This window comes from Motacilla alba, chromosome 2, assembly GCF_015832195.1.
Source record: "Motacilla alba alba isolate MOTALB_02 chromosome 2, Motacilla_alba_V1.0_pri, whole genome shotgun sequence".
NCBI lineage: Eukaryota > Metazoa > Chordata > Aves > Passeriformes > Motacillidae > Motacilla > Motacilla alba.
The window spans coordinates 57,798,379-58,084,095 of NC_052017.1; the positions used below are offsets into that span (position 1 = coordinate 57,798,379).

Consider the following 285,717-nt stretch of genomic DNA (forward strand, 5'->3'; position numbering starts at 1 on the left):
TGGCCATGCCATGCTGTTTCCGTAGTGCAAGGCGTTTTCAGCACTGCTTTGCCTTACATGACCTACATTCTCAAATGCTTCAGGGGGAGCTAGGAAGGTCAAAATGGAAGAGGAAAACTTTAGCAAGACTGACCACAGAGCAGAAACTTTCTGAAGATGTACTTGCAGCAGTTAGCTGCTGGAATCTGAGACGCTGAATATTTTTTGTTCAGTTTAACTTTAATTACTTTGTGTCAGCAAATAACAAAATATATGAAACATTCCTAAAAGTCACCTATTTGTTCATCTCAAATGTTGCTGACTGCCCTTGGCACTAGATTCCACAAGTATTTTCTTAGTGTGAAAGTAAGAATTCTTTTACTGTGACATTTTTTAATAGACAACTGTTAACAAGTGTTCATTGATTAGAAAATGAATTGATAAGATATTAGATTTGGGTTAAAACTAAGTGATTGTTATCCAAGCAGCTACCACATGTCATCTTATTTCTTGTCTAGAGAAAATAACATGAGCCTATCCAACAGACTTATTTGTGATACTTTTTTTTTCTACTGGTGTTAAGACAAACAGATCTTTGTCAGAGCTCATCTGATCAGTGTGAATATGTACTGGCACCATAGATGGATTTATTGAAGTTCAACCTAAAAGCAACACATGAAGTTCTAGCCCCATTAAATTAAAAACCCTTATAATTAACATAAAAGGAGGTAGCATTTGATTTTCTCAGTTACTGTTACTTAAAAAAAAAATAAGAAAACTCAGATTAAAGCCCGAATAAATGAAACCAAACCAAACCACATCAAAACATAATCTTTTCACTACTGCTTAGGACTGTAGTTCAACATGAAGCAAAGGGTCAAATACAAAAAAGGTTCTCAAATTCTGAGCCATTTTTGATTTAGGCTTATGTCATATTTGGCCACTTGGTGCTTATTCCTCAGAAGCATCTGAATAGCTGCATTCCACTCTTAATTTAGGTCTTCATCTATTGCAAATAAAAACCAAGCAACTAGAAAATATGAAGTAAACAGGCAACTAGAGTAAAATCAGAGTACTTTCTGGTCAATAATTATGATTAATACAACAATGTTTTCTAATGATCAGTGGAATTGGAGACTGTTCTTTCCACACTAAAAGACAGAGGTGCATGCTCTGTCAACTTTGCTGAAGCTGATCAAGTTATCCTTGTATTCGGGTGTTTAGATTAGACTCCTTCCACTTCTATCACCACTGTAACAGGATGTCTGAGTAGAGTATTTGTCTACATGTCAAACAGTGAATTTTATACTCTGATGTGTCAAAGTACTGCTACAGGTAGATTATTTTGTTCAGGCTATGAATGGGAATACCTGAGATAGGAAAAGGCACTCTGCTACTTCTGCTCTAGGAATGTAAAACTCTTGCGGTGAACAAGAGCAAGTTAGTATAAGGAGGAAAAGAACACGGGGATTTAAATGGGGTTAAATCAGGCATGCATTGCTAGAGGACATTCAAGCCTCAAATGCTGTAGCATAGTCCTTGCTTTTTTTTTTGGTGGTGGGGGGAGAGACTGCTGTGGTTTTGTTTGTGTTTTGTGTGTGTGCACATGGAGCAGCCATACAAGTCATGTCAGATGGAAAACAAAGCTACACTGGGGATCAGGCTTCTCCTAGAACAGTCTCAGATCACATTTAAATGCTCATGGTTGAATGATCACTAAAATCATGTCAGTTGGGTTATTCAGAGCAAACATGATGTATTTTGTTAGCTTTGTACTTTTATATTGGATGTATACCCTATTTAGGAGAGGAACAGTAACTAGTTCTTTGATTGCATCACAGAGATGCAGAAAATACTTGATGTGCCACAAGGGAAAAAAGCACACAAACATCAACAGAATCCATTAGTACTAAATTATCAAACAAAAAACCTTTCAACATTGAAAATTCATTCAATGTTTCTGCACTCTTTTGTTACAGTAGAAGAACTTCTAATATGAGCCAGAATGATTAATTTGTCTCATATGGCAAAAAGATGTGAAAATAACTGGAATTAAAGGTGCAGCTTCTTCAGGTTTCTAAGGACATCAGAGTCCCTAAGGCAGTTGACTACAATGTACTCAAAGCTGTGATTTAACAGCTACCATCTCAACAGAGCTCTATAGCTAAGTTTCCAAAGGTCTGGTTCTGTGAATTGTTACAGCTAATGTTTAATAAATAATTGCCTTAAAATAATATTGATTTGTTTTATTAAGTACAGATGGAAAATGTTTTTTTCAAAGCACTATTGGTCTACCAGTTGGCTAAAACAGAAAAGTGCTAAGCAAAAAAGCAAAATGAAATACAAGGGTTAAAAAAAGCACATCATGCATGATACAGAGAACTCTCTGTTAAAAGTTTTTGGCAAAGGTTTACTATATGTAACATGGTCTATCTTTTTTCCCAACAAAATGAGTCTTCAATAAAGCCACTAAATTTTGCCCTGCCATTCTTCATATATTGAACTACACCCAGAAGCAACTAAAATAAAATCTCAGGTTACGTAATGACTGTCTCAGAACACCTCTGTCAGTTCATGTCCAGAATAGTATTTTATAAAATAAATCAGAGCACTGTGTTTCATGGCCACCAGTCTGATAACCCAGTCTTATGCTTCCTCTGATAGCAAGAAGGAAAGATGAGTATGATGATGGATGCAGCTTCTTGTTCTGGATTCTAGTGATTTGTAATTTAAAGTAGAACTACTTTCACAAAAAGGTATTTTTTAAAGCAAAACACTTCAGAGGCTATACTCATGACCTCTTTTGAGTCAAAGGGGGAAAAAAGCACTGAGAGAAAGAGACAGAATTTTCCACTATACTTCCGGGAGCAACATACAAAAGTAGCATTGCAGAGAAACAGGAATGTTTGGACTGGTATGAATCAAGTATGAATGCAAATACGTAACTGAACACAGAGAAGAAAACACAAACCACAAGTGCTGCTAACACTTAGATCAGTGGGCATGTTTATCTTGCCTGGGAAACCACTTGCTTTAGGTAGAGGAGCTGGTGATGCACATCGCAGCTTGCATGAGCAGGCACAGAGCTGCACTGTGCTGTGCTGCACACCCAGCAAGGCCTTCAGGCTGTGCTGTGCTGTGCTGAGCTGTGCTGCGCACACCAGTACGGCCCCCAGGCTGTGCTGCTCTGTGTGTGTCCTTATCTCTGCAGTGTCACTTCAGCAGCTGGCTGCAGCAGAGGAGCCTGTAGAAAGCTCTTGCTCCACCTGCACATCTTTGCCCAGGTCCAACAGTGCAGCCAGAAGTTCTCACCTCAATGACCTTCAGGAGTAGAGTTATTGTACTTGTAAGAACATTATGAACTATCTTGAAGGACCAAAGAGGAGGAACTTCTGTCCACAGATGGTATCTGCACAGCATACTGTGCCTAAGTCTGCCCAGGGTCCACCTGAAGCTGCGTGCATGTGTTCTTCTCAGCATCTGAATGGACAAAAGGTTTACTCCCTACCTATATTCCTGGTTTTATTCTGTCTTATTTATTCTGTCTTCTTAAAGCAGCTATTTTATTAAGCTGCTTGATTTATTAAGCTATTTATTTCATTTGTTGTCAGGTCTTTCATACTGAGCTGCAGAAGGTGCCTTGCACCTTCTTTCTAACCTCATCCACACTCCAGACCTTGGTGCAGAACAGCAGGTGGTCACAGTCTCAGCACATAAGCATGCAGCTTATTGAGATATCTAACTAGGCAAACAAAGAACAGACTATTGTCTGAAAAGGAGGCAAAAGAATAATTAATAAAATTGTAATGCTAATAACACTCAGAGGTAAGACATGATGAAAAAAATGAATGATAACAATCACTGTGAACTTAAAAAGGTACAAAAAGTGTGTTCAGGAGTACCAGGATATAGTTCCTGATAATAAATAATCCAGGACCACACAGGATATGTGCTGAGGACTTAGTAAGCAGTGCCCCTTGTTCTGCTATGTAATCCCAGCTGGCAACTGAGCACCAAGCAGCCAATCACTCACTCCCCTTCCCCTTACCCCCACACCATGATGGGGAGGAGAATCAAAAAAAGATGAAAACCATGGGGTAAGAACAGTTTAATAATCCAAATAAATTTAAGTGTAATAGTACTTATTGAAAATAATGAAAAGCAAGACAACAAAAAGAGAGAGAAGAAAATCCAAGAGAAACAAGTGATGCACAGTACCATTCCTCTCCACCCACTGACTGATGCCCAGCCTGTCTCCCAGCAGTGATCAGCCCCTCCCAGCCAACTCCCCCAATTTAATTACTGTATATAATGTTCTGTGATCTGGAATATCCCTGTGGCCAGTTTGGGTCAGCTGTCCTGGCCACGCTCCCTCCCAGGTCCTTGTGCAGCTCCTCACTGGCAGAGCACAGGAACCTGAAAAGCCCCTGGCTCAGGGTAAGCACTGCTGAGCAACAGCTGAGCCATAGGTGTGTTATCAACATCAGTCTCACACTGAATTCAAGACACAGCTACCAGCTACTAGGAAAAGAATTAAATATATCCCAGCAGAAACCAGGACATGTTGCCAGAAGTAACCCTGGCCACACCACTTGAGTATACACAGCTTGGTTCTTCTGACAGAATGAGTGAAATATAAGTGGGTGAGCTAAGTGAGATGAGCTTTAAAATAAAAATCACCATCCCATTCTGTATGGTCGCACACAGAGTTTTCTTACATTATATGCCACATTAATTGGTCCTCCATTGAAATTTGCCAATTTAGACATAACAGGATATAAGAAAAAACTAACACATATCTCCAGCCATGGAGATAGGAAAAGAGAACAGATCTAACTGTGCTGTACACGAGGGAGGTATCACAATTAGAAAAAAACAAACCAGTTTCGCATCATGGACCAAAATACAGCAATAATGTCTTCACCATTCTCTGCTGGCAAGAAGTGTGCCTGGCCATTCTAGTGAACAGGAATAGATTGGAAATCCTGGGCAGTTATTGCACGATACCAGCCACAGTGCCTTCACAGATCTGCTTGAACAAGAAATATAATTATCTCAAGCCATTTCAAATTTACTTCTCTTTTAAATACTAGAAAACCCTTGATAGCAACAAGGGAAAGCTGCATTTAGAAGAGGATGGATTCTGCGTGGGATGAAATCTCAAATTCTCTCTCATTAAATTTATGCTGAATTTCATTCCTGATATACTGGTCAGCTTCCCCATCACCTCAAAACAGTTAACTCCTTTGGATCCAATGGGAATACATTAGGGTGCAAAGGAGTATCAGAGCTCTAAACTGAATTTCGGAGGGAAAGCAAAGCTGCAATCAGCACACCAAGGCAATAGAGCACCAGAAATCCTGGCCTGAAATGAGAATGAAAAATGGCATGGAAATTAGCACTTTTAGAAGAGCTTTTTAGCTTCATGTGAGAACACAGAATGGCTAAAAGCTCTGTTCTTGAAAACACTTCCTCCCAGTATCATATTATCTGCCATTAGAAAAATCTGTGCTACTTTCTCCCAGGAACCTATATGAGAGAATATGCTGAATTAAAAGGGACACACAAGGGTCATGGAGTTCAACTCCTGGTATATTTAGCTATTTAGCTAATTATGCTAATTATTTAGCACAATTATGCTATTAAAAAGTTATGATATAGGAAGATCTTAGTAATTAAGTTGAAAGCTGTTTTACAGAAGAATCTGAGAAATGTAAAGCACCACCTCAGCATTTCTCATAGGAGCTTGATTTCTACAACTGTTTCTCTTATGAGTCACAAGAAATTAGTTTACAGACATATTGTTAATAGTTGCTGCATTATTTTCAGAGGAATTATGTAATTTCTAGTGGAGTTTCTCAGTTGCTCTCTCACATATGCTCTCTCACATATGCTCTAAAAATATTCACAACCCTAAGCTTAAAAATAGAGTAAAATGAAGTTTTAGGTGAAAACAGACAGGGTTATGGAGCCTGTTCTAGAACCAGCGCCAAAGGGCACTTTAAATTGGAAATGGAATCCCCTCTTTAAATGTTTTTGTACTACTGGAAAGAAAAAGCCACTGTCCCACTTATATCTAGGTCAGAGACCCTCAGCAACCTGACAGCAGGCAAATCCTCTCTTTGTGGTCAATCCTTCAGGTTTTTTTTTCCTTTTACCCAACTCAAAAGTGATTCGAAAGCACATTATGTCATACTCTAAAGCTGCTGTTCCAACAAACTGTTTGGCTGCCAGTCTGTGACAGTCTGAGTCCTTCCCAAAGGCAACAAAGCCTTTGGGAAGGAGAATATCATCTGCTTCATCATGCCCTCAGCATAGTAATGTTCAGTAATAATGTAAACATACAAACCCATGCTTATTACTTCCCCACAGAACTCATAAAGAAACCACCAATTAAACCCACAAAGACAACACTGACTGCAAAGAGAAGGCAGCATTTTTCTCTCACACGTGGAGTTGAAGGGGCATTGACAGACCTCCACAAAGCTTTTCTGTCATTTCTAAGAATGAAGAACATGCAGTGTGGCACAAATCATAATAATTTTGTCAAAGGTAGTGTGAACAAGAATTTTAAGTAACAAGTGGAGCTGGGAAGTGAAGAAGTGTCTCACATGGAAAAAAAATAAAGTGTGCTTTACCACAACAATATCTCTTTAGTTAAACCCACTTGAGGGCTTTAGACTCTTGTACATGATTTATACACTTCTTTATAGAACAACCCTTTATCAGTGGACATTATAATAAGAATGTTCTTATGGAAGTCTGCATATTCTTTCCAACCAGTCCTAGAGGGATGCCCACAAATGCGTCTGGAAACTTGGGAAAAAAAGTCAGCAGGTGTGGAGGGTAGGAGAAAAGAAAGTAAATCACCATTTTCAGGATTGCTGGATTTTCACCATAAGAAATTAGCAAAAATAATGTGATGTGTTCACTTTTCAACCTGGTACAAGTTCTCACCTTGTTTAGTTGGATAAATATTGGTGTGAAATAGGATCCACTTCCTCCCCTTTAAAATATGGATAGCTAAAATTTTAGACTTCATTTGAAGAAAGATCTCTTGCTCTTTTAGAGCTGTGAACTTGTTCCAAGATGAATTACACAGGTCCTGCTTTATCATTTTTGTCCTAGATGTCAGGAAAAATATCAGAACAAGCTTGCTTGTTTAGTTTGACAAACAATTCCTGATAAAACTAAGAACTGGTAATGTCGGCTATTTTTAGCCACAGCTGTACAGACAGGAACTCTTTTGGAATTTAATTTGGTAATTTAACTCCTCCATTACCATGTGATTTGACACAGAATTGGTTATAAGCAACTGGACCATTTTAAAGCTAAGGATTTTAAGGCAATTATAGGAACTTAAAACTTTAGTAGCCTTCTTGCAGAACTGCTTAGTTTTTGATGGTGGTTCTTTCAACTCTACTTTTTCAGAGGAGTATTTTTTCAAAGCCCATGACTACTGGTCACTTAAATTTTAAATTTACCTATACAGTGCATACATATAGCTAAAAGAATGTGTGAAGCTCATTTACAGACGTTTTAGGTTTATCTAAACCAGGAGATTGATAAGTCACTGATAGTGGTGGAAGATGGACCCTGAACTTATCCATTAAAAGGTTTTTCTTTCAAGTCCCCACTGCAATTTGGTCTATGCTGTTTGGTCATTCATATGTAGGTCACATTATTACTGTAGCCTGTTATTCATCCCTTCAAATAGGTTTTAGTTGTCCAGACAAATGGAAAATCAAAAGGATCAATGGTGCCCTCTAACCAAAATGGGCTCCGTATGACAGACGCACAACTACAAATCTAATAACAGTCTGATATTATCTGTCCTTTATAGTGATTGTATGGAGGTGATAAACCACCTTAACTTAAGTGAAGAAAGTCACTAATTGGAAGGTGACCACCAGATGACAGCTGCATCTTGATTTTTATTCCTGCCCCCATGCTTGGACATAAGCAGAAAAGAGAGAAAGCACAGGCAAAGAGGCATAATAAAGAATTCATTCTTAACAACCACTTCTAGAACACTCACTACTTATGTAAAACACAAGAATAACCCTGAGATTATCTTGTCACAAATTAATTTGGGGCCAGTATGCTCCCAGAATAGAGGAGCCATGGCAAGGTAACTGGGTGTTTTTGAAAATCTCCTTTTAAGACAGTATCTTTCAAAGAAGGGTAATTTATTGGTGAAAATTCTTTATGGCAAGGCATCAATGCAATGAAAACTTGAGAAACTCATTAAAGCACTTTTAATCAAAAAATCCCATCTTAAAAAGACTGACTGCCTGTGTATTTCTCAGCTTCATAACAGCCCCAGTCTTGTTGCTTCAAAGTTTCAGGTACTGTGTATGTTACTGCACCAAGGGATTATAACAAGTCAGGGGATTTACAGGCCAGACTAACAGCAGTGGGATTTCTTTGGGAGTTTAAAGCCCTTTGAGCTGCTCTGGCCCTGACTGGCGGTAGAAAAAGAATAGCATGTCAGATGCAACTAGGCAGCCACATAGCTTAGAATACAGCCAACAGCTGGACTAGTGAGGTCAGGGAAGGATTGATTCAGCTCATGAATTGTAAACAAGGTTTACCATTGAAGACAATGGGACATAATTGCCTATTGGGTAATGGGACATTATTCTCTGCAAAGCAGAGAAAACTAGAAGCCTAAAGGAGTATTTTGGTAACTTGTGAATAAACTTGTGATATTTTCTCCAGCCTCTGCTTTCTTTTCCTCTGGACACAGATGTTAGTGTGTTACTTTCTTCCTTTTTGCTGTTTTATTTATTTAGAGCAAAAAGCATTCGGATTTTTGCAGGAAAAACTCTTGCTTGCTTGCTTTCTGCAGTTCCTATAAAACATTTTGACACTGGTTATTCAGTACCAAGGAGATGTTTGAGCGAACTGAGAAGGAGCGGCCTTCTACAACCTAGTAGCATACATAAGGGCAATGAGACGTATCATCCAGGTGTCCAGTGACTACATGGTTAAATGGCTCATGCTTTTAATGAAAGACACCAACAGCCAGCCTTGTTCAAAAGAGCAAAAGCTTGCCTTTTCTGCAAAGACAATGTTCTTCCAGTGGCAAGTTATCACACTGAAGGACATGTTTCCCCTAATTAAAGTCAATAAAATGAATTCAGGCAAGGCAGGTTTTCATGTCTACCTCTCCAATGAGTCATTCATGGGTTTAGCAGTTCATTAATGAAATCCAACATCCTGATGATTACATGAGCTTCATAGGATTTGTTTTCTCTTAGCATTAATTTTCTGAGCTGCTTCTAATCAGATAAATAATGAGGGTATAGTCTTTAACCCTGTTGTCAAGAAAAGCAAAGATAGGCAGACCGTAACCATGGGACAGGGTTATACTCTGTGATATCAAGCACCCTAGCAACAAGGATCTACAAACAGCAGCTGGAAAACACATTCTCCTTGCGATTTCACTGAATTATTGTGGGGTTTTATACCGACACTACTGCATTCATTTAGAATGATTTTTCTCCTCCCCTCCCCCATGTAAACAAGTCTCATTACAAAGCTCAAAAGACAAATATTTCAAATATAGATGAACAATTTGCACTTGGACAGCTGCCCTGTAACGATGCAACAGAACACAAGGCCTTATCTCTCTTGGATAGGGAGTGATGTCAACAGTAGCTATGTTAACAAAGAGGTCAATAATGGCTAGTAAACATGACCCAAACAATTGAGTAAGTGAAGGGTAAGCCATCAGTGGCGGGTGCAGAAGAGAGGCTAGTGCTTTTACAAGGCCTTTTAAAAAATTCCTCGTTTATTTGTATCAGGAGCACACAAAGCAGGAGCAGACACTAAGCTGGACTCTTTATTAATTATTATAGAGAGATTGTCATTATCTTTGCATACATTCCACAGCAATCCAGTTCCAGACACTGCTCAGTAGAAAACCCCAACGATTCAGTTGAAAAGACTGTCAAGCTGGTCTCTTGGAAGAATAATATCCCCAGAAGCATTTAATGAGTTGTATGTATGTGCATGCACATGCATGTATGTGCACGCACAAGAGAAAATTAGCATTTCTACTGAACCAGTAAAGGGGCAGCTATGTAGAAACATACTACAAGCTAAATAGGTCACAATACAATGCACCAATAAACAGTTCATTAAAAAATCCAACAAAACTGCAAGCAATTATTTGTTTGTTTTCAGGTCTCCCTTGAAAAATTTGTAAAAAAATTTGTTGGCTTGCAAATTTTACTTCATGCTCTTGCTAAATAATTCTTCCTCCTATGCACATTGAAACTACATATGCTCCAAGAGGGTACAGGGCAAAGGCTACTTTTAAGAACAATGCTGAGATGAATGAAAGATGTCAGGGCTCGTAATTACTGCTCTGATTATGGGCTAGATCTGAAGGCTATGAGAACTATTCATAACAAACAACTTGACGAGTCTCTATTAAAACAAGTAATAATGTTACAACTGAAAATAACACATCTTTATTTTCAGATTTATCTCTGTCTTCTTTAAGGGCTTTGTCAATTAAATTGTTCAGTACTGCACTTGCCAGGTGCCTTTCTTTATAAAGAAAAAAACCTCTAACAGTTGCTACACAAAGATGTTTTGACATCTATATGACACATAGCTTCAAACTGCTGAACACACCTTAATTCAGCTGTTTGTTGGGTGCCTGTAGTTTAAACTCATTCTGGAATGATAAAATCTACACTTCAGTGCCTCCATGTTTTTTTACAAGCTGTTCTGCTTTGATCTAGTTTTCAGGCAGTATTTCTGAAGCATAAGTATACTATGACAAGAAGTCTGTGAACCAGCTACAACTAAAAAACACCCTTTAAAACCAGTATCTACTCCATCTCAGGATTTTTCACCAAAATTCTTTAAAGGTAGCAAAAGTGCTATCAGTTGAACAACAAACATATGATTCCATGATGTATTTACTTGAGATACTGCCAGAAATCCACACCTTGCACTAACAGATCTGACTCACACAGTACATTGGGGGTGGTGGGGTGGGGGATAAAACAAAAAAAAATGAATGCATGAAAAAAAATTATCAAATAAAATTTCATTCTAGATGTTGAAAACAAACACATTAGTAATTTCTATAAAAGTAATTAAAGGAAAAAGACATTAGAAAATGAAGTTACATGTTTGTTCTGTTGTTGTTATTGTTAATTTTTTGAAGTTCTTTCCAGTGTAAACTGTGTCCTTAATCTTAGCAGATCCTGCATGAAGTGCTACAGTTAACCAACCATCCCAGGTGTTTACAACAAATACTTACATATTTAAACAAACATTGACAGCAGTTTTTAGTTCAGTGAATATTCCAGCCATTAAGAGCTTGGCAGAAAGCCCTGTCAAAGCAGATACAAAGGCTACAAAAAGCAGGGCAACACAGAAAGTACCATTTTTGCTTACATTCCTATGGCTGTTACATGATCTTAGTCATGTAGTAATGGTGTAAGTATATAAATAGACATCAAAATGGTGACAAAATTAATTAAACTCCAGACCCTTATCCAATCAAAGTGGCTTGAACTGAGAATACTCAAAGCAGTCTGTAACCTGCTGACAAATTCTGTGCACTTCACTAGCAGAAAATGTGCAAGTGATTTCTGCACTGTTTATTCTCAAAATAGCATTTAACTGGGGTTAATTAGGACTTGCTGATCTTAGCAGTTTTGGAAAGGCAGTAGAATATCAAGGAATTAAACATAAAGACCCTGCAAAGTAACCTGTTACTACATTATTCTTAGTTTGATACCTCCAGATCTTTCTCGCTGAAATATCCACTTGCTCTACTCCATTCCACTCAGACAGCAGTTCTTGCCCATGTACGTTGTAAAAGTGACTGATAAGAGGTAAAGCGTTGCAGAACCCACTAAAACTTTTAGCGCTACAACATAATTTCAGTCAACAGTTGGATGGTCATAGGAGGACAACTGTTAAGGAGACTTCCCTATTTGACCATCCAGGAGCCACTCTGGCATCACCTAAGCTGGGACCAAGGCCCCTTTGCAATTAAACCCCCCATACTCCCAGTCAGACCAGGATTCCTTATGGGCTCAACTCCAGGTTTCCTTTAGCACAGTCTCTGATGTCCTGATCCTTAAAATAATGAAATCTTGGAGTAAATAACAGTTCAAGCTGAGTGCCTCCAGGGAGGGACACTGAACAAAGGAACCCCTGGGCTTTTATACTCTCACAGTCTAAGCATGGGAAGTCAGGAGTCATCAGCTCCTGAAGTGTCTCTGAGTGTCCAGACACCTGGCTGGGCTACAGGTCCCTGGGCAGGTCATGGCCTCTTGCCTGGGGCTTGGGCTCTCACACCCAGAGCCCAACCTGCATCTCCAGCTGCATCTGCACTCGGAGCTGTACACCTTACATGAGCACTAAATGTACTCCTCGACACACTGACCACTAACAACTCCCCATATTTTAGGCATATTTAACATAGCAAACTCTGCTATCCATTTGGTGGTGGTCTGGCTGCAGACAACAACCTTTAATGTGGGAGAAAGATGTACAAATCTATTCCTTCATTCCCACAGCAGTTACTTCCCAACTATAGATACTGGAACAGATTACACATGGGTCCCTTGTTAAGAAAAATCAAACAGAAATGTCTGCTTCTGGTCCCACCAATTTTTCATCATGGAAAGAGCATCACTTATTAAAGCAACAAAGCTTGTATGGCTACATGATCACCCTCTGTGTTCTACATGAGGTTTTAATGAGATTCAGGAGAGGCTGAAATGGCTCTTCTGGTACTTAAAGTCAAGCAGAGAAACCCAGTATGTATCCTCATAACATAGAAAATTGCTCCCCTTGGTTCCATCACCATACATATGTGGAGTATAATAAGTAGCAGGAAAAAAGGCAGACTGAACTACAGGACACTCTCAAAGGTGCCTGATGGCTCCATAATAATTTTGTAATTGCAAATTCTCAGTACTTTGACAAACACTCTTCTAAAGTAGTTTACACTTACTCTGATTAAATCTTAATTTATACTCAAGACTGTGAACTCAAAACCAGCAAAGCATGTGGTTCTTGATCGACAGCAAACAGGCTGTAGCAGCCCAAATCAGGGCTCAGGGAAGTGGACCAGTGGCTCCCTGGCCAGCCTTCCTACTATTCAAGTTGTTAATTAATGAAGTGCACTAATTTAAAGGTGCATTTGTACCTGCTCAAGGCTCTTATTTATTAGGAATATCAATCATCAAAGTGCACTTTCATTTCAGTGTGGGCCAAAATACACTCATTTTAGGTGAGTGTGCATGAGCACACCCACAGTGTATCTCCACACCCTTTAGGCAAAATTGGAGACAGCCAAGACAGTTCTTATCTTTTACAGCAACCCAGGTGACAAGAAACAAGTTTGGCCACTTCTTTACATAGACACTTGTATTCTCCTGGGGGAACAATGCCCCACTCCCCACAAGCCACACAGAATTTATAGGTGAACAAAACAACACTGAACCAGATTGCAGACTAAAAATGGAAACTTTTCCTCTCAGAATTCTGTTTGCACTACAGCAAAATACCTATGCAAGCACATGCTGCAACTTCAAAGTTAAAATAACATGGTCTGGATTGAAAGGGCATTTAACAAAACTTTTTGTGTGGGGTCTCCAGAATGAAGACTTTTCCCCACATTTTTTAAAAAATCTTGATTTTAATCTTGAATCAAAGATCTGGAAAGAAGAAAGTTCACTTGTTGCCTTGTAGGAAGACTATGCAGAACCTATTATAGTTCCACAGATTTAAAATATGTATTTTTAAATGCTGACATGAAAGCAGAGAGCTCAGTGTTTTGCCACTCTTTACATGGAAACCTTCTTTGTGATTGTTTACTTCTCATTTTAAAGCAATTGTTCAATTCTGTATGTCTTGGACTAGGCAAGGTAGGAAAAAAATTGATATAAAACATACAATTTCTCTATCTGAAAAAAAAATAAATTGTGAAACATTCCTTCAATTTAACAAAGGAAATTTCAAACACTTGCCAGTAACCAGGAGCAAAATAATGAACTAACAAACAAAAATGGATCTTCTGAGATAAAAAAGATTTTGTTTTGTTGGAATATCTTTGTCATGAAACAGTCACAACAGATCTAAAAACAGTGTTTTGGAAAATACCGCTGTAGTTAACTTGATTGCCAGAGCTTATCAATGCCTTTCACTTTCTGTGGTATGAAGTGATTCCTTTAGGCTGAGAGGCACACTGAAATCTCTTGCATAGGCTAAAAAAGCCTATGTGTTTCCAGGCTGTGCTGAACTCAAGGATTGTCTAAATCTTTTCTGTAACACCACAAAGTAAGAATAACATGAAACTTAATCTAAATTTTGACCACACTTTCTGAATTTTGTTCCCATTCTCTTTTGCCAGGATGCAAGAATGCTTTCATATTTTGCCCTCTTCCTTCTGCACTGCAGTTACTGCGACAAGCATCTTTCTGAGCATTGCCACCCACAAGGCCAGCGTTCAGCATCAAGGCAGCCAAGAAGAATATTTATGTCTGTGTCAAACCATCTTGGTAGTGTAGGTTCAGGGGCAAAAAAGCCCCAGCAAACTTATGTGACTTAATTTTGTGACTGATATGTTTAGCTTCAAGTTCTCTGAAGATGAATTTAACACCTTTCTAGCACTTCTAACCTGAGTTCATACCAGGTGATTTTCCATGTTTCTTTTACCCTTTACCGAGGGTATTTGATTGAAGATATATAGTTTGACAGTTTCAAACATGTTTTTTTAACACAGAAAATGACTAGACATTTTGTCTGCAGCTTTGCTTTGTAGCTGTAGACCTCTATAATTTTTTTTTTCAGACAACACCTAATGTTTTGAAAGGCAAATCTGTTCTTTTCACCAAAATATGGGTATGTCTCTCATAAAAATAAAACAATTCTCAGTTTACCAGAGAACCAGGAACATAAAACCTTCCTATCCATGATTTCAATTGTATTACTGTGTCCTCATTAAATTGCCTCCAAACTGGCTCGAGATTTCTCACTGGCCCAGGCGAGATTGAAGGCAGCTGTTCCAAGGATGGACAGAATGGATCTAAATTGCTCCTGCAAACAGCAAAAGATGGTGTAATATGGAGCAAACATGTGGCTAAGACCTGGGATGCTTGGCTTAGTTTTCCTGCTGCTGTTTGCGGGACAAGGATACTAGGACAGCTGGCAACAACTTGCTTTTTCCTTACCCTTTCCTTGCCATGTTGTATTCCAGTGCCTCTCATCTCAGCTGTACTCTCAGCAGCAGCCAAAGGACATATTCCCAAAGACCAGACGAGAGAAGGAATGGAAAAAAGGTCAGTAATGTTCATTACAAGAAGATATTCAGAGAGGTACACTGCATTTTTCTTTAGGATTAAACTGTTGAAGAAGAGTGTAATGCCCTTTTGTCAAAACCAATTGCCTGCTAAAACTAATTTGCTAATTTGCAAATATGAAAGCTTCAATGGAAGATCTGGACACTTTCCCTCCAGAACACATTTACCTGGTCTCTCCCCCCTAGACAAGAAGCTACAGCATTCTAGGACTGGAACTAGGCAAGGCTGCTAGTTTACTAAGACATGTATGCTGAATGATAACATTCCAGGACACCACGTCCAGTCTGTAGAAGGCTTTTGTTCTGATCTTTGGATTAGTTCCATGGCAGGAAGTTGATTCAGTTGTTGCATTAGAGTTTTCTCAGAATCACTATAGCAACAGAAATAAAACCTTAAAGCAATTAAGGTTTCTGGTCTCATTAAAAATATTCATTGCATTATTGTTTTGTGCAATGATCAAGAAGTTATAATGAGATCATGCACATGTTTCCTACTAGTTTAATTTCAAAATGCTGCATCAGTTTAAGGAAAGAAAATACAGATTGGTTATTTCTTTATGCCATGTAAGGTTTTCCTGTAGCACATCGTTGAGAGCAAAAAAAAGCTGAGCTTCGTAATTTTGTCAAGTCTTGAAAATAATTATTTTCTTCCTCAAGCCTACTGTAAACTGTATTTACAAAAACAGAGTGCTAGACTCTGGAAATTAAAAAAATCACAGCTTACAAAAAATTCTACCATCCCTATCAAGAAAAGCAATATTTTCCCCATCCCTGCCTTCAGGTTTTAACAAAGTTAAACCTTTGGAAAACAGAAAATTGAAAGGATGTAAGGGAGTATATTTACTTTTAAGAGTGAGATTTCATTCATTCTGTTTAATGGAAAAGAGAGTACCAGATCAATTCATACAACTGGAACCTTTGTTTTAAATTTACATTTCTATTTAAACATCAATATAAAACCTTAATTTTATCTAACTGAAAAGTAAATATTTTTGTTTGCATCAAATAACATAGCAATGTCAATTTACAGTTAACCTAAAATCATGCTTTTTCCTCTTCCCATAAAAAAACCTAACAAAATAAAAAAAAAAATGCCCTAAACCACATTCCTTTTCAGTTTGAAATTTCAAAAATTCTCCTTCTTCTAATTAATGAAGATTAATGAAACACTAATAAGTTAAAAAGAGTATTTTGTTAATATATTTTCATATATACATATTTTTAAATTAAAATATTATATTTTAAAACACACATGTATATGCTGTTTTAGCCACGTATTTATATGGAATTCTTAGCTTATATCTTGACTTTTCCTACCAAGTTTGAGTGTTGAATTTAGTGTTTTGCCATACTGCAGCTGAAGATTTTCCTGAAAATTTGTCATACCAGCCCTAGATTTAGGTAGCAGTTCAGCAAGGAAGCCTTAAAGAGCCTCCAATGCTCCTGTACCTCAAAATCAACAAAATTAAGATGTATCAGCACTCAAGAGCTCTAAAACTCTGATTTCTAGAAGGAAATGCAAAATGACAGGGGATTTTTAAAATTATTATTTAATGACAAAATAATCTTGAACTGATGACATGAAATCCCAAAAACACAGTGAAAGTCATAACAATTAGGTTAAAAAAGATCATTAATATTAATAAGTTAAACTTGGAAAACAATTTCTTATAGTTAAAAAATCATGCCTTTACAGTTTCATGGTTTGTTTTCTTCATGTCCTCAACTGAACACTTTACTACAAAAAGTTTGCTTTAGTTCTGATTTGGTTTAGAAATGGGAAAAAAAGGTCTTCCTTTCTGCTGGTTTTCATACAAGTGTGTGAGACATACATAAATCTCATGTTAAATAATTTAATTTATATCTTCTTCTTACTCTCTTGCCACAACCTACACCCCACTACCACCCCACTTCCTTAAAAAATAAGCCTTGTCTAAACTGAAACATCTTTCTTCATCTTCATAGATCAGGAATTGAACAAATTAAATTAATTTGATTCTGTTTGGTATGAAATGGAAATATATATCAACATATATAATCCAGTAGTCAGCCAGTGACTCTGTCCATTTGTGGAAAATATTAGCAGTGCTTAGTTAGTGTCAAACATCCCCATATCCCATGTCTAAAATACATTTGTTGCATATTTTCAAATAAAATACTTTTCCCAATTTGGACTACTCAAGACCATAAAAACACATAGCTCATTAAGACATCTTAGAAGTTAATAAATTAGGGTAAAAATTTAAAATAAACTACTGAGGTGCATAAATTACTCAGAATATGGCAAAAAAAAATCTGGCAGTAAAGTAGCAAAATGACACAGGAAAGGTGACCAATATATGACAGTCTGCAGCTGCAGCTTTCAAGATACATATCTGCAGGTTGAAGCATTTTACTTCACTTGAATATTAATGAAAATTATCTTATCTGTCTTCAAGCCCTGACATTTTACTCGGTGACCAACTATTCTTCCTTACTGTTTAGTTTCTGTGACCTTCAACCACTGTAACTGACTCAAACCCTCTGGCAACAGAAGAAGGATCAGAGGAGATGACCAAAAGAATAATTATCTCAGGGAGCATATAAATAATGATCCCCAATTATTATTTTTAAAAAAAGCTTATCTCAGTACAAAGGGCACTGAAAGATATTCTTTGTGTGGCACATGAGTGGATCATCAGGTTATATGCCTTGAGGTGACTAGTGGAGAGAAAAGCCTTCTGTGGCAGCCAGACCAGCACTGGAGAAGTGGGTACATGGTTCAGCCCAACAGGAAGTATAAAACCTGAGCAAGGGATAAAATATATTTTAATTTGTGCCCATTTTCTCTTGTCCTGTCAGTAGGGTTAGAAGAATTGGGCTCCCTCTTCTTAACTCCCTCCTGTCAGGTTTTTGCACACATTCATGAGGCTTCTCCAGACAAAAGAGTCCTATCTCTTCCAACCTCTTCTTACATGAGAGGTGTTCCTATCCCCTTACCATCCTTGTCAGCCTGTGCTAGAATTGCTCCTGGAAGTCCATATCTCACTCGTACAAGGGGAGATCAGAATGGAGCACGGAATTCCAGATGTGTTTCCCCAGTACTGACAAAGATGTTTTCTGCAGCCCCGAATATGGATGGCTGATTTAGACATGAGGGTGTATTGCTGGCTTATGGGCAACTTGTAGGCCGCCAAGGATGCCAGTGTCCCTCTCTGCAGAGCTGCTTTCCATCCAGTGGGCTTCCAGCACGTACTGGTTCATGAGGTCATTCCTACCCAGGTTTCAGGATTTTGCATTTCCCCTTGCTGAACCTTGTGAGGTTCCTCTCTGCCCAGTTCTCCTGGCTGCCAAGATCCCTCTGATTTGCAGCACATCCGTCTGGTACATAACCCACTCCTCAGAGCTTTGGCTCACCTGCAACACTGCTGAGTTTCATTCTGTCCCATCATCCAGACCTTTAATGGAGATACTAAGCAGGACTGGACCTAGTATTGATCCCTGGGGTGCACCACTAGCAGCATGCCTCCAGCTGGACTTTGTGCCACTGACCACAACCCTGTGCATGGTTCCAGCCCTTCAGGACCTTGCCGTCCACTTCCTTTGTCCGTACCATGTCAGTTTGTCTACAAGGATATCATGTGATATTATTTGAAAAAGAAAGTGAGCAAAGGTGTCCCGAATTATTGCAGAAAATGAGCAATTTTAATTGAAAGCCAAAAATTCACTGGTAGTGCAAGCTTGTTCTTAGCTTAATAAAGCTCAAAGCTGAAGAACTTCAGTTTCATCTCATAAGAAATTTTTAATAAAATGCAGCAACCCTGCATATGAATATTACCGAGTGAATAACTTGAGAACTTGGAGAGAACCCAGTAAAGCAAGCAATGACATTTCTGAAATTTTGGAAGAGCTGACACTGATCTTTTATTTGGAACTGGCTTGATCTTTAAACATTAGAAATTTTCAAGAAACATCTAATTTCAGCCTGATTTCATACAACACCCCTAATGGCACACTGGTTTCCCTCAGCTTTCTGCTTAAGGCTACAAGATTGCATTTCTAGGTGGAAAATATTTTTACATAGAAAGCAACATAGTAGTATTAATTTTTGAGTGAGGAGTGGTCCCAGTATAGTAATAAATACACTATTTATACAGGGAATTAATTTATGACATGCCACAGCCCAAGAGTGAGTAAATACCTTTGAAGGACACAACAGCCTTTCTTGATTTTTTTTTAATAATGATTTTAAGGGCTCTAGTCTGCAGGTAGAATATCGATTCAGGGTACCCCCAGCCAGGGAATAATGTGCTTTGACTCCGTGATTCAGAAGGCTGAACAAATGCTTTATTAAGCTATACTATTTTATATTACATACTATACTATACTATACACTATGGTAAACTATATCATACTAAAGAAAACCCTGTGACCCTTTCCAACAGTCACGACACAGCTTTGACCTAATTGGTCAATCAGTCCAAACAACCATCACCAGAGTCCAGTTAACAAATCCCTTCTTTGGTAACCAATCTCCATAACACATTCCACATGTGCCAAGCAACAGGAGCAGCAAATAGAGATAAAAATGGTTTTCTCTTCTTTCTCTGAGCTTTCTCACTGCCTTCTCCAGGAGAAATCCTGGGAACATTGTGCCTGCTGCTCTCTGTGGAGAGAGCTACAGCCACAGTAGAAGACTGAACATTACTGAAACCACCATGACCCACATTGTAGAGGTCATACTCTTAAGAGACACTAGCTGATAAAATTTGCAGGGCCAGAAAACATTAAATGTGGCAACATGAGAAAAAAACCTGTTGTATTTACCAGAACACCAATAGAGTTCCTAAATTGGAGCTGCAAAGCATAGACTGAAGTCTAGTTCAGAAACTGCACTAGTCTTGGTAATTTTCAGATATTCAGAGTACCGGCAGTACCAGCCAAAGGCTACAACATGAGGCTGCTTGGCAATTTGCAAAGACCAAAGTAGCTGGGCCTCCAGAAGTGCCTGAAGTAAACAGACAATAATTAAGTACTACAAGGTGTAAAAAGGTCCAACACTAGGAGGCTTATGTTGTTACTATTCCCTTTCTTTCCTTCACTTTATAAATGGATAGAGCAGTCAACTTAAGCAGTGCTACAGTCTGACTACAGAAGTGCCAACCCACTTCTAGAGAGGAATAAAGAAAAAAGCTTTCATTCTAGAGTAGTATTAATCAAACTCTACCTTACTAATAATCTGCTTGTTTACTATTCTGCAAGCACATTGATGTGCTGACTTCCTCTGAGAGGTATCCCAGGAAATCTTTAGCAGCAAACTACAACCCATAATGTAATTCAGAAAAAAAGAGGTGTGACAAATTATCCTTCAGAGCTGGATATTTTGAATGAAATAAATCTCCAGCTAAACACAATCATGTATTTTTTTCACAACTGCTACAGTTGCAGGGTTTTTTAGTGCACTAGATATTGCTTGGTTATGTAACAGTGCAAAACAATTTTAAATAAGTGCAGGTTGTGTTTAATTTTTAAGGGATATTCACAGCTAATACTCTACAAAACACAACTCAAGTTTACCAAGATACTGGTACCTACCTCCTAGACATAGGGGTCAAAAAAAAAGTGAGTTTTTAATTAGAAAACAGAACGTGTTTCTCTGATTTATCTGTAAGCCATAAAAAAGAAAGTTTGCCTATATTTTTCCATCAACATAAAAAGCATTAATGGAATACACCTCTACTCCTCTCTCATAAGACTCCATCTTGTGCACTATATCCAGCTCTGGTGTCCCCAGCATGGGAGGGACATGGAGCCATTGGGGTGAATCCAGAGGAGGCCACTAAGATGACTAGAGGGATGGAGCACCTCTCCTGTGAGGAAAGGACGAGAGAGTTTGGATTGTCCACCCTGAAGAAGGCTACAGAGACACCTAACTGGGGCTTTCTGGTACCTAGAGGGAGCCTGCAAGAAAGATGGGGAGAGACTTTTTACAAGGCCAGGTAGTGATGGGAAAGGGGGAATGGCTTCAAAGTGAAAGTGAGTAGGATTAGATTATTTACTGTGGGGGGGCTGAGGCATTGGAATAGGTTGCTCAGAGAAGATATGGATGCCCCATCCCTGGCGAGTGTTCAAGGCCAGGTTAGATGGGACTCCGAGCAACCTGGTCTAGTGGGAGGTGTCTCTGCTCATGGCAGGGGGTTTGGAATGAGATTATTTTTAAAGTCTCTTCCAAGCCAAGCCGTTCTAGCATTCTATATTTCTATGAAATTATAGACATATCCAATTGCTTTTAAAAAAACGAAAACAAAAACTAAAAACCCAAACAAAACCACAAACAAACAAAAAAACCCCAAAAACAAAACAAAAAAACCCAAAAAACTTACCAAACGAAAACATACAAAACCTCCCAATTCACAAAACACAAAGAAGAGCAGCAAAAGAAGTACTTTAAAATGGAGAATTATTTGCATTATTCTTTGCCTGAAGTCCACACATGTATACTGACATGTATATTGGCACACGCACGTGCATTGCAGGGTTTCAGTTAAAGCATGAAGATCCACTAACTCAGTCTGTGAGAAAATTATGTCTGCAGCTTTATGGTTTAGTGCAAACATCAACAAGCCTTTCTGTGCTCATCACACCCATAGTATTATAGCTTCATCAGTTTGTTTCATTCTTAAATCAAGTTACAAGGCTATCCTGGATCACAACACGAATACTACTGCACAACACCACAAGTCACTGCAAGCCAGTTTGTTTAGTAGTCAACTTGAAAAATGTTGTAGTCCCTGTGCACCACCGGCCATGAGATGATTTTTTCTGAACCCTTTCATAGCACTTCTGGCAACAAAATAGCATGGTAAGAACAGAATTCTTGAGATAACCTCCTCTGTTATCTCAGTTGCTAAACTGTTGCTTGAGTCAGTTAACAATTCAAAGGCCAGTATAAATATTTATATTTTGTTACCCTTGGCCAAGCCCTAAGACAAAGGAAGCGCCTTAAAACAGAGGACCTAGAGATACAAATAATTTGTAGCAGAAACTCCACATTACTGCTAAAGAAAGGTTTTGCACGCATAAACTGTAAATTCATTCATTGTCATCACCCAGAGGATTTTGACTTTATTTTAAAGGTAGAAGTGAAATGTTAGTTCTTCCAAAGTTAATCACTAATTTTATCAATCAGAACCGGTGTTATAAGTTTGCTATATGTCTTATGTCAGAAGCAGTTTGACCTATATTGTGTGAGCTCAGTGGGACAGGTCTCACACTAGTTTAATGACCAGGAGATGAGAACAAAACCCTCAGAACTCTGGCTCTGAGGCAGCAGTAAAAGAACAAGAAAATGGAAAAGAATAACAACCCAAAAACCTTCAAAAATATTAAAAGCTTCAAACTGATTGCTCTCAAAGCACAAAAGAACCTTTGTTAGAGCTTCATTTAGTATATAATGGTATGGGAAAGTATTGTGTGGAAGATCTGCCACTACTTCCAAAAGGTAGAACTTCTTTCTGCCCCATAAACAGAGTGCAGTGTTTTTGTTCAGAGATTTCAAAATGCACTGTATGTATTCCCAATTAAGGGTGCAGATGTTTCACTTGGGGGTTATTTACCTGAATTAACCAAACTGACAAACAAACAGGTGACCTGGAACCAGCTTTCTCTGCCCTCAGTGGTGCCCACTCAGCTTGGCTAAATGTATATATACAGCAAAGGGCACACCCCCAAAGGGTAGAGGTCCAAACATGGCCAAGGAAATATACAAATCCACATGATCTCAAACAAATTTGAGGAGTTCTCATTTCCCTTCCAGGTATCAAAATGCAAATTCCAATATAATAATTTCAGTTCTGCCTTTGCGCAACATGGCAGAAAAGGGTGACTGTTCACTGTTATTTTACCAAATACGTACTCTTTTCTCTTCTCTCTCCCTCCTTCCTACACTTTTTTATAACAGCATTAATTGCTTTCCACAGTTTTACTCTTTATTTTATTTTTTAAGTGTCAATCCTTTAAATAATGGCCAACCTAGAGATTTTTATTGTTTTAGGCAATTGCTGCTCTCCTTAGATGGAGGATGGGCAGCAAGAGAGAAACACCATCTGGTTATTCACAAGAAAATGACTCAGACTCTTAAAGGAAGACTAAGGCATATCCTGCCCTGTTTTCCATATCAGAGGTTCCTAATACAGCATCTTTTCCTCTTTCTCTCATAGAGATTTTCAAATTCTTCTGACCAGCTTCCTCATACTGTTCATAGTTTGGCAATAGATAGAACATTCTAGATATCTGCAGCAAAACTGCCTCCACTTAAGTCAAATCATCTTCACTGTGATCAAGATTTTGTCCACCATGGTATTACAGAAAAAAGATCTAACAAGGTACAGAATACATAAGATACCATTTTCAACTGTTTCACTGTTCATACAAATCTTGCCAGTGGACATTTCACAGACTATTTTATTTTTTCTGTCTTAGATTAGCATCCTTCAGTGGAGTGGACAAAAAGACAAATATGGCTGTTCAAATAAAAATTTGCATAAGATATATAACAGATATTTCAATCAGATTCATATTTGTAAGAATGAGTCCACTAAGCAGAAATTTTTAGATCAAATATCATGCATAACATGAGTGCAGAATACAGAAAATTTTCCAGTTTTTTCTATATAAGCCAAATATATACATGAAGTTACAGGCTGTCAGTTTTAGCTTTGTTACATTACATGCATTCAACACTCAGCTAACCTAACCTTAGAAGTTCAAATGTCATATTTCTTCTGCAACTGTGCTAAAGGAAAGACTGAAAGGCAAGTAAAAAAATTATACTTGAAGATCTGCTTGGCTTGAGGAGTGCTATTATTATTACTATTATTATTTCAAAAATACTTCCATATGTGTTCGAAAAAATGAGACAGAACAAATATTGTATAGTGCAGGAAAAATGCTGTGAGGGAAGGAGGTACATCCCAACATATGCCTAGTTGATATATTTCATATCATTGTGATTAAACCACACTGCTCAGAACTGGGGTTGGATGACTGTGATCTCCTGGAGCACAAACCCAGCAGAGTTTGTGCTAGTCCATGTGTTTTCACAAGGCACTGAGCTCTGCTTAGCAGGGTAAATGTGAACCCTTGCTAGATAGAAATACAAAGGATTTGTATTTCTTGCAGGACTAGGAGGACCAAGGAAAAGACAAAGTTTTGGATTAAACACTGACCTAAGAAAACCAATTCCATCAGATCACTTTTCTTGTACTTTCAAGTCAGTTCCGTAGTCCCTGCTTTTCAGAACAATTAACTACAAATCCAAATGATGAGTTAACATTATTCTAAAACAAATCAAAGCCATTGGTACCTAAGTTAAAGATATTTACAGATAGACTAGAAACAAACTGGAAGCACAGTAAGAGCTGGAAATTCCTGAAGTTTATGTAGAAGGGAAGTGAAAATTTCAAAGCTGATTTCTTTATAAACTACTGAAAAAAAAGAAACCACTTGTGAATTTGGCCTTAGTTTAACAAGTATGATAAAAACATGACTAAATTTGAGTCAGTTTCAAGGCAGCTACTGATACTGCAATGGCCTTATTCTACAGATAAGAGTGTGACAGACTTCTAAAAAAAAGATTTGTAGAGATCCATAAAACAGATAGAAGCAGTGCTTTAGCCAATTTTGTACCTTGAAGCAGCAACATTCTTTATAGAAAAGCATTTCTAAACATTTAAGAGCAGGATATCTTCTCTGTTTTTGAGTATACAAATTGAAGCAAAAGATTGCTTTAATAAAATATATGCAATTTTTAAATATATAATGATAGTACATGTATGAACAATTAGAATGATTATAAAGTTTCATTAATTTGGCAAAAAAAAAGAATAATCCTAAAACCTGGAACTTGTTTCCTTAATTTAATAATTTATACATTGTCTTTGCAGAGATAAATGTTGATTCTTGATGACATGTTCATGTTTATTTCTGTCAAAGACTGGAGCAGAATAATTCAAGTTCGTCTTAGCACATTTTTCACTGCTGGCTAAATTGTAGCAGCAACAGGGTGAGAAAATAAGGTGATGACTGGAAGACCAGGGATATGTTAAAAAAAGGTAAGAAAGCATCAAGTGTATTAATGACAAAATTGCTCAAAGGAGAATTTGAGCAGTGAATTTGAAACTGTGATCAAGTATGTGCTCCTTCTAACATAGTTTTGTATCAAATTACCTAAAATGGTTTTTTTTTTATTGGTAAGAGCTTCAGTATAATAAGAGAAAATGAAAAAAATTATCCAGCATAGCCTATCTTCCTCTTGTGCAAGTTAGACCTATGTTCATTTTGCACCTTTCCCTCTCACTGGCAAGAGTAGATTTTCAGTATTAAGAAGGGGAATATTTTTTTCAAATATTTTAATGCATACTGACTGAAAGCTAAATATCACGCCGTACCCTTTCTCAAATTTTAGGCAGCCTGTGACATGCCATAGAACTGCGTGGGTTGAAAATCGAATTATTAGTATTTGGAATGAATTAATAGTCCATTACAATCGTCTTTCTTCCGCATTTTTGAATTCTCCTCCCTGGAATCAAACCCAAATGTGGCAAGGTCAGCATGCCTTCTTCAAAACAGAAAATAAATCTACACTCTAAAAAACCCTTCATGCTCCATTTTCTTCCCCAACTCAGTAGAATTACATGCTAAGAGAATCATTTACTATTAAATGCTCCCTAATATTCAGAAGTAGATGAAGGGCCTTCCTCAGGGTTGGTCATTTCTAGGTGTCCTTTACAATTCTTACAAGTCATTAGCTGGTGCAAAGAAGGCAGAGAAAAAGAAGAAAAGATGCATGAAATGCATTCATTAAATGTTTGCAATAAATTGTTACTGCAAAAGCCCAAGAAAAAATTGCACATGAAAGCTGCGCACTCTCGGTTCATAATTCGCCCTGATTCCTCCAAAACAGTCCCTCCCTGTCAGCTTATCTCACCCTCCTTCCTGCTGTTTTCTTGGCTGTTTTGCTGCAGCCATCTGAGGAACCTTTTTTCCCTGGCAGTTGCAGCATGACCACAGCTTCCTGTGAAGCTCCTGTGGTCATTTTTGCTTGGCTCGTCTTGTGCTAAAGAACACAAGGGCTGGCATTGCCAGAGCCCCCAGAATTCCATTGCCAACCCCATCCTAGCTGCAGAGGTGTTCAAAAGTACTGCAAACAGCTACTAGGAATAAGCTGATCACTCTGCAATGGTTGTCCTCCAATTCCCCTCCTACCTCTAAGCCCATCTGCCTGAAAAAAACCAACATAACAAAACAAAACCAAACCAAACCAAACCAAACCAAAACAAAACAAAACACACACACACACAACTGGACCATTGATCAGAAAAAAATTATCCATGCCAGGCTTAAACTAGAGGACGCCTCTTGTCCTGATTAAAAACTGAAGTGTTTTACAGCCAGGAGAGATAACACATGTGCAAAGCTGAAAATAGTTGCCACACCATGTTTTTGTTTTGTTACCATGACAGCAATTACCAATATTTTGAAGAGAATGACTGCTCACTGACACAACACGAGGACAATGGGAAGGTGTGTTTTCTTCACTAGTCCAGGAAGTCTCATTGTGTGCCCAAATGCAATTATTTCCTATGATGTCTAGGCGAAGTTATTATTCATCAGAAACAGAACCACAGCTGAGCTGGAGGAAAAAAAATCTAATTCAGAAAGGACCAGTGTAGAGATACAGAAGTTTTAGGATTTTGTCTCTTCAAAAATTTGTTAAAAGAGGCAGAAATTTAAGGAAAAAAAGTCTCAATATTTCTTGTATTTAAATCTTCCATCAGATAGAACATTTTGCAAATAGGTGAGAAATGCCCGTTTGGCTGCCTTTGTCAGTGTTAGAATCAAAACCTCTTACTACATTCTACAGCTGGTATAGACCAATTATATTTTGAAAATAGCATCAGAAAGAAACTTCACAGCAGTTGGTAGGATTCTTCATGTCTTCCTATCTTAGACCTATCTCCTCCTCCAGAGAAAGAGATGTATGGGAAGACCTTTGAATGGGATAACATCATCTGTCATCTCTTCCAAGAATTCCTGAACAAGAAATGCAGCATGCTGCTGGATTTACAGGTCTCCGTCTTCCTTTCCTCAATCTCTCCAGCACTGTAAATGGTTATGGGACACAACACAGCTGAGACACATGTCCTCAGCTGATAATACAGAGAATGCAAATGACAGAAAAAACACAACAGCAGGCACATCAGAGCTTCAGCAATGCTGTTACTCATCTATAAAGGCATGATAATCATCAGCAACCAGTTTTTTTCCAGGATACGTTCAAAAGAAGCAAAAGCAGGCACACAATTAAGACTGCTTTCTTAAACACATTGCAAAAGACCTTAGGCATTAGATCTACAGCTGTGCTGACTGCTCAACCTCTGTTTCAACAAGAACTACAGTGCTGTCGTAAGAGTGCTCCAATGACACCGTACCATTTCCTAGCAACAATCTATGTTTTTGTACATAAAAAAGTGAATGAAATACTGCCTATCAGTGTTTTCTTTCTCATTATGCTGTTAAACCTTTCTCCCTCTCCCATGCAAAATGAAAAGAGTTTTATTTGGACATTATGCAGAACTTCAGACTGTGCTCTGTAATGTAATGAACTGCCAAAGAAGCAAACCTAACATAAACCAAGGTATTTCATGTTATCCAAATTGACCCTTCTGAAAATAAAGTTAGTGTAAGTTCATAATTCCATGAGAGATTCACCAAGTTTTAATCCTGCAACGATGGACTGAATACTCCATAAGCAAATGGAGAGCTGGGCATTCTACTTCTCACAGGGCGGTTTCTGAGGGGTCTTTCCTTGCAGAAGCAGCATCCGGTCTTACTTTCTGAGATTTAAAGTAATTTCTGATCATTCTGGGAAAAATCATTCAGGCATTGCCCCCTGGCTTCCAAATATTTGTGGCTCTTCTCACTCTCCCACACCCTGCCCCTTTACTTACAGGCACCACTTAGTGTCTTTAAACACACAATTCACATTTAGTTACATACACACATACGCTCCTGCAACACCAACCCAACTCATCTACATAAACTGAGTTCTGCAACAGCCAAGTGACAGTTTAAATGCACTAGGAATAAATGCCATCCCTTGGAGACGCCCTTGCTTTCCTTGTGAGGTGGACGGGCTTCTTCTCCCCTCCCCTTATCAGCACACAGATCAGCATTTATAATAACACATATTCCAAACAAGGATGGTAGAAGGGCAGAAAAAACCAAACCAGAAAAAGCAGCGCATTTCTATCCATATGGAAGTAATGGCGTGCAGCTCCAAATCCTACTGTGGCCAGGTACATAAACAACAGCAAAGCAACAAGCACAAAAACGAGTGGCATGGTAAGAACCAGCCCTTCAGTCTGGAATGTAGGGATGGAGAAATCAGTTTATTTCTGCTGGTCAGCTGTTCAGGTCTCATCTGCATAAATATTTCATCATAGCAATGCATCTGCTAGAAAGCAAAAGAACAGCATGGCTTTAAAAATGTCTTGGTACTTTTCTTTTTTGATAAAGAGCAAGGGAGGAACATTATAAAGATTTTATTTTTATTTTTCACCTAATATTTTCAGGTAAATTCTGTCCCTGTACTTATGTATCTCAGAGAGTGGAATAAAGTTGCTCCATGCTGAATCCTTGTTTACAAAGATGTTTGCTCCGTGTGCAATACAGTCTCAACATTCCCTTTGCTACCACTGAAGATGACTGCTGAAACAAGAGTTTGATGATAGACATACAAAAGAGAAAAGAATAATCACAGTTATTTAGACCATTTTACATTTTCATTGATACATTTCTACGTTGTGGAACAACAGGTCTAAGATTTCTCTTAACATTGCTTATATATCCTTAGCGCAATACACTTTTTCATACAGCAGTTATTAGAGGGAAAAATTGAAAAAATGCATTTAATTTTCTCTATTTGTTATAGAAACCCTACAAAACACCCTAGGAATTTCCCCTCTATTTCAATGGCAGCATATTCCAGCTGATGGGAACTCACACAGTTTACTGACATATGGTGCCACCTAGCTGGAAGAAGTTACATGTTATGTATTACAGATTTGAACAGGGTGCCATGGACACAGAGTCATCTCCCAAATTAACCAAACAGGAAATATCTATCAAACACACTAGAAAGGAATGGTGTTTATCTTGGATTAAATAAATAATGATATATGTTATATAAACTCACATAACTAAATCAAGTTTTTCAAATTCTTAGTATTTAAATAAAAACATAAGATTAGAGGCCTTTACTGGTTAGTTCAAAGCTTTTCTGTGTATATGAACTTATCACCTGCAGAGACAAGAGCAAATAAGACACGGCTTAGGGAATTTTTTACCCTTCAGTTAAGTAAGGAAAGGACAGGCAGATTTCTTCTTAAGGCTTCTTTTCAAATAAACCAGAATCATTTGGAAGATGCAACAGTGTACCACTGGTACGAGCACAGGCACATACACTAACAACAAAGAGGAGCAAGAGATTCTCTTTTAGCACAAGAATCAGTAAAAATGCCCTGTGACAAACAAGTGACTGAAAGACATTACTTCAACCACTTACTTTAAAATTTTAGCATTTTTTTACCAGAGACAGCAAACTCAAGAGTCCAATCTTTCTATAAAATTTAGAAGAATGAGATTTCTCAAAGAAACATGAAAGCTTTTCTTGTGGCATTTAGTGAGCCTAATCATGTGTCTCAGTACATTCAGCAAACAGGTTACAAGTCAATGTCTGCCACTTTTGAGAAGGCATCACAGCAAAAACATTTATATTTGCTTCCAGGAAGAAGTTTTGTCCTAAAAGCATTTTTTCCCTGGGGAATGCAGGCAGTAGGCCTAGTGAAAGGATTGTCCAGCACCCATGGACCAGCGGCTGGAGATTGCTGTGCATAACTAACATTGCTTAAGGGCCAGATAGGCTGAATAAATAAGCAACCTTCCTCAGGCACTAAGTGCTCTCTAGTACAATAATGATGCAAACAACATCTAGCCTTTTATACAACAAGCTCATGGAGCCATAAAGGCTGATTTACAGAATTTAACAGAGTTTGAATGCATTCTGCCTGAAATCCAAGGTGAAGGTATCAAATAAGATACTGCACATTATTTCAGTCTTCAGTAGTAAACACTGCAGCTCAAAGAAAAACCAGAACAAACCAGCACATTCATCTAGAAGGGTATTTTAAACATTCTCCTGTGGAATTTTATTCAAGAGCTACAACAGGCAATTCAACAGCAAGTGTTTCAATAAAGATTTCCTCACCAACTGTAACTATAATTTAGGGTCTATTACAAGAATCAATTTTTATTTACTGCATGAGAAATCAGACTTACTAGAGATCAAAAGCACGTTAGATTTAAAGACACTTTTCAATTGAAATCGTTCTGGGAAGCTGCAAACCGACACAAGGCTGTGTGTCCATGCAAATCCTCACCAACACTCCTGCCACAGGGCAGCAGATCATCCATGTCACTCCCAAGAACCCCCGGTCATGATGCGCCAGAATGCAGGAACAGCAAAGGAGCCCAAGCACAGTGCCACACACACTCCTAACAACTCCCAGACAGAAAAACCTTGCTGTATTCTTCCTTCAGCACTCCCACTTGGAATGAAGAAATCATCTTATTTAGAATTTATCAAGACTTTACTACCAGTTATCTGACTTCCTTAATGGTTCCTAAAAACTGAGGAGGTTACTGAAACTAAATGTTTTTTGCGTTTATAGCTACATGTGGCATGATGAAATTAATCTCTTGAAGTAGCACATGAATTCAACCCAGAACTCTTTAGTATTTCAGACTTAGTATAAGAAAGCAAACTTCTCCCTGGCAAGAACAACAGATTTGCTATACATCAAAACTGCTTTTCTATTTTTATTAATATTTACAAAATAATGTAAATTCATAACATTTTTCTGCTTGCAAATAGCAATAGTACAAAACCCCTCAGTTTCAGTATTGATGTATTAAAAAAGTTTTATTTTGGAATTACTGAAAAGCACACTTTATCCAGAATTTTTTTCACCCTATGAGATATACACATCATATTAAAAAATACAAGTATTATCTTTTCTTTGTGTTTCAAGATACAAGGAATCACGAAAACATCTTTCTCAAATCCAGGGTAGGAGTTTTGTAAATGAGCATTCTACTGGAACTACCAAGTACTGCTACTCTCAAATTAAATGCTCTCTGCAGTGATTAAAAAAAGATTTTAAAAGATGGGAAAATGTTTTCAACAATTTCTACAGATTATTAGCATTTGGAGATGGAAAACACAATTAATGATCCTGATTCATGCAGTTCTTTGTTCTTCCTTGGAGATGTTCAGGTCTTAACCTGAACAGTAGATAACAGAACAATTATCTACAGAACTAGTTGATAATTGTACTGCAAACATTTAACGACTGTTGCCATGATTCTGGGAAAATTATCACTTTTCAGTGTCTATAAAATATAAATTTTTCTAACACATTATTTGCTGCTTTTCAGTCAAGATTCACACACCAGTAAATAACACTCTCCCTTAACAAACAAAATGAAAGCAGTTCTTGGTACATTGCTAAAAGCATGATGCACTAATTAGTTTGGGGTTGGGGTTTTCATATGTTTGCTTGTTTAATCCTGTATACATGATAATATTATACAGCAATCCTCATAGAAAAGAGGACAAAAATGCAGTTTCTGTCATGGACAAAAACTTTATAAAAACATAATACAATTAAAATACAAAATAAATATAGCACATGTCAGATTAGTTACTAGTAGCATTTGAGGTTTCTGGAGACTGAAGAAATTCATAGGGATCGTGAACCATGTCTTGCTGTTCTCCAACACTCATATGAGAGGGGCTTCCTGTTGAGTGTGGGGAAAAAAAATCAAAACTTTAAAAGTACAGAAAAAATTTAGAGATATTTATACATATAAACAGGATGGTTATTTCACATGCTTCTTTTAGACTTCTAAAGTAAGACAGACATCTAAATGATATTTAAAGGAGATTATGAAAAAGAAATCACAAGATTCTTGGTAACTTAAATATTTGGAATAGTAATCATTATGCTATTACTCTGAGTTGATTGCTCTGAGTTAATTATATGAAATGTAACTGAGTATCATGCATCCAACATCTTCTACCTTCTCAGAAATGGCACCAAATTGTTAAGCAGTATGTTATGCTATCATCCTGTCTTATCACTGAATTTTACAGTTGACAATGAAATGCTGTTGTAGAATCCCACTCGTTACTTGCTGAATACAACTATGCTGAAGTAAAATAATCATTATATACTCCTTAGTGTAGCTGAAGGCATCAAATGCAAGTGCTTATAGGAATTTGACATTGAATTATCAATTTACTTCACAATTACTTCAATCACATCTAATCAAAAAATAGGAAATTACAATTAGTGGTCTTAGTTCTGGAGGTTCAAAGTAGGTCTTGTTAGTTATCTCTGCCAGGCATATTTAAAAATTAAAACATGATCAGTCATCACACTGTTTTATCAGAGTAGTTTTCCACAAAGATTCATACAAATTACAATGTAAGTTTAAACCAATTCCAAATAGAGCACAAGTACTGGAACTTCTGTGACACAGCTAACTTTACCAAGATGATGTTGGTCTCTTTCAGAGGTATTGGAGAGGGAACTCAAATTGGATGATGGCCGGGATCCCACTCTGTCAGCCTGAGCTTCATGAAGGTCCTGGAGCAGTTTAGTTGTTTCATCTAGATGTAGATGGTTATCATCATGATCAAGCTCCTTCTTCACTTTTCCTAAGAGCCACCAACCAAAACCCATAATTAGCACATGTACATTGACCTATGAATTACCAAGTCACTATAAAAAAATTCTAAACTTAATTAACACAAGCATTGTCTATACAAAAATTACCTCAATCTTGCATTTTCCCTTGCACTTCTAAAAAGCAACAGCTGCAGACCTGTGCAATATTGGAAGATGAAGGAAAGTGCCACAAGGCAATGGCTGAAACTGAACTGACTCCCAGTATCTAAACACTAAGAGCTTAATTTGTCTCCCTTAGCTGTGAAATTCCAGATATGGACAGACTGGCCTGGTTTGGAAGGGACCTTCAAGGCCATCTCATTCCAACTCCCCTGCCATGGGCAGAGACACTTTTCACCAGACCAGGTTGCTCAAAGCCCCATCCAACCTGACCTTGAGCACTTCCAGGGATGGGGAACCCAGAACTGACACAACTGCGTCAGTGCCTCACCACCCTCACAGTAAATAACACATTTAGTTTGTGGCAAAACAGAGTCAGCAAGCAGATAATTTAAATATCGAACTCAAAATACAATTAAAACAGAACATGAAATCTATGGAGGCATAGATATCCCCATCACAGAAGGTTCTAAGAAGAGTATCTTCTCCAGCTACATTGATTTTGTAGTAAGTAAAATTAAATTGTGAAATTGGAAAGAACTGGACATATGTGCCAAAATATGCTATTCTTTCATATGAAGACCTAAAAAAAATTCCCTTAACTTTAAACAGGAAGATAAACTCCTTCCCTTCTCTTTCTTAAATGTTAATTTTGCAAGAATTATGATAAGAAGTAATTTCATAAACTCTCTCTGGAAGCCAATTAATCTAGCAGTATGACTATTTACAGGAAGGCCAAAGAAGAAGTGGTGCATGAAATTTATAATAACACTGATATGTCTAAACATTATCTATAAAATGGATATTTATTCATTTTTTACTGAACTGCAATAAAATTAGAGTGAGACAGCATAATCAGAGCTTACAATTGCTTTTCAAACTGCACCTATGTGAGAAATTTGTAGAAATCTTTTTTTCCCTTTAAGCCTTCAATTAGTTTGGTTTTGTTTTATAATAGATAGCTTGGCCTCTTTCACATTCAGAACTAAAAGTACCTAAAAACATAAGCAAGTTGTTTGCTTGGATGACATTTTTGAAGACATTTGACTAGCTCAGCTGCCTGCAGAAATGGTAACAATACCTGTTGTGGTATTTACAAGATAACTATCAAAGTCATGTATTTAAAACAGTATCCAAATTCTTTCACGCAACTGAAGATAAAGTCTATCCAGGGCCAGAAGTTTCTTCTCACTTTTGTTTTGGGATATTCCAAGTAGCAATTTGATCAGGTTTCACATACTTACCTAATTCCCAAGTTATTTTAAAAGACATTATATGAAGCAATATAATTTCAGAGTGAAAGCTTCAGACTGATTCTTAAAATTTATATTACTATGAACACAAGAAATACAAGCAAAACTATCAAAATAGTGAGGTACAAATACTTTGTTTTCTTCAGTTGTACAGGAAAAGTTAACTTGTATAACACATGGAAAAACAGAGGAAAGGAAAAACAGAGCAAGGTTTCATTTATCAGCCCTAGACTTCTTACCACAGTCAAATGTATATTTATTACTACTTTTCAAACCCTTTTTTTAATCTTAGCAAATCCTGCTGTCATTTTCTCTAAATGGTACAACTAAACCATAACTGATGTCTTGTATATTTAGCTACTTACCTAACGAACTTAACATAGAAATATCAAGAGATACATCGGAATATGGCTTCATGGAGAGAAAGTCCAAATCAGAAGTGTTACTGTCTCCAGCAGATTCTCCAACCTATTAAAATACAAGAAACAGAAAGATTAGCAAGAGTGACAAGCTGTGATGTTAACTTCACCAAGTTTAATGCACAAATCCATTCTCTCAGAAGTATTATCTCAACATCTGAGACTGGAGCATCCATAACCATCTTGACTAACCTGAAATTCAGAGACAGCTCAAAAAGATTCCTGGACACGAACGGCCAGGGATGTGCACAGTAGTCCAAGTCTTTTATCTCATGATCCAGGACTGCTGAAACTCAATTACACACTCAACTCATCCCTGTCTCATGGTAGAACCCTAGCAGATGGAAGTATGACCAGTGTCCCCCATCTTCTCCATATGTGAACATTGGATTTAGTGAAATTTTTTTGTACAGTGGGCCTCCTTCTTCACAGCATCAGCTGGAACTGGCTGCTCTAGTATTTTTCCTATACATCTGGATAATGAAATACAGCCTACACTCTGCAACTCCCTTTCTTTCTGCACCCATTGCAATATTGCTAATGTAATGCCACAAAGGAAGAAATCAGAGTCACTAAGCTTCAAAACCTGTTCTAAGGGAAATCTCTGAGGATGCCTGATCCAGCAGAAGAAATGAGACACTCAGGTAAATATACAACCAGATATTATCTTTTAGAAATATGAAAATGAAACCTAGCATGTACATAAAATAATTTAACCAGTCACCTAGAGAAATTCACACCTTTCCACAAAACATAAGGAATATTTATAAAACTATGATTTTTTTTTAGTTGCTATAATGTGATCCATATAATTTCTGTGTGAATTGCATGGAATGTAGTGCATATCTTCTGTCGTCACAAATAATTTGCAAGATAAAACCAGTACAACTTAAAGAAAGATAGCTGTAAAAGCATAAGATATGTATTATTTACCCATCCTGTCTAATAGTAATTTTCAATGAATATGGTAAAACTGATTAATATTAATGGGTTTTTTTCCAATTTTACAGCAGGGTGAACCTCAAATATTGATCAGCAGATGAAGTATCTTTTTCAAATTCCTATGTGATCTTTCTGCCTCTGAGATTTAGTGATGCATGCTGAAATAAGCTGAAGAACAATAAAGCCACAAATGAGAACAGACTGAATATCAGAGAATTCATTTTCAGTACTGCAACCTTATTCCAGATAATGTAATATTCTACCTCAGATTGTGCACTGAAACAAAGTAATGTCTCAATAATACTTTTTTGTTTCCGTTTTTCCCTTGTTGTTTCCCTCCCCTACCCCCCAGCCATTTTACCATAATTTGTTTGGAAGAATCCAGACAGGTATTGCGCAACTTGTGTTCTTCCTTTATAAGAACTGGCAGAACCTAAATAACAAAGAAATACTTTAGATCTTAGCATTTCATAGCTTATATTTACTAAGGATGTTCCCTGAGAATGTTTGTGTAATTTACTGGTTTTCCACAATGAGGTTCTGGACCATCACTGAAAACTGCCACATTCTGTGATGTTTGAGTAGAACCCTCACAAAAAACTAAAGACCAGTTCTTCTCTAGGGCAATCATAAACAGTCATGCCACCAATTTGTAACTAACCAGGACAGCCTCTCCAGAAATAACCTGAAGCCTCTCCTTTCTCATATACTCCACTTATCAATCTTTTCTGTATTACTGTACAGAACAGAGGCACATTAAATAAAATAAAGAATTGGAATGTTGCCAGCTCAGAGAACGCAACTTTCTCTACTTTATACGCCAAAACCCTTTTCCCTGTTAAAAACCCCAAACAAAGAGAGTATTAGCATAACTTACTTTAACTTCATCCAGTGGTTTTACTGGGATGTTTCGCCTCTGGAATGAAAGAATACCAATAACTGCTTATATTGAACACATATGAAAGACATCTTTCTTGTACCATCTCAAGCATAGTCAAACCACACACAAAAGGAGGCTAGAGACAGCTGACTTTTTCACATATCTGTAACATAATTAGAATGCAACAGTTGCTGTTCTTAAATATTTTAATATTATATTTTAACTAATCTTTGAGTCCCCTTATACTACTTCTTCTGCTCATAAACTTTATATTCAAATGCAGTATCTTTGTCATTACTTCAGTAACTTCTGATCACAAATCATTCACAGTTGTAATTCCAGAGATACTAATTCTTACTGAAATGCAGCAGTACAAAATGCTCAAGCATAGAACACCATGTATATGATCACTGAAACACATGTAATTGTGTAAAATCAGTGTATATCCATATATGTCACAACTAAACAGCATTTTCAAGTGTAAATAGCCATTGATCATTTGGAAGGTCCTCAGAAATTCTCACCTGGAACGACATTCATACAAAAACATGGTAAAAGGCAAAGGCACATTTTATTTTAATGCTAAGTTGACTATGTTGCATACACACGTTTCTATATGTAGAAAAGTATTCAAAATATTGGGTTTTAACTTTTTGAACTAATCCTTTACATTTCTTCCTGTTATTTGTACCACCTGTTTCCGTAGGCAAAAAGCACTCAGAAAATTCTAAATTACTGTCAGTGTTTTCCATTCTATTGTCTCCTTATTTCCAAACACCACTCACCCTACTCCACTTCTAAGTCTGCAAAGATGTAGCATAATCTCATTTCCACTATGTCAGGAAGCCTAAGTACTTTCCATCTTCCCACCCTGCCTCCCTTTCTTTATTCTTCAATCTTTCAGAGTGTCAGCATTTTAAATAGCAGACAATTATTTCAAACTAAGACCATCTTTCAAAGTGAAGACAACATGAAATTTATCTTCAGAAAATTTGCATTTTTTTTAGCTTATTTTGTCTTGGGAATGCAAACATTCTCACTAGAACCATACACATTTTTGAGAAAACTTTCTTTTCCAATCTCAGTATGCATCTCTTCAGGAAAGTACTTTTGGAAATAAGTTAAAAGCTTTCCCTGTAGACACACTACATGAATGTAAAATTTAGCACTGGTGGGTAACAGACACCTGGTACAGTGGCAATTACTCTGTTTTTAACTTTACTTCCATGTTCCAAATAACTAACCCTTCCATGAGAAATATATTGTGCTTTTCAGTTAAGAAAAAACCCAAAACTTTAACGAAAGGATTGCAACATAACTCAGAAGTCTGTATCTAAGTCATGACATTGACATGACTTGAGTGACAAGGCTGCCCAAACTCCATCCAGTTGGTTGGACCCTGCTATGCTGCATCTCATGTTTCCTCCATTCTACAGTCACACAGTGAACCACACTGGAGAACTGACCTAGCCAGAGAAAAGGATTCCTCCTTCGTTGATTAATTCAGTCTCTAATTTGGTTTATGGTTGCTTGAACAGCTAGGCTTGCACTGCTCAAACTGGCAGTGGAAAACAAAGCATCTCACACAGCATTAAACGGCTAATAGGTTCATTCTTACTCTGATGAATTTGTGACACTTCAGTGCACCCAGGACACACCTGCTTTAGCTGATAAATAGTTTTGGAATGGTCACCACTAGTGATCTGGTCCAGAAGATCATCAACTATTTTCTTGCTGTAACTTCCAGCATCCTTCACAAATTCTTGTAAGCTAGCAGGAATTGAGATAAGCATTACAGAAAACATTTAGTTTCATAAAAACTACTTCAACTTAAAATGTTTTTTCAAATACACACTGAGTTACACCTACATTTTCTTTTTCCTTTAACTCTTTTATGCTTCTTCAGGAAAGCAATTAAGGTTGCCAGGACATAGAGCTTTTTTCTTTTACTTTAATAGTAAAGTAGGTCTACAACTTGTTTTTCACAAGTACCAGCAAATTTTGTCTTGAGCTATCACTGATGGTAGGGTAGTGGGTTAAAAAACAAAACATGGAAGATAAAAAGCTTGAGATTTTTTCTTTCCCTCCAAGATCAACAATTTAATGATAAACGGCATTTTTCCTTTCAAGTAACATGAACTCTTTTGAAACCCATTAGAAAAACATAATTGTTTTAAAGCCACTGAAATATATTACTTGCCTTTTAAAATTACTTACTGCTGGGTAACACGAAATCTGTGGCAACCTATAATACACTGTGGTTAAAGACCCTAATAACAAGATCCATAACAACCTTGCAATAAAATAGAATAGCTTCAAAGGCCAAATGGGAAAAGCCCCCAAAACTTTCCCCACCTCCAAAAATCCAAAAGCAAACAAACAACCTAAAAAAAACCAAACAAGCCAAGAATGATGAAAGGTAGCTTCATATTTTACAGTGATTTATTTTAAAAATAAGTTTTTTTAAAAAATAAGTTTTAGCAAAAAATCAGGATTTGGAGGCTCTTAGTTGAGATCTAGTCTAAATTGCTTTGCAAAAAATTGCTACGAGAAGTTAGCCTTCCTAATAAGGAAGACCTTACCTTAAGGCACACTGGATCCCAGTTTCATCACCATATGCTGAGTATAGGAGCTCCATCTCATCTGGTTTCAAATCATGAAATATAGAGTTGTTTTGCAAGGAGGGTGCTGTATTGGCACTGGTAAGAAAGGTTACTACACAGGTAAAAGACACAACAAATGATTAGCACAGGTAATCATTTGGGAAAAAAACAAAAAAAATCATATTTTCTGAAACAGATACAGAAAGTGCCGTGTATTTTTTCCTCCAACTGAAAGCAAGAGCAGTGTCTCAAGGACACTTCCAGACTCTAGAATCAGCACTATTTTAACCATATAAACAAACATATTTATACTACTGAAATATCAAGAATTAACTTATCCACCCCACTCCGAGAAGAAAAAAGTTCAGGGTCACATTCCCTTTTATATTTCTACATTTTGTGTGCATCTACATGTTGATTGCCAGTCAGTTTCTGCACAGCAGATTAGAAACTATTAAAAACTGTCAATAATACCAGGGAAAAAAAATCCACAGTCTGCAAAATCTTTGTCATATGTTGCAAAAATGCAAATGACTGGAAGTTGTTTTTCAACCATAAGTGTAATTACTATGGAAAAACTATTTCTCCCAGAGGAAATGGACTACCATTATTGGAAATCTACTAGTGTGGCTATAACACTAAGGTAAAATATTAATACATAACCGCTAATTAAGTTACACTTAATAAGCAAAATACTCAATTTAAAAAAAGCTGCATTCTGCTGTTAATGGAATTATTATATATAATAGAAATAACCAAGAGAACTTTCATAGTATAAACAGGTATAAACCAAAATTATTTTATATCAAGTAATTGCTTTAGCATTTAATAAACACAAAGTTAAAACATGATTTTTGGTAATTACCTTTATTTCTTCGTTCATCTTTGAAGCCCAGTGTAGTGAATCCAGGTAATAATTTGCTTGACAGTGAACTCAGATCCACTGGGTGAGTTTCTTCCTCTAATAATTTGATTTAAAAGAAGGCTTAGAAAAGCATTTCATGTTTACAATTTATGACAAATAATTAGAATTTGCTATTTTAGAGCTGTAATTAACATAAAAACAAAATGTTTTTTTAAACTATACATTAAGGGTAGGTACTGTAATTCAGGTTCTCAATTTAAATTTCAAGCACAAGCTATAAATATGCTTCTATGTCATATTCATAAGATCTATGGCATACTTAAGTGATTTCACTTTTAAAGTATACAGCAGCATCTGTATTTATTTTAGTAGCTGATTCACAAACCTTCAAGATCCAGATATTACCAAAGTGATAAAAGCAGTCTCTTGCAGTCTCTTATGACTAAGTGGTTGTTAGTTTATGGAAATGGATTACCATCACTCTTTAAATTTTCAGTGGCATAAATTCAGAGGCATTAAATCACCTTTTTTTCTTTTTTTTTTTTTTTTAGAAATACGTAATAGGCATGATAGCAGCCAAAATACTCAATTTCATTTCTTTCCAGAAAAATTTACTACCAGATGAAAAAGAATTTAGCAGGCTTGTGTCTCTCAATGTGATTAGTCAAAAGCATTCATCAGTGAAACAAGAGGAAAGCTGTGAAAAAATTCTAATCTCAAAAGGTGCAGAGAAGGATGTGCCAAATCAACATAATGCTCCAAAAAACGATGGCATTTTATTCATTACAAATTTTCAATAGTTCTGCATCTTGAGCTTGAAATTAAAGCAAAGGAAAAGCATAAAGCAATATAAATAACATCATAGTAACAGAACAAAAAAAAAACCAAAAGAGAAAAGATCAAGGAACTAAAGAAAAAACTGAGCAAAACCTCATAAACTTAAAACTGAAATTTAGCTAATGATTTAAATTAGGTAATAAAGAGGTAAAAAATTATTCTAAATTTGTATCTGTGCGTTGCACATTTACATAGAATCACAGTATCTTCGTGCACCTATTGTCATTAGGTATTAACACTACAGTGTACTTGTAGTAAAAGCTTGTCTTCCAAGCTCTTTATAAAAAGTTGTAGCAATGTGTAGTGCTTATAAGGAGATATTATTTTATCTTCTCACTATTGGCATCAGTAGTAAAACAAAGCATCTGAAGAGTGAAAATATGAAAGGCAAACAGAAACACCTTTGGGGTGTTTGGGGAAATGGTTTGGGAAATAATTAAGGAAAAGAATAAAAATTTTTGAAAAATTAAAAACAATTTTAAACTCATCTATACTACACAGGATCTGTATCTACAGTTAAGACTTCAAAATCTGTTAGAACATTCAAGACTAGAAACGTTTGCTTGAAAGAGTGTGGCTTTTACCTTCTGCTTCTGGATCAGATGAATTTACTACACTAAATAATAAAGTTCCATCTCCATTTTTTTTCAGATAACCAATCTGTGAACAGAACCAGAGAGATACAGGAAGAATCATTCGAAACTGTTCACACTCAAAGAAGGAGCTGCCTGTTTACAGAGAAAACTATAAAAACCATTTTTAGCTGCATTGCACTGCACTTTGGTATTCCCTTTCTCATAGAGAACCTTGGGTCACAACTATTTAACACCACTTAGCCAGTGCTTCAGAACACAAGACTTAGAAGTTCATACATCATATATACAATGCCCTATTCATCTTTCTAAGACAGATCTAAAGTTTTCACTCAAGATAAACCCAATTCCATTGTCATTTGCACAGACCAGCCTTTCTGACTGCAAAGTCTACAACACACATTGTTTTTAGAAGCAGATCTGTAACTCCCATCCCCAAACAAAGTCACTGCTTTATTTTCAAATATAGATTGAACTGCTTGTTTTCATGTCTCACCCACAACTTTCTCTAAATAGAAGTACTTTTATTAATACACTATGCTAAAGACAGATGTGAAAGACAGCATAGCACACCAGGGTCTATAAAGTTAGAGCCAGATCTGATGCAACAAGCAAAGCTAATGTCAGAAACCAACTACACATGAATTGAGGAAAAAAACACTGTAACCTCTCTGTATAAAGGGAAAATGAAAACTGCTCTCTCCCTACACAAGTATTAGTAAATACTTCTGAGGAAATGAATAACAAATCTCTCCTATTTTGTTTTATAACCCACTCCATCTGAAAAAGTTTAAAATTCTCTCCGTACAGGAAGCCAAAGCTAATACTGGCATACAATAAAAATGGAGGTGAGAGGTGCTGGAAAGATAACGAACAAGAACAATCTCTTCAAGTAATGGCAAAAGTTAACAATGGCTGAATTCCAAGAACATGCCAGGGTTATCTAGATTCAGTGGGACATGCAGTGGGGCTGTCAAGCTGACTTAACAGCCTTAGCAACTAAGAGCTGCACACCTTGAGAAACTTCCTTGAACTGACTGCATCAGTCAATGGTATTGCTTTGAAGAGATTTAAAAAGCTACTCTTAATTTGGAGGTTTCAAATAGACTTCAATTCTAGCAAGTCTTCTCATTATCCAAAGAAACAGAAATACATTGAAACTAAGCCTTCACCCACTATTCTTTGCAGTTTTATTTCATAATCCAGTTGAGCCTAATTTGACTGCATAATCAGGGCCACTGCCCAAGAAATGCACATCTAAGTTTGAAGACACAACACCACTTTTGCTTCAAAGTAAAGTTTCTTCTGCAATAGTTTTTAAAGAGGTGGAAAATGCAGATGTGGACACATCCTGATTCTTCTCTCGACTGCAGTGACCACAAGAGTGACAGATGAGAAATGGGAGCAAAGGTGGGAATAAGTCTCCATAAAATTCAAGGGAAAGAGAGTAAATGTATCTCAGTACAGATCTGTAGTGAATGCCTGGAGCATTCGCTCCAATCCTACCACAAGGAAATTAAGGAATCCACCACTATCATCACAGAGCTAAAAGACCCACAGCTAAAAAAATTGATCCTTCAGAAAAAACTGCACCAACAGCACCACCAAGCTTGTCCTTGGAAGAGCACAAAATCCAAATACATGGAATAACATCTGCATAACATTCAGGACTGCAAAACTTGCTATCTAAACCTAGTCAATAAAAGATCTTTGTATTTGGTACTCATGCTACAGCTGACAGCTACTACTTGTAAATACAAAACTACAAGAGTTGACAGAGTCTCCTCATTAAAAACAGTATTTGACACTAAAAATATGTTAATTCCTGGGGGGGGGGGAAAGGAGGGGAGAGAAGAGGAATCCTAACCGCCCTTCAACCTACACCATAGTTTGCTTTTTCTGAGGTGGCAACAATAAGAGAAATGTGGTGTTAATTTAATCACTTTCAATGCTAAGGGCTGCAATTCAAGATGGAACAACATTTCACTGTTTCCTGCAAGTGAATTTCCAAAGATAGAACCTGAGATTCACTTAGGACCCCCTACAGTGGCTACTAAAGATAGACAACAGCAGCATCAGTATGCCACACAGAACATACATCCCAGATGCTCCAGTCCCAGGCAGCCTAACAGTAAAGCCTGTTTCCTAACGTGAAACAAAGCATCCAATAGTCAGGCACAAACTGGAACTGCAAACTGCCATGTGCAGTAGACCTTGCTGTTGGGTAGATATCGATTGATCCTATCCCGAGCTTCATCTGCTGCATGTTCCACTAGTGCCAGGACATGTTCTTCAGCAGTGCTGTCTGTCAGGCTGCATGCATTCCCCTCAGGTTCAAAAATGCAGCTAAAATAGAAAAGAAGAGGAGCTGTAGCAATTAAAAGCTAAAACAAAGGACTGAATTTTGGCTTTGCTTAATAGAACAATCAGTCCCACTCTTCTCCCAGTGCCAGTATACTTCAGCATTTAAGGGCAATTATTATCACTATAATCATATAATCATATTATGAAGTTTTGCAGCAGAAGCTGTGAACTACCAAATTACTAACTTCAAAAATTTAATAGTTTCTGTATCCTGATGAAAATAAAGTATAAAATGAAGCACAAAACAGAGGTTGGGAGTAAAACTGGCATTAATACAAGGTGAATGCTGTATGCATCCTTAGTCTCCCACATGCATGTATATGCTATTTTCAAAAATTACAAACAGGAAAATGCAGAATATAAATTATGTAATGCGAGATAGAAACTGTTGCTTATCAGAGAAAAAACCCAACAGGCTGCATTTATGATGATTATGTCATATAGCTTCTTGCAGAAGTAGGACCCAACTCCCAGTCTAAAAGGGAGTCCTTTAATTCCTATGTTTTCAGTATTGGCAATTAGCAGTCCTAATCTGTATCAATCACAAAACTGCTTGTAACTGAAATTACAGAATTTAACATTTCTCTTTCAGTAGATCCCTTTTCATTAGAGCTCCAAACCAATAAAATCGTAGCAAATAAGCACACCCAAGGATGGAACAGGACACAGCTATCACATAAAATCAGAAAAAGGTAGTATCATAAAGAGAAGTGTGAAGATATCATAGAATACGGCAGTCTTCATTATATTTCATATATAAAATAAATGTTGTACATCAAAGTATTTCAGGGCATTATATGGACATTAGACACTAGGGCCAAACACCTTAGGTACTGGGTAGAGCATCTCCTCACACCAAATCCATTTCTGTCTCCTGGGTTATCTTCTTCCATTTGCTTAGCTAAGAATTTCTCTCTGTATAGAGATTCAGATCCGATACACAAGTAAGTTTTGCTATTAAAGACAATAAAAATATCACAGGATCATACTATGCCGAGACAAACGTGTTATACTATTTTGTTTCATTGAATCTTCAAGAAATGGTCTACACAGCAGGAAACTCCTCAACAACTGGCACTTTCTATCACACACTACAGAATACTTAAAGGACAAGAATTTTGAGAGAATGTTCAGAAGATTGTAACATCCTAAAAAAAATTTTCAAAAACTATGTAAACATTAGGATATTCAAGTGATGAAGTCACTTCTTCCTCTATACAGAGGTCTAAACTGCTTTAACACTTCGCAAACATTGACTTCAACTTCTTCTGTTTGTAACCATGAAATATGAAGGCAAAAATATCTGCTATTAGGTTTGATTTTCCCCTCTGAAGGTCTTATTGTTCATCAAAAAATACAGTATCAATCCCACAGATGCAAAACCACAAGTATTTACAAGTTCACGTTACTTAGAAAAAAACTAATTTCAACTACTAGAGTTATACAGATATTGAGAAGAACAGAAAAGTAGATTTATACTACATCTGATTGCTGATAAACTGGTACCAGGACAAAATTAAAGGTCATAATTTTTAACTGTCTCATCTGTGTTAATGTAGGTAGCAATCTCTTGCTCTGTTTCTTGTTGATGGCAATTTCTTGTTCTGTGACAAAGAACTCTCCTGTGGCAGAGTTTATGCAAGAATTAATGCTGGACACCACACAAACCAAACTATTGTGCCTTCTAAAAATATAGGAACAATCAAAAATCAAAGCACCTCCCCCTCGAGACTTGTTTACAAAAAGGTGCTTTCAGTTGATTTCTATCCACAATCCATTAAACAAAGGACAAATTATACCTTCTCAATTCTCTATGATACAGGAACAGATTAGTTTCTGTATGTTATCATTAGAATAGCTTCCGCCACAGATAATGACTGTTTAAAATTATTTTTGAAGATATATGTTGTCTTCTATTTCCAAAAAAAACCCTAAATTAGAATACCACTCCTTCTATCAGCAATAAGGATTACAAAAATGCTGGAAGTGTAAAAAATGAGAAGTGGCTAATGACAACTCTAAATCAAGCTCACTTCAGAGCATGAAAAAAACCATGAAACAAGGTATATTTCACTTTTTTACTTTAAAGATTTAAAAAGAAACCTGCAGAACATATCTACATGATCAGATTACTTACAACATGACTAGGGATGCTCTGTTGCAATATTTTTTCCCATAAAATTTCAGCTGATATAATGCTTTACAATTTAAATTCACAGTCTATCTTTGGATGCCTATGCAAGAACACTGAATAATATAAGTTGCTTGTATATCATGGTTTCTGCTAAAATCTCATAAAATAAATTTACTAAATTCAGATTAAAAAATTATTAACATTAGATATTAGTTATAAAAATATGAGTTTGTGACATGGGGGTACCTATTAGCTGGAGGATTACTATTGCATTAGCAATGTATTTTACCAAGAAGATTAATAAGATTTCACTGGGTGGATGTTATTATCTGCTCCAGAAATAATCTCCTGTACTTTCATAACCTGCCAGACAAGGTTAAAGTTAAATAAAATCACTCACTGATCTGGGGCCACTTTGCCCTCCTGGGAAGAACCTCTTACATTTTGATGAGACTACTTTAGGAAAGGAAAAAAAAGGACAAAATGCAAAAGGTATTTGTAGCTATATCATATAAGAAAATAACATTTTAAACCATCACAAGAAGAAACCACTCATTATTTAATACAGGTAAAAAGAAGAATGCAAATATCTCTATAGATATTAATTTGAAGTGTTTGAAAGAATATGCAGTCATCTTTTGAATTGTTTGCTTCAAGTAAGAAATCACTGGATTATTAAACTAGTTCTACAAATAAACAAATAAAATACAATAAAATTCCCACTTATCCTATGGACCTCAAGGAAAAATGCTGAGTTTTTTTCCTCAGTTCTTTCCTGCTGTGTAATACTACAAAAACTGCAACAAACCAGTAAGCATGCCCATTAAAATCTTTACCTAATAACTTCTTTATTTTGCTTTTTGGATTTCTTGGTAGTCTCTGCTTGTACAGGAACAACTTCAGGAACAGGTTCTTCAACTGCTGTGTCTTCATCACCCAAAAGAGCTGCCTGCTGAGAAAAATCCATGTCCTGCATAAACGACATGCTGCGCTTCAAAGCTAACAGCCGTTCCTAGAATCAGAAAGGACAGAGCGGCAGGGACTTAACCTTTCCCTCATAGCCAAGATGCTATGATAATGGGATGGGATGGGATGGGAATGGCCATGGCCTTATTTTGTTCTTAATGTCTCGTTTCCAATGGCGATGCAACATGATTTGGTCATGGTAGCATGGCATCAGAATTTCTGCAGCCCAACTATCAAGAGAGAAACAAACAAACAAACAAACAAACTGCATATGCAAAAACAACTATTTTACACCAAACTTACCATCACTGTAACAAATGCACACACACACACACACACGCACATACAGAGCAGCTCACAAAAAAACCTTCATTTAACAAGCCAACAACTGTATCTGAGTAAAAAGTATTTGTGACACCTCTGAAAACTCCCCAACACTCAATACCTTCAAAAACGTAGTGCTTTACTGTTTATACAGAAATAAAACTTAAATGAGAGCTTGCTTCCAAAGTTTCAGCCAGAAGTAGGATTTTTCAGTAGAGTTCAATATATGTGGATTCTAACTGCTTCCAATGAAAGAAGCTCTTACAGACTTCAGTGGTACAGTTAAGGTTGAGAAATAAGTAAAAATTACTGGGTTATAACAAAAATGCCATCAAGCCGTTAAATATAGCAGCACTAACTGGCACTGCTGTAATTCATCACAGATGGATGAAACAACATTTATCATTGTTACTTTGCTCCTTTTTAAGTATGGTGACATAAAATCCCCCAAAGTTTCTGCTTTTTGTTTTTAATAGGTCTCTTACTTTGCTCATCATCTTAAAGCCTGTGTGCAGTATCTTCTTGGCTAGCTTGTAATAAACAGTATCTGGTCTGTTGTAAGTCATTGCATTATCACACATCAGTTTAAAATCGGCCTGTAAAATACAAGACAAAAGAATTGTCAACATTTCAGGTCCTTTGTTAAATGACTGGAAGATACCACTCCATCTTGTCAGCTCTTTGAAGAACACAGTAATATTCTAGGAGCAGGCTCATGAACACAAGCCAAAAGCAGAATTGCAAAGGTTTGAGCCTCTTCTACCTCTCCAAGATTCTCAGTTTCCTTTGATATTGGTTATAAAAACCACTCTCTTTCCTGAATGCCAAATGTAACATCTTCTCCTTAACCAAGCGGAGCAAATGGACTAAATGGACCAAGCTACCAAGGGGACTTTTTACAGCATTACAAGCCCTCTGCCTCCAATTACCAAGACCACCGCAAAGACAGAAATTGAGAAGGTGACATAGACAAGCAAACTATGGTCCAAGAAGCAGACAAAGAAGTGCATGTAAAGCTACACTTCCAGTGATGGCCTTGCAAGTGCTGTAGAAACAGCCTGCCCAACTTTGAAGCAGACCCTTTTTTTCTGAAGCAAAACGAATGAGTGTTGCGCAGAAACTGCTCCTCTTAAAAGCAGGACAGAGTTCTTTCAGACTCTAATCTTAGACAGATTATTTATTGTCTTGTGAATAGCCTCAGCTAGTTATATCAGACAGGTAACCTTTTGAGCAGACTTTGTTTCAGAGGTTAAAAACCTACTAACTTCATTTCTGTATTAAGGTTATGGCTCTGTAGTTCTGTGTAATTATGTACCCTCATGTATCTAGAAAGGGAGTCCAATTCCTTTTTCGCTCTAACATGGACAGACTTTAAGTAAACTTTTATCACTCCTCCAACTACCAGCAGAAGCTAAGTCCTCGAGAAAAAAAGAATGTCATCCTAAAAAATATTGCAATTTTCTTTTTTTTTAGGTTTCTATCCCACCAGTTTCAATACTGCAACCTTGCCTGTTACTTAACAGTCAGAGAGCCTCCACCCAAACTTCCCTTTCAAGCTGTTGAATAAGACAATCCAGCAAGACAGAATTTAGAGACCTGAAGGCATTGCTGATGGCAACGCTATCATGAATCCTTTATCACTATTTCCTATAAATCTCTATAGCATATTTAACAAAACAGAGCAATAATCTTTGTCAAAGCATCTGTAAGAAATGCAAACCAGTCTTTGCTCATGTGGCCGGATCATTCAAAAAAAGAGATTAACCCTGAGAAACAAGCCAATGCTCTGCTGCTGAGGCTACCATCATATCAACATCAGCGTAGGGAAAAGCAATTCCAAAAGCTGCTAATAATTCATGACCTTCACAAATCAGTTAAGGAAAACTCCTCTCCTTCAGGAGCTAGTAATACTAATGTCTTACTGCACTGTCTGTAAAACCATGATGTATCTAATAAATTATTACAACAATAAGATTATTAACTAAGTTAAGCTGCAAATAAACTTGCTAAGTAAGTTTCTGCCAGAAGACAATTTCAAATGAAGTTATATAAAAACCAGAATAATTAAAGATAAAAAATATGTAATTGCTATTTACTCATACACAAGATGCTCCAGTAAATCCACAGGTTTCTTGCAGACAGGTCCAAATTACATTTAAATCAATCTAACAAGGTCTAGATTTAAAAAAGGACAAAAAAAAAAAAAGCTCAGTGGCTTAAGTCTTTGTGATAATCTTACTCCTGTTGAAGTTTAGCAGCATAAATTCCACAGAACTTTAGAAGATCTTCTTGGTTTCCATAGTAATTTATAGAAGATTGCAGTAGAATCTGACAGATTATATGTAACACACTGAACACAGAAAAGTGCTCAGTTCTGAAAAAATGAGCATTACTTAATGTAACAAAGTTACATTATTAATCTACAGTTAAAAAGAATCTTCAGTTTCTTACTAGTTGTGAAATATCTAAATCTTTATTAATTCACCTTGAATTCAGTGACTGATTTGTATTCATTTGCTGCAATTTTTTCCTTCATTGTACCAAAATCCATTGGGTGTTTTATTATCATGGAATATCCAGGAGCAATGGCATCCGTGACTGGAAAAGCAAAAAACCCATGAGGATCTTTCCTAAAAATAAAAAAAATAAATTTAGATTTATGGCAGCAAACAAAACGATCCTTGGTTTTGCATCACATTAATAACATAACAGTACTACTAAAAACCCAAAACCCACTAAAAACATTCTCATAAAACAGATGCATGTTTGAAAAATTTCCTGATAAAGGAGAGCACTGTGATTTCACATATGTAGACTTATTTCAAAAATAAATTCTTGAAAATTTTCATTAAAAATGTCTTTCAATTCGATTCAATGATCAAATGATCAATTCAAGCTAGTTCTTGTATATCTTAATTAATTCTTTTATGTTTTCTGTGTCTCTACACTCCAACTCGGTCTTTTGGCTTCACTGAGGAAAAAAAGCTCAATTCTTCTTATTCATAAAGTCCTCTAAAAATAAATACAATGTTTAATTTTTAAAAATTGGTTCCAAATTCAGCTTATTGCTACAAAACAAAAAAGGAATGTTTTTTTTAAACATGAGGTGCAGGTTTAAGAAAACAATAAAATAATGCCTCTCCCAGTTTAGGAGATTATCAAGTAACCAGGTCTAAATTTGCTTTGTATCTGACAGTGGACACTGAATAAAACAAAACTTAACTAAAACAGTCCAATCTTTTAAAGTAATGTACAGTTGTACCTGGCTTTTAATCCCTAAACTAAGTAATTAATATTTAATCAATTTATAATGGCAATGTATAATTTGCCCAAAACACTTATTTCCCTGCCCAATGCTAAAATTGCAAACTTGGTAATAATTATCCTAAACTTATCTTTAAAAACAACCAGGTCTGACATGGTTGCAAAGGTTAACAAATATTTAACAGTCAGTTGCCAGGCACTATTTTCAAGCAGAAAACTAGGATAAGAAGTTGCCAGGTAACACATACAAATATGCACCAGACACGGCCAACACAGCTGAAGATACAAAAACGTTTACTACCTTTGAAGCTGGCGAAGGAAGTGTTCCAGTAATTGCTGGATTGGTGTGCTCTCATTTTCAGCTGCATTTTGAGATGAAAACCCAGATAAGTGCAATGAAACAACATATGCATATATTTTTTATTTAAAATATAAGTACCAGAGAGAAAATCTTACAAGTACAATTTGTACTGAGCTGAAGCCGAATGTACGAACATGGATTTCAAAGCAGAAGCACATCAGATATCAAAGCACACAGTACCTATTTCTTCTTCCTTTTCCTTATTTTCTGAGCTTTTTTTTAATCACATTAAAACCTAGTACCCATTAAGGCAGATGTAGTGCTAAGTTTAGCAGCTCTTAGAATATGTATTAATAAGATTAAAATAATTACATTATATATTTCTGCAGAAAAAAATGAAACTTGGTTGCTCAAATACTGCAGTTGGGAAATCCATATTCTTACAACATGTTCACTGTGCAATTTTCATGGTTTCTTCACCATAAACCCATGCAATTCTATAAAGCTTTCAATCACAGAGTGACAAACAGATGCAGATTTACTGGCAAGAGAGGTAACAATTATAATTTCACTTCCTGTAGAAATCACACAAGAAACACTTGTTAATGACCTGTTACTTCAGAGACACTGGCTTTAAGTGACATTTGAAACACTAATGAAGCATCAAGAATTGAAAATCCAACTCTCCTTTATAGAGGAAAGACATTTCCTTTCTTAAACAGAATGGGTCAGGTAATCTATATGCTTTCCAGTACCATTTTACAACCAGATGAAAAAAGAATAATAATGGGAATAGTTTTTATCTTGTCAGTTTTTAAGGCTCCTGACTACCCAGAGACATAAAACTCTGACCTGAAAATTTCAGTTACCTTGACAGCTGATGGCCACTATTCCTCAATTTAATGTGTGGTCACAGTTATAAAATTCCTTGGGATTACTTGACTAGTCAAAGGGCAGTATTCCAAAGACAAGACTCACAATTCTGCTAATGACACAATTTTTTGCTACTGGGTTCCATTTTCAGGCTTACGTATAACTGAGATCATGATGTAATTCAAAATTCTCAAAAGTAAAGGTTTCCACTGAGCAATGTTGAGTTTTAATTATCAAGCAATGGCTACAGGTAGAAAAAGCAAAGCAAAATCTGAAAGGATCAAACATGCAGAAGTTGCCACACACAACTGACAAACATTCTGGCTAGCGATAAGAATTAAAGAATTTTTGTAAATGAAAAACAGGGCTAGTATGTGGTGTCTACAGTCTTTAGAGATACACTATCACAACTTTCCCTCCATGAGAATAGAGATACCAAAACTCCACATAGTTTAGAAAACACAAAAAGACAAAAAACAACACCTAAGAAGTCTCCGTGAGAGTTTTTTCCCTTGAACTAAATGAAACCTAGTTTCAGACATTCTGATCACTATGGTGTAAATGCTAAGGAGACGGAATTAGGGGAGCACCACATGCAATAACACTTTCATAATGAGGTTTATCCTGCCAAGGAACAGAGGCCAGAGCTGTCCTCAGCAACACCAGTCACCTGAAAACAAACCTACTAAAACACGGAAGCACAAGAGGAATATTGACTTTTAAAACAGGAGAAAGTTCTGGATGTTGGAAAAAGTAAAGTTCCTGTATTTCAGAAAATCTTCATGAAAATTTTACCTTTGACAAAAGCTTTGTTTTGTATGCTTTTAAAAAGAACCAAAATAATTCAATCTTTCACACTGTTCACCTGGCTGAGTTCTGCAGGCTCTGACAGGACGATCTGGAGGAGGTTCAACCTCCACCTTTTTCCCAGGATCAAAGTCATCAGTTTCTCCTTCAGTGTCACACTGTTCCTTCTCTCTTTTCCTCTTTTTCTCTTCCTAGGACAGCAGAGAAGACATATTTTAGAGGGATGTACTTGGAGTGTGCAATCCCACACATCAAAAGGTAAGAAACAGTGATGTTTTAATTTGGAATACTCATTCAATATCCAAGTCATAATACGGTTTAAACAATACTGCATACATTTTCACTACCACTTTTTCAATTTTCTTCTCCAATTAAAACTGTTCATCTTTTGCTACTTTGTATTTGATACAGTATTGTTCCATCATTCCTGCATGTTTATTGAGAAGACAAATTCTGAAGCTATTTATATGTAAAACTGCATGACAATAAGCTACACCAGAGAGCAAAGAAAGTTAATTTACTATTGAGTAAAGATCAATCTGTGGCTCCGCTCTCATCAATGTATTTCTGTTGTTTGTCACATTAAACAGAAATTAGTAAAAATATGTAACAACTCAGCCAACAAAAGAACCATAAAAAGCAGTGGTGGCAATTAATGATCTCTTCCTGAGTTTCAAAGCAAAGGCACACCTAACTCATTCCTGAAATCCCACAATCATTATCCGCATTTGCACAGAAAAGCACACTTTCATTAACCTTCCTCAGACTATGGTTTTATTACTTAACTATCCATTAGCTTATTTTGAATGTATTAATCATAAAGTTCTGTGAAAAAAATCTAAACAACCCCTATCCCACAACTCAGTAGAGGCAATTGATACTGCAGACTCTTGTATGAAGGACAGCTGGTTTTGCTACATTTCAAGTCCCAGCCTGAAACATCTGTACTAAGAAAATTGCACACTGTCTGCGCTGTATTTAAGAGCATCTGAACAATCCTATGAGATCTGTCACTTCTAGATGATTTTGTCAGGCTTGTATTACTTGGAGCTGATAGATGTTAGCCACAAACACACACAAAGTAGCACCAAAAAAACTGTCACACAAGAATAGTAAAACTACATGACAGGAAAGAATTTAAAAAGCAGAAAGGTCAGAGAACCATTATTACACAAAATAAATACTCTTAAAATTAAATTGTACAAGTAACTGTGCTGTCAATGCCTCGCTGATGATTTTAAACAAACTCCCCAACACTCAACACAGACAACTAAGGTGACCACTCTACTTGCTACTAACAAAGTCACAAAGCTCAGCACATAGCTTATGCCAAGAGCTAACGATGTAATGTACCACAGAACTCAAGAGATCAGAAGCTGTTTTGAGTAAACATACCAATTTCAATGTCCAGTAACTTAGCACATCTCCCAAATGTAAAAACAGCCTGGATTTGAAAAGCTGAAAATACCCTCCCTAAAACAGTAGCAAAACATGTTTGTGACCAGGCTAAAATACAAAAGATCCAACTGAAAACCAGAAACATTAATTCAAGGCAAATAAATAGGCAAAATAGAAAGTTATAAGAAGGAAGCTTTTACTTTGTTCCTGGAACAAAGTCACAAAGTTATCTCCTGTAAATGGCAGAAGTACACCAACTCACACAAAAGGGTTTTCTACATTTCTGAAGTGCTATCTCCAGACAATAAGCTTCTTGAAACAGTGATTTAAACAAAGTTCTGCACCAGATTTTAGATCTGATAAGTAAGAATGAAGGCTGGTGTGTCTGAATTCTAAAAATCACAGCTTACCTTTCTCTTTCTTCTTTCCTCATCATCTAGATGCTTTTCTTTTTCCTTCTCTGCCTTTTTCTTCTTTTTTTTCTTCTTTTCTTTGTGTCGTTCTCGCTCATGATCTGATCTATCATCGTAGTAACTAGAGTCATGCCCTGACCCAGAGAGTTCAGTGACTTCACTGCCTCCAACTTTAAGAACCAGCTTTAAGGGTTTTTCCAAAGGCTTGTCCCCATAATCTAAATTAAAAGAAAATAAAATTAATTAATAGCACAGGGAGCTAACAGCACACAGCAATTACAGAATCAGTCTCAATTAGGTCAGAAAAGACCACTGATATCAAGTCCAATCTATGACCAAGCACTACATGTCAGTTAGACCATGGCACTTAGTATCACATTCAGTCTTTTCCTAAGCACCTCTAGAGACAGTAACTCCAGCACCTCCCTGGCAGCCCATTCTAATACATAATCACTCTTTTTGTAAAGAAATTCTTTCCCAGTGTCCAACCTGAAGTTCCCCTAATGTATCTTGAGGCCATGTCCTCTCGTTCTGCCGCTGGCTGCCTGGGAGAAGAGACCGACCCCCACCTGGCTACACCCTCTTTTCAGGCAGCTGCAGAGCGACAAGGTTCCCCCTGAGCCTCCTTTTCTCCAGGATAAACAACCCCCGCTCCAAAGTTTCTTCTAGAACTATTGTTTATAAGAATTCGCTGCAAATCAAAAATATACACAATACATTTGGAAAGAAAAACAATAGCTAAGGCTAACAAATCCAAGCTAACAAACCGTCGTTCTGCACGTCTTACGCTGCGATCTTCCACAAACCTGAAAAACATAAGAAACCAGCACTTCGGCCTCCCCTAAAAACGTCGCAAGGTCCTTGCAGAGCAAGGTGAACTTAAGCATCACTCAAGCGACCGGATCCCCTCAGGAGTGGCCGTGGAAATCACAGACACGCTCCGGCTCACACCCCACCGCCCGCCCCGCGTTCCTCAGGCCGTCCCCGCCGCTGGCAGCTCCGGCACTGGGAGTGAGGTCTCTGCCCAGGCCCCCCAGTCCGCGCAGGGACGCCGGGCTCCACCGACAGCCGCGCAAGGGAAAGGGACGGGCGCGTCCCGGGTACAAAGAGGCCCCCCCCGGCCCTTACCGCTGTAGGCAGTGGCGGAGGTCGAGCGCCATTCTGCCTTCTCCGCTTTGTGCTTCTTGTGCTTCTTCCCCATGGCGGAGCCGCAGCCGGCCCCGCCGGAAGCGCAGGGGCGGACGAACCCCCCCGCCCGCCGTGGAGGAAGATCCGGGTGAGGGGCCGGCCCTGCCTCGCCCAGCGCGCCCTTTACAAACGGCGGCTACCGCAGTGGGTGCCCGGTGCCTCAGGCTCGCGATCCCCGTCGCTCCGGCGCGTCGCTCCCGAGGCCGTGCCTGCCTGAGGTGATTCCCTGTCCCCAGCGCTGAGGCGGGAGCAGCCGCCCGTCTGTACGCGCGACCGCGCTCGCGGCGTGTCCCGAGCCTGTCGTCGCCATCTCCTGAGGGAGGGAAGTGCCGATCCCGATCCTGGTCCCAATCGCGAACCCGGTCTTTGCGGGGGCGGCGTGCACCTGGACGGGGCACCGTCCGTGCCGTGGTCGTGTAGCAGTCACTGGAAGTCGCTTCTCTTTGGTATCGCTTTTCCCCTAGGAGCGAGAAAGATGGAAGACGCTGCTGGAGATTTGAAGCAAGCGCTCCCAAACGTGTGTGACGGCGTTCAGATCCATGTGGAAGTTCACCAGAAGTCGAGCAGGTCTCTGATCAGAGCGTTGCTTGCTGCCACTCGTGCCTGTTTCCTCTCGGCCTCGTTCTGCGCGCCTCCTGCAGGACCCAGCTCTGCCTTCTCTGCTCTCCCGGGAGTCTCCTCACCTGTGTCTCTTCCTAAGTTGAACAAATACACTTTGCTCAGTTTCACCTTGTGGGTCATGTCATCCAGTCTCATAATGGAAGTTGTTGGCCGCATTCTGGGTTTGCCCCAGTTTATCCTTGTCTCTTTTGTGTCGGTGCTCACAACTGCTCACGGTACTCCAGATGTGGTCTTACAAAGCCAGTGGATGGAAACACTTGCTTTCCATAACACCTGCAGTCTTGGTAGCAGAGCCTCAAATAAGGTTGTCCTCATTTGTAGCAGGGGCACACTTGACTTACTGCCAGCTTGCCCACCTGTACCCACAGGCCCTTTTCTGCAAAACAGCATGTCATCCAGTTGGCCTCTGATCTGTTCTGTTATCTGGGCAGTGGATGGAGAGCTAAGATTTCATGTTTACCTTTGCTGAATGTCAACAGCTTCCAGTCAAACCCTATTACCAACCTGCAGAGGTCTCCCTGAACAGCAGTCTCGCCCTCCAGAATACTGAAAGTTCTCCCTGCTTTGGTGATATCCAGAAACTTGATGCAGTCACTTTCCATCCCATTGTTAAGGATTCAAAAACAGTGCTGGTCCCAATGCTAACAGCACAACACTGCCTTTCCCCACCCAAGTTACTGACAGCTCTGCTTAATCTTTGTACTAATCACAGCCCTCTGAGCTGGACAGTTCAACCATCCTTGTCCATTTATCCAGTTCTTATCCTTACCACTTTGGATGTCTGAAGGATATGGGAGAGCATGACCAAGGTGTTAGAAAAATCAAGGTGTAAAATATACACTGTGCTATTTTTGCCAGGCTTAACAGAGAACTGAGAATTTGCACTGGTTCTAGATGGTTGAAATGGCAAAATTGGGTTAAATCTTCAAATGGTATTCCTTTTCCTGTAGTTTTTTTCTCTTCTGGAATTCATCCTATATCATGTCCCCATCCTGATGTTTCAGCTGTCCTGAAAATATATTGGAGCTTCTAAGCTAAGCTTACCAAATTTAGTCTGTAGCTTGCCTCTGAGTCTTTCTGGGTTTCCTGCTGAAACACAGATTGCATAACTGATTACCATTCTTGAAGTCTTCTTGCTGTCTCATTCAGTATCCCCTGGTATGACCTCAAGCAGAGGAAATGGTATTATTTGGATTTATGTATTTTAATGCACAAATTAAAAACAGCTGTCCAGCTTGTTACTTTTGCAGACAGACTGAATCTGACAGGTTCTTTTTTCCTGTAGAATGCTGGAGGAGGATTGAGTGGGTTTGGGGGTTTTTTGTGTTTTTTTTTTTTTTAAGGATTGGGGGTTTTGCTGGTTGGTTGGTTGGGGTTTTTTTTGGTGTGTGTGAGATAGAAGCTGTTTCCATGAAAGCCTCATGTAGGAAATAATGCTTTCCAACACTAATTCAATTTGCCTTATAAATGTCAATGCCATAAAGTAATGATGTTTCTTTCTTGTTAGTGTGGCCAAGAAAGAAGATATTAGGATGAGTGTCTTAAAGCTGTTGAACAGACACAACATCGTGTTTGGTGATTACAAGTGGACAGAGTTTGATGACCCTTTCCTTAGCAACAACGTGCAGTCTGTGGCGATTGTGGACACGGAGCTGAAACTGAAGGACAGACAGGTATTCCTGGTCAAGAATGTGCACCTCTGTTTATGTGCCCCTGAACTAGTTGTATGTAGACTCATGGTAACCTAAGGGCAGAAGCAAGACAAGGTCTATAGGATGATGTAGTATCTCTTCTTAGGCTGACTAGTATAACTAGGAAAAAGTGGCTAGCCTTTTTTTACCGCTTATTAAGGTCTGAAACAGAGACAGTAGGCTTCAGATATAAATGCCAGCTGAGAGCTGTAACTTTCTTTTGTTCAACTAGCTTTGAATGAGAAATATGACAGGTAACAAATCTTTTTATGCTCATTCTAGCCTATTGACCTGAGCACAAGCAGTCTTTCTTTTCATATTTTTCATCTGAATGAAGAAGGACCAACCTCTGAAAACCTGGAAGAAGAGAATGATGATATCACTGCAGCTCACCACTGGGTGTTACCAGCAGGTACCTGTGTGGTATTTCTGGGAGCTCTAGAGCAATAAAGAAAATATTGCAAAGGCTAAAAGTGTTTATAGTTACCTATTAAAGGTACTATTTGTATTTATTGTTTGTCTATAGAACAAATATTTTCTTTATGGAACAAATATATTTGGACTTTTTCCTTTGTAGTTTTGACTGACATCCTGCAGGTGATTCCAAAACACATCCTTTATTTCTGTAATACTTGTGGATGTGTGGAAGTAACTGGTCTTGTGGTCTAAAACATATAGTCATAATCAGAAGCATGCAAGTTTTTAACACTGGTGTGTTAAATTCCGAGTTTTATTTAACTTGAAGACCCACAAGAAGCTTATTACTTTAAATATTCATTTTCCAGAGCCCACTGCTGGCTTCCAGCCCCCATTACAGTACTGCTCTTATACATGAAACAGACAAACAAAGTAAAGAGATTTAGTCCGTGTCTTCTGGAGAGGAAAAAAATCAGGCTTTCCTCTGTGATAGAGCCAGACCTGCCTGTTACTGTCTTGTGCTTGGGGAAGTCGAATTCTCTGCCTGAAAGGAAAAGCACAGGTGTGAGCTTTAGCTCAGAGAGACAGTAATTTTGAAACATTTCCTACTCTTTCCATGTTGTGAAATGCCTAATTATCCATTGCATTAGTTTTCAGGAAAAATTAAATCTGATACACTGACATTATTGCCACAGTTTTGTGGTTTATAGTTGTTCAGTCTTTTATGCTTTTCTTTGCAGAAAGTTAGAAGCCAACAGCTAGGAGTGATTGATACTCAAATGACAACTTTAGGTTTTTATGCATTATTCAGCTACATGTTTTTTTTTGGTCCTCTACCTCTTGATGTTAAAAAAAAAAAAAAAGAAGAAAAGTTGAATGATAAAATTTGCCTTAGAACCCTCCTCCTACCACAAGTTTTCATTGCTCCCTTGGTGAAATAGAAGTTCATCCTCTACTGAGAATGGAAGGAACAATATTTTTTATTTCATGTTAAGAAATTAGCATTAATTTCTCATCACAGTTATTGGAGGAAATAGAAGCTGGGAAACTGCTGAATTTGTCTGTTAGGAAGTGGTGTTTGCATTTTGAGGGAAAAAAACTTTTTTTTCCCCCACAGACGCTTTACTTGCTTTCATATATGTGTTCTCAATTCTTCATTTCAGTTGAGCGTAATTTGAAAACTGTTTTATGCTGCAGTGATGAGTTACAGGTTTCCAGATTTATTTATCCTAAACAGGTGTATAATATATTGCTTTTCCAGCTGAATTCCATGGCCTTTGGGAAAGTCTTATCTATGACACTGAAGTAAAATCAAATGTAAGTTGGAAATGAATAACAATTAAAATTGCTTGAGGAGAAATAAGAGCTGAGATTAAGCCTTTTGAAGTTTGCTGCATCCTATGGAGATATGGGTGCAGGCTGGGCAGAAGGGAATGGGAGTTTAACTTTGTTTCTGGCAGCAGCTAAACAGTTAATGGGCTTGGCAGTAATGTTGGCAAGCATTGTTACTGTTCATGCAAATACTTGTTCAGTGATTTGACCAAAGCTGAGTGCCCTGCCACTTGAATGCTGGCAAGACATTGGAAAGAAACAAAACACTTCCATGGGGTCATTTTCTAGCTTGAAGATCCTGTGCATTCATCAGAGGTTGTGATGATAACTGACAGAGCTTGTAGAACTGTAATACTGTAATCTGAAATTTAGTAATTGTGATGCAAATAAAACCCACAAATAGTTCAATTCAGCTTCTAACTGAAGTTCTTGGATACAAGTAATTAATTCATTAGCTTATTTGTAATACCATAGATACAGTATTCTCACTTAAGTCTTTATAACCAAATACAGAAAAGCAAAACATTCCAGTGATGGTGCTTCTTAATTTATAAGGTAAATATCAATGAATACATCCACATTTGTGTAATTTATGGAACAGTTTTCAAAGTCATCTGTGAAATGACAAGACTAATTAGACTTGCTGGTGTACTAAATAACAGCAAGCTGATCACTGTTGAGTATAAGTGTATATGGGTAGAAAGAAATGGTTGCTTTTAATGGCTAAAACTTGAACTGCTACCATAAAATTGTGATAAATCTTCCTTCTTTAAACCATGGGAATGCCTGAGCATATTTGGGTTCCGTGGGCTCTGAAATGGTTGTTGTTTCAATGGTTTCAAAATAGTACAATGTCAATAGAATTTTGACAAATATGTGGATTAAGTTCAGTTGTTTTTGCTGTTGTGTGATTGCTCCATCTTGAGCATGAAATATTGCAGGAGCACCACTGTATTGTCCCATCAACATGTAGGGATCTAAAGCTCATTACAGGTAAGAGCAAGAGAAGATAATGTGGTGTCAGGTGTTATAGGTAAAAGTCATAAATTCACACCTGATATTCATTTTATTGAAAGAGTTCTCTGCTTCCTAATTCTAGATAATTCTAAAATGAAACTGCAGTATTTTTAGAAGCAAGCATTCCAGGAAATACATGCAACTTCCGTTATTTGGAGGAATGAATTAATCTACAAATTCCATGTAGGGGCTGATACAAATGCTTTAGTAAAAAGGAAGTAAATGTGACAGGACATGCTTTGTTTGGTGGGCTGACTACAACAAACCGTACAAAAGTATAGCTGTACAACATCTAAACAGGACCCAGATTTTGAGTCTTTGATTCTCTGTGCTTAGGCAGCTTGTGTTTTGTAGACACACAGTACGTGGGACAATGAAAAATGAAATCAATTTCCCTTCCTTGAAGCATTTAATTTATCTATTTAAAAGTTCCAGAACTCCATTTGTGCCAAGTACATGCTCTTCTTATTCTTGAGGGCAGGACAGAAATTAATTCCCATCCTTTGCAGAAATAAATTTGCCTATGACTGAAAGGGATGAGCTCTTTTTTTGTTGTTGTTATGAGTACACAATAGACACCATTAGAGATTGATTATATTTGTGGTTATATTGTGGTTATATATTGTGGTTTGCTGTTATGTCTCTCATTTGTGTCTTTCTATCTTTCCTCTTCATTTAGTTACTCGATTATGTGACGACAACGTTATTATTTTCTGACAAAAATGTTGACAGCAACCTGATATCATGGAACAGAGTTGTTTTGCTGCATGGTAAAAATGATCTGTTTTAAACCAAGTAGATTCAGTGGCCATCTGTTCATACTTTCCTTTTGGAAAGACTTGTACCGCAGTCCTGTGTAGTGAAATTAAGTGATATAAAAGCAGCACCTCAATAGTACAAATTTAGATGAAATGTAATGTCAGAGTCAAATCAATGTTCACATATTCTGTTTTGCATGAATTTAAATTCTAAGGTTTACATGCAGTGACAACTGTGGATTTCTTAATTTTAAGTGATATTGTTTCATTTTTACGTAATGAACAAAAATAATGCAGATACTGAAGATACCAGGAGGCATATATTAGCTAAACTTCTATTGCAGTACTAAACGTTTTGTTAGTTATAGCTTTTTAAAAACTTTGGGGAAACTGGGAAGGCAATCTGTGTTGTGTTGTTGACACTGTGTTCTGTTGCCAACTCTTGCTAGTTTAGTTACTATTATTTTAGCGAAGCTGAAATCTTCAGTCAGTCCTAACTGTTGATGCTAACCACAAATGAGATTAGCATCAACTGAATCCATTTTCTTGCAAAGTGCATCTTGCATTGATTTTGTCATCAAGACTGGTATTCAAAAATAAAAGGTCATAGTGGAAATATTTGTTGGTTGTACTTAAGTTACAACTGTCAATTTAGAAGCTTATGTTTTAGATGTTTTTGTTTGAAAGACTTTATTTCAGACTCATACTCTGGTAACTGTGTTTGCACTTGCCACTTCGAAGGAAGTCGTTGTGGCTCTTCCATGGGGTATTAAGTCAGATTCAAAACGTTTGTCTCTGACTATAGTTCCCAAGATGATCTGGGTTTCCCCAAGGAAGAAATTTCTGGGAGAGTGACAGCTGATCAAACTAATCGTGATATGTTAGAAGAGTGTGTTTCAGGAAGATACAGGTTTGAGCATAGCACTGATTATAGAGAATGCTGATGAGGATTAGCACTGCAGGGATTATACTCTTTACTTCTCTGGCTGTTGAGTGCTTTAACTTTATGGTGTCTGCATACATATAAAATCCAGCATTAGCTCTAGGACTGTAGTCAAGGAAGCAATTTTCTCAAAATACTCTGGTGTACACAATCATTATCTGCTGTGATTTTACAATTAGTGCTGTAATGAAATAAAGCAGTTAAAAATCTGTTAGATGTCATTAACAATCTAATCCAGATTCTGTGTAATGTATGGATCTGATTTCAAATCAGGCCCTCCTGGAACTGGGAAAACTTCTCTCTGTAAAGCATTGGCTCAGAAGCTGACAATTCGACTGTCAAACAGGTGATTTTTTTTTTGGAATTTTTTCACTTTAGCTTACGATACTTAGTTGTTGTTTTTCATTAGCCCAAGTATATCTCATATTTAATTTCAAGTAACTTGTACTTAGTGCTAATGTGTCTTCTTTTTTGTAGTGCACCAGGCTAGCAATAAAAGTGATCTGCTAGACTGATTAGGATATTTTAAGGCCTTGTAAAATGTGTAATTATTTGCCCCAGGTGTGCAAAAGACATTCCAGTGGCAGTACAGTAATTTTTGCTCACTTTGTACATCAATGAGTATTAAAGGGCAAAGGATCAAGGAGTATTTTGGGTTTTTTCTTCATGTTTGATAGAGCCTGGTTTTAATAGATAGTGATTTTTTAAACTAATTTCTTTTGTACTTGGATTGTCTGAATGCTGCAATCTGCAGAGGTCAGTTTGTATATCAGACAGGTCATAAGAAATAGCCTAAAAGTTCATAGCAATTTAACAAATCTATATTAAAAAAAAAGTTATATAAAATAAAAAGTGTAGCATAAATAATGTGTAATTATTGGCATGATCTGACTCTATCTCAAACTGAACATAGGAAAATCACAGGCTGTATAATGTACGGTTGAGATACTTTGTCACTTCTTGCTGTACTGAAGAAAATCTTACAAAGAGAAGAATGAGGCAATTATCATGGTAAAGAGTTACTTACCCTGTTCTAATGAAGAAATTCTAATAGCAATTTAATATAAGAATTCTAGTTACATTTTCAGCAATATGACAAGTTCCAGCAACAAAAATAATATTGGTAAAGCATGTATTATATTTTGAAAGGTAAGTAATTTAAAGTACTAATTCACAGAATTCCAGGGTCATAATATCAGGAATGAGACTTACAGAAGTTAATGATATCTCTGATTTTTATTTAGAATGGAGTTGATACTTCTTTTTCTCTTCATACTTTAGGTATAGGTATGGACAGTTAATTGAGATAAACAGCCATAGCCTTTTCTCTAAATGGTTTTCTGAGGTATGTATTGATGTACCTAATAAAGTAGGTATTTTACACTGTAATTATTCTGTTTAGCTTGTTTCCTAAATATGTGCACCAGAGATTGTTTACAATAATTAATATGTTTGAAAATGCTTAAAGAGAAGTTTCTAGTTGTTTCAAAACCCAGGCATTTACACCTTTAAATATGATAAGCTTTAGAAAGTTGTGTGGTAAGAAAATAGTTAACATATAGGTATGGTGTCTTTCTAGAGTGGCAAGCTTGTAACCAAGATGTTCCAGAAGATTCAAGAGTTAGTTGATGACAGAGATGCTCTTGTTTTTGTACTGATTGATGAGGTATGATTCCAATAACATTGTTGTACATAAAATATAGCAGAAAGGAAATCAATGGGAAGGAGCTGCAATAGTGCTCATTCATAAAGAACAGTAAAAGCACATTTATGCTATTTCGTAAGCTACACGATTGTGCAGATAAGTGAACTTTAATCTTGACTGCTGCAGATTTGAGAGGCTTGGAAGGAACATACTGTGACTTAGCAGGCAAATTCCAGCTGAAAATGAATTGAAGCCTTTCTTGGTGGAATTTCCCTTGCTGCTGTATGTTTACAAGTGGAATATTGTTTTAAACTTCAAAGTAGCCCAGATTTGTATAATTTACATTTTTTTTGTAAAGCTCTAAAAGACATGAATGTGGTTCTGTTCATTGTCATTAGATTTTCTTCAAACTTGCATACAAAAGCAACTTAGTAAGTATGTACCTTATTAGCTTTGTCATATTTGAGTTCCTATGGGGAAGATCACTCTAAATTGAACCTGTTCATTATTCTGGTGGTGTCCCATTCCTCCACAGCCAAAATTTAAAATGCAAACCAGCCTCCATTCTGCTGTCTAAAAAGGAATTTTCCTCACTACACTTTGCTTCCTTGACATGCCTTTCTTTCTCCCTGGAAATTCCTACCTAACAGAAGATTTTCAATAAGTTTTAGATAGTAGGCACAGGAATCTGAAGTGTGTTGCAGGGGTTACCTGTTTGCTGCCAGGACTCCAAAAGTGCAATCTTTTTGAGTTTTTTGGTGTTTGGTGATTTTGTTGTTGTTGTTTTGGTTGATTGGTTTGGGTTTTTGTAGGTGGAAAGCCTCACAGCAGCCCGCAGTGCCTTCAAGGCAGGCACAGAGCCCTCAGATGCTATTCGTGTGGTCAATGCTGTACTGACACAAATAGACCAGATTAAAAGGTATTGTTTGCATATTATTGCAACAGCAACAGGTAATTGACAGTTTCAGTATTCCTATTCCTGCTAAATTTCAATTCTTAGCTGGAATACTAAACCAGATTAGTTAGTGAATAGTTACTCTTTGTTCATAATGCTAATCTCGAAAAGAAATAGGAGTAATCCAGCAGAATATTTTACATGTCCCTGGGTGGACAATCAAATCTATGGACAGTATGTTTCCCCTAAAGACAGAGAGAGAAAAAGGACATATCATCATGATGTCTGCTTGGAGAGCACACATCAACATTGAAATGTAAAACATGTTGATTAAAGGTTCACATTTACAATTCTTTTCATAATCTTTTTTGTGTGTGTCAGAAGCTATGCCAGTAGGTTCTAGGTAGTTACCATATATCACTCTGAAAGAGAATTAGAGGAACTGTGGATACTTGAGAAACAGCTGAAGGAAAGACACTATGCATTGAAAGAGTCTGGTGATACCTGGCCAAGAGCTTCTGATCATTTAATGTAATTCCCGATTGACAAGAATGATGTGACAGCTTTTTGCATAAAATTATTTGAATCATAGGAAGGAAGGTATCAACTTGCCAGTCACAAAAGGAAATAAATCTTTTACATGTGACCTAAAAATCTCTTTTTGTCTTGAAGGTATCCCAATGTAGTTATCCTGACTACTTCAAATATTACAGAGAAAATTGACATGGCCTTTGTAGACAGGGCTGACATAAAACAATACATTGGACCTCCATCTACTGCAGCAATATTTAGAATATATCTTTCTTGCCTGGAAGAACTGATGAAGGTAATACTTGAAAGCAAAACAGTAAAATGCAATATTTTAGTAAATTTTGCATTTTAATCATACTTTCTAAGTAACAAAAATACATAAAATCCATTCCTTTTCTGTATTTCCACTCTTTCTGGAAAATTTAATTTTGAATGCATTTATTTTTCATACAACAGTGTGTAACTCTCATTTCTAGTGTCAAATAATATATCCTCGACAGCAGCTTCTGACACTCAGAGAGCTTGAGATGATCGGCTTCATAGAAAATAATGTGTCAAGGTTAAGCCTTATACTGAAAGAAATCTCAAGGTAAGGTTCTGAAATTCTACTTTTTACATACATATATACTAAGTTATGGAATGATGTGTAAAAGTAACAGATTTCCTAACAACTGGAGATCTGAAACAACTCAATTTTTTTTCTGTTTGGGATAGTGCAGAAACCTTCAGGGGACAAAAAGTGGAAGCAATCGCAATTTGCTAACATTTCTTGGTGTCAGATCTGGCTTGGCCTAGTACGGCTTCTGGTTTGTGCTCTGCCATTTGAAGTCCTCTTGACAAGTTGCTGGTTGGCTTAGCCTTAGTTTTCAGTGGATGTTGGGAATTGTAATGCACTTTGGCAGAAATAGCATGTGCCTTAGGTCCTGCTAAGAAAGTGTTTTGAAATGTCTTGCCATCTGCTAGACCAGTATTTAGCATGGAGATATAAGTGGACAGAAACAAGGGGAAAAGGAGTAAAGTGTAAATAGATAGTGTTCTGGTTTGCTGAGTATGCTTGTAGAGCAAATGGTCTTCCACTGCAGCATAACATTTCTTGAAACAATAAAAATTATATTCGCAATATCAAGCAATGTTTTTTTCCAAAGTGCCGGTCCCTATGTAACAAAATAATACTCATAAGGTCTGCAAAGTGTGTTTTCTTTCTGTTCCTGAAGTATGCAGTCTTAACCAGTGAGGAGTGAAGTAAAAGCGAGTAAGTTTTTCCAGGCACAGAGGTTTGCATCTTATGTACACAGAGCAGTGCTTGGAGAAGATGCTAACATACAAAGTGGGTGAGGTGAAGGAAACTGTGTAAATGGTAGGTAGAAGGAGACAGGCAGTACCCATAAGGTCCAGCGTTCAAACCAGTTTTTTCCCCAATCCTTCCAAAAGTGGTTGTGTCCATACTACGCTGTGGCAGACATCCCCCCAAATTAATGAGATTGGCATAACGATGTGAAGGGCCTGATGTAAGCATTGGCAGGCAGCTGTGCCTGTGCTGGTGCGGTATACTATGCTGTGTAGCCTCCCACAAGCAGAATTTGTCTGTTCACTCCCTGCTCCTGCTAGAAGAGCTGCAAGTGACCTGTTGAATTGTAATCTGAAGTTCTTTTGGAGCAACTTAATGGAGAAACACAGAAGAAGGAAAGGCCTCCTTTTAAGAGTGGATATTTAGCATTTAAGCAGCACTTGTCTCTGTTTTACCATAGAAAAAGTGAAGGTCTTGGTGGCCGGGTCCTGAGAAAGCTTCCTTTCCTAGCACATGCACTTTATATTCAAGTAAGTTTATTGTATTCAAGTGAGTTTAATTCTGTTCATTATATTTTGGGTTGAGTTTGAGACAGGCAGGAAGACATCTGAACACTGCCTGAAGTGAAAGATTGATCCAAACCTTCCTTTTAATCTAAACTGCACTTGTTTCTCCAGCTTTGTAGACTGAAACAATTATGCGCTGTCCATAATTTAGAATGGGATTGAAGAAGGCAGGTGGGATTGATCTGCCCAAGAGCATTCTACTTTTAATTAAATAAATGAACATTAATATTGGTGCTCTTATAATTTCTTGCTGAAAAAAAAACCCCAAACCTCTACCACTTTATAAATAATAATTTGTTAAAAACCTTTTCTAAGCAAATATACAGTATTGTGACTGAAGACTTCACACATGTTGACTTTGCTGTGCTAGCTGATTTTAAATAAACTTGCAGTTTGGTTTATAGCATTTTGTAATTTTTGTAACATGAAATTAAAATATTTCTCTTTTAAATACTGTGATTTTTATGTAAAATACTATGTCTGCCCATTGCTGTGGTGTGTCTAACAAAATGTTCCCTTATTTTCAGTCCCCCAGTGTCCCAATGACAACTTTTCTTCAGGCCCTTTCACTTGCAGTAGACAAACAATTTGAAGAAAAAAAGAATCTTTCTGACTGCATGTGATACTCTACTGTTTTGTAGTTGACTGTATTGTTATATTTTTTTATACAAGTTGTGCTACTTTTATGCATTTGTAAAATAAATGCATTTGTAAAACAAAATGCACCTTAAAAAACTTGGAATGCCTCATCTGATTTTTCAAAATATTCATTAGAAAACAACTACGGAAGTTCACAGCGTCTTTTTTGAACTCTATATTTCAAATGTCAATAAAAGGACTGTAGAAAGTTTTTGTTTTAAGTCACTTTCCATCTTTCCATTACTAAAAGTGGGCAGGCTTCTCTGTTTCTTAATCATTAAATTTCTATCCATGCATCTGCAATAACAGGCATTAAACTGGGAGGAATTCAAAGTGTTCAGTGACAGACCAGATCTTTCATATTGACATCTCTTTATCTTGAAATTTAATATAAATTATTATGGGTTTTAATTACATCAGATTCAAAAATTTAACATCAGGAGATCACATAATTGTAATTTGTAAAATTTGGAAAGAATTTTTTGTTTTTGAATGGATGTGAGCCAGAGTGGACCATGAAGTATAACTTCCATGAAGTATATAACATCCATGAAGTATAACTACAATGTTTAAATGCAAATATATTTTGGTTTTGTTTTATAAAAAAGAGAGGGACTTTTTTTACAGGAGTGTGTAGTGATAGGACAAGGGGTAGCAATTTTAAACTGAAAGAGTATTGGTTTAGATTAGATATTTGAAAGGAATTTTTTGGTGTGGGGGTAGTGTGCACTGGCACTGTTGCCCAGAGAAGCTGTGGATGCTTGATCCCTGGAACTGTTTAAGGCCAGGGTAGATGGGGCTTTAAAGAAGCTGTACTAATGGGAAGGGCCATTTGTACACACTTTTGCCCATGGGAGTGGTGAAAGTTGGAACTAGATGATCTCTAAGATCCCAACCCAAACCATTCTATGTTTCTGAATGTTAAGGGAGCTTCCAGAGTACTTTTTTTAAGAGAAAATGGAGAGATTCAAGTTGGTGGTATCGAGTTCAGAGATGCCTCCTAGTTGTTGGTATTGAAATACTTTAGTATTTTATTGCTTCTTTATTTGTGTCTTTTAAATCAATGTTATATTATACATTCATAAAAAGAAGTATTTTATCCTGAGTTACAGTTATTAATGAGCACTGTGGGTTAAAAAAATTAAATGGAATTTGAGTAGTTCTATTAATTTTTTATTATGGCATCTATTTGTGTGTAAAAAGAGTCTCTCTGTTAAGCCAAAGTTTCTGTTCATTATACTACTTTTGGAAATAACTTATTAAATATTTGTATCCACCCCACAAAAATAGAAGGGAGGTGGGCAGCAGAAGAGAGATCTACTTGGATTGTCTTACAAATTTCCAGGAGTGCTATAAGAAAAGACACATTAGATATGAGGAGTCCTCTGAGTAACCTCCTCCCCTCAGTTAGTGCTACTCCATCCCACACTCCAGTGCAGTAACCTCAGCTGTTCTTTTTACAGTATCAGTGGCCACACAGTAATACTGTTTTCTTTCAGTGCTCATTTAATGGTTACACAGAGTGAATAATCCTCTTTTCAAGGTATAAATATTTTTTCCAAATATAACCACAAATTAAAACTGCCATCTTTTATGACAATAATTTTCAACTTTGTCATTAGCAAATTTCTTTTGATTCTGTTCAAAACCACTAGATGGCAAAAATGAATCCTTGAGATTTAGCAAGTCATGTAAGAATGGCAATGCTGACTGAAAGTTTCAAAAGCCCTAATGAGCAAGACTTAGCTGCAGTGAAAATCCCTCTTCAAGATGTAATGTCAGCTGTAATGTAATGCAGCACCATAGAATTGCTCTGCTTGGCCTTACAGAAAAATTGTGGAATTTAAAATGTTTTGACTAATGAACGGAAACTTGGAGAATTTGATCCAAAGATGAAAAGCAGTGAGTTCTCTATGCTGCAGCAGAAGTTACTTTGTAGCGTACTTTTGCCACCTCATCCACTGGCTGGTGGGTTTAGAAAAATGTCTGGGATTGAGATCACTATAAGCATAGATGATGAAATATTGAGCCTGTTGAATGCAAAGACTTCCAGCATAAGCACATTAAAGTGTGCGATTTTAGAAGAGTTAAGTAATCCTGAAATAGAAAAGTAAAAATTTTTTTCTTATTCTTGGAAAAAGCAAATATAGACTGAGCAAATAAGCTGAGCACAGCTTATTTTTATGATCTGTTTCCATGACTAATGTTTTTCCAAGCAGTGAAAATTGTTCATTTCTGATCCAGATCCAATGACATGATTTTAAAAATTGGGGTAGAAGAGGTTGAAGACAGAAGGATTTTATTACCCAATTTATTCACGGGAAATTATGCAAAGATTTTTCTACAATTTATTTTAAAGATTAAATAACTCTCTGAAACTTTGAACCTGCAGAAATATTAATTTCCAATAATCCTACTTTCATGGGTCTCTATTGGTTGTACCTTTTAATTCTCAGTTCAGAAAAGGATGAGAGCCCAGGTTAGGAGAGGTAAGACCTCTCTGAGGCCACTGAGAACAATAGGATGATTTTAAAGCAAACTTTTGGAAATCAACAGAGGCTTGGTGTTGCACTCAGCAATATGCAGCAAGCTAGACTGGGGAAATGCTGTTTTCCAAGAAAATTTTCTTTCTCTCAGATTTCTTTTGTTATGGCACAGAAAGAAGTTGTAATCATTAGAACCATAGAAATATTTGTAGAGTAGTTTACTCTGGATTCCAGCTTTGGGGAAGAAGTGAAGAGCTGTCATGGAAATATCTTGAAGGATTTTTGCTGCTAGAGAGAATGATCATCAAATCCACCTGAGGTAATCATTGATCATTAAATAGGGCATTTACCTTACTCCAATTGATAATCTTTGAGAAATAACGCTAGGCAGGTGCTCAGCTTCCTAAGCAATCCAGATATGAAGCACAAATTACTCTGCTCCCAGGGAAGGCCCTCATCCTAAAACTATGCAGCTGTGCTTCCATTCAAAAGGTGCTGGAGAATGATGCTCCTGGATGTCACCCTGGCTTAGGATCATCACAGCAAATGCTGCTTGAGGGACTGTGGGCTGGCACTTTCTCATTCTAACAGAGCTCAGCATTATCTTAAATATGCAAATTATTGGATCCCTGCAAATATGTGGTCCTGGTGTTAAACCAGGATTTGGTCTTCAAAGGCTGGGGAGGACTGAGAGCAATGCAAAGCAAACCACTGGTCGAGGACACTCTGTTACAAAGACTGTCTTGTTTTGACCATCTGTTGCCAAGAAAACTGCAGAACCCCATTTTTCCAAACATCTTGACATCACATAGAGCTATATTTCTATATTGCTGTATTTCCATGTGAAATTGATTGGTGAATTTCCATGTAAAATTGAACTTATAATTACAGATAGATGCAAATAAACCAACTACAGTAGCTCTGACCTTTATGTGTCTTTCTGACTATTAAGGGCTTACTGACGTCAACAACTATTAATCCATTTCCCTGCATACTTCAAAGATTAGAATATTCTTATAAAATAGGGCATAAGTGGTGAGAAGTGCCAATCAATGTTGTCACTGCTCATGTTGAGGGAGTTGGACTAGATGACCTTTGCAGGCCCCTTCCAAACCAAACTGTTCTGTGATTTTCCAGTCTGATTGAAAGATTGAATATTGCTGTGAGGCTTAGGTCTTCTTTTGATTTCATAGAGCTTTGCAAAGGGCTTGGTCCAGGGAAAGGATTTATGAGCCAGAGGTTGTTTGAAACTCCCTGCACTTGTCCACTGCAGCTCCTCAATCACAGTAACTAGGAAGGGAGAATCCCAGGAAGGAAAGAATATCCAACCAGGGCTCATTTATGCTGCTCAGCATTTGGCCTCTCTCAGCAGGGCTTCCAAATGAGGAGGCCTCTTGAAGGTGCTCAGGCATTACTCAGTTTTGCTGGAAGAGCACCTGAATAGGTTTTTAATTGCAGCCTCTTGTGCTAGCAGTTTCTAGAGCTGTCCAGTAAGAGATTTTGCTTCAAAAACTTTTGAGTTTTTTGCTGGTTTTTGTTTTGTTATTTGCATGTCTGTTGTAGTTTTGGGGTTTTTTTCCCCCAGAGTAAAGACTAACCCTGGAAGAGCAGCCTTTCTTTAGAGGACTGGGAAGTCATCAAATTACTTTGTTAAACATTTTGATTAAACTCAGTCTAAGTTCACTTACTAACTCATACTTACTGCACAAACACAATTTCTGGGACCTGCCATAAATAGAAATGCACCAAAAAGGGAACAATTCCCAGCTGATATTTCTCACTAGAAAAAAAGTGTCTAAGGGGACCAAGTTTGTCTAAGAAAGTAGGCCCCAGATTTCATGGGCATAAGATTGTCCTGGCAGCTCCTCTAGCTGAGTGAAATGTAGAACAGACTTTGAAACTAACTCAAACATTTAGCTGTTTAGTAAGATTTGTTATTGCTTAACTTTTTTGCAACTGTTTCCAGTTCTAGCAACTATTTTCATAAATGTATTTTATTGGTATCAAGCGGTAGGGTTGGTTGGGTTTTTGGAAGGTAGTTTAAATAATCTTGCCTTTAAACTCTGTCTAGTCTGTAACTAACCTGCACTAGTAAAGATACTAGTGTGTACTGGTTTATCCTTCAGCTGTAGGATTCAGATAGAATGTGAATTCTATTCAGATAGAGCCTGTGGACTCATCTTCTTCAGATTGCAAAGAGCTGTCTATAGGGTGCTGTTGGAGGCTACCAAATCTGGTCAAGTATTATCTATGGGTTAGAGACTTCTGGCAAATAGCTTTAAAGTAATAAAGGGCTGGTGATGGGAACACCCCAAAAACCTTAACGAGTTCTAGTCCTGAAAAGCACCTGTTTGGAGTACTTCAGTACTTTGCCTAAGTCCCTCAGGGATGCCGGAGACTTTCTCTGCTGAACATTTGGTGCCAAAGTTAGGGTTTTTAAAGGACATTGGTCAGATTGTGACTGTCTAAAAGAGTTTTCTTGTGGCAAATTTTCTATAAGCAGCTGTTCCATCTATTTAACATATCCTCTGTAAAGCATCTCGTCTGAGCTGCTCTGCATGCTTCTCTTGCACTTAGTACAGGGAAGACTTGAGTTTCTACTGGAATCTAACTAAATGACGACAGAAGAATTGTCATGCATGCACAGAGAAGCTATTGGCATCTTTCCAGCTAGTAACTTACTTGTGTTGCTTTTGTTGCTTTCTGTTTCTTCAATAATTCAGTGTATCTCCTCACAATGCCAAACAACAGATATGTTGTGTGGTCTTATTTCAGTGTTTAAAGATCTGTGGCACCACCACTTGGGTGCCAAATTAAAAATTAATTTATGTGAATACCAAGGATGCAGTATTGAAAACACATTTACAAATAAAATATGATAAAGGGAACTTTGATAACATTTCCTCTTCCCAAAAGCATAAACATGGCTGAACAGAGCTCTTAAAAAAAATCCTTGAGCATTCTAGGAAGGTTCTTGTTGAGCCCAAGGAATTATGGAAAGCACAATCAGCTAAATGGATAAGAAAAATGAAGTGGCAGTACACCAGAAGTTGTACAACATCACTGGAAAGTGCAGAAGAGAATTTCTACACAAGTGAATAATTCTTTGAAGCAATAAATTCTGAGATAATTTTTGTGAATAATTACTGAGATTGCTGATGCAAACCATTAACTTTCCCATGAAGGTGATAATTAGGCAAAAAATGCATTTACACAAGCATATATATATATATATATATGTATGTATATGTATATATATATATAAAAATATATGAGACTTTCTCATTGTGGTAATCATACCGTGCAAATTAAATGAATGACTCTACTAGGTTTTTCAATGAGAATTTGCAGCTTAACTATTTTAGTAAAAACTCACCAACTTCAACTTTGGATAATTATAATTATTATCCTTTCTCAATAAAAGAATTTGGAAACTTGACAGAAAAAGCAATTTGACAGCAAGGCTGGAGCCTTAGGGGGAATTATAATATTACTTTGAGAATTTTGTGTGGGAGGTTTAACATTTGTTCTGCTTTCCTCTTTTCTCTCAGGAGTATAAAACAAATATTGGGAATGGTGCCATGGGAACTAGAACAGCATTTGCTTTTCTGAAAGCCCTCTTTTCTGCATTAACCTGCTGCCAATTATTACTCTAATTTTCAGGTATTTGTAGATTGAATATTAAATACAATGCAGATCAACACTTCTAAAATGTAACAGTAAGTTATGTAATTTTTCATATAGGTAAATCACTGAACCTTTGAGGAGTGTAATCTAGCTCTCAATGGAACAGAAGATTAATGTTGACTAACGGGTCCTTTGACAAGGACAAGCCAAGAGTCAGATTCAGTTATCCTAAAGTTTTTATGCTCCAAATCTGAATTTCATTACCCACATCAGTGCTTAGTCCTTTCTTAAGACACTAACTATGAACAGGTTTCTCATTAAAATTAAAAAAAAAATAGAAACAGAATTGGTGAATTTTTCTTGAAGCATTAACTTTTTGCTAAGGCTTTGATCAAATAAATGAGAAGACAAGAGCAACAATCTTTGGCTTGGAAGAAGAAAAAAACAACACACAGAAAATGAAACAAAATAAAACAAAACCAGAAAAAACTAACCAAACAGAAAACCACCACAAATACAGACACCAATTTTCCTTTTTATTTTTTTTTTTTTTTTTTTTTGTGGTGAGGGGGAGTATGTTAGAAGGTAGACAATTTTTGGCTCTCCTTTTGGGGGAAATCCTGCTGTCCTAAGCTGCCAGAAGCAAACCTCCTGTAGCTGCATGTCCACACATCCAGCCAGTAGCAGGATTGAACCCCCATCCTGGACTGTGGGTGAGGCCCCACATCTGGGGGCTCTGTGCCATTAAGGTGACCCTACAGCACTCAGGCTCCTGCCTGGTGGCACCAGTCCCTTAGAGCTAAATGGAGTAATGCCACCTCAGATGTCCTTCATAGTGTGGTGTCTGCATTTTGAAAAACTCAGATCTCCAATGAACATAGGTTTGCCTGCAAACCTGCCCTACAACTGTTGCAATTGTTTAAATACTTGGAACCTTGTCTAATGCACAGTCTTCTCCACATCCTTGGCTAGATTTGAAACCTTCTGAAGGCAATTAGTCAGATACATAAATTGGAGGTAATCCAGGTTTCATCTCTGAATGTTCATCCTGTCAAATAAATACAACTTTTTTTCTTCCCTTTGTTAGCTTTATTCTTCTTCTACCACTTCAGTCACTGTTCTTTAGTTTGCATTCAGTACTTGTAACAGCACGGTATGGTGTGTATAGATTCTCTGTTACTGTTCCCTTTTTTAATCATCCACATTTATTAACTGGGGAGCTGGGGTGCTCAGCAAGCATTTACTGAAGTGATTAACTAAGTTGCATTTTATAGTATTTGAAATACTTTTTATTGACTTACTGAAATCTAACTGTATGTTTATTGTGAATATTTGCACATGGCTTGTAAGAAAATCAGATAATGTCTGAGCTGGATCATTCCTAGTTTTATAATTGCCCATGCCTGGCCTTGCTACTGACTGTTAAATAGTTTTGAACAATTTATTTCATCTTTATCTAAAGAGTGCTGCAGCAGTATTTATGTGAGTGCCCCTTCTCACATCTGCTGATGCCTGTTACAGTCTTGTTACAGTCCAGCCTATCACAATCCCAGCCTGGTTTCCATGTTTATCTCGTTCCAAACATGCAATGTATACTTCCCAGAAAAGATCAGCTTCTTTACGGTTGTGGATGGACTTCACAAGGACAATTTCTTGATCCAAATGTCATCTTCTGAAGGACATGTAAAAGGCAGACTTGGTATTGGTCTCCTGCTGAGAGGTTCTCTCTGCTCATGGACCTCAGGACTGCATGTTGGCAGTGTAGTGTAGAATGGGCCCTTACCTTCTTCTGCCCCTCCAAAAGCCCCTGTGAATCACAGACCCTTCCAAGCATTCATACTGTAAAAAACTTCTGGAAGTCAACTGGTCCAATTCCTTGCCCAAGGTAGGACCAATTTAGGTCAGATTGCTTATGGAGTATCTCCAAAGAAAGAAGATTTGAAGCAATTAGCCCCACTACCTACTGCATTTGCTCGCTCCCACAACTACAGAAGAGCAATCCTGGACCAGGTTCTTGCAATTAGTTCTCAAATACACAGGTCTTTAGAAAGCCGAGACTGCTGAGATTTCACACAGTGGACAGACAGGATTGGAATTTGAGTCCTCATCACCTGCAGATTTTGTGCCCATGAAGGAGATAAGGAGATGTATTCTGGACTCACCTCCTTGAAGGAAAACCAGGGAGCTTTATTTCACTTTTCCTTACCATGTTGTGTCTGTACTATCTGAGCTGCCAACTGCTAGGTACACTCTGACTTCTGTGTCATTTTCTGACTGCATTTCTTCATGAAAAATCCTTGTCTCAAATCAATCGTACATATGTTTGAATATGCACTCTTGTGCTTCTATAGAGCCTCTTTTTCTTAGTCCAGGAAAGAGTTTTTCTCCAGGGTAAGCCTGGACAGAAGCAGAAGGAAGATGTAATGTTTCTAATGCTCTTTAAAATGCCTTCTCTGTCCCTATGCAAAGAAAACCTGTACTTGACTACTACTTATTTCAAGATTAAATCCAACTCCTAAGATTTAGTTTGGGTTTTGTTCTTTCCTTGTATTAAATCTTTGTTTGACTGGAGTATGACAGCAGAAAGGTACAGGGATATTGTTAACAATTTAATCAACATATTTATTGATAATAATGAGTTTATTCAACAACATCAATCTCTTTGAAAGGCTTTTTTCAATTCTTACGAAAAATTGTAAGAAGATTTGTGTTCATATATAAAGAATACAAAGATTGCTACTGAATTAAGAAACAATATTTGCTTTTTTCCTATTGAGGTTCATTCTGGAAATTCAGTAAGTCTAGATCCTGAAAGTATATCAAGCCACTGTGAAGTGACAGAATAAGTGGATGTTATAATAACTACAGCTATAGGATATTGCTTCTGTAGATCCCCAGGAAGAGCTAGTCTGTAAGAATCACCTTTGTTTTATCTCAAGCACCAATGATATTATCACTGTATTTCTTGACTGAATGACTCTGACTCGTGGATTTTTCTGATCACAAACACCTGTAAGAACAAATAACTAATACACAGTATACATGGGGGTCAAAGCCTATTTATGATTTTTAAATATGATCAACTTTTAAATTCATAGTTACATAATAAAATATATGACTATTGTAATAAATTATGCATTGAGTTATACATAGGTATAGTGACTGTGTGTATTTTATACATGGGTATTTACACATCGTATTGAGCAAACAAAACTGCTCTACTCTGTGCACCGCGAACATATTTAGTACAGCTGCACATGTGGTGTTTATTCAGACGAGCCAGTAAATTCCTATATCCTTAATATTCATATCAAGAAAATGTGAGGCATTAGCTGTAGTGAAAGAAACCTTCTGTTTATCTGCAGGCGAGCAACTCTCACGCACTGCTCTGCTCCTGTGCCTCAAAGTGATCTTGGGGAGAACAGATTGTAATAGGAGTGCATCCATCTGCTGTAACCTGTTTGATTTTTCAGATATCTTTCCTTTTTCTGTCATAGACTGCACACTGCCACAGAGACCTGGGAAGGTGGGACCAGTCACACTTTTCAAAAATATTTTTTCCAACTGTTTACAGATTTACTGGACATGAAGAAATGATCCATAGTTCTTTATTCATTTTACTGTGCTTGTTCAATTTGTAAATACACAGTGCAAGATGAAGTACTAGCTTGGAAGAATCTGCTTAAATCAGAATAAGTTTTATGTTGTTTTCTTCATTTTGTCTCATATGTGGGCAGAGTTTTGGGCATGATGGGCTTCTTGTGGTGTTCAAAACTGGTCAAAATAAAGAAAGCAAATGGTCTTTCCATCCTTCTCCTGCTGCCCCTGGCTGTACATCCATGCAAATTCTTCTTCCTGACCCTGGTTCTCAGCTTTCATGCTGTAAGCCAAATGGTCTTACTTGCACAGCAGAAATGAACAGAATACCTCTTTGCCAGTTTAGTAAGCTCACAGAAGAGTCATGTGTGTGAGAATTGATGAAAGGCCATGGACAGATTTGTACTGATGGAAACTTCATTTCTATGCTTTGGCCTTCACCTAGGCTTTTGCTTGAGAGCAATTGAAACCAAACAGTGCTGACTGTTATAGTCTTGCCTATCTGCTGCCCCTGGCTGTGACTTACTGTCCCTACCTTCCACCTGACTCTGGTCTTGCTCTTAAGTCTTCAGTTGCTTAAATCTTTGAGAAACAACACATGCTGAAATTTTCCTGCTGGCCTATTCCTAAATCTCTAATTTAGGGGCAACTAATATTTGCAGTTGTAGTGGAAAAGAAATTTTGGGAGGCAGTTGGCAGAAACTGTGTGCCAGCTTGGTTTTCCCCAGGATATGGCCCTGAACGTGCCCATTAAACTCTATGAAAATTTTTGCTATTACTTTCCTTAATCAAAAATAAAAGGTTCACTAAAAGCACACAACCACTTTTTTTTTTTCCAGTGGAAAGCAAATTAATCCCCTGCAAGTAATTCCTCTGCCAGCACAGAGCTTATTTAAAAGGCTTTATAAAGTTAATTTAACTTCTCCTCTTATTTTAATGAAATAAGAAGTTTACCAGGGTTCTGAATACCTCCTTCTGAGGCATGAACCAGATGTTCTGTACATGTCTGTGTATTATTTCTGTGTAACAGGTGAAGAAAATGGGGTGTCACTGGAGCCATGGTCTCTTCCACAGCCAGCCTGTGCACAAGAGAGAAGTCACTAGGGCTACCCATACCTCTCATTGATGAGAGTCAGCAGTGACCCTAGTCCTGACCCTAGTATTATCCTTTTGCTTTCACAGTGCTCTCACATTGAGAGATCATCTTTCACATTGTCCAGTGGAAGAACAAGGCAAGTGTATGTGAAGATCTTACTTTATCTAGAAAATTTTAGCTCACTTGTTTTTGTCAATGGAAAATGGTGTTGGTTATTTGAATCAAAACTTTCAGCGATGAGATAGGAGTCACAGCCAAAGGGTATCAAACTGTGGAATAAGCAATGCAAAGTTTATTTTTGGTACAGTTAGAACTGCCACAAAATCCTGTATTGTAAATATATTTTGGGAAATTCTCTTCTGCTGACAGGAAATTAGACTGAAGTACTCCTACTTTGGTTAATACTTTAGGCATCAGATAAAAGTGTTTTAAAAAACACTGATCCAGATTTATTACTTTGGAACTCCCCCAGGTAAGAAAGAATATAGATTTTCATTCCAGCAATTAATTACTGGTACATTTTCTATGTTACAATTAATGTGACTAATTTGTTTGCAGATTCAGTTTTTGGAATGTGCCATGGGATTTTGCATAGAGCAGATTTTCTATGTTTTTGTGTCACCCTTTTCAGATCAGAAATGGTAAATTTTCAGGATTAAACAAGAAAGGGTTTCTAATTGTTGCAGCACAACTGTTGCAGCAGTTTCATGAGAGGTAAGTAATTGTTCAGAAATCTGAATTCTTCTTAAAAATAACAACAACTACAAAACAAAACTAAAAAACAACCCAACCCTGCCCCCCCAAAAAACCCAAACCAAACCGAAAACAAAAGAAAAAAACCCACAAACCAACAAACCAACTGAACAAAACCACACATGCACATACACATACACACACACACACACATACACACACACAAACAAACAAACAAAACAAAAATAAAATAAAAGGAATACTGAAGTACTGACAGTGATTTCTACATAATGGAGAGCATCATCCCTCTCAGGATGTCCTGTTAGTGTTGAGGGCCAAAGCATGTAGGAACATATAAATATTGGAATGACAAATGAGTCTTACTCTTGACAAGCATTCTCATTAGGTCCACACCTAATAAGTTTGAATAACTAAGAAGTTTGTTAAAATTATTTTTCCTAAAATGATAAACATCTTTATGCAGGCACTCCTAGACCTGTTTAAGTCTGGTTTATATTCAACAGTGTAACGAACTTGCAACTGAGACAGCCACAACCACACTTTTAAAATATTTCAGTTTGAGTGACTGCAGGCACTGCTTATGCTACATTCAAACTATGTGTCGGTGCAGGAATCCTGGAGCAGACATCGTCTACAAAGGAAGCTGCATTTCTGGCACAGCCATGTAATGCCACCATCAGCCTCCATCTCATACTATGAGCCTTTGACTCCTGTCAGCCGTTCCTTATGAAATGTGTTTTAGCTGGAGTGGGGGAAGTCACCACCCAATAGCTGTGTGGGACTAATTATTGGGATTGATAAAGGGAAGAACAAAAGGTGGAGGTCGGTGGGGCAATCACAACAGTTTGGAGAAGAACAGTCATGGGAAAATAGCTGGATAACGCAGAAAAAAGGGACCAGTCTTGTGTAAATAGATGTCTGGTCTGTCTGTATTCCTGGCCATGCCTTTCTCCTGGTTAATGGAGCCAATCTGTGTGGATGAGAGTGTCTGGAGGTTTAGGTGGCAGGAAATGGACTTGAGACTGTTAAGTCTGAGCTGGATGCTGGAGAGACCAGAGGGTGTGTGAGTTGGCTCCTGGAGTGAGCAGAAGGTGGGGCCAGGGATTGGTTGTTGGCAGGGCCACAGAACTGGACCAGCTGTCGGAGAGAATTGTTTGCATGTGTATGTCCCTATGTGAGAGGCAGCTGAAAGACCAGAGGATGAATGGGACAGCAGCTGGACAGGCTGCATGTTAGGGTGGGCTTCCATCCTAATCAGTCACAGGAAGGAACAGGATGGTGCTCTTTGGGAGCGCTTTGTGCTCTGTCCATATTGGTGTGTGTGGCTGGCCAGGTGTACTCAGACATCGTGTATGTTTGTGCGTTCTGGGGAATACTTGCTCAGCCTCACCATAGGCAGGACCTGGAGAAATGGCTCTTCTGCCTCTCTTGGGCTTGATTTGGCAACCCCTGACAGACATTCATTATATTAAACTCCCAGAACAGTCACACTGTGAAGTGATTTTTTTCTCAGTCACTTTTAAAGGAGGAGATAGGAGTCTGGGATTCAGGACACCAGTTAGTATTTTCAAGAAAAAAAAAAAAAAGTAATATAAAGGTTGCTTAATGTAAAATGTTTTCCTTTTAGAGTTTATAAAATCAGGGCTTGATTAAATTATTTTTAGCATAAGGAGAATTAGTGATTCTTGACTGTATTTTTCTCCAACTGAATTTCCCCAAAGCAGACATTTCCCTAAAATATCCTAACGTACATATTTTTTAAATTCTTTGACACATTATTAGCTAGTGCTAATGGAGAAAGAATTGTGATAAAATAGCACAGGTTTTTTGGAGTCAAGGTAGTAACAGGAATAGGAGCACAAATAGCTACATCTGCAACGTAGCCCAGAAACTGAAACCCCCTGATCTTTGATAGACCTCCTGGTACAGTGAGAGTGAAGGTCCCTAATGAAGCTCTTAGAACAATTAATACCTATTAGTTCACTCAAAGCTTTGACCATCTGTAATGTTTTTGCATCAAAGTGAAGGGAAAGTTTTCAACTAAAAGAACAACTTGAATGCTAAAGAACTTGGCAGTACAGTCTTCTCCTCCACACTCATATTATCAGACGCTGCGTACTCATGCTGTGAGTAAAAATTGTTTATCTGAGAACCTAATGCTTTAGACTAGTGAAAAAAATTCTGAGAAAGCACATTTATATACATTCGTTACTAACTGTAAACGTTGTCCATGTCACTTGGAGTACTTCTACTGCTTCATCTCTCTGATTTTCTTATGTTTATTTGGTTTACTTTGACTTAATAAATGACTCATTACCACTGTCATCTCCACTATCAATAATGATAAAAACAGAGGTCATTGCACTTGGTACTTAAATCACTTAAATATTGCATTTACTTTTACATGATGTTACTATTTTTTTGTAGTTCTTTCATGTATTTAGCTTGATTTGTCACCATTTTGGGCTTTCACTGTCACATGAAAGGAATGAGCAATTTAAGGGCAGACTAACAAAGGGACAATAAATCCCTGAGAAAATGTTACTGAGGAGAGGAAGTTCATCTAACACAGTTGCCAAGAATGAGGCAAATGAACATCTGCATTGGATTATACTGCTTCAGGAAAGCTAAAATGAGTCTGTGCTAAAAGAACCTTCTGTTAATCTTACTTGTTTTTTCCATTTCTCCTTTGTTTATGCTTTCTTGGAGCCAGGGAAACACAAGTTTCTTCATCATTGCAAACAAGTGCTTGTAAAATCCCTTTTTAATATATGGTAACATCATGGCTGGTTACAAAAATGAAACAATGCAAAACTTCAGGTGTTTTTTGACAAGTCACCTCTGTAAACACAAACTTTGCTTGAAAGATCCCTCTGCTCCGCAGCAGCAGCTGCCCTAGCCAGGAATCAACTGACTCAGTGCCCTCGCTCCTGCTGTTTGTAGCACTTCTAAAGGAAAGAAAGAAAATTCCTCAGCAACAGAGCAGAAGCTCTGTAACCAAAACAAAGCCTTGATCAATGTAAGGACTTCATAAACTTGCATAAACTCTCTATCACTTTCATACTGGTCACACCTTACCAAATGCACTCAGTTTTAAATTAAAAATTTAGTTTTTCCTGCTATTTGCATGCTCACCTGTGTGCCAAAAAATCTAACCAAGTTGTTTTTTTTTTGTTTTTTTTTTTTTTTTTTACTGTTTTATTACCAGCTATTAAAATTGTCTCAAAATAAATTCTTAACTACTTTTGTAAGTTCCCACTTTTAGTCTGGGCATTTCCCACACTGCTATCATTGCCTTTGCAGGTGTAGCCAGTTGATACATACTGCTCCACTTTTTTGGGCAATACTCAAGAAAACATAGAAGCTGGGCATGGAGGACAGAAGTATGAAAGTCTGGAAAACTAGCAGTTTGTGGTTGTTAAGTAAGTCTTCTGCTTTTGTTGTTTGTCTTGTTTTGTTCTCTTCCAAGAAGCAGAATTATAAAAAACTGCCATACTTCATTTTTGGAAAATCCAAAGTCTAAGGGCCACTTCTCCCTGTTTCACTTACAACTATTATTCAGAAAATTATCTTCACCTCTTTTTTTTTTGAAAATAAATTTTCCTTATTTTCTTTGATTGATTGTTACATATATCACTTTAAACTGCTGTTTATTTTTAAAAAGTTTGAGATTACCTTCAGTCTTGGAAGAGAAAAATAAGTATCTCTTGTCTCTTTATTGCTGCACAGCGCAGCATCTCATGCATGATCATGACTGATGTAAAAGTAATGTGAGCAAAAATATATTTCTCCCTCTTTGACTTTCTCTTTGCAATGCATACAATCAGAAGGCTTTTCCTTTCCTTTTGTTGGTGTTTTTGGGTAACCAGCACACAAAAGAAGTGGGTTTTACATAGTCATTGAGAAAAATCAGGGGTTTGTGGCTGCTCCAGCTGGGCAAGGCAGTTAGAAGAAAACCCTGAAACCCAAGTAGAAGGTCTATACATTCCCTTCAGGGATGGTAAAAACAGAAGTGTTGTCAGAGATCTTGACCAGGCAAAAATATGAACAGATTAGCTTATCCTTATAGGCAGGGAATAACGTTTGATGTCTTGAGGAGTGACTGACACTGCCAGTACATTAACACCCAATTTCTGTGAGAGTAGGAGGTATTACAGTGTGCCAGAAGGACCACATTGCCAGGTGTATATCAGGTGTATGTCAGGTGTATGTCAGGCCTTCTTTCAGGTGTTCTGTTCATTTAGTCCTATCACATAAACACAAGCAGAAACTTAAAGCATGTTAATTTAAAACTGATAAAAAGAAAACACTGAAAGGGAATGATAATGATTTTTTCCCATTTGGGAGCTGACTAGACTTCTAGAAGGGCTTGAGGGATGTGCTGTGAGTGTGTTGCAGAGAAGTGCATGTTGGTGCACATGGCATTCAGAGTACTGGCTCATGTCCTTAAATTATTTCTATTTATTCAGCTTTGTTTAATTAACTACTACTATTTCCTACCCAGGCTGTCCTCCCTAGGTTCTGTTATACAGAAAGCTAAAATAATTCTACAAGGTCTGATAAAAATGTCGTTAAAAGGAATGAAATGGGATAGAAACTAGGCTTACAGCTTATGAGAATATGGAGAGACAGGCAGGGACTGGGACCTGAAGAAAAATATGCTTAAAATTAGGTGTTACAGTGGGAAAGGTGGGTGAGACTCGGGGCTGTGGGAAATTAACATATGCTCGTCTTCACTGCTCAGCTGGTTTCTGAAGCAATGAGGTGAGAACACAGGCGATTCAGAATAGAGTTACTGTTCATGTAGAGTTACTGTTCAGGTATTACAAGACTCTCTGTTAGCTAGGGGTAAAATACAGGGTGAGTTAGCACATCCTAATTTGTGTGTTAAACAAGGAAGAAAATAATGGTAAAATATTTTGTAGATAAAAACCATCATAAGTAGAACCAAAAAGCCAGAGAATATTGGGACAGCACTAATTAATTTACTATTGCTAAGCAAATTTTTAGAGTTTAATATTTAGAAAGCAAACAATGAATCTGGAAAAAAGAATTTGTATCATCAAAATGCAAACTAAGCTTTTACAGTTGTTTGTTTTTAACCCATGAACAAAGTGAAGCTCATTGCATCTCAGCAGCAAAGGGAGAAAAAAGAAAATGAACTTCTAAGCTGATTCACTAACAACAACCACAGCAATTAGCAGAAATAAGAGTCTTGATGCACAGGCAAAACTATTTAGATCTCCTTGGCTAATGTCAGCCAAAATTAACAGAGTAGAGCTGTCAAAGATAGAAATTTCCTATCCCCATAGCTGTTCTCGTGCCTTTTGTGGGAATGAGAGTCTCCATCCCACTAGGCTAGTGCTCCTACTGTTATGAATGCAGCAGAACTGCACTCGGTGTCTCTTCTGAACATAGGCAGGCCCATCAGGGCACCAGTACTGCTCAGAGAGCTGCTGCAGCGCAGCAGACCAGGCAGAAGGCATGCTGGGAAGCAGCAAGTGCAGGATGTGAGCCGATCAGTTAGAGGATATATGATGCCAATCTCCAGGAAATCAGGAAACATGTTCCGCATCTCTCTGAAGACAGTAAGGTAAATAAGCGTATTCTTATTTATTCTAAGATGTATTAGGAACATCATTTACCTGGCTAAAGCACGGAATTACTTTGTCACTGGTAATTTTTTCTTCTTAATCTGTGGTTAAACCTTTAGACAATGAAAGTACATTTCAAGACGTAGTACATGAAAATAACCTTTTAATTTTAAATTTGGTGGTGATAGCTTAAAGTCTGTTTCGACAAAAGACCCTTAGGAGTGATGAACACATCATTATATGAAGCACTGCACACAGATACAGACAGGCTTCTCTGCTCCCTGGTCTTCTCTCACTACCCTTCCCAACCTGTTGTTATCAGCGCATTGCTGATAGTCATTTAATAAGGACCACCTCTAGTCATAAACCTTGTCTGTGTGAATATTTCTGGCAGTGTTGAACAATCCTTGCTGCTGTGTCAGAAGTCATCTGTTTGTTTAACTTGCGGAAGAGGGTCTCTTTTCACTTTTGAGTAGTTCTGTCTAAAGCATCACTGGGTGTGTTTGTGTGCCAAACACCTCTTCCTAAAACAGAAAGAATGAAAAAAAGTCAGACTTACAACATGGTGTTGCTCAAAGCTTATTTTGCCCACATCATATTTTTTAAGATATAGAAATAACTGCATTTTAAATTTTGGTTAAAGAGTCAAGTACATTTGTGGGTAACGTGTTTATTTCTGTTTCAAAAGTGTGGGTGGTAGCTATCCTGCAACAGTCACACATGGCATGAACACACTTTCAGTCCTGCTGGCATTGTGTGTTTCCTTTTTGCAGTACTTAAATGCCGAGCTTTTCTCTCCCCTGCTCCCTTAATGACCAATCTCACTACCGGTGGGCAAATTTCAGTTTTAACCTCTGCTGCCTTCTCTTGAACAGGCATTCCAGAGGTCTCACCCAGAAAGTGATCAGGAGAAGAAAAATCTCAACTGGTAACAACAGGATTGGCAGTATAGAAGGCAGAATTTACAGTGTTTTGAGAAGAGAGGGAGAATAGGTCACAAAATTGCATGAAAATAGTCGGCCACTTGGAATGCATTTTCCAAAAACACATGGATGAAGCAGAAACAGACATACTTGTATAAAATAATGAATTTATCTGTAAAATTTGATGCCAGACTAAAGCAGTCATATACTGTCCTTAAAGTTCTTTGACGGATGAATATCTCAAATAACACTATTCTTGCAGAAAAACAATTCAATTCTCTAAATTGAAAATTGAAACTTAAGACACAAAAATTGTAATTTTTATTTAAATTGTGCTTTGTTTTGAACATTTTAATGACCTTTTAGTCTTAAGAATGGATAGTATGGATTTTCTAAACATTTTTTTAAAAATCGTTTATCAACAGAATAATTTAAAGATTATTTGAAAATGTTTTCATATTTTCTACTTTTGAGTATAATCTGTTCTCCTAATCCTTACAAATTCTTCCAATTTTAAGATAGTTGGATGCCCTAAGTTTCTCTGAGTAATATAATGGTAGCTGAGCTATTGGAGAAAGGAGATTTGAAGAGGGAAGAGAAATGTCTTTCAAAGATCTTTGACACTGCTATGCTGTGTTGGCAAAGAAAGCTACCTCCCTGTATCATGGAGCCTTGTCTCTTTGAAAATGAAATTTTGGGTTCATCAGAACTATGGTTTGTAGACACAAATATGAATAGATCATCCTGCCAGCAAATGTAGCCATCATATTAGAGCACCATACACTGTGGCCTTGACTGGCTTTTTTCCACTGAGAGCTGGTCAGAGCTGCACCTGTTAAACTTCATGAAATCAGAAACTTCTGTTCTGACACCTCTATTATTTGAAATTTTTATCTCAATACGTGTTGGGATTTTTTCTGAATAGATCTTAGTTTCAATTTATAGCTTAGTCACACTTAATATCTTATTTTTACCTTTTATGTCCTGGATTTTGCTCACAATTTCTAAAAAGTCCTACATTCAAAGCAAATGTAAATTAGGTTAGAGGAAGAAGAAGCAATCAGCACAAATATGTGGGGGAATAGAATGTAAGAAAATAAAGATAGTGCTGAAGGTAGTCTCACCCCTGAGGAGTTGCAGCTGTACTAAGTACAAAGATTAGGAACAGGCCTGCCCTTAACAGGCCACAGCTGTGTCCAGTGAGGATGAGTGCTAAAAAAGAGTGGGTTAGCTGGTTGAGAAGGGAGCTGGAGTTTGTTGGCTGTACTGAAAAAGGAGTCAGTGCTGTGAGGAGCTGCCCCTGAGAAATCACCAAGACGGCATGGAACTTTTGCAATAAGATAACAACACAAATATAGTCTTCCCTCCAGTAAAGGTCTCCAGATGCTGAGAATTTGCTCTAAGACTTTGTCCCCATGGCCAACACCAGAGTGAAACCACCAAGACTAGGACCCAGAGGGACAGTGAAAGGATGAGCATAACATCAGAAAAGCATTAGAAGCTAAAAAAATTGTGTGTGTTCAATTTTTAATGGTTACTGCATATTTTCCTGTATATTAGTACTCTAGCTACTTCCTTTTTCATTATTTTTCTGCAATAATTAGATGAAGATTAATGGTAATCCTCCAATTAGACTGTTAAAGATTCCATTATATTAACTATCGCAAAAGTGCAGATGGTTGAGGGGTGAAGGGATCTGGGAAGGAATCAGTTCCTTCAGTCCATTCACCCTCTTTGTGGCTCTTCATCAGACTTTCTTCATTATGGTTTCATCACTTTTGCACTGGGGAGCCCAGAGCTGGACACGGCACTCCTTGTGTGACCTCACCAGAGCTGGGCAGAGGGGCCACTTCCATCAACTTGATGGCAGCAGGAATGGCCTGTGAGCCACCCCACAATGTCTCCATGATTGCAACAAGATTGTAGCCCTGCAGATGCACACAGACCTCTAATTCATCGTGTTTATTCCCTGTGTTATGTACATGCACTTCAGAGAGCATCCTAGAACCCAAAGGCCTGCATTTTTCCAGTGATGTTGCTTTGGTCACAAGCAAATTCTGGAGGTGTCCGTATTTAAGTCTTGTTTTCTCTTTTAGTGACAACATCACCCTGTGCCTTTTGCTAATCAGCCCTGTCTACCCCAGTCTCACAGGACTGATGGTAATTGTCCCTCCATTGTCATTCCTAGTTTGAATCCTTGAGAGTACATTCGATCCCACTGTCCATGTCACTGATCCAGATGTTGCACACCTCCAGTCCCAGCATTGACCCCTGAGGAATGCTACTTGTCACTGGTCTCCACCTGAACATTGAACCACTATCTATTTGGGTGTGACCATCCAGCCAATTCCTCATCCACTGATCCATCAAATCCATGTCTCTCCAGTTTGGTGACATGGACATCATGCAGGACAGGGTCAGATGCTTTGCCTAAGTACAAGTAGATGACATCAGTTGCTCTTGACTTATCCTATCCATGTTATTGGGATGATTTGCAAAGCAGAAATTTGAGAAAACAATCTAATGTGATTAAAGATTTGACATTTGCATCACCTTGTGGTTGGCTTTAAAAGTAGGATTTTACTTTTCTGAAAACCCTACCTCATATATCCAGTGGGAAAAAAGGTTTGTCCCAGTATGGAAGAGCAGGATTTTTACAGGTTTATCTCAAGGCAGTGTCAAAAGTAATCACTAAGGTCACTCATTGGGTCGAGTTCTATAAGTATTTTTACAAGGCAAATATTTGAGTCAAGCTAGCTTGCACAGAAAGGGAGAGGGATTCTGGTGAAGGTTTTGCTTCCTGCCCCCTGTGACAGGCCATGTGAGCATGTGTGTGGAGGAGAAAATGTTGCTTCAGCTCAGTTGTACATGGAGACAGACAGCAAAAGTGCTGCATATAATTCTTTCTGGGTTTATTCATATAAAAGGAATGTGTGACATTTAGCCTGAATGGAGCCTTTCAGTGCAATGCATGTACTTACTTTTTAAATATGCTTTAAAACTATATACACTTCTGCTCATGATAAATTGATTTAGTATACTAAGAGGATCAGTGCTGCCATGTACACAAGTTTAAATTACAAGCAGAACATCTATTTATGCTTGGTTTTAGAGTTGTCCCACATGCTCTGTTGAATAATTTCAATTGCTTAAACAGTTTGTAAACACTGACTTAGTGTCTCATGTCAATACCAGAAACTTCACCAGAAACAATTCTGCCATTTCTGGAAAGTATATTTTTTTATGAGTCTGTCAAATAACTGGTTAATAGATTCAATGGTTTTTTGTTTTAGAACACAAACTCAAAAATGGATAGGGGCATACTGACACTTGCGAGTGCCACCAGAAGTACTGAAATATCCTTTTTCACATCATAGACTGCTAGAATTATTAGAGTATTCCACTAGTCATGTTTTGCCTATAGGTTTCACGGATGCTTGCTTATAACAGAAGTATCACAGAGTTTTCCTTCTTCTTGTCATGCTGCCTGGCAAAAAACTGAGTCAGAGTTTGTAAAGGAGAAATATATATGCCTAAAAATTTCTTTTTGGTGTATTTGCTACCTAGTGTCAGGTAACATACCAACTCTTCCTTCGGCTTCCCAACTGGCTTCCAGTCATCTTAGCTTTGTCCTCACCTCTCCTCAGAGCTTGTTATCCCAGGCTTTTCACTCAGTCTTACTCTCCTTTTTTTTTTTCTGTATTATTCATCCACTTTCCCACTCACCTGTGTGCCCAACAGACCTTGTCTCTTCCTTTTCAAAAATCATCTCCCAATGTAACTATTGATGGGAGATTCCTTCCTTTCTAGGATTTCCATTGCAAGCTTCAGGTTTCTGATTACTCTTTGCCTTCTTTGCCAATCAGCCCCAGCTATGTGAAAGATTTAACATTTTTCCAATACTTTTTATAGTACTGTGAGGGATAGAGAGGGATAGGCAGAAAATCAAATTAATTGAAATTAAGTACTAAAGAGCTAGAAAATACCAGAATTTTTTTGCTATGTGACCTTAATTTGTACCCATCTGTAGGTTTTGCTACAGCCCTGTCTTCAGGTACATAACTTCACACTCTTATTCCTTCAGAAGTATGTACTAAAATACACATTTATAGATTTTTTCCCAAGTTGCTTTGTTTAAAGGAGAAAAATGCAGAAAAACAGATACTGAATCATCTGTTAAGCTTCTGAAAGTGTATTGCCAAATCACTGTGAAATTAGCTGTTTAGCAGCTGATCATATTCAAAGCCAAAATGTCATTCCGAGTTTCTGGATAAATTGATACACCCTACATGAGTACTCAGAATGATTGGCTTTTCAGGAAGCCAAGGCACAAGAAATGAGTCTGTGAGTGAACAACTTGTTAAAACAGAGGCAAAATACCAGGAATATAGAGGCAGCTCTTGTAGTAGAGATTTGTCACCACTGAAATTCTTCAGGTATTATACTGCCTGCCTTATCACAGAACCACAGAGTGGTTTGGGTTGGAAGAGACCTTAAAGACCATCTCATTCCAAACCCTGGCCATGGGCAGGGACAATTCTTAGAGCTTCATCCAACCTGGCCTTGAACACTTCCAGGGATGGGGCATCCACAGCTTCTCTGGGCAACCCATTCCAGTGCCTCACCACCGTTACAGTAAAGACTTTCTTTCCAATATCTAAATGTACTCTCTATCAGTGTGAAGCCAGTCCTCCTTGCCCTGTCATTAAATGCACTCATAGCCTCTCTCCATCTTTCTCGTGGGATTAAGTGAAGGCAAGCAGTCACATGAGTGCTGTGCAGTAAACTTTGCTGATGAGAGTTTTTTAAAATAAGGATGGGACAGATTGTAAGAATTCCAAAAGGATCTTCTAAGAAGGAATAACTGTAAAATTAAATGATAGATTACATTAATTTCTACCATTTGTTATAAATTTATTCAGAGGGAGGAAAATCCCAATTGCACATAAAAATACCTCTAAAGTGCAAATTATTGAGCTTATGAGAGTTCCATGAAGATGTCTTCTTGGCTGCAGTCAAGAAAGCACATCAGTTGTCTTCCTCACCAGAAAAAGAGAGAGTACATTGTTATGTCACTCAAGAAATCTTGGGATCACCTGCATCATGTGCGGTTATGATGCTCTTAACTCCACCAGAGACCAAAAGTTGTCCTGGAACACAGAAACTGTGAGAAAGACTAAAAAGGGAACTAGAGGTGTGGAATGGTTGCAGTACAAGAAACAACCAAGTAAGTTCACAATGCAGAAAGAAGACAAGTAGAAAAGGTATATAAAAGAGGCTTCTTAAGTTGCAAAGGGCATGGAGAAAAAAGAGTGGTCACTGATTTGGTGAATCCTCTTCAGTACAAGAACTCAGAGACATCAAAGAACATCAGCAGGACCTAAGATGAAAACAAAAAAGGAAAGACTTCTTCATGAAATACACAACTGAGCCATGGACCTCCTTCCCAGAGGCTATAGCAAATGCCAACTATTTGTACATGCTCAGGAGAAGTCTGAGCAAAAGATAAATCTTTTATTCTTTTCTAGTATGGTTCTTAGCTCACCCAGGCCTTGGTCCAGACTGCTCCTCTGACACTAACTTTGCACAAGAACATTCCTGTGAGTCTTATATCCTACAATCATAGAGGATAGAAATGTGCAGCTAAGAAATCTGTGTTGCAGTCAGCAGGAAAGAAAAAAACACCCTCTGATGAGAAATATAACAACAGCCAGCCAGCCAGCCAAACTCAGTGAATGGCTAAGAACTGCAACAGCAGAATTGTGGCCTGCCATTTGGAGTCTTACGGAGTGTAATCAGTTGACAGAGCTAGGGGAAATAAACAAAACTTCTGCCTGGAAAATGGAGATTTTCAGCAAGAAGGAAAACACCAGTTTAGTTGAAGACAGCTGGCCACAGTACTGAAGGAAAGCACAGAAGTCCTAATTCAAAGGAGTCCTGCTGTGTTTGAAAAAGATGAGACAAATAGCAAGGTTAAAACTGAGTGGATGCGTACAAATGTCACTGTCCTTGTGGGGAGAAAGATATATATGGGTAGATAGATATAGCAGACACGGAAAGCCTGTACTTCAGTAATTCTTGGGCCTACAAATGAGAACTAGATACGCAAGAAATCCCAGTGACCTACAGCAGTGGGGATAATAAACTGTTTGTACTTAGAGATTCCTCCAAAGCCATCCATTCAAAACTAATGGACTGCAGAGGTCAAGAACATACTCTGTCTTGTTTTCCTTTATCCAAGATTGGATAATGATGTTGAGCATTGGCCAGAGATCCATGTTAAAATGTCCAGCAGAAACTAAAGGCACTATCAGCAGCATTTCATGTAGATCATTTGCATGAATAGCATATTACCTCCTTCATTTCTATGGGTTTTCTAAAATTGGAGGGAAAAGTCCATCCAATAAGTCTTTGCTGCATATACTGTAAAAATTCATTACAAGTTGTATAAATCTGGAGACTGCTTCTACATTTGTCTCTTTAAATATGTTAGTCTGCTGTAAGATACCAAGACAGACATATGTTTGCCAGATATACTGGATTAAAAACTCTATTGCAACAGGAAGGACTATGCAGGTAAGCTACTGACATTTTGTGGATAGAGAGACAGAAAGTTCTTTCTTTCGTATCAAAGGAAGGAACTGAGTTAAAAAATAGTTCAACAGGACTAACAACGGCTCTTGGTAGCTATTGCTGAATATTAAACCTGAAAAAAAAAAAGGAAAAAAATGGAAAAGTAAGCCAGGCTTACATACATACATATTACATATATAAAGACATTTTCCATGAATGCTTAAAACCTCAGTATTTTCTCTTAGGATAACATATATATAGTGTGCAAGATAAAGGCATAAAGTATGATTTGACCGAACGTTACAAACACTGTTCCTGTAAGCAGTGGGTCTGGTGGTAACAATGGAAAAATTTCAGGGAAAGAGAAAGAGAAAAGGGAGAAAGGCTCAAGTAGAAAAGGTGAATGATTAAATGTTTTTTCAGCCCTGATACACTACTATGGGTCTGAATACAGGGGTTTTTTTTGTTCTCTAAAGAAGATAAAACTGTGTGTGTTTATATTAAGACAGTTGATTTAGGATAATTTGATCTCTTCATTCTTTGTCATTATGGAGAAGGTGGATAGCAAATACTGGTCTGCAGCTTAGTGAAAATTATACCTGGAGAGACCTGACCTGTTGTGGTTTCTAACCAAAAAGAGGACTCTGGCGTAGAATAAATATTCTAGATTTTAAAGCCCTAACCTCTGTATTTCCTATTTAACAAAATGCAAATAAATAAACTAGCAATCAAAAAACCCCAACAACAGCAACAACAAAAAGTCATTAAAATAACCCAAACAAACTTCCACCAAAATAGCCAACTAAATACCACCACCTCCAAACTCAAATGTTTTATTCAGAGTAAAATGAAATATTTCCTAATTTTTTTTAATGATTGGGATTGTTCTTTCATTACTGCAAAAAACTTTGCTCCTGTCTGCCTTCCACTTCCCATCCTGGTAAATACATTTTTAGTTCTGATTCTCCTAAGGTGATCTTCAGCACTTTTCAGCCTAGATCTACCAAAAGCCCAACTGGTCTCTTTCCATATGCAGAATTTTCCATGCTCTCTCCTGCCCCAGTCAGAGAGTGACAATTGCAGCCTTTGTTAAACATCTGATGACTTAAAAATTGTCAGATTAATTTTAAGCATATCCTTGCAGAATTTCTTCCTTGGGCAAGTGCTAGCTTTGTGGAACTACAAGTGGAAAAAAAAGCTTTTCATTGAGTTAGGAGGGAGGAGTGAAGTAACACTTTTAATGGAAACTATTAGAAAGGCTGAGCTACAGGATCTCTATAGCAGACCCGAATTTGTGCAGCTGCTGAGGTAGCGACACACTCTCAACCTACATGCAGGGTGTAAATCTCTGAAAATACGAGTATTAAACTTAAAAAGCTCGTCAGAGAAAAGAGTGTACTTCAAAACATCTCTGTAGGTGACAAAATCTGTAAGAGAGTGCAGGTGTGAATCCCAGGCATTTGTTGCCATTTAACCGCTGCTCTGTCCTGCTCACACCTTCAAACTCGCTTCTGATAAAGTTTGGCCAAAATGGAAGGAAAAATGTCCATTCCATATAAGAATTTGTATCACTGCCTGTGTAACGCTGGATGGAAGGATGTTGGAGGTCATATTTTATTGAATAAGGGGAGGTTGTGAGCAGGCGGGAGAGGAAGCTGGAGAAGCTGTGCTGCTGCCTGTCAGGGTACACAGCAGTTAAAGACAGGGCTGGGTAATGACAGCGCTGGGATGGTGTACAGCCGTAAAGGGTGTCCATCCATAAATACAGTAGGAAGTTTTCGGCAGTGGTCTGACAGGAAAGTCTACACGGAGTCAGATTTCAGAGCTGGAGCAGTGAATTGCAGTGAGTCACACAGAGAGCCTGAGTGCTGCCTTTGTTCCACTTGTGTCCAAACGTTGGAGGCGAAACAGCAGGCTCCAGTTTTTATTAACTTCTTATTTTCATAAGCACAAAACTCATGTGCACTGCACTTTTTTCTCACTTAAGTTCTTTCCACTGACTTTCAGAAAATGCTCTCATGGTAAGAACTCTTGCTTCTAAATTTTACTTTTTTCTTTTTTTTCCTGCATGCATTTCTGTGTTACACTCTTTGGTCTCATTCTTCCCCCACCCCCCCTTTTTTTTTGGCACACCTGCTCCAGGCATGCCTGGTGGACCTGGGACTTGTCGCTACTGCTCTTTGGCTTGTCAATCCACTCTGGTGCAGCAGCTCAGATCATAGAAGGTAAGGCTTCTCCAAAACATGTTTATAATTTGAGAGTAAGTGTGGGTTTTAAGATTTGTTTTCCTAATATGGAAAAAGACACTACCACTTTAGATCTTCATTTTATCTGCTGCTTACTGTTTGTCATTTCATATAGGAAAGCTGCTGTGAGTTAGGAGCTTAAATTCCCATTCATTCTGGATGAGGGTAAATAAATACATTGGTTCTCCAGCTCTATGGCAGCCTATCATGACAGCTTTCTCAAGATATCTTCCGAGTGTAACTATTAACAGAAAGTACTTTAAGGAAATTCAGAATACTGCATGTTTTTACAATTAGGATAGATAGATGTGTCACTGTGGGCATATCAGGAATGTGTCAGGTATGGTGTGAGTGCAAAGACAGATGTGATGCTCGTTCCAGTGCATAGAGATTTCTCCTGGTAAAAGTCTGAACAAATTGAGATTTTCTAATCTCTCGAGTTAAATGTTTAGTTTTACCCATCCAGTCTTCATGGACTTTAAGTGAAAAGTCTTTTTGCAATTTCAGATCATACATTCTTGTAACACAGCCAAATTCCTCAGCATCTCCGGAAGGCATAGCCTTACAGTTAACTAGTGAGAGAGAACACTGATTTAAAAGTTTACATGTAATTTTGAGAAAAGAGACACGGTTTCACATATTACTTTGCCATTAGGAATGGTGATATTTATACCAAAAAGCTTTTTTAACTCTCTTGCAAAACTAGTTGGCATTTGTTATGTAAAAGACCTCTAGATAACTGTGTGATAGGATCATTAGAAAATATTGATGGGAAGTAGATACCACACATGAAGACTTTAATGTTACTCAATGGTTTTTGCCTTCTAATTGACACTGTCATAGATTACTGACACTTTGGCATCTAAAAACCAAAGCCCCAGGTAGTTATTTCAGTAGGAGAAAAAGCCACAGATTAGTTACCACTAAAAATGCTGTAGGTACAGATGAGAAATATGTAATGCTGTACATGTAATTAATTAAGGAAACAAACAGAAACCAGCTCTTAGAATTAATAAATGTATATTTAAATGGTGACTAATATATAATATTTTCTATCCACTGGAGGCAGATCTGTTGCATCAGGTAAAAATGTTTTTCTTGAGCTAATGAATGACAGTGCATGAGAGAGGTCTGGACAGGAGAGAACCAAATTTTGGCACACACAGGTAAACAATCAGAAGATCATTAGAGCTGCAACTAAAGTGACAAAACCTGCAAATATTTAGTTGATGCACAACTTATTTTTTGGTGGATCTATGCTTGTTTCTATTACCTGAAGATCTGTTTGTTTTGGTTTTTTTTAAATCTCCTACCTGTGAAAGTCAGATCAGATATCAGAAGTAGGAAAGATAATCACTATTGTTTCTGGACAGTTTCTTCCAGTGCAGAATTTTACTGCTGCTGGAAGGACTCCTAACCTTACCATGAGTGAACATCAAGTGAGGTTATGGAAGTGTCCTAAGATCACTGGAGACTTAGACACTGCTCTGGGAATATGTTCCTTCATTATTGTCTTGGCCTTATATTTCATACTCATTTGTCTGTTAATACAGAAGTTCCTATTCCCAAATGTTTACTAAATTTTTTTCACATCTGCTTTTTAAGTGCTTGCAATAATGGGAGTCTCATGCTTTCCATTACACAGCACCTTTTCCTAATGCTTGATTTAAATTATTTCATCTTCTGAAATCATGTGTTGAATGCCAGAGACAGGAATAATATTCCTTTCCTTCTGGTGCTGCAAATACATGACTAACAGAGTAATTGAAGAGAAGAGTTTCATACTTTAAATCTTTCAGTCTAACTGTTGGAGAAATAACCTCATTTTCCTTTCTCACAGTTCCTTTCAGCAGTAGAGTGCACTGAAATAAACTGTGTATTTAAGATGAAAATGCTTGGAGACACAGAGTAATGAATTGGCCCTCTGGTATTCAGGCCTTTTGCTGCTGAACATATGCTTTATCCAGTGTCCTTTCAGTCACTGTCTCCTTCTAGGTCACTGCTTTCCAGGATTCTCCAGCCCTGAATAATGCTGTACTGCTTTTCTGAGCCTAGCTCTACTCTATCTACCCGTAGCATGGGTGGGTATCTCTAAATTCATTTGAATGAAAGAGAAACTGTGAATGAGTAAGTGTCCTTTTAGAGGATGGGCACAGTTGCCTTCTGTTGTACCATTGTGCTGGCTACATGCAAAAAGGAAAAAATACCTTGAGATGTTCTTGAGTTGGTTACATAATGGTAGGAAAATTGTTCACGGATTTGAACTATTCCCTGAGGGATAGGGAAGGGGTAACTTTTTTTTTACAAACCTGAAAACAAAGCAGTGACCATCAGATTTTAGAAAAAAATTGCCTTCTTTGCCTTCACCATCTTTGTCTTCTTGTTTCCCCAGGGGAGCAGTGAATTGTGGAGCAGGGTTGAGGGTGCTGAATAAAATGAAAGCCTCAGCAGATGTCCAGTAGAGGGCTTGAGCTCTTTTATGACTTTGTGAGAGATACCAGAAAGACTAGTTAGAAAATTCTAATATTTTAAAAGATTTCCTATCAGGAAAAATGTTTTGACCATGTCTTGTTTCTCTTGAGGAAATTGTGTAGTTATGATTACTTCCTACATAGAAAAAGGAAGGGGAAAAAAAAAAAGAATGATGGGAAGTTGTCTTTCAGATGACAATTCCCATCATGAAATTGTATGAGAACTTCTGGGCTCTAGTTTAACTTTTTAGTAAACTTGTGAGATGTTGGGTCTTTTAGGAGAAGTGTTGCTTTCATTTCCAAGTCCTAGAATTTCTGGCTGCTGCTTTCATGGTAAAATAAAACAGCAAATAAAAAAAAAGAAAGTATATAAAAGCTTATATTTGAAGTAATGAACTGCTAGTTGTAAAATAAGTATTTAAAATTTTGAAATATTTCGTTCAGAACTTTAAAATTCAGTTGCATGGTCTGCAAATTGATGGGATTTGGTCATGACTCCAACAAAACTTTTAAGACATAATGTCACTTTGCTTCAGAGTGAAACCGAAGTCCTGAAATCTCATCAGTTTCTCTGAGTTAGAATGATGAATTTTACTATCTCTGTTGAAAGTTTTCAGTCCATTTCACTGCAGCTAGCACTGTACATATGCAAATAGGTAAGAAATAAAATGCTTTCTTCCTCTTCACCCAAATGTAGTGTTATTTGAGCCATGGGGAGCTTTTGCAGTTTTTCTCTTGTGTTCACAAAAATTTTGCAAATACAGTGCCCTATTCTTCTAGGGTTTGTGCAGAAGGACTGAAGATATGTTGTTGAAGATATGTATGAATTACTTCATCACTTCTCTTTTGTTTAATTGACAATTAAGCATGTATCTATCTGTTCATAAAAGCTTGGTCTGTCTTATTTATCTGGTACCGCCTTGCAGTGCATGTACTTGGCCCTTAATTATGCCTGATAATGTATCTTGATTTACACTAATTACCCGGCTGCTTTTAACATGTTTTGCTTCTTCATCAACAACTTAAGTTAGTGAACTGAAGGTACTTAGAGCACAGCCTTGAACATGCTGGCACCCAAACTGTGGACAGACACAGAGTTAGAAAATCTCAATGCTAGCCCTGCTGAAGTTTGAGTGATAGAGTCCTCCCTATGACTTGCTCTAGCTTCTTGCAGAAATTACATTTATTCTTCTAGGCTGTCTAGGCAGTTATCAGTATTTCTCAGTTCTACAGTCAAATCAGTGCCTGAATTTTAAAAAAAAAATTTTAAAAATGTTTAAATGTGTGTGGTTCTGCAGTTTATGTTATGTTTATGAGCCCTAAAAGAAGCTTTACAAATTTCTCATTGACATCTGAGTTTATTAGCCAAGCTGAACAGCTCTTTCTTGGCCTAAGTAACATGCTTAGCAATAGTTTACATAAAATAAATATTTGTCTCTTTCATTGGCCCTCTGTACACATAAAGGCTGTCATTAGGCTGTTGACATAAACTTTGCACTCCTGACCTGCAGAGTTTAATGGAGGAATTGTGAATTATTGACTTTCATTGGCTGATGATCAGCTGGTGTGATTCTTACAAGCAGAGAACCGGAACTTCTCTTCACAGCAAACTGACATCCTGAGCGTACACAAACTTGACTATGCATCTAAAATCTTGTTTCTACCAAGTAATTACAGTACGTGCTCTGAGTGTCAAACATGTTCAATCACACGTGTGATGGGGATGGCTCAGTCCATTCTTTCCAAAGACAGGACACTATTACAGTGATAATAAAGCACAGTCTTCCTTAAAGAGAACTCAGATGGCATTGCAATCCTCTTGTACCAGAATGAGCATTTGGACATAATCAAACTGCAATTGAGTCTAAATTGAATGAGCCACTGTGATCCTTCAGGCACGTCTTCAAGCTGTTACCAGCTGTTGTGCATGTTTTCAACGTGGAGCTGAGCCTGATTTCATAGCTGATAAAAAGCCTTTCCATGTAGAACACAGTAATTTACAATAGAAAATCAGTTTGTTTCAGTTGGGGTCATCTCTTTCAGTAGCTGAAGAGATTGATAACACCAGTAGAACAAACCTGACTTAGAAAATTTGTTCCATTCTGTCACTTTTCTAAATAGATTCTTTTTCTATGTAACACTCTCTACTCGTTAATTCTCTTGGACTATAAACTACATGCTTCCTAACAGACTCTGCCAGGCAACAGAAGACATTTTTTAGCTTTTTTTTCTTTTTTTTTTTTTTTTTTTTTTGAGGCCTCAGAAAAGGAAACCAGCTGGGATGCATATAGTGTTATAATGACTGTCTTCATTTCCTCTCTGGAGGCGTCCTTGGGCACACTAGAAGTCTGGAATAAGCAGTTGTTTCCATGATCTTGAATAGAACTCAAAACCACATTTGTGCTTGCATTTGCCCCTTGCATTTAGATTTGAAGGATCATCTCAATAAATGAGCATCAGGAGGAAAGATCTGACTGTATTACTTATGTCTGGTATATTCAAAGGGTTCCAATTAACATATTTCTTATTTAAACGTGTTAATTATGAGATCAAATGCTTGTTTTGGAGGATGTGTATCCCTTTGGTTGTGATTTCTTCCCCCTTCCTTTGCTATGCTAGCCATGGATCAGTTTGGTTTTTCTTGTAGTGGTGTCTCACATCTGACCAAATTCATGCAGTACCTTTGCCAATTTATGCAAGTGTGCCTTGGCTAGAAAGACAGTAAATTTTACGGTTCAGTGAATTCTGATTGCTTTATTTAGGATGTCATTAATGATAACTATTTAAGAGAGTATGTCTATGTATCATCAATAATTTGAAGTCCTCAAACAATCTTTTCCCATTTGGCCAACCCACATGATTACAGCAGGCTCATAAAACAACAAAATCGAACAGCAATTTAGACTGTGGTTAATTCTCTTCAGGAAACCTTCCCATCTCTAGCAGCTTCTGCTCCCAAACCTAAAAATTCATAAATGTTGCAGAGAGTCAAATACAGTAGAATGAGTAGAATTCTTCCAAAGAATGAGTAAAATAAGCAAATCTCAGTTTTAATGTGTTTGCATATGAGCAGCGGGAAATGACAGGTGTATTATTCAGGATACTTTCTGGTCAGAAAACCTTGGAAAAGGCAACTGGCAGAGCAGAATGTGTCCTGAAAAAGAACTGCAGTGTTTTAAATCATTTGTGGCTGCCTTACAGCCCAGTCTGAGAAGAACTAGGGTCTGTACCAAGTTTTCCTGAAGGGTTCTGAGAAGAACCAGGGTTTTCTGGAGGCACTCAAATGTGTTTTATTCCAAACATTCAAGGGCTGGAAGCCTAAATCTGGTAACAGTGATTCAGCAATGAGATTTGAATATCAACTGCCCCATCACTCATAGTCTTTTGCTTCATATTTAGTACAGAACACAAAATATTAACATGTAAGGGCTCCAGCCAGTTCATTCTATATTTGGGAACAGCTTGGGTCTTATGATTCTGGGTCTACCTCCTCTGCTGCCAGTGAATCCACTTCTTGCTGTGAAGAGTTACTGCCCTAACTTAAAACTGATCATGTAACATTAACTTCCAGTCCTATTTGAGATATATCTTCCTCTGAACTGTGAAATCAGAGTTCTGTACATAGTCGTGATGTCTGGCTCTGCTTCTTTGGAAGCCGAATACAGACTTTGATTTCCTCTGTACTTTTTTGGTGGTTGGTGACCAAGAGGGCATTATTGCATCTGTCATTATTCAGTGCATTTTATAATCACTGCCCTTCTTACGAGTGACACCACATAACCTAACTCGAGGAGAACAGAACCCACCTAGAAATAATTTTAAATTTTGTGCTGCCTGTGAAAGAGTAAGTTGATGACTCTTGAGAGAAAAGAATAGTGTTCTAAGACATGCTTCAAAATTTCCTATAATCTGGGGATATTTTGAATAGCCTGTAACTGGGGTTTGCTGAAAAACAGTTTCGGAACATAAACATGTGTGAAATCCAAGCTCTGATTCATCTCTGGTGATATTTCATGTAAGTACACTCAAACAGTAAAATGAAACATATGAGAGTTGGAAACCGGGTCAGGTAGCACAGCAAAAATATAGAGACACTATCTGACAGCATGAGAATGAGCTCAGAAAAGTCAAAACCCATTTGGAATTAAATTTATCAAGGGAATAGAAGAGCAACAAGAAAGGCTTTTACAGGTATACCAACAGGAAAAAGATTGATTAAGAGAAAATGTGGGTCTGTTGCAAAATTAAATGGGGAAACAAATCTGGTGATGGGGCATGGAAACAACCCAGATACTCAATGCCTTCTTTGCCTCACTTTTTTACTGGTAAGATTTTCCTCCAGGAAACCAAGCCCCTGAGCCCACTGGGAAAGTCTGAAGGCATGAATTCAAGTCCTCCATTGAGGCAGACTGAGAGAAGGGACATTGAAATCAGTTAGATATCTGCAAGTTTACAGGACCTCATGAGACACATCCATGAGGGCTCATCAAGCTGGCTGATATCGTTGAGATTGAACTTTGGAATACAAGTTTTGAAAGATTGTGGTGATCAGAAGATCCTATGAATAGAGAGAAATCCAGTGTCACTCCTATTTCAAGAAAAAGAGGACCTCTTCTTGAAAGGAAGGAGCAGGACCTAGGGATCTGCAGGCTGAGCAGCTGACCTCAGTTCCTGGGAAGGTGTGGGAGCACATAATTGTGGAAGACATTCTAGTAAGAACAAGGTGATTAGAAGTAGTCAGCACAAAAGTGGGAAGGGGAGAATCTTGCCTGGGAATCTCATAGCCTTATAGTAATGAAATGAGCAGCTCAGTGCATGAGGAAAAGACAACTGCTATTTGTGGTCTTGTGTAAGACTTTCAGCACATAAATAAACTCTTGAAGTAAGGACGAGATGAGTGAGCAGCGATGTGTATTGACAACAGTCAGAACTACATGAGCTTGAAAGGGTGTAACCAGTGCTATGAAGGACAGTTACTGGGCGCCAGTTACCACTCCATTAGTGTACTACTCTGTGGTCCTTACTGAGCCCAACATACCTTAACATCTTCCTTCACAACATGGATGATGTGACAGACTGAACCCTGAACATCTCAGGTAAAATCCAGTCCCATAATCAAGAGCAATCCCTTCAAAAATTTTACATCTTGAGTGCCATGGCTATTGGAACCCGGGCTAACTTAGAACTCCGGCGCAATGCCAGGAGTGGGGAACTGCCTAGGTATGGGGATTTACCAGAGGCAGAACCTTTACAGCCACTTACTCTAAAGTGCCAGACACAAGCCACGACAGGGACCAGGCAGAGGAGAAAGGAGAAGGCTCTCCATCTTGACGTTCTACAAGATCAGTTTATTCTACGTGAAAGGAGCAGGACAAAAAGCCCCTAGCTCTGTTGTGCAAGGGGTTTTGTTCACATGCAGGTCAGGAGGTGGATACAAACAGCTAACCAATAGGGAATCCTCAGGGGAGGAGTGAGGGGATTACATCAAGTGTCTGGGGCCAGTTGGGGTAGGAGGATGGATAGGATGGGTCACATGGGCCAATGGGGCTTTGAGGAGTCGGGGAATTCCAAAGGGGTGTTGCAGACAGGGATTGGCCCAAGGTTTAAGCGGCAGAGAAGGTTCGGGAATCAAGGGCTGGAATGCCTTAACAGGCAGGGAAAGAGCTGGAACAAGGGGTGGGGAATGGCATGAGGGACAGCTTTGAGGGAGGGTAAAACCCAGGGGTAAACCAGCTCGGGGAGAACGTGGGGGTACAACAGAACCAACCACTTAACAAGGAATCAATAAAATAAATTCGAACCGCAAGCTGTGAGCCATGCCCATGGGAAAAACAGACAACTAGAAAGAGCAGATCTGTTTGGGGTTGGAAAAGAACTATATAGCTTTTCTAAATGTATAATTTTCTCAGCTTTGACAGTACCAAGGAAATGGAACCAGTTGACAGCATGTATCAAGCCCTTTTTTCCCCACCATTATGCATATGCACTGTATCATGGTATGTTTAATGTCTTAATTTAATAACTAACAGCTGTCAAGCACACACTGCAGGTACAGGTACAACATTTCTTGAAATATATGAATTTAGAGTTGTTGCTGCTTGTCCCTGTGTTTCTTTCTGTCTTACAGAAGATGTCTGTCTCAGCACTGTCATGTTGCATGAGAAGGTGAATTTTCAGGTGTAAAAGAGTTGTGGATAATTGAAACAAATGTGCTGGTAGCTTGAGTAATTTTTAGGCATTAATGCATACATGATGATCTACAAAGCAAACTGTGGAGAAAATTATGCAAAACCTGAGGCTTTTCTAGGAATCCTCTCATTTTTGGAATTCCTGATGCCAAAATATCCATTGATTGGGAATCCTTCTTGCCAGTGCTTTGGCTGCCTCACGGAGAGAGGTGTGAGGGAGCAGCGTCTCCCCACAGTAAGAATTTTTACTTCTGCTATCCTGCTTTGGTTAGCTATGGACCAACTTAATACACTGTCACTTCTGTGAATGTGATGCTTTTTTATTCTCAGAGGGCCAAAGTCTTAGCTTTTCTTAGTCTTCAAGTTTCCAAAGTCTGTTCCAGTTCCATCTGTTTCAACATTCTGCCAAACCAGCACAGCTCTTGACTTGGTAAGACGGAACCACTCATCTGTAATGAATGCTCCACAGTAGTGCTGCCACTTTGTGGTGCTTGTGGGTGTGGGTATACGTGACTCAAACCCTTTCATACTTTTCACAGTGAAAAACAAGCAAACATTTAATCCTGTTCAGGCTAGCCATGAATGTGGTTTAACCCACATGGTTTGATTTTTTTTTAGTTTATGTCTTTAGTTTCTTTCACATGCGATTGCAGGAAAGATATAAAACATGTACTAGTTTTGAAAGTTGTCTCAGCTGAAAAAATCTGGCTCTTGATAAAAATAACCTATTAGTTATTGTAGTGAAATGGTGTTAATGAAAAAACACTTACCTGAAAGAGTTTTAGTTTTCAGTTCTATAAAGTATGTCATATTAGTGTATAGCTCCGTTTGTTTTTACCAAACAGTACTTGACTGAACTCAAAGTACTGCTTAAGGTAGCCTTATATTATAATCAAAGCTTTGATTCTACATGTATTTTTGTTGGGGTTTTTGTATGTTGGGTTTTCAGGGGATTTTGGGGGTGTATGCTTTTTTTCTGATGCGCTTAAAGTGAAACTTAAATCTATCACAAGATGCAACTCTGACAAATGAGTACCACATGGCAACATCCTGGTCCAGAGATATGATGAGCTGGGGAGTGGGGGTGGTGTTCAGTGCAAGTGTAAACATTCATAAAATTTCAAGGATGCTTTCTTAGTGGAAAAATAAACAAACCACTGGTGACCTGAAGTATTGTAGCTCCTTTTTTATACTTCTCTTACAGAATTTCAAAAGACAGGATGGAATCGTGGTGACTCTGTTACTGCTTTGCCCACATGAGCTTTGCTTTGTTCAACAAAGAAGTTTTCATTTAAAAAAAGGAAGTGGGGGTAAAACTGCCGCTCCAGCTAGGAGTTAACACAGACACTCCCAAGTATTTACAGTATGAGTGTTAAATGAATAGTTGCTTACAAGCCGTCTGATACACTGAAGCTACTCATATCTTAAGTGTCTATTCCAAGACATATTGTAGAATGTTAATTGTCTATTCCAGACACATTGCAGAATTTCCACAAAGAGCGTTCAAAAGAAGCTACTGTCATTTAGCTCCTATACAGTCAGCCAAACAATAGTAAATATATTATTTGGTGCAAATGCCGGAAACAACTATGGGGAAAGCAAGACTATCTACATGAATACTTTGTCTTGTGCTCTGTTCTGTGTGTAATTACTATACCGTAGCCATACATTGAAGTATTTTGGAAATATTAACTATTCCTGTGTGTGAGATATGTTTATCTGATATGAACAAAAGGTTTTCCTGTGTCTGAATACTTAGTTCTGCTGTGTTTTCTTCATGGATGAATTTCTAAACCTAGATCAGTGTAACACAAACAATGCAGACTGAAATCATGAAGGAAAATTCATGTGGAACAGTCTGTTAGAATGACACCATCATCAAAGTAGTTGACAGGTGGTGTTTATTTCCTTACAGAGGAGGCTGTGACAACTGTGTGCCTCCAACTTCTTTTGGCCTTTCCATTTTTGATTCACAGTATGTAGAAGGAGCAAACTTTGCATTTTGAACTCAGAAGAGGCAAGGAGACACTCGGCACTTGTCTCCACATCCTCTTGCATCTGTGCAAGCATCGGAGAAGAACTTGGTCGTAACATTTTTATCTGTCCTGAAGTAGAAGTGGATCAATTTGACAGGCTTCAGATGGTTCTCTACCTCTGTAATGGACACAAAACAAAGAGTTCTTAACTGCCAGTTTACTTAAAATGTATCTCATAAGTTGTAGGGAAAGCCTAAAGATTGAGGGTCACATTCACGTTATCTGTGGGATTCCCAAACTGAGCCTGTCTTGCTGCAGTTTAGAAACTTAAGGCGTTCTTCATCTGAAGATAAAGCTTTTTGTTAAGCAGCTAGAATAGCCTGCAGTGTACAGCACTTATTCTTGACAGCCTCTCTCTCTCTCACTTTATTGGTATATCACCATCTTGTCAGCTGCTCCTGTTCAATATTCTATTATTGTTGACTTGTAGATCCTAGATGTCTTTCTTAACAACTTCAGCCATCCTGTACCTCAAGAAGCTTCCACTCTTGGGCATGATGATGTGGTCCTCATCATTGTTGTTTGAATGGTGGCAGAGGTGGATGCCATGGGACAGAGAGAGAGAAACGGCAAGCGTTTCTCACAGTGGCTTGTGAGAATTTTTAGGAAATTGTAAGGACATGGTAACTTGTTAAATATAAATAATCTACAGGTGGTGTTTTTCCACTTCTTGTTTTTCTTCTTCTCAAAGACAGTGTGTGAAGAAGATGGTTTTTTTAGTTAGCCAATCAAATAGAATCTATCATAATAGTCTATAAAAACTGTGCAGTTCTCTCGAATAAAGCCTTCTTATTCTTTTCTACAATATTGTCTCCTGCCTGTTCCTGTGTTATTCTCGGCGCAAAAGTGACAGGTAGAGACAACAGAGGCAGACTCTTCTTAGAGAATAAAACAGAGCAAAAGAATAAGTAGCAGCCAAAACATGCAACAAAGGAAATTTTGATTGAGCAAGTAAGGAAAAAAATCTTCACCGTGGCAGCAGGTAAGTCCTGGAAGAAGCTGGTGAGAGGGTTTGTGGAATCTCCATCCTTACAAGTATTCTAACCTTAACTAATAGGGCTCTTGACAACATTTTTCTTCAGGATAGCCCTGCATTAAGCAGCACATTGAATTAGATGACTTTTGCAGGGCTCTTGCATGATATTTTTTCCTGCAATTTTTAAAAAGGGAACTTAAAATTGGGTTTTGCATAATTAATTTTTTTCTGAGCCTCATTCTTAGTGATGTGATCACAGAAAAGGTCAGTCAAAGATGAGGATAGTGAATACAGTTAATACTAAAAGACCTGGATTGTGCTGGGCTGTCTTAATCCCTTGCTGTTTGTGAGCCTTGTTTGTGAGCCTGAGAATAATCAGAGACCTGATAAGCTGTTAATACTTATACCCAATAACCATATGGAATCATATTAGTCTTTTCCACTTTATATGCTTGTCTAAAGATAGGTCAAAGGATATACCCTTTTCATTATCCATTTTTCACTTTTTCCTTTTTCCCTAGTCCCCATTTCTCTTTTCCCTTTCCTTTTTCCCTTTCTCCGTTTTTATTTCTCCATTTGCCTCTTTCTCCTCCCTTTCAATTTCCACTTCTGTTTCTCATTTTGTTTTGTTTTGAAGTTCTGTAGAATGCTTTTGGGAAAATAATCTTGAAGCAGAACACAGGAATATGTTAGTGTAACCTTATGATTTCTCATCTTTCCTCATGGTCCTGCTGACCATGAGGCTCTTTAAACAATGCTCTTGTCCTCCCTTTTCAAGAGAGTAGAGGTGAAAGATTTTTCAAATTTATGTGGCTTCTTGCTGTCTGACCTTTCAGGGACTCATGGTCAGGCAGGCTACTTATGACCACAAACTCTGTGCTCCATCCTTCTCTGCAGCTGTTTGCACTTAGTGTCAGAAGGACCCCGTCACAGTGACTTTAGTCACAAACTTCAGCTCTTTGGGACAGAGACAGACTGTACCACTGCATTAACTCAAGCAAACCTGTTATTGTTGTGACTGTGATGGCATTTGCTCCTGCATTATCGTCTTACTAATGCACTAGATAAACTCTGCATATAAAAAGTCTCTGATTTCAATAAATACTTCTCAAACCAAAACAGACCTGAGCATGGACACGTGTCTAAAGACAGAAAATGAAAAGCTGTCATATTAACTATATGACTAGCAAGACCAATATAGTACATAGGACCAATTGCATTTTTTGGTGTCCTGTTTACATGTATTTTGATTTTTGCAATACAAAAGAGTATGGAGGAGAATTTCCCCTCTGTTTACCTCCAGAACCTAATTTGTTACCTGAAGTTAGTTATTTTAAACTATCCTATTCTATCTGATAGGCTTGACTTGAATTAAAAAAAAAAAATTCAGACCCCGAAGACTGTCCTAAATGGGCCAGAGTCCTAAAATATCAGTGACTCTGTGAGCTAAGCTGTGAATTATTGTTCTTATTCTGTGTTATTCCTGCTATACATATGTCACAGAAAGTAGCATTCTGGTTTAGGGTAATCACTGAACATTATGAACAGTTTCTTGTCACAGTATTAATGGATATTTTAAACTTAAAACCAATGAGTCCTTGCTTAAACTGGTGCTCTTAAAAGCTAATCTCAGCCCTGTAGGATCAAGGTTTGAATAAACAAAAAAGAGTATGCTGCAAGATCAAGAAAACAAACACATATTTCTTCCCTTAGAGGCTGAAATTCATAAAATGCAGTAAAACCTCGCTCAGTTGTACTATCATTGTCTATACTGCTTTCTCCTCATTTTAACTCAGAAACAAATATATCTGTTCTTCTCTAACTGGAAATCATTCTGCTGGAAGAGACTTGGGTCTGGATTAGTTGTGATATAAATGACTAATAAATTCTTATGTGTATTTCTCATTATATAAAGTTTTACAGACCTGTCACCTTACAAAGAATTAGTTGGCTGAATTCTGTCTTTGAAGAGTACAAATTACTGCACTTAAAAATTCTTTGTGTCTTCTTATTAATCTGATTACACATTACATGTCTCTCTAGATACAAGAAAGTTTTGACGCCCTGTTACATGAACATATTTTCTCATTCACAGTTTTTCTTCATTTTGAAGCCATGTCATGAATATTTGTGTGCTCTAAATATATACTTGGGAAGATGTTACTGTGGTTTTCATTTTGTTGATAGCAGGTGTAGACTGTCAGAGAGCACCAAGGGCAGGCTGCTCTGCAGTGGTCAGGGAGCAGGAAGCCAAACCTCTGAACAAGTGACCTCACCAGCGAGGACACGGTTCCACAGGAAGAAAGCAAAATTATCAGAGTATGTTTGTTGATGGCAGCCAAGTTCAGCCAAGAGTCTTTATCACTGCACAAGTCCACAGTGATGAGGAAGCCAGAAAGTCAAGCCAGGAATACAAGTTTTTGGGTAAAGCTCTGGGTCTGAGTCAGCAGGACTCGTGGCTGGCTGGACATGGACTAGCCAGCTGCAACATAACACAGGCATGGACCAAAGGCAATCCTCAGTTTAAAGGCAACTGCCAAAAGGAGGAGTGAGGGAAAGCACTGCTGTGGCTTCTTCAGACTGCTTTTACAGGAAACGTTAAAGGCATGAAACCTGCACTGTCACAGAGCAGTGAAGTTTCTGTACCTGCTCTGGAGGTGATCCTCTTTGTTACTGAGTTGTCTTCAGATTTTAACATAAAGTGGAGAGCACCGTCTTGGTTTCCAGTCTGGACACAGAATAAAAAAGGTCCTCCTGGCTTTTACTACAGCTGAAGTGATCGCGTACTGGATGGTGTCTAAAATTGTCTCAGAGAGAACGGTAGTTACACTGCACGATCTTCTGATCCAGACTTTCACTTCAGGATGTTGCCTTATTATTAATTTGTGCCTATTATGTGCCTTTGTTGCAGAGATGCAATGGTGCCAACAGCAATTCTTGTCAGATGGAAATGGCAGAAGGGTCGAATCTAAGCCCTAACAGATGGTCCTATGAGATATTCTAGAAGCATTTTGAACTTTGTACTGCTTGAACTTTGTCTCACCTGGGTGTGGAGGAAGGTTTGAGAGGCTTTGTGGTGCAGGGCAAAGCCCCACAGTAGCACAGGCATTGTATGATTTGAAGATTGAAAAGCTCTGAGATGTCACTATGCAAAATGCCCTCTTTTTCACAGCCAGAAGTTACTCTGTCACTGATGACGATGATGATGATGATGGTGATGATGTGAAATCTTTCTGGGTCCTGGGATTCCCTTCTCCATCATACTTTTACAGGACTATTTATGCTTACACACTGAGAAAAAATACGCCAATTTGCCAAAGCAGAGAACCAGATATTTTCTGAATTTGCAATGCCATTTTACCTATTAATGTGGAAACTAATATAATAACTTCCAACAAGAAAACCTAGAGAGACCTGTGTGCAGCTCATAATGATTTTGGGGTACCATAGCTTACCTTTAGATGCATGATATTTTGTCCAGAGAAAACTATGTTGCCTTCTTATTAACAATATTTTGGTTTTAGTTTTGCTGCCTTGCATCTGTTATTTTAATATGGCCAGTAGCAGAAATTTGAGAGATGCAATGGCATGTGCTCCTTGAGAACCTCCTTTCTAGTCAGACAAGAAAAATAAAGGTGGTTTGAAATTCTCTTTACTCTGTCCAACAAAACTCAGTGGCCTTGTGGAAACTGCAGAACCTGACATATTTCAGAGATCAGTTTTGTCTGTGTTCATGGTGTCTTTTTTTTCATGCCAAGGGTACTGACCAAATCCATTGTAACTGTCATTTATTAAACTGTACATTAGGAATAGCATATGGGAATGGCCACATTGTTCAGAGAGAAATTGCTATTTGTAACTGCTTCCAGCTTGCTCTTTCTCTATATGAAAGCATTTCCTGCTACAGCCAACTGTTCAAACATATAGTTCTGTGTATGTAGAACATTGACACTTTGAAGTCTGGATCATTTCAAAACAAACTGTCCTCTGCTTTCTGAAGTCAGTATTGTTACTGGCTTCTTTTTTCACACAATTGTTTTGTATTTCAGCCAAGTGAAGGCAGTTTTGCAGTAGTTGAATGTAGCTCCAGAAAAGTTGATTGTAATATGTTCTATAGAGAAAGTAATTTTATTTTCTTAAGCATTTCTGTAATGCCTCTGACCCCTGGCCATAAACCAGCACGTTTGTGAGGGGAGGTGCTCCATGTACCCAGAGTGAAGATATACAAGTCTGACACAGAGGGCAGCCGTTGATCTACAGAGATTAATGAGGGAAAACTGCCTTTGGATATCTGTGAACTTCTAAAACTTTTTGGTTGCAGCAGATGGTCTTGGGTTACTACTAAAGGAAATGAACATTAATTTGGATAAACTAGATGCTAAAATTCATACAAGAGCATGAATTTTTTTAAAGGACTTTTTTTTTAAAACAAGGACTTTATTTAAAACATGGAAAGAATACAGCTCTTGTTCCTCCAGGAACAAGCTGACCAGTAAAAAGATGTAAGGATTCTGCAAGATTTGAAAGATTAATTTTCTCAGTGGACAGTCTGTTCCATAATTACTCATTTTCTTGTGCTCTGACTTACTTAGGCGCCAGCCACCACTGAAGGCTGAAGCAAACAGATGTCTTGTGAGGTAGCAAGAAGGTGCCTTCTTTGTATCTGACAGAGTATGGCTCACGTTGTGCAGAAAAACAGCTGGCACCTGCTGAGGCTGTGCTAAGGATTTTATTTATGTCTTTTACTTCCACTGCAGTCCAAATTTGTTCCAATTGCTGCTGGATATATCCTTGCTGTTGGATGTATCCTACATTTGAAACTGTGCCAAGGCCAAGGGAAACCTGCTATGATTAAACATAATAAGGGGTTTTAACTTGTACCTTTGCCTTCCTTAAAAAGGTTTATGCTTTCCCACTTAAAGGTTTCACTACAGAAAGTCTGCAGAAGTGAGACTAAGCTGCAGAATCTTCTTTTTATGGATTTAGCTATAGATAAAGTCAACATTTGCTTTTCTTAGGCATTTCTGATACTCTTAAAAATGACAATAGCAATAATAATTTGTGTTTCTTTTTAATGTAAAGGGAAATGTTGACATTTTCTCAACAATTTCCCCCCACTTATTCTGTAAGATATGAAATGTTACTAACCCTTGGAAATGTGTTCCATCAGCTCTCAGTTCATTTGTGGTTCCAGAGAGTCCAACTCCTAACTCTGTGTCAGCCAGAAAATGGGGATATCTGTATTATGGACCTGTCCTGAAGCTTTGAACTTGAGATATCCACATGAATTGAAAAAATCAGTTACAATTTTGTGCTTGATTTTACATAGCATGCCAGACCCATCCAAAGAAGCATGATTGTATTTTGGCAGGAGTTCATTGGCACTCACATGTTTTCTAAAAATCATTAATCAGTAGGCTTTCTTAAAAACTCACTTCATTATGAAAATCCTCCTCAGAACAATTAGGAAAAAGAAATCAGAGCTATGGACCTGAATAACAGGAGTAGTCTATGTGATATTTATTGTGGGAGATGAAAATTCAGGCCAGCTGGATGCTGAAATGAATACAAAAACAATGGAATACTGGAGCCAGAGGGGTTGAAATCTTTTCTGCTTTCTGCAAGCTTGGATCTTAAGCCAGCTCACGGTGTGATAAAGCCAAAGCAGCATCATGAAGACCCAGCCCTGCCTTGAAAACAGAAACTGCTAGAGAAGAGAGTAAGGGCAGATGGGATTTACTGAATGCTGCCAATTTTCTTTCCAGCTTTGCCAATTAGTGACTGTGATATGATCAAACTGTTGCAATCTATGACTAATGAGTGGTTCAGTCATTCTGTGTTTGAGCTGGAAATATTCAGTAGACACTGGAATGGTGTCGACAAAATTTGTGTCAAGACACTTTGGAAGATGGCTTCATTGCACAACAATTAGTGGTTATCCAACATAATTATGAGTGCTTTATAAAAATTGCTATTGATTCCATGGATAAATATGGATTCCCTGCTGTATTGAACACCTACAAATTTTTGAACAGAGAAAACATTGTTTTTGATGATTGGGAACCTTACGAATACTGTTACGATCAAAAGGATTTTCAGAAAAGATATAAATCAGAGAAAGCATTTTCAACCATCTATATGGAGAGATTCTGAATTTGTTGCTAAATTTTGTTTTCAGAAGTTCTGATAAAAGTTTGAGCCTTGAGGAAGAAAGGAGAAAAAATTGTCTTAAATGAAAAATAATATAAATATTAGAGAGGAATTTTATTTGACCAGTCTTGAATTTTTCTATTTCTATAATCTGCAATGAAAAATGACCTCATGAAATTTGCCAAGTAACTGATTCTCTGTGTTTTATTAATAATAAGCGTAAAGATAACCAAAAGTATGTAAGACGTCATTATCCATCTCCCTTAGCTGACTTATATGGGAAGAGTGAAATAACTGGAAGATTTAAGAGCTGATTTGTCTTTCTACATTATGTAAGAAGTTCTAGAAACAATTTTAATTGCATTCAAATGAGATAAATGTGTCATGTACTACAAATAGCATATCTTTTTTTCTTTAATACTATAATGGCCAGAGCGCTTGATTCAGAAAGTCTGGACAGGATGTTTGGATGTTGTTATTGCTGTCTTTGTTAAAAGAAGTTACATATAAAGCAGGTAATCAAAGGGAAGACATTCCTGTGTTGACTAAAAAGTAGACAAAAAAATACATAGACCAAAGGCATACCACTGTCAGTGTTTCAATCATTTCATCACAGTCTACAATCAATCAGAACACTCAAAAGTAGAAAATTGAGTATGAGAAAGACATAGACCTTCTTGAGTGTGTCCTGAAGAGGGCCATGAAGGTGATCAGAGGGATGGAGCTCTTCTCCTCTGAGGACTGACGGAGAATTGGGGCTGTTCAGCTTGGAGAGCAGAGAAGCTTTTATGGCACCTTCCACTACTTTGAGGGATCTTAAAAGAGAGCTGGAGAGTGATTTTTTACGAATGTACTTCATTTTGGGACATGGTGAATGGCTTTAAGCTAAAAGAGGGTAGGTTTAGATTATTATATATATTATTAGATTTAGAAATTTGGCTCTCTGGTGGTGGTGAAGCACTGGCACAGGTTGCCCCATCACTGGAAGTGTTCAAGGCCATGTTGGATGGGGCTTTGAGCAGCCTGGTCTGGTGGAAGGTGTCCCTGTCCATGGCAGGAGGTTTGGAACTAGGTGATCTTTAAAGTTCCTTCCAGACAAAACCATTCTATGATTCTATGATATTCTGCCCCTGAGCTGTATAAAAATAAATTTTAAAAAAGTCATACCACAGTCAGACACTGAGACATCTCACAGAGCCCCTGTCTCTCCCTTGCCATATGCTAAGGTCCGTAGTAAATCCTGGTAGCTCAGGGGTGGGTGCTGACATGCAGTTTGGTTTATCTCAAAAAGGTAAATTCTTGCCAAGTAGTTTTGCTATACATTTGCAAGACTCACTGCTGGCTTTTCAAAAATGACAACATATGCTTAAAATGTAAAAGTAGTCAGAGTATTGTAACATCAAGACTTGTTTGGAAAAATACTTTGCAATATTTTCAGTAAGATTCTGCAGGATTTTTGGGAGTGGCTAGTTAAGGAGCATGTATTTATTTCTGTAATGTTTGCCTCAATTGTATAATTTTCTTCCTCCACATTCTCCATGTGCTTTCTTTAATTCTGTTTCATCGATTAAAACATTTCTAGTTTTTTAAAAAATATTTGCTTGGTCATCTGCTCATTTTTATTTTATCTGTTACAGGTGACAGAGGGGTATCTATTCAGAGGCTTTTAAGATCATAGTTCTCCAAGACTATCTCTTGTATACCAGCAAAAATCCCATATCATTTAGTAAATCTAACATTGATGAGTTACTTGATAGGCTGTTAACAAGATAACAGAAAAATTTTACTCCACAGTAAAATTCTACACAGTCCTTCTAAAATAATATTTGTGAAAGGAAAGCTAACATAAATGATATTAAAGTCTGTCATGATTTGCTTCTGCAAAATGTTCTGGACTATATCACTGTTAGAGTGCTGTTAGTATATACAGCCACATCAAGCATGCTCAATATAAAAAACCCTCCCTGCTGCACGGAAAATATTTTCCATTTTATGATCTATTCCACAGTATGTATGATGAGTGATGAAATAAAATTCTGATTTCCTACTGGTTGCAGTCAGATTAAAGAATTACACAAGGATAAATCAGTTCTGTAAGAAGCACAGTAACAACTAGATCCACTATTACACAGTAACACAGAGCTGGACAACCTGTCTGTGTCTAAGAAACATCTATTTTAGTAACTCCTCGCACAAAGGTGCTTTTGCTTTCCATTTTAAATAAGAAATCCTTTAGCCATTAGCATTACTTTTGAGGGAGTTACTGCTGCCTATTAGTAGGATGTCTGTGAACTTTTCACAGTAATGCTATTGGATAGGATTATTTTGCTGTAGCTATGGGAGGCTTCGCAAAATGTAAATTTTACATAGATTTAGCTAGAAAATACAAAACTATGTTGTCGGGAACAGTGAGGATATCACCAGACTACAGAGGAAATCTTTATCATCTTTTTAAAAGCACTAAGATGCTCAACATTTTAAATACACCATGAGTTTTGATTGTCAGAGTCTTGTTTTGGAAATTTCACATTACTTTTCTAATAATGAGATAATCATGAATAAGAAGACAGGCACAGCCACAGCTCAGGAGAGTATTTGAGTATGTCCCTGCTTTTAGAAGCATGAGTACTCACATCTGTGGGGTGATGTCCCAAAAGATACATCCCTAAGTACTGTTCTGAACCAGTCTAAAAACCACCATCCTGCAGCCTAAGGATACTTTGAGATGAAGCTTGAAAATATACAGTATCTTCTGAAAGTGATAGAAGCAGAACTTGGCAAGCTGCTCTTCTATATGTTCCAGGATTGTGTTCGTATTCATTATTAGGAGGGAAAATACCTGGCAAGCAGAGCCGTATGAATGTTTAGGTGCTAGTAGCCTTGGCATTTACCATGCCTGGATTTTCACAACACTCCAGGAGACCGCAACATCTTCCAGGTTTCCTTTTTACTGCAATCCCTATTCACCCAATTTCCTAGCATTTGCTGCTTACAGCTCCCTCGCACCACCACGTGCTTCTCTATAACCTTTTTGTAAAGGTTACTTCAAAAGAAATTCGGTCTACAACTCCTGCTGCATCAAGATTTTTCTAAAGTCTTGTTATTTTCTTAACAAATTGGTAGAGCAGGCTCAAGTGCATGCATTAAAGTTTGTGAAATATGGTCTGAGCATTCTCATAGTGAAGAAAATCCCAGTAATATTCACAGTGACCTATCAGCAAGTAATGGCAGCTACAAAAGATTATTTTTACCTGTAAAACAGAATAATGGAAATGTAGGTGTGAAGGAAAGGAACTCTGAAGATCATCTATTCCAACTTTCCATTGAAATGATGATTATTATGAGAGCAAATCAGCTTTGGCTTAGCCTGGTTAGCCTTGAACTTCCTAGATGTGGTGGGCCTACTTGGAGATTAGTATTTCAACCCTTCTGACGGGTCAATATACATGGCACTCCCTATAGCCTGGCAATTGAAAGCAAAACATCATGTTTCTTGGGAAGGTGGCTCTGCAAAGCAGCACTGGCAATGTCATCCTCTCCTGTGTACCTGTTGCTCCATCCCACCCTGATATAACACTGGATTCCAGTCTGTGTTGGAAGGATTTGTACTCTAAGGCCAAGGAAGAAGTATCTGGTTTTATTATCTTAAGCAGTTCCGGTGCCAGCATTGAAAAGATGGGAATGAAAAATGAACTTACATTTTAGATACATAAATGATGTAACTATTTCAAGAGAAGTTACTTTTATTCTGTAATCAAATATTTCTACATGATCTACTTATTTCACTGGCATTAGAAAACATTTTGTTGTGAAATGTGTGCATGGGGAGTATATTAAATAAACACAAAATTCTGCCTGCTTCTAAATATGATTTCCAATATCTGTGCTTAAAAATCTGAGTTCTTAAATGTGATCCTAAAATAAATAGTTTTGCTCCTCACAGCCTCATATAACCCTTAGCATGCTGGGGACAAATGAAGTGTCGCTTCACAAAAAAATATTTAAAACATGGCAGTGGCTCCTTTTTTTAGCAGATCTGCACCTAGAAAAACATCTTTCACAAACTGTGAAGCAAGACTGCTGTAAATCAAACAGTAACTCCATTGATCAATGTAAGGAATGGAAGAAATTCCTATGGAATGTAGGAAACTCTAGAAAGAGAAAGGTAGCTACTGGAGCACTTTGTACAAAGAAAACAGTCAAGCAGTGTGTGCTTTGAAAAAAAATCCCATTTTCTTGCAATCATGATTTGGATCTGATTGAGGCATATAACATTTAGATTATATGTTTACCAGATGATACTTTGCTGGGCTTAATTTTTTGAGCTAAAACACATTTTGTCATAAATTAATCTGATTCACAAGCTAAACAATAAATTTCCATCCATTTTTACCATCAAAATGAAAACTGAGAAATTAATTTTAAAACTGGTTGTCACGAGCATGGCTACCATAAATATGTATGATGAAATTATAAAGACGTGAATAAAAAAGTGAAGCAGGATTATGTTTCGGTGTCCAGTTAACTTGCTTCATCTTTCAGCTGGGATCCTCTTGGAAACTAAATAGAAAAATGTGACAAATATTCAATAGTAATTTCAATTTATATTTCCCTGGCTCTAAATTGTTAAAAGTTGAAACTTAATGTGTTCTGTAAAGTACTGTTTCTTTTCTGTAGTGGAGAATGTTTAGTTCACTGAAGAGAATTAACTCTGGGAAGTATAATAATGGAGTAATGCATGTACTGTAAAAATCTCTTGTGGATTTGATTATATTTCACAGTTTCCAACAGACAAGAAATTGAAAGAAAAGACTGAAAATCTGTCAGCCAAGTAGAATAATTTCAGCTGTCAAGACCCAGTCCTCTGAAAGAGCTGAAGGAGTTATAATTTCACCTAGAAGTAGGCTGCAGTATTGGGCAACTCAGGAATATACAAATTTAAACATTAATTTGAAACACATTTTAACATTAAGCTCATTAACTGAGCTCAAGACTCAATCCCATCATATAGGCTTTATAGTACCAGCAAGGAAACAAACAATTCCTGGCAAACTGTAAAGGCAGACTCTACAAAGCTAAACTAGAAATTTCTGCCTTAATATTAGGTGACAAGGATATTTTTATACAAGTGCAGAAACCTCGGAATCTAAATTTATTGTATTGTTAAACCATGTCAGAATTATAATCCAAAGACATTTGGCATGGCTTTGTGTTTTATTCTACAATGAGATAATTTATATCAATGCATCTATTAAAGTAATTCTTTTTGTATAATAAGAATTGTGTGGGACTGATTTAATCAATTAAAAAAGTCTAATTAAAAAAGTTGTAAAGCAAACACAAAATGGGTGCTTGAAAATAATCACAGTCCGCAAAGTATTTCCAATCCCTCTTGAGGGATTTTCTTTGGCCTGAACAAAGTCTCCTTTTACTCAAAAATGGCACAGTCAGGTAATTTTATTGGTAATTACAGTAAGAAAATGCTTCAGTCCTGTTAGTTGTTAATGACCCAACAGTAAAATAAATTTTCAATGGGAGGTCTGTTTTTTTCCCAGTTGTCTGTGGAGGGACTATGCTTTGTTTTTCATTTTTCAGCATATTATTTCTCTGCCTTGTGTCCACTATTTGTGGTTGGGTTGGGGTTTTTTCAGGAGATAAAACCACAACCATTCCTACTTGAAGAGGTCCACATCTTCATGTTTGTTGCATTTGGGTACAGGAAGCATGGCACAGAATTAGGCTTTTGTTTTTATTCTTTTCCACTACTGGACTAAGTACAAATACAAGGACCCATTTCAGACTTGTCTCAGTGGAAATGAATGAGCAATAAATATCTGATCTTTAGACTGGAATATCTATAGCTGCCACATAGGCAAAACTGGATCAAGCAGCATAAGGCCCTGCTGTTAGCAAACACTTCACTAACTGCTTCAAAACTAGACTGAGCAGCTCTTGTTCAAAAAAAAAAATAAATCTGCTACCACATACTGTTTTAATGTCTATGGGAATTCCAGAGTGGTTACATAATTTGAATTAATTTGTCACATTTCCATGTTTTGTTTCATGTAGTCTCAGAAAGAAATTTTTTATCATTATATAGTGACAACTATATAAGTTAATTTTTTATAAATGTATATTTTAATGTAGAAACGTATCTATACTCACATGTACCTCAGCAGCTTTGATCAACAAGAGAGTTCAGGCTTGTAGGCTTTTGGTGCATCACCTGCTATCATGGTTAACTACCTGAGCAGTCTGGGTGTTTGCACAGCAAGATTTATTCAGTCTTTGGTTTTTAGACAATTTCTCCTTAGATAACATAATAATTATGTCAATAAAGTGTTGCTTCCAAGTGGGAAGTTGGTCAGTGGGTCTTTTCACTATGAAAAGCATTGAAAGTAAAGGACAAAAAAAAATTGGGGAAAATAAATATAGTCCATTTATAGGTTGAAGGGGACCTCTGGAAGTCATCTGGTCTAGTCTCCCTGCTCACCTGTTGCCTAGGATCATGTCCAGACCATTTTTTAATATCTTCAAGGAAGGAGATTCCACAAACTCCCTGCATAACCTGTGTCAGTGCTGAGTCATCCTCAGGGTGAGAAAGGGTTTCCTCATGCTCAGAGGGTTTCCTGTGTTTCAGTTTGTGCCCACCACCTCTTTTCCAGTCCATGAGCACCACTGAAAAGAGTTTGGCTCCATCCTCTTTCCATCCTCGCTTCATGTTTTTATATAAATTAGTAAGATTATAATAATAAATCAGATTTGTGTGTCAGATCATTGGCACTTCTTTGAGAAAGTTGCCTCTAATAGCTACAAATATAAGACACTTCAAAGGATCCAAGCTCTCTTTTCTCCAGCCACATTTCCTCTGGAAAACATATGTGTGAGTGCGTGTAAAAATATGAATATATATAAAAAAGCTCTGTCAAGTTCTTTACAGCTCATTCCTCCTTTGATTACAAGGAGGATTTGCTACATCCTGAAGTCTTTGACACTAATCAAACCAATGGATGAGGGTACCACTTTCTCCAAAAGTGTTTATGAAAAAAAGTCATAAAAGGAAGGACAATGGTGAAAACATCAGGTCTTTTATATCTACATGTATTATGCTGCCATTCAGATACAGCTCTAGTTTGTAAGTAGATTGTTTGTTACTAGCAGATCTGCCATTAACTGTGTTTCTAAGTAGATATTACTTTTTGTAATTAATAGCAGTTACTATTAACCACCAAAAATTGCCAAGTAAGATGGATAAAGATGCTGGCAGTATTTCTGGTATTTCTTTTGAAGACTGTTTTTCCTACTGATCAGAATGTGTATCTTTCTGTTTATTCCCTTTCAGTCTGGCACAGAACGTCTGCTGTGACACAGTTCTAGGTATATACTAAGTGGTTTTTAAAACCTGTCTTTATTTTCTGGCCTACCAGAATTCACTAGGTTACTTCAGGTCACTGCAGATGTTCAGATTCCAGATATGAGAGTATAGCCAAATACATTAATATCTATGTGACTTTGGCTATGTGGTCATGTAACAGAACCACAAAATTTCAGCTGCAGAAAGAGACATCCTGTCAGATCCAAGATAAACCTCTTGCCCCATTGAGTCTGAGGTCCTGTATTTGCATTCTATAAGCCAAAGTAAATTTGTGATTCTTTTCCTTACTTCAAAATAACAGAAAAGCCCCTACGTATGACCTCACAGGCTGTATCAGCTAGTTCCTTGGTATTGCTCCAAGGCAAGCAATGCAGCTGCCAGACAGACCACTGGGAACTGACCTGGCTCACTATTCCAGATGGAATAGTTCTTGGGGATGGATCTTTCAATCTCTGCATTGCAAATTTCAATGTTCTGTTTATACCCCCTGCATTCAGCTGCCGTGATCATGCCAAATTGTAGTTTATGTTTCTATGGAACATACTTAGCGTTTTAACAAGAGAGTGATGATTAAATAAGGAAGTGATGAAATAACTGATGCCTACAAGTTTGGGTTTGCCATCAACCATGTGTTTCCACACTTCCAGTCTCAATTTGGGTATTGAGAGTAGCTGCTGTATTATGTAAAATTATCATTGCCGTGCTAAAAGCAGCAGAACTAACATGATTCATCCCATGTGAAAATTACTTACACTTCTTTTTTTGACTGTATGTACAGAGCTCCAAAGAATCAAAAAAGCTATTTAACAGCAATATCTTTTCCTCAATTTTCATAACTGTTTCAGGTTTAACCTACTACAGCATGATTCTGCTGTTCTTTGAATACCTTTCATTACTGCTGAATTTTGTGCACAGAGTAGCATGTACAGAGAAGGTCAAAGATCACTGAATGTTAACTGAAGCCCTAATGGTCAACTTCCAGGGAATGAATCTGAACATATTGAGGTTTCTGTCAGCAGGATTTGTGACCTATGGATGCCAGAAGAACAGGTTATCTCTATGATTCCAGAGCAGTCATGTTTATTGCCGCATGCCTAGAAAAGTGTATGTAGGTATTACTATTCAATGACAAGACTAGTTTGCAAAAACAAAAAAAAAAAAAATTAAACCATATAAGATTAATATTCTTTTCAAAGACTGGCAAGGGAGAGGATAGTTAGATCCTGTTCACCTTAAATTTTCTTAATAGGTCTGCAAATGTAAGTAGGGAATGGGAGACAGAGAGGGGAAGTTTGGAGGGTTACTGTGACATTTTTTTTGACGAGAATGTTGACAGACTCAGAAGAGACTGAAGACTTTGGTGCCTGTTGGCTCATACAAGCTCATTACTGCTCACAGGTCTGGCGGTATGTGCTGCATGTGCCAGAGAACAAGATTAAGCTGTGGTACGTTCTCAGGGAAAAGGGCAACAGTACTGCCTATAAAGATCTGTCATAAAGCTTGCAGTTGGAAAAATGCCTCCTGAGGCTGCAGCTCAGCACATTGGATGGCATGTCTTTGTCCAGTGGTTTTGCCAAGAAGCTGCTAAACAAAGAGCAAAGATGAGGTGGTATTTGACTATATAGGGAATGTTGGAGGAGGAAGGTGATTCCAGCTGATGGTGGAAGAAAAAGGAGGTGAGAGCAGACAGCTGAAAGGTCTGGAGAACTCACTGCTCGAAGCATGGAAAACACAGCCTTTAGGCTGCATGATGCTATAATTTCCACTACCTGGAGACTTCTGTTAGAGTCTGACCCATCAAAAGGCATGCTTTAATTCAGACCTAATTAAAATTTTATGCAGCATAGTTGTCCTATTACTAACACACAGCTGTGCTTATCATGAGTGAAATTGGTGAAACCAGAGTCTTAAAATACAATTGAGGGCTCAGACAGTGAAAGTATAGAGCAAAGCATATAATCAAATGCAAAAAATGCCAATAGCATTGTGCTTGTTTCTTATTATGTGAGTTTCTTTTTTTGACTTTCTGAGTCTTTGGTTCAAATGAGCATTAAGAAAAACACAATAAATTCTAAGAACATCACTCTTTCTTATTCTAGTCACAACACTAATGGCCTTGAGAAAGTAACCTTTGAAATTTAAGCCAAAAGAACAACATTCTGAGTCAACTAACTTTTTAAAAGCAGAAGGCCAATATGCCAACACATTTTAAATGGATTTATAAATATTGGATGCAGATGTAAATCAGCTATATTTTTCAAGTTAGGGACAGCATGCAGTTGAGACTTCTCTAGGAAAGACTTTCAACTGTATATCAAGTATCAAGACCTAAGAATTACTGCTGTATGCTACTTTTATCTCTTTCTCTATTTTCAGCTCTTGTCTCAAATAACATTTGAGTGAACCAAAAATTTAGTATTTACCAAGAATAAGACTTCATCTATTCTCTAAATACTCTGGAGGAAATGAAATTATTTTTGGCCATGCATATGTAAAACATAATATATTCTCTGTGTGATTAAAAAGAAATCATTTTCCCCCTTTGTTCATACAGCTTTAAATCCTGAATAAAATATAACAGATGTTTCAGTTATTCTAGACAGAAGCTATTGATTAATTCACATTGCATACAAGCAGTGGAGAACTGCTCATGAGGGCAATAAGCTGCACAGACATCAGAATTAGTTCAATAATTCTGCATGATAGTAGACTTGTTAAAATTAATGTTACCAAGCTGGAAAATGTATTATCTTCTACTTTACTTTGAGTCAGTGTTATTATGGTTAATTGTGATCTGACTATCTGGTCTCTCTAATTTAGTCATCAGGCAGTGATCAATGATGTCACAGCTAGATAACTCGAGGTTTGGTACATACATTTGTACATAAAAGATCTTATTTACATGCTAGATCCTGATTAAAACAGTGAACTACATTGCTGGCAAGGTCTGATCAATGGGGCTGTTCCAATGTTGCCACGCTGCTCCTGCCATATTTCTGTGGAAATACACAAGAGAAGTGCAGCTTTGAATCAGGGTGAAAGGTTGTTTTATCTCTCTCAAGTTTCTCAAGCTCCTGGTTGAGCCTGCATTTTGGGTCTTATGATGATAGGTGGACAAGGATGGACAAGGAAAAGAGGAATACATGCCTGAAAATCCAGCTGCGCTATAAGGAAAGCTACACTCTGGTCATCATCTACATAGAATAACACATTTCATAGCATGGTCACTTTCTGCATGGTGTCTTTTTGGAAAAAAGTCAGCAGTTTATTGGTGTTCCATGGTAGTATGTCAGTGAAAATAAAAAAATATTATAAGCCTTATATGTAAAACTGATTGATGCTTTTTGAGCTATTTGACAGAGACAGCAGTAAGTAGGTCTATATCTGAGGATTTTATCCGAACTTCCAGAGTTTCTGGTTGTGGAAAAGTCCCAAAAACATGGATGATGTAATGTATGAGGCTGTGCAAATTTGAAGCCAGGTGAAAGTAAAGTCACTGCAGTGCATTCTCCATCTGTATGAAGAGGGTAAAATACCTATATGCAGCATCTCATTTTTCTTCTTCATTTGTCTTTTCATCTTCATTTGTCTTCTAAAGAAAACTTATGCATTCTTCTTAATAAAGATAGCAATTCCTCTAAAAGATACCTGGCAAAATATTTTTTAATGAAGTCAGGTAGCTGAAACCAGATTTGCTTAGTTTAGTGTTGCATGAGACCATGTGTGAGGTCCCTAGTGGGAAATCTGTGGTTTGTAAGTAGTAAAAGTAGTTACTCCACTGAGCTGAAGAAAAGAACCCATTATATTTGTGCTTGAGAGGATATCTGTAGGCAGGTATTACAGTGCTTTGAGTTTAACTTGATTTCACTCGGAATTAATGCATATATTATTGCAGCACGTGTCTATGCAATGATTTCTGAGTCTGCTTTGAGCCTGAACTTCTATGCACCAAATTTGACAAAGACACAGGGGCCTGATGGCCATTAAATGCTTACAAACCTCATGGATCAGGAACAGAATAAGGGTGGGAAACGTACTTGTGTCTCCACTTAGAGAGGGACTGTTTGGAAAAACAACATATTTGCATAAGATGCCTTAAATATTGGAAAAGCTTTAGTGAGTGCTTACCCTTTCCTAGCAACAGAATCCAATCATAACACAAAATTCTAGGAATTTATATCAAGTAATCATTGTAAAACCAGAAGGTCTTTCACTTAGGACCTTAGCCAGGATTTCAACCTAGAACTTTTTGACTAGAGATGACATTTTTATGATATCTTGTTTAAAATCACTCAACTTTTTTTTTATAATTCAGTGTGTTCACTGGGGAAAGGCAAAAAACTAGGAGCATAATAAAAGCATATGTGATTTATACTAAGATATAAAATTACTGTAACACGGCTCTTGGGAAATGAAATTCTTGGGAAATAGGAAGATGGAAAAAGAAGGGCTATGTTTGCTAGATTTTATTTCTACATTTTTACTGGTGCGTTCATGCTAAAAAATTATTTAGCTGTCAGAAATGTTAATGTTCAACACAAGACACTTCTAATATTTACTGTTCCCATATCATCTACCTCACAATCTTTTTTTAACTTCTCTGAATCCTGGCTTTTTATAAATCATATCTATTAGCTACTAAATCCAAAAGTGTAAAGAATATATGAGAATACATTTAGAAGGATAAAAAGAAATTATAAATATGGGGTGCATAAATTTAAGAACATTTATGAAAGGGATGCTCCTGGAAGACAATAGAAGTCCTCCTAAGGACTTAAAAATGAAACATTAGTAACAGAATATCGACTTCTGTTGCTTAGAGTAAAAGGATGGATAGCTTAGTCATCTGAGAGAGACACACTGTTCACCAGGTCTCAAAGTGCTGTGGAAGAGTCAAGGATGCATAAAAAAATCCTCTATTTTTCATTACCTTACTGGGTTTTGTAGCCCTTAATTTTTAAAAATAAAAACCTACAATAACAAACCCCCAAACCAGGAAGTCCAAAACATAACCTCAATTGTTGCAATATTTATATTTTTCTGTTCTCACCTAATCTGAACTGGAATTATGTGATTTTCTACTCTCAGTTTAGCTTTGTGAGGAAGGTCTTAAAATGCTGTGCCTAAAACTCTGACGCTGTGTTATAAATGTATCAGCCTCTATCACACAGAGATCATGACAGACTGTAGAAACTACAAAAATATCTATCATCACTTTGTTTCTTTCATGCTCCACTCAACAACTCCCTGCAGGCACCCATTCAAGCCGTATTTGAGATAATGCTTGTCCTTGGGTGTTCTTGGGTAGGGTCTGCTTGCAAGATCAAAATGCACACAGCATACAAAGTTGGCCTGAAGGCTCACTGAACATACAGACTTTTACTGCTGTGATGAAACAAATGTCCTGACAGTGGCATGGGCAGGGAGCATGACATTTGTGTTCTTACACAGGCACTGACTATGCACATGATTGTCAGGAGCAAGATTTCTTGACAGGAGAGAGCTTTCTGGGTCATTCACAGTGTCAGAGGAAAAGCAGGAAGGCATGATTCTCATGGGAAACACAGGGAGAAGGCAGTGTTCAGGTCATTCAGGTGTGAGAAGCAAAGGAGCATTTCTGGCTGAGGGTTTCTAATTTTTATTGAGCAAATTGTAACTCATGAATCCCACCTGTCCATATCCTTCTTATGCCCCTGTTCCATGGCAGAACCTTGTAGTGGAGACAGGGTCTGGCAAAGACAGCAGGGGAAACTGCAGGAGCTGCTGATTAAGTATTCTCTATCCTAGCTTCCCATTCAACCTCTTTATATGGGATGAAAATTTATATTCAGGTCAGTGTGCCAGACTATGCCAGTGTCTGTTTTTCCACATTTGGGCAGAGACTCTCTGCTGGCATGTACAACAGTTAAATCTAAGAGCATCAGCTCCCTCTGCCAGAATTTTAAAAGTCAACTGTCTTCATCATCTTAGAAATACTTGGTTTTGTTTTTGTTTTTGTTTTGCAATGAGGCTGTTGATCATTTTCTCCCTTAAAATTCAAGATAAAATAAGAGAGAGGGAAAGACAAAACAAGAACAGCGATATATCCCCTCCCCCCAAGTCCCCCAAGAAAATACACAGAAGACAATGTACTTTGTCTGATTTTCAAGGTCATTGTGAAAGAAGAAGGGTAGCATGATAATTCACATCTGCTTTGTTAGACACGTAATGGAAATTAAAACATCCTAGCTTAGATGTTGTAAAAAAGCTTGCACAGCAGACACTGACACTGGTGGTTCATAAGCAATGTTCTCCTCAGCCAAAGCTCCCATCTGATTTATGAAGTGCTGTGTTGCTTCCTAGTGGTGAAATACAAAAGCTCCTGCTCTCCTGCAGTCATTAAGGGCTACTTGTCTCTCTAGCTGGCAATCAGACTGCTCACTCACAGTTACACATGTGCATCACCACAGACTTTGTTTCATAAAGTCAGTGTCCAACCTGGTCACAGGTGCCTGCTATTGAACAGCTGCAATATTTGAGGCAGACTCTGTAATTCTTACACAGGTTAGCTTTGTTGAGTTATCTTTAGGACTCTGGATGTCCTAGCAAGTCTGGAAATCTTTTTCCATTAAGGGCTTTTACGCTATTTGCCTCTGCTTTTTCCGCTAATGCATATGGAATATATGCAACTATAAAGAAAAATGTCTTGAAATTGATGAGCCTGGTACATCCCCAAAGGATTAGCATGAGAAAAAAGATCCTTTTCACAGGTAATTAAATGGCTCTAAAGGCCTCATAAGTAGAGTGTGAGCTTGACATGGTAGGAGTAGAGCAAAGCCACACAAATGTCAGGGGGCTGCAAACTCAGAAAGAGAAAAAGGACTCTGAATTTCCAGATAGTGGTTTCAGTCTCTTGACCTGGTTAACAGCTCAGTTAGCTTTGCCTCACTACTGGAGTTGAATGGCTAAACATTTCCTACTTTTTCCTCTTGTTTGTTTGTAAGGAAAGAAGAACAATGAATATTTAGTGTATATGCTGTATTTTTTTTATTATCTACTGTTGTGGCTGAAGGAAACCACTGTGTTTAAAACATAGATTTTTGTCATTATAGGAGAACAGTTCATTGAGTTCACATTAAAAAGCTTTGGATTTATGTACAAAAAAAGGTGCTCAGAAATATATAGAAGGTCTTCTAGAAGAACAGCTGGTAAAACAATAAGAAAATAGTGCAGTATTAGATCAGTATGGTGGTGGTGGTGTTTAGTTTGAAAGCATTGAAATTAAATATAGTTTCTCAAACAAGATAAAACGGGGACTGGAGGGAGCCCCCAAACAATATTTTGTGCAAAATAGATGTCTATTTAATTAACTATATTTAAGCTCTTTCCCCCAGTAGAGGGCAGAATGACAATGAAGTAAAAGCAGGAGCCGGCGGAAAGTGTTGGAAAGCGGGTTTCTCAAAGGATGCCCGCCCTGTGTGTGCCCGGGCGTGTCAGTGAGTACCCCAACCCCTGCTGGCTGCAGCCTGACTTCCAGGTGTGCAACACCACCAGAAAACACTTCTGAGGTTTCCTGAGGCATCTGGAAGGAAGTGCTGCAGCCTTTAATACCAATATATTCTATCCATGTTTTCCAACAGTGTATTAATGGCAGCTAAAAATGTGTTCAAGCAGAACCAGTGCTGTTTTTCCTGGTAGCAGCAATGATGCTGGCCTCTTCCATTTCATGCAGCACATCTGGGACTGTGTTACAATACTCCCCTTCTTTTTCTCTCTGCAGTATTTGATTAAGTTTTATTTGATAGATGTGGAAATCCTTCTCTGCTTAATAGTGGTGCTATAAATATTTGTTAGTTCAAAATAAAAGCACTTTGGCAGCAGGGAAGAAATAATTCTCTTATGCACATCGTAACTGCGCTCTGTATGAAATAATGCTCTGTTACAGTTACAGCATCTCTTTGAATGCAGAGCAGAGTCAGCAGAGGCACTGCACCACTGAGACAGAGATGGTTTATTTATGCTGCTGGAAAGGGAGCTTACAACCTGGAGTTATGATTATTTGGACAGGAAGAGGACAGGGAAACAAGGTCACCTTGGCTCAAGTTTACAGACAGAGAAGTGCCTGATCTTGGCTACTCTGAGCCTGGTTTGGTTATGAAAGCCTCAGTAAAATGCTGCTTTTCTCTCATTTCCTTAAAAGAACATGGAAAGGAGCTGCCAGCAAGGCTCATGCAGCAGTGGACAGCAGTGAAATGAGCTGTTCTTGCACAGGATGAGAGTCAACGACCATGGAGTGAATGGAGTTTTACAGGCATGGGCCAGGAGCAGCTCCAATAAAAGTGTCTGAAGAGGAGCAGGGGGAAACACTAGGTGAAGTTAAGCTAGAAACAAAGGGAAAATAATAATTTAATTCAAAAGCCAGCACCCATCCCAATCCCATCTGTGTGGAGACACTCAAGCCCTCCCTTGAGTGAGTTAAAATCAGCTGTCGTAGTCTTAGCAACGGGGTGGTTGACTTCTTATATTTAGCAAATAGCAACATGCTTGAGCATGTTATTCTGACCCTTATGTACCCATCATGATTCATTAACCTGGAGCAGAATTGGGCTAAATGTGGCAGCTGATTTACCTGAATAATTGTTAACAGGCATTTCTAGCTATAAACATAATAGAAATCCTAAATGGGACAATCCTTAAAATATCAGGTGAATGAATAGTACTGCTAAAGTGTAAGTGGTTGGGGCCAAATACAGCAAACATCTGTAGCTTCAGTCTTTGTATTCATGTAGTTGAGATAGTCTGGCTGAAGCATGTTCTCACAGGGAGGAAGACAGCAGCAGTGTGTTTGTCTTGCAGTAGTGTGATTTGGGTTGGTCTGACCGTACCCCTGCCAATCATGTTCTTTTGCTCAAAGGACTTGTCAATAATTCTTTTTTTTTTTTTTTCCCAGACTTGGAACATTGGAACTGCGTATTTTAAAATTAGGCTGAGATGGGTAATTCTGTCTAGGTCAGAGGTGAGGGCCTTGCCATTGAACTCTGCTTCTGTTTTCTAGTGGTGAAACCATGGATAAAAGTAGACTGACAAACAGTGTCCTTATCTGTAACCCTGTAGCCTTTGACTCTGTAGTGGTAGTTTCCCAAAATCTGTGTGACAGTATGGTTTACACCACCTTTGAAGTTAAGTGTGTTGAAGTGTGGTGTAGCAGGTAGAAACAGGGACTGTGGGTATTCCAAGTTTTATATGAGCTCTTGTAGACAACAGGAATCAGAAACACCCTACTCCCAGTGAATAATCTCATGTTTTAAATTACTATTTGTAAGAAAATTCTGGATTCTAGTCATATTCCTAGAGCTTTTAATTTAGCATCCTGATAGCATCTTCTCTGGAGAAGAGAAAGCTCTCAGGAGACTTTATAGCAAGTAAAGGGGCCTACAAGAGAGCTGGAGAGGGACTTTTCCCAAGGGCATGTAATGGATAGACACATAAACTGAAGGGTCGGTTTAGATTAGATGTTAGGGAGACATTCCTTACTTACAAGGGTAGTGAGGCACTGGCACAGGTAGCCCAAAGAAGCCTTGGATGCCCCATCCTTGGAAGTGTTCAGGGTCAGGTTGGATGAGGCTCTGAACAACCTGGTCCAGTGAAAGGTGTCCTTGCCCGTGGCAGAGGGGCTGGAAATACTTGACTTTGAAGGTCCTATCCAACCCAAATAATTCTATGATTCTGTTATGCAGATTGATCATCCAAGGGTTTTGCATCAGGCCTAGCATTGGGGCTACCCTGCTCCATGAGGGAAAACATGAGGAGGAGGCAACCAGGGTGACATAACACATGTGCATAGTCCAGAGGCAGTGCTGTGAGTGCCAGAAGCTGCATCTGAAAGGAGGCTCCTAACCAAAACGTCACAGTGTCATAGGTTAAATTATATGAATGTGGACCTTTCTCTGCCTTCATTCCCTTTTATAACATATAAATATTGTGGTTGTACCTCAACATCTAAAACAAATGTAATAGGGTCCAAGCAGGTGGGGTTTTTTTTTCCTGTACTTAATCCCTTGTAAGCAGTGAAAAAGCATTTTAAAATCCCACAGATTTGAAATTGTATCCTGCCTAAATAATTACATCAAAAAATTGGAATAAAAGAAAAAACCCCAACAACCTAACCCCTACTATTGTAGTCTGCAGTCTTGAAACCCTCCATATACTGACTTACCTTATGATTTTTACTACACATTGGTGCTTCTCAAATGGTCCCTGAAGCTACTCAGTGGGAATGGCCAACTATCAGCAAATTCTATAACAATTCCAACTATGACATACAGTAACAAATAGTAGCAAATGCAAAGTACAGCACAGCTCATAGCTATAAATTATAAAAGTACCATCCCAATTAAGGGGGTAATGCTGGTTGAGATAAAATATAGCTAATGTTAAAGCTGCTTCTGTTCTACAACTTCCAGTGCTGCAGGTCTAGGTAGCATGGATATAAATGAGAGGAATTCTGGATGCTCCCCAATATCCAGTTCCTTAGTAGTGTTTGAAACAAAACTATTCTGATACAACATAGTTCTCTGCTGGCTTACAGGTACTTAAAATAGCATAGCATTTACCTATTTATGTAAGGGAATAAGAGAGTATTTTTATTTTATTTTATTAATAAATTGAGAATTAGAGACACATTAATTTTGTCAGACATAATTGAAAACATGTGGCTATAGATCTGAATTCTGCTTTTAACTGTGTCTCTAGGTCCTCATAAATCCATTAAAAGCTGGTATGAGCTGCAAGTATGGAATTTGGCTGGACACTTCTTGTTCCGTTTTGATTTTCTGCAACGGATAGGTGCAAGCTTCTACTGCAGCCTCACTGGGCCTCACTTCCTGGGCCTTCTGACTTATTTTACTCAAATGAAAATCCTGACTCTTTGCTGTCTTTGCTGCCACCTTTTGCAAACATGTTTTGTTTGTCTCAGAGGCTAAAGGAGTTTGTGACTGGGGCTCTGTCTATTACTGTTGGGTAAGTGACCGGGACACTGCAACTAGACTGCAGCTCCATACATTGTGTGGGGAGAATGAATGGCTCCTTTCCAATCACTAAATCTTCCCTTGAGATTGGGAAATGTGAAAACTACAGTTGTATTTATTAATTTCGCTCCTAGGATGCATTCTGCTGTCCAAGGACTTGTCAATACTTCTTTTTTTTTTTCAGACTTGGAACATTGGAACTGCGTATTTTAAAATTAGACTGAGATGGGTAATTCTGTCTAGGTCAGAGGTGAGGGCCTTGCCCATCTCCTTTGTTGGTCACTCTATCATGACTCTTTGGATGTAGCTTTGGTATCAGGTTCCTGTATTATCCCTCAAGATCACTGTTTTCCTTACCTTCTTAACCTTGTGTAATGGCTTGTGTATTTTGTTTGTAGTGCAGGTTTCTTTATGTGTTTGTATGTGTGAATAGAAAACAGTCTGACCCAGTCTTAGACTCACAATCAAAATATTGTTAGCTGCATTTGGCCAGAAAATAAGTATATCCACTTTTTAAGCTTTTGGGAAGGAGGAAAAAAATCTATCTGGCAAAGCATTTACAAGTGCCAAAGGGATTTGGTTTCTGGATGAGGAGCTAGTTTTTCTAAATTAAACATCTATCCTTTCAAAAATATTTCAGGTCAATTGTTTCTGTATGAAGCACATCAGCCTTTTTTTCAGTTAGTGAGCTTCCCTTGGAAGTGTTCAAAAGGTCTGTGGATGTGGCAGTTGTGGACATGGTTTAGTGGTGAACATGGTGGGGCTGGGTTAACGTTTGGACTCAATGATCTTGGAGGTCTTTTCCAACTTTTTTGATTCTATGATTATGAAGTACAGAGAATAAGATAGATTTGGATTTATTTCAACTGTGCTTTGGCACAGGAAAAACACTTTACAATTTCTTTGCAAAGCCACTAGTACAATGGAAGACACTTTGCCATACATATTCCTGGCTGGTACTGCATATGAGCAATGAATAACAGAAGTACATTGCAGCTGAATAAACTCTCTAGCTCTTCATTAGAACCAGATTGCCAGTTTACAGAGCAAAGAGTAATATTCTTTTATTTTTGCCTGATTTTAATCAGGTATTTTAAGCAATTTCAGTTCATTTTGCTTGTGGTGTTCAGATGAACTGTCATACCTTTTCCTTTATTGATCCATTTGCATTTATTCAGCCTATATAGCTGTTATAGTCACAGATAACTGAGTAAATTTAGAAATTGAAAGAGAATTTCTGTATAGATTCAGATCTGAATTAGTCACTATGATTAAAAATGTTATCTTGTCTTGCTTGCTTTTACTTCTTAGAAGAAGAAAATTGGTAGTTGTGTTTCTGGTATGTTGCTAGAGTGTGCCTCCCCAAGGTTCTAGTTAAAATTGGGTGCAGATACTTAGCTATTGTCATTGCTCCTTCATTACCTAATAGGAGTTGTCTCTCTGGGCATGTTTGGCAGAGATACATAATTCTGCCTTTTTGCTGAAGTGTAAACACTCTCCTTTCAAAACTGTGTTTTGGTTGCTGAACAGTATTTGTTATGTATGCAGTGCAATTTAAGAGATAAATGTGAAAATAGGGCATAAATAAAATCTAACCTCTGTTGTAGACATAGGTAACTGCAAGGGATAAAGCAAACCCACTGTAAATTTTTATCCTTTTTTGTGAAACTGTGTCATGCTGTTTGTAGAGAAATATTGCTGGTTTTTTGAGAAAAAAGGATCTCGATATATTTAAGAAATCAAATGTTGCTAGTTTTCCACTGAATTCACTATGCAAGCACATTCAGCATTTTTTGCAGTTTATGGACAGCTGAAGTAAATATGTGTTGCAGGAAATACTTGTTGCCATTCAATTTCACCAAATGTTTACCTGTGCCTTCCTTTAGCATATCAGTAATCTTGGTTAGTCAAAGGACAAATAATGGCGTGGGTACATAGCAAGATGTGTTTAAGCACTACCTGGACTGTGGCCTGAAGTATCAGAAGTATGTGCCTGGTATAACAACACTGCATTTCATTTTTTCAGGCCTTTCTTAAATCATGTAAGTCAAATGGGCCATGTACCTCAAGGACAAATAACACTTTTTTTCTCATGTACAGAACGAGGCTCGAAAGGACACCTTGACCTCACGGAGTTAATCGGAGTCCCTCTTCCTCCTTCTGTCTACTTTGTCACGGGCTATGGAGGGTTCCCAGCTTACAGCTTTGGTCCAGATTCCAACATCGGCCGGCTGACCAGTGCTATCATACCATCGCCTTTCTACAGAGATTTTGCTATTGTGGTTACCGTGAAACCAAACAGTGATCGTGGAGGAGTGCTCTTTGCAATAACAGATGCCTTCCAGAAGACAATCTACCTAGGACTGAGGATTTCACCAGTTGATGACAGCACCCAGAGGATAATCATGTACTACACAGAGCCTGGATCCCATATCTCCCGAGAGGCTGCTTCCTTTAAAGTGCCAGTGATGACTAACAGGTGGAATAAATTTACAGTGACTGTTGAGGGAAATGATATTGCTTTGTTCATGGACTGTGAAGAGTATCAGAGGCTTCAGTTTCAAAGGCCTGCTCGAACCTTGGTATTTGAATCTGGCTCTGGCATATTTGTTGGTAATGCAGGAGCCACAGGACTGGAAAAGTTCACAGTAAGTGCTGTCTGATAAATTCACATGCCTCAGTGTTTAATGCATGTACTCCCTACCCAAGAAGTCCTGCTTAATGTGGTTATATCCCAAGTGAGAGTCAAATCATACAGCTTGTATTTTCCATACCTAGCTAGGGTTTGGACAGTGAAGTTATATAACCTCTGGTTTAATATACAAACATTCTGAGAGCCTCAGAATTTTATTAATAGTCCAGATATTAAGCCAGATCTTTGGTTTGAATATTAGAAATTTAAAAGTAAATATGTCACATAATTTTTCATGGACTTTCTAAGAAGGGCAGATTTCACAGAAATATTTTTTTTTAATTTCTGAGAATACTTTACTGTAAAGCCAATGATTAAAATTCTTATTAGTTAGGTGTTCATATGCAAGATCATAAGGAAAATTATGTCATCAAAGGTACAGATAGTTGGAAGGTAATGGTGTATTTTTACAATTTGTCATTTGAAGCTTATCAGGTGCTTTAGGAAATAGAACGCACCAAAACCACTACTACAAGGCTCCCAAGCCTTCTTAGATTGAGTGCAAGCATCCTTTCTGCTTCATCCTGACTGAAATTCTCAGCCACTGAGAGCAGACACTATGTGTGAGATCAACTCTGTCAAATGGAAAGGAAAATGTCACACTTTGTCTGTCCTGTTTTTGTACTTCCTGTACTTCAGAACTTGTACTGTGTTTTGTGAGATTAATGTCACCTCTAAATTAGTCAAGCAGCAGCACAAAACAGAGTGGATCCTTTCAGACCCTTTCAGAACCTTTCAGAATACGACCTGACACCCTGTTGGTCAGGGTGTTGGTAGCAGTCCAATTAAATGGTGGCTGCAGTCTTCCTGGAGTGACAGATGTGGTTCTGTTGAAGCAGTGGCTCTGTAGGAGAGTGTAGTTTTCCTCTGAAGATCCAGTGCTGGTACATGGGCCTGGTCTTCCTCTGGGAATCCAGTGGAAAAGTCTGTCCTGGTGTCCCAAAATCTCAGATTACATCCAGGTAGGAATGCTTGGCTCCTCCCTCTGGGCGGAGCATCTCACAGTGGGATGATGTAGTTTTATCCATCATGCAGTGAGATTTAATGGCCCATTAACAGAAGATCTCTCCCTGGAGGGAGGATTGGTTGTGGAAGAGATAAAGAAAAACTGCCCAATTAACAGAAGATAACTGCCATGCCTCTAACAGATGGCAAAAGAATACACACCTCCACCCACATCTTCCAGCCCAGGATATTATCCCACTTGGAAAACACATGTGATGATCATTTGCTGAGATGATCACCAATAAATCTGTAAATATGATGACAGAAATGCATGGTGGATGACACTGTAATGCATTTCCACAAAAACAGGCTGTTCTGTATGTTGTATTGAGTACATAAATTTCAGCCAATACTCTGAGTGCTTCATTAGTAGTAATTGTGACTTGTAGTCTAGGTTCCCGTGCCTTTATTTCTTCTTGCATTGTATGTCACAATTGCTTTTGAGTAGAAAAACTAAATTCTTGAACCTCACTCAAACTCTGTTTCTATGCCAACAACTGTTTACATTAATTGCCCAAAACAGAAACAAATCGTAGCAGATTGTGCAAATTAATAGTTGCCCTGGCTAATGGGAATTCATGTGTCTAAGGCTGTGGTTGTCAGACACAAAAGGACATGACTGTCATCAGTTTTATTGAAACCAAAGGAAAATCTAGCCCTGATGCTTGTAAAGAAAAGTAGAAACCAGGCAACAACCAACTATAGCTGAATCAGTGGTGATGCCAGATGCTGCAAACCAGTTTTCACATGGAAGGCAGCAGCAGCTACAAGACCCAGAGAGGTAGTAAATATCACATACCTACCACCCCTCTCATGCAGACTGGTCCATGATTTTCCTAGCTGGAGGAACTGGCTAGCAGTGACACTTGGGAAACACTAGAGCTCTCCATTTTGCTTTCTTTATCATCCAGGGCCACAGATTAGAGCAAGAGGAAAAAAATGTGTCTTCCAAATGTGATTCACTTGTACTGTGAAAAAAAAGATCACTTCTGGGAGACTGCATAATTGGTTGTGCCTCCTTTCATGTATGATTTTTCAGTGAACTGTTCAGTCAGTCTGACATCATTCAATATCTGAATGATATGATATGTCAATATCTGACATCATATCAATATCTGAGTTGCCCATTAAGTTTCGAGAGAAATAGCATGTTGAGACTTACAGAGCTATTGGCTCAGAAGACCAGAAAACTCAGGAGGCACCAAGTGCATGAGTTTCATAGTTTTCAAAGGCAGATAAATTAGAGAATTTTTAAAGATAGAATCAAAAATTTTATACTTTTCTAAAATATTCTAGGTTGTGTGTTATATGTAAACAGGTTCTCAACTTGAATATCTATCTTTGTGCCCTATTGTGGGCATCATGTCTAACTCTGTGAGATCTTGTAATGAGGAAACATCCACCACATTTCTTAAAGCACTTTGAGTCTTTGCAGAAGCAATAGTTAAATGTTTTAAATCAAATTGTTACTGCTCCTTCAGCATGTCGGACTGAGGAGTACAGTTTGTGACTCTGAAAGAAAAAACATTTATTATCAGAAAATCCATCTCCTTTATTTCCACTGTGGAAAGTTTTAAACTGGTTTCCTCCTGACTCATTTAATCACTTATAGGTATTCCCTTCATGGTTTTCACATGCCACTTCCGGAGCTGCAGTGCACTCCTTTCCTAAAAAACCCAGAGTTTTTGACAGTGAGTAGGACATAATCCAGGACTAGATTCTTCAGCTGGGGCACTAACAATGCAGTGTGGTGACCATAGTGTCATTGGGACATGACAGTCATTACATTCTGGCAGCTTCCGTTTGCTCTACATTTTGTAAAAGAAAAATTTGTGAACATATTTATATCTTAAATTTGGATTACTATCATAAAATTTTATACTTTAGACGATTTTCCAAGTAAATCAGAACACAATTTGGTGTATTTTGTTACTTTGTTTAATTCTCACCCCTCCACCCTCATTCCCCTTCACACATGCTACTTAAAATATTACTTCCTTTAAATGTTTTTGGTGTTCCATCTAGGGCTCGATTCAACATCTGACAATCAAATCTGACCCAAGGGCTGCTGAAGATCATTGTGAAGATGATGACCCTTATGTAAGTATTCTTACAAACACTACCTCAGTGCCTCAGAGATTTCAAAGTAAATTTCCATTTGACATCTTTCAAAACACTAAATGTGGATTTTTTTTTTCTTGGAAACATTGTATCATGCTTAAAACAATCTGTGGGTTGTATTTTGTTTCCTGTACAACCCCCAAACCTATTTTTTCAAAAAGTATCATTTTGTTTTGTCTAAAAAAGCTTTCAGGAAATAAACTATGGCTTTTATTTTTCTGAAGGGTCATTTTCATGGAATGCTGTAAGTACTGAAATAAGTTAACATCATAATGACACTGAGGCTTCACCAGCCAAAAAAAGGAGTATTTTTCTGCATTTAAATAGCCAATTCCTTGGAGTATGTTTTTCCCTGACTTTTATGATCTTCCTCCCAATAATTGGGTCTTGCACAGGCTTCAGGGGACAGCAGTGGCAATGGCAGCATTCAAGAACATGACAGCTCTGAAGCACAAGAAGCTCTTGCACCTTCTCATCTTCCCATAAGGGTAAATTTATTTGATTTATCTACATTAAAATTCTGTTTTAATATTACTTTTTTAAGGGTGGGTTCTGGATTTGATGAATAGCTTTCATATTTGGCAATTTCCAAAGGCTCCCATGAGAACAATGTGCACCCATCCATGAGAATGATGGCACAGTGCCAGATAAAAAATCTGGTCTATTTGATAATAATCAGCAACCAGATCTTGGGAAGAGTATAATACAAGATTGGGAAAATATATGTGACACTTCCTGGGAACACACTTACTCTGCACAAATTTTTATCTCAGGAAATGCATGCACCAAGACTATATGTGGTTAGAACTCAGCTGAGTTATTAATCCTTGAATTTCTTGCTTTGTTGTTTGGGTTTTTTTTAACACATGAGAATTTTACCACCCTCTGATTCCTGCTGCATAATTCCTCAGCTAATTTAATGGCATGTTTTGTGAAGGACGTGCACCTTTTTCTTGCCCTTCTGAACATGCTGACTGCAGCTCTCATTTGGTGGTTAATTGACTGGATAACAGAGTAAATAGCTGTTTCTTACCATTTTTAGAGATTTCCAACACATTGTGTTCTCCTCACTTTTTGTACCAGGCTTAAATATTCTAGTCCATTCCTCACCATGAAGCTTTCCGTGCTGCTTGTGTCAAGCATTCTTTTTTTAAATACAAGTTCTCATTGGTTCCTTTAGAGAAAATCAGTTGTTTTTAGAGAAATGTCTTCACAGAAACTACGCTCACATTTGTCTGATATTGTACACACTTCAGCTATTTCACTATTGAATCTTACAGAACCCATGGGCAAATAATTTTTGGTTGTGATGTCCTGTCATTCACTTACTGCGTTTCCAACCCTTTTCATACAAAGACTTCTGTTTTAGTCATATCCACTGCTGAGTTTTCCAAGAATATTTTTCTGCAGGAATTTTAGCTCTTCCAGGGTCTACATGAATAGAAGAAAACCGGTTTTTTTTTTTCCCCTATTATAGACTTCAAGTTCTCTGATCACTCTTTTTATAACTTTATTAAGTATTTACCCAGACTTCTGCTCCTGATGTGTTTAAATAAAATTTTATTAATTTTTTACCTTTTACATATAGCTCACTAAACTCATTTTGGCCTGCCTTGTGCTTTGTGCAGAATCACAGACTAGTTGCATTTGAAAGGGACCTTTGAAAATTGCCCTGTCCAATTCCCTTTCCAAAACAGAGCCAAATACAGCAGGCTGCTCAGTAAGCAGGTTGTTCAGTGCCAGTTGGTTTTTGGATTTCTTCAAGAATGGAGACTCCACAGCCTCTGTGTTTCAATGCAGGTTCTTTTCTGACATAGAGCCTGAATTTCTTGTATTTCAATGTGTGTCCATTGTCTCTTTTCCCTTCACTGGCTACAGAGAAGGATCTGGTCTGTCTTCTTTACTCCCTCTCATGAAGATCTTCTACGCATTGATAAGATACTTCTGAGGCTTCTTGAGACAGTCCTTCCTCTCTCATCTTTCTCCAAGTGATCAAAAGACAGGCAGCTGGCCCCAACTGGTACTGCTGCATGGGGTAATTCCTCATTGGATAAAGGATTTGCACTTTACTTTTCCTGAATTTTTGCAGCCAGGTTGGGTTTTTCCAAATGGCAGCAAAATCACCCCAGTGTTTGACGACTCCTCTGCATTTTACATCACACCACAATATTTAATCCAGGAAATCTAACTGTGTCTGACTTTTTCTTATTTGGATAAAACTGTAGCTAATTCAGGAAATATGTCTAGCTTCTCTATCCAGAAAAATATACATTCTTTTAGCTATTGTTTTTAGCTTCTGTTTAAGAATCTTCATAATTACTGCACTATTCAAAATTACACACAGCAATAGTAGAATTTTTGGCTTTTATTCCTCGTTATGAAAGATGTGATTCAATCCCAGCTGGCCACCAAGCACCACACAGCCATTTCCTCATTGCCCCACCAGTGGGACGGGCATAGAATTGGAAGAGAAGTCAGAAAACTCATGGGTTGAAATAAAGACACTTTAGTAGGTAAAGCAATACTAAGCTGGAATGAACCAAGCTGGAATGAACCAAGCCAAAGGTCCTACCTGAAAATACAGATCCGACAAGTGTCCATTGCCTGTGGTTTCCTCCCTCTCTATGGGTTTCTCAAGTGTATATCCCTTCCTTTGGAGGAATGGAGTCCAAAGGTACTACACTATTTTTTTTCTCAGAATTCTGGTTTGCTTCACAGATGTGGTAGTTCCGATTGCTGTGCTTTGAGGAAGGTAATTTAGTGATTCTTCCTCTAAAACATGTGATAAGCCTTCACTCTAAACCGTTCTTTGGGATTTTTTTTTTTTTTTAGCCTGAAGATACATTGGCTGAGCCAGTGGAAGCCCCCCCAACCATACTGGCTTATTTGGAAGAGAATGATTTCTCTGGGAATCACAGATCAGAAGAAACCTCAGAAGCAGCTAAATTTAAAGAACAAGGCACTGCCTCAAGTTTTGGGGCTTTTTGTGGGGGGGGGGGGGGGGGGCGGGGAGGGGTTCATTTACATTCTCTGGTTTTGAGTCTGTCATTTCCCTGTGTATGGAAAGCCACTGTCATATTTTGGGTGCTGCCAGGAAAGACAAATCCTATGGTTTTGGCCATCCTGTGTGCTAGAAAACAATTAGCACATCAAACAGTTGGTCTTTGAAAGTGCAGTCTGTTAAACTGCAATTTGTTAATAGCAGCAAAGGTAAGTGGTAGCAACTACAAGCACTGCTCAAAACATCTCAATTTTCCCTCCATATAGGGGCTTATCTCAAACTCATTGTTGTTAAACATGCAGAGAATGGATTCACCCTTCTGTAGTGTGGAAGTTTCAGTTACAGAGTTGTAGTTAATATTTTAAAATTAAAAAAAATACTTGGATAAAACTAAGAAACTGACCTGAGGAGCTGCTGCTGTGACAATCTTAAAAAAAAAAAAAAAGTTAGGCAAAGGGAATGAAAGGAGAAAAATCCTCTTCATCAGCTCAGGTTGGTGAGAAGCATGGCACCCCTTGAGTCATACCTCTGCAAACAGTCCTGCTGGCTCTAAAACCACATGGTGCCTTTAAAAGGGATTTAAGATGGATATTTATTTGACGACTTGGTACAGTAAAGCACAGCCTTTCAGTAAAACTGAATCCTGACAAGGAATAAACAACCATTTTCTACTTCTGTTGCCTGCAAAGAATGTGAATGTGCCTAATGCACCAGTGGGGTGTTCTGGATGAAAGTGTAGACAGCAAAGCAATGACAGCAAGGCATAATGCAGTGATGAATCCTGTTCTCCACTGCTAGGACAACCTCAGGACACTCCTAAAAAACAAGAAAAAAAGCTAAATATATTAATAAAGCCAAAGACAATGTTGCTATTTTAACTCCACACAAACTTCAGATGGTACCTGTTGTAATTAACTCTCATTTTTTTGTGTTACATGGATGGTTAATAGGCAACCGTTAGACTAGAGCTTGAGGAAAACATGATGATGCAATACAGTTCTTGACATTAAAATAGACATGTTTTGTAATTTTACTCTCACCTTTCTCTTTTTTTCTTTTCTTTTAAAATTTTCGGAGTTGTAAAATGAATAATATTAATCTTTGGAATGTATTTTAGTCATAATCTGAATAGTATCCTTTTCCATAAAACTAGCAGCATCTGTCTCTGATAAATATCTCTGAGCAGGTTTTGTTTTGCTCCCTCATTGATAAGTGATTATTTTATTTAGATTTAGCTGTCATGGAAACTGGACAAGGCAACAGTGAGTCTACCACTGTCACACAGAAAATGTTAAAAGAAGAAGATGGCTCTGGTGCTGGTGTTTTGCCGGGAATAAGCAGAGAGGAGGTCTGTATTACAGGTGGATCGTATGCATAATCTTTTAGTCCCAAGAACAGGAAAATCTGGCCTTTGAAAAATACGGCATTTGTAAGGCAATATATAACCTGAATTCTGTGTGATTCTACAAATTAGAATTACATAGGTCACCCATTTGGAATCCTGTGAGCTACTGGAATACTTGCCCTATTTTTTGGTATGTTTCAAAATAATCATCTGGCCATACATTTTTTATTGATTAACATTCCTACTTCAACAACCACCACAGATTTTTCTAAGCAAAAAGTAAATAATGACGTTTCCTTCCTCTTGCCTTGAGACTCCTACATCAAAAGTTTATTCTTTTTATTGCTTGAAACTACAGTCGTGACAGCTTCTTTTTGCCAGTAAACACACTGTATCATAAATGACAGAGATTTAGAATAAAATTTCCACATTGTGTGTGTTTAGTTCAAGTGTTTAATGCTGCTCCTTGCAGAGTCTTCTTGCATTCTTGTGTTTACTATGGTAAAATATAGCAAGTGGTGAAACATTAAGTTAAGGATCGTCCATTGGAGCTGACATAAAGATGTTTTAGTATTTGTTGGAGAGCTTCCAAATATAATTCCTCTAACATTTTCATGCCCGCATTCACATATTTTTAAAGCAGCAATTCTAATATTAGTTTATATAAATAAATAGATAAACCAAATATCAGATGAACTATCACCATATTTTTCTTCTTTTTTTTCATTTTGGGCCATTTTTTCTAAATAAAAATTCAGTCTTGATTTAGGAATTGTGCCACATTAAGCTGAAATCTGTTGTGACAAGTGGTTTTGCTACTTACTGATCTTTCTAAGTTTTCATTAACTTTATTTCAATTTCTACATATTTTTCATTACACAGATACCCAAGATGATTATATATTTTAATAATGACCAATCATTTAGAAAATAATAATTTTAAAGAGTTGTTACTGCCACTTCTCTCTCAGTTTTTGCTTCATTTCATGCTATTAATCACTGCCTAATGCTCCAATCTCTCACTTTGCAAGGCCTCCTGTTCTTCAGGAGCGCCAGCAGCACCTCCCAGTTTGGAATCATCAGCAAACTTGCTAATGGTGCATTCAAACCTGCATCCAGATCACCTAGAAATATATTGAACAGAACCAACCCTAGAATGGAGCCCTGAGGAGCACTCCTGGTGACCAGTCACCAGCCAGATGTGGCCCTGTTCACCGCAACCCCTGAGCTCTGCCTTCCAGCATGATCTTCACCCAGCACACCATGAACTCACTCATCCCAGAGTTGGAAAATTTGCCCCAAAGGATGCTGTGATGGACAGCATCAAAAACTTTACAAAAACCTGGGAAATTACATCCACCTATGTCTCTTCATTCTTCACCACAGAAAGATAGCAAATTAGTTAAACAGGACTTTTGCTTTGTGAACCCAGGCTGAGTGTTCTTGATAAGTGCAATGTTCTTTAAATGCTTTTCAGTGGTACTCAGTATAATCTTCTCCTTAATCTAGCCTGAGTTTAGGCTGACAGATCTGTAGTTCTGGGTCTTCCCTTACGCCCTTTTCGTAGACTGGAATAACACCGATTTCTTCACATCAAGAGGAGCCTGCCCAGACTCTCAAGATCTTTGGCAGATGATTGAGAGGAGTCCTGCCATACCATCTGCTACCTCCTTCAGTACTCTAATGCTGAATCAAGAATCTTGTTATCTCGTTCAGGCTATGATCTCTACCCACAGTTTAACTAAATAAATTCCTTTCCAACACTTTTCCAGATGGAAAAAAATCTGAAATTAGTCCAGATTTAAAAAAAAAATATTCCTGGTCTTTGGGACCTTTGGCAAAACCCAGAAAAGTCTTTTAAAAAATCATCTTACAGTTCTTTCACTGAAAGCTGTCATCCTGTTAACTTGAAAATGCTTTGAGAGTTATTATATTTCATCCCTCCTAGTTTCATTAGCTGCTAATGGAACTCAAAATATTTCATTGGTGTTTTAAAATGTGAGTAAATTCTAGTGTTTCTTTCAAAATATAATACTGACTTACATGTTTTGTTCTGTATACTGGTTTTTCATTTAAATATGTATTAATGTCCAAGCTTCATTCCTGGAAGGTTTTATTTTGTTCCTGGAATATTTGAATTATCCCTTTTGTTGTTATTACTTTCTCTTGACCAAAGAGAAAGTAATTTTAGTCTTTCTGTAGTCTGTTTTCACTCTTTGTTATCATTGTTTCATCTTCTTTTTAACCACTATGTTACTTTTTAACCAATATGTAACCCTCCTTTGTTAGAGTCATGGATCTTGGGGAAGTTGGCTAAAACGCTCCAAAACATGTCTATCTTAGCTCTTGCAATTTTTTCCCTGGCAGACTGAGTATGTGAAAACTGTACCCACACTATTGACTTAGACTGTGCAGGTTTATGTGGATATGAAATTACATCATGGTCATTTGCATCTAGGTAGCCTAATTGCTCAGAGAGCAATTTATTTGTAGGTGCATGAATGATCTCTAACATGGATTGCCTTTGCTGAATGGAATTTATGGTTTGTATGGTGCCAGTCAGGTTCTGACTGCATTGAACAAAGCAAAGGCTGGAGGAGAAAATGAAGGGGGGGGGGGGGGGGGGGGGCGACAGGACGGGACTAGAGAGAGAAACTGGGAGAGTAATACAACACGTTTTTCATATTTCACATTTTAATTACTCAGAGCCAGAAAGGTCAGGAAGTAGAGGACGGGTCCACAGAGTCTCTAGGAGGGTCAGGAATAGAAGATGTGGAAAATAAAGATCAAGGACCTCCTTCATCTCCAGGGAAACTTGGGCAGCTTGGTAGGCCTGTGAGTATTTTCTCTCTGTTCAAAGAAAACATGTATTTTAGAAAGGGTAATAGTGATCCATCACACATGCATGGAGAGCTGGAATTGCACAGCCTTGCACACTGTCACCAGTTACACTTCTACAAGATGGGTTTTAGCCCAGCAGCTCAGGAGGATCCTGCTTGTACTGCGCACATGCCAGGTGCAGGGGCCTGGTGACAACCATCAGAAAGCAAAGGCAAACAGCTGCTATGACAACATACAAATGTTCTCAGAGCAGCAATTCCACCAACTCCTTGGGCAGTACTGCTGCACCCACCCAGCCGTCACGTTGAGTCTGTACAAAGGTGTGGAACTCACAGGCCTCCTTCAGTGGCTTCTCTATATCCAGGATATTCCACACTTCAAATCCTTGTGAACCATCTGCACAAGATCCATGAGATTAAAGAGAGGTGAAAGACATCCAACTGTGTTTGATGTAGTTCTGGTCTGTCATTTTGTCACTGCATGGCACATCACAATTTAATTAATTGCTTTTCTCTTTTGTTACTTCTATGTTACAGTGTTTTATTTATCTTTCTAATGAAGATTTTCTATTTTAGGACATTCCTGCTAAAAATGGGTTTCCTGTAAGTACTTTTTTTATATCTATTTTGTTTAACTGAATTAATAATAACACAACATTTTTATGAGTCTCTGCTACCTTGAGGCTTAAGCAGCGAAGTGTTTTCTTTGTCTCCTCTCTTTAGAAAACAGTTCTGGTGTCGTAGTTTACATCTGCAGGTTGTCATGAGAGCAAAATTCAGATTTCTAAGAGAAATTTATGATTTCCCAGTTACAAAGAAAATAAGAGGCATGGCATGACATAAGCAGCTGCACCAGGAATTCAGCTCTGGCGAGGCTGGCTTTTTTTGCAGAGAGGAATTTCAAAAAGGGGACATACTCAGACCCTTTCTAGAGGGGTGCTTCATTGACCCTCCATAGACACATGCTTCCATGTTGCCTGCTCCTAACCTAAGCTGCCATTAACTTTTTAGTAATTGAGGGTACTTTTGAGTTAATTGAAATGTACCTCTCACCCTTTTAATCTTGTGCAGTAATTCAATTGCATCTTCTGTTCATCATTCCTGCTTTCCTTTCTGTGACTTCCTCTACTTTACCCTTCTCTGTCATATTTGCTGTCCTCTTCCTGGGGTGCTCCTTCCTGGCTTCTCCAGATAACTCCCACCCCTGGGTCACTCCACCACAAGCTGCTGATAGCCTGCACATGCACCCTCTGTGTGAGGTATTGCCCAGCAAAGCACACAAAAACAAACCCGTAGCTGTCACATTCCATGCACCTCTCAGCAGCTGCTCTGTACCTGTCCTCCACTGATGTTCTGCTGCCTGGCTTTGTTACCTCTCTCATTTGTTTGTTGCTGCCACTTTGTGCATCCTTTCCTCTCCAGGACCTTACCACCCAGAGGCCATCACCATTCCGTGCCTGCTCCTCTTTTTCTATTCTAAAATGTGCCACTGCTGGGAGCTTCCTGACCCTTCCTGCCCCCTGCAACTGAACCTCAAATGAAACTAGTGTGTTTTAAGATATTAAAAAAGTAGTTCAGTGGTCATTCATGGGGTCCATTATTGAGCTCCTTCCTGAATGCTGCCTTCAGACACTGGTATGTTTAAAGAAATATAGCTAGGCTTGCAAATATTTAGTCAAAACTCAGGTTTTGTGCCATTAGGGTGTTTTTGGACAAGAAGTTTATATTTTCTGAATTAACAGAAGTCTGACTACTTTCATGCAGCATATCTTCAAAGAAAATTCTATGAAACCAATATGTTGTGGAGAAAATCCTTCAAATGTAATTGAAATGCTTCAAAACCAATTGTCTTCTCCTTGTGAACACAACACAACCCAAATTTTTATTACAGACATTTTGTGACAGTGTCTTACATTTTTTGTAGTTGCTCTTTTGTCCATGTGCATCTGGTTTCCAATCTGACATATACTCATGCAACTTTACTTTTGCTTTGATGGGGCTTCACTCAACAATGAAATTAGTGTGTTCTACATTTATGTTGGTAATGTGTTTGCTACTTTTTAATGAATCTGCTACCAGTTACTCTACAGGAAAAATCATCATAGGAAAAGAAACATCCTTCAGTCTTAGAGATACATTTTCCTCCCTAATGACTTTATATAACCCATTTTTAAAATTACGACAATCCTAAAACTTGTCCAGTAGAGTCCATAACCATAGCTGTTCAGATTCCCAAAATGCCAAAATAGTGGGAAAATATTATTTATTTGCCTTCTGAATATTGTCTTGAGTGTCCTAACTGAATTCATAAGCAGCCCCATTTTATAATAGCACTAATTTTAAAGCTGGTGGGGTTCTTTCTAGCCCATGAACGAGCCTCTATAGGAAGAGCATGTGCATATTGTATGTAAGTGATATGAAGATGTAAAGAAGAGTAATTTGGAATTCATTTGACTGGTGAAGTTTAGAATGGAAAATGGGGTGAAATGCTATCTGGTATTCCACATTGCCAGTCAGAGGCATATCTTCAGGAAGGATACTAGTTTGTAGAAGTTGAATAGATCCAAGTTGGTTAAGGAAAAAAAAAAAAAAGTTTTAGTAGATGGTGGGAGCAGGCTTAAGTTAATGGTATGATTTTGTGCACTCAGAGCAGCAGCTGGCAGTAGTGTGTAACAAATATTACAGTTTTAAAAATCCTTGCCATCAGTGCTGTGGCAGTCCTGTTGGCATTCTGTCAAATCCAAATGCAGCCTGCAGGTGTTTCCATCGATATCCTCCGAACAGGCTTCTCTTCTCTGTGGGAAGGGTAGATGTGGTGAGAGGCACATTTTTTGGGCACTGCCAGGGGCATTCTATGCCAAGTTTCATACTTCCTCCCACTGTACTAACCAAGAGTTAGAAAGAACCTAGCACCATTAAATCCAGCCTCTGCAGCAAAGTGTACAGCCTGTTCAACCTACATGAAAGAGAATGTCTAATTAAAAAAAATTATTTCCTTTTAGGGCAACAATGGACTTCAGGGATTGCCAGGACTGAAAGGAAAAGCAGGCCCAAAAGGTGAAAAGGTATGTGTCCTGTTAATATCCAACAATCAATCAGATACAATTTATTCTTAGACATATATTAATTTGGTACACTCTGAGAGAGGCATAAAATATGGAATCACAGGAAGAATTTAAGCATCCTACTGTTCATTGATGAATGGTTGGATGGCACCAGAATCATAAGTCTTTTTCAAGGATGTGAATAAACTTCAGCAGTAGAAAAAGTTGGGCTTTCACAGAAGATCTAAGGAATATGTATTGAATGCTTAATAAAGAAAAGTCAATTGTTGTATATAACTGCTCTGGGCAACTTACTCTACTGACTAAGTGATTTAACAGAGGCAGTATAATCATATTACCCTTAGGAAATTAACATAATTGAAATAAGAGTTAAGCCATCTGAAGTAACAGCTTGTATCTCTTCTGAGATGAAATGAGAGGTAATGGATTCAGCTATTATTAAAGTACATGTTGTACACAAAATTGACACACAGATAGTAATTCCAAGTGCCAAATTAATAATCCCTTTCATCTGTTTTACAGAACAATACAGACTTCATAAATTCACAAACATGACCCATATAAATCTCATCTATTCAGATTAGTTTGAAATGATCTAGAATCATTTCAAAGGTAAAATTAGTCTCCAGTACAGGAATCAGGTAATGACATTGCATGGCAACCCCCATCTCTATGTCCAGCTGTAATGGAAAGATGTTGAGCAGAGGGTTCTCATAAACCGTAGAGAAGTGAAAGCATGTGGGCCAGTCAGGGAGCATCTCAGGTACATCATGAGATCACTCTTGGGACCTGTCTCAGGTACATGTTCACAAAACCAGGGAGCGTGGCAGACCAACAGGAGAACTTACAAGTCCATGCACAGTCACAGGTCTACCACCTCTCAGAGGTTACAGAGACATGGTGAGATCACTCCCAATAGGAGTGCTACAGTGTATGTATACAGGCTGAAACAGCAGTTGTCAACAGGCATTGCAAGCACATAAATGTGGTTTGACAATTAGATTTTTAGGTTTCTTGCAAATCAGCTTTGGTCTTTCTTATGACCACAGTTATTTCTAGGGTACTTGGTACTGGCACAAATAATTCATGTGTAGGAAACCATAAAATCAGTCAGGATTCTTTTAATGAAAACAAAGCAAATGGAAAAGATGACGAAAAAATGCAAAAAAAAAAAAAAAAATTGCAGCCGCTACAGTTCCTGTTAGGTGACCATTCCAATCTTTAGCAACAAGTGCTACACCTGCACTGCCTAATGGAATAGGCCCAGGAACTGATCTGCTGATGGTTCAGACTTGCAGGCATGGTCCCTGGCAATGTTTTTGCCGGTATAAAATAAACTTCACTCAGACAATGCCTCAGGCCATCAGTTGTTAACTGCTCCCATCATGCTGCAAGGTGAGACTGAGCATAGGCTCTGTACTCCTCCAGTGCCATCCCAGTAAGCTTTTAGCTTTCAAATACTCATGCTGATAGACTTCAGTGTATGTCGAAAGTTATTTCATGCAAAATGCACAAAAAACGGGGCTCAAAATACTAGCTTTGAACATGCAGGGCTAAAAGGAGTCCCAGAGTCAAGTACCTAAGGATTGCAGGCCCAGCCAGTCTCTTCCAGCTGACCTCACAACCAAAGGCCATCCAACCTTAGTTTATTGATCAGAATAGCCATCAGAAGGAGAAAATTCTAGAAGCAGGAGAAGCGGCTTAGCTGTAGAGATCAAAAGTTATACTGGAAAGGAAAATACTCCAGTAGTCTATTCCTGATTACTTTTGTGCCTACTTTAGTAAGGACATCTAAACTTAGTTTTTCATTTAAAAATTGGATTAATATTTTCAAGGGACACTTCAAAGAGACACTGTGAAGTTAGCAAAAGAGTGTTAAAAATCCTAATGATACGTTCTAGAGCACTGAGGAAAGCTGACAGCTTCATATGCAGAACTTTGTCTTGGCAATACTTTAAAAAGACAATTCCTGCAGTAAAAACAGGACGAACAAGACACTGTTCTGATCCTCTTTTATACATGTGAATTATTTTTAAGTCATCAGTTGTTCAGCAAATTGTTTCAATATCCTAATCAGTATGATTTCCTAGGCCTGGCTGTGCTGGTAGAGTGACCAAAGCTTAAAGAACACACAAAAATTCATAACTGTTATGCTGTCTAAAGACAGTCAGCACCTTTTCCAGTATAACAATATCTAAATTTCAGGAACAGTAGTAGGATCCACCTTCCTTTTTCTGGTTCTTCTAACTGAAAACAGAAAGCCAAGAATGAATGGGACACTACATATCAGTGGAGAATTGGGAGCTGCTGTCACTTTTCCACCATGGTCCATGTTCTGTGTAGAGATACAGCCATGAGATGCTCCTTGGGAATGGATAAAGTCAGGCTTCCTAAAAATTACCCTGACCCAAATGTGATATCTGAGGTTTTTGTCTTCCTTGCAGTGCACACAAAGTGGAAGAAATTGCATGAAAGCAAGCACCAAACAAGCACTGCCAGGAACTAATGTAATAGTCATTGGAAAAAAGCAAGGATGTGTTAAAATGAATGAAGAGCATCTGTAACTGAACATGCTGGCAGACAGTGAAAACAGCCCCAAATTAATTAAACACATTCTCTGTGGATATGACTGAAGTATCACTATAGGAACCATTTGACAAAGCTGCAGGGAACAAAGAACTGAATGAATACATTTATCTAATGAACTCTCAAGCATAAAGAGCAAGTGGCCAAGAGACAGTGAAAAGTCAGTGTTTCCTGCTACGTAACCAAATATGTGAATTTATAGAACACAATTTAAATGCTCATAAGCCCAGATAGCAAATTGGCAGGCAGGAGGTTGAGGCAAAACCTCAACTCTTGGCTCTAGTGAAAAATAATGGACTTGAGCAGAAAAATTATTAAAAGTCACAAACATCTTAAGCTGAAGCAGTTCAAACTAACTTCAGCAAAATATCAGAGGCGATGTAAGAAAGACAACTTATAAGAAATGGTAGTAATGATGAGAGAAAATGGCACATATTTGAACAGCATCTTTCATTGTGTTGGCAGTAGATAAAGGTCAACACACAGAAGAAAAATCATGTTGTGGTAGTGTTGAAAAAAAGCATTAGAGAGGATAGCAATAAAATCAAGAAATTTACAGATTGAATACCATGGTGTGACCACACTGACTACATTTTTTCTGGTTTGGTTTGGTTTGGGTTTTGTGGTTTTTTTGGGTGGGGTGAGGGTTCATGTATAATATACCCTAAAAATGCAAGATCCACAGTTAAACCTTATTCTGGCAAGACATATGCACTGCCTAATGCTGTTAATGCTGCTTGCACATTTTCAAATTCATTGCAGAAGTTTGAAAAGGAGGGGTTCTTTCTTCCATTGCCAATGCAAAGATCATATTCCTTGAAGCTTGTCTTAGAAATGAACAAAGTCCAACCCTGCTCATGGCATCCAAGCAGCCACTCTTGTGACTGGAAATCCACACAGATTGTAGCTAGTGCTTATAGTCTTTACATGGTTAAATCCTTGCTGATTTATCTTAATTCCCATTTCAGGGTGATCCTGGTGAGGGATTGCCAGGACCCCCTGGACTACCAGGACCCACAGGACCATCTGCTCCTTCCAGAGGATTAGTGAGTATTTGGGGCTCTCTGTCAATGAGCTCAGCTTGCCACAGAGGAATCCAGAACTAAATAGGAGGTTTTCTCCGGGAAAATAGCTTGACTGCCACAGAGATAATAATGTTTTCTAAAACATTCATGCAGAAATGCAAATAAATGTCTGACTGAAGTGTGTGAATACTGTAAGCTACATAAACTACCAGTATTCGCTTTTTAAAACATCTGTGGATGTGTTGCTCTCCTGTGCAAAAGCAACAATATATGGGAGAACACAAAGCAAAAATGTCCACAAAAAGGTATTCTAAACTTAAATTATTAATTTCTTCCTGCTACTGAACAGAGACATGGTTTGACAGTCAGTTATGTTTGCTGTCATTAAATACTAGAAAACATAACACATGATGACAGTGTTTGTATTTTGAATGTTCAGTACTCAGGCAATGTTAAAGAATGAGTTTCAGATCCATCTCACTGCTGCACTTGGACTTTTCTCACTATATCCATGAGGATGCATGTGCATGCATCTAAAGAAGGAATCTGGCCTGATTTGGGTTCATGGTGTGAGAGCTGATTTTATGCTTAGACATAGTTCGCCACTTACACCAGTGGAAATCCTAGGCTGGACTTTTACACAAAACCATCTGTCACTGGATATCGTGAGTGTTGAGCAAGAGAGTTTGAAACATATTCCAATGGCCAAAATGGATTATATGCTCCCCTGATTCTGGGTCTGCTAAATTAAGCCAATACATTTCTGCAGCATATTAGCAGTGTTCTGCTGCACTACTGAGCCTGCCCTGATGCTGACTTCAAGAGACCAGCAGGGCAGCTCCAAATCCCTAGGACAAGGTGCTCCAGGCCAACAGTTCCACACAGTCAAAGGTCACTTCTACAAATGTAGCAAGTCCTACACTGCCTTTACTTTCTTGTTCTCTGTGACAGCAAGTTTCAGGGCCTTTTATAGTGTAGTGAGGTGTAAGAAGTCTCAGTGCAGCCAAGGAATGCATCCTTAACTCCCAGGCATTTGAAACATTAGCTTTGGTACCATGATAACTTATTCAGGTGGTACTTCTCTCTGGTTTTCTTTGTAGTCTTCAAAATGTACACAGCTATGAAACTCACCAAGGACTAAACACTAAGGTGTTTTTTCAACAAAAGGTTTTAGAAAAGGCTTCAGTATATTGATTTCTCTTTATGAAAGTAATCTTTTTGATTTCAGCTGTAGTAATCTCAGAATTAGGCTTTTCAAAGGAGGGGTACATTGCAGGAAACTGGGGTTATTTGCAAGATCTGCATTTTAGGATATTCTTAATGTTGACAGGTACCTCTCTGAACTTAAAATTTGTCTGAGATATTACTTCAGTTCACTTAAACAGTCTCATGGCACGTGTGTCCTGCAGGGCAGTTATCACTGTGCTCATAGAGCACCTGAAGGTAAGTACAGTGCTCAGTGACTACAAAATAAGACAGTATGACATACCAGAAACATAAGTGAAATGTTTTTGTTGTATTATAATTTATTTTACCAGTGACAGACTGCTGTAAGGATATTGATGATAGCTGTATTTCCAGTTAATGTCAAGTGATATTTGCATTTGTCATCTTTAGAAGCAATAATTTAAAACTGAATTCTCCTAATTTCAGAATAGACTGGAACCTGAAGAATCAGGTTCTGGAGATACTGACAGAGAAACTGAGATTTTAAGGGTAAGCAAATACTCATATTTCTCTATTATAAAGACCTTTGAGCTGCAACTCATGCAGGTTGTAGAATTTTTCACAATGCAAGTTTTATACATGCTTAATTTACAGCATCTAGAAAGGATTTGTAGGATTTCATCTCAAGGTCAGAAAAGGCCTAAATGCTTGTGAGTGCAGAAGAAATACAAGACAGGAGGCGGCCACCAAAGAAATAATGGCAAGAGGACTTTTCAAAATGAGTGAATGTTTTTAATCAGACTATGAGAAGACAGAAAAGAGGAGAGAGATGGGAATCATAGATTCATGGAATCATAGAAAGACTTAAATGTCATCTTGTTCCAACCCCCCTACCATGGGCAGGGAAACCTTGCCCTAGACCAGATTGCTCAGAGCCCCATCCAACCTGGCCTTGAGCATTTCCAGGCATGGGCCATCCACAGCTTCTCTGGGCAACCCATTCCAGTGCCTCACCACCCTCAGAGTAAAGAATTTATTTTTAATATCTAATCTAAACCTACCCTCTGTCAGATTGAAGCCATTGCCCCCATCCTGTTACTGCCGACCCTTGTAAACGGCCCCTCTCCTGCTCACTTGTAAGCCTCTTTTAGTCAGTGGAAGGCACTATATGGCCCTAGTATTTGCTTTTTTCAGTTTTAGAGTGCCTGTTCTAAAAAAAATAACTGCATCTGTATGAAATGCTTTATGGTCCAGCGTTCTGGCGAACTGAACATCAATAACACTGCAGCTTTCTGAGTTCATTGTGGTTCCTACGAACTCCAGAATACTATAGCACACTGGAGCCTCTGCTTTGCAACACAACTATTGATATTTTTCATTCTCTCAGATTGGTTTCTGCTTCAGGACTTCTCTTCTGTTTCTTTTTACTCAAAAGTGCTTAATACCTTATTCACAAGGCCCTTCAGGAGTCAATTGCCACATGCTGAAAGTTAGCAATCTTGCCTAATTTAGGAGCCTCTTCAGATGCCCTTTGTAGGTGACAAGACAGGTGAGTGCCCTGCAGAAGGCTGTTTACTGTACTGAAAATCCAAGATGACCCTCTTCCAGATAAAGTCCTGTACATGGTCCTGAGTCAGAATTAAAGATTTCCTGACTTATAGTGCCATGGCCCAAAACTTCAAGCTCTCTGTCTCTGCCTGCTAATGCAACCAGTAACACTGGTGGACTTGGACATAGGAGGGAATATTTGCAGATATACTGTTCTTCCTAAAATGACATTTCGCTCATTTCATTCCATTCATTCAATTTAAATACCTCTGCTCACGTCCATGCAGGATAGATCTTTAGAGCAGAGGCCAGTTTTACAGCACTAAGCAGATGTTGACCCTGAGTAGGGATTCTCAGTCCTCCAGCAATAACATGGAGAAACCCTATGAAATGGTAGAGGAGAAAAAACCAACCACTTCCTTCTGAATAATGATGGTTTCTTTATGGTTAGGTCTCTTATCATTAGATTGATCCTTGGGATATGTCTGAGATCTCTACTGGATTACAGAGAGCTGACACAAATTCTTTGGTTTTTGATGTTTCTGTTTCAATGCTATGAGGTGGTGCAGTTCAGAGAGCACGGGAGAAGGAGGTCAGTGTGACCCTGTGTAAAGGCGTATCTCTGAAACCAAAATTGGTTCTCAGTGAAGCAGAAGTGGGGTGGAAACCCCAGCTGAGTTTCATGAGCCTGAACAGTCTGGTGAGCTTTTTCCTGTTCCGTGTATACAGAAATGAACCAGGCTAGGATAATTTCTAACACTTCTGCTGATTTATCCAGGGTCTTCCAGGGCCACCAGGCCCTCCAGGACTGCCTGGTCTTCCAGGAAAACCGGCACCTGATTCAGGTGTAGGACCTCCTGGGTCACCAGGAGAAGATGGAGCTTCTGGGGAACCAGGCCCTGAAGTGAGTATCCTTTCGTGCACAAAGCTTGAATCTTATGCAAATTTATACCAAAAAAAAAAAAAAAAAGTCTTGTTAACCAAAGTACAGCACTAATGTACATTTGACAGACAGATTCTGGTGAATCTGGACCAGAATAAATAAAAATTAAGAATGCTTTTGCCAACACTGAATAAGATTAAGTATCAGTTTTCCTGTGATGCTTTCAGGAAAATGAAGTTTGCTAGATATAAGCTTCAGGGAATTTGTAAAATAAATGAAATTTTCCTCTTTCCTCTTCCATCCTTTTCTTCAGCTAGGTAGAAACACTTATTCCTCTGGACATGTGAAATATAATTCTACTGTAAAAAATATTGCTAAAGTTCAACTTGCAAATAAATTCTCAGTAAAATTATTTTTTCATTGAAGAAAATAAAATTTTTTAGCATTGAACAGCTCTGAAAGTCCTCTCTGAAACTATGAGATTAGCTGAGCATGGTGCTAATAAAGCCATAGTTTGGAGCATGATGCTAATAAAGCCAAGGCTGTGGGTCTGATCTCTGTGCTGTCCATCCATTTAAGAGCTGCACTCGATGATCCATTCCAATTCAGAACAATCCCTGTTTCCATATATTTACTAATATGGTTCCCTTATTCCCTATCAACTATCTGCCAGCAACAGTTGTTCTCAGGACAAGATTTGTCCTGTCCATCACACAACCCTCAAAGTGAGTCACCATGTCTGTAGCTGACAAGGTGTCATTAGCATATATCAGGGAAGTGTACAGGTGACAGGAGATCTCACTATTTCTCAGCTGTCTTGGAGGGTTGGGTTTTTTTTGAGGATAACCAAGGTGGGAGTTGATACAAAATCTAAAAAGTGTTTGGCCATCCAGGTGGAAAGCAGCATCTTCTGTGCAGAAAGAAACTAGGCATCTGAAAGTCTTAATATGGGATTCAAGAGTCAGTGCATGGGAAGCCAAGGAAATCCATTATTCTCTGCATCTACTGATTGTTATGTGGATGGCAGTATACAATAAAAAAGTCTGAAATGCTGACCAGATTTCATCTAATTGCAAAACTCCCAGCAGCACTCTTTTTATTTGCTGAATCCAAGACAGATCAAATTGTATTGAGGATTACAAATGTAATTTTAATTAAATGCATTGGCAAGTCTTATAAAGAAGACAGTTACCCTAATGTTTTATTTACTGTATTTGGTAAAGTGCAATGTTAGATTAAAAGGTTCTCTACAACAGCTTCTTTGCAATTCAAACTGCACCTTCAACTTTACTGACTGTGACAGTTTCCATATCCTTAGAATATGAAGTAATTCAAATGGTCTAGGAAATAGTACTAAAATTTGCCATAAAAGAATAATGTAAAAAGGAATTAAAAGAAAATGGAAAAATAAGTGTTGATTCATTATTTTTTTTCATTTTTAAAAATTTGTGTAGTTCCTCTGGTGTAATTTGGGATTTCACAGGCAATAACATGAACTACTTGTAGACAGTCAATTTTCTGATGCAACAGAAATCATTGTTTAAGGATAGTTCCAGAGAAACATATCTGTTAAAAAAGTAGAAGTTAAATGTTAATAGGACTACCAAAGAACATTTTCAGAAGAATCAATCCAGAACAAATCTGCAGGCCGCTGAAGGAAAACTCCAGCTATTAAGAATACAGATCCATGCGTTCCCAAAATTTCAGATCACCCAGGAAACTGTCATTCTGCTTTGCAAAGATTTGCACAAGAATAACAAATGTCCCAGCATTGTCTGCTAGCTACGTAAGAGAGACTATTCCAAAGCCCTTGAGGAAATTAGCAATTTTAGCACAATGAAGCCTAAAATTGCCACACAGTAGAGTGGAAGTAATCAGTAAACTTTAGAATAGTTATTGTTCTTAGCTCAACCTCTTTTCTTACTTTCTTCTGTCTATGTAATCATGCCAAAATACAATATGAAACTGTTTGAAACATACTGAAAATATTTCTGATTATTCTCAGTATTAAAAAAATCCATTAGTTACTCTATGACTTACAGTGCATCCAAAGAGCAAAAGCAGGGTGGGGGGACAGACAGAGAGCCAGAAAAATGAGGCTTTGTGATAATTCTGAAAGCATCAGAGGGAAACAATGTTTTCTATCTGCTTTGCTAGCCATTTATATCCTTCCCCAAAACAGATGAATAAATAAATATTATTAAAGATCCCCAGAGGCCAGAATACACCCCTGTAAATGTAGTCAAAGGCTTTCAAAGCCCAGTTTTAAAAATGTAGGCTGTGGAATATGCCTGTTACCTTTCATGCAAGTCTAGTTGCTGTGGGTTGGACTTCAATATCTGTACAGATTTATTGGTTGACCCTACAAAGCCAGTGTTTCCCAACCTGCCTGCTCATTCAAATGCAAGTCATGGAAACAACACCAGAAATTGGGTGGAGAACTTAATATACACTTTTCAAGGCAAAACTGAAGTGAGGTGTCATGAACAACATGAGCGCCATCAACCAAAGCAAAGTGGTGGCACCTTTTCTTCTGCAGAAGGACTCTTTGGGAGTACTGCTCCTGAAAGTGTAGGAATGCACCTCCAGGCTCAGCTGTCCAGGGAAACATGGCAAAGTGAGTCTGAATAAATCAAGTGCTGCCCCATACGGGGAGCTGAGGCCCAGCCTCAATGTTCCCACATGAGGATATCACTGGAGTTCTATGGATCAAGACCTCTGTCAACCTACAGGCTTTTCTGTTTGCAGTGACAGCACAAAAGTCTCCTGTTTGACACCATTCCCTCCATATCACAAGTGCTTTTAGTGATTCTACCACACAGAAGCCCTGGCCACTGATTTTATCAATACCAAGGTTTCCTCAGCTGGGTCTCATCTAGCACTGACATTGCCAAAAGTGTAGATAGCTGAGGTTCCTGGGGATTTCAACCCCATCGTGTGTTTCACAGTGTTGTCAAATCCTGCTTGCATGGTACCATAATCCTTCATCCTAAGGGTATATTTACAATATGCTAGGTTTTATTTTTGCTTAAAATTTATGATTGTTGTATATAGTTTTCTATTAAAATACATTAAAATACTGGTTTGATACAAAGTCAAACTCTCGGAAGAAAGAAATAAAAGTGTTAAAGCTTAGTGGTGGGAGGTGCTACACATTAGTCTTTCATAATGCTGTATCATCTGTTGGTCCCTAATACTTAAACACATGTTCTAGAAATCGAGCTCTCAAGTGGCACCTGCTTTAGATTTACTGTCATCTACAGGGCCCTCAAGGTCCTCCTGGCCGTGATGGAGTGGTTGGCCCACCAGGATGGAAGGGAGAAAAGGTGAGTTAAATGTCTGTCTTGCTCCTACTTCAGTGGAAAATCTTTGTCAATTCTAGGTTGTAAAAATCATAAACAATTGTCCCTGCAACACAATAGCATCTGGCTTCAGTATTTTTTAATGGAATCCAGATACTGATGGCTTATTAGAACATATCTCAAAAAGCATATTCAGAAATCCAGAATTTCCTATTGGCTACTGTCTCATTTTCTGAAGCATGCAATATTTGCCATGCAATCACTGTTGTGATTTGCCACTGAGAAACCAGTAGTGACTGGGCTCAGATAGGTGAGTCTGGAGGGGGAAAGGGAGAACTCCAGTTAGCCCAGCCTGGCACAGAGTGACAGTACATTATATGATGGGGAGACGAGTCTGAAGGAGCACAGACATTTGAATTGGCAAACAAGAGACAAAGTCATGGCCCACGCTGGCTGGACACCAGATGCCCACCAGTGAAAAGCTGATGGGTCAAGATATGGACAGAAAGATCACTCAGCGATTACTATCACATGCAAAACAGACTTGATTTGGGGAAATTAATTTAATCCCTTGCTAATCAAAACATAATTGGAGCACCATTTCTTAATACCCCACTTCAAGGAGGATGTAAAGAAAACAGAGACAAAGACTACAAGACAATTTCATCCTCTAGTGAGCTTCAACAACACACTTTACACACAAGAACTTAAAAGTAAATCCCCCACTGTACATTTTAAGCTCACATACTATAACAGAAATGAAAAGGCAAGTCTTAAATGGCCAGAATATTGATTTATTTTTACCTCTGGAGGCTGGAGGTTCTGAGTTGTGATATCGAAAGCCTGAGGCTGGTAAAAGTGCAGCACACATGGGAACCAGCAGACATCCAGAAAGTGCAGTATATGTGTTGCAAAGCAGGCACCTGAAACCTGTGTCCATTTTAATCAGTGGTGTGTGTTTTACATGGGGGAGCCTAAGAACAGAAAGAAGTCTAGCTGAAGTAAACTGAACATGAATCGTATACTATAGGAGGAGATTGTTGGGGAAGGAGAAGCAATTTGAGAGAAGTTAAATTTCTTTTATAATCATAATCTAAAAAAAGGGCTACAATATTTTGCCTCACTGTGTCTGTTTGCTGCATTTGGTATATTTGATAAAAGTTCAATTAGAATTGAAGCACTATGTATCTGCACCTATTCAATACAAGTAGAAGTATTTTTCAATTTTCACTGTTTTTTTTCTGAAAGCCTTGATTTATTTTATATTGCACTATCTGTTTTGTTCTTTATTCCAAATTAATCCAGAGAAGATAACAAGAAAGAAACAACAGGATGTACTGAAAGTAAATTCAGTTTGTTCATTGAGTGACATTCAACATGGAGTTTAGCCATTGCTTTTGGAAAAAAAAACATGATCATATTACTCCTGGTGCTTACTCATTTTTTTCAGACTTTACTCAAAAAATATTTCTGCTGAGTGAGTAAGGACAGGAGCTTGCCAACATAAAAATTATTCCACTAGATCCAGAGTAATTTTGAAAATAATTATTAGCGTGCATTATTATTGTCTTTCCGTCTATTCTGTGAAATAAAAATGGAAAGAAAAAACAGTATGCAAGTTAAGTGTATAAAAGCAAATATAGATGAAATCTTGATTGTAGCAGAGGAACCTTAAAATATTCCTAGTCATCACATCCTGTGTTTAGAAGGGTGCCCTGGACAACTTGAGTGGGACCAGTTTCCAGTTCTGTTATAGCCCATAAGAATTTTTGACATTTATGTTCAGAAGCATGAGGATGTGACTTGCAGTGTTTAATTCTCTGTGTTCCAAACCCTTAAAACCTGCAGCAATAATTGAAATACAAGATTGAGTCCAGTCAGCATACCAGACCAGAGCTATTAATGTGATAATGTACTTCCTGAATTGCAGATTGTTTTCTTTTTAACTGAGAGGTCTGATGTTTCAGATAAAGGGCTTCATGAAAAGGACATCAAATTAAACAACACAGAAATCTGTGGGCATTTGTATTAAGGAAAATACCATAAATGTGCTTTTGTTGTGTAATGGTCTTTTTCTAAGTATTTATAATTTATTTTCTTTTACAGGGTGATCAAGGTCTACGTGGTTCTGCTGGTCCAAAGGTAACAAAAAAGTGTCTTTATAGAATGACAGTATCACTGTCATACAGCACATGACTGAAAAGAGCTGAGAAATCTTAGGGTCATTTATTGTGTAACCTAAGTTTCTCAGCTGGCCAGCATGCTTCCTTATGAAGTGTCGCGTAGTCAGGTAGCCTTGGCTGGACATGGCTCTATCACTTGCCTTCCAAGTGGGACTGGGGAGAGAGAATAAGATGGAAAAAAACTTGTAGGTTGAGATAAGGCGGTGTTTACTTAAGCAAAAAGAAAGTGAAAGTTTGTGTGTGTATAAGCAAAGAGAAAAAAAGTAAATCTCTACTTCCTATCAGTGACTAATGTTCAGCCACATCCTGGGAAGCAGTTGCTCTGGAAGGCAAATACTATAAAATAACAAATGGCCCCCGTTCCTCCTTTCTCCCATAGCTTCTATGTCTGAGCTGGCATCATATGGTATGGAATACCCCTTCTGTTAATTTGGATCAGCTATTTTGCCTAGTTGTGTCCCCTTCCAGAGTATTGCCCACTCCCAACCCACTTGACGGGAGGAGGGTGTGAGAGAATTGTTAAAGAGACAGTGCTGATGGTGTGCCAGTGCTGCTCAGCAGCAGACAAAACACTGTTATGCAGCATTGCAGCCAATGCAAAGCATAGCATCGTGAAGGTTGCTGTGGGGAAAACAAACTCCAGCTCAACCAGAACCAATACACATGATCAGCAGACTGAGAGAGGTGATACTCCCTCTCTACTCTGCCCTCGTGAGAGCCCACCTGGAGTGCTGTGTCTGCCTCTGGGACCCCCAGCACAAGAAAGGCATGCACCTTTTGGAACAAGTCCTGGGGAGGGCCATGAACATGATCGGTGGATGACCTCTTCCTGGGGATGTTCAAGGCCAGGTTGGATGTGGTTTTGAGCTACCTGGTCTAGTGGAAGGTTCTCTGCTCATGGCAGAGGGATTGAAACTTGATGAGCTTTCCAACCCAAACCATTCTGTGATCCTGTGAAACTACTTATTTGCCTTTACTTGGACATTTCCAGTATATCAACAGTCTGAAATGTTATTTTAGGGTGATACTGGAGTCACTGGATCAATAGGCCCCAAAGGAGAAGCTGGCCCTATTGGGTCTCCTGGAAAACCTGGACCACCAGGACCTCCTGGGCCTCCTGGGCCCCCTGGACCTCCTGGACCACCAGGACTAAGTTACAGCTTGGGATTTGAGGTATTTTGCTATTCTGAAGTTTGTTGTAACTATGGATATATTTCCTCCAGAAGAAAGACAGTGTGATCACCTGTATATTTCACAGGTATTTAAGTCTGAATTGATGAAAAAGTAATTTGTTCTAGATTGAAATTTGCCAAGGAGTGTAAATACAGAGACACATGTTGCTCATTTCTGACCTCATGGTCTGTTCTACTTTGGACAAAAATGTTCTATTGAAAATATAAAATTGCAGATGTTACTTTTTCTACTTCTGAGAATAATGCCTTCATCACTTAAAAATACGAGATCGGGCCAGCTCAAGATGAGTTTTACATATCATTTGAGAACTGCTCATTTGGATAATGTTTTTGGAGCAGAAAGTGGCTTTGCAGTAAAGAAAGGCAAGGGAAGAACACTCAGGTTCAAGAATTAGAGCTGCTGCATTAACACCTTTGTGAAGAGAGGCCAAGAAAGTGTCATTATCAATATTCATATTTGTGTCCTCACTTTTTTCATCCTTTTTTTTAATGCATTTTTCAATTCTAATTTACCTGTGTGGCTCAGCAAAGTCTTTCTAGAGTTTTTTATGTCATGGGATGTAATTGAATTGGCACAGTAACTCAGGGTAGTCTCATCAAAGAAGTAAGAATGTTTGACCAAAATTACTGGCCCTCTGTAGAATGGTGGCAGTAAAGTGGTGGTGTTTAAAAGATACCAGTTTCCCTACATGCTTCTCTTAGTATCTACCCCAACTCTTTTGTATTTTTCTTTTCTTGCCTCTACAGACACTTTGAGGTGCCACAGACGTGACCACTAGTGCCTGTTTAGACACCTAATTTGCTTTCTGATATCTGACTAAAGAATATTGTACTATATACACTACTGGTTAATAATCTCACTGATGTCAGTAATTTCAATGGACAAAAATCTCTTTAGCAGTTCACAAGTTCTTAATTGCCAGCACTGCAATTGTTAGCAAGAAGCAGCTTGAAGTCTAAGCAAACAGTCCTTTGCCTTGTCTTAGGCACACTGCACTGGTACACAATCTCCCCTGAATAAGTATCTAGTTATCTCAGAATGAGTTAAGGACCACTGGGAAGTCACATCTTCATCCCAGGCTTGATCTGAGCTTTAACCCAGAATGATAGCTTCTCTGGCTTACAGTCATCTTCTGTGACCTGTGAGGACCCTTTCTTTAAGAGATTCTCCACTTTTCACCATTAGCACTATTTGAGTAAAAGGCAATGTGCCCTTATTATGCTACCAAAGAGTTCTCCTGAAATTATGTGCTTAGGATCAAGCTCTGCCACTTTTAATACCTAAGTCTCAGAGGAGCAAAATTAGCAGACAAGCAGGAAAGGGTGAAAACTGGGAGTCCCTGCTTTTATGAATGCAAATGCAGAAGGATTTGAGCCCTAACTGCAGTAACAGTATCTTGACTGGCTTCATCTTGAACTTCATCTAGTCCAAACAAAATTGGTATGATTGTCATTTCCCTGAGAGGAATACTACTTTAAACAGGCTTGCTAACTGTGGCTGATCTTTTGGATGCCCACCCCTGCCATCTGTTGAGGCAGCACCATGGTCTGCCAGTTTGTTAGGGTGACACTACCTTTTGGTTGGCAGTCTGTTTATTGCAGTAAGACTGTTCCTGCAAAATATTCCTGTTAGCACTTGTTAGCATCTGTGATCAGCTCTGTGCAGAAACCAAATGGCATGGTGTTTGCTGGCACTTATGCTTGCCAAAAGAACAGTTTGAGCTGCAGAAGGTACCTGGTAAACCCATTAAAAACATGCAGATGTCAAAAGAGATGATGTGTTATATAAAGCAGGCATCAAGCACTCTCTTAAAGGAAAAAACAGACTGGCACAGTGCAGTCAAGGGAAAGGGCTCAGAAACACAGTGTGGTTTACTATCCACAGTGAGAGTTTGCTTAAACAGGCCAAAGAGAATATGAGGAGATTTTCTGTAGGTGTTTCATACACTGATAGCTGATGGAGGAGCAGTATGAAAGTCTGAATAACATTAAATCAGTCTCAGGTGAAGTTTCACAAAAGGTTTCTCACCTTAGTCCCCCAAAAGGAAGGACCAGATTCCAGCTGTGCATTCCTCCTGCTTCTCTTACTCTTGTGGAGTTGGTAGAAAAGGCCAGAAGAACAAGATCTCTCTTTTTCAGTGGAGTCAGGTCAGATGATGTTTTCCACACCTTTGGTGTTAAGCTGTCATTCAATTGTAGCTGAAGGTGATCTAATTGCTGTCTCACCCTTCCCCTTACACCATCTCCTGAGTGCACCACACTGGGCTAAGCTGGGCCATTTCAAGTCACTAACTGGCAGAAAGCTAAGTAGGCCAGGAGTGGGTCCTCTAAACATGGTAAGTTAACACAAAGGCTTGCTGTCCCTAGAAAGTGGAGGGTCTCCTTTGCTCCTCTTCCTTCCCCATCTGCAGACATTCCTGGCACATTCCTACCCTTCACACACACTAACATTCGGTATTCCATCAATTCTTCCACAAGCCAATTTAATTTACTAAAATTTTAGAGAACACTCGCACCCCAAAAGTAGCATATTTTCTGCCATTTTAGTCATCTCAAGGAAAGTGAGGGGATTCAACACACGATGCTGATGTTGCAATGAAGGCTGTATGGCTGTGAGCAGGGAAGTAAAACAAAGATTAAGATTTTCTCATTTCAGAAAAAGGAAACAATTAAACCAGCACAGCTGCAACTAAAACTGCAGCTAAAACCAAGTGAACAGTTCCCTGCTGGCATGGCTCATGCAGATGTTTTGAAGAACAGTCTGACAAGGTTGAACTAGGCACAAGCCAGGGGATAGGAACATGAAAGGTGCCAGGCCTGAAACAAGTAATTATGGCAGCTGCCATAATTTTTTTCTTTGCTGCTTTGGAACTGGCAGCTCCTGCTTCTGCCGTGTATCTGGAATGTCATGGAACAATGAAAGCTGGAGGGAGGCTTCTGCTTTCTGTGTAGTTTCCTTGAAAACTACTAAAAAATCTCCATGGGAAATAGTAGGTAGTCTGCTCTCAAAGACTCCCACTACACAGTGACTTATTTCTGAAGTTAGCAGAGGGCAATGGAAATGGACAGTGGGCTGGAGCAGATGGCCTGTAATGAAAGCCTCAGGGAACTGAGCTTGCTTAGGCTGGAGAACACTTAACCTTAATCTCTGGAAGGTTCCAAGGCCTGAGTTTCCAATGCCCTAAACAATCTCATTGGAATTCAGTGTTGACATTGCTTTTGACAGGAAGTTGGGCCAGGCAGCCTCTGAGAGACCTTTCAACATAATTAATTCTACAATTTGATGGCAGAATTTTTTTCTGCTCAATTTCAGAAAGCAGTATTTTAGGCAGGAGTTCAATATTTGACTGAGAGAATTGGGAAGAACCTTTATTGATGAAAAATGATTGCTGCCCTTAACAAACTGTTTGCAAGTTCTCCCTGCCATAAATCAGTTCTGGTAACCCTTACTAGTCATTAGTGTTTCAGTAGTTGGGTGACGGATAAATGCTACACAGAAAAATACTGCTTAAAAGTGTGCTTAAACACAGTACTTACTGTCTCACTTCTGCTTGATGCTCTTCAGCCTCAAGTGCTGGAGCAATGGTGTCAAGTTGGCAAGACAGCAAAGACCAGAGTTTCTGTAAGGAAGACCAGCATGTTTTTATCACATTTGAGTAAAGCCTACCTCCAGAACATCATCCATTTTTCTCAAAAAGTTAATGAGAAAAGATTAAAATATTTGTGTTCAGTATGTTTCCAGTTTTCACAGAACTTCAGAAAACAGAGCAGTTGGAAAAAAACCAAAACAGCACAACCAGAAAAAAACCCCAAAAGTTCTTAAATTCTGTAGCATTTTGTCTCTTCCATTAGGATATGGAAGGATCAGGTAGCATCGACCTGTTAAGTGAATCAAGAATTCCTGGATCAAGAGGACCAAAGGTGAGTGGGTGTTTTAGTGGAGGGGAGTATAATTTGTTGCTGGGTTGTTTGGTTTGTGTTGCGGTTTTTTCCAAACAGAAATTTCCTCCATTCTGCTTTTTGGAAACATATAGCCCCAGTCAGCTATAGATTGAAAATCACTACATTGAAATGAATTCACTTGCCCTAGAATGTCATTAAAATAACTGTGTCTTCCAAAGAATCTGAATGGTATTTCTCTGACATCTCATTAGCTAATGATTTTTTTTGATTCTGCTCTGGTATATTTTTGAGGTATCAAAGGGTGAAATAAGGGGGTTTATGTTATCTAGCTCTCTATTTCTCCCTTCACCCTAATAGATTCATTTCTCACATATGAAAGTGACTCACACCTATGAAGATTAAACTGAAATGTTATAGTTTGACAAACAAATGTGCGTAATACAACATGCCACTTTTAAACTAAAAATTTTTCCCAGTAGTGTGGAAGCAATGTCACAGACAAAGGGATGCTTTTTTCTCCATCACTGTGTCTCAGGAGATTTTTTGCTATTGTGGGCCACTTAAATCATCAAGTAGAGAATATGGGAATATAATCTATCAGTACCAACCAGATAATTTGGATTTATTGTCGTTCTTAACAATAGAAGGAGTTCCAGTGGTTTAGTCTGGCAACAAAAGGAGACAAAGGCACAATCCAGTAGCTACTTAATGAGTCTTCGAGGGGCAGCTGCAGGTATGATGCAGCTGAACTGTTCCTTGTAGTGCCATGTTGGTTGTCCCGGCTAGATGGTAACAGGAGCCACAGTCCTCTCTCTGCTCCACTGATCCCCAGCTGCCAGGTAAGGCACGTCACAAAAACAAAGGCAGCAGTCACGGATCCTGGGGTAGTTTATTTGATGTTACAGTTCCTCTTGCCTTCTCCAGGACCCTGATCTCGGGGCAGACAACAGCTTATATACTGAGGGACGGTCACAGGGGAGGATACAGAATTCAACAAATCAGGAGAACTAGAGATAACATACAAGGTGCGCGTTCAAATATCACCCAAGGAAGAATCCCAAGGGCAAAGAACAGTTTCAGTGAACTAATGAAGTTTAGAGAAGTATAAAACTGACAGAGAAGTGTCTTGAGAAGGCAGTTTTTAGGGGTTAGATTGGCATTTCCTGACAAGGGGAGTAAAGGAAGTTCTGGGAAAAGAGCAGGGAACAAAAGGCAGCACAAGGAAATTACAAATCAAACAATAATCATATTAATAAAACAAAACACACCACAACAGTGCCAGATGGTGCAACAAGGTACAGTGGTCACAATTCGCAGGTTGTGATGTTCAGGCTAAGCCTTAGGAGAAGGCTGTTCACTAGAAGGTTGGAGCAATTGCCCAAGGAGTTTGCAGAAGGTCTGGTCCTGGAGTTATTGAGGCTTTGCTGGACAGAAACACAGCTGACCTGATCTGAAGCTGGTGACAGTTCTGATTCAAGGGGGTGATTGGATTAGATGGCCTCCACAGGCCTGTGCAATCCTATGCTTGTGATTCCATGAATCATCAGACACCAACTGAATGCTGGAGTCAGGAGTGACTTTGAGCAGCTCTTTACTGTGTTGGTTTTAAAGTACTAGTAATTGTGAGTCACTGAAGCTGTAACTGATAACTTAGAGAACTTTACCCCCTCTTATGTCTTTTCCTAGATACTAAAAATAGAAAAAAATACAGTTACAAAAAATAAGTATTGAATCCGTTCGCTGAAAAAAGGAGGTATCCATAAGCAGGGCCAAAATTCTGCATTCTGACCTGCCTTAGTCACAGCCTTACTCTCACATTTGGTTTTATAACAGGCATTGTTTTCAAGTCACTCAGCTATAAATATTCAAAAAATGTCTCGTTGCAGTTGAACAAAATTTTCATGTTACTGCTTAATTACTCTGCAAAGTTTGAGTCAGTACAGAGCACAGATGAGAAAAAGAAGATAAGAAAAAGAAGAATTTTGCTGAAATTATGAAACTGCTTTTACATACTGACTGGTACTGCACTACGAGCCATTTACACCTTATCACAACTCCAGAGTACCCAGTGATGTTTAGGTGAAAACTGAGAATCTGCTTCAAAGGGGGTTGCAACTCAAAATAGCTGCTAAGAAATAAATTACATTTATTGGCACTGTCTTTGTATCTGTTGAGATTTCTATTAATCTTTTATCAGAAAATAGTGATTGGGTTTTAAAGGAGAAATATAAATTTTTTTCTGACAGCTTAGCTCTTGTTTCCAAGGTTTCTATTTTTTTTCTTCCACAGATCAGTGTAAAGTTTCATTGGTGTTTTCTTATTATTTAGCAATACCATTTACATCTGCCTTCATGTTCCAGATAAAGACAATTCAATCACTTAGTCAAATTTCTTTCTCTTCCATTCAACTTTCTACAATGTCCAATAATGAACTGCTGTTCATTTTACTGTCAAAGAGCCATAATTGTTCTTTACAACCCATGTCACCATATAGAGACAAGAGGAATTTGAATTTCCAAATTATTCTTGAAATAAACATTTTGGGAAACTGCTTTTAAACCTAGCAAGACTGTGTTGCCTCTAAACTGGTAGCATATCTTAATTTTAGCCAAGAATACAAATTCAAAAAATTGTAAGCAGTTGAAAGCAATACCTCACAACAAATGCACTTGGACAAATTTATTTCTACTATTTTCTAAAATATGTAGAGTATGCAGTGACATTACTAAAGTTGTATTTGTAAGAAAAGGTGCATTTTATTGCTCCTTGTTAACACTGCAGGTCTCCAGCATTGTTTTTGTAACAGTTGTGGTAGTGAGTTAATTTTTTTTCTGAAAAAAATTTATCTTGAAGTGCCATGTGGATTTACTAGTAAATTTTTACAGGGTTCTGCAGGAAGACCTGGACAGCATGGACCATTCGGACCAAAGGTAAAAACACTTGAAAGATAAACTATATTGCTTTAGCATATATTTTTAATATTTTTTATTTCTATACTCCCAGAATTTGCCTGAACATAACAGCTTTCCTTTAAGATTCGTATCCTGATTAAGTTGGGACAAATTTTGTTCCCATTTACAGTTGATATCTATGCAGAATGTGTATTACTAGAATTATTTCACATCCAACAAGAGCAGTAAGTAAATTCTAACTGGGCGATTACATTTCATCACATCTTTATTAATTTTTTTTGGACGTCTGGTAATTTCTCTTTGTTGCTCATTTATACGTCACTCAGGTCTCAGAGAGGTTACATGTATGCTGTTGAAAGAGAAATCTGCACAATGAGGCCTTCTGATCCCAGAAAATGATAGGAAAACATTCTGGAAGGTGCTGGGGGGAAGAAGGGAGGAGCAATGACTACTTTGCCTGGGTTTTATTTGAGCTTAGAGGTGACTGAATTTTTCCACTTTGATGCTGCTACTGGTTGTGGAACCAATGAGGAAAAAAATGGAGAGATGAAAAGGCACAGAAGAAAAGGGCAAATTTGCAGAATGGGTCCTTAGACAGGAAGAGGCTTTTCCTATTCCTATGTAAAGCTCAACTACCACTAAGGTTAACAGTACAGCATGACAACACATTAAATGTGAAGTTAAAGAAATTTAAGGTCTTCATTGCCCTGGGAAATAACAGTAACATTGAAAGAGCAGGAAGTGGAAGATAAGAAGTGGTAGTGCCCATCCTCTCACTGTGAAATTTTCACCTGAACTTACACCCAGCACTAATCACTGACTGCCCATTGCCAGCAATAACTGCACACACCTAATTCATAGCACAACAGACACCAAAGATCTGGCCAGCCCCCTCTGTCTGAAGTCTGCAAAGCTTAGCTTCTAGGGCTGAAAACAGTCCCCCCATAGTGTACTATCCTGTTGCTGGTTGGGCACATTACTTATGAGTGAAAAAAGCACACTTTGCACAGCTCATGCTTGTGAGTGATACTGCAGTGGACTGGCACGAATAGATGTGCTCTCACATGATGCTGCTCTGTGCACATGTGTAGGTGCCGAGTCTCCACGCTGACTGAAAACACTTTTTTTTTTAAGAACTTATTCTCTGCCCTTAGCTAGAAATTTTGTTTCTAAGAAATTCTGCTTCACAAAGATTTCAGAAATAGAGATAGCAAGATTCCTAGGATTCAGGAAATGGGCTGGAGTGGTAGAGATAGTAATAAACCTTGGCCAAGAGACCTCACCATCACCTTGGTTTAATCATGAGTCATTCATCCCCAAGATACAGGAGAAATGGAAAGGAAAATGCTATTGCCTGACATCTTACAAAACCAGGTATACTATGGCAAATTAATATAAAGGGGTTATAATACACTATCATTCTCATGGGGATGAATTTTACACCCACTTTTCATGATTATAAATGAATTCACTAGGCAACAGTGGCAAAATACAACAACCACCCACTTCCCAAAACCAAGAGCTAATGCATCACGAGGAGTTGAAGGTATAGTTCTGTTTTGTGCATCCTTCATCCTTCAAACACCCCAAACAAGTACAGCTGTCAGAGAAGACTAGCTATGATCAATTTTTTTTCTCTTTCCTAGCAAATAAGCATGGATCCAAATTCTGCTTTCATTTTTTTATTATGAAAAGCTGTTTTTGTTAAAAAGCAGTCTATAGTCTCCATACACTCTTGAATATATGGACTCCCAAAAAGCAGTAAGCATAAACATAACATTTGAGGAAATGGCTGATTTATTCCAGTTTATATTCTCTATCTCCAAAGAAATAAACTAAATTGGATGTTCTCTCTCTGTTACAAAATTGAGGAACTGTGTCTACTTAAGGCTAAAATCCTGCAGAAGCAGTCCCAAAGGTGGAAGAGTGCAGTGTTCACTATTTCACTCGTGGTGTGATGCAGTGCCTGGGTAGGTGGAGAGAGCAGCAGTGTGAGGGGACTGCGTTAGCTGTTTTGGAGGAAGATGGTGAATCCTTTGTGGAGGCATGAAGTCATGGCTGCAGTGGTAGAACTGGGGAATGTTACCATGAGCTGATATAAGATGTAAAAATGAGGCCTCAGGAACATGGCTTGGTTGATGCTCAGTAAAAATAATGAGTCATGACCACAAACTCTTCAGATGTGGGTGGCAACTGGGTGGTTAAAATCTCAGAACCAAATCACAAATGTATGCTGAGCATCACTTTACCAAAAATATGCCATATTTTTACTAATCATTTTGTTCCATTTGGTTCCTTTGTTTTTAAGGAAAGTAGCAGAAATGTTTAAAATTCTTGCAATTACTGCTCACTGTAATACTTGAGCCCTACTCTGTCTTTGTTTCAGGGAGAAAGAGGCAACATAGGTCCCCCAGGTTCAAAGGTGGGAAGTTTATTTAACCCGATCTAAAACCTCAGTTGTTTCTTTCCTCTGTCTCTTTTCATCTCTTCATGCACTTAGTGAATGCACTTAATGAATGTTTCTTGCTCTGTCAGCATATTAAAGCCCAAGGTGGCTTCACAAACCCCTTTCTCTGGTGAATTGTGAGTATCAGGAACCAGTATAACCTAGTGCTTAAGGCTTCTGCCTAAAATGTGGTTAAAATTGTACCTAAAATTGCATCTAAAAGGTGCTTGTCTTCAAAGGCATTTTGGCTAAGCCCTGCCCATTTTCACCAGAAGGAAGATAAAAATCAGCAAAGCTTAGACAGAAAACTAAGTTCCACATGCTTCTGTTCCGCCATATGGTGGTGTGTGGCTCTCACCCCACACCAGAGCGCCCCACGGGTCTGTGCTACAGTAGGAAGTTCATGTCTGTCTTAATCCCTGTCTGTTCTGCTTTGAACTCTTCTTGGAGCCCGCCCCAAAACTCCTGTTTGGGACTGTGCTGCTCCTTGCCGGTCCGTCTGACCTGAGTGTCTTTTGCAGGCATGAGCCAGCAGAGAGCGCTGATGTGACTCATAGAAAATTAAAATAAAATAAAATAAAATAAAATAAAATAAAATAAAATAAAATAAAATAAAATAAAATAAAATAAAATAAAATAAAATAAAATAAAATAGCCTTCTCCTATTTGGGACAGCCCTGAAATCAAAATTTACTCCAGGAAACAAGATAAATGTAGTTATGCTTGCTAAGTATTTACAAGAGTATTATCACAATCTTCTAGCAGCATCTGCTTGTTTATTTTTTAAAAATACCAACAATGTAGCAGGACTCTTCTTGCCATAAATTCCATCTGCTGTACATATTATGAGTGTTGTCATTTCACATAGATAATTGTCAGCATGATAATTAAAGCTGATGCATTGACACACAGGATAGTAGTTAAAACTCTTCTTAACCAGTTTGAGATTATAGAATATTTTCTTTATTATTCCTACATGTCCTTTTTCCTGAGGTCCTTTTTCTACTAATTATTATTGTTTTATGTCAGTGCATTTGAAATATATGTATATTTTAAATGGAGTGACTACAACATTATTTTAAAAATAAGCAATTTATCCCTTTAACCCTCAAATTAAAAAAGATCTTTGTCCTCTTGTACCTGAGCAATGAGCTACATTCTTAAAATGTGATGGGAGTTAGAAATAAGGATGTCTCTGGATACATTAGTTGCAATAAAACACCTTACCTATCCTGGATCCCTTCTTCCCATTTAAATTTTGTTAAGAAAATGAATGGGAGAAGTTATTAAGCGTTTGTAATGGTAAGAAGCTATCCTGCAAGTATCAACGTGCCTGAAATGACAACATTCTGTTGCAGAAATGCTGTTGTTCCAAGGTTATTTCCTCTGGCCATTCACCTTTGCTGCAGATAGATACTTATAATTTTCCATAAACACCTGAGAAACTTGCATCCCAAGTACCATTTTTACTGCTCATGCAGACACCAAAATCCCAGTAGCTGCTTTGATGCCTAAATTCCATTAGCAGACACCCTTTATCCTGTCTATAAAATTGTTTATAAAATGAAGAATAGAGTACTTCCGAAATCATACTTTATTCTTGACCCACTTGCTTCACTGATCACTGACAAAAACAGAAATAGCAGTGACAATATCCTTTCTTAATGAAGCAGGCACATTAAATCTCTTATAGTGGTACTGTCTACTGTTAAAACCCCAAAATATTTTCTTCAAGCAGAGCAAAAAGTTGGAAACAAAACAGTATTTTCCAAAAACCAAAATGAAACAAAAAAATCCCCTGCATATTTTAAAAAAAACCCTCAAAGCAAAAAAAAAAAAAACCAACCAAAAAGCCTCAAAACCACATATGAAACAAACACCCAAAAACCCCACCAAAAAACAAGCTAACGAGAGTAATTGGTCCCTTGGATGAATCATTAGGCTGCTCTGTGTCATTTCCTTTGCTCTTTCATATGATGCAGAGAAAAACAGATGCAAAAAGTGTAGCTCACTGTTTATCTGGTCCTTTAAGAATTTAAAACCTTCTTTTATCCATTTTTCTCAGGGCAAACTGCATTATCCTTCATGCTTCTGTTTTTCCCATAGAGCAGAGTAGCTGTCAGACTCCAGCAGTCTTATACAGGCCTGTATTAAAGTACAGCAGGGCGTGGTTTTGTCCCACATACTGACTCCTGTCTACATCCAACGCCAATGTCTACACCCCTTCTCTTCCTCCAACTTGATAGTCACTTAACTGAAGGGTGGAAATAACTCATCAAATGTATTTTGAGGGAAAGCAATGAAATTCACCCTTTTGCTAAGCAGGGGTGGAAGCAGTGAAAAACAATTAAAGCTGCAGGGGAAAAAAAAACATAAGCCTGCTCTGGAGAGGGGGAAAGAGCAGGAGTGGAGAGAGCAGATGACTGATGAGATAATGAGCCTCCACCAAACCTGCCCACCAGCCCGTTCAGAGCCGTATCGTGACCCTCCCCAGTGGCAGCCTCCTGCTTGTGTGAAACTGAATGTGGTATAGAGAGAATATCTGTTTTTTGTGGCAGGGGATGCCGGGCACAGATGGAAAACCAGGCTTTCCTGGCATTGCTGGGCATCCCGGAGAAGTGGTGAGTAGGGTTATCATAATCTCTGATCACTGACACATACTGGCTCCCAAACCTACCTCTTCCAGGTCAGTAGGATCAGCACTAGCAGAGTGTGAAGAGCTGGGGCTGTGTTTGTCCTGCTTAACCTGGAGCAGTTACCTCAGACAGAAAACACAGAAGCAGTGTACCTTGCTCATGCCTCCCTCATCAGTCAGAAAAGATACAGGCATCTCCAGAGGCTAGTTCTGATTCCTCAATGCTCCTTCTGCTTTTAATTATTCAGAAATCAGCTCTGCCTTTAATTAGAGAAAAGCCAGCAGGCTCATAGGTGATTTTAATGTATTTCTCATGCTTAAGGCCCTCAAGGATTACAATGTGCTTTGCTTGGGAAGTCCCATGGGTCATCCCCTGGCGCCTTCCTCTCACTTGTGCCAGACAAGTGTCTGCATTTCCAGCACAGGGAGTTCTATAGAGGGGCTGATCAAGCTTAGAAATAAGCTGCCTGAAAGATGACAGTTTAGCTTCCCTGTCTTCTCATATCTGGTCCCTTGGGAGATCCTGGACACAGCTGATGTGGTTGATGCTGGAAAAGGACAGCACAGCCAGGGATGGCTGATTTCAGCGCAGTGAAAGAAGGGTTCACTGGATTAATTCCAGCTAATGAAATGTTTTGTGCCCATTTGCTTCTAGTCGTCTGTGAACTCTGTCAAAGTTCTGGGAAATACTTTTAAACATCAAACCTTCAGAAGATTTGAGTTGAAACTAGTTGGCCCCATGTGTGTTTTGAGGGAGCTGGGAATTGATCATTCTGTACATGAAATTCACTGCTGTGATTTTGTGAAGCAAGAGAGAGCACATTTCATATTTTCCTTCCCCTTTTAAATCACTTATGCTTTTTTTTTTTTTTTTTTTTTTTTTTTTATCATCACCTGAAGGGTCCAAAAGGAGAGAAGGGTGACCCAGGACCTCGGGTGAGATTGTGTGGATTTCACACTTTTCGAGAAACCTATGTGAAATGTAGCGCTTAGTGATTGGGTTTTCCACATGTAATGCTTTTGAAATAGGGTGAACCAGGACAGGATGGGAACAGTATTGTGGGACCACCTGGACCACCAGGACCACCGGGACCAGTCATAGCAATACCTGAGGTAAGTGTGCATGTCGAGCATTGAGGTCTGTAACTCCCGTTACAGAGAAGAGGGCACAAGTGGTTAACACACTGGCAATTCTGCTGCTCACATTCAGGTCATAAGTCTACTCCTCAAAACAAAAGAATCTCAATGTGTATCAAATTATTTAGTTTTGAGAATATTAGATTGGAAGAAAGTAGGTAAAGAGCTTAACTACAAGAGTTGTTAGGTCATATTGAGCATCTTGCACAAACGCTTTAGGTGATTCTGCAGGATTTGTGAACATCAAATAGAAACCAACAGAGAAATACAAAACTGGGAATATTTAACAAAGCAAAGCACCTGAGGCATAGCAATATGGGGGGGACAGTCATTTCCTGATAGTTGTCCACTATACAAACCAGAGCACTGACTCTGGAAGCAACAAAGGGTGAAATAGTAGAAGCCCATAAAAACTCTCCAGTACGCTTTAGATGCAGGTATATTTTCAGTTAGTTTTGCTGTGTGTACATCAGCCTTTGCAAAAACAGTACTATATGCAGTAATGAAGGCTGGAGATTAGGATGAATCCCACTTGGAGCTGACAACAAAAATCTTAGTAGCTGGCATGGTGTAACATTAAGATCTGGAGGAACTGTGTGTGACTGCAGGAAACTTCACCTCTGAGAGGTGGAGGTGCCTAAAACAGCCAGACATGTCCACAGGAATGCATATAAGGGCAGTAAGAAGTGTTTTGTAATTGCAACAGAAAATGCCCAGCTGAGAAATCTGTGTTAAGAAGAGCTTGGCACCATCATTATCATGAAGCTGAGCTACACATAACCTTTTTTGTCTGAAACAACTGGGCTTTCACTTAGGCTTCTGCTACCACTTAGGCTTCTGCTACCAATAGCAAATATAGCATTAATTTTCATCCCATAGGCCACGTCACTGTCCTAACTGAAGTGGTTTTTTTTCTTTACTGAATTTACAGGAATCCATACTAGGATCTTTGATCCTGAGTCTTGGATGGGCAGAATTATAGACTCACAGAAATGTTGGTTGTGTTCAAAGTCCTGCTCATAGTGGGACTGTCAGTAGCTCTACACTTCATCACAATTCTGTTGGAGTTTCTGGGGAACTGCTCAATAGTTGTGATAGAGATGCTGATGTAAAATTCATGTTCTTTCTCGCAGCCCTGCCATGGTGCCACTGTGGGACCTTAACTCTTATCAGTGACTAAACAGCTCTGTTTGCAGTAAAAATGAACCGCAATGTGTTGCTCCATAGCCCATTAATACTTAAAAAAAACCACTGTGACAGCCTCAGGGGGGACAGTACATATAAAGAACATAAAAAGATTCTTGAAGCTGACATAAACTAATGACACTTGCTGGAGGCTGCATGGCTTCCTACATGAACTAGTCACAGTCCACACATCTGTCAAACATGTAGCTATGTCTGAAGAAACCTAAAGTGCGTCCTCTGAATCCTCCTGATCCTCTATATGAACTACTTTTACCATGTATTACAGAAATGTATAGAGCCTGGTAGAATCTGTAGTGCATTAGGTGTATTACAAGTTCCATACAGCATTCCTTCTCTAAGTACTTTTGGGTTTTTGAAGTAAGCTCTTTTAAAAAATTGAGAGCATTTATGGCTTTATGTACCTTTGTAATATAGGTGTTCTGTGGAGGAAGAGCAAGAGCTGTCAAATCCTCTGTATTGTTAACCAGAAGATTTCTCTGAGAACTTGGTGTACTGGATTTTGATACAGTTAATGAAACGTGTGTGGAAGTATATGTCACTACGTATGACATTGAATTCTTCCTATCTCACAAATGTTTGTGTAAGAACAGGACATTTGTTTGCAATAAATTTGCTGAGACAGACATTAAATTATCCAAGTGTGTTTTGCTGACTCAGTCTCTCATCTTTCATAGTAGGCTTCAAATATGGAAAAGAACTGTTGCAAGCAGACCTATCAATTGCAGTTGGAATTGCAGAACTCAAATAAATAACACTGCCAGCTGTTGTAATGTGGATATTGGCTTGATGTGGATAGAGCAGCAGAGATCAGTGATCTGAGTGAACCACAGGGCACTTAGAGAGTTTACTCTCCAGGTCAGGGTCATTCATTTAACCATTGTGTAGCCAAGAACAATACTTCTTGGGCTACAGAAGTCCAATGGACTTATCCATCAGAGTTGGAAGGAAGTTTTATGTGGCTTTTATGTGGCTTCATTAAAAAATAAGCCAATAAAGAGTTAGTTCCATTTCAGCAGTGTTGAACTATTTAGAGCTGACATGGACAGCTGTGGCTCAGGGCCAGGCCTGACCAGTAAGTATCTGGCTGATAGCACATTGATTGAGCTGCACTGAAAAGTGGACCTTGGTTTCCTTCTCATTTCACCTGGTCCCTGTGTGAATGGAGGGGATTTGGTTCCTCCAAGAACCACTTCTCATACCATGAAAATAAGTGTTAGGGGAAAACTGAGGTCGGCAGTGGAACCTATCCATTTCCAGGCTTCTGCAGTTCCCACCAGCAATGTGGGTCTCAGAGGCTTTCTGTCCTTGCTGCCTCCTCTGTTGCCTCCTGTGACTGATCAGGGAGTCTGCTCTGAGTAATCACGTTTAAAAAAAACACCAGTGCCCCTCTGTTTGCTGCTGTTTGATGTAGCAAAGCTCTAAAATAAATTTTTCTCATCCTATATTGGCTATTTCAATATTTCGGAGCATAGTTGCTGATACTCAGTGCATTTTTATGAATGGAATCATGATAACCAGAAAACCATAATATTTGTTGCTATGATTTTATCACACAAATTTAGTTTGGTACAGTACAGAAGTAATTTTGAATAGAGAAATGTTATTGGATTTAAATTTCAAACTTTTAAACATTTGTTTTTGGCTGACACTATTCACCCACAGTTTAGGTACAAGAAACAAAAGTCACGAAGAAAGGTCAATGCTGAGGGTGTAAAGCAGATGTCAAAAGATTTTGTTCAGCCTGTTCTTTCTATAATTCTGACAAGGCCAGAATTTCTATAATTCTGACAAGGAATTTCTATATTATAGAATTTCTATAATTCTGACAAGGCTTTTTGGATGCAAAGTTGAAGGTTTACTTGGAAACCAACCCAGATAATCATCCTAAAATAAAACTAAATAATATAAATAAAATATAGTGAAGAAAATATGGAAAATAGTGTTGTCCTTACTACTGTAGTTAGCACTTTCTGAACTAATTCAATGTGTTGAAGAGTTACATTGCTGGATTGTAATTATTAAAGCTGTTTGCACACCCAAACCCAAAAATGAATAATTATATACCTGGAGGAGATTGTGGAGAGTGCAGTCTTTTTCCTCTAATCATCACTCTTCTACCTTTTGTTTTCCAATGTTCTTCAGCATTATATAGTTTTCTGACTTCCAATCACAATTTCCATTTGCAGATCAACTGTATGTGTAAAATATACAACGTGCCTGATCTCAAACTTAGCAAAGCCTTTGGGATTCTTTTCACTGACTTCAATATAGTTTGGACTGAGCCCAAAAACAATGAATAATGAGTGATTCCACAATGAAAAGACCATGTAAACCCGGGCTCCTGGATTTTTGCCACCAGTTAAAGCAGAACAATCACAGCAGCAGGACTCTTTTATTACTGTCATTAATGTGTCCTGTTCCTTTTCTGGGCCATGCAAAACTGGAAATAGAGTGGGACCAAGGACATCATACTATCTTTGAAGAGTGCAGCAGAGTTCATGCAGCTTGGGAGATGGAGTGCTGCCTGAATGATCTAAACTCTGTTTTTACTTGACAATTTTTCCGGTGGTTTTTGTAGAACGTGAAGACAGGGAGTAGAAAAAGCACCAGTGGAAGCAGAAAGCTTTAGCTGTATGAATTATTCAACATGACCTCAAAGTACAGAAAGCTGACCATACTCTGCCATGTTCAGATGACGATGGATAGGATAGGATAGGATAGGATAGGATAGGATAGGATAGGATAGGATAGGATAGGATAGGATAGGATGTGTGATCTAGATTCAAAAAATAGAATTCAGAGGCTCGTAAGAGTATTGGAAGTGATCTCTAGAGGGCATATGGTCAAATCTCCTATTCAAAGCAAAGTAGTTTCAAACTCAATTCCTGGATACTGTATTCATAACAAATGTTAGAAAATATTGTGTTCTGATCATATTGATCTACACATGGTTGCAAGCAGTAAAAGAGGCATTCAAATCTCACAAAACCTCAGTGACAACTTGTTTATTCAAGGGTTAAGTAAATCCCTGGCACCTGAAGGCATGCCCTGTCCTGTCCTGGCATTGAGGAGTGCTGGACCAGAGTTTCCAAAGGTCCCGGTCCACCTTCATTACTAGGATTCTGTAACTGAATTATGCAGATATGCCTGGGCTAATGGGCAGCTCACTAATTCCAGGACAGGAAGCAGTGCAATTACACTGTGCTGTTCAGGCATCTTGAGACTCGGTGCTGGGTGGCGCAGGAGCTGCTCCACATCACAGTTTGGGGTTCCAAGCTAGTTTCAGACACAGCAGTGTGATCAGTGCTGACTTGGGAATTGCAGCATGGTGCTGTACAGTGTGATGCAGACGTGTCCAGAGTATAATTAAAACTTCAACTCTGCAGCAGAGGATGAGTGTGCTCAGACTGATTCACCATCTTAGAATGCCAGTGACACACTGGAGCATGAAACCTCCATTTGATCTTTATCTTGGTGAGGAGAAATGGCTTCAGGCTGCAAAATTTGATGTCATAGCTCTCAAATTAAAAACATGAGTCAGTTAATTAAATTTCTGAAAGCATTCTGAGATCTTTACAGAATAAATGTAAAATAAATTCTAGGGTTTTTTATTCCAGATGTATAAAGAAAATTAGAAGTAGAGAGCCTTTTCTGTTACCTTATTTATTTTGGGGGGTTTTTCATAGTTATAAAGAGATAACTACATTTCTAAAAATGTGTGTGTGCTGTAGATAAACCATTTGAAACAAGCTGCTTCTTAACCCCTTTTTCAGTTACTTCTCAATGACACAGATGGAATTTCTAATTTTACTGAAATTAAAGGACTGCTTGGGCCTCCAGTGAGTATATGCTGCTTTATTAAATCTTCAGATTTACTCTACCTTCAACATTTTCTTTTGAGTATCAACTAGAGATGAGTTTCCTATACATTAAGATTGTGTTTCTGCTAACTTCAGCACCAGCAGGCAGAACTCAGTTCTGTGTGAACAAACTACTTTCACACATTTGTATGAGATAAATTGGCTTATCTCTGATTCTGAACTATATGCTCAGAACTATAGAAATGTAGAACTGTTGCAAAAAGAGAGTCCAAGATTTACATTTCTTCCAATATTTTTCCCTTCTTGTTTTTTAAGTCACAAAGTATTGGGGTAAAAAGTTTTTTGCTAAGTTCTGCTTCAAACTTCATCTAGAAATGTTAGGCTCCTGTCTATGAGTTTAGTCTCACACAAGTTATAGCTGTGAATGAAAAACTAGGTATTTCATAAGACAACAACAGATGTGAAATTGAGGTTCTCTTCTAGCAAAATAGTTCAGTCAAATACTTGAAATCCTGAATTCTTCTTGGTAATGTTTTCAAGTTCCTAGGACTGGATCCAAAGAGAAATCTTTCAGCCACGGAGTCTATTCAAATGTTCCCAAAAGTGTACAACATGTTGCAATTTGCAAAATCTTAACCACCAAAAATTAAGCACCTTACTTTACAGCTAGTTTCATTTGTGAATTCTAGTTTGTGTATTTCATTTTATCTGTTTTCTTGTTGGTGAGCACAGTGATCTCCTCCACATTAAATCCCTGATGAAACAAGGAAAGTCAGAATGTTCATAGCCAACAGCAGAATTTCACTCTACATAAAGTTTGCAAAAACTTTGTATCTTATTATTACAGCTGCCCCAAAACAAACATTTACAGAATCTGTCATTGAACTGGGAAGAAGGGCAGTAGCTCCAGCAGCAGCTTGTAACCTTTTTCTGCTAGCCTAGCATGGCTCTTCCCCACTTGTTAAACCATAGGACAACTTCATGTTATTGTGGCTGCATCCAGCCATGCTTATGGCTGCTTAACAGTTTTCATGGAAGAGTATTTTCATGTATTTCCCAAAGACCTGGTTCTCCTAATCCCTGGACATAATAGGATGCCAGGACAGTCCCCTTGTGTGAGCTCTGCCACAGTAATTGCCACAGGTAATTCAAACCTTTGTTTTGTGATAGATGTTACAATCACATTCCCACAAAAAAGAAGCAGGTCCTGTAGCTTGAAGAGCAGTTGCAGTGAGAAAGATTTGAACCTCAGTCTCAAATCTCTAACCCTGATCAGGAAACAAGTGCAGTCTCATAATGGATGGGGAAATAAACATTCTGCTGATCTGAACCAGAATTATAGTGTGTCTCTGCAGTTACCAGGGCAGGGCAATCTTAAATGTGTCCAATACAAATCCCAATCTGTGATTCTATTCACAGCCTATTACACACTCTGTTTTCTATCCAAAGACATTCAGGACCAAAATGGGAAAGGTGAGTGGCTACTGCGGTCTCTGTGCCAGCATCTGGAAAAAGATTCAGAGGAGGCTGAATAATGGTTGCATGCCTTTCATATTTAGAAAATATCATCCTTGTTCAGTCTTTTCTGGATCTCTGCCTCACCAGTTTTTGAGAGTAAATGCTAAATTAGAAGCATAGTGTGTTGTGGAGGTTCACACCTTTACTGTCAACTGAATGAAGTTCTGAATTCAGTAGCAGATGAGTTTATATTCACAAATCACACAATACATGAAAAATCCACATTTTGTTTTGTAAGTCTGTAATATGTGTTTGTAAGGGTGTGAGTTTTTAATTTTGCAGGGGCCAGATGGCAAGCCAGGTCTACCAGGATTTCCTGTAAGTATTAGTTGCCTTGGATTTAAACATACTTCCTAGGATTTTAAAGTATTTTTCAATACACTTTAATATTTTTAAAAATGTATATTGTACACAATTTGCATGAAGTCTAATAAATTTTCATATAGGATGCTGCAGGTCTTAGGAAGTTACCAACCAAGCTAGAAATTTATTCTCTTGGAAACAAAGTATACTCTGCTAGGCTCATCTCAGTGTCAGTTCTGTAGTTTAAATCTGGGTGTAATTAATGGAAAATTACTACCTAAGGAAAGGCCTATGCTGTATAGGAGAAACAAATGGAACAAATGGAATTCTAAATGTTACCTGCTTGTATATTTATGTAACTGTGTTATTCCTCAGGCTTTTTTGTCACCACTACGGAATACAGGGAACCCCTATAAGATGTTCCCTTTTTATTTTATCCTTCAGGAAATATATATGATTTTTGATAATAACATTCCAAGGCTACCACATAAGCATTTCACAACCATAGTATCAAAAGGTGCCTTTTGCTATGCTACCTACCTATTGCACTCAGACTGCCATGTAAACATGTATAAGCATCTTCATCAATGATGTGAACATGGGACTTGCAGGGATACCAAGTTTGCAGATGATATAAAATTGGGAGGAGCTGTTAACACTCTCCAAGGCAGAAATTGCCTGCAGAGATACCTACATAAATCAGAGGGCTGAAGGATCAGCTGTATGACGTTCAACAAGGGAAAGGGGTAGATTCTGCACCTGGGAGGTTGCCCTGGTGGTGCATGTAGACCAGGGAATGAGATGCTGGAAAGCAGTGCCAGGGAAAAAGACCTGGAGGTCCTGGTTGGTGTCAAGGCAAATCTGAGTCAGCAGTGCACAGGCAGCCAGGAGGGCCAACCACATCCTGGGGGGTCATCAGGCACAGCATGGCCAGCTGGGCAAGGGAGGGGATTGTCCCGTTCTACTCTGCTTCTGGGCTACCTCACCTCAAGTCCTGGGGACAGTTTTGGGTGCCACAATATAAGAAAGACATTAAACTGTTAGAGAGTGTCCAAAGGAGGCCTGTGAAGATGGGGAGGGGCCTTGAAGGGAAGCCATGTGAGGAACAACTGACGTCATTTGGTTTGTTCAGCTTGGAGGAGACTGAGGGAAGACCTCATTGCAGTCAACAATTTCCTTGTGAGGGAAAGAGGAGGGACAGACACTGCTCCATCCTCTATGGTGACCCGTGACAGGACCTGAGGGAATGGCCTGAAGTTGTGTCAGTGGAGGTTTAGGTTGGATATTAGGAAAAGGTTTTCACCCACAGATTTGTTTGGCATTGGAACAGCCTCCATAGGGAAATGATCACAGCACCAAGCCTGACAGAGTTCAAGGAGTGTTTAGACAATGCTCTCAGGCACATGGTGTGACTCTTGCGGTGTCCTGGGCAGAGCCAAGAGTTGGACTTTGATGATCCTTGTAGGTCTCTTCCAACCCAGAATACTCTGTGATTCGGTGATTATTTGGCTTATGACTTCAAATAGTATTGTTCAAATTATTGTATTCATATTCTGTGTGATGGGATGGAATTACTTTCCCTTGTTATGATTGTTCGACAGTTCAGAGCATGCATATTGTCTCAGGATCCTTTGTCTATTGCCTGAGAACAATTAAGCAGAAAACTGGGAAAGCTGACAAAAGATGTTAACAAAATGCTGGCAAATTCCCAAAATTCTACAGAAGGTTGCTTGCTGAGTCCTGAATATCGTGGACTGCAAAGAAAAAGGGAAAAAGCTCCTTAGACATACATTTCATTTGAAAAAGAGCTGATAACATTTAGAAGGTAATATAATGGATTCTTGGTCTATGTCCCTCATAGAATTTCTACAGACATGAAAATACCATTCTTGATCTCACCTCATGTCTTTTATTTATCTCTTGACAAATGCAGAAATCATGTAGACTTGAGTTTGTATCTTGGTGGGTAAAAAGAATGCTTCTGCATGCTCTTGGAAGATTGTAAAGTATAATTTGATCTGACGGGAACGCTTTCCCCACAAAGCAGATAAAGAAATAATCTTGTTTTCAAATAGACAAACTATTTCATACACTTTTCTTTTTTTTTTTTTTTTTTACATACTGTTAAAAATATACCTTCAGAAATTCTGTTGAAAATCAGTCTGGCTGAATGATCATGGAGAGAGAGAGAGGATTGAGTACAGAAGAAACAGAAAGAGAGAATTTTAGGTTGAATTTCCATTCTTATTAATGTTTGCACATTTCCCTTTGTGAATGTGTGTATCATCTACACTGTGATAAACATCAGGTATTTTTCATTTTGGTCTTCCTAAAGACTTTCCTTATGTGATACCTGGGTAAGGGAATGACTTTATTCAGAGAGCAATTTAGTCTTTTAAGAATTCTTAGATTGCAACCAGAGTGATTTAAGTTCAAGTTTGCCAGTAATTTAAAATTAAATTTAGTAAAATCGCCTAGTTCCATATTGTTCACAAATATCACTATGGATTTATGTACTTTTTTTTGCCTAGGGCCCTCGAGGTCCGAAGGGTGATACTGGTTTGCCTGGATCACAAGGACCTAAAGGACAACAGGTATGAAAAAATGCATAAGGGAAAGTATATGCTGAGAAATGTGTTAGATGACAAGTACTTAGTGACATTGAAAGTTTAATGATTCTAATTATTGTAGGAATTGGGATTTTAAGAAGTTCATGTGAAAAATGTACTAGGGGGAATGTGAAAATGCTAAATGACATCACCCGATATAATCTCACCAAGAGCTAATGTTCCTGCACCAGTGTTGAAATTCATTAGTGCAGTATGCGCTTATCAGGTTAAGTCTCTTTAAACATTAAACATGAAGTGACCTCTTCTTGCCAGCTGATTGTTGTGCTGACACCCTGGGATCCTATCCAAAAGCCCAAATAAAAAAAAAGGAAGATTGATCTTTTCCTCCTCCTATGCCAGAGAGGACTTTGCCTACAGAATGAAGACTGCAATTTTCAATTCCCAAAGAAAAGTTTAAGACTTGAGGCACTCTCTTCTTAGAATTCTTTCTCTTGTTTCTTCACAAAAAGTGTGTATTTTATAGCGCTGATGAGAGGGTACTAAAGACTAACTCTATTCTTCTGTAAATACTGCAGCTGATACAGTTTTTTCCCCTTCTTATCAACCTTCAGGAAGCAGGGGAGAGGAACATCTAATATATTGGGGATACCAGGAAAGAAAAACAAAAACACTTTTCTGCTTATTCTAAGTAGCTGTGCTCACTTTCTGACAAGTAATAGGAAGATTTGGAAGTGGTTAATTATGGTTTAAATGGTGTAGCAGATGAACAGCATTGTCATTGCTCAGAACGAAAGCTCGCAGGCCATGAATAGCAGTCCCTGCTTATCATAAGGTTTCCTGTTCTTATACAAAATGCATTAAATGATCAAGTTCAACCTTAGAACTAGTTGGGTTTGTGGAGGTTCATACTTTTGGTTTTTTGCTTGGTGCTTCTTTTTTTTTTTTTTTTTTCTTCTGGTGTCTACACTGGCAAGAACCAAGAACGCAAAGGTTTGTAAACACCAGCTCAGAAGTTGGTGATGAAGTTTGAAGTTTGGGAACCACAGTGAAAATGTACAGACACCTTTACTTAAAGGATCATGAAATTCAACCTCAGATCCATAAATTCTCATAGAAGATAAAGTCGGTGAAGCCAACCAAGTCTTAGGGAGACTCCAAAGTATCCAAAGTATTTTCAGGGAGATTTCAAAGACTCACAACAGTTTAAGAACCTCTGAGAAGAACTGAGTTACAAGATCTAGAGTTCAATGAAAGGTCTATAACCTGGACTGTCATTTTAACCAGCAATGTAATTGCTAGCTTCAAGCCAGATGTCTTCCATGACATCTTGAGAAAGATGTTGCAGCAACCTACTTGAGGTAGAAAGTGGAAAGTTAAAGCTGAATGGTCCAGACGGGGAACTATGCACTTAGCTGAGAATGATAATTTGTGGTGGTGGAACGGGAATGCAGAGGGTCACAATTTGAGTGCTGGGACTTGACCTTCATTAAAGTTAATGAGGTTGCATCATGCCAGGTACATAGAGAGAATGATTCATGCTTTCTTGATAGTAAAATCTGAACATTTACTGGTTTACCAAGATGGAACATTTCCAAGCAGGGTTTACTGACCATTAAGCTGATGGTACACAAGAAGACACCAATAATCTGTCTGTTTTTGGCAGAGACCTTTTGTGAACACAGCATGTTTCACATAGTTACTCTATTGAGAGCAAATTAAGTCTTTTTTAAAAAATAAGAACTTATTATTATCAGGGAGATATTTTTAGTGTACTTTATTATGTTTTTAGAAAGATCATCTCTTTTCTTCCCCAGAATCAAGATTCAACCTACTCATACTGATATCACTTTATGTTTGATATCACATCATGACTAATCTGTCATGCCTCAAACAAAAGTAATGCTGCCTTGACTTCTTCTGATTCACCAGGAACTGCTTTGTAAACAGTAATTACTCTGATAATTGCAGGGTGAAAAGGGAGAACCAGGAGCTATCATTTCTGCTGATGGATCTTTAACTGAATTATTTGGAAGAAAAGGGGAGAAGGTGAGCTAATACTGTGTTGTGTTCCTCCAGAATTATTTGGTGGCCATTTACCAGCCACCTCTGCTATACATTACAGGAATTCTCCTTGTCATTGCTGTCTCTGTGTTGGTCCTCAACAGGGTGAAGCTGGAGTGATGGGACCAGCGGGACCAATGGTAAGATGATTCCAAAGATGAATGTTTTTTTATTTTTTCATTTTGCTTTGGCCTTACAAATATTAGTAAATGTAAAGGTAGCATTTCCTTTCCTTCTGAGTAGGGATGATAAGGAGTATTTGTGCTTCAGGGCCATCAGTGTCCTTCAGAAAAGAATGTGGTTTTTACATATATGGTGCTGTAACTACTGACTTGATGTGGAGCTTAAATTCTAGTAGAACAAATATATCTGTTACTGTCTAAGCCAACAGTGAAATATCATCAGAGCTGGAAAATTTCATGATTTATGACTCTGAGTGAACTGAGTTTGTTTAGCTCTGAAGATAAAAGACTGAGAGGAGCTCTAACTGCTCCCTGCTGTGGCCTGAAAGGGAATCATAAAAAAGAAGTCGGGTCCTTCTCAGAGGCGCACAGGAAAACAACAAGTAACAAAGATCACAAGTTCCAGCTTGTGACGCATATAGATATAAAGGCAAAAATTTACGTTAAAAGTGATTAAACACAGAATAGGTGCCCAGAGAGATGATGGATTCTGGAACAAGGTGTTGAGTGGCATGACCTAACCTACAAGCCTAACATACAAGTTGTATGCAAGGGGTTGTGCAAGAGGATCCCGCTCTTTCCACCTAAATTCTTCTCTGTTTATATGATTTACATTAAAACAACTGCATCAGCTCAATTTCTGTCAATGCCAATAAATTGCAACTGCATTGGATTCTGAGAAAGCTGTACCCAGGTAGTAGAGTAAGACCATGTACCAAAATCAGGATTTAGAAGTCTTCTTTCAAGTATTTGGTCTGATTCTTTTGACTGGACATGGAAGGTTATAAGAAAGCACAATAAATTAGTTATAAAACAAGAACAGTTGACCAAATTCAGCAGTGTCAGGGTGCAAATTTCTTCTAGTCTAGTATTCCAAAAATCAAGGATGTCAAGGATGTTTCTTTGCTTCTGCTTTTGATGTAGCCTGGTCACTGTTGTGCCTTGGTGAATGTTAGTAGGGTGTTGGCATTTCTGCACACCAAGGTGAGTAGGAGATTTTTACATCAGTTTCTGTAGCCTTCCAAAGAGGATAACTGGGTGTGCTGAGTAATTGCTTTTTTAATTACTGTGTATCAGAATGCCCTGAGGAGGCTGTCCTAACTTACCAGAAAAGATGTTTCTCTCCTTGTATGACTGCAAGATGATCTACCCTTTGGACTTGACACAGAATAACTTTGAATGAAAATGGACTTCAGAGATGATCTTGTGCACATCACTGCCTGGAACAGGTCTCTTTAACTGAGGAACTTGTCAAGTAAAGTTTTCAACAACTCTTAGGATAGAAATTCCACAACCTTTCTGGGCAGCACATTCCAGACTTTTGATGAACTTTGGAGTAAAAAATTTTTCCGTATATTTATTTGGAATTCCTCATGTTCTGGCTTGTGTTCACTGCTACTTGCAGTGCATCCTGCATCCAGCGGACATGTCCTTTTCCTCTCAGCCCCAACCTTTGTGTTTTACATTTCCTTTTATACTGCCACATGTTGCTTCTTACAGTTGAGCAAGCAGACAAGGAAGTTCTTGCCAGCACTGGTGGGAATGGTTACACTTCAGGAAAGTTTCGCACATGGAAGGCTTTGCTCAGCCAGTTCTCTTCCGAGTGCAGAACTCCCGTTTGATCGTCACTGCTCATGGGGTGATACAATTTGGTGTTGTCCCATAGAAAAAAATCCATCTATAGTTAGTGTGAGGCCCATGCAGCAAAAATATACAGACTTCAAGCACTGTGCCAGAGACTCTTGACAGATAACTTATTAAAGGTTTTAGTCCAATGGTTCTGTTCTATTTTGCTCCAAGTGAGTCTCTGGCCCAGGAACAGCGTTGAGGTAGTGGTGGACTCTGATTGTTCCTCTCTGCTCTTAGACCCATACACAGATTTCCAGAATTTAAAATCAAATCCCTAGTCATTGCTCTGCTCCCTTTTGAGACTTCAGCTGGACAGAAGGTAGGATCACAGGAGCTTGGAGCACAAGGAGCTACAGAGAAGTAGTAGTTTGGCAGATGAGAACTAGGGATAGTCAGGAGGAGGTCAGTACAATTGTTAGCAAAAGGAAAAGCAACAGATTGAATCCAAGCTCCTGCCACCAGAGAAATGAGAATCTTTGTCATGCTGGATTATGCCATTCCCTGTCGGTGAAGCAAATGGCGGCATATCACTGAAGGAAAGCACTTAGTAAGAACCTCAGTGTCAGTCTGCCCAGATCCACTGTGCTGTTGTAAATGAAACTTTTGTGGTAAGCAAAACTCCTGTGGCTTCCACACTTCCTTCTTTCGCTTCTAGCTATGACTGCTGGCTTCTCTCAGGGAGTTGCTAACACCTGACAGACTGGGCTGGCACTTAGAGAAAATAGTAAAGGCAGCCCCAGCTGAGTCAACTCTCACATTTTTAATGTTTGAAATCCCAGTTAAAGCATGGGATCAGACACTGCTCTTTATTTAAACTGGAAAAGAAATCTGTTTCTAATTGTCCTCACTGATGATTAAAGTTCAGATTTACATAATCTTTAAAGGCTCAGGTACCAGAGAGGGAAACAGGAAAATGCTTTTAGATTGCCTTTTTTTTTTTTTTCCAGACTGGATGTGGTATCATGGAAAGGTGAATTTTGAAATTTTGGGGCACAATATTGAAATTCACCAGCAATCTCTTGCCTGATTGAGACACAGTCATTAACTTTGATCACATGGGTAGAAATTACCTTCAAACAGGAAATAAAATAGAAGATTAATAAAAGTCTTACCACCTGCAAGGAGTTTCAGCTGACATTAGTTAGTTTTAAATTCTGATTACAATGGTGACATTATAAATTAATATGTTCATATGGTAACTGCTTATGAATTTCAGGTCTAATCCAGTCTTCAGTTTCAGCAGGAGAAAAATTACAACAATTAATCCATGAATTTCAGCTAGATGATAGGAGAAATTATCTTCATCAGATAAATTTTTCATTAATGTACATATCACTTTTCACTGAAAAGATATCATGTGAAGGGTTAAACAGACCCACTGTCACATGTGAGTGGTATCTGTGTGAGATCTACAGACAGATTATTTAACAAGTAATGCAAGAAGGAGTATCTCAGCATTTCAGCAGGCTGAAAAAAGGAAATGAAACCAGAGAGGCTGACAAAATATAAAGAGGTTGTCTAGACCCTTGTGGTTTCGGTGAGTTTCAGGAAGCTGACATCAGTTGAAAGTTTGTAGATCCTCAGATTTGGTGCTTTTTGTTGATCACTTGCAGGCTGCCTAGAAGCTGCAAGCTTGCAAATGCCCCATCATAAGCCACCCATAGTGCTGGACCACCTTTCCCAGGCAGTCTGCTTGTCCCCTCTTTTTGCAGTGGCTTGTATTACTTTGTGGGGCCTGGTGAGTCAGTCAAATGTGTATAAAAAGGAACAATTCTGTTTCAACTCTCAGCCCCATGAATCCACAAACCCAGGCTGGTGAGAGGCCAGTAGAAGCCTGGCACTGCATGAATTCCTAGGCCAATCCACAGATATTTCCTCACAGAGCCTGACTGAAAAATAATTAGAAATAAAAAGGGGGGGGGGAATAAGATGAACAAAGCATATATCTCTAACTTTCTTTGCTTTTCTTGACTGATTCATTTAATTTTTCTTCAATACGTGGTGAGTCAGTTTTGAATTGCACACCCTACAAGGGTCTGGGAATTCAGACTTCATTTCAGATAGGTGGTCTTTTCCAAAACAGAGCTGTTACATGCAGTCCTCAGCTTCTAAAATCACTCAGTAGAGCAAGCAAAGAGAATGTTCTTTGCAATCACAGACTGATTTTTAATGTAGATATAAAATTATGTTTCTTATTCTAAATAATCAAATATAGGTCAACAAAATGGGCCATAATCACGTTTTGTTTTGTTTTGTTTTGTTTTGTTTTGTTTTGTTTGTTTGTTTTTGTTCAGGGACCAATAGGACCTACTGGACCCAAAGGAGAACTTGGCTTCCCAGGACGCCCAGTATGTATTATGCTCTCAAGTGGGATAAAGGTAGGAAAGCTTGCTTCTGACACATTATAAATTATTTCTACTTATTTCAGGGCCGTCCAGGACTGAATGGACTGAGAGGTGTGAAAGGTGATCGAGGTGAAGCATTTAATGTAAGTTGTTTGTATTTCAATTAGTTGAAAAATAAAATCTGTTAAAATCTGAAATCTGATTTATACTGATCCCTTTCAAATGATGATGGGACTAAAAACCTGAAATGTTCTAGAAATAATTGTGTTTCTGCTACTCTTCCTCTCTAGCAGCAGTCATTGAAAAGTCAGCTTCTGGGTCTGTCTGGGCAGTTCTTGCAGATACACATAGTTGTGTCAGCTCCCAGGTGACAGTTATGTGTGTCACTCACTGCTACCATAGCACCTTCAAATAGCAAAAGATTTGGAATTCCAGTTTTTTGTTATATGTGTCAAGGACTTCCTGATCCAAGCCACCAGTGTGACCTCTCATGATATGAAGATATTCCCACAGGCTTTGACCTTTCTAGCCCAGGTACAAACAGCACTTGAGCATATCACAGGGAAGTGGTATCTACCTTACTAACAAGGAGATACTCACTAATACCTGCTACCTGCTACAGTACCCGTGTGCCTGTATCCAAAACAATGACCTCTGCACAGGTGATAGCATATTCATGCTCACCTACAACCTGTAATTGTGGAATGACAAGCGATGAAGCGAGCTCCTGTTGCTGCAAGTCTGTTCTCATGAAAAGATTTCAGACAAATTGTCTCATGACAAACATTGAAACTGGACGGCACAAGAACTAGCACTGCTGAGCATGAACAATAAGCTTCACAACAACAAAGTCATTCGTGTGTGTGGTTGGTCTGATGTCATGCTACAATGTTTCTGTACTAGGAAAATTGCTACCCATGCCACAACAGCAGCTAATGTTATTTCATCTGCACCAGAGATAATGCTAAAAAAAGATTACAAGGGTATGTTACTGTGCTGGCATAAAGTCGGCATCAGTCTATTTCATTAGAGCAATTTTTGTAAATGGATTCTTGTAAGAAGCCTCTGGTTCTAGTTTGTTCCAAAGAAAAAAACTATGGCACACTAACTGCGAGGCACAAGTGTCTTGTCCATGTAGACAATAAATGTAAGCGAGATGATACTGCTTTATATGAGTAGCAGGGAGACTGAGAATTGGTAAGTATCTTCGCAGAATTAGTAAGTATTTAGGTATCTCCATAGTAAAAAAAGACCAGGTACTGAATGAGGCTTACAACCCTAGAAGAAAGTATAAATAGAAATATAGTTCCTAGAAAGTGAAAACAGACAAATCAGACAAATTCTAATTGGAAGAAAATGACTGGAAAAATTACTACCCACTGAGAGAAAATATAAGGGAAGATTTTCCTTTCCTCCATATCTTGAAAAAATATTAAAGTTCATTTTCTGGATTGTCTACCTTAACCACACAAAAGCTGTTGCATCAAGTAGGACTAGATGAAGTACATTAGGCTGACAGGTTAAAGCAAACAAGCAAATAAGAAGGCTACGTGTTCTAGTAGTCCTTCCTGGAGTGCTCAGGGAAGATAAAATCTAATTATTGATAAGATGACATATGTCACCATACAGAAAGTTGCATTGATGTGGACTGAAAGGTGAACACAACCTTGTGCCAAGTTTTCGAATTACACAGCTCAGAGCTGACATACATTTTTTGTAAAAGGCAGTCATACCCTCAGTCTAGCAGGGCTCCTCAGGGTTGCTAATTAGCATGTACATATCTGACTGGCACTTGAAAATTTGCAAATCTTAGCAGTCTTGAGAAATCTAGATCAGTGTAGAATACCTAATTTTCCTTGGATGAGAGATACACTCTTTAATTTGTTTCAATATGCTGTGCTTTAGTTGTTCCAATTTACAGTTGGTATTTATTTTTTGTCTAATATCTTCCTTCTCTCACTTTCTCTTACCAGGGCCTTCCTGGCTTGCCTGGGCCCCCAGGGCCCCCCGGACCTCCAGGACGTATACTTTATATCAAAGGAGTAAGTGCCACTGGGCATCAGTGACTGGTTTGTAGCAGAATTGTGCTGCTCTAGAAGTAGTCTGCAAAAGAAAACATTAAAACTGGTTTCAGTCTGCGCAGTTCACAGCGGGTGACCTTGCTTGTGTGCAGAGAAAAAAGATCTCTTAACCAAAGCCATTGTCATGGAAGAGTTTTGCCCCCATGGCCCCACAGAGAGGGTCATGATGACAGACCTGGCAGCCAGCTGGGCTTTCTGCTAGGGAGGTGGGGGTTTTGTTTCCAGGCTTAGCCTCATCATGACTGTTAGTTTTATGTGGTGTGTTACATGCTGTATCATACCTATGCTCATTAAAGTAATTTCCCTCCTGTTTTCAATAGACAGTTTTCCCAGTCCCTCCCAGGCCTCATTGCAAAATGCCAGTAAGTGACACATGCAGAATCTGCTCTTAGCAGGATGCATGGCCATGACAGAACATAACCACAGCAGCTGTACACCTAAACACCATAACCTTGCAGCTTTTCTTCCCCTGCCTTCTGCTTTGCACCAGGGATGTATTTTGCTCGTTCTTCAGGATAAAAGATTTTTAAGTGTTTAGCCATGTATGAAAACTTAGCCATGTATAAAATATATAACAGAACTAGAAACACTAGACTCTTTTGCTTAAAGTACTTTGATTACTTGTTTTTTTCTAATACTTTTAATGCCTTTCAAAGCTTGTGTTTCCATAGTTTAGGAGTTGCTTTGGGGACCTGAATGTGTATGCATACAGGTACACGTATTTTTTTAGATATATGTATAAATACAGTCCCCATGTTGTTATGTCTTTAGCTGTTTTTAATTTCCCTGTGCAAAATAAGATTTGTTATGTATTTCATTGTGGCATGAAAGATGCATCAGAAAAGAAAGATCATGTTCTTTATTTGACCCTCAAATGCACTCTGTCCATATAGAATTGCAGCAGGTGAAGATCTGCCCCTCCTTTTCAAAGAGTATGACAAACCCTTAATCACCTTCAAAGAATCTGCAGTTTCAAACATAGTATGAAAAGAGAGGAGATGGATTTCATATTTTCAGAATGTCCTAGTGCAACTTTTCTTTAATGAATTACAGAAATTGCATCCTAGAATGACTGGTGAACAAAGTTCAGTCCTGAAAGTATTTTCCCTAGGGCAATACCCTACTGTTAAGCTGTGGGGTATGTATTTGGAAAGGGTTCTGTTCTTTGGGAGCCACAGTCCACCCCTGAATAGTGTAGGGTTATACTTTTCTGTTAAACAGAGGTAAAAGCTCCGAATAATACTGTGCCCTCTCCTCCAATTTGCATTCCAGTTATTTTTTGCTGATTTTAGAGAAACAGCTCTTGACTTCCTGTACGCTAAATGTATTGATACTCATCATCACCCTAGCCCTACTGCTGAAAAAAGTTGAATCCCAACTTGTGATCTTTTTAGTAATTAATGATAAATAGCCATTACTCTATGGTAATTTGCCATTTCTACAGTCTTGGCCTACCACCTCCACACATCATCTTTTTACCTCTTTGTATTTCTCCCTTTAATCATCTCACTCCTATTGTATAACATTGTGGTATATTGGTAGCATATGTCCATAATTACATACATATTTGTCAGCCTCACTTCTGAAACCTGACTGGATGAGGCCCTGAACAACCTGCAGTAGTTCATCCTCCTTCAGGCTAGACAACCTCTAGAGATGCCTTCTAGCCTCCACTCCTCTGATTCTCTGTGGAATGATTCAAACTAAACAAGCCTATTTTCTCTGAGTTTTAGATAATAATAGCCACTTTTCCAGAAGGTTACAATCAGTGAAAAATAGCACTAACTTTACGTGCACAAGTAATATAAACATGTACTTGTAAACATCTTGTCATGCACCTGAGTGTTCTGGATAGATCTGTCCTACATTTGTGAGTAATTTCCTAAACCTATCCAAGTTTATAGATAAGAAGTCTGCTGTTCATGCCTACATAAATGAGTGTCGATAAAGAACTACAGACTGAACCCCACCAGTTTTTCTTCATGGGGACTGAACTTCCGAAGTTAATGGAGCTATCCATGTGAGTAAGACTTCTATGGGCTGATGCTACAGGATTAGCCAGATGCAGCAACTTCCATTTCTTCATACAGTTGCTTGGTTTCCTATAAATAGTACTAAAAAGTACCAAGATTTCCAAACCCTGTGCCACATTTCAGTTCCTGCATTGTCCCTAGTTTGAAGACAGGCACAGAGGTAGGTAGCATGCCCCCTGTTACAGGTAGCTGGTGACAGAAGAGGGTAGACTGGGATAGCTTCTGTCTCCCCACTGTGGTTTCAATGCATCTGGAGCACAGGTTAACATCAAACATAATCTAGCCCCAGTCTGATGAAGAAAATTATAAACACAAGCTGTTATTTCACAGTCAAAAATCAAATCCTGCTTCCAAACACAGTATTGTAAATTCAGAATTGTTCTTGGAGAATGAGTTTTCTGATGCTTCTCTGGCACGATTGAGAGTACAATTTGCTGTTGCCTCCAAAATGCATGATGTTACCCTTTTGCTGAAAGCATGTTGCATGTCAAAGAGAGCATAATCCTCATAAAAACTTGATCAGCTAATACTCAGACCCTGTCAAGCTGGAGATAATCCCGGAGTGTTGTTATAATATTTACTGGCATGCAAACTTGCCAGGCTTTTCATTGACACTAAGTAATGCATTTCCATTGATTAATATGTATGGATGATTTTTAATGGATTTCTTTGATTTCTTTGTCTGAAGTTGAACCCTCCCTATCCTGGAAATCAAGATGATCATGGTGGGTAATTCTTCGCTTTTTCTTAGCTATTGTATAACTGGAGAAGGGAAGGGAAGGGAAGGGAAGGGAAGGGAAGGGAAGGGAAGGGAAGGGAAGGGAAGGGAAGGGAAGGGAAGGGAAGGGAAGGGAAGGGAAGGGAAGGGAAGGGAAGGGAAGGGAAGGGAAGGGAAGGGAAGGGAAGGGAAGGGAAGGGAAGGGAAGGGAAGGGAAGGGAAGGGAAGTTCAAGAGCTGTTTCTGCATCTGCTCCAGTGAAATTCACAAATGGAAAAATAGAACCAGGTCTGTTCAGAGAGTCTTAGGCTGGGTGGTTAGGGAAAGGGTGTAAAAGATTTTTGTGAGAGAGAAATTGTCTTGCACATATTGGGGTTGCTAAGAGAGGACAGTCAGGCAGCCATTCAATGATCATGAGTGAGAGAGGCATCGAGGGACAGGAGCCATGTGCCCCACATACATGGAAAAGTCTGCTCCCACTTTCAGTCGTTTGGCTGTCACTGCTACAGTCTCTGCTGTTTTCAAGTTCTTATGAATTTGTGATGCTATTTATGGCAGGCGCTAAAGCAAACAGAGATTCCTGGGGACTGCACAGTTCAGCACACTTAAAAGGAGAAAAGGGAGACAGAGGTGCTCCAGGACCACCAGGTATACTAAATCTAATATGTCATTGACATCCTGTGGAAGAATATGTGTTTAACTTGAAAAGCAATTCAGCAACATACTTGAATACTATCTCTGCAGCCTTACCTGACTAGAGATTTACACCAGTGTTCACTGATGAACTGACACACAGAACAGCAAAGCTCAGAATGTTATCCAAAATCTCTTCTGAAAAGACAGACTGCACATTAGGTGCAATCTGTGAGCATTAGGAATGTGTTAAGTATAAGAATAGAGATCAAAATGTAAGGGGCTGGTCACAAGTTTTCTGACATTTTAGAAGGACATCATGGGCACTTCCTGAGATATCATTTTGTTGTCAGTCTTTCTGAGCCAATTGTGCTAACATCCAGTGCTTCACATTTCAGGGTGATACACTTTTGCATTCTGAGTTCAAGACAGTCAGTTGTTGCTGACAGTCCCACTTCTAACAGGAGGTGGAACTAGATTATTTCCATTTCAACCAATTTTTTAATATTTTCTGATTTATTTGTGAAAATTATGAAGAGTCTGTGTGCACTGAAAATTCCAATTCACTGGAAGTAGGAGCATCATGAGAATTATTCCTCACCCAAAGATTTGCTTTCTGTATCAAAAAGTAGATACACACTGCTAATTCTTACAAATTCAAAGAGAGTTACAGAAACAAGCATCTGTTTGAAAAGATTGTAATTACAAGCACATAATTTCCTGTACATTTTTTGAAATCTCATATACTGTGATAAGGCTTTGATCAGTAACAGAAATCATTTGAAATAGAAAATTAAATATATTGAATTAGGGTTGCTATACCATATTTATAGTAATTTTCCTTTAATGCATTGATAATAACTATATTCTCCCCATATAATAACTGTATTAACCTCTCACTAGATCTACATGGATATTTCTGTCTTTGTTCCAAAGACATCATTCTGCTGACTGAAGACAATGTTTTGATTATTTTGAAGACAATGTCTGTTTGTTGTGATAAAATCAATTTTCCTGTCTTGTCCTCATTAATTTTTATTCTGATCTAATATCTTAAAATAAGCAGTTAGCGATTTCCAGTCATCAATAAACTTGTCAAAAGAAGAAGCAAGAAACTTTCCTAAACAGAAAATAAGAAAATTTTCTCTTCAGTGCTGGCTTATCCGCCATGAACATATCTGTTCCTTTCCAGGTTCTGTATTGAATGCAAATTATTGTCTTAGAAGTATTTTCTTGCTTATATCTGATGATTTCAGGTGCTTCATAAGGACAAGATTATTAGAGGATTGTTCTTAAGATTTTGCCGTAAAACTGCAGCTAGTACAGAATGGTGAAAATAACACAACAACTCTGGTTCAACTGAAAACTCAATTCACTTTTCTCCTAAAATAGCAGAGATTCATTCATTTGATCCAATAGATCAACTGGCTCCAACGTTTTCTTCAACATTATGTTGAAGCATGCTAACTAAGACCAATTCTATTGCTGCTTTAAAAAATATTCCTATTTGGTTTTTGCTTAATGATGTAGTTGCTAAAATATTCTTTCATACAAAGCAGTTCTCAAGTTCTCACAGGTGTCCACATAACCACTGACAGGGAAAATGTACAAGCCAGTAGTTGCATAATTAAAGTACAGGAAATTTTTCAAAACCTTTTCTGAGGGGAAGGTGGCTGAAACTCTTTCCACTACATTTGTTGAGTTCCAGGAACCAGAAAAGCTTTATGAACTGTGATATTTGTCCATGCAGTGGATTTATTTTTGCTTCTCAGAAAATGTCACCTCTCCAACCTTATAAACAGGGTCTGTTAATTGATAACATGCAAAACTATGAAGCCAACACAAAAAGTGTGAGAGCAAACTCAACAGACTTCATTCAGACCTAGAATACTTGCTGGTCATCCTAGAAAGACCTCAGATAGTACTCAATGTAGAGATTTATACTAAGCAAAATCTGAGGACACATTCCATTCTACCAGTCCATTCCCTTCTCCTCCCAAGGATCAAGCAGATCACTGCTGCAAGCTGTTATTGGTAAGGGTGGAATAAAATCCAAACAGATGCCATAATGAGAATACTTTTGTGCCCCACAATGTCTGCTTGATTTAATTTTATCTGAGGTGGCACCCTGGGAAATGAGCCCTATGGCTGGCAGAGGGTTGGGCCCAAAGATCTCAAAAATTAATCAAAACACATTTGAAGGAAATACATTGAACTGTTATAGGAAGCTACAAAATAGGGTTTTTTTCCAAATGTATGCCAAGCAGATAATATTTGAAGGCTTTTTGAATCTTTTGTGCTGGCTTGACAGCTTTGGCTGACCAACGTTGGCAGACAACACGAATGGTATAACCATTGAATCTGATACTGGTTTGCATTGCAGAAAAATGTCAAGGAAGAATTATTGTACAATTGCTGCAGCACAGCAGCAACACTATCTCTTTTTCTTGTCAACTCTGGTACTGTCTTTGCAGGAAAGATCACACATCTACAGATGGATCACCCCACTACCAGCAAAACATGCAAAAAGCTTCTCTTTTACTTCGGCTTGCATCAAAGGGGTTTACATGGATACTTCTCTTTCACCCCTCTTCCCGGCTGCTATGCTTTCAGAAAATTGGGAATTTTTCATATTTGAGCCTTCTTTGCTTCTAATTTTTCTGAAATCCCAATCAGATTCAGAAGTTTTTAAGGTGGAAGAGTGACAGACAAGGCACAGACAAGATTGGCCGTTTAAGTCTTGCTTTGTTAGGGAACCAAACTAAAAATATGTTTCATATAAAGGTTAATGCCATTATTGTAAATAGTTTTCCTTTAGACTCCTAAACCAGTAATACCAAAAGCAGTGCTTTTAAAAGGAAAATTACAGATAATTATTGTACTTTATTGTTTTTTCTTCATTTTTCAGGTCCACCTCTGCCTCCATCATATTTCAGCCACTTTATTAATAGCATAAAGGTAATTATATCCCATTTGTGTTTGAGTTCTATTAAGCTTTTTTTAAAGTGTACTTTACTATAAATTAAGCACAAACCAATGCAACATGGTAAAATATACAAATATAAGGGCATCAGCAATTGCAAATTATATTCATTTCTTAAACTCCAGCTACATAGGCAAGTTTATTACAACTATAGAGATAGCAGTTGTCAGAGGTCTATAAAGATTACTTTTGAAAGAAACTTTATTACTGAGGCTTTTTATCTTCCCAGTGGTATTAAAGTGAGTCATAATTCACTGTTACCTAACATATCTGCCTTAAATGAATGCTTTTGTTTCCATGCCAGCTCAGGTAAAAGACATCCATTACCTGAAGGGCTTCTAGAACACTGGATGAGGGGAAAGGCGGGTAGAAATCATTTCCATGTCATGTTGTTTATCTTTCAAGCATGCTGAAAAAAATTAAATTGTGGAAACTACTTTTCCTGGAAGCTCTTACAGCAAAGTATACCCATACCTTGATTTGTTTAGTCTCTCTCTGTTCCATTATTCACTTGACTGCTTCAAGTGACAAAAATTAATGAAAATATTATATTATTTTAAATGTTTTTAGGTGAATAGGACTCTATCAGTTGAAGAACTGAAAAAATGTGAATCAAATTATCATTTAATGATGCTACCAAAAGTGTTGTGCTGACAGTCTCTTGGAAGGACACTTAATGCTGCCTGGTTTTAGGGTTTTATTTCTGCTTGGCTGAGTACACCCAAGTTATTCCTATGGCATAAAGTGTCCCATGTATGTGGCAAAGCTGATAGGGTTTCTTTGACCTTGCAGTGTAATGTCTGTAGCTTTACAGATTTATCTGCCAAGAACTCATTTTTCATCTGGTCCTTCCTCTGCCCAAAATGGCCCGGAATAAAGAAACCTTTTGAGTCATGTTTACTGGGAATCTACAAAGACTAAAAGTCAGAGGAGGAGCTATACATAGTTATGTCCTCTGGCCATCTGCAGATACCTGCCATGCTTGCTTTGCCCTTTGCCTCTTCTATCCACAGGTTTATTTCTCAGAAACCTGAAAAAAGTTGACCAAAAAAAAAATTTGAAGGGGGGAAAAAAAAGCAGGCAAACAGAAAAATACAATGTGAGGAGAAATTCATAAATGCTGCGGCTCATCTTGCACAAAGATGTAGTAATTAAATGCTGCTTTTTACCTATTGCTCTGTTTCCCAAACTAACTGATAATCAGCCATGCAGAACAGAAGACATTGTTTCAAGTGCCTGCAATTTTGTGTGGTGTCTCTTCTGTAACCCTGGTGCACACTCCCACCCTGCTCTGCTCACTTTGTCAAATACTTTCAAATAGCTGTCCATTTGATGTCAATCTTGCTTTGCTTTTTTCTTGGTGATGGAGGAAAGCACAAAGCCAGGCTTTTATGCTTCCTCCAACTATCTCTTCACCTCCAGCTACAGCACTGAACAAGGTTTTGCTGGGCAGAATAGCAGGAAACAGCAACAGAGGCATTTTCTCTGCCTCCACCAAACCCCACCTCCCCTAGCCCTTGCCCTGTGTAAGCCTTGCAGCCTCAATAGAGAAAGCATTCCTTTTCATCCCATATCACAGAAGAAGAAAGAAAGTGATGTTAAAAACATTTCAAGACAGTGCTTTCCTTTACCAAACTCAGAGATTTCAGGTAAATTTACAAGTTCAGTGCATTGTGTTCTGGTCTCACTTCAGCTCAACATTTTAAAATACGTTTTCTTCAAAGGGTGAAAAAGGAGACAATGGAGTCAGTGGTGTAAAAGGAGAAAAAGGAGAACCAAATGGAGGATTTTTTCTGACAGGACCTCCTGGACCACCGGGAAGACCAGGATTAATTGTAAGTCATGCAAGTTGTAGAAAGGGAATATTTTGACTACCCATTTAGAATTAATTTAGAAGGCACCAAAAAGAGACAAACATCAGGATTGCTAGGAACTATATAAAAACTTACTATTGCTAAGTATTAGGTGAATAGGAGAATATTGCATTAAGTGTAAACACAGACACTTCACTGTTGTGCATAGAATTACTTTGCTACGAAATACTGACATAATGTTGTGCTCAGCTGTCTCATATAGCTACACCAGTATGTAGATCATGCTATTAACAGTATTAGAAATCAAAGCAGCATGTATAATTTGTGATACTACTACTTATACCCCCATAATACCAAAATAAGCCATATAAAGTTAGTCAGAGACTGACTAGGAAATTACTGGCTATCTAAATAATTAATCCTAATTTCCTAGTGATCCAATAACATGACTGAAAAGACCAGTGTGTAGCAATCTGGACCATTTCTATAAAATTCAACCACTGCCTACTGTCTACCTTTTAATTTTATCTTCTGGCAATTGCCACCACAGCTGCTTTGGAATAAAATGCACCAATTCTTTGGAAGCTAGTTCATCCCTGGGATCTGGCAACAAATATGTGTTGCATTCCTCTATTGCCATGTCTGTGTCAAGAACCATGAATGAGTGGGCCACAGCTAAGGATTAAGAGTTAGGTTAGCAAGACCACCCTTAAAAATCCCCCTGGTTCTATTCCACACTGCTGAGAACCATCTCCCTGTTTAGAAACTGTTCTACTGGCACAGCTGAGCTCTCCTTGTCCGGGGTTCAATGTGTTCCATGTCTGCAGGATGGTGTGAGCACAGGGAGCAGAAGTCCTCCTCAATCAGGCTGAGGACACACTGCTAAACTGGAAATGAAGAGAGTTGAAGTCTTTTTATTCTGCAAGTCTGGCAGCTGGAGAGGTTAAGGGCTAACATTTGATCACAGGAGGGAGAAGACAGCACTCGTCATGAGGTGTACACCTTGCATAGACATGCTTCACATTAAAGTTTTCCACAAACTCTCTGAGCTCATCAAAGCAAGCAATCTCAGCGTGAGCAGAGTAGAGATCCAGGACTTTGAGAGCACTGTTGAGAGTTTTGCAGGTATCAGCTGCTCAGGGGTAGGTATGAGATTTTTCATAAAGCTTTCTGAAATTTAAATCCTTGACTTTATTTCAGTATATGGTTAAATTTTTCATTTTCCATTATACCCATGCCTCCTTGGAGAAAATTACATACAGACTCATGTCTAAATCGCGGTGTAGTGACAGGCACCCGGTAAATGTTGCCACCAGAGATGATGGCCCTGCAGCAGTGAAACCAATACATTCAAGGAAATACTTTTCATCACTGACAGGGACCAAAAGGGGACTCAATTGTTGGACCCAGAGGACCTCCAGGGTTACCTGGCCTACCTGGCTTACCAGGTTATGGAAAAATTGGACCTCCTGGCCCACCTGGCCCACCTGGACCACCAGGCCCCCCTGCAATATATGGCTCAGGTGAGCTTTTCAGTGTATGTGTGAGTGTACAGCCACATGCCCACACATGACCAATTCCTTCCCACCTGGCAGGTTGTCCCACCTACCCACCCTCTTTGCATACCTGAGCGGCTTGTTCCCCACTCTCCTCCTGCCCTCCATCAGTTTCTCCTGGGGGGAAGTTGGAACTGAGAGCACAAAAGGGACAATTTCTCTGCAGACAGTTTCACTGATTCGTGCTGTGGAAGTGCTATTGTGTGAAGGATCTTGCTGTGGCTGTGGCTGTGGCTGGGAGGAAATCTGCACAGTAGAGATAGGTTACCTGGACAGTTTTGCAAAATCCATTAAATTGACCCTCTTGGTAAATCTGGGACAAAACGCTCTTCTTACGGGGAATGGAATTAAATCCAGCTGGTGGCCAACACAAGGGGCTTTTCCCAGGGCTCAGTATTGAGTCCAGACCTATCCAATATCAATTATCTGGGCTAGGGGATCAAATGCACACTTTAGTGAGTTTGCCCCCAAACTGGGTGGGAAGGTTGATCTGCGGAAATGTTCTACAGATGGGTCTGGACAGACTGAACCAGTGGGCCAAGGTCAACTGTATGAGGGTCAGTAAGGCCAAGTACCAGGTCCTGCATTTGCGTCACAACAACCCCATGCAGACTGGCTGGAAAGCTGCCCAGCAGAAAAGGACCTGGAGGTGCTGGTTGGCAGTTGATGAACCTGAGCCAGCAGTGGCCAGGTGGCCAAGAAGGCAAATGGCCCTGGCCTGTGTCAATGGTAGTGTGGCCAACAGGACCAGGGTAGTGCTTGTCTGACTGTACTCAGCACTGGTGAGGCCACACCTTGAATCCTGTGCTCAGTTTTGAGCCCCTCGCTACAAAAATGACATTGAGGTGCTGGAGCATGTCCAGAGAAGGGCAGTCAAGCTAGGGAAGAGTCTGGAGCACAAGTCCTATGAGGAGTAGCTGAGAAAGCTGGGGGTGTTCAGCCTGGAGCAAAGGACGCTCAGGGGTGACCTTATCACTCTACAACTGCCTGAAAGGTGGGTGTAGCCAGGAGGGTCAGTCTCTTCTCCCAGGTTACAAGCAACAGGACAAGAGGAAATGGCCCCAAGTTGTACCAGGGGAGTTTTAAATTGGATATTAGGAATTTTTTTTTCACCTAAAGGGTTGCCACTGGAACAGGCTGCCAAGGGAAGTGGCTGAGTCACCATCTCTGGAAGCACAACCACAGCACTTAGGGACATATTTTAGTAGCAGACTGCAGTTCTGGGTGTCACCGGTGGAGGTGATGATCTTAAGGGCCTTTCCAGCCCAAGTGCTTCTCTGATTTTCTGGGGAAAAGACTGTACCCACAGCAGAGTTTAGGTCTAGAATCAGACTGCTGGAGAACTGCTTCTAAAAACTAGTTGCTATGCAAATGCTGAATAGAAATGCAACTTCAGGTGGCTTACTCTGCCTCTAATGGTTTTCAACTTACTGGGTTAGAAAAGGAGCAAAATGTGCCACAATTAGTCACATCAACAGAGGAATTTTGCAAACAAGGTGACATCAAAGGGAGTATGTGGCTAGAAATCAGCAAGATATCTGTGCTTTTGACTCCTTTTGAGTCACAGGTTTCCTAGTGACAAGCCTCACACTGTTAATGTCCAGCCTTGGGTTCTAGTGGATGGGGTCCTGGGCTCCTCTGACATTACTTGACAGGTATGCCTGAAAAAATGACTGATTCCTCGCTCTAGGATCTGTGACCAGCATGGGAATCAAGCCCAGTAAAACCAGAGCAGAGCATTCCTTAATCTCAGCTGAAGATGGTGTACTAGTAGAAAGGGAGACTTTACCTGAATAGAGATGCTGTAACAGAGATCTGTTCTCCATAAAGTTTTGACAGGTCTAGCAAATATAGTTCTCCATTCCTAAGAACAAACAATTAGCCTGTTTTCCCACAAGACCTGTGCTTCCAGTATGCTAGTTTGAGGTATCTCTCTTCAATTTGCTCTCTCCAGGAATTTCTTAAACCTAGTCAGTCTCATTTATGCAGCAGGTGAGACTTCTGATCTCTGATCCAGTCAATATTATTAATTTAGTGTCTATCAGAAGTATTCGTCCTCTGAATAATAATTGAGAAAGAAAAAATCCTTGATATGTTCAACATTGGAACATAGGCTTTGTGTGAATCAGCCCCTTACCATCACGATACCAACAGATCCGCACATCCATGAAGCCCATAAAGGTCTTCAGGCCTTTTCCTGTGTAATTTATATTAAGTACTTCTGGATATTAGCTAAGAGACCCAGTCAGACAAAACAAGTTATTATTAGTATTCCATCCCTATACTTGCATTTATGCTCTCTGCCATTAGTCTTCATCATCCTCCTACACATTTTCCTCTTTGCTTTGTGAAAGGGTTCTTTAGGCAGCACTCATTTTACTAAATGTTCTGAACAGATGTTTATTTATTCCCTATCTTCAAGGTTCAGTTATCTCTTTTAAAGCTATTACTATCTGTAATTATGGAGTTCACGTACTATAGTATGGAGTTCATATACTGTAATATGGGGAAAGAGGAATAGCTTATCTGTAGGTAAATAGCTATAAACACTTCTGAGAGCTGACCTCCTTCCCCTGTCACTGGCATGAAGGACCTTCTCCGGAGTATCCTTGCAAATGCCTCAGTGCATAGATTCTTCTTGCAAAAGGTGATTTTGAGGTTCCTCTGGGATTCACAAAACCAACCAAGCAAGGTCCTTGTGTAGAAGCTCCTTATAAACAACTTCAAAATTCTATCATCATGACATACATTTGCACAAAATGCATGCTTTTAGTCTTCCATAGCTTTCAATCTTTCCTGCCTTAATAGAAAGAAGTTTTTACTCCAGAAAACAGCTCAAGATTAAGAAATTCACTTTTGGAATAGAGACAGATACTAGGTACCAGGTGGTGTGAACTGCAGCCTTAGTAGTCCAAGTTCATACCCCTGAAGAATTTCTTTTTTTCTTTCTACCACAAGCTGAGCTTACACACATGAATGTTTCATCTAAGGAAAAGTAAATTTTTGTTTGCCTTTAGAGCAAAAGATTTTATGACTCCCTCAAAGCTTATATGGGCAGGAGCAAAAAGGTCTTCCTCTTCCATGTGCACAAACTGACAGAACAGCATTTTGGTCAATTTAGGTGGGTTTTGTTCTCCATTTGCAGTTTCTACAACAGACTGCAATCTGTTGGCCTTAACCTCCCAAAAAACAGAGTAAAGACTGTTCCATTGTTATGTCTTAAAAAAATCCTTAGAATGTATTTTCTGTAGTTGACTTGAGCTATTAAGAACACGACTATGGCTATTTAAAACCTCCACTGCTCCTGGACACCATCACTAAGTCCTTTCTTAGTGTCACTCACATTTTCTCTCAAAAAGATGACCTTCAGCATGTATTGTATGCTTATTTTCTTTTAGCAGCTGCAATGCCTGGGCCACCAGGTCCTCCTGGAGAGCCAGGGTCACCTGCCACCAGGAATCTGGTAAGAGAACAAAATAAGGAAGTTTGCTATAGAAAATTTTCTTCAAAACTTTTGGTGGTCACTGGTAGTACTGAAAGAGAAGTGAAAGTTCCGTCCTGTGTTTTTATTTAGTACAACGTTTTATAAACCATATAATTTTAAGATGCAAACTGTAGATTTCCCTAGCAATTCTGAAAATTGTTGTGCCAGAGACTACATGTAAATTTGTTTCCTTTTCTTATGTTATGAAATGAATCAAAACTGGGTTTAAGATATCCATGAAGAAAAAAAACAGCTAAGGCAGAATTCTTAGTAGTTTCTAAATTAAGAATTCATAGTTTCTATAGAAAAAAAAAAGGGCAATAAATAAACAAACAAAAACTCACCAAAAAAGCCTGAGAAAACCACCCACAAAAGCCCTAGTCAAGCTAGCAGGGGGCATTTATTGCAATTCTCAGGGGAGATGCAAATGTTCAAAGACTGATGCCCCAAGACAGAAGACTGTAGTTGCAGGCTGGGAGCTACTGTCTCATATAGAAGGTCTGAGCTTACTTAAGTCAAAACTAAGGTTAATAAAAAAATATATAAATCTGTAGTAGGGTCTGCATTATTTATAAAGCATTCATATGCCTTCTGACAATGAAGAAATGAGGAAAAAAAAAAGTGATTGCACTTTCCTGAAACTTGTCCCTGTTTTAAGCTACTGCAGTTCTCTTCTGAACTCTGCCATTTTGACCCAGGATGTTAAATTGTAGGAGTGCAACAATCTTCACTCTGCACAAAATTAGTACAAAATTGCTGTCGTTCTACTACGACCCACAGAATGATGACAGTGGTATGCCAAATTACAATCATATTACTTTATGGATTCAAATTACTTTATGGATTAAAACTGACTTTATGAGCATTTCCTGCAGAAGAAGCTTTGACATTTATGTATCTAAATGAGACTATTTAACTTGCAAAATGTTTTGTGTGTCTGATGAAGTATGTTTCATTTTCCTATTTGACAGGTTACGACATTCCAAAACATTGAGGGTATGTTGGAAAAAGTTCATTATGTAGCAGAAGGTACACTAATCTATCTGAGGGAAACCAGTGAGGTTTTTGTCCGTGTTCAGAAAGGATGGAGAAAATTGCAGGTACTATTGCACTACACCCTAATCTTTTCCAACTCCCTTCCCCACAGTGAAGGTGAGGGACATATTTTTACAGAGGGAGAGAAGTGTGGGTGCAAAGACTCTTTATTTTGAATTCAGAAGCCCCTGATGATATAGTTTTGTTCTAATCTTGTGTTTGGTTCTTTCAGCTTGGTGAGCTAATTCCTATCCCTGCTGACAGCCTTCCTCCTCCAGCCATATCAAGCCATGTAAGTACAAAATACTGGACTGTGAAAAGCTGCGTCTAGATGTGTGATACACTTGGCAGAAGTAGTATGCAGATCTCTGAGCAATTACATTTTCCACCAAGATTTGTCAGTTCAAAATAAGCATCCTACCACTACATAAGCTTGCAAATTGATTTGCTTGGACAGTCATCTGTTTCCAGTATCTTCTGAGATTCCAAACACTAAAGACACAAAGCAACATTTACAAAACCAAAAACAAACAAAACCCCCCAAAACAAAGCAAAGGAGACAAAAAAACAAACAAAACAAAAACCCACAAACCCACAGAATTCTGTTTCATAAGCCTGGAATCAGTCATATCAAGCCCTGATCCCCTTCAAAGAAGGTCAGAACAGGGTTTCTGAAAAGCAGAATTTCTTTGAAAGGTTATAGTCCTGTATTCAGTGTACCATAATCATCACCTGAATGCAGCTTACCCTGTGGTGTGCAGAGGGTGCTCTTTAAAGCCTCAGTTATTAGTTTGGGCCTGACCCCATTCTGCAAGTTATTGTACCAACCTGCATGTGAATATGTTGTCTGTCCCAAAAAATTGCGGGAGGGTGAAAACCAAGAAATGACAAAGGGAATAGAGAAGGTTTTTTGATGACAAGCTAATTGATCTGCTGAGGAAATGAAAGGGCAAGAGAGTGCTAGGAAGGAGCAGTAATAAGGAACATGGCCAGAAACAAATAAAAAAGGTTAGAGTAGGTCAGAGAGAAGTTCATCTAGCACATTGGAAAAATGTCTAGACCTCAGGTTATAAGAAATTTTCTGTAGCCTCCAGTTGACACCACCTGAGTTTCCCATCTGTTCCAGTTGGTGGCTTGTTACTCATATTTGCCATAACTGGAGAAGAAAACTTTGCTGCTCCTGAAACAATTAACAGGGTTGAGAAGTGTTTCTACTTATTACATTTTCTGTTTTCACATCTTCTTTACCCTTTCAATTTTGATTTTCCTCAACTTCTCTTCTGCTCCTACCAAGAGCAGGCTGCTTTCCTGCAGGACTCCAGGTGTGATTAAATTTTTATTTAAAAAATTACTAAGTGTGTAAAATTCTGATATTTAACATTTTTTTTTTGCTTGTGTTCGAATAACAGGGATTTCAGTCTATTCCAGCACTGAGACCAATATCAAATATGAACCATAAAAAACCAGCAGTAAGTATGAGATCTGTATTGCGCTGCAGAGAAGTTGGATGCTTTGTAATGTGACAGTTTGCGATTTTAGGACAGTTGTGATATTTGCTCTTCAAACTCAGAGGTTTTACTTCAGAAATTTACAAATACATTTCTTTAACTTATTCAGACATCTCCAACACAATTTGAAATTGTTCCCTCCAGATCTATTTTCATCATCCCAGCTCCTTTCCTATCTCAAAGGGAAAAAAACTCCTGACTGAATTAGGAATACCTCTTCACTTAGTGATTGTACCTGTGATACAGAGTAACTTCTAAACTAGCAATAGTGCCCAAATAATTAAAATATTTGTTACAATATTTTCAGTCTTCATGGTGCTGCTTGGCTTAGATGGACGCTTTAGAACTTAAGCCTCCATTTAGAAGACTTTAAAATATTTTGACAAAGAAAGCAAGGTTACTAATGTATCTAAATGTGGATTAGTTCTTGCGTTTGTGCTGCTTGATTTAAGCATGCTACTTCTATTTCTAAATGGTACCCAGTCACTTCTTACTACTTTTTTCCATGTTTTCAGGATTTGTGATTTTGTTCATGTGAAAACTCCAACATTTCCAATTGAATATATTAGCTGCTTCTAAAAGATTTTTATTTTTAGGAGTACATAATCTTCATGATTTCCTTAACATTGAAAGATAAATTGATATTTCTGCTAAGGGTCTCATGGCTCTGAGAAATGTAATGTTATGGCAACAAATAACTTCCATACCTATTACGAAGGGTACATGTTCTGTGCTGCCAGGAGGAGGGGGCACTGTTTTGTTTCCAAGATGTATCTTCCTTGTGTCATAAACTTTTTTTTAAATTGTGCCCTTTCTTCTTTTTTCTTCCAGTTGCATCTGGTAGCTTTGAACTTCCCATTGTCTGGTGACATGCGAGCAGATTTTCAGTGTTTTCGGCAGGCCCAGCTTGCCGGTTTGACATCCACCTACAGAGCCTTCCTTTCATCACACTTGCAAGATCTGGCCACAGTTGTCAGAAAATCAGACAGACACCATTTGCCAGTAGTCAACCTTCAGGTAAAAATGGGTTCTTAGTGCTTGGTTTTTTAGGAGAGGCTGTGGGTTCCCCAAAAATCTTGGAAAATAGCAAAAGCGCTATGTTTCAGCCCAAACTGCATTTTATAAAGAAGCAGCTTTGCTTCATATTTCACTGCCAGATTCAAGAAACAAAGAAGCAGTGATGAAGTTATTATGGTCTACCTTTTAGTGTGATCATAGGATAAAATGCCTATTTTTCTCATTTCGAAGAAAAATGCAAATTCTGTGCTTAGGCATGATGTTGGATATACCCCAATGGAACTGAGAGGAGAGTCTAGAGCATGAGTCATTTTGTGGTCTCACATAAACAGACACACTCTAAAACTGAGGAAAACAAACCATGTCTTTGTAGCATTGGCTGCCTCCCAGGACAGGCGGCCAAAGAAACCTACAGCAATAACACATGATGCTTGGAACAAGTTGAACGGATGCTGCTCTGAAGTGCATGCAAACACAGAGCCTTGAGAGAAATTTGTGAAGACAATATTGTTTCAACTTGACTGGAAAAACTCAAAAGCAGTTTGAGAGGAAGCCAAATGCAAAGGTTTTGCCCTGAATATTTGCAACACTTTTCACAAAACTGTGACCTTAACACAAGTTCCAGTACAATTTATGTCTATATTTTTTCTACAGCTACAGTAGTTATAAACAATATTTCAAACAATGCCTTAGGAGGAAAAGGACAGGGGATGATCAAGCTGATTTTTTGAAGTGACAGCAGAACAGAGACACAACTTTGAGGCAAAGGCATGGACCAGACAGCTATTTGCATAGAGTTGACAGACAAGACAAGTTTGTTCAGGAACATTATGCAGAAACTGGTGTGAAAGATGAAATCACAAGTGTTCTTAAATGCAGATAAAATTTTCAATTTGCAGATACGTTTATGAAGCTAGACTTGGGGTTTGGTATAGATTAGGGATTTGTTTGTTTGTAAAATTGGCTTTGAAATTTTAACAGGGAGAAACCCTTTTCAGTAACTGGGAATCTATATTTGATGGAAATGGTGGACAATTCAACATTCATGTTCCAATATACTCCTTTGATGGCAGGAATGTCATGACTGATTCATCTTGGTGAGTTGACATTACTATTTATATGTTACATGTAAGGGGATTTTTTTTCTGCTTTTACCAGATAGTAAAAGAAATAGTAACAGTATCTTGGGCTACTCGACATGTGATAAAAATTTCTTTCTTTCTTTATGCCATTTTTCTTTCCCTTTTCTGATAGTCTAGAAATGGGATATCAGATTGTGTTCTCCTTTCTTTCTCTCCTTTCTGTCTTCATCTTTACCTAACCACTCTTTGCTTCAAGCATAAGGAATGCAGATCACCAAACATACAGCTGTGCAGTTGAATAAAGCAAAAGAGACTTTTCCAGTAAATAACTTCTTAACATTACCTTTCAGGCCTCAAAAAATAATATGGCATGGTTCAACTGCAAATGGGATCCGACTGGTTAGCAACTACTGTGAAGCCTGGCACAAAGCTGACATGGGAGCTATGGGACAAGCATCACCTCTGAACACAGGGAAACTTCTTGACCAGAAAGTATATAGCTGTAACAATCAGTTTATTGTTCTCTGTATTGAAAACAGTTTTGTCTCTGATCCCCAAGGAAAATAATTCACCTGCTGCACATAGGAATATTCCATTTGATGACACAAAAAGCTGACACTGACATTTCATTGGTAATGATGTAAATATTTTAATTTTTGTAATTGCACATTTCAGGAAAAAAATAGACAAAGAAAACATACCTCAACACAAACCACATTCCAGTTAGGTGGAACATCCAGTGCACACGACTGGCTTAAAGCCCTTACTTCCCCTTGAAGCCCATGTGGTTTGAAGCTTGCCAGCAGTTAACTCATGTTCTGCCTGAGCTGGAGGTCACCCAAGGGCATGAGCCAAGTGTGGTTGGTGAGGAAGATCCAGTAGCCTGCCTTGTAAGCAGTGTGGCTCAGCAGGGCTGCTGATGCTGCTTCACAGCTGAGAAGCTGCATGCTCCGTGCTCTCCTTTTCACTTGCATAGATTTTGGATACCCAAGGCACCGTTCATATATACTCATACATACAGTGAATACTGGGAGGCTCTTTTGCCTTACAGGGCTTGCATTTGCAAAACAAAGCTTTAAGAGCAAAGGTACTCACCTCCTCTGAGTTTTGGTGGAAGCTGACTACCTGACTCCTGTAAGCTTATATGGATCTCAGCCTGGTGCTTACACAGAAATATAGCAGCTCCCAAATCTTATTTCAGCTTTTCTCTTTGCAGATTCTAGGCATAAGACTTTATTCAGGAGGAGTAAATTTCACATTGACATAATCTGGTCTTTATTTTGGTGCTATTGTTACCAGGAAACCTGAAAGCAATGTTAATAGAAAACATCCTGTTTAAGTGGTAGAACTGAACAAAGCAAAAGCAGACAAATGAACCATCTGACCTTTATTTATTTCGTTGCATGTTAGAGGAAGTCATTTCCTTTTGTGTCAGACTGATGAATGAAATTTGTCTCTCACGGTTTCTTTAAAATAGGTTCTACATATTGTTATCCCACTAAGTTATATGTAAAGTGATTTTCCTTTTTGTGAATTTACCCTTCTGGCATTCATGTAATTAAAGAATTGTTAATATAAAATAACTGAAACAATTTAGGAATGATCAGGAAATTGTAATATTCTTCACTAACAGTATCACCATGATATCGAAAGTCTTTTGCTGGTTTACTTGTCCACTGCATACTTTAAACAACATATTTACTTATGTTTTATCAGGTGGTGACTATGGAGGTCAAACTCCACATTATCTTTTTTTTTTTTAAGATTTATATGAGAATCTGTGTTGGAAATATATGTTCATTTGCTGACAAATAGAGTACTAAATATCTAGACAGCTTTTGTCAACAGACAAAAGCAAATTACACTTACAATACTAAAATGATATAATTATACAACTAAATATTTTGAAATGCAGCTTTATGTTTCCAATTGATCATAAAAACTTATTTCCCATGGTCAGCTGAATGATATCTTCATTTTTTTCTGGAAAAGCAAAACATGTAAATTACTCCATTATTACAATATGGTAATAAGGCAAAAGCCATTTGTATTACATTTTAAATGTATGCACAACAATTCACTGCACTTATTTATAGTCAACTTTCCTAAAATACTGAGCCATTCTTGTGCCAAATTCCTCCAGATCACAGAGCTGGAAGAGTTATTTATGTACAGCAGGGTTTTGTTCTGAGTCACAGAAGGATCAAGGGGGGAAAATAAAGTGCTTTTACCTGCTTCAAGCAGGAGCCATCTACTTTTAATCCTTTACAGGCCAGTGGGGTCTCTTGCAGCCACTCATCCACATCAGTCCCCGCTCTTCCTCTTCTGAGCTCAAGCAGCCCTCGGGAAGGTGGCTGGCCCTTTGTCTGGAATTGCAGTGACAAGAGGTAGCAGGGGCATGGGGTCACACAGAAGAGCTCTGTGAGGGAGGACAAAAGAAGACAGATAAAAACATACAGGTTTTAGGAGATACTGAGCTAGAGTTTAAGTTGGGTATGGCAAAATGGATCCAGAGATCTTTGTGCCAGTTCTTCCACAGAGCTAACCCATCTCTGCATCCTGAACAGAGCTTAGCAAGGAACTGAAATGGTTAAGCACCATCAATAAGTTGATAAAAAAGTCTCCATGTTAGCTTCTCACCTCTAAGATTAATCTGCAGGCTACAGCAATTTATTGCACACCGTTTAACTGAATACAGAGCATGAACTGTGTACCACCTGGGCTGCTGTGGTGCTGAGTTCACAGGCTTGCTCACATGCCAAGGGAGATACCTTTACCAGAGAATGGCATGAGAGGCCTGTTAGAAATATGATGTTTCCCTTGGGGAAAACAACAATACCACACACTTTTTTTCAAAACCAGTGATGTTTTTTAGATTCCCTAGTATAATTGAAAAGAAAAAATAATATTCATCAAAGATATGACAGAGAAAAAAATTAGGCCAGTATTTAAGAATAAATTAGCATTCTCTATCAAAGGAGAATACTTTTTTCAGCACAGTTCCAATACAAAGGTCACCTGCTCTTGAGGAAGAACGTCTGCTAATTCAGGTAAGAAGCTGTGTAGAAGGCAAAGTAATCACCAAGAGAGCACTAGAGCAAGATTGAAAACAGTAACTGCACAAGAAATCAATGTAGCAGTCCAAATTGGACTGAATTGTAAATACCCCAATATCCTGATCTGGCCCATTAGTTTTGTTAGCAGTAGGCAATCAGCAAGTCTTTCACCCTTCTCAGTTCAGGGGTCTTCTCTCTGGGCAATCACAAACCATGCCATGTTTCCATCTATCAGTAGTGTGCTGTTCTGCCCAGAAGAACTGCAGCAGGAGGAGCAGTTTCTCCTCCCGTTGCTGTTACAATTGAGCCAAACCTGTGAACTTCTGCAGTGCAGCATATACATACATCTCAAGGGACTGACAATTAACAAAACTCATTTTGGTGTATCCAAAGACTGCCAGCCTTGCTTCTGAGCTGTGCAGTGAAAGAAGAAAGAACAACTTGCAGTATGTCCTGCCTGGAAGATTCCACAAGAAGGTCCTCTCCTTTGGCTTTGAGATATAGGTATTACTTTTGCAGTAATAATTGCAAGTCTTGTTTTCACTCCAGTACTGTCTCGGAGAAGAGAACCTATCTTCTGGACTTTTTAAAAATTGGATGCTAGAATTGCAATTTCATTTTGGTATACTGGGACTAAGGCCATGTATGTATCTTTTAAAAAAAATTTGTTTGAGGTTTGGCTTTTGTTTGCTGGTCTGATACATAATTTGAGCCTGCACTCTAACAGTTCTGCTGTCTCTCCTTAATGCTTCAACAGTAGCTGCCCAGAGATAGAAATACTTCTAGATGAACATCTACTTCGATGCTTTAACCTGAACCTGGCCTCTCTTTTTTAACCAGTCAGAGGACTGCCATTTGCTGCATCTGAAAAGGCCTCTTCTGCACCTTTGTGCAATTTCCACTGTTAACAGTTAATCTAAAATTTTTCCTATCATATTCTCTTCCGCTGTATCCGTATTAAAAAAAAAACCAAAAACACAAAACACCATAACTCCACCCTATTCTACTTCTAATGTTCCTAATTAATGGCTCTATATACACACAGCCTAACCTGGAGTTGCACCCAGAGTGGATGTCTCAGCTCCAGCAGTAGTAGACTTTGCATGGGGGAGAGGGAACACAAAGTCAGAAGATCTCTTCATCCTGTGTGGGCAACAGACAGCACAGGCTGTGGGAATTTCTACATTGTGCCCGTTTGCCTGGGGTAGAGTTCATTTTCTTCACAGTAGCTGCCATGGGACTGTGTTTTGGCTGTATGCTGACAACAGTGCTGTTAACACAGAGATGTTTTCGTTCTTGCTGATCGGGGCTTACACAGAGCCAAGACCTTTTCTGCCTCCCACCAGCAAGGCAGCTGGGGGTGCACAAGAAGTTGAGAGTGGATGCAGCTGGGACAGCTCACCACAGGGCTATCCCATATCAGATGGCGTCATGCTAAGCTTATAAAATGGGGGGGAAAGCAGGAAGGGGGAAGAAATCCAGCTATGCCATTTGTCATCCCAAGTCACCATTCCACCATTCCATTCCAGCCCTGCTATCCTGGGTATGATTTAACAATGTCCAAAAATGGGAGAAACGGTGAATTAATTCCTTGTTTTGCTTTGTGCATGTGTGTGGTTTTTGTTTTATCTATCAAACCAAACCCATGAGTTTCTCATCTTTACTATTTCAGTTCTCTCCCCATGCCACCCTGAGGGAAGTAAGCAAACAGCTGTGTGGGGCTGAGTTGCCAGTCAGGGTTAAGCCACAACATACATACAAAATCAATTCAGCATCACACCCTGGTGTTGATCAGAGGTGACTTACAACTTTCCCTCAGCCTGTCTCAGGGATACTAGTAATGCTTCAGCAGAAAAGGAGGTAACAGCCCTGTTGGACCTTACAAGGAGTACCTAAGATCACATTCAAATTTAAGCCAGGACGATGATGACATTGCCTCTGCAGGAAAAATATGTTTTGTATCGAGCACTTTGAATGTGTTCACTATTGGAAAAATATTATCTCCCCACTGAGTTAGATGGGTTGGTTTTAACATCAAAAAAATTATTTCCCAGTATTTAGCTTTGCTCTACAGTTATATATTTTCACAGTGCAGGCCTCAAGGTTTCAACTGAGGCTAGTCTCATCCCCAAGGCTAATACTTTTCTAGAAAATTATCACAGCCAAGGCAGAGCTATTAGCAGAAATATCACATCTGACTGACTGCTGAACTGTTCCCTGACACAGTTCTGGTCAGTGCCATTTGTAACCCTTCCAGACACTTCTTTAGGGGATGATTTGCAGTGAGAGCATGTGCCAAGAGCTACTGTAGTAAGTAGTCTGAAAAAGCCATCCTATTTTGGAATAGAAAGATTTAATTGTACTCACAGGAGTTTAAGTGTTGTGCTTGGTCTCAGGGCTAACTGGAGTCCTCATGCCACTGAAAACTTGTAGAGGGACTTCAGGACATGCATGTCTGATTGCCCACAGAACACATATCAATGGCTCTTTATGTCTTTTTGCCAAATTTAATAATATACATTCCCCTTGCAAACATTCTCCACTCATATAAACCCCATGTCCAGACTGTGTTCATTCAGGGCACCCCCTAAAGCCATCATTGTCCTACACAAACATTCTCAAGCTGTGTATAGATGTATTGTGCCATTCCATTATCCTCACCTCTTTCAACACTGATGAGCACATTGGTTAGAGCATGGATTGACTGTTCACAGAGCTGGGATGTTTCAAACACCTGAGAATTAAAGGCAACTGATACAGTCATCCTGTACAACTGATAACTACTACCATGATGCTTTCAATAGCAAACAGGGCAACACAAGACATTTGTTTATGTGCTGGTAGATCAGCCATCAGGTTTGTGTGCACAGCCTGCCTGTTAGCAGTACTGAGCATCTTCCCATTCTAGGGTCAGCAGCATCCTCTCAGTGACTTTTCAGAGTCTGGAAGTGTGCTTCGGTTCACCTGAGACACAAAACATGGCTTTCTAGAATCATCCCAACACCCTTTCAGCCAGCCCATGAGAAGCCTACCTGATACTTTGAAATGTGAAGCTGCATCCCTTCATCCTACACCATATTAGGGTAGGGTGAGGGGTGTGTTTGAACTCCTGTGTTGACTAAATTCTTTTTGTAATGTTGACCAAAACCAAGCTCAAAGTCATATTACATTTCCTTTTTTCAGCTGAGTGAATTGGGAATTGTTCATCAGCTTCATCAAAGAAATTTACAATTTGTTGATCCCATTATTTTGAAGTTTCCTTCCAAGATTGTATAACCCAGTGGGCTCTGAACCTTCACAAGTCCCCGGGTTTGGGAAGTCCCTAGGGTACATCTGTGAACAGGTTGTTTCAGAAGTATTCACAACTGTATTTCATTGCCATTAGTTCTGCCTACAAAGTAATAAACTGACTTGCTCTCAGCAGCTTTTTCCCACACTATTACTTGGCAAAATTTCTCTATCATTATAGCAAAGCAATTCTTAAACCACAAATTTTTCTTGGGCATTTTCTGTTCTTGATCTCAAACATCCAAGATTTGGAGGTAGTCTATATCAGGAAGACACATCAATTTTGACATCATACACTCATAAGCCAAGGTCTTTTAAACATATCCTGAGACCGTTTGCCTCTTTGGCTGAGATATCTGGAGCCAAAACCAATATAAGAAGCTAATTGGCTCAACAGTTTGGAAGAGCGCACTGAAATTTGCTATGGCAGAGATTACCTGAGTAATTAAAACATTTACCACTGACACAGCTTAAACTCGGGACTCTTGGGGGGGGGGGGGGGGGGGGGGGAGAGGAGGGTATTTTAAAGGGTCTTTATAATGCAGAATTCCCATCTCAGTCTCCATTTTCATCCAAATAAAGCTTACAAAAATTCAAAAGAGCAGATATAGGACTGCTATTTGTGCAAAGGCTTAAAATCCAGCCAAAACTGATGCTATGCATTAATCCACCTGAATCAGAAATGGACATACAGACAGCTATTCAAAAGTTTAGAAAAATACTTATTAAAAGCCAGAATTCATCAAGATTCATAGTTAAATGTTTATTCACTATCTCCTCACTTTATGGTAGCTTGATATGTCTTAGAATAGCAGAATAATTTAGATTGGAAATGAGCTCAGAAGGTCATCTAATCCAACTGCCTGCTCAAAGTTCAGCTAAGCTAACTTCAAAGCTCAATCTTCTCAAATTGCAAGCAAACAAACTGAAGGTGCAGCAGTGTGCTCAGATGTCTACGCCTCCATCTTGAGAAGGCCAGAAGCTGGTATTATGTGCCATGATTCTTTTTTGTTAGGCCAGGAAAGTGTCCAGCTGATGGATCGAGGTAACTGCCACCAAAGTCAGAATAAATTTGTGGCTGGGCCTCTCAAAATTTATCTCCTGATAGAAGATCTCTGTTCTGACAAAGAAAAGGCTGAGGGAGAGAAGCAAGAGGAGTTAGCAGCGTCTAACTCAGTCACCTCCTAATGTGCATGCTCTTTTTTTTTTTTTTTTTAAAGAAAGTCAACTCTCCCAGCCTAGCTATTGATGATATATCAGAAGGCACTGCAAACCTTTGTTCACACCTTTGCAAAGTCCTGTTCTCAACTGAGTGCTATATACTGACAGGTAATAAGCTACTCATTCTATCAAAGTTACTGAATCACATTATCTTTCTTACAAAAACCCAATTGCTCATCACCAGGAGAAAAGCTCAGGGAAACTGATGAATAATATAGAGAAGGGATCAAAATAGTCACAGCTGTGTCCTGTTGTACTGGTACACTCAGTAAAACATAAGGTGGGACAAGTCAAAAGGACTGGGGAGGAGGATGTTCTGAAGTTGTGATGAACTCTATGAATGAGAAGCTAGAAGAAGATATAGAATTGTCAGCTCCATATAGGCACTATTAAAGCAGATCTGAAGGCAGTAAACAACACTGGCTACAGTCAGAGCTATAAAAGGGAGAGCGAACTAGGAGGAGGTGGTTGTGAAGGGCAGCCCAATTGAATCTGATAGATGTCAAACACAGTGACGAAAACGATTTATGTATCCATGTCCAAGATTCATGGTCCTCTAATTTCTCCTTGGCCACAATTAAGACATCCATGGGCAACTGTGCTGCCATTTACATTTCAGGCTATTAAAGAGCAATAAGCTTTCTGTAGTTCATGAATAGGAATCCAGAGCTGTTGAAGTAGCTCCAGTACGAAAGACCCTGAGTAGCACTCCAAATGTCCTTAGTCTTGCAAATAAGGTCTGTGAGCACAAATTACTTGGGTATTAAACCTGTATTTTCCACTAGAATAATGTGTCAAAATGTAACAGCTCCCAGGAATACTTCTGCAGGAATACCCTGATTCTAGATAGAATCTATTAACTATGTGGAGAGATTAAAGTTTAGGCAGCCTTGCTTCAAAATGTTCTGTTAATTTTTAAGTATCTCTCCCTACATTATGCAGAGAACTTAAGCACTCAACTGTAAAAAAGCTTCAGTGGTAAGACTTTAGCTGCTTAATCTAAATTAAGTTACTTCCAAACTACTGAAACTGTTTTAATCAAAGGTTGGTCAAGATAAGAAGTAGAGCAGTGACTTTTGTTTTTACAATATTAGAGCCTGCTTCAAATTTAGTCCTAGTGCATAAGCAAGAGAAGAATAGGACAACAACCCACCTACTCCACTACTTCTGGGAAAACATGCCAGTGTCCTTCATTATTATCAGTAAAGTGCAGGGGCAGCTGTGACTGTCCCTTTTAAGCTGACTGGGAACCATGAGAAGTTAACTACAGGATGAAGTTAGAACAGTGCAGAACAGGACAGGAACCTGATGAGACCAAATTATTCCTTTACAGTTTTTGATAGCAATGTTCAAATACACACTGCATTTCAGGCTCAAGTGGTCTGTGGCAGTTTCCTGTTCACAGGGTTTCTTCCTCATTTTGCTCACAGGAAAGCAATATCCAGAGAATTAGGATTACTCATCAAGGCATGACTAAGGCATGGTGTGGCCCAAGAGAAAGGATGATCTCATGTTTGTGGCAACAGAACAGTGCCCAAAGGAATGTGATTCTGTCCCTGATTCACTCATGGAGGCAAGACTCCACATAAATGGGTCCATTTTAGAGTAGGTGACAGATAGTGTGGAATAGATCAATATGCAGTACCAGGCTAAAATAGACTAAAGACAGTTCAACCAGACACAAACATCTTTTTGTCCTACATCCTGCATTATTCCTTATGCCCACCCTCAAAATCATGAAACCCCACAGAGAGCACAGTATGTCAAAAAAACCCTGCAAACTAAAATGTACTTTTTCCTTTCTGATTTTGCTCTTTGATTTGGTTCCTGTGGCTAAGATATGGGCAAGCGTCAGCAGAAGGGAGGGCAGAATCCCATAGCCTCTCAGGCTCAGAGAACAGTTATCCTACAAATGCTAGGAAGCATCTGCTTAGCCAGACTGTAAGAACAAACTAATGCTGGTGTGTTTGTGGGCCAAGCCATTTCTGAGAGTTGATTCAAATGGAAACTAAAACTGTATTTAAAAAAAGAGTCCCAGCCAGTCTCTAAAATGCAATATTTACACAGTCCTTTGACCTTCAGCAAAGTTCTGAGAAAATCTGTATCCTGGAAAAAGACAAAGCATTCAGCTTCTCAAAAAAATCTGGACGTCTCATGGCTTCAAGTACAGCTACAGAAGGAGTAACCTCCTCTATAAAACTAAACTGCAACAGAATGATACGCAGATACAATCTTGTCTTTTGCTCTACTGAATTTTGAACATTATTTGGGCTCTGCATTTTCTGTCTTGTAATACAATCATTAATATTAGCGAAATAGTCCCATGACCAGTTAGTTGAACTGAAATTATCTCCTTGCCAAAGAGGGCTTTTCCTTTCCCATCTTTTACTCTTCTTTAGATCAAATAAATATGTATACTTACTACCATCATTTCCAGTATTCTTTTGGCAGAATAATCCAGTGCCATGATGGACATGCTCCTGATCTTCACTTAAAATGCTCTCCTTTTTTCCCCCTTTAATATTATTCTCTCTTTAAATTAGGAATGCATTTCTCTTGTTTTTGGCAGTGGTTGCTTTTAAATATCACTGACAACAGGCAGTTGTGTTGTGCAGGTGTGATGGAAATATTTTTGCCACTACTATTGCAGAAGTTCTAGGATATTAGTTTATCTAGGATCTCAATTTAACATGCTTAAATTCTCAAGAGAGACAGTTTCTTCAGCAATCTAGTATCCAGACTACTAGGACTTCTTGGGTAAAAGTCAGCCTTTAGAATTACACTCAAGGGATATGGCTGATGGAAAATGACCGCTGTAATAGAGAAACAGAATTCTGAGAAACAGAATTAAGTGATTGTTATTTGCAACCAGAAAAATGTTGTTCAGCAGAATTCCCATGCTGATTCAGACCTGAAAACAGCATGAATTATTATTTTATATAGGTCCAGTGTCAAAATCTTCCCTCTTAATAATGCCACTTGGAAATGTAAAAATAACAAAAGACTTGCACAATCTCAAAACTACATATTCTTGGAAAATAGTTAGACACTTAATACCTGGTAAAGAATGAAGTTCTACAAATTATTTCCACCATCTTTCTCACCACTGCATAATTTGTTATTTTATTCAAATAAATCTTTAGCCTATTTTTGTCTTCTTCAGTTTTTATTCCTGAGTAGGTACAAAGTCTATTACCTGATTTAAAGGAAAATGCAAAAAGCACCTTTTTAGAACACATTACCAAAAAATTGCATACCATTTTCTTGAGACTGTTCAAGGTGCAGCACCTTAAGAGTAAACTCTAGCTATTGGTTGCAAATAAACAAGCGAAAACTTACAGAAAATACTGCTTAGAGAGACTACAGCAACAGGATTTTGAAACAACCTTGTATAACCTGAACTGTGGTAGAAAGTTTAATGCTATCACCTCAGGCACCCTACAGCCACATGCACTGAAGGATGAGAGTGGATGGGGATTATGTATCAAGTCTAGAAAAGCTGCAGCAAAGCAAGCAGTTCCTATAGCACATAACAGAAGAACCTCTCTTTTCTTTTATTTTCAGTTTGCAGGGTTAATAAATCAGTGTCAGGAATTAAATAATATTTTATTATTTTTAATTAGTTAATTAATTAAATGTTATTTTCTCATCTCTTTCTTTTTTATTTTATTTTTATTGTGAGTTTATACTCTACTGAACAAAATGTTGTTTGAACAACAAAGTGATTTTTTTTTTTTCAGGATAACTGATATTTAATCCAAATTGTGATCTAGATCTCCAAAACTAATTTTGGGGTCTTAGCAGCTTGTCACCACAATTCCCACCTCCTACTCTAGGAAATGTCTGCTATGAGCCTTTCTTCCATGGAAGAAGAAATCAAGCTTGTCAACACCACAGTATGCCTGCCTGCTAATGGGTGCACAGAGAATTACAGTAAGAAAACCTCATGATCTGTGCATTGCCAGAAAGACGTTAGCTACTGGCAAGTTACAAAAGGTGCTCCTTCCCCACTGTAGGCAAAACTGAGTCCAGTCTCTGGAGGAAAATTACTTTCCTTGATTAAGCAGAATGATATGCATTATTACTTGCACCATCAAATTGGTATGGGTAGCGTCCAAGCTGGCAAAAGCTGTACCTCCCCCAGAAAAGGAATATCCTTTCTTAATTAGAAGCAGGCTACTTTAACACATGTATCCTTTGCTGCAGTTGTAGGTGAGATGCCCCTGCCATTTCAGAGTTTCCAGAGTTACAGAGTTACTTCAGCAATGTAAGGCTTTCAAACAGACACTAACAAACAATCTCAAGTAATTTCCAGACATGGTTGATGTCAGCCTTTTTTGCTTCTGGCAACCACTCCCTAAGCTACCAGTCTCCCTAGTCACTGCTGTGTTTAGCAGCATGTCTTGGACTATACACTTCTTCCCTACTTCCAGCATAAATCAGGCCTCTCTGTAAGGACACTTACAGTCAACACTGCTCTCTTTTAATAGATCATACTGATTTCAAGTGAAGCTGTGCTAGGACACATGTAATAAACCTGCTCAGCGGCTGATGGACTCTACAAGCTGGAATGAAATACCAAGTTCAAGGGGTTTAATTGTGGTCACTGAGATCTGCTCAAAGAACTTAGGACACTTATGTGATGTCCAGAAATCCATTATCTGTGAAATAGGGTGAGTGTTAGCTGCAGGGATCAAGCAGCTCCGTCCCTATGTGGTGCATTGCTAGGCTGCCCGGCTCGTAACTCTGGGATATAAAGTGTTCCACAGTGAATAAAAAGCAAAAAGCAAAAATCTTAAGCTGTAACTGGCCTTCAGTTAAAGGAGATGATTAACTGGGTGTTCAATAACTAAGATCTCACAGTATTTATTTCTGGAAACATTGATGAGTCAAATCAGGCAATGTTTATAAGGGTTATAAAATGAGTAATTCTGAATGTTTTATAAAGCAGTGACTTCAAAAAAAAAAAGTGGTTCCTTTTGCTTGTCTCTGATTTAGAAAGATCACAGGCCTTTGTGAAACTTCCTGGTTTGTGTACATACAGAAACTGCACACTAATAAGCACTTTGATATTTTTTGTCCCAGTCTGAGTCAAATGGTTTGGAAAAATCAAGAACTAGGTGGGGAGGGTGATGTTGGGGTTTTCTCAATAACTTATTCCATTTTGGTAAATGTTACACATTCAGTACATTTCCTCTTGCTGAGTACCTTGGTGAAAGTAATTTGTAAGTATCATGATGCACTGATGGACTCACGTCCAGTTCTTCCAAACAAACAAACAAACATAACATTTAGCTACTTACCATGGATAGAAAACTGTAAAAATTGAGTTTAGTGCTAAAGCAATAAAAATGAAGGTGTTTATTGCTTTAGCACTAATTGTGCATACACTATTTGTGAGAGTAAGAGTCTTTATTACCCTGATACAGTACCTCTTACACCGAAAGACAAATAGAACTTTTAGTCATCACCATTAATACTATTTCCTGTCACACTTCCATATATTTTTACTTTAAAACCTAAGTTAAAAAAAAATATTGGTGCCCATTTTTGGAACTAAATCAGCTTATAATACAAGAATATTCATATCCTTGATCTGTCTCAAAGACTAAGCTATATAACAAATTAGTTTGTATTTTAGTTTGTATAATTGTCTCTCTATCCACTTGTCCCTTTCCAAAATATCTTTAATTTCAATGCCCTACACAGTTTCTTACTTTGTGGAGCACAGAGTTCCAGTAGTACAGAGTTCCATTTGAAACTTTCATGCAGCTGCAATTCTTTTGTTTTCCATCTTCCAGAAGAGAAAAGAAAAGCATAAGTAGTGTTCATACACCAACAATAATTCTTGCAGAAAATAAAAATAGCTCTAGGTAAAGATTAATTATCTCATTCTCTGTCCCTGTGGGTGCTGCAGATGTGTATAACTGTCACATTCTAGTGACATTAAATTAATCAGTGTTTAAATTGCAGATATTCTATGTGTAATAACCTGATTTACTCAATCTAAAAAGCAAGGATTTTTCAAAACTGTCCAACCAATTTGGTGATTTAAACAAATTTCATAAATCCAGATTGTTTGGTTTTTCTGCGTCACCTTGCTTTGTGCTGTACATTGCATTGAAAATAATTATTACTTTTGTTGCATATTTCTATAATTGGAATGCAATTATGTCATAAATGCATTAGTTTATTAGAAAAATGAGGCTAGGAAAAATGGGGGAGTTGCCTGTTCTTTTAAATTTATGTCCACTGATGACATTATTTCCATCCTCAGTAAGCACTGAGGATTGCAGTTTGTAAGAAGTGCTGTTAAGCATTCCTTTACAGGAAATACTGAAAAATTATATTTAATTAATCCAGTCAAAATGTCATAACCATACAATGGTCATGCATTGTTTTCTATTGAACTTGGCAAATTTGTACTGTGAAATTGTTTTTCGTGCTACTTTGGCAGAAAAAGGCCAAGCAATTAGTGCAATTTTGAAGAATCTGTCATCACAGAACAGTTGTTTTCTTCTTAAATAAAATGTCACTTTAAAGAAAGGCATATCTTGGAAACTGTTTGACTGACTGTGCCATTGTCTGACTTAGCCTCACTTGACTAACTAGCATGTTTAGAGGATGAAAATAATCATACACAAGCATCAAGATCTCCTCACTTTCTTTGGATTGGCATTCAATTTTTTTGCAGAAATAGGGAGGAATCAATGATTTAAATCTTTTCAGGCCATCATTTTTATTTTGTAATTTTTATTTAACTGCTCCATTTCATACAGCAAAAACAAAGGCAGATTTTGTTGCTACCAAACAGGACATGTAACATGAATTACTTTTGCATCTCAACCAGTGAATCCAACCTCTCCTATAGCCCTCCTAAAGATGCCAGGTACTGCCCAGAGAAGCAAACCCCTGCTGCACCAAAAGCAGTTATGAAGCTCATAAGAAGGAAGGGGAAGGCCTAAATGTTGGAAAAGAGGAACTGACTGCACAAACAGTGGAAGAAAGATGATGGAAAAACACCAAGATGAATCTTACAGTGATAAGGGGGAGCTAATAGGGGAAGGTGCCAAAAAGAACAAGACCCAGATGTCTACCACAGCCCACTGAATATCCAGAGTCTGTATCATAATTAGAAGCTCTTAGACCCCACCTTAATCAAGACCAGAAGCTGCGGTCCTAAGAATCTGGACATGTGGAAGCACAGCAAGAAAAGGGGAGATTCTGGACATGCAGAACCCATTTCGGTAGCTTTGCTTCTGGCCCATGTTTACTTTGGCTTTTAAATCTAATGTACATAAGATCAGAGAGAGGTGCCCAGGGATCAGGACAGGGGATGACATAATTCTAGATATTTCTTCTTCTTTCTTATTGTCTTTACCTCATGAGTGATACGAAAGAAGAGTGAGGCCTGGCAAAAAAAAAAATATTTCCTTTGTAGTGGCACTATTGGAAGTGACCTGAATCCATCTTAGATAGTGAATTGCTACCTGCAAGTTATTGATTTATTTTAATTTTTCTGCGTCTGTCAGCCAAATGTCACTCAGGATCTTAATTCAAAATGTTCCCCATAGGACTGAACTTGGAGCCCTGAAAAAAAATCCTTCACCATTTTCTGCTTACTGCTCCCTGCCTTCCTTCAGAGATACAGTCTGTGACCCATCCTTAAACCCAAGAGATCTGCAATGGGGAAATGAATAGTGGATTTTTTTTTTTTCCCCGGAGCATACAACTTCCTTAATTCATAGTTTCAATGCTTTATATGAATTTAAAAGGTGTCTCAGGATTTGAGCAATTTAACTGAGTGCTTCAGTGTTTCTTTCTGATGCTAATATATTTATTTGAGCATTAGCCCTCCAAGTATTTCTACATATGGATAACTAAAAACATGTTTGTCTGGTGTTGTCAGCTTCAGTAGTTCATTACAGCATGAATCTATATCAAATCCAGACATTTGGTTCAACATCTGTCATGAAGTGCCTGTCATTAAAATGTTATTTTGTGAGAGAAAATATAACTAGGATGTGTTTATGTATGACACTGATTGTTGTTCAGAGAGGAAGGGGAAGAGAAAGAATTAATAAATATTTACCTCACTTTGAACTATGACATTATCAAGATTCTTATCCAGGTGAAGTGTACTGTAGGAGAAACAAGACTTATAAAAGCAGTGTTAGCTGAACAACTGCTAGTAAAAGGGAGGCAGGAGAGCAGTGTGCCATGGCAGTGAATGTGGTTCTGCGAGTGGGGAGAGTGCTGTCCTGAACACTGTGAGCTGGGAAGGCACCACCTGGCAGATACAGTGCACGGGGCTTGCAAGAGCAACTGCAAGTAATGTGGAAAAACACCTCCGCTCTTCATGACTTGGCCTATGACAGGAGGGTCACAATGCATGAAAAACAAGCAACAAAAGGAGTATAAAAGCATATGCTGAGAGACTCTGTACTGTTTCAGGATCTGGACAAAACAGTCACATATTGGAGCTGGTGCAGTGGATGGATTCCCAGAACAAGAGGTAACTGCTGGGAGGTTGGTTACCTGATCCCAAGAGGGAAGAGGAGAGCCTCTCCTCCTGCCCTGCCACCCATGCCAAGCCAATAAAGCTGTGGATAGAAGTAACAACCTCAGTCACGGTCATTTACTTCACGAGATACATCCTAGTTGCCCCAGGTTTAAAGATTCAAAGTGTACCTCAAACGGGCATTTGAACTGCGTGAGTTTGCTTCCAATTCCCAGTTAACTCCCGAAGTTACGTGCAGACTGTGCAATAAGCTGGCAGCTACACCTGTCGTCTGGCACCGCTCTTCCCTCGCACGGGGACAAAGCCTGTGAGCTCAGCGCTGCGGCTCCCGCTGCTGCGGGAGGGCAAACCCTGCGCTCCGGGATGGCGGAGCTGCCGCAGGACTGGCCGCGGGAGCGCCGGGCTGTCCGGTGCCGCCGGCAGCTGGCAGGAGCGCGGGGAAGGAGCGGCCGCTGCCCCTGTGCTGCGGCCCCGCAGCGGCCGGCCCGGAGCTCCGCACGCTCCGCCTGCCCACCCGGAGCGCCTCCCGAGAGGAGTAATTCCTCCGCTACCGCTCCTTTCCTCCGCTCCGGAGGCAACTCGAGAGCTGCCCACAGAATCCCGCACCTGCCTTACAGCGGGGCCGGTGCCCTCGGGGCTCTGCAAAGCAGTGGTGCCAGCGGGTCCCTCCCCGCTCCAGCCGCTCGCCCGAACGCTCTCGGAACGCCCAGAGGCAGGGAAGCTACAAGCCCGCCACCCGAGTCCCTTCAGAATCCGCGCCGAGGAGACGGCGCGGCCGCTCTCCCGCCGGGCCGCCCCCGGCCCAGCCCGGCCCCGCCCTGCCGGGAGGGGGCGCCGCCGCCCCGCCCCGCGGCCGCGCGGGTCGCGCCCCGCTCCCGCCGCCTGTTGTTGTCGGGGCTGCCCGCGGCCGCCGGGGGGCGGGGCCGGGGCGCGGCGACCAATCAGGCGGCGCCGCCGCCGCCGCGTCGGCGGCATTCGCGGCCGGAGCGGGCCGGGAGGGCGCACGCAGCGCGAGCGCCGCGCCGGTCCCTGGGCGGGCGGAGCGGGCGCGCGTCGCGAGGCGGATCCCGGCTCCGGGGAGTCGCGGCCGGGACATGGCGGCGGCCGCTCGGCGGCCGTGGCGGCGTCCCTGGGCCCTGCTGTGCCTGACTGTGGCCGCTCTGCTCTGCCCCGCGGCGGGCGGTGAGTGCGTGGGGAGGGCGGGGGCGCGGGAGCGGAGGGAGGCAGCGGGCGCGGCGGTGGCGCCCGGCGTGGGGTGCGGGGGTGCGTGAGGAGAGCGGCGGGGGGCGGCGGGTCCCCGCCGGTTCCTTTCAACAACATGGCGGAGGGGCCGGCTGGGGCGGAGTCACCTCCCCCCCACCCCCGGTGTCCGAGCCCGGCGGGGACCGCTCGGCCCTTTGTTGGCCGAGAGCGGCGGCGGCTCTGCGGGAGGGGTGGCGGGGAGGGCTCCCCTCGGCCCCCGCCGCTACTTCCTCGCCCCCGCTGAGCGACGCTTCGGGCGCTGTCTGCCCTGGGTAACTTTCTACCCCGATGTCTGCCCGGGTGGGTGCGTATGGCCTTGGCCCGCGAAGGCAGCTTAGGTACCTGGAGCTGGCGGAGCTCCTCCGTCTCTCTGCCCGCCAGCCCCTAAGAGCCCCCCGGCTCCCGGGCGAGGTGCGCCGGGAGCGGCAGCCCCCGGGCCGCCGCAGGGCGCTCGCAGCGGCGCCCGGGAGCAGCGGCCGGTACAGAGACGTGTTGAATGTCCCACGTCGCGGAGGTGTCAAGGGGCTGCCCCCGCTGTGCTGCACGCCGCAGCACCGTGTGCTGCTGTCGCGGTGGTGGGGGGACAGGTGAACTTTTGGTCCAGCACGCCCTCGCCTGTGTGCTTGGCGGGGATCGAGCCGCGTGGAAACGAAATCTTTGGGTGAATATTGTACAGAGAAACGTTTGTGTTCCTCCAGTCTCCTGTACCTGTGGGTTTTTGCGAGAGAGACTTGATATCGGAGCTGTGTTCTTGCAGAGCTAATGCATGAAACATTGGAGTGCTTAACAGCTTTCATAAATGCAAGATTTGGGTAGTTTTCTCTTTTTTGCTTTGGTTTTTTTAAATGTGCAGGTTGTTCTGTGGTTAGCAGTTTGGGACATATGGCCTAATGGATGGTACATTGCTTTGGGTTTTGAAGAGGAAGTGGAGAAGCACCGCAACTTTTTCAGTTACAGCTTTAAGACATTCCTCAGTCTGGATCTATACGATGCTGTGCATAATTCAATCTAAAATGGTACTCATGCTGGAAAAAAAAGTTACTTAAAGCATCACTTGCTATACTAACATGTAGTGTTAATCACCCCTATTCTTACTGAAGGCAATGTAAGATCTCTGATGTGGAAACAGTGAAATAAGCTTAAGTTACCCATGGGTTGTTCTTGTATTCTTGAAAAGATGCAGCAGGCTTTAATAATTTAAAGCTTTCTTATGTAACACATTCAATTTAGATGTTCAAGGAAATTTTAGCTCAATTTGAACTTTGAACTTTTTCCTTTTTAATGCCTTCCATCAATCAACAGTTTTCCCTTAATCTGAGGCATGAAATTAAGGTTTAAAAGCTTTGTGTGAAAACAAGGCAACAGACTTCCATACAAAATCTTCTAGGTGGAAGTAGTGTACTAAGTTTATTTAAAAAAAGAGAAATCCTCTGTGTTCAGTGGAATCGGGAGAAATCCAGGGTTGCTGATCCATAACTCATCCAGAGGCCCTGGTATGGGTAAGGCTGTTGATTTGCCTGAACATTGTCATCTAAGTTGATAAAGTAATTCAAGGTATGATTTGGCTACTGGTGTTTCTTATTGTGGGTTGACAGATGTTGGGCATTTTCTGATTGCTTCTGCTGGGGCTGTTCTGCAGTGTGCTGCTGTTACTGCGTGGATGAGTCGTCTTGCGATATGGTTTATACGGAGGTCAGGCATGTAATGAATCCCAGCAGCTAGCTGAACAGTAGAGCAGCCTTAATTTTTAAGACAGAGTCTAAAAATAAGCTTTCTGGTTTTCACTGTGTAGGCCATTGTCTTTAGTCTTCTGAAGTTCTGGGAAGTTACCGCTTGGAAACTCTTGTATTCAGACAGTTGCTGCTAGCTGCAAATAAAGATAGCAATCTGATTGATATGGTGGAATAAATTTAAAAGTACAAGTTAAGATCTTTCTGTTTTCATAATGCTTGTAGAATTATTATCTGGGCTTTTAATTTTAGCTTTCTTCAGTTAGTTTGGTTTGGTTTTGTTAAAGCGTATTCCTCTATCAAAGAAGAAAGAAATTGTTACTGTATCATGCTCTAAGAGGCATGAATATATCTCCAGGCAGTGTTTAGGAGAGAGGGCAAGAAAACGACAAGTGCCATTTGGCACCTACATTGCAGGGAATATAATATCACTTTATTGAAGTTGGGATTTTACACAAGGTTTTATCGTTACTTGCAAGTTGTGGGTGCTTAATAGTAGTTTATCTGTTTTCTTGAGCGCATCACTTCGTTTGACAAGACCTGCTGTTTGCCAGAAGGAAGTTTTGCTTAACAAACATGGATGAAATCTATGTGAAAGTTTTTCTGAAAACTTGATACCTAGTGCTGTTACTTTATAACAGTGAAACTTAATTAGTGCCTTTGTGAAAAGAATGTGTTAGTGAAGGTCATGAACTATTGGGGGTTTTAAAAACTACCTGTGTCCCAGATATTTTAAGACCTAAACCTTTTTGTGTCTTGAGCTAAAATAGTTCACAGATGAGTCAGGTGTATTGTTTGATGGGATTGTCTGAATTACAGATTCAGAAGCTTTTGCACTGTTATGTATTATGCTTTTTTTCCTTTGGCAAATTTTATTGGTCAGGGAAAGAACTACCAGTGAGCATTACAGCCCTCTTGCTCATATCCCTAAAAATCTGGTTTTGTCTCTTGCACATCATAGCCTTGCTCCTTGATGCCTTGAACCCCTCTGCATCTTGTGAAACCAAGAATTGTGATTGCTCTTCTGATGAAGTTCTACCCTGGTGAAATTTTTGCCTCAAAATTTGTATTTTCTGTGTACAAACATTTATAATATCACAAGAGAAGTGTCTTTCAGAAAAATGTTGCTTTTGGGTGCTGCAACTATTTGTCTTTTTTAAATTTGTAAAGCAAAGATATATATTATGAAAGTATTAACAATTTGTTAATTGTTTGCAGTAAAATGAGTTTGAGGTTCTTTAGAGCACCTCACAAGTTTTAACTTCTGTACTGCTCCTTGTTAGCATCCTTTGGAAAACGATGTCTCAACTTACAATTTCCAACTAAAAATTCTTTGGCTGAAGGTGCTGTTCTGTGCTAAACTGTCTGGTTGAAGTAGTGATGCAGGATGTAAACAAGTGTTACATAGTGATTCATAGTGTTTTATGTAACTAAAAAAAGGTTTTCTGCCATTTTCTTTCTTCAGAAAGACAGCAGATAGAAAAAAGACTGTTTCAGTAGGTAACAGTCTGGTTCTGATACAGATTTGTGAAGTTAAGTGGTTACAGTGTACTTAATTGTCTCTTCATATTTTGTATATAGTATTAATATCTGAGCTCCTGGGAGCCAGCTGATTTAAAGTCTTGTCAAGCTGCATAATTTTAGGGTTTCATTTATGCAGCCAGCTTGCTTTACCCTCACTGGGGGCTTTCCAGACTGCCACATTCATGCAAGAGAGACTTGGTAAAGGAAAAGCAAAACTGTCAAATTCAGTCTGAGCAGCTACACAAGTAATGGTATACAACACAAGATGTTAATCTTGTGCTATGAGATATGAGAAATATGCTCTTGATAGCTTGTATGACATGATAATATCATAATGCACACACCCCCGCTTTCACAACAGCGTTGTTTCACTACTTTTAGGGTAGTCAGTCTGAAAAAGTAGAAATTACTATATAGAGTGGTAATGGTGCAGTGACAAAATGCAATGCATAAGGAACTACATTGCTGTGTTGACCCAATTTCTGCTCTTGGCTATGGCCCTGATTGTCTGTATGACTTCAGTGCATTTTTTTAGCTGTTTGTACTGTCATTTCCCCAACTTTGTATCATTTAAACAAACAGGAACTTTCACTAGTTGGTAGTGGAGTTTCATGCTAGTAGTTCCATCCAAAAACTGTTACAATAATTTTTTTAAAAAAATAGTTATCTGCCAAGGACAGACTTGATTGAAAACTTTTTTACTCTTTTTCAGTAGTTTTGAAAGTGCTTTTTGTGGTAGTAGATTTAAATGGTGCTTACGAAATGCATTGAAGTGTGTTTTACCTAAGAGATTACTGGCTCTGGAAGATCAGCTTATGTCAGAGTTGTCAGTGTCTCATCTCTTTCTGTTATCATTCCATACTAGAAATGTATGTATTCATTAAGGTGAGTGTGGAGATCTGACTGGTTTCTGTCTGAGTTGTTAAAGTTACTGTAACATTTCTTTGAGAATAACAGAGACTACTTGGACGAAAAGCAAAAAATTCTACCTCCAAGAGGACAACATTATGGTTTTTTTTTTCTGTTATATCAGTTATAAGTGAAAACACTTCCTTATAGGAATTAAGTGATTTAACTATAGTTGGTCATTGACACCTCATGCTGATGTTAAATCTCATCTGTGATGTGTTTATGTAGTTTATGTTCTTTACACACAGATAACTGGAGAATGAGACATGGGCAAGGATATTCCAATTCCTTATTTTTGCCTCATGGTATGGATTGTTGCTGAAGATGCTGAATTAGTCTACCTTTCATTAAACGTGGAAATTCTACTGTTACTTGCTCGAGTTGGAAGGCATGAAGAACTGTTAAGTGGCCAGAGTAGGAAGGGGGCTGAAGCATTTTTAACGAGTTGTTGTTTGTTGGTTTTTTTGGTGGGTTTTTTTTTTTTTGACTGTGTCCACTAGAGAGCAGCAAAAACCTGTATTCCCAGAAGCTTTACTAATCAGCTGATTAGGCATTGTTTTCCCCTCTTATAGGAGGGGGAGAGTAGCTTCAGAAGGGAGTAGTGATTTATTTATGCTAAGGAAATCATTCCGATGTGTGTGACAGTGACTTGTGTCTTGTCAGGAGACGAGAAGATAGTGGCATCAAACCAGAACAAAAGTGCAAATTTTATCAAATTGCACTAAGTGGGAATTCTGTAGCAAAAGAGAGATGGGAACAAAGTGAATGAGGCAGATACAGGGCACAAAATGCTTTATTTAGTCATGGTTGGAACAGCATATCTCTACAGCTTCACAAGATGAGGAAGATGAATTAACAAGGGCAACCCAAATGTAATTTTTCACTTCAAGTAACTTGGCCTCTGCACAGTGACTCAATGTAAATATATCTCACTGAATATCTGTCTCTTGCTGTTGGCATTCAGATGCATGTGCTGTTGTGATGAGCCACAATTACTGTTTAAGCAGAAAAAAGTCACGGATTCAGCAAGCGAGATAAAGGTGTGCTCACTTAAAAGTTGAAAGAAATAGTGTGTGTAAATATTTTAGGAAATTTTTAATGGTTTGGATAGATTGAAAAATATTTGTTCAGGCATAAACTACCAAGGGGACACCAACATGAAAATAAATGTTAAATTTTCTTGTAGTTAAACTCAGAATAGTAAGACTTTCCTTACTTCCCTGATGAGGCAGGGAAAGATGTGCAAAAAATGATGCTGTTAAACTTTACCTTCCTGAATGCCAGTTCTCATTTCATCTACCCTCTAATTATTTTTTCCAATAATCTTCATAGTAAAAAAAAAATTCTAATCCCATTTTTAGGGTTTTCTTCCTCCCTTTTTCTGACTGGTCTGTGTGCTGGTCTGAGTCTCTCTGAAACAGGGTTATCTTTCTATAGTGGGTCCTAAGAATTTGATCAAATCTCTTCAGTAACAGTAGAAGATGATTGTCAGTGATATGGTTTGATTCAAAATCTTGGGGCACGGGAGTGTTTTAAGAGAATGTGTCTCAGGATTCAAAGATTACATACATATGTATTTGAGGTCAGATTGCCATTTATTTAAATCCATAACAAACAATGGCAGAGAGGGCTGTAAAATGTAAGGCAATCCATGTGGTGATATTAAACTCTTGAATTTAGGTGAAACACCAGATTTCAGATTTGGGGGACCTTTTGATTGCCACCTGTTAATCCTTGTCCTTTTGGTGTGAGTTTTTGTATGTAGCCTTGAAAGATACTATTTTTATGGCTCAGGACATTTTTGTTTTGTTTTGATCATAAATGTTGAAGATTTTAAATTTGTCTAAGTTCTGTATTTTAATGTTTCTGTGTACCCAAGTTCTAGGTCAGCTTTTGCTCTTCACAGTTGAACAGGTGGACTCAAGATCTATTGATACTTTTATTGTTGCTCCTACACTATTTTCTGCATGGCTTTGGTGTTGTAAATGCAGGAAGGAGTGCAGAAAGAAATTAGAAGTAGTAATCTTCCTTCTCCAAGAACTTCTGCAATGTGAAGAATGAAACCTGATCATCATAGCATGATTAGCCTGTCATTCCTCCTTCCTTCCCCATGCCCTCTCCTTTACTAGTGCGATTGATAGCTTTAGTAAATCATCACCTTGAGTAATGTAAGAGTGTTTTCCTGTGGCTCCATAAATAACAATCCTAAACCACATTCTGCTTCTGTGAAAGGATCATGCAGGGTTTGGTTTTTAATGAGGATTAAGCTGGTATTTGCCCTTTTGTCACAAAATGGAATCCATCAAGTAATGTATAACATACTCATCTTGGGTAACCAGCAGCATCTGATTTGTCATTTTAATCAAGGTGTACCTGTGGTTATTGTCGAAAAAATGGCATTATTTTTATTTGGTTTGAAAATAGCAGACTTGCATGCAGTGTTGTTTTGAAAGTCTAGAACTTTTGTAGTGGTGCTTCTTTACCTGGAGGAACAGCTAGGATTTTAGCCTTTGTCTTTTAATACATTACTGTGTAAAGAGAGATTACTTCAGATCTGAATTTTACTTTCTTCTGCTCGTCTCCCAGTTTTATTGTCCCACTAAAAGGCCTTGTAGCGTTGTTATTTTTTTTTAGTGTTGCTGTTCTGCATTTATGTAACCAAACAGCCTCCTAGCATTCTGAATTTTACTTCTTTAGTAATTCAAATTGCTTCTCAGCTCGGAACGTGTACCAATACTAACATTAATGTTTTTTTCTGAATACAGAATTAGAGTGTTACTGCCAGCTATGTACAAAAGACAACTTTACGTGTATGACAGATGGAGTATGTTTTGCCTCAGTAACACGAACTGCAGACAAAATAATGCGCAACAGTATGTGTATAGCAGAAATTGATCTGATTCCTCGAGACAGGCCATTTGTTTGTTCCCCTTCCACCAGAGATGGAGTCCATACTGTGTCTCACTGCTGTAACACACCTCTCTGCAATAAAGTAGAACTCCCAATTCCAACACCAGGTAAGGGGGCTGGGATTTTTGCTCTTTTGTTTGATTTTTTTTTTTTCATTTTTTTCAAACAAAATTCTGTAAGAGTGGAAGTGTAGATGAATTTGAAGGCCTAAAGTACACCTTAGATTCTGTAAAGCCAATTTCATTATATTTGAACAAGAGTTGTTATCTTCTGGATAGGGATGCTAGGGACAGTTTTGAAGACTTAAATGAAAAGTGTAAATAAGCACATTGCTTTTGTCCTTTTTAGTACTTTGATTCTGAAAAAAGTTTCTCTGCAAAAGCTTTAACAAATGCATTAAAATAATTTGAGTATCACTGTGGGATACTATAAGTTTAATAGAATAAAAGGAAATTAATGGGTTTTATTATTTTCTTTTATTTTAACTTTCAGGCCCTACTCCAGAAAAACCAGCTTCTAACCTAGGACCTGTGGAACTAGCTGCTGTCATTGCTGGACCTGTCTGTTTTGTCTGCATTTCACTGATGTTGATTCTATACCTTTGTCATAATCGTACTGTAATCCATCATCGTGTGCCAAGCGAAGAAGACCCTTCATTGGATCGTCCCTTTATATCAGAAGGAACCACTTTAAAGGATTTAATTTATGATATGACAACTTCAGGTTCTGGGTCAGGTAATGTGACACTTCTAGTAGTAATTACTCTGTGCTTAAGAGCGTAATCTATCAGACATCTATTTCATTTAATATTGTCAAATCTACTTTAACTTCTAATTAATTGGAGAAAATACTAGAAAAGCAACTTCTATGTATATTCAGTCAACATCAGTGAAGATTCAATGTACGGAAATAAGTGAAGAAAAAGAAACACGGAATTGTTGCTGCCCTTCCTTATCATTCTCAAAGTAGCCTGATTTATTTAAACTGTACAATTCAGGGAATATTGCAGTCATCTATTGTAAACATTTTGTGTTCTGTAAGGCTGTCATTTACTTTTATTGTTCTTTACAGCCTATCTAAACAACCATCTTTTGCGGTTTTGAGATAATTTTGTGAAGAGTATTTTTTAGCTTTAAATTGAAAACAATGTAGCTATTGGTGTATGAAGAATATTGAGTTAATATTTTAGCCAGTTCTTTCCTTACAGAAGGTATTTTTCAATTGCAAATAGCATTTCTAAATATAGAATGGATGCAGTATGCTGACCATGTCTGATGAATGTCTGTCCCTTGATTTGGCGGTTTTTTGTTTTAATTCTGACTTGAAGAGGTGTTGCTCTGGGAAGATTGAGGCATTAGTCTGTTCACTGCATAGTTTCAGCTATTGTTAACTCTGACCATTAATTGCTTATAGCATTATGGTGGTCTGTGTCATAGAAATGTAGTTTATTAGGTGTTAGGGGATGATGTGCCCGGTAAATCATTGCATGAATTAATTGATCTTTGGTCCATGTTAGGGAGGGAGACATCAAATTGGATACTGCAAACCTTTTACCAACCTTCTACTATATAAAATTTAAATAATTTAATACTGAAAATATTTCCTACAACTTCAAACATATGTGTTGAAACATCCATGCCCTTTCAGAACACTTTTTACAAAGAAAGACTGGTGTTTGATTCCCAACTACTCTCAACTGCTGTATCTTTTTTTTTTTTTTTCTTTTCCCAGAACCAGAAAAAATTTAAACAACAAAACCCAAGCATCTAGGTTGTTTTTTTTTCCAAGGACAGTAACTGGTAAAACTCTTAAGAGTCCATTGCTTTATCAATTAAAGTTATTATAACTTGCTGAACATACTTAAAATCTAGATCAAAAATTCATTTTCATCATATCTTTTCTAAAGAAGGTGGGTTTGCACTAGGTGTGTAGGTCATTATGTTTCAGCTGAGAAAGCTTTTGTGTGTTCAATAAGATTTGATCCTGATACGGGTAAGTTGTTATCTGGTTAAAACTGGAGTTTTAGTAATTTGTGTTCATATCAATTTTCTCATTTACTAACAGGAATAACTAAGTCAGATACTTAAAGGGGTTAATTGGGCTAGAGCTTGATAAATGGAAACACTGGACTTAGGTCTCCAGCTACATTTGTTCTAGGAGGGATGTGCAGCAGAGATATAGATAATACAGAGGAGTCAGATCTACATATTGTGGTATCCAGAAAGATTTGACATATATATATAATTGTTAGACTATTAGAAGTATAACACTCTCTACTTAATGTCTGCAGATCTAGACTTTTCCTAAGGATGGCTGAAAACAATTTCTGAATAAAATTCAAACTTAGATGTTAATTGGTCTTTTCATTCGTTGTCAGGAATAATCCTCTGTTTTTTCTTCTTGCCTTCTTACCTGTGGTGATCCTCTCTTTTTGTTTGAGAACTCTGGAAGTACTGCTTCAGAATAAGCTCTTGAAAAGCAGAGAATCAAAGTTAGAAGAAACTTATTATTCCTCTGGAGCACTTGGCTAGAAGCTACTGACCCTTCCCTTGCCTATTTGCAAATTACTCTTTAAGTAAAAGGAGTGTGCTAGGGGATTGCTAAGCTTTCACAGCTTTATTCAGGGCACTCAGGCTGGTCTAGACTCCCAGAACATCTGACCTGCTATGGTATTTGAGCATTGGCTACTGGTGAGTGCGTCCAAGGAGCAAAACCAGCAAATGTGGTTGAATTTGACTTATCCCTAAGGGAGCCTCTTCAGTAATTTGCTTTTATGCTTGAAAGGCTGTAAAACAAGGCTGAATGTTTCCTTAAAAGGAATCTTTTAACTTCAGCTGCAGTGAGTTCCATGTTGTTGAGCTCTTTAAGACTGGTATTAGCCTTATTTAGTGTTCTCTACTTCACTTTGATTATGACAGTGAAATAGGAGGTGCTTCAGGTACTTACTTTCTGTACTGTTTGCATTGTGTGTATTTGCAATGACTCGTGTCACTTTGTCTCAAAATTAGTCAATCAATGACTATACAAATTCACAGTGCCCCAGTACTTGAATTGATAACTTTTGTGTGTCCTGAAGTATGCCTGCAGCATTTGAATCTCTTTTAAATGTGTATTTTAATCCAGACTTTGGGTGCAGCATATTTAAAGTTGAGAAGACTGTACCTTTATGGAATAAACTGGGGGTAGAAAAAAGGGTCTCCCAAGGAAGAAAAGTCAGAGCTGCTAGTTAAAACAGTGCTTAACCCTGTCAGAAACTGAACTGTCTGAAAGGGATGGTGTTGGGACAAGAGGTTGCCAAAACACAATGGAAATGTACAAATCGAGCGAAATAATCCGGACCCAAGAGGCACAGCTAAGGAAGTGTTTCATTTGGTGATGCAAAAGCCATGTTCTGCTCTTGAATTCATGCTGAGAGATCAGAAGCGCTCACAGTAAAATAAAAAGGATTCTACCAATTTTGTTAATTCAGTATTCTCTGATAAGTGTATAAAACAGAGAAATAATCAGAACTCTAAAAATGAGCTTCCTATTCAGACCAAAAGGAAGCAGGATGCATTTGCTGCAATGATGAATAGTAAGCTACTATTAATTATTTGGTCTTGACTTAACATTAGTGTTGCCATGTTGTTCCATGACGAACAAAACCTGAAATAAGGAGGTACTCCATGAAAGGAATTGATGAAACATCTAAAATAGACCCTTCTGGCGAAACTGCAGCTTCTGAGAGAAGGATTTCAAAGCCTCTTGGAGCTGAGAATGATTTTCAGATCATGATGCAGATCTCTAAATATCAACTACATATTGTATAGACAGATGGGGACGCCCATCTGTTACTGCCTTAACTCACAAATGACGAAGTCACTTAGTTACAAGGGAGTAGGAAGAATTGCCTACAACGAGGAGAAGCTTTGGATAGTATTGGTAGGCGACTTCCAGCAGGAACTTAAGCTATTTAGAAATCTAAAGGGTCACAGAAGTCAATGCAAGGCTGAGTCAGTTGAAGTGAATATAAATCTTAAAAACTATTTTGCAATTCATACAAGCTTGAAGTGAATAAGATTTTTCACAGTTCATGGAATGTTTGGGTTTTTTTAATTACTCATCAGAGGAAGTCTTCTGTGTAGAGATTTGCGAACAAGAACAAAATTCTAGCAGCTACTTTTGTTGGCTACCTGTTAGTGCTCTAGAACTTACTTCCTGAATTATCCAATTTAGTTACAAACTCCTTATGCATTAGAAAGTCACTAAACTAATCAAAGTACACTTCATAAATTTTCTTGTTCTTCTGATTGGCAAACTGGCTATCATCTTTCTTCATGCACAGTTAAAAGAAGGTGCATCCGAGAGCTTGGAGTATAGTTGTACCCAACGTGCATGTGAAAGGCTGAGACTGTAGCTGTCTCCTGTGAGATGCTTTTCAGGCAGTCTGGTTTACAGTACAGCAGTTGCTCAAGTTCCTGATGATACAGAGCTGTGTATCTTCTATAGCAAAACAAGGAAATTGCTCAGTTGCAACAAAAAGTGTGTAGTGTGTAATGAATTGCTATGAATGCAAGGTAAATATGGATTCCAATCTTCTTGAAGAAGCAGTAGTAAGGGAAAGATTAGTTTCAGACAAACAGAAGCAAGTTGAATCTTGTAAATGTTGTAAAAATAAATATAGGAGTATGTGGATAGATCACAGTAGGTTTTTTATCCTACAGTGACATGTTAATGTGCTGAATAGGAGTTTGTAATGTGATATTGAAATGCGTTCTGTCTAGAAGGTTTAGAGGTTAGTATATGTTTAGCTGATATCCTTGGACATGTATGTTAAATAAGGAGAGATGCCTATAAAAGGTGCAGCAGGTTGAGAGCAGTCCATCTGAAAGTGAGAATATGCAAGCAGTTTTCTCATACAACTGTATCAACTGGCCTATCACCCATTTCAGGTACACAAAATCAGCTTGTATTTGACATGTACGTATAGATTTTGCAGTAGTGCATAAGTTCTAAGGAAGAAACTTTCTCTGACCAATCAAGTGAAATTTTACATTTTCAGGGTTCAGTTTGGTTTTGTGATAGTTTTCATCTGGCCTCTTCTGCATTTCAAAAGTCTGTCCATAAGGAATGAAGGTTAGGCTTCTCAGGAGAGCCTCTATAGTTTGGGCATGCAGCACAAATCACCTGAGGACTATTACAGCAAAAGGTTTAAATTTCTCAATAGAAATTATTGCAACACCTGACAATGATTAAATTGCTGGTATGGTGTACATTTTTCCTTCCTGTATTCATGTAGGTATGTTGGTAGCATACACAGTGCAGAAAATTCCTCTAGGTGTAGAATTTTTGAGGAGCTGTTCTGAACACTGCAGTGTTTTAATTTGCTTTTGTCAGACTGAGACACAAGCATGGCAATGCTGCCAACCAGATCAGATGTCCTTCTAGTGCTGCTGTTAGCTAAGACTGTCCAAGGTGTCCAAAGAATTAATTATCTGAGCTATTAGTTGGGATTTATTTTCTATAACATAAGGAAATGCAGGTGTTCTGTCAGATATTGGAACAGTGATTATAGAATAACAGATTACTTTGTAAAGTGTTTGGTTAAAGTGAAATAATCCTATACCAAAAGAGCTTATCGTAAGCAGATAACCTGGCTGATGTTTTCATCCTGCAGTGTGGTATCAGTGTGGAATCCAGTGACAAGCCCTGCAGTTACAAGAGGAAAGATTTAAAATAAACAAAAACCCAGCCTGGTTGAGGGATGCCAGTGCTGCTTGTTGTATAAAATTACTGAAGTGTACTGAAGAGGTGCTCTATGTTGAAACATGTGCATGTAAATGTTCCAAAACGATGAAACTTTGATGAATGTAAACATTTTTTCTCAATTATAATTACAGTGAGATGCACAAGAATGGCCTGTAAAATGAGAAGCTTGCATTACAAGGATGTTTTCCTATTTTACAGTGACTCGGGACTACTAAGATGCTATTGGCACACTTGAGCATGAGTGTGGATTTTCAGCACTTGGTGTTGCTGAAAAGTGTGGTTTAACTACTTAGAAATGGACTATCTAGTGATAAGACAAGTAAATTAACCAGTAGAAAGAGTGCTTTTAAATTGCTTTGCCAGGAGAGTTATGGGCAGATTCTTTTTCCAGAAATAACAAACAAACTCACTTTCATCACTAACAGGCAACCAAAAGAAATCCTAAACCTGGTCCTGACTGCATTATCATTGCTTCTTTTTTGCATTTAAATAAAACTTTATGGCTCAGCAAGTGACAGCATTCCTAACTGAAAGGAAGTTTGTGTTGTGCTTTTGACAACCGGAGAAGTAGTTGGTAGCATAATCTCCATGATTACTTGTTAGCTGGCCTTTTAAGGGTGAAGGCAGAATCTTACCTATGAGCTTGCTAGCAGTCCTCAACAAGCAGTTATAATCTTAGAGAGCATCTTCATTCTAAGAGATATACCTTAATAGAAATAGGATCTCATATTCAGTGTGTTTGATAAGTACTAATTCTGTAGAGTGATATTTAAGGTAAATGTAAAATCTTCTTTTTAGGTTTACCTTTACTTGTGCAAAGAACGATCGCAAGAACTATAGTACTTCAAGAAAGCATTGGTAAGGGTCGCTTTGGAGAAGTCTGGCGGGGGAAGTGGAGAGGAGAAGAAGTTGCTGTGAAGATCTTCTCTTCAAGAGAGGAACGGTCATGGTTTCGAGAAGCAGAAATTTATCAGACAGTTATGCTACGCCATGAGAACATTCTTGGATTTATAGCTGCAGACAACAAAGGTTGGTGACACTATGAATTCGTTTTGCTGATTCTGCATCTGGTCAGTATAGGCAGTGCATGACGGAAAAAATATTGTGAGGATCCATTTAACAGTAGCAAAAAAAAGTTTTGTTACTGCAGGAGTTCAGGGTTTGGCACACTTTTCTTAGGCTTAATGAAGGAAAAATACGTTGTCTCTTTTTTCGGAATATGCTTTGTTTAATTTTTTTTAAATGCTTTGGTATCAAAAAGGAGATGCCTTATCCTGTGAGCCCACACATCTGCTGAATACTTGTACCTGTCATTACCTCATAGCCTAATAATATAGATATGTGGGACTGAAAGAGATCATATCTCATCCTGTTGTCCTCATATAAAGTAGGAGGTAGAAGATTTATTCTTAAGGCTGCGTTATGAGACGTTATGCTTTTAGAAGTCTGATTAGAAAATCTATTGCAAAAATGGAATTAGTGATTTGTTTCTAGTAGTAAAAAACTATACCTGCTTCCTGAAGCTCTCCTGATAAGCCTTTAATCATCCAGTTAGAGGAACCATTTTTTCAACTTTGATTTGCTGTGATTTTGGACAGATCAAAGTTTCTTGGATTTTCCTGCGATTCCAGTAAAGAGCCAAGAGTCTGACAAAACCAAGTTTTGAGTTTCTTTCATTAAAGGGAGCTAAGATATTAAGATGCTGTTTCATTCAGTTATTTTCATCTGAAATTTGTGCATTTCACCACAAATGGCATTTGACTTCTTTGTGGAGAAAGCATTAACAGAATCACATTAGGGGAGGTGTCAATAATTCACACACATGCTGAATTTTTAAAAGGCTCTCAGTTTTGTGGGAAATTCCTAAATGGTTTTAATGAGGGTCAAATATATATGTAAAGTTCTTTTTTAATTACTATTAGATGAATTTCAAGTTTCTATATAAATCTGTAGAATAGGAAGAGAATCCAAGAGATTGTGGAGAACACCCTTTCTCCAGGAAAGGGTTGTGTAAGTTAACTTGCTCCTAACAGATGTTTGTGCAACTTTTTATCCTCCAAGAGCTTGCAGATCAACACCATGTACCAGGCAACTTTTCCTGCAGCTTACTGTGCTTACCATGAGAAACTCTTATTTTCCTGCCTAGAATTGTATTTGCTATTACCAGCACCTGCAAGAGCTTGAGTTTGCTCTGATTGGCCTAGGGGAGTAAGTATCTGGAGCCTAGGTTTAAAATTAAATCAGCTGCATTAAAGCCATAAATGAAGAGCTATCTCTGCAGAAGCTTTACCTTCTGTTTTTCATTTAAAAGCATAACTAATATATTGCAATACCTTAGTTGTAACTTTTCACAAAATCATCTGTAAGTTTACCGGTGTCTCATTTTGCCTGAAACCTCAAGGTAGCTTGTCCCAAAAATACATTTGACTGCTGTGAAGAGGAGGTATGAGGAAGGTTTCCTAAATGGGTGGGTTTTTAAAATAATTTCTTGCTTGCTGGTTTGTGTTGCAGATGCTATAGCATTTGACTTGGTCATCTTTAGTTTCCTTGTAATATAATATAATGTGATACGAAATTGTTTCTGTTTTTTCTGTTAACATGTTTTACGTACAAAGAAGAAATCCTTAACTGATAGGTCATAGCATTATTTGAGGTTTTAGGTCTTCAGGGTAAGGCTCTTGTACTTTATTGAGAACTAGTTGTTGTCTGGTTTTTGAAAAATAGATAAAAATGTGTTTTGAAAATGCCACTATTTTTCACTGTGTTTTCTAACAGTATTGCTGTCTGAGCAGATGCAGAAATCTGTGTTGTTGATTTTAACCCATCAGTGCAGAATTAATTCATAGTATAACCTTCCACATTCTCTCAGTGAGGAAATATAAACACACCATTTGCTCCCTGGGCAAAGAACTCAGTCCTGAATATTGAAGGAGGTTAATACTTCAATTCTTGTTTAGAATACTTCAGGCCACCTGTATCCCATTAAAGAGGGAACATAGAGGGACCATTATGGGGGTAGTTCTCCCAGTTTAGCAGGTGCACCATCATGGTACTCCAAAACGAGAAGGTGTATCACAGCATGGCTTTAGGTAACAATGGCTTAAGAACACCTAACAGTCCTTCATTGTAGATGCTGGTGCTAACTGATGAATGTTTATGTAGTGCCAGGTACAAGATTATGTATTTGTTCACAGTAATGTCTGTGGAGGGTTTGCATCCATTTCTCTGTAGGGCTGACTTTTGAATGTATTCAGGAGTTACTACTAGCTGGAATGCACAAAGTCATTAGACTGCAAGAATCTGTGTGTCTGAGGTACTGCGAAAGTGACTGCAGAGATACAGGAAGACTAGTAATTTTAAAATTAGCAAAGGACTAGTAAAAGAGCTATAGAACCAAGGCACGCTTCAGTTCTTGCTGCTGTTGAAGGCATTAATAAGGTATTTCCTTTTACCTCAACTGCAGTTTTTCGCAACTGCTGAGGAACATCTGGCTGGCTATTTAGTGTAAAATTGGTGGAAGGGGTTCCTTTGGGTAGGAGGGTGTGTTTAGATTAGAGCTTGTGACTGAACTGCTGTCTTCACTCCTTTTTCTACTACACTCTTTAGACCGTCCATGTGCCTTGATGGCATGTTCTTCTTTTCTACTTCCCCAGACCTGTGTCATGTTCAGAAGGCTGCAGGAGCTGATCCAATCTGTCTGCTTCCCATGCTGTAATCTACTGGGAAATATGTGTACTGTTAAGGCAGCTTGAGGGCTGAGAAGCAATGAGTGATTTTAACTGCAGTTGTGGTCTGCCTGACAAGCTCTTCTGTGTTCTGGGTAGCTCTTTGCATAGCGTGTGTGCTAACTTCCAAATTCTTCTAGGTCAGGGAAGTTTTACTTTCAGGGTCATGTGTTGTCTTGTTTTTTACCATCTAAACACACAGTTTGTTTTGTGCATGTTTTTTTGTGTTGTTCTTTCTAACCCAGTTACTTGAAGGTAAAGTGTATCAGGGACTACTTAACTGTACTATTCTAGTAGCAAAAGAGTACTGTCAGCAACCACAGTTCACAGTACTAAAGGTTTCTCTGCATTAACTGGCTGTAATCTTAACTGTCTCTAGGCAGATTAAAATACGATGAAGTCTTGCACTGCGCACTTCCAGATAACTTTATGCACTAAAATACCTTGACTTCTCCATTCCTTCCCCTTAACTGAAAGCACACTCCCCAGTATGATAGTTTGGTTCAGTCAGAACACCTTTCATGGTAAGTAGATCCACAAAAGTGATGTTAAACAATATGCTGCAAAGAAATTAGTAGAATTCCTGACTCTTGAGAAGTAATATTTCAGGCAGTTATTCTTTTTGAAGCTCTGGCTTTAGCCTGAGAAGCAGGAATCTGCACAGCTCAAGTCTTTTCATCTTTGAGTTAGATGACTGCGTCAACATGATGGAGTCAAGCTGTTATGCTAACAAGACACCAGTCATGCTCTAGTCACTGACAAAAGTGCTGTCTCCCTGAATATCTCATTTCTAAGAGATTTCTAGTTGGAGATCTGAATCTGATCCTTTCACTGCTTTTTCCTAGGTTTTTTTCCTAATATTACATTATCCGTGTGCCAAAAAAGGCTAAATATCTGCTTTGAAACACTTCGCTACAAAATACCACAGAAAACATTTTTGTTTGCTAGTGTTGGTATGAAAAAAACCCAAACATTTTTCATTTAAATTATTCCAGTCAATTGAATTTTAATTGAAACTTGATTATATATTTGATATAGCAATTGTATAAATTCCTTTATTCACAAGTCAGCTGTACTAAGATGGATTTTGCTTGAACATTAGTAATGCTTTTCCCAAACTGTAATCAGTCTCCTGACAACAAATCTGAAAGCTTCTTTTCTAAGAATTTCAATATTTATTTGGAGTTAAAAATTAAAATCTTTTACTTCTGAGTGTTTTTGGTGGCATAAAATACTTTCAGGTGTCTTGAAATAGCTAATATAACCATAATTAATCTCTTAAATATGTTTCCAATTATGCATGTAAAATTTTTTGTAAATTTTGAATATCTGAAATTGTTTGAGATTCTTGATCATTGTGAGTTCATAAACTAAATTAGATTACCTACTCATGGAAAGCTAGGCTACTGTATGTAATTACTATTGAGTGCAATTACTTTTTTCCTACCTGATAATGTAAATCCTGTGATTGAAAGCCTCAAGACAGATGCTGTTTACTGTGCAGCTAAAAATACTCAGGTATCTTACAGGTCAGGTTAATTATTACTTGGTAATAATCAGCTACTATCAACAGAATAAGAAGACTTAAGTTTATTGTAACATGTTCTGCTTAGAGTGCTAAACAAATGTATGGCTTGTCAAATATAGCAAGGCAAGGAAAACATAGTATGTCCCTTCTGATAGCTGGACGCCGGACCTATTGCTGCATTTCAGCTTGCCTGTAATTATTTACATAATTGTTTTCAATGTAGCACTGTCCCTTCTTAAATTCTGGTTGAAGGGTCACAAATACGGCACATAATAGGAAAGAATCATGGTTCTTCTCAGACTGGATGGTAAGCCCAGCTTATATTTCTTCTTAGGAAGGAAGGTAGAGCTTGAATATTAAAACTTGCTGGTAATACACAAGATAAAGCTGAATAGAAGAGTCTGTAACCAGCAACATATTCCCCTCTTAGGAGGAAATGTAGTGTTAAGAGGGGAGGAACTTCATGCAAAGGCACCATAGTCTTGAATCAAAGCTGTGATAATTCTTCAGAAACTGACATCTTTTATATAGCTGTTTAAACACAATAGGTCTGGTAGACTAATTAAAATTAGTTTTACTTCCCTCCTTACAGCTAGGTGCCTAGTACAAACACCTGCTGAGGTATCCCACTCCTGAGTAACAGGAGAAGAAATAAAATAGAGGACCAAGTAAGGAGTGTGTATGATATTAATGTCCAGGAGAGGATTATTTCCGGCAATGCAGGGTCATAACTAATGAAGCAGTAAAATAAAACTGAGTGAAGAAAATATTCTCACATGATAAAGTTACTTTACTTGGAACTTCTGCAGCTCTTCGTGTATTTAAGAGCATCTTTTCTGTGCCTATGAACTCATACTTGTTTCTAATGGTTCTGTAAGACTAGTGAAGCCAATACTGTTGGATTGATTCCTTGGAGACCATAATTCTCTTAGGAAAAAGTCACATTTAATACTATTCTAAGTTCTGTGAGTTTGTGCTTGGATATTGCTAAGTAGCAAGAGATGAAGAGATGCAGCAGTTCTAACTAGAAAATAATTTGATTTTTTTTTTAATCTTTAATTTCCTTGTTCCTTTTTAAAAAAACAACACTTAGGCATCCCCTGTGTGGACATAAGACTCTTTCTGCAGCAATAGTAGTATTTTACCAGTCTTGTACAGGTTGGAGTATGTGACTGATTCAGCAAGCCAGAGTTCTTTCCATTATGGGAATTGCTTGAATGTATACTAGTCTTTTTCATACCCTGAAGTATTTGGAGGCCTTTTAATTTTGGTGTTTTTTTTGATTTTTATCTCTGGTTTTAGATTTTTTTTTCCATGGCATCACTGACTTCCCTAAAAAGGAATGTTTGCATGTTTTCTCACCCCCACCAGTGTTAAGTTAAAGATAAGCACAAGTGTTTCTATAAAGGTGGTTTCTGTCAATCTGTAGAGCAGGCATTTTGTGCTTCTGGCTTTTCTGGACAAGTAAGAATTTTTCAGTATGTTTGCAATAGGAAGTAAGTTCTCAACTTCTTTCCCTTTTTCATGTTCTTCATATTCTTTAGGGACTATCATCTAATGAGAATCTTTTTGACTTGTGCCGAGTGTTCTCACTTGTCCTGAGAGAATAGGGGCTATATAATTCAGGCTAGGAGTCCAACAGATGTCTTCTATGGGATAACTGCACTTCTAAAGAGATGAAAGATTCTTCCGTAAAACTACCTGGCTCTAAAAACACTTTTCAAGTCTGCCACAGGAGAGGTGCTTTTATAACACAACAAAATTGGAAAACTTATTCAGTGGCTGGATTGTTCTTTCCTAGGTGTATTTCTACTTAGGTAAAAAATACTTTTGCTCCCCTCTTGATTTGAATTCCTTTGATAGTCTTTTTTCTGTGGCTTAAACTTAAAGGTATTTTGTGTCACTGCTTTAATAATGTGAACAATTAAGTTCTTATATGTCATTTATATACCTTGGGACAGCTACAAATGTATTGTGGCCCATCTTGTTTGTCATAGTTCAATCAAAAGCCATACAGCAAACTGAATTCCTCAGTGTTTTTTGCTTTCTTTACCCTTGTGCCTCCTGGAAACCTCAATTTTGGCCAGCAATTTAGAGGTCATCAGAGATGGGCTTTAACTTTTTGTCTGATTGCTGCTTGTAAGCTTCTACTCCAGGAGGAAAAATCCACTGTGGGAATTGTTTCCCATGCTGATAGGTTATGGGAAGACTGAAGGAGTTAAGGAGCAAAGTTTGAAACCTTTTTTTTTTTTTCTTTTTTTTTATGGTTAGCCTGGACAATATTGTGCTAGACTGATAGTGATGGGATTAGTTTTGTATCATGCATTCAGCACTGTTCCCTGTGCCCCACTCTAGTAGGAAACCTAGGGAAAGGCAAGGCCTAGCTAATACCATGAGCAATTCACCCTAAATTTACACCATCAGTTTTCTATGGTTTGTGTTTTAATTTAAATACAAGAATACCTACTAAGCTTTTCAGAAACTCTCCCATGGCATTACCAACCTTTGCAGAGGTATTAAAATGTTACAGGAATAGAAGAGCCTAAGAGACTAACAGTAAGAGTCTACTTTACAGAGGTTACTTGCAGACCATAATTTGTACTTCATAAGTGTTGTATAGAAGTGGAACATATTGTTTATTTGTCATATGTGTGTGTATGTGTAGTATTCATGCCAGTTTTATTTTGCAGACAATGGTACATGGACTCAACTGTGGTTAGTGTCAGACTATCATGAGCATGGATCACTCTTTGATTACCTGAACAGGTATACAGTAACAGTGGAAGGAATGATAAAATTAGCTTTGTCCACTGCCAGTGGTCTTGCTCATCTGCACATGGAAATTGTTGGCACACAAGGTAATCTTACAATTATTCTGCTTGTCACATGGATAATATTAGTTGTATTTTTGGTTTTATTTAATGACACATAAGTAGCTTGTTCTACTCTGTGATGATTTCCAAATTCACAGAACTGCTTAATTTGAAAGGCTTTTTGCCTTCTTTTCTCTGGTAGTGTGATGTAACAATTCTTCCTACAAAATACCTGTTAAAAGGCACCAAGTAATGGTGCATGTAGCATCTTCTTAACTTTGAGTTGAGGCAATGTTTGAGTAGGATGTGTGTGCAATAAATGCTTCCAGGAAGAGGGAAAGGAACAAGTGTGGTGTAATACAGTAAACATGAAAGGCACTTTACTGAACAGCCAGACAATCTACAATGGATGATTTCAGGAGGTACCCTAGTGCACATAATGTGTCAGAACCGGAAGGAATTCTGTTCCTTCAAACAGAAGTTTGCACCAGGCTTAGAATAAAAGGAGGTTGGTTTAGGGTTTTTTTACAACTTCTGTTTTTCTCCCTTACAGGCAAACCAGCGATTGCTCATAGAGATTTAAAATCAAAAAACATATTGGTGAAAAAGAATGGAACATGCTGCATTGCAGATCTGGGATTGGCGGTTAGACACGATTCAGCTACAGACACAATTGACATTGCCCCAAACCACAGAGTGGGAACAAAAAGGTAAAATCATTTATGTGATGTGTCAGGCAACTTTTATAATAAAATGCTTTGGTTTTTCTTGTCCCATATAAATTTGTGTTGATAGAAATACAAGTAGCAGGAAAATGTAATGGCAGAGTTCTTAGACACTTCCTTATCAGCTGGTACTTTAGTTAGGTGGTAGGCGCTTAAAGAGCACATTCAGTGTTGGCTTGTGTAAAATGTTGAAAACTTGCTAAGTATGGTAAGGCACAAATATTCATTAAAACAATTCAGAGACTTCATGACTGATGATTTTAGAGACTTCAGTGCTCTCTTTCTTATTGCCATGTATTGCATGGAAATGTTACTTGCAGCCCAATCAGGAGTGTAAAACAGGATATTGATAGTGACAGTAAAAAGCTGTGGTTGTCAGTGTGAAGCCTGTGTGGGAGAACATACAAGGTGCAGAGTCTTGGACACGGGGCTGTGGAATCACATTTTTAAAGAAATGCAAGAAGTTAACAGTCATCTTTGTCATCTAATGCATAAATAGAATCTTAAATGGATGAGTCAATATAGTCTCTCTTTAAAGCTGTTTCTGAATTTGGAAATACAGGTTTTTCTTGCCCCAGAAGAATTCAGAGCTGTTTAACTGAGTCAGCACAAGTGAAATAAAACTTACTGTCTGTTATTTATCATTGGTGAACCTTCAAGCAATAATAACTGGAAGCTATAAATAAATTTCCCTTAGCAATCCATGCAGCTATACAGCATACAGAGATAGCAGCATTAACAGCAAGCGTTTTGGATGTGGGCAATTTTTCATTCTTCTGATGCCTATAGGTTCAGTGCTATGTCAAACTGGAGTTTGGACACTGCTCATAGAGAAATATGTGATAGCTAATAAGCCCATATGGCTTAGCAGTGTTGGAGAAAATTGTGTTGATATTGTCTAATCTCCAGTTTATATATCAAACCCACTTTTTTTTCTATATCCCTTTAGTAAGCAATACTGCGGGGTTTTTACAATGAACTAGGATGCTCCTTGAGCTGTGTCTTTTTTGAAGGGAGAAAACCCTTTAACATTATTTTAAGGCTCAGTTAACTAAAGCTTTTAGAATATGTACTGAAAATTTATTTTACTGACACGTACACTGCTGAAGTTAATTTGTTCTAAAGCTCTGCTGTACTAGTCCTTTGCCAATTTTAAAAATACCACACAAATGGTCAGATAAGATTTTTTTTTTTTTCTGAACTACTTCTAAATTATAAGGAACTGAATATTATTCCTTCTCAAAGTGTCCCGTGGCAGGCTTATTTCAGAATTTGTCGTTGCAAATTTAGCTGCATGCAGGGCGCATGCCACGTGTGATTTTGAATTTTCTACTACACCTACATGCAAAGGAAAATGACGTACAAATCAGTTACTTTCTTTAGTCTAGTCACTGGAGAAAGCATCGGTTCAGCTGTGTTTGCATATCCCACTTACCGGATCTTTTCTTGCATAGGCATTATTAAATTGCTTGTTCATCTGCCTTATGCTTCTTCGCAAGGGTAAAACTGTAGCAACTCTTGCTTGCTGTAGTGGGCAGCAGGAGGGCTAAATCTGTTTCCCCTTTAAAGATATTAGTCATTTCTACCTCTCTGAAAATTGCTCATTCTTGTAAAAGGCTTAGACCCTTCTTCTTCCTCTTGTGCACTCTGCGCCTCTGATTAATTTTTCATAGTACAGCTCAAGTCTTACCTGTTCAGTGACAGTTTTAACTCCCACTGCTGGTACCTCTTCTGCACATGGAAGCTTTGTTTACAAGTACAGGGAGATTTGATGAAGTCTGTATTTTTCTAATGATTGTTGTAAAAATGTATGTCTAGGGAGCAAGCAGACTTACTCTTGTGTGAGTGATCAGGGTGTTGAGTCAAACTGATGATCCATCTTTCTGACTGAATTTTCTGACTTTATTTCTTTTCTGTTCAGAGGCTTAGCTTTACCAGAGGGGTGAACTGTGTGCTTTCACAGCTCAGCCTGCAACATAAAGCAGGGAATGTGAGCTTTAAACTGAGAAGGAAATAGAATCTCTCTCTCACTCCCTGAGGCAAGTAAAAAACCCTCATTCTCCTCCTATTTTTTTAGAAGTGGGGCCCAGCTGTTGCTTCTGATAGTTCAAATAGGTTGTGTTTTATAAGAAGTTTGGCAGCAAATTCTTACCATGGTTGCTTCTCAGAAGTTTACCTAAACAAAATATGGACAGAATGTACCTTGTAGAGTACAGGCTTGATGAAAGGAGATGTCACACAACGTTTTGTGTAAGGGTCTAGTTGATGACACAAAGCTCTCTATATGTTGTACAAGAAATTTAGATAACTAGTACTGAATTTTTGGACTAAAAGAGATGGGAGAAAGAGGTCAGCAGGCACCCAAAGTTTGGCAAGACCATGCTCAACATACTTCATACCCTTCTTTGTAGACTTACCCTTTGGTTCTTGGATGATATTGAGCTGCAGACCTTGCTCAGAAGGTCAGTTACTCTATTTCATAGAGTTGCTCTCTCCAGAACCTAAGATACTGCTTCTGCCAGGCAATGCATTTCCAACACATAAGCTGACAAGGAAATGCCTACTTCTGTCTTTTGTGTAACAGCCATGAAATGGCTGAGCTGCTGACCTCACTGCATGACCTCCTTGCCTTTCACCTCTCTTGTTCCAGCAATAATCTCTCAGCAGTCATTCATCATTCTGTGTCATGGACGCCAAAGCCAATCTAAAGGCACTGATGGAGGATCATGGTAAGAGGTCAATTTGCCAATGGAACTCACGTGGGGGCGGATTTTTTGCCACATTCAGGCCTCTTGTGGTCTTTCCTGTTAAAAGCCTTGTTCTTTGGTCTTGGTTTGGAAAGACAGGTGTTGGCTAAGGAAGGCAGGAGCCTCCCCTGAAATGGAAAATGTAAACCCCCCCACACCTCCAATTTGCTATAAGTTTTAAATTAAGGGGCTCTCGGGCAAAAAATAAAGGAGCAGGAAATAACAGTTCTTTAATAGGGAAGAAAATAAAAAGATAAAATAAACAATGCAGCAGACTAAAACAACACTGACAGAGTCAGAACAAAACCTGACACCTGTTGGTCAGGGTGTTGGTAGCAGTCCATTGGAATTGTGGCTGCAGTCCTCCTAGAGTGTCAGGTGTGGTTCTGTTGGAGCAGGGACCCTGTAGAAAGGTGGAGTCTTCCTCTGAAGATCCAGTGGAAGAGGCAGCTGTTCCTCTGGGAAATCCAGTGGAGAAGCCTTGCTGGTATTCCAGAATCTCCAGATTATATCTGGGTGGGAATGCTCGGCTCTTCCCTCTGGGTAGAGCATCTCACAATGGGATGCTGTGGTTCTTATCAGTCATGCAGTGACATCCAATAGCCCGTTGTCAGCAGATGTCTCCCCGGAAGGAGGAATGGTTGTAGAAGAGATAAGGAAAACTGCCCACTTAACAGAAGACAACTGCCATACAGATGGCAAATAGAATACCATTTGCTTGGCAATCCAGGACAATGTCTCGACTTCCATAAACCAATCTCCTTTACTGCTTGTTTAGTGTTTCTGGCTGACATCTTGCACCATGGTTGGGGTTTCTAGTTGTTGTTTTTTCACATCCATCACTCTTTTCATCCTCATGGCATCTTAAGATAGATCAAATATTCTTTCTGCTGGGCTCCAGGATAATCATTTACTCTTACAGTACTTCATGTGCATTACACTCTGTCCCGTAACGCAGAATCCTTGGAGAGCATTAAAGTATTCACCACAATCTTCCATTCTTGATTAAAACATCTTTGATATGGGGAGGCTAGAACAATTTGAGCCTTGTCCATATCAAAAATTGCAACAATACTTAATACTCCACTTCCATTCAATAAATACTGTCAAAGTAAACCTTACACTCAACTTCAGACAATTGTCCTCTGCTTGTGCTGTGTTTATTACTTGTGAGGAATTTGTATGCCTTAGGAGAACTCTCATCTCAGCAAACTTTCTTGAAGTTCTAGGTAGTTCAGAACAAATGCAGCTATTCGATGCATTGTTTTACATATCTTGATAGCCCTTGCTTCCTTGTATCTATGTAATTTCTGTAAGAATATCTGTAGTACTGAGGGAGTCCTGAAATTTCTTTTAAGGAATGTGTCTTGCATTCTGCCTATCATCCCTGGTACTGGAAAAAAAAATCCTACAATGCTGTTGATTAAATGAAACCATGTCTAGGCTTCTGTGGCTGTTCCAGAGGTAGAGCTATTGCCTGGCACTGTATTCCGCTCCAGCAATCTGCACTTGTTGCTTTTTCACCAGTCAACACTGCTCTTCGAAGCCCAGGTGCCACTGTTGGCCTGCTTCATTGGTATGTCAGCTTGAGACTGCTGGGGCGATGATGGGGAGAAACACATTGGACTCTGCTAAACGTCACATACTGGATTTAGCTGCTAGAACCCAATCAGAATGAGAGAGCATTGCTACCACTGATGTTGACTTGATGCAGCAAATAACATTCATTCTTTCCAGCAGCCAGTGGGGATGCTGCTGTCAGTAGCTCTTGCAGTAAGGTCTGCACTGATGTTTTTGCTTGGTGTTCCCGTGTCAGACTTGCTCACTAAACAAGGTAACAACCACTTGGATGCCATGACCAGTTTTCAGGTCTTGTTTCTTAAGGGAAGCTTTGTTACAGATGTTTCTCCTTGCAGGAAATGTGGGTAAACCTAATTGATGAGCACAACTGTTAATTTGTAACCCACATAATTTTTAAAATTTTTAAATTTTTATTTGTAACCCACTGATTTTTAAAAAAGCATGGTTTAGGGTGGGATTTGCAGACTGTATGATGAAGAATCAGGTACTGCAATGATAGTGGGCCTTTGTCAAGAAATTTTTAACAATGCTGGTTTCTTAACCAGCACTTCTTGTCTATTCCTGCTTTAGGCTTGTTAGGGGATATTTTAAGTGGCTGCTATAATTTTTCAGATTACAGGAACTGGGGCTTCCTCCGTCCTGACCTTTGGAGCCCAGCTGGTGTGTTCCAAAGGGCTGGGGCTCTGTTCATCTGAGGCCCATGGATGTGGCTGCTGCTTTCTTCCTTGAGATCCAACCAGTCATACACAGACACATGCAGTACTGATAGGACTGATTATTCAGATTGCTGTGCACCATGTGCTGTCTTCAACACCCACGTGAAACACTGTCAGAACTTGTATAAAACATAAGTATAGACAGCCAAGTCTCCTTCCTCCTCTTCAGCTGATCGGGATTGAACTTGGTTAGTGAAAGTACCTACTCCCTTCTGCAGCCTCACAACTCCATGTATGTTTATGAGCCTCTCAACCATCCATCCAAGGCTTGCTGTGTCTAATGCCCTTTCCTGAGCTCCTCTCACCAGCTAGATTAATGCACAGCAGCAAACAGCTGATGCATGCCTACCTGCATGGATTCCCTCAAATATCAGCATGGGCTCTTGTCCTGGCAAATATCCCTGCCTGGGTGCTGGCTAGACAAGCTTGAAGGTTGCTAGTTAATTACAGTCCTTCTCACCAGCTGTGCAGGGGTGGAGAAAAGCAAATCTTCTTGCCCAGCCCAGCAGCTGGCACCCAGGCACACCGACTTTACAGCCTGTGGCTCCCACTCCAGTTGCTGGTGGTGAGAGATCCTTAGTCTGTTTTTCTCATCCCCTTTCTTTGCTGTAGCTGGTACGTGTAAGCTGTGACCATGAAGCCTGTGATCCATGGTCTTATTTCAGTAGCTGAAGCAGACCCACTCATTTCTTCCGGTTGCTGGCACCAGAGTTTCCTTCACCTTCTGTCAGACTACAGTTGCTGGCCCAGAATTCATTCACAGAATGACCACTGTGTAGCTCCAGATATGTGCTCTTACCACCTGCAGACGTGCTCCTAGGACCTGTAGTTCCCCTTCCAGCTACTGATGCTGAGCCCTTCCTTCTCTCTAGTTTGAGCTTCATCCCTTGTGCTGCTGCAGTTGCTAAACCTGAACAGACTCATGCCTGCCTCCAGCTGCTGACACACAGTTCTTAAAGAGCACGTGCACATGGGCTTGAGAGTGAGATTGCACAGAATAGTTAGGATTTAATTAAATAGGATATACTGGTGAGCATGTGCAGACTGGCAACCTTTTATGCAGCAGGCCCTTTTGCTACCCTTTTCTGTCTGTTGCCGCACTTCTGTTCTCTTTGTCCTGAATGTTCCTTGATAAGCATTGTGTAGTTGCACAGGCCTTCCTTCAATATCCTCAATCCTCATGCTGTTCTTCTTTCCCACATATTAGCAGGCACAAGGTCCAGACTGCACCTCTTCTAAAGTTATGCCTGGAGTTTCTTAATAGCCTGTCAGTGAAGAACTGGAGACTTCTGGTCTTTGTCACTGTCTCAGTTATGCCTTCTCTATCAGGTTTATAGCTCTAGTTTATTGTTTCACATTTTACTTATTCCCTCTGTTTCTCTGCTTGTTTCTCTCAGTTTACTTACCCCTTTACACTGAATTGTCTCTGATTGGATAATCTTAATGAAGCAGATTATTCTTTTATCTCCTTTTCCACGAAAAATACATAATTTTGTATTTGAGCTAATCAGTAGTGCTGAAATTTTTCTACTCTTAAGTGTTCATGAAATATTTTTTCTTTTCCACACAGGTACATGGCTCCTGAAGTCCTAGATGATTCCATAAATATGAAACATTTTGAGTCATTCAAAAGAGCAGACATCTATGCAATGGGATTAGTGTTTTGGGAAATAGCTCGGCGGTGTTCAATTGGTGGTATGTGGCAATCTTTATAAAATGGGGCATATTAAGGAATGACAAGGAACTTAAACTTATTTAGGTTCTGAAAACAGTTTGCTCAAAAAACAGTGCAAAGTAATAGCCAGTTGATCTCAGATTTTCTAGCTGTTAATCCTGTAAATGATAACTGGTCTACTCAACCTCTTTCTAGAATGACAGACCATACTTGTTGAAGAAAATAGGAGATTTTCTTTTTTTTCCCAAATATTTACAGAGGGGAGAAAAGGGTAAAATTAATACTCTTGCAAGCAAGAGGCAAACACCACAAAACCTAGCTATAATGTGTTCAGATAAATCTATATCTTATTTAAAATGAAGCATGCTGTTATATATCACGTGCTCTAAAGAAGCATGTTTTCAGTATAGCATGTGAAAGATTTGGTGTAGCTTATATGCCTTCCAATTTTACAAATTTTAGATCCTTGAAGGGTAATGTAAACACTCTTCAGGTGTGGTTGAGGATTTTTGTTTATTTACTTGTCAGTTATTGTGATGTAACTTTTAAAAAGGAAAACCAAAACCTGGTAGGATACTAATAAGGAACACAGTAAAAAGTGAAGAATAAGTAATCCAGTGTTAGCTACAATAAAGCTATTTTCAACCTGTTACAGGAATCCACGAAGATTACCAGTTGCCATACTATGACCTCGTTCCTTCAGACCCTTCTGTTGAAGAAATGAGGAAAGTTGTGTGTGAACAGAAGTTAAGGCCCAATATTCCAAACAGATGGCAGAGCTGTGAGGTATTACCTTGCTAAAGCGGCTTTAATGGACACAAGAGCTTTTAGTGATTTCAGTGGCTTAAAAATTATGCTTATTGTTGAAAGGAGAAGAGCTGCTTTTAGGAGAACTTAATTAATTTCATTCTAATCATGATGGTTTTATTAAAGGCATTGTTCCTTGGTTGTACATAAGTATTTAAATGTAATTTCCTAAAAGTTAATAGCTAACTCTGCATTGATGATTCTAGGATCCCTTCCTGTGAAGCATAGATCATGCTAATATAAATTACAGCCAGTCTGAATTACATTATGCAGGAAGCATCATTGCACATAAATTGTACTCTGTCTGGCTGGGATTGAGTCAACGTCCTTCACAGTCGGCTGCGCGATGCTGTGGTTTGGATTTGTAACCAAAACAGTCTGATAGCACACTGATGGTTTAGCTGTTGCTGAACAGTGCTTGCACAGCTTCAAGGCATTCTCCATTTCTCAAGCAGGTTGGGGGTGGACAAGAGCATGAGAGGGAGCAGAGCCAGGACAGCTGACCCAAACTGGTCAGAGGGAATATTCCATGGCATTGCTGTGTCACAACCAATGACTCACAGCTTGGGGCAACAGCTTCAGTGGGCTGCAGGAGCAGTGAGGTACTGATAAAGATGAGGTGCTTTGGATAGAGGAGGGAACCTGGGTTGTGGCATGTGTGGAATGAGTGCATGGCTAAGAGTTGTGCAAGAGTGCACAGGAAGGAGAGAAAGGTGGTGAATGCACCAACAAACTGAGACAGGTAGTTATCAGGAATAAAATGACTAAGGTAATACAGCTTTCATGGTACTTTGGAGCTGTTACCTTATTTAATCTGCCATTTTTTATTTGCTTTGTTACAAATAACATGTAGAAGGACTCAGATTTCAAAGAATGGCTGTTTGAAAGATAACAAGACTTCAAAAATTTTTAGAATTCTTGCAGAGCTTCAATTTGAGGAAGACAGCTCATGAACTTAATTGCTATGCATTGAAGTAACTCCTTAACAGCAAGTAAAATTAAAAAGAGTGTATTTTTGTCTGATGTGGAAATTAAGAAAACAGTTACAGACAAGCTAATAATTTTGCATTAAAATATTATTTTTGTGGGCCAAAAGTCTGCTGAAAAATATCAGGTTTGCTCTACAGTGTTTAGAGAATTTTACTTTTCTGTAAAGTTTTCTGTTGTTAGTTTTTTTTTAACAGTACACTTCTCCTATGCACCTGTAGTACTAGTAATGGACTTCAGAAATGCCTGAAGAGTCTAAGGCAGAGCAGCAGTTACATGGGCTACACTGGAACAGCAGTGCATATAATGACTTGTGTTTCCTTTGCAGGCATTACGAGTGATGGCAAAAATTATGCGGGAATGCTGGTATGCCAACGGAGCCGCTCGGCTGACAGCTTTGCGCATTAAGAAAACATTATCACAACTTAGTCAACAGGAGGGGATCAAGATGTAATCCTGGATTTGCTACCGAACAACACTGTAAAAATCCCTATCTGCACCAGAGTGGCGTGTTAAGAAGGTTAATTGTTCTACCTCACTGGGGGAACAGAAGGATATTGCTGCCTTTTAGTACTTTATAGGAACGTCACTTATTAGGATTTTTGTGGATGTGCTAAACAGTTGTGTTGGGTCTTTCTGTGCACTATGAACCTCTTTCCCAGGTTACTTACAAAACATCATAACTCTAGTTTCATTAATCTATAATTTTTTTATTTGGGAAGTTGATAGCTGGTCTTTGCTAGTTAACTGTGCTATAAGTAGGAGGTCACTTCTAAAATGAGACTGGTTTGCTATATTGTTCTACAGTGCATTGATGGCTCTTAAAGCAACTTTATTCCTACCTGGTACATTGACTACTCTGAACCACTGTCTCGATTCCTTGATTCAGATTGTGAATGTACTGTTGGAGTATACCTTGCTAGCTATTAAGGTAGTGCATCTTTTGGACTCTTACCTTGACTTACAAATTGACCTCATTCAGTTGTGGGAACATAACTTATGCAACTATACTTTAAACGTGATTACTGGGTTTTTTCCACTTTTTCAGAACATTACATTGCCTTCAAAATAGATTGTATTACACCAGTAAGTGCCACTTTTGAGTCTTTTGATGCAAAATAGTAGGGATGTACAAAGCCTATGGTACTTTTGGTTTCAAAAATACAAGTTAAAAGTTGTTCCTTTGCCTAGCTAAGTGCTAAATCTCACTCATTGCAATGGTGAGTACATAATTGATAAAATATCTTCAATTTTACCAAAATCTGACTCTTGAAACCACTGTAGGAGTTTTAAATAGTGTAAGCTAGTAAATTCACTGTCATATTTTGTAATTGTCAAGTTATGAGTCATGATTATGTAGGAGATTTTTTTAAATCAACTGGTACTTCTAAAATGCTTGAAGTACCTATCTACTTCAGAAAAGTAGCAAGAAAAGTAAAATGTTAAGGGAGATTTTACTTCATTAAATAAGTATGAAAAGCATATTTTCTGTGCAGTTCTGCCAAGTCTTAAGGCTCAGAGAACTGTATGAATATTTGCAATTACACAAGGATTAAATGCACCTGTCATTAGAGAAGTTCTTTGGGCTTTTGTACTAGACAGTTCAAAGCTGCTTGTAAGTTTTATGTGCATGTATGTTGTGTGCCTCATACACAAAATGGTGAGCTAGAGAAGGTGGTGAGCTACAGGTCTTTGGATACAAGTGTCAGGGGATTCCAGTGATCCTCTTCATTGTTAGAAGAACAAAGCTTATGGTGACTTGTGTTGTCATAAGAACACAGAAGAATATGCATGGCTTTAGTCAAGATTTCCCTGAGTTTTTAAGAGTATCATAATATTTTCACAAACTTGTTCATAAATTAAATTGCTTCTTGCCCAAATGTACGATAAAACCCTGCTGTTACCAGGATATTTTTTTTAATTGCAATTTTAGCAAGAGTCTGGTTGACCCTTGGTTTTGTTAATGTCCAAAACAGTAGTATTTCAGTATGTGAATGTGCCTGGTAATTAATATGCTGCCCAACCTGCCACTCTTCAGAACACATCAGTGCCCATCTCATTACACAACACACATGGCATCCTTTAACTTAGCTTCCTGTTCATCCATTGGCATAGAGCCCACTGAGAGTTTGTTACCAAGATAGTGGCAATGGCAGGGTGGTTGCTGGCAGCAGCACAGTCGAGGTTCTGTGCCATGGTGATGTGTGGCAGATAAAGCAGGAAGAGGAATGAGGTCCAGGAAGAAGAGGCTACATAGGTGACTCAAGCCTTACCCAAAGAAAAGCCTTAACAGTTAATTTTTGTTTATTTCTGTATTCTTACTGCTTGCTTGGAGATAAGTTTAAATGATGTCAGAATTACAGACCCTCAGAGGTCAAACTGCAAATAATGAAATGTTTTTGTCAGCAACAAAATGGATGAGTTTATTCATATTGGAAGACAGTATCCAGGAGAAAAGGGAAAAATAAGAGAAGTTCTTAGAAACCAATTAGGCTTAAACATACATACAGCTGTCACGCTTATGTTTGGCATTATCTGACAAGTCAGGCTTATGTGCTTCAGGCCTCTGTCAATCAAAGCCGGATTAAAACTTATTTCATGTAGGTATTTTAAATAAAATATGCCTTTGTGCACATGGACAGTTGTGCACCACAGAGCTTTTCAATTAACTGTTAAATAAATTGAATATAACATAACTCCCAAGACTCTCTTCTTGGCAGCCTCTCTAGCAAGTTCTGTGTATCTGTACAGATACTTAAAAAAACAGATCATCATGAAAATAGGTCAGGGTTTCCATCTAATTTCAATGCCTTCCTAGTTAGCAATTCAACTTTTTTGGTTTGTAACTTTGTTACATTTCAAGTTTTCATAGGTGTCCTGGCGTCCTTACCATAGATACAAATGGTACAGTTCCTGCTTCAGAAATATCAGGCTCCTGGCATGCCTCAGATCTCTACAGTAATTTTGGTGGTAACAGGAGTGTTTACAGTATAATTAATAAAATAATTTTTAATGGCTCTTTTAGCACCCACAAAACCTTATCAGCAAAACACTTAATTTTCTAAAATATACAGAACAGTTCTGTTGCATTTTAAAGAGGATGTACAGCAGCTGAACAGCCTCATGGCATGCAGATGATTCTGTCAACAATATAAGTGTTATATTGTATCAACCACCTGCAAATCTTCACTCTCCTGAATTGCTAGCAACAGTTCTTACTTTGTTCAAGATTTAGCTTTGTAATAGAAGCTTGCAAAAACAAAGCACAGAAGGATGCTTGACACACTGTGTATGAACTAAGGAACAGTATTTTAGAACAACCTTATAATTCCTATTGGGCTGCAAAACAGGAAAATTCTGAATAGAGCTATATGTATCCTCAGTTCTGACACCACGACTTCAAGCTTTGTTCTTCTTTTCCATTATATGAACTGAACTCCTTTTACAAAGGCTGTGTCTGTATATATTATGTAACTTTAAATGTTACCTGTGTAAGATCATATCTTATATATATGGACACAGGTACACATAAGTATTTTTTAAATTAAGATTGTAATATCACCAGATCTGCTCTTGGAAATCCAGGGGGACCAAAATATTTTAGCATTCAAAATATTAATTTTGTATCATTTCAAGTATATACCAAAACAGTTTCTGATTAATACTGATGCAAATGTTTATTGTAAATATTACATACATTATACATTCACTTAAGTTTTGTGGATTTAATCAACTTTGCGTTTTAGTAGCATTGAAGCCTCAGTTTGGTTTACAGACTTGTGACCAGATGGATATGGACATGGAGAACAAGGAGCATTGGAAATAGTCTGATGCTGAAAAGCCTGAAATGTTGTTTTTGAAATGCTGGAATTCTTCAGGGACCTTCCAACCTTAAAAGCTGGAATTCTGGGATGTTTCTCAAGCAGACTCTCCAAGTATGACACACTGTCACCCTCCTATGGTTCTGCTTGTAATCCTAAGAAAGACTTTGTATATAAGTAAAGACGTTATCAACTGTGTGGGGACATGAAGGTGTCAAATGAAGTAAGAGGCTATTTTATTTTTTCAGTAATGACTCTGAGTGTGATTGCCATGAAATTCACCTTTTAGTTAGTTCCTTGTTTAAATTGTGCCATCAAAATGATTGCAAGGTGTTAATCATTTTGTGTTTAAAAAAACAAGCAAACAAAAAAATCCCTTCACCATATCTGTTGCTTTAAACTCAAATTACCTCTTAAAAGACCAAGGTACATTTACCTCATGTGTATATAATGTTTAATATTTTTCAGAATGTTCTCCAGGTTTGCAGTTACATGTTTCTAGAAATATGGGTATTACAAAATTTACAACTTCAGTGGTACTAAGTGTATTATCTGGTGCCCCAAAACACTTTATTTTCTGTATTTTATTGTATTAGCAAGTTTGCTGCTTTGTCACTGTAGCACCTGCCCTTACATAGCTGTGTGGATACTGCCTTGTAAATTTTACTTTTTGGATGATTTGAGGATCCTGTACAGATGAGTGTCACTTTTTTAAACCTTACCAAATTGTGCATTTCCCGTACATTTCTGAAAATATGTATTGTATTTGTAGAGTATACATTTCAATGGATTGTAAATAGGACAGTAGAAGAGTGGATGCTTATGTTAAGTGCTAACACTACAGTAGAGAGATTAAAGCAGTGAAAATAAATAACTTTTTTCAAAATGCACGAGTTGTCTTTCAGAACAAGAAGTTGCAGATAGATACAGGTTTGTGTGCGATGTTCCTACCCGCTAATATGTGCGTTTATTGTGAGTTCCTTTCCTCAGAAGGAATTTCTTCTAGTACAAAAATGCTAAAAGGATTTGCTGCAGCTGAGGCAATCCACCTCATCTGTGCTATGTACATAATGCTAAAATGCTTGCTCTTCCCTGCCTCCTACAGTAATGTTGGTATAAGAACATTGCTGGTGTCTCTCATCTCCTGGACAAAATTAGTAATGACAGATTGTTCCCTCTCTACATTTATATTTGCATAAAAATAACATTTAGTCTATTTTAGTCTGTTTAGGCAGCTTAGCACCTCAGTGTATAACTGAAAGTAAAATCTGCTCGTGTTGGAGTGGAGTGTTTCTGTGCAAAACTCAGTTTCAGGCTCTTGTTACGTTTCTGAAGGAAAGTGCATATTTAGACACAACAAAAATAGGACATCTTGCCCTTGTATAGGTTTAGATTCATCCTTCAGTTTTGGCTCAGACAGAAATACCAAAAAATTACTACTTTCAGCAAACTTTCTCCACAATGGGAAGCCATAAGGTGTCCAGACAAAGCCTATGGCTACATCAAATTACTGCATTCCTTTCAAATGCTTTTACAGGAGCTATGATTATTTTGGTGAGAACATGTCCCTCTCCCATGAGTGGCTAAAGGAAAGCGTTTGCTATCCCTGCAAGCGACCAAAACTCAGTAAAATCCTGAATCCCTCACTGCATTTACTAGTAGAGGAAAGGGGTGGCCTGGAACTAGCATAGCAATGTTGCTGTCTACCAAACGTGGTTTTCACAAAGTAGTTTTCTCTGTTTCATGCTTTGAGGGCCTGAGCCTAACAACTGAAAATTCATAAACTGCAAACAACTACCACAAGTAACTAAAATGTGAGGATGTTTTAGGATCATTGTAGAGGAGACACTGAATTTGGGAGATCTGCATGCTGGTCTGGATTGCAAGTCAGCGTAAAGAGTGGCAGACTTTCAGCTGGCTTTTTTGCACAGTATAATTATTTTTTAATTTTTATAGTGTGGGACTTTTGAAAGAAATTTTTTTTAATACCCACTGCAGCCAAAACATACTTTCTGTAGGTGCAGCATAAGTAAGATTATATAAACAAACCACTTCTATGCAGTACCAAGTAAGTACTACAAATTTCCTTCTGTCAATTTTTGTGACATTGGTAACTGATGCACAGTGATGTACCCAGTAATTGTAGTATATCATAAGGGTGGTCCTGGCAGAAAATAGATTCCTTTTAAATAGGAAATCAGAAATTCCAAGTCTCTCACTCAGTGCTCTTACTAGCTTTTTTTATCTATCCAGCTAAGCCATAATGTTTTAACTGGAACTAACAGTGTTCATTGTTTTCCTGAAGATGGGTAACTGGAATCTCAGACTGCAAACCCCCTTACTGACGTGATGGGCTGCTGGGGTTTTGAGTCTCGTAGTTCTCTCTGGAGTGGCTGGAGTTGTTCCCAGGTCTTCTAGGTTGGAAAAAAACCAAATTTTGGCATTGTATTTCCTTTGCCAACTTGCCTGGACTGCAAATAAAATCCAGTAGTGCTCGAGAAACCCACACCCTTAAATCTTTCTCCGTTTTTTGAAAATAAGATTTAAATCTCCAGTCTCTGAGGTGAATTGGTACCTGAAATCATTACATCTCTTGAGAAGAAGAAAAAAAAAGCCAGAGCAAACCATGCTGATAGGTTCCTATGCAAGATTGCAGTGTTTATTGGTATTAAAAGATTTCTTACCAGAGATGAAGTCAGCATCCTCACAATGTATTTCTAATTAGCTCAATTAGGAAAATGAGGAGAGCTCTCCCACCTGCCAGTAGCAGAAAATCTGTGTAAGCAGTTAAAGAATCAGGCACATGATACTCAATTTTATAGAATATCAAATATATTTATGTAGATTTTTAAATGAGGGGTGAAGAAGATAGGAATATGCATTTAAATCCAAGTAGGATGCAGGACTTGTGGGATGCTCAGTGAAGGACAAAATGACAGGGAAAGGGAGAGGTTTAGGTGACCTGGAGAGGAATGATCATGGGAAAATAGAGGTATAAGGAGATAAAAAGGGTGGGTCATATATAAATAGCAGACCAATCAGTGTGCCAGTCTGTCTGTGCCGTGCACAGCCTCTTCCTTTATTTTTAAAGCCCTTCCTGCCTAAGGAACTCAGTTCTGGGGCTGCAGGGACAGCAGCTGGAGCTAGAACACAGCGGGAGGTCCTGTGGATCTATGGTGAAGCAATGGGAAAGACCAGAGTGAGCAAACTCGGTGTCAGCAGCGGGAGTGTGACCATAGGTCATGGGTGCCCATGCGTCCACAGTGCCGGTAACTGGAGTGTGGGTCCAGGCCCCAGCAGCTGGAGTGGCACTGAGCTCCAGTGGCCAGCAGAACTGGCATTGGGGCAGCTGCTTGCAGGGTGTACGTCTGTGCTTCTGAAGATGCGGGGGTCCTTAGTGTTGGCTGTTCTGGTCTGTCTTAATGTTCTGGTGGCTCTACATTGCCTGCTAATGGGGACAAACAGTTTCTTGTTTTCCATGAAGATTTGTGGCCCAGTGCACTGGCCCAGTCCTGAGATTACTTGCCTGGCTCTTGTAGCTTGGGCAACAGAAGCTTGTACATCCAGAACTGGGTGTCACTGTTTTGATTCTTGACATTGGTCATCAACCCACAGGGACTAGAAAACATCTACTTTATTGCAGAATTAAATTAAGTATCTAAAAGCCTAGAAAGCAATGGCAATAAGTAACAGTCTTAAGGTGTAGAACAAGAGTTGATAAGTTGACTGTGTTGTAATAGCTTATCTATTGCTCTGGACTATTACTAATTTGCATTAAAGAAATTTTCCCATTTCCTTCTATGCTATGGGCGTGGGAAACACATGTATGTAGTCCCACTGTTCAGACTCCTAATTAGTACAGGACAGGGCTAAAGAAAGGCAAGAATTCTGTGATACTACAGTTGCTGTCTAATTCTTATGTGTTTTAAAGAGTGGAATCAAGCTGTGCTTTCTTTTGTTATTGCCGTCTTGTGGCTTGGACTCTCCTTCCATGAAGAGAGTTTTGTTGCTATTACCAGAAGGGTCAGTGAGATTCAGTTCCTGAACCTCTCTGGACAATTCTTCATGGCAGTGAGCTACCTTTTTCTTACCTTTGTTCAGGAAACTGTTTTGCCTATACTTTTTTTTTTTTTTTCAAAGATAACTCTTTCCTACACTAGATGACAGAAGGCTTTAAATTTTTGTATTGCAAGACCTGAGCCCTTGCAGAGATCCTCATTTCACTTATCCAAGTCTGAAAGGTCCATGGACTGCTGGTCTCTTCTCTGCAGTAATATTGTCATATTGCTAATTTCCATCTCTTGCAAAGGCTCCTTGTGCTGAGGCTCTCATGATTGCAGGCATACAGCCTCCTAAGCCTCTTATTATTGCTGGTAGAGCAGGTAAGCACGGCCCTTTCCCAAAACCCTTGGAAGAGTATTGAACTTCTCCCTCACTGGAGACACTCAAAACCCACCTGGACCCATTCCTGTGTAACCTGCTGTAGGTGACCCTGCCTTGGCGGGGGGCTTGGACTAGGAGATCTTCAGAGGTCCCTTTCAACCCTAACAATTCTGTGATTCTGTGAACTTTAAAAAGAAGAAGGGAATATTGCAAAGAAATACATATTGCAACTTTTTTAACTTCTTCAGGCTGTGTTATCAGTATGTACAGTATGCTCACAGCCTCTCTCCTAAAGTCCATCACTTCTGGTTCTTCAATCAAGAGGATGCTTGAGAAGGAGAGGTGGATGCTTTGCTGCCTTTACTGTTGCTGCAGTTGCAGGAGGCTTGAAGTACAATACTGAGGAAACTCATATGGTAAAATTTACCTGAGAGCTTGCATACAGATAATCTCAGTGTAAATGTACAAACAGGTAAGCCATTTTGAAGAACAGTTCCAGGAAAGTAACTTGTCTCTGTTGATCATTCTGCTAGTCTTTGAGTTCTACCTCAAAAGCAATGATTAGGTTCTTAATGATGTCTTCCTTTGAAATGATGCATTGCTGCAGCCATTTTTGCAGTTTCATGTAGCCAGATGTGTTTTGTTGTTTCTTCTTCCAATGATGTTGCATTCAGCAGCTGAAATACTTTTAAATTGTTTTAAAAAGAAATAATTTATGCTAAGGCAATATATTTGATACCCTTCAAATTAAGAGCAGATGTTTTCTTTAGACCATTTGAAACCTGGATGAAGTTAAAGAAACTTATTGAATATGTGGTTCAACTGATAAATGTTTAGATATCACTGTTTTTCACATCATGCCACTCATTTACAGAAGCTGAATGACAGCTTGGGGATTTTTTTCATCCAGTAGATCTTCTCTGTTGGGAACAATTATCTTGGTATTTCTGTGTTCCACTTTCTGTGTTTTTAGTGTTGTATGGAGAAAGACAATTCTGGCACTCATCTTGCTGACTTGCTTACTTCACCCCTCTGTTTTAGCTAATGCAAAATTCTTCCTGCTGTCATGTGTTCTGAGTCACTGGCACTCAGTTCTCCCTGTATCCCCACAGTTCCATTTCTTACTCCATGTCAGAAAGCTGGAGGCAGTTGCTTTGGTTTAGTTGATTTGAAAAGGTTCGTTTTCTCTGAAATTTCTCAAGGTTTTCTTGCTTTTTGTACAGCCTGGCTCTTTTCTGGAGACTTTACTGAGAAATTTTACCCAGCAGTGGGTCTCCCCTTCCTTGAAGTCCTACCATGATTATGGATGAAGGGAGAAGAATTCTCACAGACCTCTCTTGACATAGGCTCCCTAACTTGTGCACCCCTGCACACAGAATACTTCACAGGTGGTTGTTTTGCTTTTGCTTTGTCCCCTTACTCCTTCAAAATTTACAGGGTGAAACATCTCTGTTGTGTGCTTGAAGTTTGCAGAATAAAACATCTCTATTGATACGGACTGTGACTCCAGTATCCTTAAAGTTCAAAGCCTCTGCAAGATTTTTACACATTAAGCAGTTCTAAAGTGTACAGGAAAATACAGCAAACTATAATGCTCTATTTCTTCTGTATAATTTTCTGTTCAAAATAAGTTGTGGTTGCTAGATTCATGGGGTGACTTACAGAAGTAGACCTCTGTATTGTTTATGATACCATCCTGGAAAATATCTGAACTCAAGCTAGATAAAATTCCTTTAATGAAATTGCTTTGGTGGAAAAGGAAGGAGAGAAGATTAGAGATCATTCAGTGTTATCTAGGGTGAAAGGACCATTACCATGTTATCCCTATTTTAACTGTAAAAAAGATAGAAAGCTATTCTGGTTGGAATTCTTAAAATCTGTGCTTTAAAGAATTCTTTGTTTACAACAGCCCTTAGGGAAACCAGGAAAATAGAGGTAAAAATAGAATCAAATCAAAAGACCAGAGATGTCACTTTGAAGCTTGTCAGCCTCAATATATACCAACATGTTTCCTTCAGTGTCCATCTGCTAGACAAGATTACTAAAGCATCTACACCCTGGGATAAATATAAAACTTATGAGAAACTCAAATATTTATGGATCTGGATTGGTTTGAATTTCTCATTTGGAAGTTCATACAGTCCTGGGTTATGACAATACTTACACATGGTGACTGAGCTCCTGAAGATTCATATTTGATCAGGAAGTGAAGAGATTTAAATGAAATTTGAATTTTTTTCTGCACTCCTGAATGTTTTAGTTGCAGCCACATGCCTTATCTAAGTGATACTGGAAAAATTAGCTGGTCTGCTCAAGACAAACATATACTTCTGAAAAAGCAGTGGTGTTTAAGGAGCTTCCAAGACTAGCTCTGTGTGACTGATTCCTGAGAAAAAACTGCTCTGGCAGTGGTCTGGTCACTGGGGGGCCGTGTGTTTTCATGCGGTTGTTTTTCCTTAAAGTCTTGAGCACAATTGGAGGTGATGTAAATAGGCCAAAGTTCAGGAAGGTGTCATCTCTTCAGTGACTTGTTTACTGTGTCTAAGCTGGAGTGCAGGAACTTTATAAATTATTACAGATGTTTTACTTGTGAGTGACTGATGAGGTTGTGAATCAATCCCTCAATACGGACCTGTGTGCTTTTTCCGGCTCCCCGTCAGCATCTTTCAAACTATATCCCTAGATGAATCCTGACATGTGGAAAGTAGGAACTACAAGTCCTTGCAAAGTATGTGACTGTGGGCCTGAAAAAGGGGGTCAGGCTGAAGGGACATTGCTCATGTGAGTTTTCTCAAAGTTTTCTCAGACTTAGCAGGATTGAGGGAAGAAAACAAAGCTGATTCTTAAGCAAAAATTTTCATGTCAGGCTGTTCTCAAAGAAATGCATTGGAAAGTTTCCTGAAAAGCAAGGGAGGTTTATCTGAAGTCAGAGGTGATCACAGAGAAGATAAGAGATGAGATAGTTTTCCATCACTTGGTGTTGCTTAGGCACAATTTATTGTGGATTGGTGGCTTTTTACCTGGTCAAGTACCCCCACTCAAGTAGACAAATATCCATATATTCACAGGTGAGACAGTGAAACACACATTCTGAGAAAAAGATTCATCTCTCTTCCTTAAGGAAGGCTTGGGAGTCACCTGACAAGCTAAAAATAATTATAGAGAGAAAATCGTAACAGCAAGGAATGTAAGACAGGTATTTTTAAAGGTCTAATAAAGAAACGGCTGTGCAAACACACAAACATGATCTGATACAATAAAAATTCAAAAGACATGGATATGACAAATCAAGGATGAAAATTCAAGGCTAAGAAAGTGAGAAAGAAAGAAACAAAGCTGTATCACTACAGTTCTCATGCCATCTGTGCATACGAGGAGGTGCTAGACAGAATTTTGCTGACACATCCTATTTTGAAAGCAACGTTGAAGATAATACAAGCAGTGCATTATCTGTACTGTAATTTTTGGTCTTTCATACAGAAAATCAACCCAAAATCAGTTTGTTTTTATACGGGCTTTGAACTACAGCAACAAAACCACGCGAAAACATGGCTTGTTGTAATCTGGACAGTTGGAACACGGAGGTACAGAGCAAGTTCAGCTCTCCAGTACAGAAGAGTGACACAATAGCCACTGAAGGAGAACATGCTCTTTATCTAGGAGAAAAGCCACAACTCTTTTTATATATCAGACATTTATAGTGAAAGGACATAGAAGAAGCTGGAAGAGACTGATGTAATAGATTATGTTTCTGCTGTGAATGTTGGGGAAAAGTTATCCCAGATTATTCCATTCTGTGAAAGGCATCTTGCTGGTGGCTTATGGGAGCCAGAAAAAGCAGTGAGCTTTGGCATCCTGGTCTGTGGCGAGACTTCTTCCCTTGGTTTCACAGTAAACCACAGATAACTTTATCTTGTAGCAAGTAATGCTGGGCAGCTTTAACCTTTCTGTCTGCAGACACAGTGCATGTTTTAGCCTCCCACTGCAGGCTCTGATTAGCCCTGCAGTTACTCTGGAAAGGACCACATTAATTCATATGGGACAAATGCACGGTGAAAGCGTAGCCAAGTAGTGTATCAGGTAATGTGAGGACCCTTGCTGTAGGAAGGACAAATATTTGCTGCAGTCAGGAATATTCCAGCATTGCTAATGATTCCAGATTCCCCACTGCAACATTTGTGTGTTCCTGGCTGGGAAAAGTGGGTTCCATTTGGGTACTTTTTTGTGCATGCATGGTCTTATCATGGCTGCAATTAGCAAAGCTACACTTGGATCTCTTGGGAAGGGGAAGCTTGTTCTGCCAGGAGGTCTCTCACTACTGGTGTTTTCCCTGGGTTTACGGCACAGTCCTCTCCTGTCTTTTTCCAGGAGTCCAGTGGAAAAATTATGTCCAGGACTGCATTCTCCATAAGTCAGGTTGTTGAATTTTGTCACGGCCACCACCATAATTGGAAGAACAGTGAAAAGCCTCTATTTTCAAGGTAGAGGTGTTTTAATTTCTATTATTCTTGTTAATGTAATTAATATACAAACTAACAAATATGAAACTACTTTCCATATGTTTGTTGTCTAATTACAAACCTGTCTGGATACAGCAAGTGTTTGGGCATGGCTGCCATATGATTTGTTGTCTTCATGCTTTTGAGCTTTTTCAGTATCTCAATTCTGGTTTTATTACAACTGACTGTGTTATTTAGCTCTAAACGGGATATTTCCTTGCCAAAAAATCCCCTTATCTGCAAAGACACAGTACCATTCTGTGCAGGTGATAACAAGCATTCATTTCTTGTAAAATATTTTTATTTGTCTCAGTCAAGTTCTTTATTGCACTATACAAGCTTGAAGTTCAGTATCTTCCACACTTGGTTTTGTATGTGTCTTATTTACTGATAAATTAAAAAGCTTATAGAGAAGAAGAATAGATCAAGAAATCAGGTTGTAGCTGATTTTTTTTTCCTCCTGGCTGCAATACCTGGAATTTTCTGTCACTGTACATAGTAAAAGATTAGCACAATTTACATTTTCATCTTTGACTGCCATGTTCAAGTAACATTTATTTGTTGACTCTGTCCTCATTTTTTTTTTCTGTTTCCTTAGTTTCAAAGTCAGGAGCTTGACAGCCATGTAGGTAGATTCTTCCAGGTACCTGGAAGAAAGAAGACAGGCTGCTATGTAATGATGTCTGTCTCCATTTTATGTGGCTGCTTCATGGTAAGCTGCAACCAGAGGCAAATTTCTTTGCAATAAATCCTCAAGCTTCTAAAACTTCAATACCTGGATGAAGCTGGAGGAAATTTAAGTTAGGTGAAGTAAAAGCAGGTATGGAAATGGACCATATGCTTTCTTTTATTTCTGTGTGTGATACAATACAATCCATTACTGATACTTTTCTTATTTGTCATAAGCCCTATTGTATCACTGCTAATTCTTTCATTTTTGGCTGTGAAAGCCTGTCACAAAATGGATCAAATTCAAATGCATAAATTATACGTACATATTAATGCTGAACATCTAAAATAAGGTATTTATTTTCTAAATATTGCATTTAATACTCACTGCAAAATCTAATTGATTTTTGGAAAATAAGATTTTCTTAAAACTGAGAGGGGAGGAGAGGGCAGTTTTGAGAGCTGCCAGTCAAGAACTTTCAAAGGCTGCTCTTTATTTCAATGATTTCTTTGTTTTAACTGGAGGAAAAAAATCTCCCCCCACATCTAGGAATGGTAGGATTGTCCTTGCACCTCAGGAAGTGGCTCAGCACTGCTATTTTTACTGCAAAATGCTACTAGATGTGGGTAGGTTGCGAGTCAATAATGTCTTATAGCAAAAATGTAAAAGCATCAAATCAAAACACTTTGTCAACACTTACATTATACTTCTGAAGCATTCACACCTGAATTTATAAATTTTACAAATCTTGTTACATGAGATCTTTCTGCCTTTAAATACTTTGATACTTTTACTCTGCTGAAAGGAAGGTTGGATTTGATAGTTACTCAGCTGTTTTTACTGATCTGCCTATGTACAGTACCAAAACAACCACGCCAGTACACACTTATACGTGTTTGTAGTTAAGAGTCAGAATGGCTTGGGTTGGAAGGACCACTAAGAACCCTTGTTCCAACCCCTGCCAGGGGCATGGACACCTTGCACTAAACCAGGTTGCTCAGAGCCCCACCCTTGGCCTTGGCCTGGCCTTGAACACTTCCAGGGATGGAGCATCCTGGACAAGCCACTCTAGACAACCTGTGCCAGCACCTCACCACCGTCACAGGAAGTATTTTCTTCCCAATACCTGAACTTAACCTATTCTCTTTCACTTTAAAGCCACTTCCCCTGTCGCAGTGCGCTGAGGTTAAGGTGACCCGGCTTGGTGACAGCAGGGGTGCGCCAGACCCCCTTGCAACCCCTGCAGATCCCAGCTGTCAGCGATGGGCCAGCACGACCTGGGGTAGTTCTATTTGACGGGAGATTCCCCGAGTCCAGGATTCCCAAACACCCAAGACCCGGACTCGAGCTTTACAGAGGTTTTTATAACATGTCTTGGAAGGAGGGGTTTAGGGCAACAAACCTAGAGGGGTATGGTTGGGGACGGGTCTGAGGCGGGGTATTTTATGTTTGAATCAATGGAGGGACAGCAGGGAGGGGAATAACTTGAGTAAACCAATAGGGTTCTAAGGGATACAAAATTGACAGGGAAACTTCTGGAAGAGAGGGCAGGTTCGGGGAAGGATTGACGTCTAATGGGAGGAGGAGCAAGGAAGGTTCTGGGGAAAAGGGTAGGGATGGGGGGGATTGACAACTGGGAAGGGGAGGAGTTTGAAGGTTGGCAGGGTGTGGCCCGGTAACAAACAGAAGGACTAACACTCAACAGAACTGAATAACAATGAGGGTGTAATTTTAATTTTAGAACATTGGATACAAAATGGGGAACTTGCGCCACTCCAAAAGGTAGGAGAAGGACAATCACAAATAAACAGTAGGCATGCTAATAAAACCTAGAGAAAACACACAGCAACACCCTCCTCTTTTCCTATCACTACATGCCCTTCTAAAAAGTCCCTCTCCAGGGAGGGACTCTCCTGCAGGCTCCCTTCAGGTAATGGAAGGTGCTGTAAGGTCTCCTGTCTTTCATATTGCCAGCATCTATACAACGGATGATGTACAACTGCAATTCAGTATTAGAAGCCATCTCAGTTTCTCAAGTCTTCTTCAATTTTCAAGTATTTGGTAGTGTATTGTTGTCAACAGACTAGAGGGGATTACTGAACATAATGTGTGATTGACTTATTGTACTTAATTCATGGAAGTAGATGGTGGCCGTAGTCTGAGTGATACTGTGCTTTACACAGAATGAAAGAGTTTTTCTGTTGGACTTTCAGGTCGTTTGCTTGTTTTTCTCAATAACAAACACTACATTTCATTTTTCATTCTTATGAGTCAGTTTAAGGAACCACTCAACTCTATGAGCTTTCCGTTCAGACCTATGAAACTAATATTTCCTGTAACTTTAATTAATTATACTGTTGCAATTGAATTAAGTATTTTGGATAAGATCAGCACTGTTGGAAGAGAGAGAATGAGAAAAAACAGTTGTCAGGTCTACTTTCCATACTGAAGATCAAAGACACCAGATCGCAATAAATCTTTTAACTGAGAGTGGAACTATACCTCTTATGAGTCTTATTCTTCCCCAAAACTAAACATTTTTGCTTTAGGCATCAGAGAGACATTGTTTCTTAATAACTGAACAGCAGTGAATTTGTTTACAAAACCCATTGCAATTCTGCAGCCAGATGATCTACTGTCCAGTACACTCACTTTAAAATCCTGACAATATCTCCTGCCTTTAATCTTGTTAAAAATGCTAAAAAATGTAGACAATAGTAACCGAAGCCCCTAATACATATCTACTTAAAATGTGCCCAGGCCTGAAAATAATTTTTTTTTCTTCTTTTTTTTCTTCTTTTTTAAGAAGAGGCCACAATGCAGAAGCTGAAAAGCTCTATGGCAAGTGAGCAGTGTTGCTGTGAGATTCTTTTCTACAAGAGATCCAAAAACTCATAATTTAAAGAAGCTGATATTTTTAGTGCCATACTACATCAACATGATTGTATCCTGGTATCATTAGTTCCAAGTTAAAAGGGCTGATTTTTCAGATATTTATCTCTTAATGAGAAAAACTTAGTCATGTCCTTTTAAGGTTCTTTCTGGGGGGAAAGGGAGTTAAGTTGTACTTCATTTTTGTTCAGGTTTATAATTCACTTGATATTTTTGTTAGAGAAAATAACTTTTGAAGTATCTGAATTATATGGCTTTGAAACATTTTTTTCTTACATGCCTGTAACTTTTCAGATAGTTATCTCTGGTTTTGCTTGCTGTTTGCTTGCTTAAGGAGAGGTTAGAAAAGAACATGTGATATGATACAGAGGCTTTTAATTTCCTTTTTTCAAATTAAAACAACATTCAGGTTACCTTATATGTTATGGAACTGGAGAAGAGTGCCCATTACAAATCTGTCTAATATTATTTACGTCATTTATTCACTTACTTAAATCCTAATCAAACCAAATTTTACTTAATAAGTTGTTGTGCTGGTTTTGGCTGGGATAGAGTTCATTTTCTTCACAGTGGCTGGTGTGTGGCTGTTTTGGATTTGTACCGAGCACAGGGCTGATAATTTAGAGATGTTTTTTGTTATTGCTGAGCAGGACTTGCACAGAGCCAAGGCCTTTTCTTCTTTCCATACTGCCACGCTGGCAATGATGCGGGGGTGCTTGGGAGGAGACACAGCCAGGACAGCTGAGGTGACCCCAGCTGACCAGAGGGATATTCCAGAACACATGCCATCATGGTCAGTAAATAAAGTGGAGGCAGGAAGGAGGAAAGGGGGACATTTGGAGTGGTGGTGTTTATATTCCCAGCTTGTTACATGTGATGGGGCCCTGCTCTCCTGGGGACGGTTGAACACCTGCTTGCCCACGTGAAACAGTGAATAAATTCCTGATTTCGCTTTGCTTGTGTGCATGGCTTTTGGTTTTCCTGTTAAAGTGTCTTCACTTTAACCCATGAGTTTTCCAGCTTTTACCCTTCCAAGTCCGTCCCCAGTTCCGCTGGTAGGACAGTGAGAAAGCGGCTGCGTAGGGCGTGGCTGCTGGCTGGGGCTAAACCAAGAGAGTTGTTGAAACAAAAAAGTGCTCTTTACAATACCACCAAGAAGGAACTGATTTCATGGAATACAACTCTTACTGATCGGTGAGTTCATAGTCATTGGCACAAAAAAGATCATTTGACAAGGAACAAGGAGTATTGTTTGATTTTTTTTTCTTAAAACAAATACAGGAGTTAGTTAGTTGCTCTACTGATAGATTTACCGATCCACCCCTGCTATATTAAATTATTTTCAAATGCAACCATAGTAACACAAGTTAATGAGAAGAATTTCTTTTTTCCTTTAGGTTTCATTACATCAGACATGACACAAGAAATTTCAGTAGAAATTCAGCCTTACTACTACGAAATTGAGTCACTGTTTAACTACATGCAGTTGATAATTTATAACTGTTTAATTTCTTACTTTTTGTTGCAAGTGGTCTTGTTTATCCACATATTAAATGATTTGGACCAGAGGGTAAACCGGCAACAGCACATAGGCATATAAAATATAAAAATATATTCCTTAATTGCACCACTGCATTGCTGACCTCAGTAAGGAATGTTCATTGTTTGAAAATTAATCATTTTAATGACAAATTCTGAATTAAAATTACCTGTTCTTCTCAAAATTAATAAATCTGCTGTGAGGAATATGTAGCATTTATTGGACATCTCACGTTGAGTATAAAACACTCTATGGTATTTAGTTTCAGGAATAACAGCAATCTCATCAGGAGTCCTACTACCTTAACTCTAATACCTCACAATTGATAAGATGTGGCTACTGATTCATTCACTTGTGCATGGAAAAAGCTAAACAGGATAAAAAGACTGTGATGAAATCCTCAATGTCTGTTCTGCTGCATTGTATTTCCCAAAATAATGTAAGTTTTTTTAATTACAAGGGCTGATGGGTGAGGTGATGATAAAAACCGTGATGCAGAAACAAGGCAGAAACCCAGCAAGGATAATTTCTCAATAAATAATAAATATTACTAGAAAAGACTCTTAATCTAAACTGCTTTTATTCATGATGCTTTATCAAACCCTACCTGATTTTCCCCTCTTGAGATTTAAGATTACAAAATAAAATCACTGAACAATCATTTTAAGAATAATTTAAATTGTTACCAAAGTATTTAAATTTATTTTATTTAAACAATTTAATAATTGTTTAAAATAATTAACATAAGTTGTAAATGAAATATTATTTAATTTTGCAATGTCTTACATTAAAATGCATAAACCACTGCATAAGTATGGAAAGCTAATTTAATTATGTTTTTTGAGACTGAGATTTTATTTAACTATGTATTTTCTGCACTGTGCTTTCTCAGACTTCTGTTATATGTTCTTCTGAAGAAAACAGTTCTATAATTACACTTAAAGCACAGATTTTTGCCAAGATTTACTGCTGTCAGTCATACGCTCAAGCAGCTGCAGTAGCAACAGAGAAAGGAAGGGATATATCACTAATTTTCTTGAAATTAATTATATGCTGTTATTTGTCACTTCTTTCATAGTATCTCTAGTTCCTCTGGGTCTGATTACTAGAACAGACTGTTTTCATTAGCTCTTCTTGAAAAACACCTTTGTGGAGCAGAGTGGTGCTGTCAGGAGGTTGCTGCAGTGGTTGTGGATACAGCACTGCAGCGTATGGGGAGCCTGCCCCAGGCAAGAGCAAACAGAATTTCTCCTGCAAATACGTGGTAAAAAACATCCTCAATTTCTGTGTCCTTGGAAGCATTTGAGGCTGTAACACATACGACATATAACCCTAGTTTATTTCTACTACATCTTAAAATACAAGAAGCTGTCACACAGAAAATTGGATGGGCAATGAGGAGTTTGAATTTTGTGCTAGAAAGGGATGAAAACTAGGAGGTTTTGAATGTGGGAGATGGGTCTTGACATTTAGAAAATGTCTTCCAATGAAGACCATTTCCTAGAGGTGAAACAGCTTTGTTTGAGGTGATCAGGTCTTATTCTGAGATTGAAAATGAAACTTTTGGGTTTTAATGCCCAGAAAGGCTGAAAAATCTCAGCAGCTCCATTTGTTAGGTTCTATTCCAGCAGACACAGGTGGTCACTGGCAAAGGACCAGCCAGAAGAAGGGTCCTCCCAGCTGCTCCAGATTTGTCCATGAACACTTCAGACACCAAAAAAAAGCCCCTTACAGCAGTCTCTGCCGTGTTTGTGAAGGCCTCATATAAAAGCCTGTAGGACTCTCTGGAGATTCAGGGGGAAAAAGGGCCTGAAAAAGATTCTGGAAATCATCAAAGCTTTCATACTCCTCCCAAGGGAGAGAAGCCATATCCATGTGCTTGGTAAACATTTACATAGACTATTTCTGAAAGATTTGCCAGACTGTTTCTGGTGGATATTCTTCAACTTCCCTAGGCAATACACTCCAAAACTTCACTAGCCTTATCTTTAGAAAGGCTTTTTAATGTCCAACTCAAATTTTCCTTGCCTCTGTTCTGGTGAAGGAAAATAACATATGTATGCCACAACCCATCTGAAACAAAATACTTGTTGACTCTTGCTTGCTGTCATGGTGGTACTCCAAAATAATGTCAGATGACTGATTCAGGGTGGATTTTTTTTTTCCCAAACAATGAAAATAAAATTATTGGTATAAAAAATTTTATTTCTTTCCTTTTCTCCTCTTCAAAAGACTCACTGCCCACCATCCCAATCTTTCAGTACATTCTCAATCCTTCACAAGCTACCAAAATACCACCAAGTCCCAACATTACTTCAGCGGGGTTTTTTAATTCCTGTGATGAGCAACCCACCTTGAACTAATCTGAAGACAATACTCTACTTGTCTCACTTTTTCTCACTGAGTGATACAGTCAGATAGCTATCAACTTCTGGAAGTTTGGAATTAATTCCTTTGAACAGTTTGGAATTAATTACTTCCAGTAATTTGGGAGTTGGAGCTACATAATTCTTATGGTCCTTTTCAGCTCAACCCAATCTGTGATAATGTCAAGGTTTAATTAACACAGATGAAATAATCAGACACTTCCTCTGAGAGCATTTCTGCTTTGCTGTAGCACTTCAGCCTTTCTGTGACCCTGATTTGGTATTAAATAGATAATACTGATCAATTGAATGTGATAATGCTAACTTCAAATCTATATGAATTAAACTTTCATTTTGAAGTACACTTACCTTAATTTTAGGCCTTGCATTTACACGTTCCTGGACAAAGAGCTGATCAGATGTTGGAACAATCCTAGACTTGGCAGAAAATGGTACATGGCAAAACTTCTGGACAACTCAGTTTTGGCTGATGGCTTTAATGCACATGAGTGCACTGACGTGTGAGCATTTGCTCTTATTCTATGAGCAGTAACAAGAACATTTAGTAATGGTGAGTCAAAAAGAAAAAGGAAAATTAGAGTTTTTCTAAATCTGTAAGTAAAACTAGGGATGCCTTGCCAATGAGACCGTGCTCTAGTGACTAACTAGCAATACTAGAATTGCACTACTAATACAAAAATCATTGTGTCACAATAATAAACAGGACAAAAATAACAAACGTTAACTTCACCGGCCAGAAAACCCATGTCCTGGGGTTCAGGAGTCCTGAATCCTCTGTTCCCTTGCCTGCACTGCACCTGGAAGCATGTCCAGAGGCCTGAGTCCTCTGTTCCCTTACCTGCACTGCACCTGGAAGCATGCCCTTGGTGCCTTCTGGAAGAATGAATTTGCTTTGTTTGCTGCTTTTGCATCTTTTTAGGACCAAGATGGAGTCTTTAGGCCTTTTGTAGAAATAGTACCTTCAAAGTCTCACACTGTTCTTTCACACAGCGTGTTTTGCTCATAGGTAAGATATTTGGAAGCTGCATATGCTTCACAGGGATACATGACTGACAATATGCTCCTTAGAGAAAAATTCAGGGAGTGCAAGAGGAAGGTTAAGGAATGCAAAATCCCTGCAAGTTTACTAGCTCTAGACATGTGGTCTGCTTTCAGCTGTTGGGTTTTTTCTGTTCATTGGGGGTCTTCTTAACTTGTTTCACTTCCATTGTTGCATATGTCCTTCAAGTTATATTCTGAGCAGCTTTTAATAGGTATGATAATTTCTCTTTTCCCCATTTTGGTTTCCTAGCATAACTATAAAATCCCCCATGCCCTTTACGAAGAGGATGTCAGCCTGCTTACCAAAAGGCTGGTGAAGCAGAGGTAAGTACCTGATTATGTGTCCTGGTTTTCTTGGGCCTGCAGGTAACACACTGAGAGATCAAAGAGTGGATTCTATTATTTGGTCCAATGTTGGCTATGTGAGGAACAGTTCATCCCCACAAATACAAGAAGCACAGAGGCAGGATGGGGAATCGCGTAGCCCAGTAACAGGAATGATGCCCTTGTCCCAGAGCTTCCCTGTCCAGCTGTAAGTCCCTGTGGATGACCTTGCTGCTGGAGAGGTTCTCTGCATCTGGCCTCTGGCTGGACTTGCCACAGCACATTTAGGGGAGGAACCAAAGGTGGGGAAAGAGAGGAAGGGAAGGAACAAGCATAGGAAAAGAGAGGGGAAAGGGGATAAAAGGGGCTGCTTGTGAGAACAGCTGGCTGCTTAAGGTCATCATACTTTGGTCATTACATTAAGGCTGCACCCTCTGCTGCACTCCCACATTCTGTTCTGCTCCATCATGAAACTCCATTTCAAACTACTATAAATACACTTTCATTTAAAGACAGCTCTTTCTTTAGGCATTGCAGAAGAATTTAAAGTACCACTTAGGATTGTGTTTCACTATTTTTCCCATATCTTCAAATCTAGGAGGTACAGAACAGCAAAAAACACACCAGTGAGCTTTCAGACCCTGTAAGTGGTTTTAAGGATAAAATTTTGGTTCTGTATTTGAAAATGCTCTGGCACTTCTAAATGTACAAGATGTGAGTACCGCTTTATAAAGAACACTTCCCCCTTCTCCCGCCTTCATTCCATTAATGTACTTTCCATATGTGCTGCTTACTGAATTAAAACATAACAAATAGTGCATGTAAGGTATACAGGTATGCATAAAGGACATCACTTATTTAATTAGTGACATTAGTAAATTATTACTTGATTTTCCTTTTTGGCACTAGTAAGAACACTTTTAAACTAAGCTATTCTTTAATTTTATCCTTTTAAGATGCTACGTGATGGACTTCATTATATTTTTGAGAGGCTGCTTATTCTCAGGCTTTCCATGAGAAGAATGTGGCCACACAGAAGAATGAGAGGCTCACAGCTTTTGGGATGTTGATACCCACATCTGCCTCTGCTCCACTGGAGGAGCTGAGCTTTGGAGGATGGCAAACCACCAGCACAGCTAAGAATGTAGGAAGAAGTGTCTGGTGAAGGAACTCAGGCAGCTGAAGCATGAAGTGTATGCAGTGTTTCCAAGCAGTCAGTTTCAATTTTCTGTTTCCTTATACAGCTCTTGCTCTCACTACCCCACTGCCTTGTCCCTATGCTCAACTCCCTCTCTCCACTCTTCTCAGACACACCTTGCTTCTCCTTTCCTAGCAAAGACATCAGAGTTCTCTAAATAACTTCCTTCACTCTTAAGATGTAAATTATGCATCTCTATATATATATTTATTACAAACAGCTACATAAGATGGGATAAATAAGGCACCTTGCAACATTTTTATTAAAGCATTTTGAGACGTATTCAGGATTAATGCACACTACCAAAGTTCTACCCTAATTCAGTCACGTCACTCAAGCGTAGGTACAAATGGGAATAGGCACTGATCTGTAATTCATGTAATTATAATGTCATCTTGACAGAACTTGATAGCTGATTTATGGAATAGCAAGAATAAAACAATTTCATTGTAGCTAAACTGATTAGTTTTAGCAAGTTTAACTAAGACTGATTTAAATAGTATGACACAAACTGGTTGCAAAAAATGGAATTTTCTGCCTTCCCCTTCCTTTTTTATTTAACCTGCCAGTCTACATTGATTTTTTTTTCCTGTTTGAAAGTAGAAGCAACTGCACAATTGTCAATTAGCAGCATAAATTATTTCATACCACCTACACCCCTTTCTGCAAAGCTTGCAGACTGTTAACATGGAAATAAATGTAGAGCAGGAAATGAATTATATACAGTCCTTCAAAGATTACTAATTGAGAGAGAATCATAGCTGTTAAAACATGGAATAAAATGGATAAGGCTCTTTGGATTCTTTAAAATATCTCCGTGTAAGTGCAGGTTATGATGTAATTTTGAACTCAATTCCATAGTACAGAAATACATAAAAATAACCTTTGGAAAACATTCCAGAAGCAATTTGGTCCTTAAACACCATATGGAGAAGTAACTAATCCTATACACAACTAGATGATTCAGTGGGATAATCCACAGAAGAATTTCCATATGGCATTCTCAGTGTTCTTCAACACATCCTTTTCTATCTCCAGCCCATGCTTACGAAATGCTGGCAGATGCACTGCTGCCACAGAAGCCTGAGTTGAAAAGCAAAATGAATATCCATTTTATCTGTATCCAAAGACACAGATGACACATGGATGTGTCATCACCAGATAAATGCTGTTATTTGTCCCCTTGGATGGTGAGCCAAGGCCAGCAAGAAGATAGAATTTCAACTGGCGTAAGAACAGCCCATCTCTGCTATGGTACAGGTGTGCCAGGCTTGAGGTAAGATTCAAATTTAGATAATTAGGATGGTTGAAGGATTTGACTGGACTGAACATGATTCCATTTGAAACACTCTTTTCTCACATTCCTAAACTCCAGAATCTCCCAGTGTAATCTCCTTAATTTCCAACTTCTCAAACTGAAAATCAGCTTTTTTTTTTTTTTTTTCTATCAATCCCTCAGTGTTATTCTAGAAATAATTTTGAAATTATCTGTCCAGTTAGAGGTTCTTTTACATGAAGGTACTCCAGACACTTTCTAGCAACCCTGGTCCTCATGCAGTGGTCTTGAAGGAAGCAAATTAATACAAATCCATTAATACATATTTCCATTATAAAGAGTACACAACACAGAGACTGCAGAGCATACAAAGCAGCATAGAGATAAAAGCATCTGACCAAATAGCAGACATGTATCTTAGTGATTTCTTTGGGCATTATTTTTAGCATCACCTTCTTTAGCATGGAAGGACACAATAATTACACTTCACTGATGAAGTTCTTCTCTGTCAAAGAGAATGAATGATCTTGATGCTCCCATCAGTGCACAACCTGGCTTTAAATTATCCATTTCATAAGTTCTGTTACCAAGAAGTGTATTTTACTTCACTCAGCATTCTCATTTGAAGAGGAGCAGATATGGCTCTAACCCTGTAACTGATTTCAGCTTAAAATTTAGGCTGACAGGTAACTTTAGTTTCAGGTGGTTTGCTCTGCTGAGAAAGTTATGCAACATGAAGCAGAGCCAGATTTCTTATAGTACCTTTATGAACATCAAAGCTGTCTCTGAGCAAACATGAGATCCATTTCAAATTCCTTTCTGAAACAATAGAATAGTTTCTTAACTTACACTCACTGATGATGACACAATCTTATTTACTTCTTTATTACCTTCACAGCAAATTTTAATTAATTATATATTCTTCAATTATTTAATCACTTTCAGTTGACTATCCTTCCAGACTTGATGTATGCAACATTAATTATTTGCCTATGGCAATATTTTATGAACTCTAATATGCACCACATGTTCAACGTGCTCAAAATTAATTGCAGACATTGTATTTGGCATTAATGTACATTTTAAACTGGCTTTAATTTCACATCTGTGTTGCTTTATATACAGCCTTCTTTATCAACATAAATGCACACTGCTTCTGATGTGTGTAATAGCAGCCATCAAACCCACCTTTAGTATTAACATTTTTCCTTTTAATATAAATCTAGTTTTCTGGGTTAAAAAAATCAAAATTAAAAAAAAAAAAGTAATTTGAAAATAATCTTTCTTATTCATATTAATTATTTGGAAAGTCAGGCAGAAATGCTGGCTGAAATCTAACAGAGAAAATACAAAGTCACTAAGCTTTGCCTGAACAAGAAAGTTTGCCTGTTTAAGAAAAAAATCTCTTTGAAAGAGGCTTTGTTGTGGAAACCCATGCTTAGCCCGAAGAAACAGGCATCAGCCTCACTTACTAGCTAGCAGCTTGTTAGGGACAGCCCCAGGACTGCTCCCACGGTTCCTCTCAGTTTGCCCAGAGACACATCTGAGGCAGCTGTAAAGCCCTGCCTTGGTTCCAACCTGGAGATGGAACCGAACAAGTCCCAGCACAGGAAAACGATTCAACTCTCGCTGGGAATCTGGCACTGGCTTATCATGCAGGTATCTAGTTGTTGATACACAGATTAGGCAAATTAATCCTAATTAGGGTAAGTTCACAAGTGTTGTAAATACCTTCCCAACTGCAAGGTGTAGATATCCTGAGAATTACTGCAAAGCAACACTGCACATCTCAAATGAGACACAAGGTGTATTCAAATACAGGACACTCTCTTCGGTCCACAAGGTGCTCTGCCAAAACACACAGAGACTTGCCACACTGACAATTTGGATTTAAGAAAAATGTGGCATTATTTCACTTTCTGAGGGGATCCTGATCATGTCAGAGCTCTTTCAGCAGAATGTGGTTTTGGACCAGTAATTCAGACAGTGACTATCAGAATCTTCACCTGTTGCTGAGGCTGACTTCAACATAAACTATGGAGTAACATTCAGCAATTTTCAGGATAAGAAGGCAGGACCAAATGCTACTCAGCAAAAAATATAATGAACTAATTATTCAAGTTAATACTAAAAGTGTAGCTGAATGAGGAGACATTATTATATTCTAGGCAACAGGAAATACGGAATACAGAATAAAGTATTCCTTTTCCCTTAACAGTTGACAGGAGCAGCAAAAACCAAGATAACACTTGAAAATTATTTCTGTCTTACCACCAGACTTTAAAATTATGCTGTCAGCATACTTTTAGCAAACTGCTTTACACTGAGGCATTTAATTATTTCAAGTCCCAGAATTCCACTTCTCATTCTTAAATACTGGGTAGGACTCAATTTCAAACAGATGCTGCTTTGAAAAGACCAATGTACATGGTTTAAGTAGAAAACAGGAGCCTGCAGATTCAGCATCCAAACTCTCAAGGACAAAAGTCTTTGCTTTCTAGAACAATTAATTTAAACTTCATACCACCCTTTAGTTTAGACGCTTTAGCCAAACTTTAGACGCTTATATTTTTTCAAAGTCAAACTTTAGACGCTTATATTTTTTCAAAGTCAAACTTTAGACGCTTATATTTTTTCAAAGTTCAGTTTGCTGCTTTAAAGTCAAGGAAATAATTTCAGTGGTCTCAAATATTTCATCTGGAACTGAAGAGGTGACTTGGAGTGACAATGAATGACCTTTGAATCGTCACGCCCTCCCGCATCTTCTCCCTGCCTGTTTGCTTGGGGGACAAATTACTGCTGCTAATGACTTGGCACATAAGTGGCACTCAGGGGAAGCGGGATGCACAGCAGTTCGCGCTCATCCAAAATCAAGCCAGATTAAACCATTTAGCATTACTGGGAAGAGTGCATCTAAACTGTTCAGGCCCCCGGTGTTTTCAGAGACGCTAAACCAGCCCACAAATTCAGCCATCGTGCTAATTTTCGTTTGGGATCTGCTGCCGCCTCGTGGGCTCGCCGTGAATTTTAAATCCCAAGATAGAAAGGTAGCCGAAGTTAACCTTGGATTGTTGGGGGAAAGCCCAGAAATTTAACTGACGTGTAAGCTCACTTACATACCAGCATCATTTCTGTCCTGGTGTGAAAAGATTTTTGTGTAATCAGGTTACAGCTGAGACTTCATTTTCTTGAATTCACAGTTATAACAATAAAAGACTTCAAATTAAAATACAGCTAACTGCACTGTTATTTTTTACAGCTTTGGTCGACAAAGTAATACACTTTAATCACTCTATACTGGTGTAGTGAGAGAGACAAAACTTTTTCAACTTATTGGAGTGTTCTCTTGTATTGCATTGGTTTGGATTTTGGACCATTTATGACTTGATATTGGAATTAAAGGGTTTCTACAGATTGTCCAGGCTATATAAGACCGTGGAGTCATTATTAACTTGGCAGTTTGTCTTCAGAAGAGGTCATTGGGATATTAGATTGGAAAAAGGAAAAGCAGTTTGTGGGACACTGAATTTCATGGATTCTTAAAATTTTTCCTGTTTTACTATTGCTGGAAAATCTGATAGTGGGATAGTGAGTAAGGTGCTCATCCAAAAAGCCTGGAGTTGTCAGAAGCTGATCCATCCACCTTGGAATGACCAAGGCAAAACGGTTGTATGAGCAGTAACTTAAATTAATTTTAACATCACTGGATAGCTTGCATTTCAATTCCCTTTAATTCTTATTAAAAATAAAAATTTTAAAAAAAGGTGGAGGGAGTAGCCTAATTCTACATGGAAAATAAACTGCAGTGGTGGCCCTACTGTACAGAGGTTTCTTCAGTTACAGACTCTTTAATTCTACGCCCTGTGGACTGAATCTGACGCCAATAATGGATCAGCATCATGGTGTAACCACGGCCTCCTCACCTCTGTCCTCCCAGCCCAGGTGTCATCCCCCTTCGTAGCCCGTGCTTGGGGCCAGTGAGACCACTTCTCCCTCACAGTCACTGAATACACAAAGTAATTTCAAGCAGAAAACATTGCTATAAAGTTGCCTTGCAGTCATAGAAATCACAGAGTGGTTTGGGTTGGAAAGGACCTTAAAGACCGTCTTGTTCCAAATCTCCTGCCACAGGCAGGGACACTTTCACTAGGCTAGGTTGCTCAGAGCCCTATCCAACCTGGCCTCGAACACTGCCAGGGATAGGGCATCCACAGCTCCTCTGGGCAACCTGTGCCGGTAATGCACTACCTTCTGAGTGAACAATTTCTTGCAAATATCCAATCTAAATATCTTCTCTTTCAGTTATAAATTATTCCGCTTTGTCCTGTCGCTATTTGCCTGAATAAGTCACTCTCCTATCTCCTCATAAGCCCCCTTTAAGTGCTGTAAGGCTGCAACCAATGCTTTAAAAGTGATGTCTAGAATTATGCTAATAATTCAAGTACTATATAAGAATAGAAATAAACTAATTCAACCGAGTCTGTGCCCCTTTCTCGTCTCCTTAATCCTCTTTTCAGACCGAACCCAATTCCTCCCTCCGGGCCTGGCCCTGCCGCGCTATGCGCCGGA

The 285,717-nt window shown here is 38.6% G+C and overlaps 4 protein-coding genes across 10 annotated transcripts; 3 read left to right on the forward strand and 1 right to left on the reverse strand.

Moving 5' to 3' along the window:
- Positions 1-29,740: 29,740 nt before the first annotated feature.
- Positions 29,741-55,786, reverse strand: BRD9 (bromodomain containing 9). Of its 6 annotated transcripts, none has more exons than XM_038128027.1 (18): positions 55,638-55,786; positions 54,507-54,727; positions 52,757-52,889; positions 51,019-51,079; positions 49,939-50,083; positions 47,939-48,049; positions 47,000-47,112; positions 44,855-44,944; positions 43,879-44,011; positions 41,657-41,732; positions 40,236-40,331; positions 39,350-39,482; positions 38,426-38,537; positions 36,765-36,803; positions 36,249-36,320; positions 34,892-34,994; positions 32,976-33,143; positions 29,741-32,221 (listed from the first exon to the last, which is right to left on the reverse strand). In XM_038128027.1, the coding sequence occupies exons 1-18, from the start codon at positions 55,708-55,710 to the stop codon at positions 32,121-32,123; spliced, it is 1,980 nt and encodes a 659-aa protein (XP_037983955.1). In that variant the 5' UTR covers positions 55,711-55,786; the 3' UTR covers positions 29,741-32,120. The 6 variants fall into 6 exon arrangements, with proteins under 6 accessions (XP_037983955.1, XP_037983954.1, XP_037983953.1 ...); XM_038128026.1 differs by having other exon boundaries at positions 47,000-47,115; XM_038128025.1 differs by having other exon boundaries at positions 47,000-47,175.
- On the forward strand, positions 55,765-68,120 carry TRIP13 (thyroid hormone receptor interactor 13). 2 transcript variants are annotated; one of them, XM_038128032.1, is made up of 14 exons: positions 55,765-55,915; positions 56,162-56,264; positions 57,826-57,991; positions 58,292-58,421; positions 59,688-59,743; positions 61,455-61,545; positions 62,750-62,822; positions 63,758-63,821; positions 64,056-64,142; positions 64,934-65,040; positions 65,689-65,842; positions 66,024-66,136; positions 67,296-67,365; positions 67,929-68,120. In XM_038128032.1, the coding sequence occupies exons 2-14, from the start codon at positions 56,173-56,175 to the stop codon at positions 68,022-68,024; spliced, it is 1,299 nt and encodes a 432-aa protein (XP_037983960.1). In that variant the 5' UTR covers positions 55,765-55,915; positions 56,162-56,172; the 3' UTR covers positions 68,025-68,120. The 2 variants fall into 2 exon arrangements, with proteins under 2 accessions (XP_037983960.1, XP_037983961.1); XM_038128033.1 differs by having other exon boundaries at positions 67,273-67,365; positions 67,929-68,053.
- Positions 68,121-94,312: 26,192 nt separating this feature from the next.
- Positions 94,313-211,904, forward strand: COL15A1 (collagen type XV alpha 1 chain). The gene is made up of 43 exons (XM_038127659.1): positions 94,313-94,671; positions 94,793-94,875; positions 133,199-133,746; positions 136,821-136,895; positions 137,312-137,404; positions 139,749-139,875; positions 141,147-141,265; positions 143,968-144,096; positions 144,678-144,704; positions 147,104-147,166; positions 150,721-150,798; positions 152,431-152,493; positions 154,271-154,396; positions 157,639-157,701; positions 159,784-159,819; positions 160,881-161,033; positions 164,906-164,974; positions 167,842-167,886; positions 170,255-170,290; positions 172,873-172,935; positions 173,850-173,885; positions 173,979-174,062; positions 179,066-179,131; positions 180,914-180,949; positions 183,466-183,528; positions 185,473-185,550; positions 185,670-185,705; positions 189,671-189,724; positions 189,805-189,864; positions 191,695-191,763; positions 192,123-192,164; positions 194,524-194,560; positions 195,111-195,200; positions 198,094-198,143; positions 199,893-200,003; positions 201,361-201,505; positions 204,937-205,001; positions 205,994-206,122; positions 206,290-206,349; positions 207,467-207,526; positions 208,397-208,582; positions 209,564-209,679; positions 210,015-211,904. Exons 1-43 carry the CDS (start codon positions 94,661-94,663, stop codon positions 210,229-210,231), a joined length of 3,897 nt encoding a protein of 1,298 aa, XP_037983587.1. The 5' UTR covers positions 94,313-94,660; the 3' UTR covers positions 210,232-211,904.
- A 14,800-nt stretch (positions 211,905-226,704) lies between these two features.
- TGFBR1 (transforming growth factor beta receptor 1) lies at positions 226,705-261,828 on the forward strand. Its single transcript, XM_038127499.1, has 9 exons — positions 226,705-226,932; positions 233,921-234,172; positions 234,558-234,800; positions 240,612-240,842; positions 247,757-247,924; positions 248,433-248,589; positions 255,219-255,343; positions 255,979-256,109; positions 257,446-261,828. Exons 1-9 carry the CDS (start codon positions 226,845-226,847, stop codon positions 257,569-257,571), a joined length of 1,521 nt encoding a protein of 506 aa, XP_037983427.1. The 5' UTR covers positions 226,705-226,844; the 3' UTR covers positions 257,572-261,828.
- Positions 261,829-285,717: the final 23,889 nt, after the last annotated feature.

Bases quoted from the DNA above. Each gene is read 5' to 3' on its own strand.
- TRIP13 (XM_038128032.1), top strand. From the start codon at position 56,173: ATGGAAGACGCTGCTGGAGATTTGAAGCAAGCGCTCCCAAACGTGTGT. The intron at 58,422-59,687 runs GTACCTGTGTGG...TTGCTTTTCCAG, and splicing joins CCACTGGGTGTTACCAGCAG to CTGAATTCCATGGCCTTTGG. The intron at 64,143-64,933 runs GTATGATTCCAA...GGGTTTTTGTAG, and splicing joins TTTTTGTACTGATTGATGAG to GTGGAAAGCCTCACAGCAGC.
- COL15A1 (XM_038127659.1), top strand. The intron at 133,747-136,820 runs GTAAGTGCTGTC...TGTTCCATCTAG, and splicing joins CAGGACTGGAAAAGTTCACA to GGCTCGATTCAACATCTGAC. The intron at 205,002-205,993 runs GTAAGAGAACAA...CCTATTTGACAG, and splicing joins CACCTGCCACCAGGAATCTG to GTTACGACATTCCAAAACAT.
- TGFBR1 (XM_038127499.1), top strand. From the start codon at position 226,845: ATGGCGGCGGCCGCTCGGCGGCCGTGGCGGCGTCCCTGGGCCCTGCTG. The intron at 226,933-233,920 runs GTGAGTGCGTGG...TTCTGAATACAG, and splicing joins GCTCTGCCCCGCGGCGGGCG to AATTAGAGTGTTACTGCCAG. The intron at 234,801-240,611 runs GTAATGTGACAC...TCTTCTTTTTAG, and splicing joins AACTTCAGGTTCTGGGTCAG to GTTTACCTTTACTTGTGCAA.
- BRD9 (XM_038128025.1), bottom strand. From the start codon at position 55,710: ATGGGGAAGAAGCACAAGAAGCACAAAGCGGAGAAGGCAGAATGGCGC. The intron at 54,728-55,637 runs GTAAGGGCCGGG...CTTTTAATTTAG, and splicing joins CTCCGCCACTGCCTACAGCG to ATTATGGGGACAAGCCTTTG. The intron at 33,144-34,891 runs GTAAGTAGCTAA...GGTGGCTCTTAG, and splicing joins TTCTATGTTAAGTTCGTTAG to GAAAAGTGAAGAAGGAGCTT.